General features: G+C 37.1%; 6 protein-coding genes across 11 annotated transcripts; 4 read left to right on the top strand and 2 right to left on the bottom strand.

Annotated features, from left to right (window-relative positions):
* Positions 1 to 7,081: 7,081 nt before the first annotated feature.
* Positions 7,082 to 20,857, bottom strand: CFAP210 (cilia and flagella associated protein 210). The gene is made up of 9 exons (XM_070956916.1): positions 20,784 to 20,857; positions 18,905 to 19,122; positions 18,293 to 18,466; positions 18,003 to 18,196; positions 13,923 to 14,079; positions 11,529 to 11,668; positions 9,053 to 9,245; positions 8,586 to 8,750; positions 7,082 to 7,744 (listed from the first exon to the last, which is right to left on the bottom strand). The coding sequence occupies exons 1-9, from the start codon at positions 20,848 to 20,850 to the stop codon at positions 7,406 to 7,408; spliced, it is 1,647 nt and encodes a 548-aa protein (XP_070813017.1). The 5' UTR covers positions 20,851 to 20,857; the 3' UTR covers positions 7,082 to 7,405.
* Positions 20,858 to 21,130: 273 nt separating this feature from the next.
* On the top strand, positions 21,131 to 26,113 carry PHOSPHO2 (phosphatase, orphan 2). 2 transcript variants are annotated; one of them, XM_070956915.1, is made up of 3 exons: positions 21,131 to 21,543; positions 22,740 to 22,826; positions 23,814 to 26,113. In XM_070956915.1, the coding sequence occupies exon 3, from the start codon at positions 23,836 to 23,838 to the stop codon at positions 24,559 to 24,561; it is 726 nt and encodes a 241-aa protein (XP_070813016.1). In that variant the 5' UTR covers positions 21,131 to 21,543; positions 22,740 to 22,826; positions 23,814 to 23,835; the 3' UTR covers positions 24,562 to 26,113. The 2 variants fall into 2 exon arrangements, with proteins under 2 accessions (XP_070813016.1, XP_070813015.1); XM_070956914.1 differs by having other exon boundaries at positions 21,131 to 21,562.
* Positions 26,114 to 31,750: 5,637 nt separating this feature from the next.
* On the top strand, positions 31,751 to 37,225 carry KLHL23 (kelch like family member 23). Its single transcript, XM_070956913.1, has 3 exons — positions 31,751 to 32,963; positions 34,940 to 35,092; positions 36,873 to 37,225. The coding sequence occupies exons 1-3, from the start codon at positions 31,751 to 31,753 to the stop codon at positions 37,223 to 37,225; spliced, it is 1,719 nt and encodes a 572-aa protein (XP_070813014.1).
* Positions 37,226 to 44,175: 6,950 nt separating this feature from the next.
* SSB (small RNA binding exonuclease protection factor La) lies at positions 44,176 to 65,200 on the top strand. 3 transcript variants are annotated; one of them, XM_070937425.1, is made up of 12 exons: positions 44,176 to 44,239; positions 49,993 to 50,067; positions 51,116 to 51,219; positions 53,903 to 54,077; positions 55,634 to 55,741; positions 55,837 to 55,937; positions 57,029 to 57,100; positions 57,186 to 57,228; positions 59,363 to 59,503; positions 60,502 to 60,688; positions 63,208 to 63,336; positions 64,669 to 65,200. In XM_070937425.1, the coding sequence occupies exons 2-12, from the start codon at positions 50,002 to 50,004 to the stop codon at positions 64,767 to 64,769; spliced, it is 1,227 nt and encodes a 408-aa protein (XP_070793526.1). In that variant the 5' UTR covers positions 44,176 to 44,239; positions 49,993 to 50,001; the 3' UTR covers positions 64,770 to 65,200. The 3 variants fall into 3 exon arrangements, with proteins under 3 accessions (XP_070793526.1, XP_070793607.1, XP_070793442.1); XM_070937506.1 differs by lacking the exon at positions 44,176 to 44,239 and adding an exon at positions 44,248 to 44,316; XM_070937341.1 differs by lacking the exon at positions 44,176 to 44,239 and adding an exon at positions 44,389 to 44,431.
* Positions 64,764 to 72,398, bottom strand: METTL5 (methyltransferase 5, N6-adenosine). Of its 3 annotated transcripts, none has more exons than XM_070937632.1 (8): positions 72,344 to 72,398; positions 71,310 to 71,419; positions 70,591 to 70,705; positions 69,340 to 69,521; positions 67,843 to 67,925; positions 67,513 to 67,564; positions 67,002 to 67,051; positions 64,764 to 64,884 (listed from the first exon to the last, which is right to left on the bottom strand). In XM_070937632.1, exons 2-8 carry the CDS (start codon positions 71,416 to 71,418, stop codon positions 64,816 to 64,818), a joined length of 660 nt encoding a protein of 219 aa, XP_070793733.1. In that variant the 5' UTR covers position 71,419; positions 72,344 to 72,398; the 3' UTR covers positions 64,764 to 64,815. The 3 variants fall into 3 exon arrangements, with proteins under 3 accessions (XP_070793733.1, XP_070793821.1, XP_070793906.1); XM_070937720.1 differs by lacking the exon at positions 72,344 to 72,398 and adding an exon at positions 71,991 to 72,324; XM_070937805.1 differs by lacking the exon at positions 72,344 to 72,398 and having other exon boundaries at positions 64,764 to 66,516; positions 71,310 to 71,540.
* Positions 72,399 to 75,036: 2,638 nt separating this feature from the next.
* On the top strand, positions 75,037 to 191,747 carry UBR3 (ubiquitin protein ligase E3 component n-recognin 3). The gene is made up of 39 exons (XM_070937213.1): positions 75,037 to 75,589; positions 83,213 to 83,352; positions 85,121 to 85,279; positions 86,738 to 86,881; positions 87,366 to 87,415; positions 93,214 to 93,280; positions 94,971 to 95,101; positions 103,046 to 103,274; positions 108,017 to 108,196; positions 108,622 to 108,755; positions 109,902 to 109,988; positions 110,937 to 111,002; positions 111,089 to 111,178; positions 112,115 to 112,243; positions 112,333 to 112,385; positions 115,259 to 115,392; positions 118,579 to 118,664; positions 119,425 to 119,566; positions 119,979 to 120,075; positions 121,151 to 121,292; positions 121,685 to 121,789; positions 123,351 to 123,524; positions 125,448 to 125,908; positions 132,665 to 132,753; positions 138,957 to 139,106; positions 139,579 to 139,712; positions 142,938 to 143,048; positions 146,584 to 146,784; positions 147,743 to 147,879; positions 150,679 to 150,764; positions 173,382 to 173,487; positions 175,866 to 175,966; positions 178,488 to 178,612; positions 182,055 to 182,162; positions 182,292 to 182,417; positions 182,495 to 182,671; positions 188,119 to 188,328; positions 188,768 to 188,907; positions 189,274 to 191,747. Exons 1-39 carry the CDS (start codon positions 75,129 to 75,131, stop codon positions 189,389 to 189,391), a joined length of 5,580 nt encoding a protein of 1,859 aa, XP_070793314.1. The 5' UTR covers positions 75,037 to 75,128; the 3' UTR covers positions 189,392 to 191,747.
* The last annotated feature ends 14,408 nt before the right edge of the window (positions 191,748 to 206,155 follow it).

The following is a 206,155-nucleotide window of genomic DNA, read 5'->3' as shown; positions in this document are numbered from 1 at the left end:
TATCTTTTCCTCATTAAATTTGAAGTTTGCTTGAAGGAGAAAATTTCTTTCAGAAAGAAATAAAATCTGGCTTCACTGAATTTATAAGGAAGAAATCTGTTTCATAATTTTGTAATCCTTCCTGAGTGTTAGCTATTGTAAGATACCACATTTTTCTATCAACATAAATTCCCTTTGGAAAACTATTACAGATTGGGGTGCTTTCTGGAGCAACATGCAGAATCACATAGAAAATTGTGCTGCTTAAGAGAATTGACAAAAATTGAATCTTTACCTGAGTGGAAGTCCTTTTTGATAGGAAAAAGGAACCATTAGGTGCATCCCAGGACACCCTAATATAAATTTAAAATATGTATAATGTAGCTCACATTTCTGTTGTTGGATGAGAAATAAGTACTGTGTATGCTAATTTTGCTTTCTAAAACTTCCTAACAGATAAGAAAAAGTGCCACGAAGAGTAAAGAAGAAATGACAAAAGTTAGATATATTCATCAGATTTCAACACCTATGAGAACAAAACACTGTACGCCTTTTCTTTGTTTATAATAGATGTGCTGCATTCCCTTACCAGTACTGCAGATTTCAGTTTGTTCCCTTACCTTTCAGACTTCTTTAGTGATGAGAAGACAAATAAGAATAAGTTCTATGTTAATTCAGATGTACATAAATATAAGTTTTGGGAAAGTATAATAAGATAGTTGAATTTGTTAATTTTTTTATATGTATATGGACAAAAAAAACCTAAGCGGTCAAGACGTTTTTCCTGTGATTTTTTCAGGAGGGCAGCCTTGAAATTGTCTGAGCAAGGACTTAGGACTGTTCTCATTTGGGACCAGTATTTGGCTTCATTGTAGGAAATGCGGTTCTGATCTAGCATGGGTTGCTTGCTATACCTGTGTCACGCTCATGCTGGATTTGAAGCACCTTTCCTGCTGCAGGTTAAAATACTGTTCACCTCTTTGTTTTTACCAAATGCAACAGCAGTGTATGTGTCTACTATTAAATAGTAGTATTTGTTTACTACACAATACATCTGTACCCTTTTTTTTTCTTAGATCTCTCTTTGTCAGAAGTAGGAATTGGGGTTTTTTCCTTTCCTAATGGAAAAAAATGGATTCTGCAAAATTTTTACACGTATCTTCTGTCATCAATCGGACCTTCCATAGGTCTCTTTTACAGGGCCATATTTACAAATTGCAGAATATGTAGTATAGTGTTAATCATGGCCTATATTAATATCATCAAGCACAGTTAGATAATGTAAACCTGGAAAAGAATTTCCATGATATTTAAAGACTGAATATTTAAACTAAGATGTTAACCCGGTTTAAAACTTGAGTTTTACTCAAGTAGTTGCTATCTCAACTACTGCAATAATATTAAATACAAGACTAGATAATTTACTGTTTCAGTTGAGTTTTCTTATTACAAAAGTTGAAAGAATTAGTTTACTTGCCCAATAAAGAAGTGGACAAGAGACAATCGTAGAAAATTATTTTGAGCTGAAATGCCATGTAATCAATCAGATTATTCCTCTTAAATGTATAAAGGTCCTATCAGATACATAATGATAACCTCTGTAGAGTAAAAATGTTCCTAATCGTTGTTTCAATAATCTTTTAGAGGAATTTAACTAGAGGAAAATACTGTTAATATTTACCATGTTCTTCCTTGTAGAAACCAAAATATTTAGGTTTTAAAGTGTTGTTGCGTGGTTAATTTGTTTTCTGTGATGAGATACAAAAACAGTTGCTAATTTTCATGAAAGGCCAATTAGTTTGAAGTGATTGTTCCACAACTAAATTCCTTCATACAAAGGTCAAAAAGATACAATTAACATGCTATTAGGGGTAATTTTAAAAATCTTTTTTAAAAAATTAAACCAGATTTGTAGATTAGATTTGTCACCAAAATCTTTTGGAAGCAGACACTTCCATACTGCTGACTAGAAATTATTATGTGGCTATTTGGTCATTAGAAGTTGAGCTCTACTTAAGGGGAAGAGTGTTACCTGTTTCAGAAGCAACAGGTCTGTAATCAAAATAGCAAGATGAACACTTGGCTTTTTTACCGTAAAAGCACTTGTCATATGCATGACATTTCCAAATAACATTCCCTGGGTCTTCAACTTACTTTAAATTTATAGTCAAATTTGTGTAGAATTTCATGCAGGTGCCCAGTACCTATGATAGAATAAAATTTAATCTGGTTTTATATCTGTATTTCTTTCTTGTATTTGAAAGGCCATAATTTATAATTTAACAAGGAGTCACTGCTAAGTATAATGACTGATCCCAAATTTGGATTGGGACATCCTTATGGCATTATTAGTAAGATTGATAGTCATTTAAATCCTTTAAATTTGGCGGTTGTTTCTTTGCTGTCCATAAATATAATCCATCCAGCTTCCTTCAAAAAATATCATTCTGTATAATCAATGTTTAATGCATTACATCAAGATCCCAACATTCACCTGTATGTACTATAGTGCTTTATAAGAGTGATGATGCAGGCCAAAAACATAGCAAATAAAATGCAACCGAAGAAAGGACATATTTGCTAAATATTTTGAGATTTAAAAGCCTTTTATCCCATTTCTATATCAATTTGCACATTTTTAAAGTGTACATGAAAACGTACACATTTTTCCTGATTATATATGTATTTTTGTAGTAATTTTGCCTAGTATAAATATTTTTGCAAGCAATTTTACCTAATGTGCATTTTTGGCATTTTCACAAATGCGTATGCATTTTTGTATACTTACTTGATTGTAGAACTGCATTGCAGAATTCAGTGAAGTACAGATACAGAAGTAACTGCATCCCTCCTCCCTCCCCACATAATGCTTTAGGAAATCTTAATGCTGGAGGGCATTAAAATGTGAACTAAGGAAATTTCTCTATCATACAATTCTGTCATGCAATAGGAAAGTCCTGAGATTGTTTTTATGATAATGTAGGCATCTGGAATAGCTTTACTAACTCTAATTACAGCATCTTTGACTGTGTGTGTTTGTGTTCATCAGTTTCATCCTAGCTAAGTGTTTCGGTTGCACCATTGTAGCCCCCCCCCCCCCCCAAAAAAAAAAAAAAACCACACACACCAGATAGCAGGTGTTCTGGAACCGGTGCTGAGGTCCTGCAACCTAATACAGTCGGCTGTTTCACTGCAGCAGCAATTCACAGGTTCAGGCTCAGAAGTAATTTGATGCTATTTCTTTGTGCAAAAAATCCCAAATCATCTTATAGAATCTTCTCTTGATTATTCATATATGTGAAGTGTTTGTGTTACACTAGTGTCATTCACTGTATTTTAAAGTTATGTTGTTACCGATTAAGTGAAATCCTTATGTACCACTGTCATCAACAAATCTTTTCTAGATTGCACCTTGTCTTAAATTTGCAAGAGTTTGAAGTTTCAAGAAGAAAGTTGAGTTACTTGGCTTTTTAGATAGCAAAGCACAAAAAGAAAAATAAATCCTATTTCCCAAAGCCAGTTTGGTGTTGCTATATATACCATAGGTCAGTCCAGGGGTCAAGATACTTAATGGGTTAACAATTTAGTAGTGTCTTTCCACCAGAGTTGAGGTGCTAGGGTTGTGAATGTGTTGCTGCAGATTCATTTCCATCTTTCACCTTGATAACTACTTACATAACTTCTACTCTGATGGTTTTGGCAATGATCTTAAGAGGTGTCAGATTTCTGTTGCCTGCTATATAGCCAGTGGTCTTGGATTTGGTTGATTTTCAGAGAGATTGATATGAAAGATGACACCAATTGTGATCCATATTCACCCAATCTGACTTTTCATCTAATACTAAAGTTGGGAATTGGGTTCTTCAGCTATCTAGGGCTTATGTCAAAAAGTTGCTCTCCACTTTAAACTTAAAAATGATTCCTGACCTTGAAAAACGGGCCTCTGTAATGCTTTAGTTTTATATGGTAAAAGTCTTTTCCATGTTTTCTACAATTAGATAAATATGGAAAAGTATCAGACCCCAATTTAAGCATGCAGCCCACAGAGAAAGTTAAGGCAAAAACCCTGCTTTTTCTCCCTCGGAAATACAAAGGGTAAGAGTTACATGAGGAAAATGCCATTTCTCCACATCCATTTGTAAAACGGTTTATGGAAGGCCTTTTAAATCTCTACCTGTCTATTCTGAGTGTCCCTTTGGGTTGCTTCCCAAAGATACAGTGAAATTCAATTTTTCCTGTCTGAGATGGAATGTATGCCCCACTTAAGCCACAGGCTTAATGAGAATAATATTCCTGTACATTAGTTTTTATTAGGATGTCTGCATGTTGGTAGAAAAGGGATTGAGTGTTTTGACTGAAGCCATCCAATGATCAGGCTTTACATCTTGAATATGTCTGTGTGTTCAGGCAGATGCTCTCTTCAAATGGGATGAGTTCTGTTTCTGGGTAAATCTGCTTTCTGTTTTCCCAGATGCTAGGATTGCACAAAAACCAGAAAGAATATATAGAGGTTACTTGTAGCTCATTCAACAGTTTGCCTAAGCCACGTGACCCCATCCCATTGCAGATGTCTTCTTGCTCCATTAAACTAGAGCCTAATCTTCAACATTCCTCATTGAGAGCTTAAAAGAAAAAAGCTTTCATCCTTGTTATAGAAAAATCCAAATGTAGTTTTGTGAAGGCACTTTTAACATAGATTGCGTTCTTTTTTCTTTTTCGCAGTCACTACATTTTTTTCTTTGAATGATTTTTTTTATTTAGGTAAAATCTTGTAATAAAAACACTAACAATACAGATGACTGATGGAACAAATACATAATGTTCAGTTATATAAGCAAATAAAGATGCACAGGCAAAAGGCTAATAGAGTGACAATAAGTTTTTTACATAACAATTTTTTTTAAAATTAAGAAAGCCAGTAACGCATTTTAGTTGTATGTCATTAAAAAAAACCCTCTTTCAGCAGAAGCAGATAGGTTTTCAAATAATTCATGCAAATATTAGTTGGAAAAGCAGGCAATTTATTATCCGGGGGACTTCTCCAAGTTATTTCTTCATAGGACAGTAGCAAGATGTGTCCATTGGACCTAGTGTCTGCAGTGTGGGAATTTTAGATTCGCCATTTGTCTCAAAGGGATAAAGGTTTGCAGTCAGTTCTAAAGATACAGAACACACTGGGAGAAAACTTTAAAATGATTGCAATAACTGATTAAAAACTCGGTTATAGATTTTGCAACATGCAGTGCATGTTTGTAGAAGTTTTGATTATTTTTAATTACATATCGCCCCTTTTGCATATACTTCTGTAAAATTGCAAAGAAGAAATGTATGTTAACTTTGGTGTGTTCACTTAAATGTATTTTTTACTGTGAGTAACTGAACCATGATGAGTTTGTATTTAGTCAACACTACCAAGTGGCAGTCTGCAGGGGGTCTATGATCAATTTGTTGAAAGGTTCTTTTTCTGGATAACATAACTCTGTTGGTTTTGCCTGCAGAGTAGAAAATCATGGTTTTGGACAGTTTTATAGTTTGTAATTCTCATCTGGGAAAGATGTGAAAATGTGAATGCTTCATATGGAACATGTAACTTGTATATTAAAAGTATTTTGAGAATCTTAAAGCTGGTTTTATACTCTTTTATCACCATAAATATTTTTGAAGGAGAGATGTGCTTTAGATACTTGCTCATGAAGCAAAATCTATGGTAGCAAAATGCTTGACATTTCTATGCTCATTCTACTTTGTTTTCATACTGCTTACAACTATGCATGTTAGACTTTTGCAGGCCAATTGTCTGTTTAATAAGTAAAAATAAAACTCTGAATTAAATGGGGTTTATTTTATAAGTAGGCATTAATAGGACTATACCATCATTCCTTAAATTGGTCTTCAACTCACTCAACAGAAGGACATTTTCTTGCAGGTGGACAATATGTATTTTTCTGATTGGATTCTGGAGTCGTGTTGGCTGTGGGGAACTGAAATAGGTTAGCAGAAATTTGAAACATTTGAATGTAGTCTTTTTTTCCCAAGCTAGCAACTAGTCTTTAAAAAAACAAACCAAAAATAAAATAGAGCATTGTAAGATTAATAAATACCCCAAGAACTCTTAAAGTGAAAAAACAACTGAAAGCCAACTGAAAGATCAGAGTAAGTTTTCTTCAAAATCTGATTGTTAGCGAATGTCATCGAGGAGAATTTATCTTGTAAGAGACAGCTAGAAATTTATGTTTGTTGCATAAGTTATTTTGCCATACTGACAGAAAATAATCAAAGGACAATGTACAGCATTAGTGGACATCCAGTTTTACTTAAGTTTTAAATTATAGCAGTTTCTCCCAGTATCATTAAACATCGCATCATTAAAGTTGCCTAAGTTCAATAATGGGCTGAATGAGGGGAAACATGCTAAAATTTGATCCAGGCAAGGTAGCAGTGCTATTGGACTCAAATTGAGCTTTGGCCCATTTCAGATGGATTGTATTTGCTGCAAAAGAAAACTTCGTCATTTGGGACTACTTGATGCTCCATTGAAATGAAATTTACAGACAGCAACTATGATGCACAAGCTTCTGAGCTGGTCAAAGCTGACAAGGTATCGCATCCAAACTACTACAATCCACTCTGCATGGGGCTACCCTAGGAAAACTTGCAAAATATTGCAATTAGCCTAACTACTGTGAGGCTCTGGGATCATATTACAGTTTTATCAAAAGATCTGCATTGATGACCTACTGCTTACTCAGCATTGTTTAAGGTAATGATATTAAACTTCAAGGCTTTGGGCCTATGAAACCACTTCTGTTACAAATAGGTGCAGTTGTATGCAGGAGAGATGAAGCCAACTTTGTGGCATGAGAGAGACGGGAAGACTCTTCTATATACTGTATCTCCCAGGCAGTAGAATGCATTCCTTTGGGAGTTACAGTTAGTCATTTAGAAAATCTGTAGAGAAATATCTTTTTGCCAGGTTTTTAATGACTGACTGACATTAGCATTTTATGTACTTATTGAATTTTGTTCTATCCTGACTGTTATAGTAGAAAATCAGGTATAAATCACACAGTAATACAAGGGAAGAGTCAATGGATGGGAAGAGTCAATGGATCAATTACATTTTATTTCCAACCAAAAGTTTTAAAATAATCAAGTAATTTCTTTCATAAATTACTAATAAAATGTTAAGTTAGAATTATGAATTAGACTTTCACTACAATTATATTTCTTCTTTTTAAACCTTGCATAGTTTTCATTCTGCTTGAAAACATTGTACATTGTTTCATATCAAGTTTTCTGAGCTTTCTGCAAAGACAGCTATATCAAGGTACAATTTTTATTATAAACTTGCTTCTTTTTACTCTACTTTTCACAATTTGGATTATGAAAAAGATGTTACACTTCTATTTGATCCTTCCAAATGCTTTTACCATGTAAATCCTAATCGTGCTTTAGTATCATCATATTTTTGTTCATTTAATAGCTTCATTTCTTGAGCTGTTTCGCCTATGTAGGGTGACTGAATAGCCCGCTTCTCACAGCAGTGTTGATCTTCACTATAAGCTGGGTCGCTGAAAGTAGGAATGTCTCCATGCAGTCTTTTGAGAAGTGGGTAGAGATTCTGAGTAGTCTTAGATTGTTCATCAATTATTTTCTTTGCATATTTCTGGAACTCCTGCTCCCTGCATAATGCAATCAGTTCTTGCTGTTTAACATACTCAGCATCTTGCTGCTTCTCATTTTCTCCTCTTGCTATTTTTTCAGCCTGTATTGGGAAAAATTAATTTTAAAAGTGTATACCTTATATATGTGTGCTTGTGGAAATCTTTTTTCTTTGAACCCAAGCCCAATACATGAGTGCAGTATTAAAAAAAAATAAGCAAAAGAATTGATTTGCATATCAAACATATAAATGCAATTCATTATTACAAACAAATTTGCTTTTAAGCATTTTGAGATTAGCTTTATAGGCTGCAATTAAAATGTATTCTTCCACAAATGAATGAAATACAAGATTTTTTCCCCAAAAAAGAAAATATTAAACTGTTAATTCTTCATGCCTTTTTGGATGCAAAAATAAAAAATTAAAGCTTTTGTATCAGGGTCTTAGGTCTTAACATTTAAATCACAAAGTCATCCACCTTTGACTTCTGATGGATTATCAGTAAGATTGTAAACAGTTTTAATAATGGGTATGCTTTGTTGTTTATTTTTAATGTCATCCAAAATAATTCCCTCTCTTAGATGATCAAAATTTACTACCATTTAGAAATGATGTATGAATCGTCTGCAAACATGTTGTTTGAATTAATTCAATCCTGGGGTTCTTTGATAGGGAAGAAAACATATTTCTGTGATCTCTTGCTCTGATATGGAGATGATCTTTTTTTACTACATTGTATTAATGATGATCCTGGTCTTTTATATTTGTAATGTTCTCTGACAGGACGGAAAGTTCCCTTTAATGTATTTGCACAACCGACATTGGAAATAAAGCTTTCCCTGATATGATACCCTGATACAAAAATATCCTTTCACCCTCCTAGGACTGAACAGAAATTTTATAAGTTGAAATATTTTCCAAGTATTATAATATGTATACTTACTATCTGTGTAACATGAGCTTCTTGCAATTTTAAGTTTGCACAATAATTTCTATGTATCTTATCCTTCTCCAGTTCTTGATAGATCCGGTCTGCTTCCATCAGTCCAATAAGCGTTTTTTGATCTTCCAATTTCTCCTCATTTTCCTTTTCTTCTTTCATTTTTATCTGAAATAATGCAATCTTATATGTATTCCATAATACAATCTGAAAACTGATGACTGTGTTAACTTGCTACAGAATAATTTATAGAGTTGCCCTGATTCTATAATACTTTGGGCAACCCATACTCAAGTACTTCTATTTGAAAGGAAATGCCATTATTTCAATTAAATTTGCACCATACAAGGTGCACAGAAGGACAGGTCACTTCTGTAATTTTGGCTAAGGAGTGTAATTTTAAAAGTTGATCACTATGAAATAATGGAACATGTCAAAAAGAATATAAGTAACCTGCATTTTTTTCTTACCACGTTGATTCTGTGTTCTGCAATGGATTTCAGATCAGCTTGGAGTTTTTCTTCTTTAGCTTGGGACTCTTTAGCTTCCTCCTCTTCTTTCTCTGCAATTTCTCTTGCAACACGCTCATCTTCATCACCCATCTTCTTTTTCATTCGTGCTAAAAGGCGGTTAGTAATCCTCTCCCTTTGCTCTTCCATTAATCTGTAATGGTTCAGTACTTACTGCCTTATATGCTAGCAGAGTCTGAAGTATCACTTCGATTCTACACCGGATAGAAGGCAGTCTGAAATATACCTTAATTAAATTTCACACTGAATAGAAGGCATTTTCTGTTAGAAAAGGGAAGCCCCATTTGACATAGACATCTCCTGTCTCTCAAGAAATAGGAGTACACACCATTCTGAGAATGACAATAAGGATACACAGGGATTCTTCACCCACCAGTACTGATGACTGACGGGTGAAATGCAGCCTATTATCTACAAAGCACAGTCTCTTTTGTGAGTGGCTTGGCAAAGAGAAGGATGTTTGCTTATTTGTACAATATATCAATACAAATATCTCCAGTTTTAATCCAGAAATAAATTATGCTTCTACTAAACAAATCATGAAATTGAGCTGTAGAGCGTTTTGGATTTGAATCAGAAGATATGCTTTGGAATGTATGAATGTAGCACCTGTCTGCAACTCATAAAAGCAGCCGTGTCTGTTTTCAGGCCTTCACAACTGCAATCCTAGAAATGTCAATGAATCACAGACTGCTTTCTTGTGTGCTCTGAAGCAGGCATAGCTCTGATAAAAGAAACTGAATTAACAATACAATTGCTCAGAAGATATGATTGGAAACTAATTGTTGAGAATATGAATTTAGCTAATCCATTTTATTTTACTATCCCCACACAAATTATTATGAAGGTTGATTATTGAGATACAACTTTACAGTTTACTTCAGGCATTTATTAGACCAGCAAAGCCTTAGCATGGAAAGGGGTTCGCTTTCTTAATTCAATGCTCTCCAAAGATATTTTGTGTAAATGTACAACATCTACCTTTCTTAGCTAATATTCAGGAGGGTAAGGGCACGGGTGAAATGCTCCTGGTTCGGACCGGATCGTCTGATCCAGTAGCAATGGAGGCGGGTGGTTTGGAGAACCGGTAGCAAAAATTCCTGCCAACCCCCCATGCCCAGCTGAGCCGCGCAATCATCAGAGGCTTTTTAAATTATTTTTTAAAGCATTTTTTCTACAACCTCTTTGGCCGAAAAAATGCTTTTAAAAATTAAAAAAAAAGCCTCTGATGATTGTGCAGCTCAGCTGGGATTGTCAGAGGCTTTTAAAAGCATTTTTTCTACAACCTCTTCAGCTGAAGAGGTTGTAGAAAAAATGGTTTTAAAAGTAAAAAAAAAGTTGGCCACGCCAACTGTCACATTACCCCCCCTGCCAAGCCATGCCCACAGAACCGGTAGTAACAAATTTTACATTTCACCACTTGGTAAGGGTCATAATCTTATGTATGTGTAAGACCAAGGTTGGAGAAGAATGAGCTTAAAAAACAAATGATTCAGGAACTTGATATTGATGTCCTAACCAAACAAAGAACTTTTGTGCAACTCCCAATTTTTATATACTAGCATATACAGTGCCATCCCAATGCAGCTGATTTTGGATGGTATGTTCTTTGACTGCATGAGGTCCTTGCACCAGTGAAATAAATTTCAATTCAATTTCCATTTCTTCTACAGTCCTTTATGCTATCACTACCATATTCCTCAGAGTTCCTCAATCATTCATGGACTTCCCAAAGGAGCAATGAGCAAGAGAGGAATCAATAATGAACTTAGTGAATGGAACGCCAAGGCAAAGGAATTTCTCAATGGAATCCAAGCCATTATCTGTATCACATTTTAAAAGGTTCAGAAAATTAATCTTTTATGTTTCATAAAAAAAATTGAAAAGTAAAGACAACATTAAATTTAGCTTCATTCCTGCCATTTTTCTTCACAACTGTAAGGAAGAATGGGTCACTGCCTTCTGGGACCACTTTCCAACTTCCCAATCTCGTCTAGAGTTTCCTTGTGGTCTCACAAAACCTGCTTAGGTTTTTCAAGATTATCGAAGGTTGGCTACATGTGACCATCTTCAATAAAGAACTGAAGTAAGTATGTCTGAAAAACATTCAGAACTGCCCTGTGCCCAGTATCCTTTGAAATTCTCCAGATTTATTTGTAGAACAGCTCCCAGGATAGCTACAAGAAGCATAGTGTGGAATAAGAACAAAACAAAATGTTTTGAAATATTCCAAATGTTTTTTCTCTAGTACAGAATATTTTGTATACTTGTGGCCTTCAGTCTGCTAAAAAGTTACACGTTTATAGTATTAAGGAAACCTATAATAGAATCTCTACAGGAAGGTATGTAATCATTATCTGGAAAAATATCTATATATTTAGTCATGAATTTTAATTTAATCATTATTTTCACGTACCTGCGTAACTCTTCTTCTTTTGTTTTCTTCAATTTATCCATTGCTTGCTTTGCTTTAAAATGTGTTCGAATTCTCTCATCCTCTTCTTCTTGTTTTTGCTTTTCTATAGCTTTGAGAGTTACCTGGTCAGCAACATATGCCTTTAAAATAATCAGACAAAACTAAACGTTCACTTCATTTACAAATTCTCACTCTCCCAATTCTTAGGGAAAGTCTCTGAATTGCAGCTTTCAATGGCATTGCTTTGTTGCTACATGCAGTTACTTTATTTCTTGTTTATTACTTCTTTTAGTCTTCCAGCATAGCTCTTACTCACATGCAGAGTCAAATTTAACCTAATCCTTCACTCTGACAAAGATAGAAAATTTGAATATTTCTAAAACCAATAAGCAGAACTCAAAAGACAAACTTGAGGGAAAAGTTGCTGAACTGAAGTTGGAAAGATTTTGGACAATCAAAGGAAAAGACGGGGAGGGGGTAGAGAGAAGAAAGGATCAAGAATGCTAGGAGGAGAGAAATTATAATTAAGAGACTTGGAGACTTTTTAAAAAATAATTAAAATTGTTGTAATAGCAGAAGCCTAAAGGATAGAGAAGAGCTACAACAAATGGAAGGGGTGGGGGAAGATTCTAGTCCTTAAAACTTTGTGGCAGAAAAAAAAAGAGAGATTACTGCCCTGATGAAGGCAAAAAAGAACTGGAGATTGAGTCTACAAGAGGCATGGTAAAGCAGTAGTTAGAATGCAGTATTGCAGGCTTACTCGGCTGACTGCCAGCAGTTCAATTCTCACCAGCTCAAGGTTGACTCAGCCTTCCATCCGAGGTGGTAAAATAAGGACCCAGATTGTTGGGGGCAATATGCTGACTCTAAACCGCTTAGAGAGGGCTGTAAAGCACTGTGAAGCAGTATATAAGTAAGTGCTATTACTATTGTATGACCATCACTAAGCTGTTTTGATTAGGTGACCTTGCCTTGCTCAGCTGATATTTTTTGTTATTATTTCAAGATGGAGGATGAAAAACAAATTTATCCTCTCATCCAGAAAATGAAAGGGTACTGGGAGAAAAAATTGAATTTAGGAGCTGAAGGCAACAAGCAAATACACTTCTGAGAGGTATTCAGAACTAAAAGGCAGGAAAGCAAACAAGCTTAGCCTTTTAAACAACAGGAGCTTTAGATGGGATCAAAAGGAAAAAAAGCAGAATGCTTTAAAATCTGATTAGCCCCATGCTGTGTCTGCACACTATTCTCACTTCTTAGAGTGTTTCCATGTCTGTACTTTCTTGGCCACAAGACAAGTTATGGGTAGAGACCTTCACCAAGCCAATATCTCTCCCTTTATGTTACATCCCTGCATACTGATAAGATCAGACAGGCAAGCCATTGCAATCTGCCTACCTTTTCTAGTTTGCATCTCACAATTTAATGTGTCAAAATTCAGTAAATTCAAGTAAAATTCAGGAACATAACACTACTTGAAATAACTCTCCATACTAGCTAAAGAGTTAGGTAGAGTACTTTTGGTGTACCAGAACAAAGAACCACGGTGATATAATGATGATACATTTTGTAGTTGGAAAAAATTGCTAATGCTCCATGGCTTTTGCTGATGCCCTTCTCGGTTCTTCCTTTCGTTATGGAGGGAAAAAGAAAACATGAAGCATAGTATGCATTTCTAAACTCAAATAGTGAGAACTAAAAGTATTTGTGCTGCTTCAACAAAGTCTGCAAGACATGCTGCCCCTGCAAGAAAGAAGCAAGCAATAAACATGCCATTTCACACATATATATGATTTTAGGAACTGCATTTGCAGGGCAACTCCCTGCAAAAATATAATTAAATGTTATTTTTTTCCCCACTGGCAGCAAATCTAAAGCTCAAGACAGTTCAGTCAGATGCAGAAACTATTATCTTCTGATCAAATCTTACATGAAGCAAACAGGTGCCAACATGAAGGTGAAACTATATACCAGCAAGCAGGGGATTGGATACTGTAGTTCAACAGTATTTCCCACCATTTAATCGATGGCAGAAGTTACTATTACTGTCAAAAGGCTCCTTGATTTTGAATCAATGTCTGAAATTTCAAATCTCTCACTTCCCCAAAATGCAGGTCTTTGATCATGTACCATTATCTGCCCTTTAGAAACAAATGTCTGAATAACTTGACAAAGAGTATTCAAAACCAGCACCCCTAAAAGTCTTGAATATTAAAAGGATTGAGAAGTGTTCTTTCATTTAGCATAGGCAGCCTATGGCAACCAGATAATTTGGATTATGTTCCCATTATGCTCAAGGATTATGGGAATTGTCAGCCTAAATATCTGGAGGGCAGCAGTTTCTTATATCTACTTTGCAATTAACTGTCAAATATTTAGATTCTCACAACATACCAGATGGGCGTGTCTTCGTTTAACTTTCTGTTCACGTTGTGCTTGCTCTTTTTCCTGCATTTCCAAATGATATAACTTGGTCAACTCCTGAAGTTCTTCTCTTTGTTTTTTCTCTTCTAACTTGTTTATGTTTGCTAAGTGTTCATGTTCCTTTATCCTAAAAACACATAATGAGCATTTATTGACTAAAATAGGAATGGAGAGTCTATGGTTTTCCAAATATTGCTGAACTTTCAGTCAAATTATCACCAACATCCCTTGTTCTTTAAAAGTGTTGTTGAAATCTCCAAAACTACTTAGTGCAGCAGTTCTCAATCTGGGGGTCGCAACCCCTTTGGGGGTCGAATGGCCATTTCACAGGGGTTCGCCAAAGCCCTCGCAAGCCCTCACCATGCCTTCACTCACCCTCACCCTCTGTTGGATCACCGTTTGCCATTCGCTTACCCCGCCCACTCCCAATCTATTGCTGCTCCTGAGTCCCAGCTGATGGCTAGAGGGAAAAAAACTGTTTAAATTCTTGCTTCAGGGCTTCAAAGGGCCGCCCTACAGCTGATCAGTGTTAAAAGAAAACAAATGAGTAGACCGGTACCTGCAAAAATAGAAAAAACAGCCTGTTTCAGCTTCAGCATAGGTTAATTACCATAAGTTGATTTGATCAGCCTCCCGACTCTCAGCAGATTTGCTCTTAGCTGTTTTGCGGAGGGCTCTGTTGCTAGCTAGCTGCCAAGAGGTAAATTGCTGGAGCAGATTTTTTTCCCCCTAGCTATGCTGAAAAAGCAAAACTGAAAGTAAAGCAGGGTCTTTGCTGCAAGTGACAAAACGAGGCAGAGAGAGATTTCTTTTTCTTTTTCCTCACCAAAAAAGGTAGGTGCAAGACTGCAAACAATGGGAGATTTAGGGCAAAAGAGGAGGTTCAAGATTTTAAAAGAAAAAAAGCTCTATTTAACTAGGGAATTGTAATAATTGAGATACTATTAATTGTATATTGTGTTGAAAGCAGAAATGGTTAAGTTGTGGTTTGGAGGAATATATGGGGGAAATTATTTGGCTTATTATTATTGGTAAATATAATTAATTGATTTGTAAGAAATTGGATTGCATGGAAATAATTGGAATATTCATGTTCATATTGATTAATATACAAAAAAGATAGTTGTATAACTAATTGATTTATATTAAAATGTTGAATTTGTATTAAACAACTAATATTACATAATTAACCAATGTGAGGATGGATATAAAAATAGATGACAATGGGAAGGGGTATAATATAGAATAGAAGGGAAAAATTGAATTTGATTAAGATTAGAGATGAGGATGAAGGGTAATATTGGTTTTTTTAAAAAATAGATGAATAAATATGGCAAAAAGGAAATATAGAAATTGTAAATTTAATTGAAATGACTAAACACTGTTTAAATTTGTGAACTGGCCAAATACTCTGTTCAAAGAAAATACATTGTATGTTTGTAAGTGTGTTTCTAATTATTGCTATTTATTCATATTTGTTCTCTTTTATTCTTTAAAGTTTAACAATTGATTCTTTATCTTAATATCTTTATATTTGTTTGGGGTTGGTTTTCTTCCCTTTCATCTTTTTTATTGTACAGCAATCTTTCTCCTCAAACCTACCACCTCTCTCTTTTCTTTCCTTCTTACTTTCTCTTCCCCCCCTCTTCTTTTCCTCCCTACTTCCTCTTCCTTTCTCCTTTTCCTCCTCTCTTCCTCCCTCTCTTACCCTCACTCCTATTCTAATTTCCCTTCCCTTCCTTCATCCCTCTCTATTGCTGTATCCTTTTATGCATATGGACTACTCAGAGGGCTGAAAAAGTTATTTTTGACTGGTCCTCGCACTTTTGACCAGTCCTTGAACCTACGACTGTCCTCACATTTTACGTTTTTTGCCCTATCTTATCACCATGGTGAAGAGAAGCAGTTGTGAAATGAGTGACATGGTTGTTAAGAATGCTGCACGGGCATAAATTTGAGGATGGTCATAAGTGTGAGGACCAGTCAAAAGTACGAGGACCTGTCAGAAATGACTTTTTTCAGCACTCTGAGTAGTCCCTATACACATAGCCATGGCCACCCAGTCACATGACCTCCAAGCCCTGCCCACAAAATAAGCCACGCCCAGAACCGGTAGTAAAAAAATTTAGAACTCATCCCTGGTTGGGGATCACCACAACATGAGGAACTGTATTAAAGGGTCGCGGCATTAGGAAGGTTGAGAACCACTGACTTAGTGCCAAGTCTATCTGATAGGCCAGACATTTTTCACTTCCTAGCAAGTTATTTTTGGGAGAAGAGTAATTTTTGGTAGGGAGAAAAAAATGTGCATTTTCTGCATCAGTACACTACATATATCAAAGTTGGTCAAAGGCATAATGAGCAGTTTATGTCATAATTCACTGACCCATCTGTGGATGATCATGGTATATAGAAGACTACACTGGAAATGTGAAAGGAATATAAGGCAAAGCGCATGAGAAGGATGCAAGCAATCTGAATCAAGATGGGTAATCTTTTGGAGTTGACAAATGCAACATGGAGGTCAAAGTGTAGGTTTAAGTATGAATGAATTTTGAATGAAAAAGTTACAATGTTTTAGAAAAAGTGAACTGGTGTCATCTAGACTACTGTGTGTGTATACGAAATGAAATTCATAGGCTGCTCCCAGCAGAATAAAAGTAAACTTGATTTTAAGAAAGAGTATGTAGAAGCTGGTTACAATGAAGTGAAATAATTATTTTACCAAGTGCCACTGAATGGGCAGAGCTATGCTAATAGGTATGATGGCATGATGAAGAAAAATACATGTAAGTAAATTATTACTGAAAACATTGAAGAAATGAGCAAAGTATTCTACCATATGTATCTGGAGGAAAAATATAATTGCAAAGAATATTGCCAAAGAGAGCAAGGAATGGTTAAGGCTAAAAAAGGGCAGGAAAAATACAAAGAAATTCTCACAAATTAAAATTTTTGGAAAGTGAAAATGTCTGAACAAGAAAACTCAAGCAGACTGCAAGGTTATCTTGTCATCACCCTCATAACTGGATAGTCACTGTATAAGGCAATTGTTAAATGAAGTGTACTATATGTGATCTCTTGTGCACAATGGAAGTTAGTCAAAAAAGCCAACATAACTGGGCATAAAGACATGCTTCTGCCCATTGTGTTATATGGAAATGTAAGTAGGATATGTCAAGGAAAACAAAAAAGTAAACTGAATTGCAGTAAGAATGAGATATGTAGGAAAACATGTATAGTAATAAAAAGAAGACATAGGAAAGAAATTTAAAGAGGAAAAAACAACATATGATGCAATGTACAGGCATGGTGGAATTAAGCATGTTTTGCAAAGAGGGAAGACTATGAATAATTAATTATCTTAATTAGCTAGATGTAATTAGCTTTCCTTTTCTCTCACATCCTGCCTTTAGTTTATTTACTACAGGTAGTCTTCGATTTACAATAGTTCCTTTAGTGACTATTCAAAGTTACAACGGCACTGAAGAAAGTGACTTGTGACCATTTTTCACCCACATTTATGACACTTGCAGTGTTCCAGGGTCATGTGATCACCTTTTGCAGCCTTCTGAGAAGCAAAGTCAATGCAAAGCAAAGTCAATGGGGAAGCCAGATTCACTTAACAACTGTGTTACCAACTTAACAACTGCAGTGATTCACTTAATAAGCAAAAGGCAAGAAAGGTCAATGGGGCAAAATTCACTTAACCATCTCACTAAGCAACAGAAAGTTTGGGCTCAATTGTGATTGTAAGTCAAGAATTACCTGTACTTGTTTTCTGCATTTCACCTACAGTTGCGTACCCTGAAAGAGACTGATATGATCGGTGCCTATGTACCTGAGGATCTTGATCACTGTAACAGCTGCTCATTTAGAAGGTGCCTGAATGAAAGTTTGGTTTGGGTTTTTTGTCATTAGCATTAGTGAAAAGGACATGCAATCATAAGGGGGAAAAAACTAAGTACTAAAACAGCTTAATTTTTATATTGTTTTTTGGGGGAGAGAAATGGTTTTACTTGGCAAAGAATATATTTGTATTATATTTACTGTGCCAGTTGATCATTAGCAGTCTGCAGTCTCTTCATGTGCTGCATTTTATCTTTTTCTTCTTGTAACTGTACAGCTTTTAGACGTTCACGTTCTATTGCCTCATTCTTGCTTTTGTACAGATTCTTGTGTTGCTTTCTAAATTCAATCTGAGCGTCTCTTTCCTTTAAAACTTCAGAATATAATAAGGCTCTCTGTAAAAGATAGGTTTAATATTTAGTAGTCTTCTACACTTCTACACTACATCATGGCCAAAAATTAAAAGTAAGAAAAAATGTAATCTATATTACATGAAAACTTTTCACTCTATCGTTTTCAAAATACTGTTGCAATTTGGCTTCTTCTATTTTCTCTTTTCGCTTCTGTGCTTGGTATTTTGCTTCTTCAAGGTCAACCTTCCTTCTTTCTTCCTCCTCTCTCTGTTGCCGCACTTCTTTGGCTTTCAGTTTTTGTTGTGACATACCCTGTGATGAAAGTATACATAATCTTATTAGGGATATTATTTTTAAAAATAGGATAAATGATACCTTTTAAAGATATGAACAATACTTATCTAGTTTTAAATAAAATAATACCATTGTCCCCTGGAATTCTATCTGAACTGTTCCCTTCTCATGGAGATAATTTTACCAGGATGTGATGGGTTCTCGATTGTTCTGTTTCATAGAACATTTGTCATCAATTCTGATGACAAAATGCAACCATATTCCAACTTAGTATATTATGTTCTACCTTAGAAAATTCCGAGCTTGCTGTGAGATGCTGCTTTCATCATTCTGATGAAAGTAGCAACAGCCCTCAGATGCCACTACAGAGATAAGCAGTAATACCAGTTAAAGCCCTGGTGAACAGATACGTTTTAAGTGAAGTTGACAGCATTGGCATTTACAAATTCTTCTTACTGCAATAGTGTGGGTCCAATTTTTCACAAGTGCCTGAGATTTTAAGTGCAAATCTTTCCGTGCTTTCTTTTCAGCAAGAATCCGTGCTGTTTCTCTTGCACGAGCAGTGAGACTGTCTTGAATTCTTTGCCATTCTGCTTTGGGCAAAATGGTTATCTGGTGAAGATCTACTCCCACTGGAAGAAATAATCCCTCCATCACATCATCATCCTCATTTGCTGGGCAAGAAAGAAAAATAGATTAAATAAATAATGTGTTAGAATGAGTGTCCAAACTCTTGTAGGATGCTTAACTTTATTAGGCATTTATCTTTTTAAGCTATGTGTATCTTTGTTTTTAATTGTCTTATTTTATAAACTACTCAGCATTGTGACAAATTAGGTAGTTTATAAATTCCACACATACACATTAGAGCCAGTTTGATACAGTGATTAAGATGCTGGACTAGAAACCAGCAGATTGTTAATTCTAGTCCTGCTTTAGGCATGAAAACTGGCTGGGTAGGAGGTGAAAACAATATTATATATGGTCATCACCTTGAACTACTTAAAAAGAATCAAGGTGAGATAAAAATCAAGTAAATAAATACATATATGCCTATGTATATAAATCCTTTACTTCTTAACAATGGCTTTAACGAGTCTTCAACTATGCCTAAATTATGTATCAAGTTTTACAATTAAAAATGAAATATTTTCATTCAGAAGCAACCATTTGAATTTTTGTCCCAAAATATTTAATGAAGAACAGAGTAGGAAAGGGTAGGTAGGATAGGTGACTGGGGGAAAAGGAATATGTCATGCTTTTCCACCCCAATGGACAAGGAACAATGGTATCTGATACAGTGGATATAAAGCCTACATACCTGTTAAAATGCCAGGTTTGTTATATGTAAAAAAATCAGACTAAGATAAATCACTTCAGTATTTTTTCCACAAAGTATATAGACTTGCTATATGCACTATAGCTCTGAGCATAGAAGGAAATTTGAAAAGCAGTCAGTAAGCTGATCTTATTTTCGCCAGGAAATTCTACGTACTTTTCTAGAGACAAGGGCATTCATAAAACAATTTAAGACTTCTCACTAGTTACAACTGGGAGGCACTGCTGCAATATTATCCATTCGATGAAAAACAAAGCTTCATTCAACTGAGGAAGTTAAGTCAGTCGCTTATGCCAAAAAGTAGGTTATTCACTAACTCATAGCTAAACAAAGTTGACTTACACCAGTGGTTTTCAAACTTGGCCACTTTAAGATGTGTGGACTTCAACTCCCAGAATTCCAAAGCTGATATGTTGAGAATTTCCCAGGCAACATGTAGGCTGGGGAAATCTGGGCATTGAAGTCCACACATCTTAAGTTGCCAAGTTTGAAAGAACGCACACTTAATACCAGTAACAGTAACAGAGTTGGAAGGGACCTTGGAGGTCAACTAGTCCAACCCCCTGCTCACGCAGGAGACCTGTACTAGGGATTCGAACCGCCGAACTGCCGACCTTTCTGCTCGACAAGCTCAGTACCAATACAGTATTAATTACGCAATATTCTGTGAGCTTTTAAGGCCCTCTTAAGGAAGTCTGAAGGATCGTATTTTTTTTTCTCACTCTGGCAGAGCAAAGACTGAGGAAATCAATCAATCGGTGGGCAGAGATAATAATATAACGGCGTCCGTTGAGCTCTGGCTCGCGCGCCCAGCAATCCTCCCTCCAATAAAGGAGAATATTATTGTAGCTCGGGCTTAAAATGAGGAATTTGAGCACTGATTGAGCATTGCTGGCGTTACCCAGTTTGGGGAACGAGGCATCTGCAAGAAAACAACCAGGTTCAGAGAGCACCAAGGCCCCCTCCAGCTTCTCTCCCTCCCCGAAAGAAACTCACGCGTAGCCTCTCGCATCTGCCCCTTGCGCCTGCCGAATCGCACCTCGGGGCGAAGCATCGCCCCCATGGCAGCTGGGAGGTGGGGGGGGGGAGGGGGAGGAGGAGGCCGCCCCGAGACGCCCTAACTGAAGCAGCGCGAGGCACCAGGGTGTTCGGCGGTTGCCAGGCAACCGGGGAACGGCTGCGTGGCGAAGTTACGCGACGCTCTGCCGTTGGGAGGAAGGGAGAGGGGGAGGGGTGCGAGACTTGTTTGGTCGGTCACGTGATCTCGCGTGGCCAAGACGTTGCAGGGGCAAGTCAGTTGGGTCGGGTGTCGAACTGGACGCCGGTAGGCCGCTCTCTCTCTCTCTCTCTCTCTCTCTCTCTCTCTCTCTCTCTCTCTCTTTTCCGGGCTACGGGCGGCTGGATTCTTTCTCTCTTTCTCCCATTTGTGCAGGCTGACACATTCTCTCGCCCCGGGCTTGGGCCGAAGCCGGGAGGGGTACACTCGGAAGACGGGCTGCCTCCGAGGGATAGATAGGTCTGTGCTGCGGCGCCCCCCGGGGCTGGTGGCCCAGGCAAGTCCTCGGGCTGGCTTTGGCCTCCCTTGTCGGAGCCGTTCAGTTGCCTCGCAATGAATGACTGCTGTGCGCGCGAGGAGCCTTGGCGCGTCGTTCGCGGCTCGTTTTCCCACGGCGTCCCTGGCAGCGTTGCCCCCCTAAGACTCCCCGCGAAGGAGCCATCTGACGGGTTGACGGATTGACGGTTCGCCTTTATAGCGGTTGGTGGCTTTTGTAAAGGTAGCGACCGTACGAAAAAATAAACCTTAAAATGTCTATATAGACCGCTGCGGGCAGTGGAAAAGCTTAGCGAAATACGGGTTCCTTAATTAGCGACTGCAAACGTGGCCTTTGCTGTATAGATTCTTACCTGGCTGACTCTTCCGTCTGCTAATGCTTGGCAAAGCTTTGAGCTATTTCTGCCTTACATACCATTCTTGTCCCTACAGAACAAGATGAATTGCTTCTCTTGATAGGTCACATTTGCCAGGCTGCCCGGGGCTTGCAAATCTTGCCTTGATCTTATAACTAAACATTTATTTTTGAAATGTAAATGTTATTTGCTCCAGTGACTGTAAATTGTTATGGTTTTATTTCTGGCTGTACACCGCCCTGAGTCCTTCATGAGAAGGGCGGTACAGAAATTTAATAAAATAAATAAAATAAATTAAATTACTCAGGAGAGTACAGATGTTCATTCTGTTCTTTGCCTATTTCCAAAGAGAGCCAAAAGCAGGTCAGATTCAGGGCTACATTGCCCATACATTTCTTTTCCTGCTTGCCATGTACGCTACAGTATTTTCAAAGTGATTTACATTGACAGACTATGAGAGTCATTGAATCCAGGCACCTTTGGTGAATTTCAAAGACAATTGAAGCTTTTCAGTCAAATCTTATCTTTTAGCCAAGGTTTTTGAAAAGGTAAAAATCCATACAATGAGATTGTACATGTTAATGTGATGATGAATGTCTTCTAACTCTAATAGTTGACATCCATTGTTATTCCAACATATTTGAATGAAACCTGGTTGGAGGAAAGTTATTAAGCTCTTTCATTTAAAATCCCATTTTACAAATGGATTCAAGGAGTTGATGTTTTTGAAATATCTAAAATCTATGTACTATATTCTTATGATGTGTAGAATCTGGCTTTTGTTTGAGAATAGCGTCCCCTTTATTGCATACAGTTATCTCATTATATTGTGGTATTCTAAATTGTTAAATAATGTGAGCTTTGTACTTTGTTTATCCACGAACTTCACAGGTTAATATTAGCCTAATTTACCTTTAAGCCGAATCTTGTCTCTTTACCAAGATTATTGGTAAAATACACAGGAAAAACCTCTGTGCCTTTCTGGGTTCATTCAAGCCAGATCAGAATAAGAACATGTATTTTCTTCTCTCTGTCTCTGTACAGTTAAGTGGCCTGCAGTCATTTTCTGGCAGAACTGAGATAAATTCTATTTGATTTACTCCAATGAATTCAAGTTTCAAACATTATCCAGTGAGTATCATTGATGTATTGTGGTTGATTTTTTTTTTAAAGTGCACATCTATATAAATCTATCTTATCTATCTGTGTCAGTTCTATACTTTTTGATAATGTAATCAAATATCCTGTCTTTGAATTTTTGTTTTGACTAATTATTACTTTATATGCTACCATATATAGGTAGTCCTCACTTAATGACAACTCAGCCTAGAATTTTGACCATAAGTTACTGTGATGGTTAAGCAAATCATGTGACTTGTCTTGATTTTACAACTATTTTTACAATGGTCATAAAGTGAGTCACCATAGTTGTTAAATGAATCAGAAAGTCATTAAGTGAATCCATTTTCCTAAATGGGCATTTTTTTGCTGGAAACTGCAACTGGTCATAAACAGCCAGTTGTCAAGTGCCCAAAATGCAATCATGTGCCCGTGGTGTGGATGTGTTGGTATGGGTGGGTGTTAGTCCTAACTTCAAGGATGGGTCATAAGTAACTTTTGGGGGTCATGATAACTTCAAATTGTTGTTAAACTACTGGTCATTAAGTGAAACTACCAGTACTTTACAGTTTATTGTACATTCTTTGTTAGTTAAGGTAAATCAATATAAATATCACATACAGAGGACTAAAATGAAAACTGAAATGCTTTGAATAGCCCTAACTTCCTGCATTGTTTATAGCTTGCACATTATATAAAAACATAATGTGAACATTATATCTGAAATATATGCCAGGATTTTCTGCATGTAATTGCTGCCCAGTTTAGATGCCACAACAAACTGTGATTTGGTATAGCAGTATATAGCTTGGACTCTCTCTTCTTTGAAAGATAACTTATATTTTGAGAAGTATTCAGATGCATTTTAAAAGTATTATGAATGATTTATATATGTCTCAGTATTATTTTTCTTGCTGAAAATTTTCTTAAGGCTATCAAAAATATGATTATATAAATGATTTATTTCATTCATAATTAAATTATTTTTCTCATTTCCAGGTTATACTTATATCCAACAACAATGAGATTTCTACTGGTTTTTGATTTTGATCATACAATTGTAGATGAGAACAGTGATACCTGGATTGTTAAATGTGCACCAGGTTCAAAACTTCCTGATGAAATAATAAACTCCTATCAAAAGGGATATTGGACAAAATACATGGACAGAGTTTTTAGATATCTGGGAGATAATGGAGTAAGAGAAGAAGATATGAAAAGGACTATGACAACAATCCCATTTACTTCAGGAATGATAGATCTTTTAGATTTTATTGGCAAACACAAAGGCTTTTTTGATTGCATAATTATATCAGATTCCAATACTGTCTTTATTGACTGGATTTTAAAAGCAGCAAATGTTTTTCAACTATTTGATGAAGTGTTTACAAACCCTGCAAGTTTTGATAGCTTTGGCTATCTTTCTGTACAGAATTGTCATATCCATGATTGTACAAAGTGCCCCATAAATTTGTGTAAGAGGAAAGTTTTAGAAGAATTTTTAGAAAGCAATTTAACTTCAAGAGTTAAATACTCACAAATTGTATATATAGGTGACGGGGGAAATGATCTGTGTCCTGTAATGTGTTTAAAAAAGAATGATGTTGTTATGCCACGCCATGGGTATATTTTGGAGAAAATGATTTCTCAATTAGCTCAGGATCTTGTTCCATTGGAAGCATCAGTTCTCCTTTGGTCTTCTGGTGTTGAGATTCTTGCCTACTTAGAATTGCTTATAAAAGAATAGTTCCCATTTAGCCTAACAACAGCAAATTGGTGCTACTGTCTTGCCTTTCTCATAGTAGAACCTTTCTTTATGGATATTAGAAAAATCACATGTTGTTTACATCATTTTGTCTTCCCTTTCCTTGTACAAAATCAATATATAGTTAGTAGGATGAATAATTTAATGAAGCAGATGCCAAAATTATTATTAAATGTAATAGTCATCTGTGTCATTTCAGATGAACTATTAAGATCTGTTCTATAATATATGGTAAGTTCTGTTTAATTATATATTGGCATCCATGATAGTATACATTCAAATTGGCTCTTAACAATAAAGAGGAGGGGAAAGCAAATCCCATTGTGTAAGTGGAAATCCCGCTCAAATAATTGCCGTCATTTGCTGCTTTTCAAAAAAATAGCAGAATATTATTTCTTAGAATTGAAAAACACTCATAGTCCTGTAAAACTTTAGAGATCCAGATTATTTTTGTAACCAATTACAATACAACAGTTGGTTGCAGTTTAGTAGTATCAAACTGAAAGAATGCATAAATAAAAATAATACCCATTTTTCTCCTATTTAACAAATATTCTACATCAGTCAATCTGGTTAAAGGTAATGCACCAATACAAATAAATGTAGGCAATACCGACTACTGTTTAATGCTATCTGATTTAACTGTCCATAGAAGTGTTGGTTTTATCTGCAAATAAACCATAAGAATGCAAATGAGATGATGCAGAGAGAGAGATGTATTTCCTTTCATAAGCAAAATACTTTATATGAATCCAGTTCAATTCTGTGCATGTTTACTAAGAAGTAATCCCTAAACTAGGCCAGTGGGATTTATTCCTAAGTAAACTACATAGAACTGAAGCCTTACAAAAAATAATTATGTAAAATGAAGAGTATAATATGTCAGTGCCACAAAGACAAAATCACTGCTTCAATTTATTACTAAGGCACCACATTTATCTTTGCTAATACCTGTGAGGTATAATCTTTCTTTTTATGTAATTTTGTTACAAATATGAAAATCTTGGAACAGGAGGACTGTATTAGGCTATCTGCAAAAAATATGACATTGTCTTTTTCAACTAGTAAATGTTATTAAGAGGCATAAGCCTTCATAAGCTGAAACTCAGTTCATGACAATCTATGCCTTTTATTAAAATTGGTTAGTTAGAAAATGTGCTGCCAAACTCCTCTTAATATAAAAGTTATATCTGGAAGTTTTAAAAAAGGGCATAAATTGATAAGCAGTTTTGTGTTGGTCTTTTTAGCCTTTGCAAAAAGTGAATGTGTGAAAATTGGTTTAATATGTGGAATTGTATATATGGATAATGTATTTTTTTAGTTTAAAATTAATGAAAGGAGAAGATTAAAAAATTAGTTCAATATTAGCTGGTTCTCAGATATTAATTTATGTTGGTCTTAATGAGTAGGTTATTTAACTATCTGGTAAAATTCAGATATTGAGTACATTTGATATAGTGAACAATGAATTTGCTTAGAAATCCGTATTTCACTTGTTATTCTTTGAAATACTATGTGCCTACTAAAATTTTTGGAATATGTGTACTATTTAAAATAACAATGATTAATTTATCCCATTTGTAGTTTTTATTTAAGATGTATGCTTATAAAGATAACAATTAAATATTTTATTACTGAAACTACCTGTTAAATATTTTGCCTTAACTGTAGAATATAGCGATTATATAAATCAACAGAAACAACATGCTGTATTGGACCTAACCTAACAGATGTTTAGTTGATTAGTATAAAAAGAACATTGGTTTTCTATTTCTTCCTCTGTTGGCGATACACTATATATTAAAGCTTTTTCTAACAAATTCTTCTCCCCTAGTTTTAATGAAGCTTATATTGCATTCCTTCCAATATAGATGAGGACCCTATTACATGGTCCAAAGATCTGCTTATTTGATAAATGTGAATGCTGATTTTAACAATTAATTTGGCCCATGGATTATAGCTTGTGCTTTCAACCATTGTGCATCCATATTAGGCTGATTTATAATCAGACTATCAAGAGTTCTGCTATTTATTATTGAAATAATTCATATGGCTGCCCCATCTCAGAGCAGGTGGTGCAAAAGGTTAAAAACTAACAGTTATAAATAATACCTCATGACTCTTGAAGGAAATAATACATTCTGAACTTAAACTCATTATCAATAACAGTGGTTTCCTACTCTTCTGATCCAAACATCTGTGGAAACAGTCAGGTCTTGAGAACCTTATGAAGTGCTAACAGGGTTGGGACCAACCGGATCTCTATGAATATGCTGTTCCAGGTGGGCACTGTCAGAGAAAAGGCATTATGTTTCCAACAAGATGACATCGTTTAATAGAGGGGACTTGAAATATGCCCTCTTTCTAGATCTAGTAGGATCAGCAGGAAAAAAAATGGAAGAAATTGATATAATAGTATTCAGAACAAAATTCAATGGTTATTTCGCTGGATCGGTGGGTTTCAAAATTTTTTACTACCAGTTCTGTGGGCGTGGCTTGGTGGGTGTGGCAGGGGAGGATACTGTAAAATCTCCATTCCCACCCCACCCCAGGGGAAGGATACTGTAAAAACTCCATTTTCTCCCAATCAGCTGGGACTTGGGAGGCAGAGAATAGATGGGGGCGGGATCCAGTCAGAATTTTTACTACGGTTCTTCGAACTACTCATCATTTCCGCTACTGGTTCTCCAGAACTGGTCAGAACCTGCTGAAACCCACCTCTGCTCTGGATGCTTTATATGATTTCTTAGAAATTCCTGAAACGAGTCTCAACCCAAAGATGCTTTTTCAAAAGGCAACTGCATTTTGTTTTTCCTAGGAAAATGATTGAGAAACTCCACAGACCAGGGGTGTCAAACTCAAGGCCTGAGGGCCGGATCTGGTCCACGGGGTGCTTAGATCTGTCCTGTGGGGCCACCCTGGAAAACAACTGGCCCACTTGCCTCTACCAGCGAAAAAGGCCACGTGCGGCTCTCCCGAGTTCCTTTTACGCTAGCAGAACGTTGTAGGAAGCCAAAAACGGAGCTCAGGAGCCTGTTTTTGCTGGCAGAGCACTTGGGCCACCACAGGCACGCTGTGAGCTGGCCACACCCACCCCGGCCCCATGAGGTGAAACAACCCTGATGCGGCCCTCAATGAAATCGAGTTTGACACCCCTGCCATAAACAGTTGCCATAGGCTTGTCCCAAATTTAACGTTCTTTCCAGGATTTGGAATTTTTCAAGAATTATAGATTATGATGATGATGATGGTAAAGATACATACAAAGAGAAAAAAAGTATCTGTTTTGCTTTTTTTAATTACTTTATTATAATTAAAAAGCAAAAATAAAAAAAAAATGTGGATTCTGTGGAAAATAATATCCCTACAACATTGTATATTGCTTGTAAATTTTTCAATTATTTTCTTTTCCAAAAAGAATAGCAAGAAACTGGGGCTTTTCAGCAATATACTCAATTTTGTAAACTACATTGCCCTGCTTTTTTTTCCCTTTTTTTTTAACATTTCATCAGGGCTATATATTCATCTATGATATGTGTGGATGTGGGCCTAGTCTTCCTTTGATAGGAAAACTAGAAAAATAATGAATCATGTCCTTTATTCTTGGTTGACAGACTTTACTTATCATGGAAGGAGGCAACTGGGGGTGGTGAAGGCTTCAAGTCAGTCTTGATCCAGGCCATAGCCTGGACTACAGGTAGTCCTCAATTTATGACAATTGACCCCAAAATTTATGTTGTTAAGTGAGAAATATGTTAAGTGAGTTTTGCCCTGTTTTACTATTTTTCTTGCCACGTTTGTTAAGTGAATCACTGCAGTTGTTAAACTAGTAACACGGTTATGTGAATCTGGTTTTCCCATTGACTTTGCTAGTCAGGTCGCAAAAAGGGATCACATGACTCCAGGACACTGCAGATAAATATCAGTTGTCAAGCATCCAAATGTAAATCATGTGACCATGGGGAGGCTACAACAGTCATAAGTGTGGGAAATGGTCATAGGTCCCTTTTTTCAGTGCCGTAACTTCGAACGGCCGCTAAATGAACTGTTGTAAATCGAGGACTACCTGTATTCCCTGCAGTTTTCTTGGCAAGATTTTTCAGAAGTAGTTCCCCATTACCTCCTCTCTAAAGCCGAGAGTGACTGACCCAGGTCATGTAGCCGGTTTTGTGCTGAAGGCAAGACTAGAACTCGGCACTCTCCCAGTTTCTAGCCTGATGCTTTAACCGCTGCTTACCCAAACTGACCAAGAGCTACAGGTATTTAGAAAGGCTTTATAACCAGCAAGTTGCTATCACAGTTTGGCCAGCATCTCTGGGAATGGCTGGGCAGGGAAAGGAGATGGAGCAATTTGATATCCCATGAGTGTCTATGGAGATTCTCTCATGAGATATCCCATGAGTGTTCCCCAGCCCCCCCCCCCCCGCCGTCCCCCCTCCCCCCCCCCAGCTCTGGATAAGCAAAGCTATTGTTTCCACTTTAGAGTCCCTGGAAGCAAAACGGCCACCATTCGCAGCCCAACAGACGCTTTTACAGCAACCCTTGCCTTCCCCCCCACCCCTGAGGCCCAGAAGCAGCAGGCAAAGCTTTCTCTGGGGATGAGAGGGAGGGGAGCTGAACGGCAGAAGCTGAGGATGGCCTTGTTGGGAACAGAGGGGCCTGGCCGGAGGAGGAGGCGAGCCAGCTGAGGCACCAAAATAGGAACTGGGCTCTCCTCCATCTGTTCCTTCTATAGCCTACAGCAGCGAAGAGAAGCTGAATTTCTTCTAAAGATAGTCAACGGGACAGCCGAGCCCTTCCTCCCTTCCCTCTCAGAGAAAGACTCGCGGAGGGGCTTCCTAGCGGCTTCATCCTGCCTGCACCTCTTTCCCCCCCCCCTCGCTTCTCAGAATAGGAATAAGCGGGTTGCAGCCAAGCCTTGCCGAAGCGCGCGCGCGGCCAAGCCGCTTCCCTCAAAGTTTGCAACCTGCTCCAAAGCCCCGCTCGATTTCCCACCCACCCCTTTTGTTCCAAAGCGCGCCTCGATTTGGCGGACTGGGTTGGGCGGGACCGGAGCAAGGGGAGCAAAACGAACACGGGCTTTGCGCCTCCTTGTCCCCGGTATACCCCGTTTAATAGGCTTTCTCCCTTTCATTTCCACGCGCGGGGGGGAAAACAATTGACAAGGGTACCGAGCGGCTAGGAAGGCGCTCCCACAATGCCCCACGACCGACCCTAGCCCCGTGGGTGGGTTTCGCTTCGGGCAATTTGCCTTTTAGTGCCACGGTCCTCCTCCTCCTCCTCCTTCCCCCTCCCCTTCGTGCTCAGATTTTTGAAAGCTGCTCCTTTCCTTGTTCGAACCCAGCTCTTGCCTCTGCCTGTCACCCAATTTGGAGAGCAGGTGGGTGAGTGTTTAGCAACTACGGGGTGGCCGAATGACGACGCTTTGGATAAAACCTATCGAGAATTTGTCCAATATAAATGACAGCCGTCGAAGAAACGAGGACCTGCGGCTGACTGGACTGTTTTTTGAATGGGATTGCAGCATTGCCAGGGTATGGCTAACCGTGGTTAGCCTTATTAGGATGAACTCTAGTTTCTGGGATGGTTCGAGACGAGCCATAGAACTGGCTGGCGACTTGGTGGTTGCGCTATGCCGGGCGACCACAGCTGTATAGAAGGCTTTTTTTTTTAAAAGAGGGATTTTTTTTTATCATTTCGGATTAACTACATCGTCTTTCTATTTCCCAAAGCAACATCGCCCCGCGAAATGACAGACAACTCGGTTGATGGCTTTTTGTCCTTAAATGCTGTCGGTTTTATTGTTCATGCAGCTTTTGAGATAGTTAAAAAGTTCCAAATGTTGCTTTTCTGCTCTCAAAAATCTCTTTAATTACCCACAAAGAGGTTGCATTGTGTTTGTGTTGCGAGAAATCCCCTGTGGGATTAGCGATGTGCCACATGATCTAGCTTTATACCCCCTTTCCTGAAAATAAGGTTATTGAAATCAACCGGACTTAGTTTTGAGATGGATGAGAATATATTGTTATCCCTAAGAAATAACACAATTATGCGCCTGTTTACCTAAAAGTAAACTGGACTGGACCGGATTTACATGGTGTCTACTCCTAGGTAAATGCCATAGTTAAATATACATAGGATGGAAGGGTTAATTTGTTCTTTTCACAGTCCTGCCTGATTAATTGTTGATTTTACAACCACTTTTATCGTGTATTATAAATGGTAGCATTAGAACCCTTTATATTGCTATATATTACTTTGAGGTTTGTGGAAGAATGATTGAATGAATAACAGTGATTAAAATGAGCAAATGAAATAGGTTGACAATGATAAAAGTGGAAAATACACTTTTTGCCTGGGACTCAAAATTAAAGTGATTTTATATTCTTAACATTCCTAGATCTGATAATGTGTTTTAACAAAATTATGAACAATTTTTACTAATAAGTTAAGTCCAACTAAGTGGGATTTGTATCTGTTTCTTGTTCTGTTTGGAGGGATTTAAATAGGATCACCATATCTTGATTTGCAAAATTTAAATCAAATTAATTTGTACATTTGTAACATTTGAAAGAAAATCTTCTTCCTCACATAAATATATATTGTTTATAATAAGAAATCTGCATAGATCATGTATGTGTAAAATAGAGTAAACACATATGTGATCTGTGTAGAATTCTTATTATTAACAAATAAGAGGACTGTTCTTTTCACCAGTCCTGCAGGCTTCATTTAAGTAAGGTATGGAAACCAGTCATTGAAAATGTGAGCCTGGTTGGAAGATAATTTGATGCTGGCATCTAATTCTGGAGCAGATGAGGCACTGCTTGGGAGAGCAAGAAAGAAGGTTCGAGTTGTATGAGGCAGTGGAGACCTTTGAAGAGCTGAAACCAGTGAAGCTTAATAACTTAAAACTGATTATTCCTGGATGGTTTTATTTTAAGGGAATATATTTCTGTTGGCAGCTTTGCATTCTCTTTTTTACCTGATGTGTTTCTTGATCTGATATGCTGGATTTTTAAAATTGCTATCTTGATGTGAGCATTAGAGGTAAATTATTTGTAAAAAGATTCTGCCATTGAAATCAGAAAGCCTTATATTTGAATGGACAGTGATAGGAATGAGTACATGAACCTCACTGCCGTGTTGTTTCTGATATTTTATTCCAGTGATGGCACTGACTGAGCAGGGGGAATATACCTATAGATACAAAGACTTCTCTCATCCTATAGAATTTTTGGATGCATTCAGGACGTTCTATCTTGAAGGGTTATTCACTGATATTACCCTTCAGTGTGCAACGGGTGTGCTATTCCATTGCCATAAAGCTGTACTAGCTGCTTGTAGCAACTATTTCAAAGCCATGTTTACCTCTGACATGAAAGAAAGGTCAAAGGATCAGATTCATCTTTCTTTGTTCAGTCCTACAATACTGGAATCCCTGGTGATGTACACATACACATCAGAGATCCAGATAACAAAACAAAATGTTCAAAGCCTCCTTCAAGCTGCTGATCATCTTCAGTTTACTTCCGTCAAAAAAGCCTGTGAACAATTTCTCATCAGACATTTAGACCTTGACAACTGTTTAGGGATGCACTCCTTTGCAGAATTCCATGTCTGTTCAGAGCTGGAGAAGGAATCGAGAAGGATAATATTGTCGAGATTTGAAGAAGTGTGGAGACGAGAAGAATTTCTAGAGATTAGCAACAAGAAGCTCCAGTTCATTCTCTCCAGAAAGAATCTTGATATATGGAAAGAAGAAGCAATGATAGAGCCCATTGCCAAGTGGATTGCCTATGAGGTGGACAGCAGGATCGAACATATTTATGATCTGTTGAGGTGCCTTGAAACTGATTTAGATGAAATGTACTTGAAATCAGCCCTAAGCTTGTACAAGACATGCCAGTTAAAGGAAAATAAAATCAGATCTCTAATACGTAGTGTATTGGGACCCAAGCCAAGAGCAGTTACAAAAAGATCTACCACTATTATGTATGTGATTGGGGGCTATTACTGGCACCCTTTGTCTGAAGTCCACATATGGGATTCAGTAAACAATGTTTGGATCCAGGGAACAGATATGCCAGATCACACACGAGAAAGCTATGCAGTCACAAGCCTGGGACCCAATGTTTACGTGACTGGAGGTTACAGAACAGATAATATAGAAGCCCTTGATTTAATGTGGATATACAATTTTGAAACTGATGAATGGACTGAAGGCCATCCCATGCTTAATGCAAAATACTACCACTGTGCAGTTACCTTAAGTGGTTGTATCTATACTCTGGGAGGTTATCGAAAAGGGGCTCCGGCTGAAGAAGCGGAATTCTATGATCCTTTAAGAAAGAAATGGTTCCCAATTGCAAACATGATTAAAGGTAATCGACTTGCTGCATAACTTGCTAATTGAATCCTGCATGTATTTTTTAAATGGAACTGCATTGTTTCCCACTTCTATTTTGGGCTGCTTTGGGTAGGTACTAATAGGACATTAAGGTCTGGGTTAGAATAGGTGGCTCAATCATTTGGGATCAGTGATCACACTTGGCATTTTGAAAATGATGTGAACAACCTCAAAAAATGAATGTCACATCAAGTATGGTAAGACAGACGGTATCCTTTTCCATTTCCTAGCATTTTTACAGTAGTTAATTCTCAAGGGACAAGAGTATTTCTAGTAGGGAGAGCAAGAAGCTTTGTCTTTCTATATTTTGTCTGCCTGTCTGTCTACCTATCCATCTATCTCATGATTCTGGGCAATATGCAATTGTTAGAGAAAAACATATACGTGTGAACTTTTTGTGAATATAATAATTGACAATAAAATCCGGTTCAGAAGTTATACAATCCAAAAAGTTCAATGTAAACCAGGTAAAAATACAGTTAATTGGATTAGGGTAGCTGTACTGATATATCCAGCTGCCCTTTGTATATGTTTAATTAAGATTGTTTAAAAATTTGGAATTTTTAATATTAATATGAAATTCAGTGTAATTTTATGGCAGTGGTATGTCGATCATTTATTTTCTTCAGTGCGTTATTAAGAAATGTATAGTTGAGAGAAAGGGAATTTATTATTGATTGAGGTAAAGCATATGATAAAGTGAATAGGCTTGAATTGTAGAACGTTTTGCACAAATATGGAGTTTTAAGTCAATTGCTAAATTGCTAAATGCTGTAAGCATGGCCTATGATGGAAATACTGGTAGCCCTGATGGTCATGTGGTCACCATCTGCAACCTTCCCAGACAGCTTCTGACAAACATAGTCAATAGGGGAGCCAGTGGGAGGTTGCAAGATGTCTCACTTAATGACTGCAGGTGGTTCTTCGCTTAACAATCCCAATTGGGATTGTTGGAACTGCCATTGCAAAGAAGGGGTGGTGGTCACATGATATTCTACTTGGATCGCTTCACTTAGTGATGGAGTTGCTGGTCCCAGTTAGGATCATTAAGTGAGGAATACCTTACCTATAAAGCATGTGTGGGAATAAATAGAATGCTTAGTGAATAGTTCATCATTAATCAGGAAGTAGGACAAAATATATGTTTCCTTTGCTGTTAAGTGTATTATTGTATTTAATATTTGGCTACAGGTACAGTATAAGAAATGCAGATGTATAGGTTAAAGATATGAACATTTATGTACTTTGTATGCAGACCATGCTGTGTTGTGGGTTGAGAACTCAGATTATTTGCAGCAATTATTAAGTAGATTATGCAATGTGACAAGGAGTATGGCTCTAAAAAGTAATGTATCAAAAATGAGTAAGGTGACACTAAAATTGCAAATTATACATATAATTATATATCTTCCAGCATTTGTGCATCTTAAAATATCTTATACTTAGTAAACATTCTATCATCATACTAATTCTATTTGTTCAAGTTTTGTTGATAGATATAGATATATAGATATAGATATAGATATAGATATAGATATAGAAGATGAGCAGTGTGTAGTGGTTCGTTGCAAAGAGTAAATATTGAAAGTAAAAGTAACTAGAAAAACTAATGAAAATATACGGAGGTATGTTTGGATGCAATGGACATAAGGCTGGTTGGCAAGTAGAGAAAGATATGGAGAATTGTGTCCATGTAAACTAGAGTTAATTCTTTCTCCTTTTCCTATCTTTTTAATTTATTTGTCTTACTATTTTTTTTATTCTTTTTCTGTGCTTTGCACAATATTACTTATCTTAAAAGGTGGACATGTTGAATGATGGACACGTTTGTGTATTAATTATCTTATTAGCTGTGTGCATGTATTATATTAATGGCCTGTTGATGGAAATTGTGCTGAATTTATTTATCTCTTTTTAGAAGCCTTTTACAAATTTGGTATTACTAAATAGGTGTTGGAAATGCCACTGCCTGCGTCCTGAATGAAGTCATCTATGTCACCGGAGGCCATTATGGTTATCGGGGAAGCTGCACTTATGATAAAGTTCAGACATATAATTCAGATATTGATGAATGGAGTATAATCACCACAAGTTCGTACCCAGGTAAGTTTTGCTTCTACAAAACAATTTAAATAAATTACTGTAGACCTGTTCTCCCATTGAAAGTATTTACATATGAGTCACAAAGAAGGAAAAGGACATTTAGATAATTGAATCCAATTCCTAGTCAATGAAAGCATCCCGCTGTCTAGTATCCACACAGAAAAATGTGCCCCCCCAATTATAATGAAAAATTCTTCCCATTCTAGTCAACCCATTTATTTATTTACTTACTCACTAGTTATTAGCTTTAAAAGTCACCTGACTCTAGGATGTCTCTGGTGGCTTACACTTAAAATACAATTAAAAACCTTTCTTTTTTGTTTCTTATTGAGTAAAATGAATTATAACTACTGTATATCGGTTTGGCCCCTGTACAAAAAAATTAGCATTCAGTAGTGGGGACATGATCATTATTAGCTTTGACTCTCATACCTTGTTCTTTTTCAAAAGCCCATAGTGACTCAAGCCTCAAGACTTAACATCTCCTAACCATTAGGAAAGTCTACAGTTCAACTGTCGGGGTCTTCTTCCTTGCTAACATGCAAATGATTCTGAAAGGGACACCTTTCTGATATTTTTCAAGGGGAATCTGCCCAGATTCAACTGGTATAGCAGTTGCAAACCTTGGAGAAAAAGGTCCTGATGACAGATACTAGAGACCTCATCATCTCTTGTGCAGATTTCTGCAGTGTGTTCTCCATGGGACTGCTCTGAGGATTATCTAAAAGTTTCCAGATACAGAATGCAGCCATCCACATATTATTATGTGAAATCTGCTTTTCAACCCATACAGTAATGCTGAAACTCTACAGAGTACAGTTCAAAATGTTAGTTTTGACCAATAAAGCCTTATATGGTTTTGACCTAGCAACCTACAGAACATCTGAAACAATTTTTTTCAGTTCATGAGTTTTGTGTGGGTACTTTGAGAATTCTTCCCCCACGTAATATTCAGGAGTTGCTAGAAATCAATGCTTCCAGCTGTAGCACCAAGAAACATATGACACCCTTTTTTAAGCATTCAGAAGAGCTGTTTAGAAGAATTTTAAATGTAAGTTAAGATTTAGGTCATTTGGGATGCCACATAACATTTCTGTGATTTTGGGGTTGATTATTTTAATATTTTAATAATATTGATTTAATAATATTGATTTTTTACTTTTGTTTTCATAACATGTTTGGCTGTGTTATGATGTTGTAAATCACTATGTATCCTTGCTTTTTCTGTTTATTTCCCTTTTTATTCTTTACTTTATAGCATTTGTACTGATTTCATTTTTTTCATGCCTTTGCCAATTACTATGTTCAAGCTTCTTTGCAATAACACCTGTTATTCGTGACTTTCCTGTACAATGCTGAGGAAGCCCTTTTCTGAAGAATATATCTATTTATAAGTAAACAGATAAATTTCTTTATCTCAGTTAAGCAAAATGTGGCTACAAATCATAATCATAATCTAAATCCAAAATTCTTGAAATCAACAGAGAACCATATTATTTATTTATTTATTTATTAATTAATTAATTATATTTCTATACCGCCTTTCTCCCGTAGGACTCAAGGCGGTGTACAGTCAAGAAAAATATAGACACACAAACATCATAAAATTTCTAATTAAAATTATTAATTTTATTATTAGAATAATAATAAATAATAATAATAAATATTAGAATGTTTAGATGAAGATTCTTCTTCTGTCAATTGGTAGGCCTTTCTTTTTTTTTTTTTAATTCTTCAAAATATAATGGACAATGTTAATAATTCATCTGTTTTACTGTAGAGTATGGATTATGTTCCATTGCACTGGAAAACAAGCTGTATCTTGTGGGCGGTCAGACAACAATCACAGATTGTTACGATCCTGAGCAAAATGTGTGGACTCAAAAGGCTGATATGATAGAAAGAAGGATGGAAGGCAGTGCAGTCGTCATGAATGGATGTATCTATGTGACAGGAGGCTATTCCTCTTCCAGAGGTTCTTACCTGCAGAACATTGAGAAATATGATCCTGAAAGTAATAAATGGGAAATTGTGGGGAATCTTCCTAGTGCTATGCGTTCCCATGGTTGTGTATGCGTATACTTTCTGTATGATGAGGAAAATGTCACTTCTGTGACTGGAACTACAGCATAAGCCACCACGTACCACAATAATTTGCCTTCAGGAAACAAAAATGTCTTTCAGTAGCTCAGCAGTTACAGATTAGAAGATAACTAACATCACAGTTCAATTTAATTAATATTACTAATTCACTCTACTTTACAAGTGACCCATATATTACAAATATTATGTGTCAGACTCAAAACTGCTAAATGTTTATTGCTGTCCTTGTCATCAAAGGGGACTCTAGGTGGCTTACAATCAATCAATGAAACACCAACATAAAACATTAAAACAATAAATAGTAACATTAAATTTGATTTAAAATTGACGAAGGGATGGAGCAAGATGCACATTAACCAACTCTGGATTGACATGCCCCCATTGGGGCCTCAAGCCAGTTGTCTTCAGGTTCTTTCGGAAGGCCAAAATGGTGGGTGTGAATCTCGCCTGGAGGGGCATGATGTTCCAGGGTTTATCCTTTCTGAGGAAAAACTACTATTGTTTTTTTTTCTGCAGCTCAGTACCTTTTTTTGCAGAAATACAACCTGGGTTTCTCAACCCGGTTCTTTCTGGGTGTGCTGGACCACAACACCTATAATCTCTGCTCTGTGGCTGTGGGTGCTTAAAGTACCTCACTCCTGGATGGCATCTTCTTAGGAATGACTAGTCTACCCTAATTAACTCTATGCAACCCTGCTTGATTTCAGCTCAGAACGATAACATACATTTTTAAAATATTTTTTTCTCCAAGAAACACATATGTAATTGCCCCATTCTTGAGTTACGTTAAATCCTTTGAAGTTCTGATATTACAAGCTATGTGATGAAGGAGATATGGATTGATTTTATGACCTGTGATTGTATACCAAAGCTAAGGAGCACTAAAGAAGAACACGAAGAGGGGAAAGACCTCTGCGGGGGAGGGGGGACTGGCTTCTTTTGTTGCTTTAAATATAGATGTGAAGATACACAATATACAGTTCCTTGTGAACATTTTGCCTTATCTTGCCTCTTAGACTTAAGGGAGATAAGTAGTAAATATCTACTTGTCTCCCCTTACCGCCAATTAGTTATTAAGTTAAATCTCAGCCAATGTAGATTTTACTGGTTGTTTTACTGAGGTTGTCACATGCTTGTGTTATTTAGGATGAGATTTCAATAGTAAGATGGGGCCAAATTATTCTACCCCCTTTTATGCCAATTTAGCCCCTCCTGAGGATATAGGAAATGTTCTTTTCTGACATGTTATTTTAAGGGTACCACATTCAGCTAGAAAGGCCTATTATTGGTCCAAATGATAAGATATTTATTATTTATTTATTTATTAAACAAATGTATATAACTAACTGTCCAACTCACACATGGGTAACTCCGGGCAGCTTACAAGATCACAATCAAATCAAGTACTTGATCTACTCCATCTCCATTGGTGCTCCCCAGGGGAAAACACAACCATGTTTTCAGGGTGGGGGCCCAACCATGCCTTGAGGGGGAATGAACTTAGATATGGAAATCCTAAATGGTTCTATATGAAGTGACCATCCAAGAGAATAACATATTGTTCCAAGATGTGGTGGAACTGTGGGCTAAAAGGGAGGACAACCTCCCCCCCACAATACACACACGCATTAGGGGAAGTTCAGAGAGGAAATATCTGAGACCAAACCTTTAGTCTATATTGCCTTTTCCCAAGGGAAGCCAGACAGTCTGGTGTGATTCTTGTAATATAGGGGGTCAACAATAAACTACCAGTATATACCTTGGCCTTCTCACAAGTAGTTTTGGTTGCTTGCACTTGACAAGGTGCAGTACTCATAAACTATATGATTATATTTAATAAATTTGGCCATTGCATTGTAGAGTTTGAGGTACTGTATGCTTTAGGATGGATAATGATAATTTCCCTATTGTTTTAGTTCTAAAAGTAGGGTACCTACGAATGGTAGGAAAATTGAATGCATGCCACAGAAAACTAGCGGGGTAGATGAACTTGATTGGCTATTTACGAGCTCTTTAAACCTGAGGCACTGCAAAGTTTGTGCTCTTCAATTATTGACAATACAGGTAGTCCTCAAGTTACGGCCACAATTGAGCCCAGAATTTCTGTTGTTAAGACATTTGTTAAGTAAGTTTTGCCCCATTTTATGACCTTCTTGTCACAGTTGTTAAGTGAATCACTGCAGGTGATAAATTACTAACCCAGTTGTTAATCTGGCTTCCCCATTGACTTTGCTTGTCAAAAGGTTGCAAAAGGTGATCACATGATCTTGGATCACAGCAATGGTCATATGTATGAATCAATTGCCAAGTATGTGAATTTTGATCACATGAGCATGGGGATGCTTCAAAGGTCGTAAATGTGAAATGGTCTTAAGTCACTTTTTTCAGGGCCGTTGTAACTTTGAATGGTCACTAAAGGAACTGTTGTAAATTGAAGACTACCTGTAATCCCAATATTTAATAGGAAAGTAATTCCCCAGTTAGGGATGTGGTGGCTCAGTGGCTAAGATGCTGAGCTTGTCGATTGAAAGGTCGGCAGTTCAGCGGTTTGAATCCCTAGTGCCACTTAACGGGGTGAGCTCCCATTACTTGTCCCAGCTTCTGCCAACCTAGCAGTTCGAAAGCACATAAAAAATGCAAGTAGAAAAATAGGAACCACCTTTGGTGGGAAGGTAACAGCGTTCTGTGCGCCTTTGGCATTTAGTCATGCCGGCCACATGATCACGGAGATGTCTTTGGACAGCGCTGGCTCTTCGGCTTTGAAATGGAGATGAGCACCACCCCCTGGAGTCGGGAACAACTAGCACATACGTACGAGGGGAACCTTTAACTTTACCTTTTAATTCCCCAGCTATTATATGGGGCATAACTCTACAACCACAAAGATATCACCCTTTGGAATTAATTTAAACTCAGTTGTTGCATGCTGTTTTGGGAATGCCTAGGGTACCTGCAATGTTGCTGTATGATCAGGATTGGGTTTGCTAACAATGGAGACTCAGGTTTAGTTAGTGAAAATTACGTACAGTACTACCTCAGATTGAAATATCAATTATCTGGCCTTATTCCTCTGATTCTCCAACTTTGTTATATGACGCGGGGCAGAAGATAGTTAGTATAGGGCAGGCCTACACTTACAAACTTTTACTACTGTAAAAGTAGTAAAGGAAGCAAGGAAAACTGTTCAATAGGACCTATGGGACATTGCTGTCCAGACTGATAAGACTTATAAAAAGGTCATTAATCATTGGCAATTTAGAGAAGCTGATAATTTGGCAAACTGTCTATATTGAGTTGCTCATGCCAAACAGAGGAGGGCATGTACACTAGTGTGTTTTGATGTGATGCCCTCAGCAGTTTACAGGACCAATACACAGGCCTTCCTTTTTCAGAATGTCTTTCTCCATGGGATCAGTTAACTCTGTCCTAATATTCTACCTTTATTATAGGTAGGCACATTAGGCACGTGTTATGCTGATTCTTGTATATTATCTGCCTCCTTTACTATTGGCTGATATGAACGATGAAATTTTATGCAGCAAAATTTTGCTGCCTTAACTTTCTACACAAGAAGATGTTAGGGGTTTAATTTGTATTAAGGATGTTTATTTGTTTTAATTTGTATTTTGTACAGTACAAAATTTGTATTGATCTTTGATTGTAATATACCAAAACAAACTTTGTATGATTTATGTGTTGCTATTAATCACATAATAAAATATGAATATACAGTATACCAAAGTATTCTAGTTTTAGAATTATGTCACATTTTCAGTTCTGCCTGGAAAGGAATTCTTGTTTAATACAGGTAGTCCTTGATTTATGATTACAATTGAACCCAAAATTTATGTTGATAAGTAGACATTTGTTAAGAGAATTTTGCCTCATTTTACAACCTTTCTTCCTACATTTGTTAAGTGAATCACTTCTGTTATTAAGTTAGTAACAAATTGTTAAGTGAATCTGGCTTCCCCATTGACTTTGCTTGTCAGGAGGTTGCAAAATGGGATCACATTTTTCCAAATTTTGTTCACGTGACCTTGCTGCAAAGGTTGTAAGTGTAAAAATCATCAGTCCCTTTCCCCAGTGACTTGGTAACTTCGAACAGTCACTGAACGAACTGTTGTAAGTTGAGGACAACCTGTATTTCTCATGGGCTCATCCAAGCTGAAGGATGCTATCATTTTCAGACAAAACTTTTGACAGAAAAATATTTTCTATTGCTGTAATTATTTTTGCAGATATTTTCGTCTGAAAGTGGTAACTTCTGGGTTTGTAAAATGACTCGCTTAATAAGTGCACTGATTTGCTTAACAAAGGTAGCAAAAAAATCATAAAATGGGGCAAAACCAGTGGTGGGATTCAGCCAGTTCGTACCACTTCAGGAGAACCGGTTGTTAACTTTCTGAGCAGTTTGGTGAACTGGTTGTTGGAAGAAACATTCAGGCAGAGAACTGGTTGTTAAATTATTTGAATCCCACCACTGGGCAAAACCACTTAACTGCAACAGAAATTTGGGGTTCAATTGTCATAAGGCAAGGAGTACCTGCATATGATAACCTGGATCTTGAATGCAGTTTGCAAAGTGGTGGCAAACTTTAATAATTTATCCTGTACCATTGAATTCACTCTTCATTCCTCAGCAGCATTTCGATGTCCTTTGAAACACTTCATTTTCTGGATTTCCTCTAGAGATTAGGAATTCTCCAGGATCCATAAGCAGGGAATGTCTGCACCATGATCGTATCTAAAGTAGCTGCTCCCTACCCATTCCAAACAGCAACGAAGGTCTAATTTGCACCATGCATCAGAACCTCAGAAAAAACCACAAATTATTTCTAAAAGCCAATAGGATCTATGTGGTGGACCAGTGAAGTGGATGGTCTAACTTTTCTATCAATCTGTAAAATGTTTAATCCTAGTTTATGATAATGGAAGTAGTCAAAATTAATTCAAGATGCTGAAGCCAGTTGTGCAGCTTTATGCCAAAACTTCAAGAGAAATAGAAACTGTTTACTGAAGGCAAAGTGCACACTTTTTCCCTGCTACCCTTCTAATGGGAAGGATAAACCATATTGCGTTGCACATTGCAGGGCACATTATCTCACAAACTAGCTTCTATTTTAGAACAGTGTGTTGGATGAACCGATCTCTGTTTAGTTTCTAGCTCAGTGCCTAATGTGAACCCAGATAACCAGAATAAATAAAAACACACTTCATTACTTGGATGTGAGCTCATGTTAAATCACAATTTGATTGACTATGATATACAGTACTGAATAAATCACAAATATCTGAACATCTATGAAGATTCTCGATCATTCAGGTTGTCTCAAAGGTGCTTTCCCAAAAGGCAACTGGATATTGGTTTTGTTCTTTTCCTCTTGGAAACTCTTCACTTTTCATCCAAGAAGCTTCTTCAGTTCCACAAATAAGCTCCACAAATATCTGAGTGCTTACACTGTTGTTTATATTCCACACTCAGCACATGAAGAGAAGCCAAACCTACCTAAATCGCATATGGTAAAGTGTCTTATTCTGCAGCCTCTTTAGTCTTAGTGCAACAACGGAATTAACTAATTGTGCATGCGCAAGCCATCCGTTAGAAGAAAAAGCAAAACTAAGACATGAATCCCAAAGGTACCTTTTCAAGAGGCGAGTGGATTATGTTTTTCCTTGAAGGCGTTTCACTTCTCATCCAAGAAGCTTCTTCCGTTCTGAACTGAAGAACTGAACCAATGTGGTGCCAAGATGGCGCAGTGATTAGAGTGCAGTACTGCAGCTACTTCAGCTTACTGCTAGTTCAGCAGATCAAATCTCACCGGCTCAAGGTTGACTCAGCCTTCCATCCTTCCAAGGTGGGTAAAATGAGGACCCAGATTGTTGGGGGAAATATGCTATTTACTATACTGTCTTTGGTGTAAGCCGCCCAGAATCCTCGGAGAGTGGACGGCATAGAAATATGACTAATAAAATAATAATAATAATAATAATAATAATAATAATAATAATAATAGTTATGACATAACAATAGTTGAAAAGAAAAAAGTATGGTTCATTGACATTGCAATACCTGGTGATGCACGAATTGAAGATAAGCAGCAAGAAAAAATCACAAAGTACCGGGACTTACAAATTGAAGTTGAGCGACTGTGGAAAAAGAAATTGTGTGTTGTCCCGATTGTAATTGGAGCCCTCAGAGCAATACCCAAAGGGCTACCCCGCTATTTAGAAATTCTAAATTTGCCGGACTTGAACATTTTGACTCTACAAAAAACCACCTTACTCGGAACAGCTTACATCCTCCGACGATACCTTAACAGTTCCTAGGTCCTTGGTTAGGACTCGAGCTGCTGAGCTATTAACCAGCCTCAAAGGCTGTGAATCTCACTAAATATTAACCAATAAATAATAATAATAATAATAATAATAATAATAATAATAATAATAATAGTCTCATCCAAGAAGCTTCTTCAGTTCTGAGGAACTGAACCGATGAAGTTTCTTAGATGAGAAGCGAAACGCCTTCAAGGAAAAAACAAAAAGTCTCATCCAAGAAGCTTCTTCAGTTCTGAGGAACTGAACCGATGAAGTTTCTAAGATGAGAAGCGAAACGTCTTCAAGGAAAAAAAAACACCCAAAGAAAATCCGGTTGCTTCATGAAAAAAAGCACCTTTGGGACTACCGTGACCCTTGGATGACTGAGAATCTCCATAGACATTAAAGATACGCGAAGTTTCCCTCTCTCTCCATTCCTTCTCCAAAGAATGTCGGCCTTTTCAAAAATCCCGCCAGCGGCGGGAAAGAATCCCGACAGAATTCTTCGAGCAAGCGAATCCGGAGGGAGCGGAAGATTCGAATCTGCGTTCGTTCACACGTTCCTCCCCCCCCCTTCCCTTCCCCTCCCCAGAGGGCGCCGAGTCCTCCAGAAAGGAGTAAAGGCGGAGATGAAACTCAACCCGCGTGGGTCCGGACGGGAAGGAGGTGTGGTTACTGCCGCACTGGCTGCTGGGCTGGCCGGCGAGGAAAGATCGGCGTTTAAAGGTAGGAGCCTTAACCGCCGCCCAGGCCTGCCGCTCCAAGAAGCGTGTGGAGGCAGCAATCGCTCCTTCTTAAAACAGGTTCGGTTTGGCTGCCCCCACGCTGCAATTGTTACACCGTTTTCCCGCCCGCTCCGTTTTCGCGATGCATACACCTCTTTTATCTTTCGAGGCTGCGGAGTTGATCGGTTCCCACGTGCGTCGGGGCCGTGGCTCTTGGTGTTAACGCGGAGGGAGGGGAACGGCTTGGGAGGGTTTCCCCATAGGCGGTAGACGGTGGTTCTCCCCATCCTCGCGGTGGGAATGTATCATTAACGATACAGTCCTATAAGGTCCACGTGAGTTGAGATACCGTCGTGGGAAGGGACACGCCGTCTGTCGGGTTTGGCGGAAAGTCTCGCGGAATTGGGGGGGGGTGTTTGTTGCAAAACGGGGACTTTCCTAAGGCTCCACCGCGTTCCCACGTTCTGTATTCGGATGGGTTCGCCGGTTCTCTCTTTGCCTTGGTCGGGGCCTGTAGTGTACACGCAGCGGGCGGAGGGAGTAGGAGTGGGGGGGAAGAGATACTGGACAGGGAAGTCCATTGGAGTTGGCCGGCTAATAAATTCAAATAAATAATGAATAAATCACTTTGGGGTGTGTTGGCTTCTGGGGGTCCACAAATGACGCCTGGTCTTCAGGCTCGCTGGGTGATCGAGCTGCGCTAATAACGGAGAAGCCGAAGGAGGCGGTAGAATCCCGAGGTTGTTTCGGGTTCTTTATCGCTTGCAAATTGCAGGAGGCAACGGGATTGTTTGGACCCGTGTTCCCGTGTTATTTGGGAGTATTTCTCTCCGAGTAGGAGAAAGGGAGGAATAAGGACAACATTTACTTCCGTTTAAACTCTTGGAACTGTCGTGTATTCGGGAGAGAAAGAGATCCACCTGGTTTGAACTGTGAGAATGTAGTGCTATGTCACACATGGAGAGTGTAAGGGGGAGATAAATCCCTTACTTGAAATTTATTTATTTATTGGTTCGATTTATATGCCGCCCTTCTCCGGAGACTCAGGACGGCTTACAATGCGTTAAGCAATAGCCTTCATACTTTTGTAATATACCTGCTTAGTAGGGCTTTTGCCCCCCCTTCCCCCCCAAGAGGTGTTCTTTTTTTTTTATACAAAGTCAGCTTATTGCCCCCACAAACCGGGTCCTCATTTTACCTCAAAAGGATGGAAGGCTGAGTCAACCTTGAGCCTGGTGAGAATTGAACTTGCAGTAATTGCAGGCAGCTGGTGCTATTTAACAGCACTTTAGTCTGCTGCGCCACCAAGGCTCTTGCACATAGTTGTAAGAGAATAGTAGAGTCCTAGCTTCTCGAAGTGCTGACTTTTCTCCCCTTTTTCAGTTTGGAATAAAATGGCAGTGGTATTAAGTGTAGAGGGTTTATGACAAAATGAACAGGAGTTAGTAACAGACTTTCTGTAACAATGATTCTAAACAATCGTTCTGTTAAATAGTTTTTCTTAGGGTAACTGGTGGGTACCAAACGTGGAACCTTGAAATAAATAATCTTTGGAGCTAACTGGTAGGGGAATTCTGGGAGCTGTAATTGTACATTGGAGGGACAATAAGCTAGGGGGAAAAATTTCCAGACTTTTTCTGTTCGGTATGCAGGATTATTGTAACAGTGAAGAGTTTTTTGAAACTTTATTAAAAGTTGGGTGTGTCATCTGTAGAATTTTCTCTGCCATCTGCTGCTTCTGTAGATCCAACTTACATTGGAAATAATTAGTAATTTGCTTCAAAACATAAGTTGGATAGCTGATTTCTGTATATGTTTTCATATATCATTAAAACAATGATAAGGCCACACAATAATGAAAAGAATAGTATAATATCAGCAGATTTAATTCAATAAAAAATATGAAAAAAAATCTGTACATGAATATCTATCTGCATGTAAATTCTTTGTAGGACAACAACTCTCGGACAGGACTCATCATGAGGAGATCCTCTGAGTAGACTTAAGTTGATACTAGCAAGTTATTGGGCTAGGAGTGGGGAAATTCAGTTTGAAGTGCACCTTTAGCCATGGAAACGTATTGGTGATTTTGTCATGTCATATTCTCCTACCTCACTCCTTAAAGAGTAATTGATGGGGAAAAATGAGAAGAGGAAAAACGGTTTATGCCATGTTGAGTTCCTGATTGAAAGACAAGTTATAAATCTAATTAAACAATATAGGGATATTAAATATTCCACCCTATGGAAAAGAAGGATGCTATTCATATGGAGGATCCAGAGCTTTAAATGGTTTAATCAAGATCCAGGTTACTTCCTCTGTGAGGATCAAAGCTCTGATGTTGATATATAGTTCAAAAGAACATGTATAGTGATATAAAATTAAATTGAGTAATCCTAGTTTTTCAGTATTTTTTAATATCTCATAGGTTTCATTATTACTGAAACGGTTGTAGTTTTAAATTCTATACTGGACTGACGAAAGCAAAGATTTGAATTAATAATGTAGTATTTTAAATTTGTAGAAACATAACTCAACAGATGCCAAACTGACATTCTGTTAATGTGGATATGTTTGGCATTCTGTTTCTCTATTCTGTGTCTTCCTACATTCTTGAATATTAAACAATGTAATTTAACAACTGTTTTATAAACAACGATGGACTTATTTTTAGAAAGTTACTAAATGACTCTTATAAATAAGGAAAGTCTGAACCCAACTTTGCTGTCCAAACTTTATTGTTAAAAGAGGATAATAAATATATATGATTACAAGTTATGCTGGAATGAGTTGGCTTCCCATCTCATGCAGAGTCATAGTTTATTGAATAAGGGAGTTTATATAATACACTCAGGGCATAGTTTACAAGCCATGATGCCTGGTTTATACAGGTGACATGAAAACTAAACAGATTATACTTGTGAACTACCAAGAGTCCTTTAGGATTGTGACAGTCCATAAAAATATGAATAAATTGCTGAGTGTCATGTGTAAATTGTACATTGTACAATGTACACAATGCTGGGCCTGCTTCTTTCATTTTGAGGGCTGTCCATTCAGTGTTAAGTCGCTTGGGCGGAACAAGTCTTCATTTGGTTTTTCTGGCCAAAACCATTTGATCAGACACTTGAGTTTTGCTCAAGGGACTTGGGAGAATGGAATAATAAGCTTCTGTATTTTTCATGGAAAAATCAATATCCCCTTGATTCTAGCTGAATTATTTGACTGCGGAAAACAGTCTTTTGGAAGGAAAAAAAGAACAAATTTGCTGCTTAATTGGGAATAAAACTCCTTTTTTATCAGCTTCTAGTTTTAAATTTATAAAGCTTGCAAGGTGGGATTTGAAATGGAATGGTATGATTGGATATTCAAAAAACAATAGAGGATGTATTATGGTACTGTATTCATAACATGATTAGAGAAAGCAAATAAATTACGATCCAAGCTTTTTAGTATATTAGTTGAATTCTAAACTGCTTCGAATACTAAAGCTACTAAATTCATTCTAATTTGAACAGCATTTGGTAAATTAAAGTTTTTAATGAATCTAAAAACAATTCATAGAGATCAGTCCAAGAGATCCAGTGATCTTTTTGCTGTCCTCCGGGAAACTGAAAACCCGGCTTTTTGTACTGGTTAGATTAATATTGATCAGAGATGGTATAAGTTTTAACAAAAATATGACATTCTGTTTATCCAGTTTTGTAAGGGAAACAATACTGCTTCCATTTTTTTTTTATTTGCACCACTTCTAAGCATTTTCCCTTTTAGCATGTTTTCACAAGCAAGTTCAATAACTACCAGCTAGTTACAGTTTGATGGTGACATGTAACAGACTTGCAAAAAGCTAAATAGGGTGCAAACATGGTTAGTATTTGGATGGAAGTCACCTAGAAATCCCACAGCTGCAGACTAGACTGGGAAGTTTTATAAAAATCCCAGAAGTTGGCAGTGGCAAACATTTTACTTCTGCCAGAAAACATGGATATATCCATGTAGCAATGAATTAAGTGACTTAAATTCAACTTTAAATGATTTTATTTGCTCCACATTCACATTGCATCTGAATGCTCAGTTTGAAGCTATGGTTAGATTATCTTTACCTAACTTATTCTATGGCAAACACAATCAAACATGGTCATTATAAGATATTAAGGTGAGATGACTAGTTCATGGTAGATAATGAGTTTAAGTAGATACCTTGGAACTGTTGGTTAATCTAGAATTCTTCAAGTATATTAATACACAATTTTATCTAAGATTGTATTATGCTTGCATAATACAATCTCATGCAACATATAACTACTGTGGTACGATGGTTATGGCTCAGATTATGTATGTGGCTCAAGTCCACTCCTATCCATGAAAACTGATTGAGAGATTAGGGGCCAGTTGCTTTCTCTCAACCCAGTTTATCCCGTGGGGTTGAGTAGAGAACCATGGAGGAAGTAGTGCTGTGGTTATGTGATTTACATTCGGATCCCAGACAACTGACTCATACTTATGACGGTTGCAGTGTCCCTCCAACAAGCAAAGTCAATGGAGAAGCCAGATTCATTTAACAATTATGTTACTAACTATGTAACTAATTAGTAGCAATTATTAATTTAACAACTGCAGTGATTCACTTAGCATGTGGTGAGAAAAATTGTAAAATGGGACAAACTCACTTAACACATTTCTCACTTAGCAACCTAAATTTTGGGCTCTATTGTGCTAATTCAGAAGTCAGATCTGGATAAGAATTAGGACCACCTCTGTCATAACAAATCGTTTGACCCTGAGATCAGTTTGCTCCAGTACCAGACCTGCTAGATACTATTTTCTCCCTTTCTCCATTCTCATTTTATTATGTTATAAATCTTGATAACATTGCATTGTTTCAATACAGTGAGGTTTATAGATTATCATTAAAGACAATTAATATTCTATTGTTTAGATATCTTAAAATATTTTTTCTCTTTTCTATTCTAAATGTCATATCAATTATTTGTTACAGTTTAGGATGTCAATATTACAAGCATAAAATTACTTTTTTTATCCAAAGTTGAGTAGAAAAAAAACCTACTAAAATTCACCTCGAAAGTATTTGTTGTACAGGTAGTCCTCAATTTACAACCATAATTGAGCCCAACAAAATTTCTGTTGTTAAGTGAGATATTTGTTAAGTGACTTTTGCCCCATTTTACGACTTTCCTTATTAAGTGAATCACTGCAGTGGATAAACTGGTAACCTGGTTATTAAGTGAATAGAGATTTTGATCTTAAATTGATTATTTAATATTAAAGTTCCCATTGTATGGTTCTCTATCACTATATATACATGTCAATTAAAAAATATATAAATGAGCAAATTCAACAACAGTTAAAATACTAAAAAGTAGAAAAAAAGAAATTAAAAACCTATTGGGTTTCTGGCTCTTTCTTTTAATACATCTAATTTGCAATATTTATAGACATTTAGGCCACCCTAGAAGTCAGATTAACAAATGATTTATTTGTCATGTGCCACATTTATTTTTTACCAGTGGGTTCATACTTTCCTGGGTCAGCAAATTGATTATTCTTGTGTGACAGTGTCTAATTTTATATACCAAGGCTATTCTCATTTTTAGTTTCGTTTTAATCTCTTCAATGGTTTGAGCAATGCAGATAGAGTGAAAAATATCTTTCTAAAAGATTAAAGATATACTAAAAAAGAGGGGTCTTAATGGTTTGAATGTGCAGTGTTTCTAATTATTGCTTTGATTGCAGGAAGTGAAAATGGCTGAAAACGGAGATAGTGAAAATATGTCTGATTTGGAAAAGAAGGTTTGTCAACAAATTGAGGTATGAATACTTTTGGTATGCATATTAAGATAATGTACAAATGTAAGGCTTTGGATAATAGGGCATATAATATAGCTGAATATAGTTGAAGTACATTAGACTGGGACAGATTGATCTACACTACAGCTAAACTACTATAAAGGCTACCATATAGTAAAATTGTAAATGTATGCACTAATTGATCAGAGGTGACACACCGTTGGATACAATCTCAAATCAGAATTTTCCATTTTAAAAAATTGGAATTGATAATATAGCTCAATTTGTTATTTTCATACTTATTACCATATTTAAGTCTTCTAGTAGTGCTTTATAACAGTGATCCCCAACCTTAATGGCTTGGCAGCCTGGCCGGGGGTGGGGGGGAGGGGAGGAAGGAACTGGCCTGTGCAAGTGCACGGCCCACTTCTGAATTGGCTGCAGCCCGGAGTTTGGGAACCCCTGCTTTATAATATAAAACAATCATTAGGATAACTACTTCATGTCGTTGTTTACATTTTAAGAAGAACATGAATTTTTAAGCTAGCCCAGAGTACCTGTAGTCTAAACTTGCTGACTGCAATTGGGACCCGCAACTCCGTCACTAAATGGTATGATTGTTAAGTGAAACATTACATGACTGCACCTACATATGACATCAGTTCTGGCGGTGGTCTTTACTCGAATCACTGTGGGTCCTTAAGTGTGGTCTCATATGATAGCAACTTGCAACTTCCTGCTGGCTTCCCCATTGATTTTGCTTATTAGGAGCCGGCAGTGACAGGCATAAATGGCAGTCACATGACACGGTGATCATCATAAATGCTTGCCAGTTGTCAAGTGCTTAACTCATCCTGTGGTAGTTGCACCTTAGCGGAAGAGTCATAAGTATCCCTTTTTCAGTGCTGTCATAACTTTAAATGAGTTCTTAGTAAGTGACAACCAACTGGGACAGGAAAAAGATGCAATAAAAGTTTTTGCGGTAAGGGAACTAGAACTGAATAAATGAAGCAATAGGGTATCATACTTTGGATTCTGACGTTTGTATTATTCTTATTTATTTCCACAGTACTACTTTGGTGACCACAATTTACCCCGAGACAAATTTCTTCAAGAGAAGATCAAATCGGATGATGGCTGGGTGACTTTAGAAACAATAATCAAATTCAATAGGTAATACTAATAGTGGGCTCATCGTTTTGTAACAAAAAGAAGAGCTGCTCCTATTTTATAGTAAATCTGTGTCCTAGGCTAAATTTGATTTTAAATCTCTGTGAAAAATAGCACTTTTCATTGTGTATGTTTGATTATATACTGATTCATGTTTATTAGTTGTCATAATAATGAAAATTGGCAGTTTTTAATTTGTGTGTGTGTATTCTGCAGCATAATTTGAAATATCTGGCCATATATCTCCTGTGGATTTTCTCCTTAAAAACAATTAAAGCCACAGAGGGGAATATTTGTTAAAGCAGATTTTTGTTCTGACTTTTTCTTTTTGCATACACATGCATAGCTTTTTCCCCTGCATGGAATGAGGACATTTATTAAGAATTCTGTTCTATTCTACTTCAGTACAGTGTGATCTTTTAGGACATAAGGATATACTCAGTGGGTTTTTATATGGCATGGAAAAAAGTCTACATTTCTTATATGTCTACAATCATAACTACAGAAGTTTGACTGTTTAAATCTCGAAAGTTGTATGTACTTTCATTGCTTCACATAAAAGTAGTTTTTTACTTCTGTGCTTTTGATATTAAAGTAAGCCTATATATGGAAACTTACGGAGGGAATAGGTGGCTTTATGGAATTTGAATTATGATGCAGAAGGCTGCTAGTGGAAAAATGAATGGTTTAATTCTGGGAAAATTGGTGGTAATGGAAAAGAGGCAACAAAATGTCAATCCATGAATTTCTTTAAACTGGATTTTTCTTGTCTATCAAATATTCTAGTTTAATTTACATTCATGATTGGTTTACAACAGGGACACATAAATTAGAAGCTATAAACAGAATGAGCCCCCCCCCCCCTGTTCTGCTCCCCCCAGGTTTGCCCCCTTTGAGGTTAGGTTGTACCGGAGTTAGCAGAGAAAAATAATTAGGGATTGAGAATTCTCCCAGCATCCATGTCTCCTGCACAAACGATTATATCAGACTTGGACACAGATATCCTAAAAAGTCTGGGTCTGCTTGTTTTGGAGCCCATTCAGCTATGTTCTAAGAAATGACAGATCATTAGTAGCATAGACAGGTAGTTCTCAACTTTTTTCAATTTATGACCACAATTGTGCCCAAAATTTATGTTGCTAAGTGAGACATTTGTTAAGTGAGTTTTTCCCCATTTTACAACCTTCCTTGCTATAGTTATTAAGTGATTCATTGCAGTTCTTAAGTTAGTAGCACGGTTGTAAAGTGAATCTGGCTTCCCCATGTCAGAAGGTCGTAAAAGGGGATCACATGATCCCAGGACACTGCGAAGGTAATAAATATGAATCAGTTGCCAAGTGTCTGAATTTTGATCACATGACCATGGGGATGCTGCAATGGTCATAAGTGTGACGAATGGTCTTAAGTCACTTTTTGCAGCGATGTAACTTTGAACGGTCACTAAATGAACTGTTGTTAGTTGAGGACTACCTGTAGTTGTCAGTTTGCTGGTTCTCTTAGAATGTTGTTTCTGGATAAGCGCTCAGACAAAACAACACTTGGGATGAGGAGATTGTGGATTTAGGAAGAAGGTGGAGAGCAGACCTCCTGATGCCAGTTAAGTGGTCACTATCCTGAGTCTGGGTCAATTCCTGTGAGGGACATTTCATGGGCAGAACAAGTAAGTCCAGACTGGAGATAAGAATCAGTAGGTTGAACATGTTCAGGGCTGCTTTGAAAGGGGTTCATCTGTAAGGAAGAATAACAAGATGGCACATTCATTAGATGAATAGAATCAAGGGTGAGACAAGGGTGGCAATAATTTTCACTGGTCTGCTCTTTAAAGTCCATTTGTGAGGAAATACCACCTATAGGGTGAACATCTGGAGCGTTATAGAGAGGTGGTGTCCCATCAATCAGCTTGGTATTCCTTTCATCTGTTTGGATGAATTTTGGGCTGGAGCGCCTTTTTTTGTTTGTTTTGTGGAAGTGTTAGGCACTCGGAAAATGAACTTGTCAGCTTTTCAACAGGACAGCTAGAGGGTAGCAAAGTATTAAGAGATTCATTTGCAGCAGTCTCTGTCTGAAGCATTGACTTAACTGCCTCAGGTTTGCATGTGGTGGTTTCCTGGTTTTCTTCTATAGGGAGGGCTAGTTCTTCCTTATCTTCCGTAGGGTCAGCTGATGTCTGTGTCTTCCTTAATGCCTCCTGTGCTTATCTGGACCTGACCTTGAAGTTGGTGGAACATTCTGCTCTATAGGTGGTTGCTGGCTGATGTTACAAGCTCTGGAGCTTATATTATCCTCCTGTGGGAGCTTGGCTCTCCTCCCAGAATTTGGCAGAGACTGCAAACTGCTATTGTGAAAAACACATGCAGATGTGATTTGAAAAACCCAAGAAATGTTTACATTTAAAAATCACTGAAGGGAGTGATAAATGGTTAAAAGCTAATATTATTCTTTCAGGACCTTGCCATCTGGGAAGCTAAGAATTTTTTGTAAGATTGCTGGAATATACTGCTGAAAAAGTTGTGAGTGGCAGGGTAGTACTATTCCATTTTTCCACCTACCCTCATTGAGAGGATTAATTGCAGAGATTGCATACATTTCATTTAAATGTCAGAAGATGTGTGACTGTCAGAAGACACTTGACTGAGGCAACAAAAATAATATAATAAAAATAACTTCTTTATCTTCTGTTTTGTAGGCTAAATCGCCTTACAAAAGACTTTGATGTAATAGTTGGGGCATTAAAGAAATCGAAGACCGAACTTATGGAAGTTAGTGAAGATAAGACTAAAATCCGAAGATCTCCAGACAAACCGTTGCCTGAAGTTACTGAACAATATAAGAATGCAATTAAAAGCAGATCTATATATATTGTAAGTGGAATATTGTGAATTTCAGGTTTGATATGATTGATTCTGCCTTTTCCATCAGGGTTTTCTGTTTAATGGACCCAAGAACGTGGAAAGGATTCCAAATTCTATTTAGTTGATGTATGATGAAGTCCCCTATAAATAGAATATACTCCTTTGCTTTTTCAATAACTCGCATGACTCCCGATAACTTACTTCATATCACAAAGCAGTCCTATGTTTCAGCAAAGAATGTATTGTGTTTTAATCTTAGATTCTCAAGAATTCTGTTTATAATTACCACAGTCATAATAATCTAAAATCGCTCTGAAAAGAAGTTCTTATTTTTCTGAGCTTCTTTATTATATATTAGAAAAATGATTCAAATTGTTTAGTTTGATGTGTGTATATTTAGATACTTACCTATCATGCTGTTCCTTGCAGGGTAAGTATGTAAAGTAGAGAAGGAATGAGGACTTATGGTATAACATAAGAAAAGGAAACATCGCTAAATTTATTTTTTTACTGACCCTTCACTGTATCTCTTCTATACCTTTCTGTTGTTGTAACATATCTCTGCTTTCCCTTTCATACACTGCTTTATATATTTACTTTTGTCCTTTAAAACTCACCTTGCTTTTTTTGAGGATTTCATCAATTCTAATAATTCTTTCTTAGTCTTCCCCTTCCTTGTGACCCCTTCCTATTTCATCTGCTTGTTTGGTTGGATTTTGATCTTCTTTCATTTTCTCCAGCTGAACAAAGTAGCTGAAACTTTTTTTGTATTCATTCTGCATTCATTCATCCACCATTCATTTTTGACGGTATCTCTTCCTGTTTGAAAACATATGTTTATTAAACACCCCATTTCTCCCATATTCAACTTTTATGTTTCTCATACCATAACCAACTCTCATCCCCCTCTTAAGAAAGTGGTAAGAAGTACGTTATTACAAATAACCATTTTCACTTCTTGACATAGGTACTATAGTACCCTTTCACCATCGTTTGCTTAACTTAAAGTTTTTCAGCCCATTTCCCCATCTTTAAGAAAGGTGCATCTTCTAGTACAGCTGCCCTCAACTTTTGGGGCACCAGGGAGAAGTTTCATGGAGAGAGGTTTTTCTGGGGACCGGTGAGGGCGTGGTTTCCCTTGCTGCCTGCATCCCGCAGATAGGGCTTTGTTTATTTGCACAGAGCGGTTTCTGGCATACCGTGGCCTGCTGGCAAGTCCACAGACCAGGGGTTGGGGACCCCTGTTCTAGTAACATACGTACAATAAGTTTTTGGTCAAGCAGACTTCTCTTGATCTTCAGTATACAATATTTACGATTGTTGTTGAAAGTTTTATTTTTCTAAGCCGTGAGTTTTATTTAAATCTGAAGCCTTTGCTGTAAGTTGTATGGTTTCTGCTCTGTGTTAATTATTTACACACAAACTCAGTAATTGATTATGGAGGAACAAACCACATTAAAAGCACTTATTGCTTGCATATAATAATGGAACTTTTTTTCTGCACTGCACAGATCGGTAAAATACTGAACTTAAATATGAGAATTATTTAAACTTTTATTTTTCAGAAAGGTTTTCCATTAGATGCAACTTTAGATGATATCAAAGAATGGCTGGATTGTAAAGGCAAAGTAGAAAACATTCAGATGAGGAGAACACTTCAGAAAACATTTAAGGTAATAACCTTTGAACAGAATTCTATTAACTCTAAATTTCCTAAGGCTGTATGGGATTCCAAGATGAGATTCCGTTCTACTTTTACTTAATCCAGGGATCCATTTTTGCAGTATTTGATACTGTTGAATCTGCCAAGGAGTTCGTTGGGACGCCAAACCAAAGATATAAGGACACAGAGCTGATTGTGCTTTTCAAGTAAGTATCATTTCAGTTCTGCATTTGGATTTTGACATGAGCTTCATGCAAACCTTCAGATTGGGGGGTGGGGTGGGGGGGGCGGCTACTTTTTGTCTTCAAGACTTGTTTTTAAAATCTTGCTATTTTTATTATTTTACAATATTACTGCATGGGATTTACATATTTTTCTTCCCACAATTAGTTTTTTCCTGGTGTCAGAAGAAGACCCAGGGACATTGATTCTATGGTGTTACAGCACTTTCTGTTTATTTATTTTAGAAAATTTATATTGGTGCCTACTCACCCATGGCGATTCAAGGCGGCTTACACGAATATAAAAATGTTTTATTACATGAGAGTATGCTAGTAAACCAAGTCCATCAGTTTATACAATGGGTTTGGCCACCTTTTCTTCTTTTGATGATCCTTTTCTCTTGAAGAATCTTTTGAAGACATGTAAATAGATATGGATGGGGATATCCATTTTTTCCTGAAACTTTCTTTCTTTTGGACCTCCTCATCTCGAATTGTGGTAAAAGGAGAAGAGCTAAAATGAGAGGCTATGAATTATTTGAGGTCATAAAATCTCTCCCGTTTCCTTTCAGATATTATTTTTTTAATCTTTGATCTTTATAGTAGATTCATGGCATGTCTTGAATCAACAAGTTACTCTGGGTCAGAATCATTTACTGAACAAGGATTTATTGAGTAAATGTCTATGGAGATTCTGTTATCCAGGTCATGGTTGTCCCAAAGGTGCTTTTTCAAGAGAAAAGTGGACTTTCTGTTTTTTCTTTGAAGACGTTTCGCTTCTCTGAAGAGCTGAAGAAGCTTCTTGGATGAGAAGCGAAACGTCTTCAAAGAAAAAACAGAAAGTCCACTTTTCTCTTGAAAAAGCACCTTTGGGATTTATTGAGTACTTTCTTATTTTATTTGCAGGTTAAGGTCAGACTGTCAATAGCAATTGGCACTAGTTGCCAACTAAGCTAAGATTAGGTATTAATGCTGATTAATGTTTTCAAATCATGGCCTGAAGATTTCATAGTACTTTAGTACTTTTCGGTAGTAATCCCAAATGCAGATGCTTAACTGGATTATATTCTGCGCAGGGAAGATTACTTTGCCAAAAAGAATGATGAGAAGAAAAGGAATAAACTGGAAGCAAAAGCAAAGGCTAAACTGTAAGTGACAATGTCAACTTTGAAATTAACTCTCGGCTTTTGTGCCCGAGTTTTGTTATCTGACTTTTCCTTCTTTTTATAACAGAGAGAAGGAAGAGAAACAGAAACATGCTGAAGAAACTGAAATGGTACATTCCCTTTGATTTCACTGACTGTATGGTCCATTCTGGTGGTGGCTACATTTTTCCATGCTTCGGTGGCTACATTTTAGGCTACAGTGGTAAAATAAAGAGGAAATTGCTTAGACTAACCACAATCTGATTTCCTGAAACTAAGGCAAATGGGAAAACTTCACCTGGATACTTCAAATCAACAGCCTTTAATGGTTACGTGTTTACCAGGCTCAATTCTAAAACATATACCCCGGAGGAGGTACCCAGTGCAATTCTTCCAATAAAGTGAAACTCCTTGATAGATGTGAACCTTGATAGATATTATTTTCTTTTAGAAATAGGCCCATAAAGGCTTTTTACTGGGTTTAGGATGAATCTAATGAAGTATATGAAAAGAAGGACCTTAGAAGCAGTCCTATGGTTTGTGGCTCGCTCATTCTATGGAAAAGGCCGTCCTGACAAAGGCAACCAAATCGCTTGCAAAGGCTCATAGAATGTATGTAGGTATATGAATAAGACTGTTTTCCCCAAATAAGCACCCAGAAACTGTTGAGCTACATTATCCATGTTGTATAGTATGTTGCATTAAACACTAATGAACGTTTTGCTATAATTTATCTGAAAAATGCCAGCTTGGGAAGGCTGAAGACAACCATTTACTTCTTCAAATTTGAAAGACACTTAATGCAGAAAACTGTATTCCCCGAGAACTACCAAACTACAAAACATGTTCATTTTCATTTGTACCTTATTGTAACTTTGAGTAATAGCCATACCTTATGCTAAACAAACCCACCAGTTCTGCTCTCACACTGCCAAAATCTTAGAAAATAAGATGACGATATAAAATATTTTTTCCAGTCTTTTAGAGCAACGGTTCCTAAGATTAGGTCTTCAAATGTTGTGGGTCTTCAACTCATATCATTATCAAAAATGGTCATCAGGATTCTACTCATTAACAGTTGGAGATCCAAGGTTAAGAACTAAACCTTCAGGCAGAGGAATTTCATATAAGCTATTAAATGAGCTGCGATGGTGCAGTGGTTAGAATGCAGTACTGCAGGCTACTTCTGTTGACTGCCAGCTGCCTGCAATTTGGCAGTTCGGGTGGCTCAAGGTTGACTCAGCTTTCCATCTTCCTGAGGTGGGTAAAATGAGGATCCTGATTTTGGGGGGCAATATGCTGATGCTGTAAATCGCTCAGAAAGGGCTGTAAAAGCACCGTGAAGCGGTATATAAGTTTAAGTGCTATTGCTATATCTTCATGGGATGAATACAGTATTACTTCATTGGATATTCTGCATACAATATTTTGTTTTCATTATCAAGCAAGGATGAAGCGTATCACCTAGAGAAAAATAGCTATGTTGAATCAAACTTATGGGCAATGGGAATATTCAGAAAAGCACTGTAGAACAAACCAAAGTTGTTCCTACTATCTTCTATGGGATTTGGGGTGTGGGATGTCTGGAGAAATGAACCGGCTTTATGAGAATCTGCTTCCACACACCTCCAGGCCACTTTCCCAGTAGGTAGGACAGTAGTCCCTAGCATTCATCTCACTTACTAGGGAACCCTTGTATCAAATTCAGATACCGCCCATCTACTATCCAAACGGGCAGTTTATAGATGAAACCATTTAAAGGAAATGCAGTTTAAAAAAGAATTCAAAAGGTGTAAAAAATAAAACAAGAGCAAAATTGAAAAGACAATTTAAAAAACCATGAGAGCAGCCTCAAGCCATCAGCCAACCCCAGGGTTGTGTGCCACTCTTGGATCCCCATGCCATTTGGCAAAGCCGGGTTTTCACGTTCTTCCAGAAAGCTGAAATAGTGGGAGCCAATTTTACCTCCGAGGGCAAGATATTCTATAGGATGAGAACAACAGCCAAGAAGGCACTTTTCCTAGCTCCCATCAATCAACATTCTTTAACAAAAGGGGTCTGTAACATAACACTCCCTGCCTGACCGGTGGGACAGGTCAGTTGTAACTGGGACAAGATGGTTTCTCGGGTATATTTTTTTTTATTGGATACATCTTTATTGATTAAATTATGGAAGGATCTGAGGGCAGTCTTTTTACTGAAATCCAGTAAATCATCTAGGACATAAGTATCTTACACATTTTTTCCTCTTTTTGTATTCAAAAGAAATATCTGGCAGAGAAACAGGGATGCCTGCTGAAGTTTTTTGGTGACTTGGAAGATCATACTTGTCGAGAAGACCTCCATGCTGTTTTTTCAAATCATGGTGAAATCAAGTGGATAGACTTTGTCAGGGGTGCAAAAGAGGTCAGAAGGGTTACTCTGATATTTCTAAATGATGAAATGTTAAGCAGATAGGTGGCACTCTGTTTTCAGGGCTAAATATGCATAATTTGAAGCAAGGACTATTGATTCTTTTACTATTCTTGTTCATCTCCCTTGAATTTACTGGTAGAACATGTGTTAATGGAAAAAATCTTAATGGAAAAAAACTTGATAGATTTTTCAACTATTCACTAGAGAAGTAATTCCCAGTAACACTGCAGAACACAAATGACTTTCTTGTTTGCTAAGCAATGATGGCCTTGAAAATTCTAAATCCTAGATAAGTTGCTCACTGCAACAATTTGTTCCCTGCCAATATATTCCTTGATGCCTAATTTCTTTTTGTAGTCAGAGAGGCAAGTATCTCAAGGATAAGGGAGAAATGTGCAGATTATGTGTTGCTTTCTGCAGCGTCTGCTTTCTGCTTTTGTCAAAGAATATCCTAAGACAGTTATCTGTCCCCCAAATGAGTTATATAAATATTCAGTTCTGTTGAGTAAAACGAAGCTTATAGAAAACTTAATTCGCAGCCACTGTTGCTTCAAGCTGTAAATCTCTAGGATAGTGATGGCTAAACTTTTCCAGACTGAGTGCCCAAAGCACGCCGAACCCCCAAAATGCAATGCACGTGCCCCCCGCATGTGCGCACGGCCCTTTGCGTGCGCCCCCCGCACATGCGCGCCAGAGATTCGAAGACCAGTTGGCCAGCGGGAGGCACACACACATGCGCAGCAGAGCTGAGCTAGGCCGACAGCTCGCATGCCCACAGGGTGCTGCGTACCACTTCTGGCACACGTGCCATAGGTTTGCCATCACGGCTCTAGGAAGATACTATTTTCTGGCTGATGGTTGGAAGCAGCCAAATAGGGGTTCAGAACTATCCTATTGCCCAGGAAATTGTCAATTGCAAATATCCTATTGTAAGCATGAAAATGGCTGGATGGTGCCTGCAGTGATTCAAATTATATTTCTGTATACAGGGTATCATCCTGTTCAAGAGCAGTGCCAAAGGTGCGCTGGATAAAGCCAAAGAAGCAAATAATGGGAAATTACAGTTGCGCGAGAAAGATGTCACGTGGGAAGTGCTTGAAGGAGATGTGGCCAAAGAAGCACTGAAGAAAATCATGGAGAGCCAGCAGGAGCTGTTAAACAAAAAAAGAGGAAAAGGTGATTTGTTCCTTTAAGGCATTTACTTATCATTTAATCTTTCCTGGAAGTTATACTTAAATTGTTGAAATGGACTGTTCTCTTCTGAGAGGAGTTCTGATCTAGTGAGCCCATCTGCTTGTGTTAGAAAGGAGGCTCCATTTGTCTTCAGTGGCTCTGGAAAGGACCAGATTTATACGCATACAGGACAAGCCACGAGAGCAGCCTGTCCACAGTGGTGACAAGGAAAGGAAGGAGAGTCCTCAGCCCCTGTTATTGGGCTGAGGGAAAAATTGGTAAATGCAATGATCTAAGCTCTATAGCCCAGCCAAAGGCCTTGCTTTTGAGTAGCCTATGGCTTTCTGACATTGAAGGAGGTAATCCTTGACCAACAAACCAATTTTTAAATACTATATCAAGACATTAAAAAGCCTCTGGTTGGCTTTTGGTTTTAAATACCTCTTCTCTTCAAAAATGGATAAACATTTCAGATACAGCCTTCTGGTGATATCATCACTTGGCTCTTAGAGTATAATTTTTTTTCTTAAAAATAACCTCTGGCCAAAAGATGTAGAACATCAAATTCTTGGTAATAGCCTCATTCAGGAAAGAACTGCAGACTTTCTTTCATATATTAGATAATTAGGACAACTAATTCACATTTTTTTAAAAGAGCAGCCTAGCCCACAGCAGATTCTTTGTGGTACTACAGGGGGAAGAAATGGATTTGTGGCTTGCCACTAATTCTGTACTGGGACCCATATCTGCGTTTTTGTATATTGTATGCTCCAATCATTGAAAATTGGTAGTTTCTTTACCAACGAAAGCTTTTTCATTACAGAGACATCCCCTTTTGGGTTTGTGAGTCTGTTTGGATTTGTTCAAGTTGTACATTTTCATCTTTCAAGGTTCCTTCCATTTTTAGATACATTGTTGATCCAAGCATGTTCTTCAGTTGACCCAACAAAGATCTTGGAACGATTATTACTTACAGCTAGGCCTCAGGATTTTTCCTACTAAAATGTGACTGTAACCACTTCCCTTGTGGTTTCTAGAAAAGTCTTTTGTTACCAGTCCATGATAGCAAGCACACATTTGATCAAAATATAAACTTCTGTTTTCACACATCACCCAGAAAGTGGGGTTTTCCTATAAAACCTCTTCTATAAATCTCAGAATTGTTTAGTGGTTTCAAGAAAAGGAAAAAGAAGCCATGGGTACACTCACATCAACAGGTCCACTGAACTGCCATAGTCCTGCCTCCCCCCAGCCATTGTTTTTTTTAGGGAATAAAGTAAATATGAATCATTGACTAATGTCTTAGATATCAGTAATCTTAATAGCTCTACATTGGTTTAGATGATATCAGATCTCAAAAATTATCTATAAATCAAATAAATATAAATCATATTTAAATTATAAATCATATAAATCATAAATTATAAATCATATAAATTAAATAAAAAAAATTATCTAGCTGCTAATGATCAAAGCATAGTTCCTTTCTAACAGAGTAGCCTTGCTGATGCAAAGTTTCCAGGACTTTTAAAAAGTTCTACTAGCAAATATCCTTACCTGCATAGTGCAGTCTTGCATAGATCTATGGAAGGGTAATCACGGGATGGAAGGCATCAAAAGCACTCAAACGTCCTTAAGCTTTGGTTTATGTCAAAAACTGAAGTAAAATACTTTTTTTAAAAGCAGGCACTCGCCCTTTTTCCTAGTTGGCTTTCCTCCACTCCTTTAAGGTAACATAACTGTACTATTTAGTCTTCTAAATCCTCTCCTCCTTACAAACTTAATCTCTTTTAAAACCACTTTGTTGGTAGAATGCCTGGAGAAGAACAGTATACGCTGGAGCAGATTTTGTAAAATTACTTCGTTGATAATCCCAGTATCTTGCTAATAGTGCCTTGTATTTCACCAGCTGGAACAATTAGAAATATACAAATCTTAAGAGGAAAAATTCTGTAACTCATGCCAGATAGTGCACACTCTTCATTGCCATAACATAGGAAAACATGTTTAATATCTTCTTAATATCTATTTATTGCTATCAGAGCAGCAGCTATCTCAGTAGTCAAACAAATGAACTGGTTATTAGAAGAGTCATTGTATTCACTAGGAACTGTACACTAGAGAAGAGCTTCCATTCATCTTAGATAATGCACAAAAGGAAAACAAATGAGAGTCAACCTGTTTGGGTTATCTCCATACACCAGGTCACCTACAGTAATAAGCTGTAGTTCACAGAAAGCATCAGTGTTCCTTTATTATTCATGTATAACTGGAAATCACTAAATCTTCTTTCCATTGTGCACTATGAGCACTCCTTTGGATATAAGAGGGACTAAGGGATTACTCTTTACATTTAGCTAACACGGATACTGGCTGTATTGGCCGGAAATTATGGAAACAGTAGTTCTACCTGTGGTCCAAATTGAGGAGGGCTATTTTATATGATTGCCTTCCCTCTTACTGTGAGGAATAAATTTCTAAAGTGTGATGATCTTAATTCTGTACATACCCTTTTTCGCCAGGTCGCAAAGGCAAAGGCAAAGGTGGCAAGGGAGCACAAGACACACAAGACAAAAAAGTGAAATTCCAAGGCAAGAAAACAAAATTTGAAAGTGAAGATGAAGAGGAGGGTGAAGATGCAAATACCACAGGTGACTTGTCTTTGTGGAACAAGATACCAAAACGTATAGGTTATGATGGTGTGCTATTAAGTTATTGTCAAAGCTTCTGTGTTAATCTTTGTTAGCTGTTTGGAACTTTGCTCCCCAAAACAGAGTTGTGTAGGCTGTTGGAAATTTGCCAGCTAAAAGAGTTTGTAATATTCAGAACCATTATTTTAGGTCTGCAGCATTCTTTTTGGAGACTACACATTCTGCATAAATGATGAATCAGACTGGAAAGCTGAGTTTCACATCCATGGGTTGCATAGCATGAGATTGGAATGTCTATTCCTTAGTGGTTCTCTCAAATTTGTTAATGTAAGCAGTTTTGTAATCTGTTCTGAGAAAGAGACCAAATTAAATGACTATGGTGTCATTTAATATATAATACAATACCCTGAAAGGGCTCGCAATCTGGGAGTCCTCCTGGATAGACAGCTGTCTTTGGAGGAACATCTGACGGCTGTTACCAGGGGGACCTTTTATCAGGTTCGCCTGATTCGCCAGTTGCGGCCCTTTCTTGATCGGGATTCCCTGTGCACAGTCACTCACGCCCTCGTCACCTCTCGCCTTGACTACTGTAACGCTCTCTACATGGGGCTCCCCTTGAAGAGCACCCGGAGGCTCCAGCTGGTCCAGAATGCAGCAGCGCGGGTAGTGATGGGAGCAACATGGCGCTCCCATGTAACACCACTCCTGCGCGAGCTGCACTGGCTCCCGGTGGTCTTCCGGGTGCGCTTCAAGGTGTTGGTTATCACCTTTAAAACGCTCCATGGCATAGGGCCTAGCTATCTCCGAGACCGCCTGCTGCTACCGATGACCTCCCATCGACCCGTGCGCTCCCACAGAGAGGGCCTCCTCAGGGTGCCATCAGCCAAACAATGTAGGCTGGTGGCCCCCAGGGGGAGGGCTTTCTCTGTGGGGGCTCCCACCCTCTGGAATCAGTTGCCCCCGGAGATAAGAAGAATCCAGGACCTCAATGCCTTCCGTCGTTCCCTGAAAACCTATCTTTTTCAGCAAGCCGGGTTGGCTTAAGAAGAAATTTTTAAAATTTTTAAATTCTTTTAATTAGTCTGCGATTTTTAATTTTTTGGGCCAAATTTTATATATATTTTTAAATGTTTTAATATTTGTATTCTATGTTTTTTATCTTGGCTGTACACCGCCCTGAGTCCTCAGGGAGAAGGGCGGTATATAAATTCGAAATTAAATTAAATTAAATTAAATAAATTAAATCAATCAGCTTACTATGACTTGACTTATTTACTGTAGGTCTGATTGTGATTGTTGTAGCCCACCATGACTGAAATCTCAATTTTACAGGGTCAGCAAGTCCCAAGAAAAGACCACTTGAAGAAGACAAGCAAGAAGAGCCAGCTGCCAAACAGCTAAAAACAGAAAATGGTGCTGGAATTCAGTTGTAATACTTCAAAAACCATTTAATGCAATTTTTATTATTTTAATACAGTTTTAAGTCATTCCACCATCCATCTTTTTTCCCCCACAAGAGAATCTGATAAAATCTACTTTGATGTCTACCTGTAAGACAAAGAAGAAAATTACATTTTGAGATTCTTTCTTGGAATAGTGCCTGATTTAACATGCAGTTTTAAAAAAATATCTGATGAGCCTATAATTAGGCTGAAAGAAAAGGCTGAAGAATCAGAACTGTATCCTAATATCTGTTATGTACAAAACTTTTATTGAGTAGTGTATAACAAATATCAGTATCTTGTGTATTCAAATTTTGTGAATCTTTGTGTTCAGTTACAGATGTATCAAATTGTATTGCTACCTTTAGTTTATTGGAAGAAAAAAAAATCTATAAATAAAATAAAGCAACTATGTAGAGTTACCATGAGCACTTAACTCCAATTTTATACTTGTCTTCAGTGTTGCAATAGAATTTTCTCAAAATATAATACTTTTCTTTGTATGACAATGACATAAAGTGTCGACTCCAATAAACAGATGTTGCTTTAGGTTTTAGTGCAGAGGTGTCTAAATATAGCTTCTGCTCTTCATATAGCAAAATCCAATATAGATTACATTATGTGATATAGGAACAAGGGAATTGATCTAGTAAAGCCAATCATGAATACACCCTGCCCATAACAACTTTTATTTCAGAGACCCTAAAAATAGTATTGTAATGTATTATGAACAAAAGATGTCCATCGATTCTATGCTTCTCTACATGTGAAAAATCTCATTTAGTTTTAATTTCTAACGTGCACCCTCCACAAGTAAATGTGCTAATTTGAGAGTTTATTATAATTGTGATCCATCTTCTTGGATTTGTGGGCTGAACTTGTCTTAACCAAATAGCTAGATCCATATTATTCCTGTTCTTCCCAACTACGCTACTTGTGATAGACAAAAAGCAAATTAAAACAGAACAGATATAGGATGCTTCCTATCTTGTAGATACTCTTCCTGGTACCACTGTGGAGGACTCTAGAAATACTATATTTTGTTTTGCTTGTTCACTGTTGTTAGCTAAATAGTTAATAGTGACTTGAGAATGCAGGTAGAATGGAATGTGTGTGCTAAACAGAAAGATTGCATAGGCCTTTCAATCTGAAGGCAAAATGAATTTGGGGTTTGTACAGATGCTCAGTTTATACTTGTCTGCAAATGCTTTAATATGTAGATTTTCCTATGATTACACAGTTGCTTGGCACAAGATCCCAAGTTTGACTTAAGGAGTTTTAGGCATGGGCTAAATGTGTCTTCCTGCACACTCCAAAGCATCTTTTTTACTTTATGCACCGGTACTAAAATCCTGCACAGCCCCAAACACAGAATTTTACACTCTTATTAATGTGCACTGGGGTTTGGTACTTAAATCAGTAATACCATATTCTTTCAAGGTTGAATGCCTATGCAAATAAAACATAATACTGCATTCTGATAATTCTGCTACCCATCTGGATCGGCAGTGATTTTGCAACAGGGAAATCTGCATGATTCTCCTAGCATTTGTTATTATGCACCCCAGCTTTGCATTCCTTTTACGAGGTTAATATTGTTGGTTTTATCTTCTTCTCTGACAGCATCAATCTTTTCTGAGTAGGGATTCTCACTTGTAAGTCTTCCTTATTTATCATACAACACATCAACTTGTCACTGAAAGATTAGGAGCCACATCATTTGATTGCATCAGTAATCCTTTGAAGAGCAAGAGAAGAATGATTTGGTGTATGTAGTAAAACAGGTTCCATATTGTTGACTAGGATAAGGCTCTAGAAATTAAATAGTGTGTTTCTTCTCCCTTTTGTTTAGATCTTCAATTTTGTTTTTGCTACAAGGTTATATGTATATAGAGCAGCGGTGAAATCCATTTACCTTTGCTACTGGTTCGGGAACGGGAGTGCGCTATGCGCATGCATGCCTCTTCTGCACATGCACAGAACCTTCTGCACATGCACAGATGGTTAAAAAAAAGGGACATAATGATGTTGTGGGCGGGTGGGCGGAGGCTGGTGCTACCGGTTCGGCAAACCGGATAGAACGGGGGGGGGGGGGATTTCACCGCTGATATAGAGACATAGTTCAAACTGAAACATTTTTGTCTATGATCATTAGCATACAGCTCTGTTATTTAGCAAAAAATTAATAGGTTTACTCTGAATTAAAAGTGGCCTAATACTTACTGATTTTTTCTTGTGGAATTTATATGATGCTGGTAGGTCATATCTCAGTTCTAAAAGTGAATTAAAAAGAATATAAGCTGTAATGGAAAATCAAATATATTTGAGAATTGATGAAATATATTAGCTGGAAACAATACATGCATGTATCATCTGAATATCTGACACTGGGTTATTGGACATGCTTATGATTACATAAAACTATCTTGTGTCTGATTGAGTAGCAACAGTTTAATTAGATCAACTTCTATAATGCAAATACTACCTATATTTAAGATACCATTATAAAATTATTTTCACAATAGTTTTGGATCTGCATATTTTCAAAAGTACAAAGGAAACAACTGTGAAACAATAGAATAAAATGATTAAAAGTAAATAAAACATGTTTTATCATCTATTTAAGACAGCTTTTATAAAGGTATTTGGTATCCTATATAAAGATAGTCTTAATATTTAAATGGGAACTTTGTGTGCCTTTAAACTGAATTTAACAATAATAACTTGTTCTTACCTGCTACAACTTCCATTCCTATATTCCATTCATCTGCTTTTTTCTGAATATGCTGAGCATGGAAGGAATGCAAGATATTAGAGGTTCTCTTGATTTTGATCTCCCTCCCTCTCTCTCTCTCTCCACTGAAAACTAAACTTCTACATTATGCACAAACTGTAGAGTGTTATAAAAAGTTTAATTGTAATATATCTTGAATATGCTGTTAATAAAATGTCTTAGGCTATTCCAGGAAACCTGATTTCAGCATCTTATGATTCTAGAACAGCCAAAATTTCTAATCTTGCGGTTTCATACAAGGATGCGTATTAGGACAAACTTTAGACCTACTTGTCGAGTTGATGTTTTGTGTAAGGAATACACAGCTATTCTTGCCATTTGCACAGCTGTCTTGAGAAAAGCCATATCCATACCTATAAAAATAAAAAAAGACTTTTAAGCCTCTTACTCAGTCACACTTAGTTGTTATTTCTCCTGAATTTCTAATATCTCAGTAGCCTGGAGCAATATCACCTACAGAAATAAAGTTGTCTTGTTGGTGTTAAGAAAAGCTTGATAATACAGTTAACACTGTATATTATCTAGCTTGGAGAATACACATTTTTATTTCAATACTAAGTGCCTAATTGATTTAAGTACTACAGTGACTTGCAACCACAACTGAGGCCAAAATTGTGAAGTGAGTTTTCCCCATTTTACGTGAATCACTGCAATTCTTAAGTTAGTAACATGGCTATTAAGTGAATCTGGCTTCCCGATTGATTTTGCTTGACAAGGTTTCAAAAGGTGATCATATGGCCACAGGACACTGCAACCATCATAAATATGAATCAGTTGCCAAGTGTTTGAATTCTAATCACGTGATCCTGGGGATGCTGCAACAGTCGTAAGTGAAAAACTCTCATAAGTCACTTTTTTTCAGTGTTGAACTTCAAAGAGTCACTAAATGAACTGTTGTATATGGAGTACTACCTGTATTTAATATTCAGTACTTCCCCTATTCTCAACAGACAGCAAATTGAATTTTATTAAACATTCCTGATTAGTACATATGTTTTAATGTTTAATCAGTTTAAACAATTCAGCTGTTACGTAACCATCTGTGTTTAGGTATATTGCATCAACTATTTCTTATATTGAATTAAAGTTCTAACATCAAGAGATAAGGGTTTGATTTCTGTCAGATATTTTTGATTAACTCACAAATAAATGTACTTAATAAACACATAATTGGTTAAATAATTATCTAGTATGTGCTAAAATATCAAATGCCTTAAATATAGAATGGAATGCACAGTCCTAAAATTTGTCAGACTGGGAAACAGATACTTCTGTTCAATTTTTTTCAATAAAAGTTCCAGTAAAATCATATTCTTATATGAGAAATGTCTTGCAATTGCAGGATTTGAAAAATCATGAATTGAATATTACCATGTAATTTAAGAAAATCTGTTCTGTAATGGTAGAAATGTGTTTATAAAATGGAAGCTATTTTAAAGTTATACTTGTTTTAAGACAGATAAAAGTAGGGACATAAAGGAATTGAATTTATGGATGATTGGTGGAACACAGTCTAAAAAAAATTATAGGGATAAGATATAAATTAACCTTGCTTACTATGAACAACAGAATGTAACAAATTCAGCACAAAGGTTTTAAGGTAGGGATGAAGAATGTTTATATTATGTCTGAGGTGAAAGACATCAATGGCAGCTAAGAGAAAAGGAAGTATTGGTTCACTGTGGCAGTATAGAAATGCTGTAAAATAAATAAAATTAGATAGCTTTTTCAGGAAGTTCATTCCCATTCAAGGAAAAAATGGCTAACCTTTATTGTGCTTAGTTCCAAAAGGAGGATTCATAATAACTGTATCAAATGTTTTGGACATTTTATTAGGCAAAGAACATACATTGCACTGAACCATGTCAACATTTGTAAGGTCAAATTCTTCAGCATTCCTATTAAATACTTCCAGTGCATTGGCATCTATATCAAATCCTATACATAACCTGGGAAAAATAAAAAGAGAATTATAGCAGCACATATTACTTTTAAAACATGTCAACTCTTACCATTAAACATCCATTTTAAGATTAATTTTAATAGTCTTGTGATTTTGGTTTTTTTTTTTTGTTAATGAAAAAATGAACTATTAGATTTCTAAATGTCAGTTATATAAATTTTGAACAACTAGTCAATGTGATTTCATCTTTGATTTTTCATGTGATGCTATCACATGAGTATGAGTAACTAAATTGCACTGTTAATTAGAATGTATCTAATCTGTATTTATAGTACAGGTAGTCCTTGATTTATGATCAATATTATACTTGTAATTAATTGAAGTCATTAAGTGTGATATCAGTGTGAAGTGTGAAATCAGGCACAGGCATGTGACTGTGCCTGATTTCAGAGTCTTCAGTTGTTAAGCAAATGCCACTGGTTTATTCAATGGGCATTTTTTTTGCCAAAACCCAGAAGTACATATCAGAAAACAGCAAAAACTACCAAAAATTGCAGTTGTGAGACTGTGGCATGGTGCAAATGACTCTCAATGCAATCCAGTTGTCAAGCACCTAAAATATGATTTGATCCAGATGTATGTTTGTATATGGCCATCAGAACTCTGGAACTACCGGTAGGTTGTAAGTAGTTCAGGGAGATTTGTCCTAACTTTGAATGGTCACTAAGTGACGAGTTGTTAAACATGGACTCCCTGTAGTTGAATTGAATGGAAAAGATCCAATTTGACCACTATAACCACATAGCTTTTCTTGGTGGTAATGTAGTAGTGGCTTGTCATTACCTTTGCTTTATTCGAGGATGGTTTTTTTTAACTTCGTAGTTTAGTTTACAGCCCAGGGATTTCCTAGTAATCTGATTCTGATTAGCTTTACTCATGGTTCATTAAAAACATGCAACAATCACTTTCTAAAGCTACCAGTACCATTTAGATGGACTTATTTAGAGATGACATGGCTCCTTGTTTTGACATTCTTTGTTTTGAAGTACCTCTGGTTTTCATCCTTCCTCATTAGTTTAATATTAAAAAAGCAATAAGAAAATGAGATTTCTTACCCTGCTCCCAACATGGCACTTCCAATGCTCAGTATGCCACAACCACATCCAAGATCTGCCACAATCTTGTTTTCAATATCATCAAATGTATTATGAATTGTATAAAGCATACATGCTGGAGAATAGACACATAGGTAACAGGTTCAGAGCAAATGCAAACTATACTAAACAAATGTGTGAATAAAAGCCATCTGATTTATTTCTTCATTCAAGCAACATTTTATTTTATTCATCCATAAATTAATATATCAGCAAACTTTATAACAGTAATGTAGTATAACACCTAAGATGGCTACAATATGTCTAAAAGGCAAATAAAAACAAACTCAAGTGGCTCACACAAGTGAAATGCCAAGGCTTCCAAGGAAAAACCCTCCTTAAATTTAAAAATCTAGATTGAGAACAATGTTTGTTACTCCACTGAGCTCACCTTATAATTTTTTACCCAAGTACTGATTTTTACAGGTAGATAAAGTATAGGAGAGAATCTAATCAAGAACTTAACAAATAAACTTAATAGGCATTCATTGTATAGGAGACTTTATCACTTAAACTTTAACAGAATATTAAATTCCCAACTTCTAAGATTCTTGGAATAAAACAATCAGCATTATTATATTACATAAAGAACATAATTTAATGATAACATTTAAAGTTAGCTGTTAGAATATGTATAGTAGACCAACACTATATACATGACAGAGAAGAGTAAAATTTACCTGCAATATGTGGCGGAGTCGGATATTGTTCAAGCAGGAGTTTTGGATTCTCAAAGACATCAACTTGTTGCAAACAACTCTCAAGTTCTTTAAGTTTTAACTTTTTCATACTTAGGATTTGATATTTATAATCAGTTACATAATGGGAAAGAATGAATATATACACACAAATATTAATGGTTGTTTCCTAGTCTGTTTTACTTTACTTTGTAATAATCTCAATAAAAATGTTTTTTAAAAAAGCTTAAAAAAACATTTTAAAATACAAGAAAACTCAAAATTTATTCATATGTATATTTCATAATTCTTTAAAAAAAACCCATCTCCCTTGGATGACAAAATGGTATCCAACAAATAAACTAGTTCATATTACAACAGACTAATCATCTGGATTTGCATTTCATTATGCTATAAATTATGCTCCACAAACCATAATGGCTGTATTAATACAACACACTAAATTAAAAATATACTAAACAAGGGAGTATTTTAAAATGTGAAACCAGACGGGGGGAAAAATCTGTTAATTTTTATGCTCAAAATTAAGTGTTGCTTAATTTTAAACATCGCAGAAAGACAGATGACAAATTCAATAAATAAAAATAAAATAAATAAAAAATGGAAGAACTATCTAATAGAATAGTTAGGAAAATTTAAAATGTTCCAAAGTAAAGACCTTACATTCTTTCAGATGGGCATGGATGGGAAAAATTGGGGGAAGGAGGTAGCTACAACTTCATACTTCTGAGTTTATAAACTGAAGTTAATTCTGGGAAGGATTATTGTATCCACCAAGTCTCTTTCCAGTCGAGCGTAGACTCCAAGTGTCTTAATGGATATAAGCAAATAATTTCCTGTTTGTTTTTTCCCCGAGTTTCCATTAATTCTGGAATAAATTTGCTGAACATCCTTATACATGAGGAAAACGAAATTAACTGTTTTATCTGTTTATCCAAATAGAGAAATTATTTATACAAATAATCGCAAAATCTCCTCGAACCTCCACCTCCTAGAAACATAGAAAACGCTTTTACCTCTCTACCCTTTTCTCAGCGATCACGTATTTCCGCTTTGTGCAGGAACTTAAGCCATCCCCCAAACAAAGGAAACAAAGTTCCGTGCCTTCAGTTCCTATCCAGAAATCAGAGCACAGGGAACCTTTTTCCCAGGTCCTTTACTCTGGGAAATCCTAGATGGGATCTCAATTTGGACACGTCTATCCGGGAGGAAAAAAAAGTTTTAAAGTAAAGAAGTTCGGTTTAGGTGGATTGTTATGTAATGCTATTATCCTTTATTTCCCCCGGACTTTTAAAGAAATAAATCAGGCAACGCGCAGCAGTACGGTTTTACTTACACACAAATGCACAGTTAACAGACTAACAAGAGTTGGAAAGGATCTTGTAGGTCAAATAGTCCAACTTCCCCCCCACCCAAGCAGGAGACCACATAGTACACCGTTTCTGACCATTCAGTATACCATAAGGGGGTGAATACTTTCCATGCTCTCACAGGTTTGATTCGATTCTGCTCGGTTCGATCAGTCTCAATCCCTAGAAAAATGCTTCAATTTAAATGTGAGTCATCTGCATACGATTATGCTCGTAAACTTATCTAAACACCAAACAATATTGAACCTGCGGTAACTGCTGTTCTAGGGTTTTTAACGCCTTCTGTGTCATGTCATTTTCGACTCCTAGCGATCACACAGACGAACGCCTTAAGCAACTGTTTATTTTTCACGGTTGCCGTTTGCCCTAAGATTATCCATTTTATTTCCTGCTCACCTCATCAAGGCTTGTCTTGCATGTCCACATTCTTTTGGCTTTCACTGTACGTTTTATGCACACGGCATAATCGTCTGGGGGGAAAAAAAAGCCTTGCTCTGCAGGTATGTAATAGGCGGCTTTCTCTACCTTCGCTAGAAATGGATGGCACTTGTTCCTTTGGCACGGAGAGTTTCCGATCGGAAAGGTTGTTACACTAAAGTGCCTGCTAGTTGACCGTTTAGCAACAGCTTGCTATGTAAGAAGACTGGGGAAGTGCCCTGCTTCATCCCTAAGAGCTTCTGGTCCTGCTTCCTTTAAGTTTCCACCCAGTCATAATCAATGCCTAACAGGATCGCGTTCATTAAAGGAAGGTGGGCAGAAGAACTTGGTGACCGTGAGAAAAGTGCCGCTCGAGGTCCTGCGCATGGAGTGCGTGCGCGTATGCGTGCGAACCCAGCGCCCCTTTCCTCGTGGATTAAAATCTGCTCAGGGGCAAGTTCATTCCTTGAAACAAGCACGCGGGGATTGCAGCTCGCGGTTTCCCCGAATCTCTGTGATGACATCTTCTCTTCCGTTTGCCGGATCTTTTGTTAAATACAGCACTTTCTCCCTCCCGTAATTCTTAAAATGGTTTCTCCGTAATAAAAGTTACAGCTACTGCTGCTCTCAGTTTAAATCTCTTGAAGATGAACATTTATCAGGCGTCAGCATTTTCCCGCAGGAAGAATTAGGAGATTAAAAAAAAAATACTTATTGTCAGTTTTTGCCCCCCCACCATCAGTAGTGCCCCTTTCCTCAATGAAAACCTAGAACAAAGAATCATAAGGATGGAAGGGATCTCAAGAATTCTTCTATACTAGTCCTTATACCACATATGTGGGTTTTTTTTCCGAATAGAATAGAATAGAATAGAATAGAATAGAATAGAATAGAATAGAATAGAATAGAATAGAATAGAATAGAATAGAATAGAATTTTTTATTGGCCAAGAGTGATTGGACACACAAGGAATTTGTCTTGGTGCATATGCTCTCAGTGTACATAAAAAGAAAAGATACCTTCGTCAAGAATCATAAGGTACAACACTTAATGATAGTCATAGGGTACAAATAAGCAATTAAGAAACAATATCAATATAAATAGTAAGGATACAAGCAACAAAATTAATCATACAGTCATAAGTGGAAGGAGATGGTGGTGGGAACGATGAGAAAATTAATAGTAGTGCAGACTTAGTAAATAGTTTGAGTGTTGAGGGAATTATTTGTTTAGCAGAGTGATGGCATGACTTTCACTGTGAGTTGCATTGAGTTGGGGGGGGGGATGCCAGAAGGGAGGCTCAGCCAATCTCATTATACACATGTTGTACTCTGACAATAAAGGTTTGAACTGAACTGAATTGTGCATGCATAATTTTGTTTATTTATTCATCTTGTCATGCTTATGTTTAAATTAGAGGTGGAGAGACCCTTTGAGAGCTGTAGGCAACATCCTTTCATTTTAATGTACGCCGATCAGCCGTACATTCAAAGGGACAACACAGTTATTCTAAGTTCTAAAGTCTATTCCAGCCGAAGGGCCACCCGATCCACTTTGGAAAACATCCCAAGGATGGAGCACCCACTACTTTCCAAACGGCTCTTCCAGCTGACCCGCTGGGGAATGAGGGTCCCGTCAAACCGAGACAAAAACGGGCAGCGTTTATTATCAGCACGGCCGCCTCTCTCTCTCTCTTCACCCGGGGAAGAGAGAAGGGGGCGTCGGGAAGGTCTCGACTCTCGGGCGGGCAAAGCAATGAGGGAAGCCGGCAGGCGAGACCGCCCAGCGCTGTGGCAGAAGGTGGAGAGGCAGAGAGAGAGAGCGAGAGAGAGAGAGTACTGTAGGCGGCCGGGGTGCTGACTTTCCCGGCTATCGCGAGAGGCGCCGCTAGGAGGGAAGGGAGGGGAAAGGCGAGAGGGAGGCAGGTGAGGGGAGAAGCGCAGCCAGAGTCTGAGGAGGGTTTGCGCCGCCCGCAGCGGCTGCCTCGGTTGGAGCGACGTCCTCGGCCGCCCTCATGGCGGGTGCGGGAGCTGGAGGGGGCGCCCAGGAGAAGCGGGCCACGGCGGTGCGTCTGAAAGCGGCCCTCGGCGCCGCCGTCGCCGCCGAGGAGAGCGAGGCTGCCGGAGAACTCCAAGCGCTTCTGGAGCGGGTCTTGGGTCCCCTGACGGGCAGCGACGACGCCGAGGCGGTGTCCGAAGCGCTGGGGTGGTGCCGCTGTTTGCTGGCGGGAGGCGAGCCTTGGGACAGCTTCGTGCAGGCGGTGAGGGCCTACGACCCGGCTACGCTCTGCGGCCTGGTGTGGACGGCCAACTTCGTGGCCTACCGCTGCCGGACTTGTGGCATCTCGCCTTGCATGAGCCTCTGCGCCGAGTGCTTTCACCAGGGCGAGCACGCCGGACACGACTACAACATGTTCCGCAGCCAAGCGGGGGGAGCCTGCGACTGCGGCGACGGCAACGTAATGCGGGAAGCCGGGTGAGTATCGCGAGTGGAAACGTCTCTTACCCATCCCCCCCCTCCGCAGCTTGCGAGTGGGAGGATCCCGAGGGGGCTCCAACCCCAGTGTGGGGTTTAGAAGAGCCCCGAATGCCCCCCTTTCTCCCTCTCCCCCTCTTTCTCCCAAGTTTTCTTTGAAGGAAGCACACGTGCAAAATAAATAAATAAATAAATAAATAAATAAATAAATAAATAAAAACAACAATCACAAAACATACATACATACATACATACATACATACAATTAGGGCACTTGGTACCATGTCCAAGAATTTCACAAAACACTTCAAGAAACTGCAGCTTCCTGCAATAACACCAGCGGAACTGCAAAAAACTGCACTACTCGGAGCATCTTATATTTTAAGAAGGTACTTGGTTGATACCTAGGACAGCTGGCAGCAACCCCCATATCAACCATTAGCACCAGTCAATGGTATTCGTGACACATTTTTAAATGTCCAGTTGACTGAGTTTCATTTTTAATGAATAAAAGGGAATAACAATAATATAACTGTGTATGACAGGGCTGTGATCCGGAGGAACAGGTGGATGGAAGCTCACTATAGAAGTAGCTACCTAGCCTGAAGTATCATCCTATTTCATTGGGAGTGTAGTAACTCATCTTTGTGGGTGTCTGCTTTTAGGATCCGTACTCCTAGTAGATAAGACACGGTACTTTTGTGCCCATCTAGTATAGGTAGACTTCAATGGAGCCCAAAATTTCCATTGCTAAGTGAAACATTTGTTAAGTGAATTTTGCTTCCATTTTACGACCTTTCTTGTCACAGTTGTTAGGTGAATCACTGCAGTTGTTAAATTAGTAACACGGTTGTTAAGTGTATCTGGTTTTCCCATTAACTTTGCTTGTCAGAAGGTCACAATGACCCGGGGACACTACAATGGTCATAAATGTAAGTCAGTTCCCAAGTGTCTGAATTTTGATCACATGACCATGGGGATGTTGCAACAGTTTGCAAATGTGAAAAACAGTCATAAGTCACTTTGTTCAGTGCGGTTGTAACTTTGAAAGGTCACTAAGTGAACTATTGTAAGTCGAGGATTACCTGTACTTTTGTGTCCATCTTGCAGTACATCATAGGTACTGCTTCCAAAATGTATGTAGAATCTGATATATTGTGATATAAATTTTTGTGGGCACAATGAAGCGGGTTTAGAAGCCATAATAAATGTATTTGTCTTTAAAGGAAACCTAACTCTTACATTTGTTGCAAAAACTGACTCTTACATTTGTTCCACAAGCTACATTAGTTTGTGAGTTACAATCCTTACTTCAGCAAGGAGTCCTAAATTATTCTTAGAAAATATTAGTTCTTGGACATGGAAGTTAGGTACCAATATTTCTGCCAGCCAAATTCAAACTCTTGGGACATTTTTCTTGGCCCCTGGAGGCCTATAAGATTTTGCTGTTAAAAGTCTGATAGGGTAAACATGATAGAAGGCAGAATAATGTGACTCCATATTTCCTGATTTGTGCCTTTATGTATGAGATTGCAAAATATACTATTAATTAAAGATACAGTTCTCTTCTTTTACTTCTTTTTATTCTGTGTTTTTCCTGAAGTTAAAAACATTGGCTGGACTGACTACACCATGCCAGTGTATTCATGGTTCTGTATAATATATAAAACCAGAAAATTGTAGGGTTAAATATCTTATGTGAATTCGTTCAGTAGTATCCTCCTTGCTAGCTACAGGTCAGCAAGTTGTAGAAGTTTCCATATAGTTTTCTATGTTTTCCCAAAAATGCCCATGACTATATACTATATACCCCATATACTCTTAACACTGGTAGAAATTATGTCTTTAGCCTTTCCATATGAATGTTTATATTATTAGGAGGCTTTATAAAGTTGTCAATAGAAGGTCCGTGCTAGGGCTCATTTTTGACATTTGGGAAATAGAGAAATCCCACATATCAAATTACTCTTGTCTATAGTAGGAAATAGAGGAGACATGGAGCACACAGGTTGTTGCACTGAAGACTTGTTTCTGATTTCTGTCCAGGTTAAATCCTTGGACAAAATAATATCCAAGCAAATTACCAAACAAATTCCTCTCCAACATGCTTTTATTTTGTTGCAAAACAAAATGGGCTATATGTTTATCATAGTTCTTGAAATGTATGTTGACTTCTGAATTTGAATGGTAGTGATGGGAGAAGGAGCTTTGAAAAATGATTTAACTAATACACTATAAAGAGTAATGGAGGGCCAATGGGATAAATTGAAGGATGTACTTGAAAAAGATTAGAAAATATAGTTTACCTTAAAGAATGGAGGAAATACTTAAAATAGTGAGTTGGGAACAAGAAAGTAGCCTGAGAGAAGAGCTGACTTATAAAATGATGCAGAGAACTGCAGTGAAAGAGATGACACATGGGGCACATTTCCTTTTTGAAAGTAAGCAATGCACTCAAATATTGGGTAGAGCTGTTGCTGGTGATGCTGGGATAATAGTAGATATAAAGTTGCTATGAGGGCATATTTTCAGTTCAGTACTTTTTTGGCAGGATGAGATGATTGAATGCTGCCAAACTTTCCTGTCACAGAGAAAGCATGTGATAGAGTCATCCTATCCTCTGCCTCCATGTCAATAGTTTGATACATGAACTCTGAAGTATGCCAGTATGTAAACAAGTCTCAAGTGTTGACTACTCAGCGTGACAGACGCTGCCCATTGTTATTAGTATGAATTTGGAGAGAGAAAGCAAAGATATCTTGGGCCCTAGTCATTTTTATTTTCATGCACAAGCAGTTGCACATGATTGTAGACAAGCTTTTTATTTAAAACATTATTACATCTTATAAATTAGTGGAAATATAATAGTAGCCTTCAGATTTATGGAAAAGGTTCACTTCTCACTGTAAATCATAAAGTGATTGCTTATAGTTTTGAATATTATATGAACCCAGTCACTGAGATTGTAAGTAATAATTTATGTTTACGATGTATTTCCAGTTAAAGTAACAGTGAAATTTCCTGTGTTGTATGTTGTTACCTGACTACAATATCTGAAGAATCATGGAAGCAGCATGATGAATCAATAAATATTTTGTCCTGTATTTTAGCACTTTGGGGAAACAAATTAAGATTTCGACTTGAAGACGGTTTTTATATTTAGAAAAGGACTTGTCACACTAAAATAAAAATTTGCTCACTGTGTGTCTGTGAGTGTGTGCACCCCCACCCATAAACCCATATTACATTTTCTCTCACCCCCCATAGTATAAAAGTATTTTTCCAAAGTTTCAGTCAAAAAGTCAGATATGATGTGGAGTGAGGTAGTGGTCTATAGATCATTGGTATTGACATATACGGTGATAATGCCTTACTTTTTTTGTTCAGGGGAACTTTTTGAATGGGGTATTATTCAGTCAGGAAAATGAAAGTGGTAATGAAATTATTTTTCCATGTCTCTTTAAAGAAATAGGTTTATCCCACTCCACTTATATTTATGAAAGTTAATCACTTCTTGGACATAATTAACTGAGCAAGTGTTGACTGCTATGCAATAAGTGGGTGTTTTTTTTTTTCTTTTTTCATTTTGGAAATGTAACTGGTTATTCCACACCACTGACTGTAACTACTCCTAAGCAAGAATGTAAATAGTGAAATGATGGTGTGGCAAAGATGAAAAACCAAACCTTTTCCTTTTGGAGACATGAGGATGCTGGAAAGGATTATGGAAGATGACATACTTGAATACTTACTTACATGAAAAGAAAAATGTATTGCATTCTAAACATATTGCATACTAGTTTACACCTGAGATATTCTATGCCAATAAAGCTCTTTATTTGCTCTTTATATCTGGAAAAAGAAATATACTAAACATAAAATAAGTTTGGTTTAAATTCAAAAATTATACTCCAAAATGTTCTGCTTTCAAAACTTCAGGTAGAATCTGCCCACCTGTTTTGCTTAGGCTGGGAATCCTTCCTCTCAGGATGCTATGGGAAAGTGATTAGAAACAGTCATTTTTGTTTTATACTTTATAACTCAGAAATTCACTGTGTCAAACCCCATATGGCAGCTCACAATCCAGGAAGTAGGATTTTCAGGAATTCAAAGGAGGCAGGTTTATTGAAATGAGCAAAGGGGTGAGATGATAGAATCTTGAAAACTGTGTGTATTGAGTGTAGTTAGTGGGTATATTAGGGCTATGCTTTTTATTGCCTTCTAGCCATCTTGATTTAATGGGAAGACTGCTACTTGCTTATCTGAGACCACAAAAATGTCCATCTGTCCTTGTTTTGCTGTATTTTAGAAGCATAGTTTTTATTCTCAGGTCAGAGAATTCCATCACAACTGCCTCTCAAGGTTAAGATGGTTCTTCTGCTAATGTTTTGGAAGGCAGTGACATTTACTCTTTTCCACTGAGCTTTTAGCTGAAATACATTGCGGAAGGAAGAGCTGAAGAGAGGCAGGGTAGGGCTGCATGCACATGGCCCCATTCTTCAACTTTGAGCTTTATCATCTGCAATGCTTAATTACTGTGCACACTTGCAATCTTAGGTGCTTTTTAAGATCAACAGGGGATAACATGAAATGGAGAGACATATAGTCCTCAGCTTACAACTGTTTGCTTTATGACAGCTTGAATTAAGCTTCCAAAAAGTCAGTTACGACCTAAATTTGAATTTATGACCGACACCCCACCCCCACAGTCATGTGATCACAATTTGGGCACTTGGTAATGGCCTCGCATTTAGGATCAGTTGCAGCATCCCAAGGCCACATGATCATCATTTGTGAATTCTCCCTCACCTCCAGTTTCCATCAGTAAATGTTATTGGTTAAACTGGATTGGCATTTACAACGGTGTGACTCTACTTACAACCATGGTAAAAATGATCATAAAATCAGATCCAGTCATGTAATGACTTGACCTATGAGTGCAATGATTCATAAGTCTGGTTACAATTGTGATTGTAAGTTGAGGACTATTAACAGGACAAACCCTGTTAATGTTAGCACCTAGGCACATAAGAGCATGGTACAAGAAGAAGTATAGAACCGATCAATGTCTTCTCCTTACAAAGGAGAAGCTCACATGGTTTGCTTGCCATCTGCCTGTTCTGGAACCCACATGAACTCAAAAGTCAATTGATAGGATTGATAGGAAGGCTTGTAAGCTTTTTCCAGGTTTATTTGGGAACTCATTATTGTGACATGAGCAGCTACATAAATCAAATAATGATATGTACATACAGTACATACGATTTGTTCCTGGTAACTGCTCTTAACTTACATACTTTGCAGACATGTCACATCCAGCAAACCTCTATCATTCTACACCATTTCCTCCTCCTCAGCTGCCTGTAGTTAATACTGTTGTGTCTGTTCCCTCCATAAATCACTGCGGGTACAAACTATTATCCCTGTGAAAATGTTATACAATTCATTGGGGTGCTTTGGGATCATTCCAAAGGCTGGACTGAGTTCTGCTAAGATTGTTAAAGTTGACTTCCAACTCTTTTTGACATCCCTATACTGGCAGGAATTTTAGACTTCTCATTTGATTCATCTAAATAATTTCCTTTTTGTTTGTTTGTTATTTGTTTTTTTTGATGGGCAAAAATCAAATAAAAACAATTCATTGATAACAGTATTGAGACAGTTTTCTTTGCACATGTGGATGACCTGTATTAGGTTCGAAATGTGGGTAGCTCTCCTTGATTTCTCAGTACTGTAATACATCAACCATGGTGTCATTTTGGAGCAGACAAGCAGTTAGGAATGGGGAAGCACTCACTTGTAGTGATTCTCCTCCTTCCTCTTGGATCAGCTCCAGTTTGTGTTGTGTTGGTCTAGTCCTAGGCCTTTGTTTTGTGGGGTGTTGCTCTTCCCTCTTGAACAAACATGAAGTTTCTGGGAAAAGTCATCATCCACACAGGGTACAGTATCATCAATTGCCAATTGCATGTCTCTGCACTGCTAAATAAAATGCCAAAGTTCTGCCCTGATGTGGGCGTTATGTTATACATTTTTTTTCTGTTAATTTGTTGATATAAAATATTTTTTGGGAGAAAAGAAAAACTGATGAAGTAAAATTATTTTTATCTTGCTTGAGAAAATGGGTTAGCCTTCTTTCAGGAAGTAATTTCTTATTTGAAGCCACAGAAAAACACCTGTTCGATGTTTGAATAATACCACTGAATTAGAAAGTGATCACCCACTTTTACTGGTGTGCTAGTATTTAAAAATGACTTTTCTGTGATTTCATGCCGGTACAGAGATTGGCTTAAATGTGGCATTAAGATCCAGTGAATAACCATAGAATTCAAAGGGGCCATTGAAGCCATGGAGACCAATCCCCTTGCTCAGTGCAGAAAACCAATTTTAAAGCCTCCATTTGAGCACATGAGGAGAAGGGGAGCTGCTATCTTTTTGATTACAGATAGTCTTTGGGTTATGTCCACTTGTTCAGTGACCATTCAAAATGACAACAATGAACAAGGGAGACTTATGACATCACAGCGAGCCATGATTTCTGACATTCCCTGCTGGCTTCCCAAAAGCAAAGTCAATGTGGGAACTGGCAAGAATAACAATAGTAATAGTATTTTGACTTACATACCACCCCATTGTGCTTCACAGCACACTCCGGGTAGTCAGGATCAAATTCCAGTCTCTGGGCAGAGTTTGCCTGCAATACTGCACTGTAACCATTGCACCACTAGGAAGTCAAGCCCCTCCTGTTCCTGCTGCTTTTTCACCCACCCTTGCTCTATAATGCCTACCCGTGGCACTCTTTCATCCACCCACCTGTGCTCTGTAGGGTCTGCCTGCAGCCCTCCTCTATGGCTCCCATCCACTGGTCCTGTGGTACAACCAGGACTGTCAGAATGCAGGCATGGGACATTGTGTTTTATAACCTTATTGCTTAGTGATGGAAATTCCAGGTCCAATTGCCATTGTAACTCCACTAATACCTGTAATTGGCTGCATTCCATCAATTTGACATTATGGTTAAGATCTTTTCCTAACATTACATTGGAATTTGCTTTCCTAAAACTAAAAGTAAGAGCTGCGTTGGCACAGTGATAAGAGTGCAGTACTGTAGGCTACTTTTGCTGATCATCGGCTGCCAGCAGTTTGGCAGATCAAATCTCACCAGATCAAATCTCACCAAATCTCAAAACACATCCTTTGTGTTTATGAGTTGTTTTCCAACTACTGTGCTGTATATGCAAGGAGCTTTCTTTATATCATTCAGGAAATTGTTGAAGACTTAGTTGTTCTCTCAGGCCTTGGGAATGTGAAAATTGTGTAGTTCCCCCCTTTGGGCATGGTCTTGCTTTGTTTGGTTTTTAGCTTTTGTATTTTCCTTTTCTGGCCTATATATGTATATGTATTTACACACACACACATGCCCATGTATATGTGTGTGTATATACATACATACATACATACATATACACATACACATACACATACACACATACATACATACATACATACATCAATTGTTTTTTAGTTTAATCTGGCTAGAGTCATTTTGGGAGACAGACAGCCTAAACATAAAATAGATATGTTTATTAATTGTGATAATTTAATTCTATATAACTTTATTTACAGGTTCTGCAAAAGGCATCGAATAAAATCAAGCTCAGAAGTTCCATCTGTTCCAAAAGATTTGTTGATAATGTCAGAACTAGTTCTTCCACAATTCATCTTCTGTCTTATTCAGTACTTAAGAGAAGGTTATAATGAGCCAGGTAAACCTAATATCAATATTTGTGTTTTATGTCACAAGTCAAATTTTTAACACTACTAATACATTTAATTTTGTTTTATTTGATTTGGATGGTTGAAGTTTATATTCCTTTTTATTTTGAAGATCATTGAAAATATTGATATAATCACTGTCAACACCAACCTGATGGTGGTATCAATATTTTCTAGGAAAGTTTAGTTTCAAGTAATTTGTGATTTGCAAATGAATGGTATTTTGCCAAAGTTTGAAGGAAATATGTATATTATATATTTTAAATGAATTTAATGTTGCAAGATTCTGTAGACTCCCTTGAAGCTATTTTTCTTTCTGTCCTGATTAAGCAACTCTTAATGTTTTTTGAAGAACTGGAAGAAAAAAAGTGAATTCCATCTATTTCAGATAGAAGAGAAGATGAGTTTGTATTCTATGTTGTCTTGAAGAGTAATTCTAAAAAAATACATCACAACCAGTACGCAGTGCCCTTCTTAATAAAATATGAATAGCAAGAATCAAACTATTATAAACACCAGATTACATTCAAGATAATGAATGGAGTGATGAGTGAAAGAAGGAAAAATACTTGGATATTTGAAAATATCAAAAATCAAGAAAATGAGCCCTATTTGGGTGCAAAAGTTATAAGAATAATCACAATCCTATGCTAAACATAGGAGGAAAGCAAGTCAATTACTGGTAGTTAAAATGGTTTATTATTCTGTCACAATCTTCTTGGAACTTCTCTGTGAAAATGTATGCATATCAGTATTACTTCAACTCAAATTCCTTGTGGCTTCTGTAAATAGCTTCAAGTATATGATGCAAAATATGTGGACAAAACAGACTATTGAGGTATCCCAGAAGTTGGAGAATAAATTCTCCAATGTTATTTTTTTGGCTTTGCCTTTTCAGAAAGGACTGGACTAAGAAAGATATAAATGATGAATGGTGAAAAACCACTGAAGTCCAAGGAACTAGTAAGATCATATTGCCTATCCATTCCTTGATATCAGACATAGACAAGATCAGCAAAATTAATTCTGTCCCCAAACTAAATAGGAAAATCCAGCTTGTCCTACATCAAATAATCTCTGTTATCCAAAACCACTTCGAGTGAAGTCACCAGTTCTAGTCATATAAAGTCATTATGAAGTGTGGTTCAATTTCATCAGGGACATGCTGGTCTTTGCACATTCCCGGGCTGGAATCCAGTTGCCATTTTATTCCTACCTCCCTATGCATACCAACAGTCCATTGGCAAGAGCTACCGGTATTTTACCATTTTGGTTCTGCTTCTCTATGCTTGCTAAACAGTTGGTGAGAACCTGCTCATCACCTCAGCCCTGTCTCCTTTGCCCATTAACTGTCAGCTTTGAAAATTCACTTGCTGCCTCAGCCATGCATGGCCCAATAGAAACTGATTCTCTGAAGCATACAAGTGATAAAAAAGATAGCAACATCTGTACTAATATTCAGAAAACTGAAAGTGGTGACTGGTTACCAACTCAGATTGTGTATGCTTTGCTAAGAAGAACTGTGATCTTATACAGGTTACCCAAAAAGAAACATTTGAACATTAAATATATATCTAAGAATGACATCTCATTAGGCTGGAAATTCTTGTTATTATGGTATTCGGTGCATGTACAATCCAAGTTACGGTTGTAAGAATGGTGTGTTCTATTTGGCAAAATAATAGCCAGTCTGTAGTTTTTAAGCAATTAAAACCATTTACCCAATTTTGTGCAAAATTCTTGCTTGGCTTCTTTCAGTTCTTGATTTGCCATCAGAAAAAGAACTTCACAAAGTTCTTCAGATGTTGGAACCCCACATTTCATTTCTGGAAGATCTGACAAAAATGGGAGGAGCAATGCGTTCAGTCCTTACTCAGGTTTTGACCGATCAGCAGTACTATAAAAGTCTTAGTTCTGGTGAGTTGTTGTTTTATTTTGCTTGAAGGAACATTCATCATTAAACATGTTTTTATGCTTTAGGATCAGGATATCTGTTGAAAGAGAAGCAGGCTTTACTTTGCTATGAACTGCACATTCCATTGATCTGTTTAAGCCTTACTGATGTCAGTTTTTGCTATTTTAATAGTTGAAAAATGTTATATATTTGAGTTACTTTTAGGATTTAGTTTATGCTGCTAATATAGTTTAGATATTTTAACTGGTTGTTAAAAAGTTTTGTAGGCAGCCTTCCACCAATTCTTAAATAGAGAATATATGCTATGTATTGCTTCTGTTCTTTTTCTTAGAGTAAATGTGTCATTGTTCCCCTATAACACTATATTGTTCTTCCTTCTGCTTAAACTAACAAGTTCAGGTTTAACGGTCCATGAAGATAGAAATAAAAGTAGTGATTTAGTTTCACACATTGCACTAAGCATAATGTTCTTTATTTTGTTTTGGTTTAAGAGTCTCAGTGACCCACACATTGTGACTCTTAAACCATGGATAATGGCTTAGTGTGTAAACTAATCTATTGTAATTTATTCAAGAAATGATAAGCAAGTCATGCCTTAGTGCAATGTGAGAATGCAGCCAGTAAGCTAAGAACATGACAAGTACATATGTATGAAGGGGTGGAAATACAGAATGAACAGTGCCTCTCCTGAGGCAATTCATTATTTACTCAGTTGAGCAGCAAGTAACACATTTCATGAAAGTGATTTGATATTTTTACATATATGTCAGCCAAAGATGACAATTCAGATTATATATATTTAAAGGGGCTATCCTTAGAGTCCATCATGGCTGCAGAATTTCAGTATTTTGCAAGCTTAGTTAAAACTTCCTGTTATTACCTTTTATATGATTTATATAAAGTCTTTCCTGATTATAAGAATGTTCTTTAACAGACTTCTAGGGTTGAAAAAGAAAACAGCATTCCCAAAACTAAATTAAACAATTGTAAATAGAATTTGCACTGGTGATATCTTCACCAGTGCTGGCATCTTGGTCTTAATTTCAAGAACCAAGTTTATAGTCCCCATTTTGGAACAGTATCATGCAGAAATGCTCACCCTTTGATAAATAATTTGAAAAGTCACAATAAAAGGGTGGATGGGCTATAATCTGGCTGATTTTTAGTTCCAGTGTATTCACATGTCAGAGAGATCTTGACTCACTATGGCTGAATGTTCTATCTACAGAGGAATAACATTTTCTTTTTAACTAAGCATTGCAGTCTGAATGTTGGAAAATATAATACTTATGAATGGAAAGCATTATTTGAAGGTATATGCACCAATCCCATCCCATAGTTTCTGTAAAGTACTTATGGACCATTTATTATAATATCTGTTAGCCAATTTTTTTTTAGCCTGTACCATCCTGTAAAGATGGGTCCTTGGAGTGAACTTGTATCTTTGAAATATATTTAAGGTGATGGAGAAAACACATGTTCAAAGAAAAGCCATGAAAAATACCTTATAGCTTTGAAAGGTTCTGGACTGACATTTGCTGAAGATAAGCTAACATGTGGAATGCAGGATCAAGCAGCTGGAGCTAGCGCTTCAGTAGTTCAAGGTTTGTGTAAAAAAATACTTTTAATTGTAACTGGAAGAATTCCCATCTTTGATATGTTAACATATGGAACTTCTAAAGTGGCTTATGAAACGTTCCTGAAACAGCACAAATGCAGGGAGAAAAAAAGTGTGTTAGAATCTTTATTCAATTTTCAAAATTGGGGAATATCTTCATTCTTAAATACCAGTTTAAATTATGGGAAATATTAGGACCCCTTTCCAATAAGTTTAGAAAATACAGCATTTTGGATTACAAATAGTTATTGTACTAAGGTGACATTTCAATAGTAGCAACATTTGTGTTCCATTCTAGAAATAGTAACAAATCATGAGTATCACTTAAAGATATAGCATTTTCCAGCTAATTTCAGATTCTAAAGAATTAATGTAGGTTTGTATGGAAGAAGAACTGTAGGTTTGTTTTTAAAATATTTTTCCAGTTTTGTATGAATTACAAAGGATATTTTAATTTTTAATTTCACAAGGTTTTGCAGGTTCTACACCAGCTTCAGGGCAAGGTGACTCTTCAGATGAGGTGAGACTTTCAGAAACAATAAAGTGTAATCTTGTGTGACAGAAATTAAGATACCATGAGCCTCATCGTATTTGTCTTTGCTAACAAATTTATTTAATAGGATTATTTATGCTGAAAATGCCTCCAGTAAGAAAATTGTTATTAATACTCTTATTGAATTAATTTTGTCAACATTAGGAATCATAGTGTAGATCATGGTTGTCAAATTTTTTGATTTGTCCTTGGCTTCATTGGGTGAAGAAGAATTGTCCTGGGCCACATAAATAATATATAATGTAGTTAATAAATATAAATAACAAACTTCTCTTATTTTTATATTTTTTATTATCTTATGGGGCCAAATGGCTAGTTATCCAGAGCCACGGCTTGGATACCTCTGATATTAATAGTAACTTCTGAAAATAGGCTAGCTTAATATCAGGTATGTTTACTTCTGTAAAACAGGTTTTAATCAGTGTTGCTGTGAAGATAATATGCATACTTCTAAATCTTTGTGGTCTATTACATTTTTTCCACATTTGACATAATATAAATCAGATTTATCTTAATATATGCAGTAAAAGTAGAAGAGAAAAATGAATCCTGGCATAAATATGTATTCAGTTTTCTAAACCAGAAATTTTTAGAACAAAAAAAAACCTTTAAGAAGAGATTGGACAACTATTTGTCTGATATGCTAAAGGATTTCCTGCTTGAATAGGAGGTTGGATTAGAAGACTTTCAAGGTCACTTCCAACTCTTATATTCTGAATAATTACTGGATTGGCTTCTTTCTGATTTCCTCTTAACAATCAATCAATCAATCAATCAATCAATCAATCAATGTAGTACAGAAATAAAAGGGAAAACATGGGGAAAGGGACTGCTGAAGCGTCAGTCTCTCTGTAGTTGTGAAATAAAAGGGAAAACATGGGGAAAGGGACTGCTGAAGCATCAGTCTCTCTGAAGTTGTGAACTGGAACTAGCCTTCTGGCTCAGGGTCAAGAAAGATTTAGCTGATGTAGTTTCTACATATGGAAGCAAACTGCTGTATGTTGCAACTATGTACAGAGATCACCTTCTTATTTTATGTTTACATGAATGGTTAAGGACTTTTTAAACATAGATAAACGGAGAGAGTTAGTACAATAAGCTATATCCAGAATTAAAAATAAAACTCTAAAGGAAAAAGAAAAAAATAGCATCTTAAATATCAGATTTTATAATTTTATAAAATATTTTTCTATTATATATTCCTACTTAAATGTTATCTAAACTGAGAATAATAATATTTCAAGGGATGGATATTTCAATAATATACATCAATGAATGGATAATGTTAAGTACTGAAGAGACAGCCAAGAATTGGTTGCCTTTTTACTTTTCTAAGCCATAAATCAGGATTCCACCTTATGAAAGGACTTTAGATTTAAATACCTTCTTTCAGGCCTCTGTCTCTTGCCCAGGGCAGAATATTTCCTTCTATTTTCACTATCTTGTTCTAGTCCTGAAGCTATTTGCCTTTCATTATTTCTTATATCTTAGTTATGTAATAATAATTAAACCATATATGCTTGAAAGCTAGCTTGTTTTGCTTTATTTCCTTTGAGTGTTCATTTTTTAACATAAATTAGCCTTCTTTTTGACCCTGTCAAAGAGCTAAGTGAATACTTCCAAATCCTTGAATAAAACTGAATGACTTTTGATTATGCTTGTACCATTGCAGCACTTTTAGAAAATTTCTCAGAGTTCATAAAAAATAGTTGCAGCTACTATTCAGGCCTCTTAGAAACTTTATGTGAGTTACAACCAACAGTATTTTCCAAGATGATACTGTACACAGGCTCAGCTATCCTATGTACTGCCAAGTTCTTCAAGTTCTAGTGTTGAGTCCCATCCATCGTAGGAGCTTCTCAAGCAACCCTAATTTGGTGTGCTATTTTCCAGAACTAAGTAGATCTGTTGAAACATCTATATGGCATGGGCATGGGAAAAAGCGGCAATTGACATTTCGTTGTCCCACAGTCTTCTACCAAACCTTCATTTAGGGTCAATAAAAGTAGTCAGTGCAAAGGAAGACCAGAGCTCTAATCAATATGGAGCAAGGGATTAGATTTAATCCTAACATCCATGACACTCTCATTTTTGTTTAAATAAATTACTTGATACCAGGCTCCTAGGATTGCATCTGCTTTATTTAACACCTCTCCTTAAAAAGAAATACTGAATACTTTGATCTCTTTAGCTAAGGCAATATTGTATCTATCCATGCACGCTTTATGCCTTCCTTCAGGTCTTCCACTTTTCAGTATCCTGAGGCAAATTAAAAGTAATATAATGAGAGCCAGTTGGGTCTAGTGGTTAAGGCACTAAATTAGAAGCCAGGAGACTGAGTTCTAGTCCTGCCTTAAGCATGAAAGTTGATGGGTGATTTTGGGTCAGTTTCTCTTTTTGAGCCCAACCTACTCAAAGGATTGTTGTTAGGAAAATAGGAAGAGGAAGGAGTATTAGTTATGTTCCCTGCTTTATTTATTTAAAAATAATAATAAGGACGAGATTAGGCAGACAGACATTCTTGACTTGATATCAGGTTTAGGATGATGCTTGAATATGAATGGCTGATTTATATCACAAGAGAAAAAAATAAGAAAATGAAAGCCACGACTGTAGCAGTGATTCACTATTGTATTGACTTCCCATGAACCTTGAGAATACAATGTTTTTCAAGCAATTCAGGGCATGGCCGACTGGATGGGTGTGGCCAACTGGGTGGGTGTGGCCAGCTTGACGCCACTCCCCAAACTGCTGGCATGTCTCCTCTTCACATTGGGTAGACTGGGCCGAAGCTATGCTGGCCTGATCTTTCCTCTTCACATTGGGTAGACTGGGTTGAAGCCACACTGGCCTGATCTTTCCTCTTTGTGTTGGGTAGACCAGGACGGCCCTGTGTGCCGGATCTGACCACATTGCAGACTGGATGCAGCCCACGGGCCTTGAGTTTGACACCCCTGATTTAGAGGGATATTTGCTACAGGGATCTTTTCAGGTGGGGGCTGGACAGAATAGGGCACCCAAGGGTATTGTTTGTGGTGTTGAAAAAAAGATTTTCTTAAGGGTTCCCGAGTACATAAAAAAGAAATGAATGTTTAACAACAATATACTTGGGTTATTTAATTTTGCAACTTTAGGATATAGGTTACTATATTCTTTATTAATCAATAAATTCTTTATTAATCAATTTTTGTATGATAAACAGAGAACTTTAAAATCCATATTCTTAGAGATTTTGTATATACATGTAAATCCATACAGATAAGATCAATTCTCTCTGATTTTTCTGCTCAGATGAAATTAAAGATAGCATATTTACTTCCAGGAAAATTATAAATCTGATGCCTTTATTTTCTTATGATATTGGTATATTTCAACTTTTGCTCCTATTTTTATATATCTTGAGGTTTTTTGCTCCTATCTTATATATCAGTAATGTAGATATTATAATAGTATATCAGTGGCCCGCAGTCTTTTGGGCATCAGGGACTGGTTCCGAGGAGAGAGGTTTTTCCAGAGACCAGAGGGGGCGTGGTTTCGTGTACTTCTTGCACCCGGTGGATGGGGCTTCGTTTGTTCATGTGGCCCGGTTTCTGGCATGTTGTGGCCTGATGCTGGTCCACGGACCAGGGGTTGAGGATCCCTGTAGTATATCATACGAGAGAACCTTATCTTTCTAAAGTTAATGATTCTGTCTTTGATATTTATTTATGTATTGAATTTATTTAAGTGAATGTCAGTAGGTTTCTTTGAATAATTAGATTTTCCATCAATCTTCATGACAATCAATTATTATTGTCATGAAGAGAAGATAAATACTTAATTGGATTTTAATTCAGAAGAATGCCATTATTCTATTTCAATAGGTTGTCATTATATACAGTGGATATAAAATGTTTCCGCACCTCGTTTAAAATGCCAGGTTCTTGAGATGTAAAAAAATCAAACCAAGATAAATCACAACCTGGCATTTTAACAGGAGTGTGTAGACTTTTAATATCCACTATACATTTCCAGTTTGTTGATGGAAGAAATGTCTTGCGCTGTATAATAATTAGGTATTGGAAAATGCTTCAGATATGAGAAAATACTTCAGATTCTTCTAATAGTACTTAAACTTTGAATGTTTCCAGTCATTTTCTAATAATTGTGCTCCTTTGCAAGTGTTTCTAATTGAGTGTATTATAACCAAACAGTATTTGCTTCTAAACAAATATGCTTATGATTTAAGTAACTCTTAAATAATACGCCTTACATTATTTTTCCATTTAATTGGCAAATTCCTCATTGATTATGCTTTCCAGTCTTAGCTTAGAATTTTAGTAGTTCTTTTTTTAATTTTTATTGAAAATTATTAAAAAATACAGAAAAAAAAGTATAACAATATGGATAGAATTGCAGAGAGTAATATAATACATAAAGTATCAATTTTCACCTAGAGAAAGTACAAACCTCCATTAAGCCAACTCATCAAAAGAAAGGTTTATCCAGGAGAAAGAATTCTCAACTGTCATGCAATGCTCCTATAAATATTTCCCCACATTCACATTAAGGTTAATATTTTCATTCTTCTTAAGATTTCTTTTTTTGCAGCCAAGCATACCATCTGTCCCAGCTCCTATATAACCCCGATTCTTGTCTATCTCGCAAAAGTCCAGTAAGCTTGTCTGCTTCTGCACAGTCCAATTAACGTAGCCTCCGATGGGATATTTTTGGATTTCCATTCTTGCGCGAACGAGATCCTGGCTGGAGTGATGATGTGGAGAGCGAGATACCAATTAGATTTGTTCAAGTTCTCTGGTTTCATGCCTAGTAAAAACGTTTCCGGGTTCAAATCTATTCTACATCCTATGATTTCTAAAATCCATTTTTGAATTCTAGCCCAATATTCTTTTGCTCGGGGACAGGTCCACCAACTATGAAAGTAAGTTCCCATAGCGGCGTTGCATTTCCAACAAACCGGAGAGGTTCCCGGAAACATCTTCGATAATCTAGCTGGGGGCAGGTGCCATCTATACAGCATTTTGTATGTATTTTCCTTATAGGAAACCGACATTGTTAATTTTAAGGTTTCCCCCCAAATTTCTTCCCAATTTTCAAGTTCAGTCGAGTATCCCAGATTTCTCCCCCAGGCAATCATTGAGTCCTTGATGACCTCCTCTCCAATCCAATCCATTAAGAGGAATTGATACAGTTTGGATAATACCTTCTCATCCTTCCCCAACAAGATCTTATCAAGTTCCTGTAGGGAATTATAGATTCCTCCCTTGTTTTTGTCCTGAGCTGTCCTAGATTGGATCTGATTGTATGACCACCAATCTAACTCATAGCCTAATTCCACCAGCGTATTTCGAGATTTTACTTTGCCTGAAGGATCCAACAGAGCTTGGTAAATTAATGGTTTTTTCTGTTATAAAGAGTCGAGTGTATCATCACCTCTAAAGGGGAAATTTTAGTAGTTCTTTAAAGACAGTTTATGTGAGATAAGATCCCCAAGTGATATAACCATAACAGAAGGACATTTAAACAGAAAGACATTTAAAGGAGACTATAAGAAGTTTTTTTGATGAAGAATATATTTTTATAACCTGTTTCCAATAAATAACATACTAACATTTAGCTTGAAATCCTGGAAGTGTTTCTGAATAACATATGGCAGTAAAGTAATGTTCCTAGGGAGAGTCTATTTTCATATCCCACCCCAGCACAGTATAATAGATCTGATGTTAGATTTTTCTATTCATCTATTTTCAATCTCTTTATCTCAGGAAGACCAGGATGGTAACCAAGGTGTGGGAAAGTGCAAGAGAGTGAAACTAAGTACCACCACCAAAGGTATATACAGTAAATAGTTTGTTGCATACTTTATAGTTTATAACCATGTTTTACTCAACTGGTAGTTTTGAGTTTCCATGGATGAATATGCTTTCAAGATCTGTAATGTATATGATATTATAGAAGCAAAAGTGAGTGCGTATATGTGTGTGTGTTTGGATGGATGGATGGATGGATGGATAGACAGACAGACAGACAGACTGTCTGGGTTATATATAGCCTGGGTCCAAGACCTGAGCTTTGCATAATGGGGTGAGGTCCCATTACTTGCCCCAGCTCCTGCCTACCTAGCAGCTTGAAAACATGCAAATGAGAGTAGATAAATAGTGGAAAGTAGCAGCGTTTCATGCACCTTTGGCATATAGCCATGCTGGCACATGACCAAGGAAATTGTCTTTGGACAACACTGGTTCCCTTGGCCAAGGAACAAAGATGAGCATCATGCATGATTGACAAGGAAACCTTTACCTTTATTTATTTATACACACACTTTTGCTTGTATAGTATTTTATGTATGAGCAATATAGACTGACTACAAGACTTAGTGTTCCTTATTTTATAGTTCCATGCATTTTTGAATCCCAGGAGGAAAAATGGCTTAGGGCATTGATGGATAAGCAGCTGCCCATTAGCTGTTTGTAACTTTTCTGCCCTATTGTATGCCCTCCATGACATCACTAAAATTCATCACTTTTTTTTAACACAATGTGTTTTTTTTCCCTTTGAGTGTTAAATCAGAAAAGTGACTTTAAAGCTCCCATATCTGGGAGGGGGGAACCATTAAAAAGACTTTTTTGCCTCTCCACACTGTCTGCAGTCTGAAAAGAATTTTAAACTGTAGCCATCATTGGAAAAAAGTTGTCTGTTGCTAGATTACCTTAACAATTCTCTGTTCCATGCCTCCCAGACTCCTGCAGTCAGTTGGCACGCCAAGCTATTGCAAGAAATCATAGATCTAGCTATGCTTTTATGATGCACAGATCATTCAGAACAAGAAATCTTCAACCTGAGACTATATGTGCCTTAGCATTCTTTCTCCTGCTATTAAAATTTACAAATTATCCATTTTCAGTGATGACGTTTGTTACTTATTTCTTGATAAAACAGAAATTCTACATCTTGAATAGGTATAATGTGCCTGTTTTAAGTTGGGCTATTCACTTCGGAAGGAAAAGTAAATAAAAGAGATAAATAGTTTCCCTTGGTCTAGTACATGTTATTGTATTGCCACCACACCAGTTAACACTGTCAGAGGCCTCCCCCCCCAAAGAAATACCTTCCAGCTATGAAAACCCTTTCAGTCCAGACCTTTCCCTTCCATTCTGTCAATGAGCAGAAACTTCTGGGGAGAGCAAAATATCAAGATAGTCCTCATGACTGTATTTGAAACTCTGCCTCTTGTACATTGTGAACAATGTTGAGACTTGTGTAAGAGAGGTGGGATTTCAGTTATGAAGTTCCAATTGCCATCTTGACTTTTTTGACAGCCCTCTTCCCCCTTACAGATGCAGCTGAGTAGTAAGTATTCAGTGACTGAGTAGAGTCAGGAGCATTGGACAGGCATATGAAGTCTTCTAAAACATGGGGTTTTCAAAAGATCTTGGTGTCTGTCTCAAAAATATCCTGATAAATTTTGTAATCTGTTCTCCATGAACCCTTCCATTTGGCTTTTATTCTCATTTTTCTACAGATCAGTCCATCATGGATGTTTTGAAGCATAAATGTTTTCTAGAAGAATTATTATTTTGGACAGTAAAATATGAATTTCCTCAGAAAATGGTAACTTTCTTGCTCAACATGCTTCCAGATCAAGATTATAAGGTATTAGCGTATTTCTTCTTTCTTTTGTCCTGACAATTCTTACAATGATTTGTGAAATCATTTGTAGTAGTCTAAGGCCGTTGTTAAAGGAAAAGGTTTAACAATTTAACACAATATTCAGGATACTAAGAGAAAATAGTATAGAAAATAATATGAACTAAATTTAAAAATCAAGATAGTGTTGAAAGAAGTCAGAAGTGTTTTGAACAATGTTATGAGTTGGCTGGAAGTGAAAATATAATATCTCACTGGTAGATGTCTATTTCCAAAGGGTACCCATTAAATATAATTATGATTAGTTAATATCAGTGAATGTAAAAATGAGCTTATTGGAAAAGATCGGGTGGGCTTCAAAAATTTCAGCAATGGGTTCTCTACCCGGTTGCTGGATGGGCATGGCCATGGTGGGCGTGGCAGCCCATTTTCGCCTTTCCCCAGGTTCCAGAGGCTTTCCTTGAGCCTCTGGGAGGGCGAAAACTGCCTCCTCCTGGCTCTAGAGGCCTTCTGGAGGCCAGAAACAGGCCTGTTTTCAGACTTCCGGAACTTCCGGTAGGCCTGTTTTTCCCACTCCCCAAGCCTCCATGCGGACCCTGCACTTACCTCGCATCCTAAATGGGCTGCGTGGAGACTCCGGGGAGGGGAGGGGAGGGGTGGGTGGGGCCAGCCAGGGGTTGGATTTGGAGGTTATCTGAACCGGCCATAATGTTAGCTATGGGTTCTCCTGAACCCGGGCGAACCCGTAGCAGCCCACCCCTGGAAAAGATGGAATATAGGAAACCTAAAGAAAGGTAGTATCGTATAGAATTTGGATAAAATAAGTACACTCAGCCTAATTTAACCAGCTACAGTATGCATCTCTTTGAGTAGAACTGTTTGGTTTCAAAACTTGTTTAAAATGTATTGTAGATAAGATGATCTATAAGAAATCACATAGGCTCCCTGGTTGAATGAATTGGGCAAAGCCCTCTTTGTGCCTCTTATTCTTCTAGAGCACTAGTCCGCTTGTTTTATTAAATGTGAACTATAAAGTCATCCTCTTTTGGAAGGCTGACCGTTGCTTTGCACAATCAAGCCAACTGCTCCATTTCTGACATCATAAAAAACAACTTGTTATTGAATGATACGTTTTTACTAGTTATATCATATGTGAGAGATTTTGGGGAAACAAGATAAGAATATTGTTTAATCAGACATGGCACAGGTTCTTTATAATGCATCATGAAAAGAATGATTTACATTTTCTGTGTTTGACTTTCATAATCAACAGTACTATATCTCTAATACTCTAAATTCTAGGAATACTTATATTGCTTGTGAATTATTTTATATTAATATTAAATTAATATTTTAATGGATTATAAATCATTGAGCTGATGTTGATTCTTAGTAATAATATGGAGAGACCTTACTTAGGATAATTCATTAAAAATACATTAAAGCAAAGTTGCTGCTTAGTACTTTCACAACTACTTTTTTGGCTGTTTAAAAAAACCCTCTCAATATGTAACATGCATAACGCATTGTAATTTAATAATTTATTGCACCAGGATCTATCTATTGGAAGTTCTGCTAGTCAGTTAACTCATTGAATTGTATTACTTGTTGTTTATTTGTAAAGTATATTTTATCTCCCTGTTCATTGTACAGTCCCGCTACATTAATATAATCCTTATTCTCTTTGTTCCCATTGTCCTTTCTTAACTCCCTGTTTTTTAAATATTTTTCTATTTTTTTGTTGAAATGTTATATATCATATAACCTTGCAAATAAAGTGAGAATTTTAGGTGCCAAAATATACCTAAAAATTGGGTTCAACTTATACATGGTTGGGCTTCTTGGAGAAATAATTTGGAGAGAGACTGAACAATTACATTCTCTTGTGCATCCTAAGGCACTTCATTACAGTTAATAAATTTCAATTTACCGTAATCTACAGTATATAAGATTAATGTTCTCTTGTTTTTTCTATTTAATTTGTATTTACTGTTTAATTTGCCACAATTCCAAATGACCTTGGCTAGTGTACAGCAAAAATGCAAAACAAAACAGAAAAAATAAAAAGGATACAAATCTTATTAAAAAGGTAAAAAAAGATAAGAAAACAGACATAATAATCAGTCAGCTCAGACTAAAGTCTAAATGGAATAAAACTGATTTGTTTATGGAGTGTTAACAAAGTGGAGTCTGAGCATACTTATGGGTGAAAACACACTGCTGTTTTGCACACATCCAATGTTCTTCACAAAGAGAGGAGACTTTGAGCAGGACTCCTCTGGCTAATGATTGAATGAGTATATGTAGCTGGCAAGCATTGTCTGTTACAGCCTTGTCTACACTTTATAGGGTTTTAAAAATAATGTTTCAGAAGCATTGGCAACCAAATTAATGACTTTAATTTAGATGTAATTCTATGTTGGCAGGATTTTCCAGCTATGAGTTTGCTACATTTTGTGCTGCTAGTAACTCATAGACTGTCTTCAAAGACAGGACAATATACTGTACATCGTGTTTCAGCAAGTCTAGATGGGTGATGATCAAGATATGAATTACAAAAGTCAGGGCATTCTGGTCCAGGTTGGGTCATAACTGGCACAGCAGCCAAAAATGGGAAAGAGTCCTGGCCACTTTCTCCATCTGTTGGTGAGCAGAAGTTGTGAGTCCAAGTCAAGAACTGCTTCTTTTAGGGATAACACAACCCTGTCTGAGTGATTACCAGGTCTACTGTTATGTGCCCAGATGCTTATCATAGGCTAGCAACTATGTATTGGTAGGATTTAATCAAATTTATTTTGCCTCATCCAGATTTCTACAGCCTTCCAACTGATTCAAGACTTTCTTGGTATTTCTGATTGGGGTGTCCTTATCCCAGACTGATGGATGATGCTTTGCAGTGATTTCATGTTGATGTTAAATGACATGAGGGAGAGCCCTGAGCCTTATGGAACTCAACATTGGATCTCCCATAGACTTGAACAGTTTCTCTCCATATCCGCCAATCAAAACACTCAGATACGACCCCCCCCACTATAAATAGAGACCCCATCTCCCAACCCTTGAAGGTGATCCAGAATTATTCCATAGTAAATAGTATTGAATGTTGCCAAGAGCTCTAATGGAACCAAGCAGGGTGTATTCCTCCAGACAGTCTACACCATCTTCTCGGCAAACTTTCCTTAAAAAACTCTCCCAGCTGCATATCAACAGTCCTGCCCGGGCTGCTCGATGCCCTATCGGGGCTGGTGGTGGAGTTTCCCAGACTTATTGTGCTGGGGGACTTCAATCTGCCATCCCTGGGTGGGGCGTCGGGGGTGGCTCGGGAGTTCATGGCCTCCATGACGGCCACGGACCTGACTCAAATTGTTCAGGGCCCGACACATGAGGGGGGCCACACGCCTGATCTTGTTTTTGTCTCAGAGCAGTGGCGGGTGGAGTTTGGTGGGGGACTGACTGCTATTGATCTCCTGTCGTGGACTGATCACCATCTTCTCCGGCTGGGCTTCCAGTACGCCGCCTCTCCTCGCTGGGAAGCGGAACCGACCATCTGGTTCCGCCCCAGGTGCCTGATGGACCCGGAGAGGTTCCAGACAGAGCTTGGGATGATGCCTCTATCTCTCTCCCATGCCCCGGTCATGACCCTGGTGGATGCCTGGGATGAGGCCGCTGCCGGGGCTCTGGACCGGGTCGTGCCTTTGCGGCCTCTAACTCGTCGCAGATCCCGGTTGGCCCCGTGGTTCACTGAGGAGCTCCGGGGGATGAAGCGACATAGGAGAGGCCTAGAGAGCAGTTGGAGGGCCAGTCGTTCCGAATCTGACCGGTCACAATTGAGATCATTTACACGGGCCTATTTGGTGGAATTGGCGACGGCGAAACGTCGCTATTTCTCCAATGTCATTGCATCCGCAGAGAATCGCCCGGCCGCCCTGTTTCAGCTATCCCGCTCCCTCTTGAATCAGAGGGCGGGGGAAGACTCGATGTGAGGGTGAGCTGAGGAGTTTGGCCAGTATCTGCAGGACAAGATCGCTCAGATTTGGGACGGCTTGGACTCTGACTGGACAGGGTCAGACGGTGAGGAAGCGTTGGGTCTTGTGCTTTGGGAAGAGTTTGATCCTGTTACCCCAGAGGAGGTGGACAGGATCATGGGGAAGTTGAGTGCGGCCACATGTGTACTGGACCCGTGCCCCTCCTGGCTGGTTTATTCAGCTTGGGAGGTGACATGTGGCTGGATCCAGGCGGTGATAGCTGCATCTTTAGAGGAGGGAAGCTTTCCTGCCGCCTTGAAGGAGGCAGTGGTGAGGCCCCTCCTCAAGAAGCCTGCCCTGGATCCAGCTGTTTTGAGCAACTTTCGTCCGGTCTCTAACCTTTGCTTTTTGTGAAGGTTGTCGAGACTGTAGTGGCACGTCAGTTCCCGGTGGCCCTGGATGAAGCGGAGCACCTCGATCCGTACCAATCAGGTTTCAGGCCCGGATACAGCACGGAGACGACATTGGTCGCACTGGTGGATGATCTCTGGAGGGCTCGGGACAGAGGTCATTCCTCTGTTCTGGTCCTATTAGATCTTTCAGCGGCTTTCGATACCTGTGTTGGCAGGAGGGCAGAGATCGACCATGAGGCCCCTCAAGTGTGGGGTGCTTCAGGGGTCGGTTCTCTCACCCCTTCTGTTCAACATTTATATGAAACCGCTGGGGGAGATCATCCGTGGTTTCGGGGTGGGGTATCATCAGTACGCTGATGATACCCAGCTTTTTATATCCACTCCGAACCAGCCCAGTGATGCCCTCGACGTGATGTCCCGGTGCCTGGAAGCGGTACGGATCTGGATGGGGAGGAACAGGCTTTGGCTCAACCCTGCCAAGACTGAGTGGCTGTGGATACCGGCATCTCAGTTCGAAGGTGAGATTCCATCGCTGACTATAGGGGGTGAAATTTTGCCCCCTGTAGACAGGGCGCGCAACTTGGGTGTCCTGGATTCACGGTTGAGTTTAGAAGATCATATAACAACCGTGACCAGGGGGGCATATGCCCAGATTCGTCTGGTCCGCCAGTTGCGCCCCTATTTGGACCGAGATGCCCTACGCACAGTTACTCATGCGCTAGTTACCTCCCGCATTGACTACTGTAATGCTCTCTACATGGGGCTGCCCTTGAGGACCACTCGGAGCCTTCAACTGGTACAGAATGCGGCCGCACGGGTTGTGATGGGAGAGTCCCGATACTCCCATGTTACACCCTCCTGCACGACTTGCATTGGTTGCCGGTTGCCCTCCGGGTGAGATTCAAGGTGCTGGTGATGACCTATAAAGCCCTACATGGCTTAGGCCCAGGATATTTGGCGAACCATCTGCTGCCAGTAACAGCTGCCCATCGCCCGGTGCGTTCTCACAGGGAGGGCCTGCTCCGGGTGCCGTCAGCTAGACAGTGTCGGCTGGCGACCCCTAGGGGTAGAGCTTTCTCTGTGGGCGCGCCCACCCTTTGGAATCAACTCCCCCTGGGGCTCCGGTTGGCTCCTGACCTTCGCACCTTCCGCCGCGAATTAAACACATGGTTGTTCACATCGCCCAGCCTGGACTGAAAGGGTTTTTAGATTTTGGGGGTTTTAATATAAATTATATACGTACATTATGTATTTTATAATTTTAATTGGTTTTTTTATTGTTGTGAGCCGCCCTGAGTCCTCAGAGATAGAGCGGCATATAAATTTTATTAATAAATAAATAAATAAATAATAAAATAAAAAGGCAAATGTTTCCTAGGGGGCAAGCAAGATCCTTCCCTATAAAGAAGTGTTAATAACCTCCCAGATCTATCCATTCATGCCTTGCCTAATCATCCAAGAAAGAAAAGAGCAGCATACACCAAGCTCAGAGGCTGCAGAATTTAAAATACAACGAACCATATCCATTTCTCATATAAAGAACCCCATAGGGAACCCACAGATTCATCTGACATGTCTACAGGAGTTTTTACCTGTCTGTCCTTCTGCAAAAATATTATTTTTATTCTGTTGTTCTAAAAAAAAGTTTATAATTCTGAGTAATTCTGAATAAGAGCCAGTTTGGGATAATGGTTATGGCATCAGGCTAGAATGCTTGGTGTTCTAGTTCTACCTTAGACACAAAATCAACTGGGTGGCCTTGGGCCAGTCACTTTCTCTCAGCCCTAGGAAGGAGGGAACATCGTCCTGAAAATCTTGCCAAGAAAACTACAGTTTAATCCAAGTAGTTGCTAGGAGTCAACATTGACTTAAAGGCGAAAGGGGAGCGGGGACAACAAAGGAGAAATAAACAGACAAACCCTGAACAAAACTGCTAGGCAGCAATCTGCAAATGCAATAAGTGCAGAGGAGAAGAGGTTTTTCTGCCTTGTAGGACTTTCTGTTACTGAGTAGTTTATGCTGCTTCACTGGGTAGCGATTAAAATATTCTTTGGGGAAGGGTTATATTTCTGTAAAGAATTAGAATTGCAATTTGGAAATGTTAGATTTGAGTGTCACTAGAAGATCTTCCCTGCGAACGGCACTTTTAATTAGTTTAGGCAGATACGCGATTAAGAGCCTTTCTGGGCAAAGAATGTTGTTACTGTTATCCACTTTTTGGTAATCTTCTAACTAGATTACTGCAGTGGAGCTGCTCTTCAAAATGGTCCTAAAACTGAAGAAATTGAATCTGGAAAGAGGCTGGATATTTCAGCAAGACAATGATCTAAAACCTCCTTTCAAATCAACCATGAAGCTCTTCCAGGAAAGAGAAGTAAAGATTTTGGAAAAAGCCTCATAGTCCCCATACTTGGAGCTTATTGAAGATTTTTGCGGAGATCTCAAATACACAATGCATGTAAAGAGACCTAAGAATGTTTTTCAGTAGAAGAGTTCTACAAAAAAGATTTTTTTGGGGGGGGGGGAAGAATAAACTCTAAATGCAACAATAGAAAGACTCAGCTGGCTATAGGAAACATTTGGAAACGATTATTTCAGCCAAAGGAGCTGCTACAAAATGCATACTGAAAGTGTTTCCAAATTAATACCTGTCGTATTAATTGTTATTTTGAACTTCTAATGAACTGCGTGCAAATAGTGAGCATGCATGGAAATTTGCAGAAATATGCTGTGTTTAATCTTGTACTTTATACAATAAGGTTCCCCCAAAGTAATCAAAATCAAAGGGTCAATGGGACTAAGGAGTTCATTATTATTACTACTACTTTTCATAATTCTGTCAATTAAATTAGTATTTAATTATATTCATACATGCATAATAAGTACAGGGAGGGGATCAGGGAACAGTTGGAAACTTCTTGAAGGGGGTCAGTAAGATGAAGAGTTTTGAGACTCTTGAAATATTGAAGTTGTGTCAGTTGTGTTTAGCTAAAAATTATCTGCAACATACATATATAGAAACACTTTAAAGTATTTTTTATTTTATACTCCACACTAATATAGTGGACTATTTGGCTCCCAGTTTTGAGCAGTGGTGTTTTCCACTTGTCCTTTATTTTTTAACACTCAGATTTGACGTATTTTTAAATTTTATTTTTACTCATATTTATATGCTGCTCATCTCGCTATCAAGCAATATGTTGTTTTTCCTTGCCCGCATGACCATGAGAGAATTAGATATCATAACTTCCATTCTATGCAACCAGGTGGCCTTTGAGGTGAAGTTGGCCCCTTTTCTTATGACGTTTTGAAAAGCTTGTCAGATCTGACTATTTTGAAGTAGGAATTGAAGGATAGAATGAATTACAGTATGTGGTCTTCATTGAGAAATTGTGCTGTGGATATTGTATTTGAGTTGTCATTGTTTTTATTATCGATGTTTGATTTTTATAAACCTCTCAAAATTAGCCAGATTGGTGTAAATTAATTGGAATAATACATACAGTACATACATATTGTGACATATATGAAAAAGCAAATTGTAACACTAAAACTTGTTTTCTACATTATAGATTGCTTTTACTAAAACATTTGTGCAGCATTATGCTTTTATTATGAAAACGCTGAAGAAAAGCCATGAATCTGATACCATGTCGAACAGAATCGTACACATTAGTGTCCAGCTATTCAGCAATGAGGAATTAGCACGTCAAGTGACAGAAGAATGCCAACTGCTTGATATTATGGTTACTGTCCTTCTGTATATGATGGAGAGTTGCCTTGTTAAAAGTGAGTTACAAGGTGAGTGTGTATCTCGCTTTATGATGATTTTTCTCACAATGCTATTCAAAATTGTTGGATCCATGCTGAGTGGAATTAAGGAAATTGAAATCCACCATTTGTTGAGGTCATCATGTTGCTTTCAGGTTATTTAAGAGACTTGGATACTGTTCTGTTATAACATTTATACTTTCAATCAAATGGGTTCTGCCCCATGTGAAACGATCCAACTTCTCTAGCTAAATCTTTTAAGTAGGTAAAAAGGATTCTTTTCTAGTCCACTGCACAAATACATGAAGGCACAGCTTATTATCCCATTTCCTTTATAAATCTTAAACACCTGGTAGCTCTGGTTTCCATGAATAGCCTGGCAGTAGCTTTACATCACCAAATTATGAAGATTTCCTTTGATGGGAAGGGATTTTCTTCTGTCGGAAGTCTGATATGAGCTGCATAGGATTAAAAAAGATTATGGCTAAGTGTGGCTGTAATCCAACCTCATTCTTTTTCATCATATTTCTTCATATCTATAGCCCATGCCTTTTCACCCCTGCTGAAGTTGCTATACCAGAAGCAGAACCATGTTTTACTAAAGTATTACCAATAGCAACTTCTGTCTCAGCATTGTCCACTTCACACTGTTTCAGATAGGAATATAGAAGGCCTGTGGACTTTTTCAGATGTTGCTTTCAGCAATCTACCTCTTACTATCACCAATCCTAATATAGCTTTTGGGAACCATCTCAAACATTTCTCTGATTGCTAGTATTTATTGGAGACAATGTCTGAATATTGGCCATCATCGAGCAAGGATAAGTCAAGTTTTGCCATGAACCCCTATGGACTACTGTAGTTACTCCCTCTTTTCTCATTTGAAGTAATGTTGGAAAAGATGCTATTAAATCTATCCCATTCATTGATTGGTTCAAAGAGAATTTACTATTGTTCTTCTATCAATACTGAAGTAGGATAACAGTATATTTTCTGTCTCCCTAGATCTCCTTAATATGTGGTTCACTTTTACATCTTTCTGACATGCACTTCTATGTTGCCATTCAATTCAAATCCCAAAGGTGCTTTTTTCAAGAGGCAACTGGACTTTCTGGTTTTTCTTTGAAGAAGTTTCACTTCTCATCCAAGAAGCTTCTTCAGCTCTGAGTTGAACATCTTCAAAGAAAAACCAGAAAGTCCAGTTGCCTCTTGAAAAAAAGCACCTTTGGGACAACCAGGACCTGGATGACTGAGAATCTCCATAGACATTCAATGCAAACTTTGTTAGTTTCTTTTATTCATACGTGAGGACCTTCATTGCCAATTTTAAGTGCTTCATTTTGGAATCTTCATAGCAGCACATTTTCATAAAGAATATACGACCCATTGTTAGTTAGATGTAGTTTTCAAGGAATTCTGGTGTTCCCATACATCAGTGATTGTCTCCTTCTTGAAAGTGGGCAGAGAGATTACTTTTGCTCCCGTTTTCTCCTGTTCTGCTCTCCATCTCTGTTTCTATTGTATCTTTGGCATATAATTTCCATCAATGATCTGAAACGAAGAGGTCTAGAGTAAGTGTAGAGTAGGGATCATCTCAGATTAAATAATAAATTAGGTGATGGAAGTGGATCTGCCACACATTGAGAATATCTGACAATCAACTACCAAAGCTGGCTTTTAACAGCTTCAGTGAACTTACATAGAAATGCCTCCACGATGGGGATTGTATTTCAATAAAAAAGCTCATTTGAAAAGAAGCAGAAGACACTGTATTAGAGTCCCTAAACATTAGCAGTAAAAAGTGTCACTGAAACTGGCAAGTTCAACTAGCAACAAGTGGAAACTAATGGTAAAAGAAATAAGTAATGAGGTCAGATGCACTACACAAATGCATGGGTGTAGTGTCAATAAGAAAGTTAAGCAAGGCCCCATCTGAGAAGTCCCCATTTTTGGTGCCAGTCATACTTTTCCTTTCTTTTTCTTTTTTTCAGGAAAATATGGATTTATATTCCTTAAATGTTTACATTTTTAAAAACAAGTTTTTGCAGTCTGGTATTTTTAAGTCTTTTATTTTACATTTCAGTAGTATATGCTTTGTAAAATTTTACAGTTATAAATAAATTTATATATTTAGGTATTATACATAGATAACTTTTGTTATTTAGAATATGTAGCCTTGTTCTCTGCAGTCTTCCACCTCAGCAAATAGTAAATGGAGACCAGGCTTCAGTCTACACATAAAGTATTTCATATACTCTATTTGGCCTTGTTTTGGATGAACTTTCCACATGCACAAAATGGCAGACAGGCTTTTGTACATATGTAAATGATATTTTATAAGAATTACTGTTAGGTTACCTATACAGATTATCTCTATATGCTCCTTCTCCTCTTCAGTCGGGCATAATGTCATTCTCTGGGTCCACTCAGTCATGAGATTCCATGTAGCTTACTCATGATGGTCTGAGGAAAGAGAATTGCTGTGAGGAAGCCATATGGAGCCTCATGACAAGGTTGATCCAGAAACATCCACTCTGATTGAGTGAGGAAGGATAACTATAAATACATTATGCAGATGACTCCTATGGAAGAAAGGTAAGAAAGCAGCTGACCATACGCTCTGCAACCAAACCCTCCAGTTCATACAGACCCAAGATTCTTTATTCATAGAATCTATGATTCTTTATTCATATAATTAGGTATAACAGGTGGTTACAGAGTTCATTATGTAAATATTCAGAGTTCAATAAGTAAATGTTCTTAAGCCTTTTCCATCGAACTATTTTTTGCATCCTGGAAACCATAATACTACTCTTGTCTCCTTTTCTTTACTGAGGCTTGAAAAATCAATCTGCTTCTAGTAAGAGAAAGACATTGTTATACAAGGTACTGACATATATATAGAAATCCTATAATGAAGAGGTTTATTTCTGTACTGTTACTAGAGAAAGCTTTTTATCTACCGTATTTTTCGGAGTATAAGACACACCTTTCCCCCAAAAAAGACGGTGAAAATCTGGGTGTGTCTTATACACTGAATGTAGCCCCGCCTACCCACCTTCCGCCACCTTTCAGGCGTTTTCAGCCCTATGCGTCATGTTTTCGGGCAGTTCCAGGTGGGGGGGGCGGGGGATCGGCGGCATCCTCATTGCTACTTGGATTTTGATAACGAGCAGCACAGATCTTTTTATCCATTTAAAACAAACCCTATCACCCTACGCGCATTTAACTGGAGTGAGTGGGATGGAGTGAGGGATGATTTTCATGGGGGCAGAAGAAGAACTTGGCACTTAACGCTCCACTCCTGAGACGCCCCCGTCTTCCTACCTATAGCCATAGGTGTTGAAAGCCTGGCTTTCTCGCAGCAAGGCCTGATAGAGACGCAGCACTTCAGTCCTCCTGGACGCTGCCATCTCGTAAACAAGGTGCCGGTCTTCCTGGCAAGCCCCTGCGCCTTTGCTGCCTCAGTCGGAGCCTGATTCTGCAAGCGGCTCAGGAACATGAAGGTCGGGACTCATTTGGTGACGTGGGCGCTTCTGCATGAGAGGCGTAAGGCAAGGCGGTTCTCCAGATAACCCAGGCGGAGAGCGGTTGGCTTCTGCTCCTGGCCCGGGCGACGGATCTGGCCAGGAGGAAAGAGAAGGTGAATCTGCAGAAAAGGAGGAGGAGGAGGGTGCGCGGCTCTGCGAATTGCATCGAGGAATCTGGTAGGGAAAAGAGCATCACCTCCATGCATTGCGTTTTCCGGTGTTTTCCTCCCTGATTCCCCGATGCAATTCGCAGAGCCTCGCGCCCTCATGAAAAAGCAGTGGCGGCAGTTTTTGGCTGGTTCCAAGCAGCACCCTAACTGCTTCCGCTACCCATCTCCCAGCGTGCGGAGACCTAAAACGCGATGCTCGTTTTTGGCAATCCCTGTTGCCTGGAACTGCCCAAAAACCACTGTTCAAGCGACGGGGATTGCCAAAAACAAACATCGCATTTTCGGTCTCCACATGTTGGGAAATGGGCGGCGGCAGCAGTTTCCTCCCCAATTCCCCGATGCAATTCGCAAAGCCACGTGCCCTCACCCTCCTTTTCCGCAGAGTCACCTTCTCTTTCCTCCTAGCCAGATCCGTCTCCCGGGCCAGGAACAGAAACCAACTGCCCTCCGCCTGGGTCGCGTGGAGAAGGGGCAGGCCAGGCGGTGAGCTGCCTTGCCTTATGCCTCTAGAGCAGAATCCCCCGCTTCACTAAATGAGTCCCGACCATCATGCTTCCCGGGCCGCTTGCAGAATCAGGCTCCGATTGAGGCAGCAGAGGCGCAGGGGCTTGCCGGGAAGCCCGGCACCGTGTTTACAAGATGGCAGCATCCAGGAGGACTGAAGTGCTGCGTCTCTATCAGGCCTTGCTGCGAGAAAGCCAGGCTTTCAACGCCTACGGCTGTAGGTAGGAAGACGGGGGCGTCTCAGGAGTGGAGCCTTCGGTGCCAAGTCCCTCTTCTGCCCCCATGAAAATCATCCCTCACCCCATCCCACTCACTCCAGTTAAATGCACATAGGTGATAGGGTTTGTTTTAAATGGATAAAAAGATCTGTGCTGCTCGTTATCAAAATCCGAGTGGAAATGAGGACGCTGCTCATCCTGATGTTGGTAGGCAGAGGCAGAATTCTTTTTTTCTTGTTTTCCTCCCCCAAAATTAAGGTGCGTTTTATAGTCTGGTGCGTCTTATAGTCCAAAAAATATGGTAACTATTACGTTTTTAACAAATTGTTAACATTTGCTTTTACTTTTAGATGAGGAAAACAGTTTACATGTAGTTGTGAACTGTGGAGAAGCACTGTTAAAAAACAATACTTACTGGCCACTTGTCAGTGATTTTATTAATATCCTTTCGCATCAAAGTGTGGCTAAGAAATTTTTGGAAGATCACAGGCTATTAGTAACATGGATGAACTTTGTGTCATTTTTTCAAGGTATGTGATGCTTTCATTGATTATATACATTATTTTTGATTAGAGAAGCAGTTTGACAAAACGTTTTAAAGCATATGGAGGGGGTTTATAATGATTATTTTTTCAAAAGCTCAGTTACAGATACTGAAATTAATTGAAATTACTTAATTAATGAAGTTAATTGGTTACTACAATTAGAACAGTATTCCAACTGTTGTAAGATCACTTGCACTGAACATGATCTGTAAAGGGATTCTAATTTTTATTTTCTGCTTGGCCATTTTCCTTGCTTTTAATGCTTATCCCACACATGTTTGACAACTAACTTTGTTGTTTAATGCATCCCTACAGGAGTTTTTGTAAATAGCTAGCAGTAGATTTATTGAATAGTGTGAAAAACACATTATTATTCATGGGTAAAATGTACAATGTCTCAATCTTTTAAGGCATGAATTTAAATAAAAGAGAACTTAATGAACATGTTGAGTTTGAATCCCAGACGTACTACGCTGCTTTTGCTGCTGAACTTGAGGCCTGTGCTCAACCAATGTGGGGCTTACTGTCACATTGCAAAATCAGGGTAAGTTGAGCTATGTTTTTTTTCTCTCTTCTGGATCTTTATGATTGTATATTTTAAAAAGCAGTATGCAGTTGGGTCAAATCAAACATCAGCCTGTGTTAACTACTGTGTCTTGTGATCCATTGGGCCAATACAATATTTTATGCCAGTTGGCCTGAATATCTGGTCAGAAAGAGCTATTCGGCCATAAGACACAACCAGGGGTGAAATGCTCCCGGTTCGGACTGGATCGCCCGATCCGGTAGCGATGGCGGTGGGTGGTTCGGAGAACCGGTAGCAAAAATCCCTGCCCGCCCCCCCCATGCCCAGCTGAGCCGCGCGATCATCAGAGGCTTTTTTTTTTTTTACTTTTAAAAGCATTTTTTCTACAACCTCTTCGGCCAAAAAAATGCTTTTAAAAGTAAAAAAAAAAAGCCTCTGATGATCGCGCGGCTCAGCTGGGATTGTCAGAGGCTTTTAAAAGCATTTTTTTCTGCAACCTCTTACGGTTGTAGAAAAAATGCTTTTAAAAGTAAAAAAAAAAAAAGTTGGCCACACCCACACAGTCACATTACCTCCGCCACCAAGCCACACCCCCAGAACAGGTAGTAACAAATTTTACATTTCACTACTGGACACAACTATTAAAAAAATCAAGCCAAGTAAAGAGAGAATATAATTTATGGGAATATTGGCTAATTCCCAACATGTGTGAAGAACAAGTGTGCTGTATTCCTGAAAAATGCATAACTCTTTCTTATTTTTCCTGAAATCTGTAACACTTTCTTGCTTTCTTCCTTGATTCTACTATTGGCATTGGGCTTTCCTTTAAATGCAAATCCTCTTTCTCTTCATGGAAGGAATTGAGAGAAGCAGAGAGCCCCCCCTCTCGTTTTCATGAGAATTCCCTCTCCCTATCTACAGTAGTGTACAGAACGTCCTTTTGAGGGCAACCTTTCCAGCCACTGTTAGGTGAGAAGTAATGGCAAAAAAAATCACCTCTCTGTTTAATCTTCCCATGAGTGGAGCTCTGTAAATCCAAGACACATTAAGGGGAACAAAAAAGAAACATGGAAGCTGCAGCCCTCCCATTTACCTTACTACGTCTTTGAAAAGCTACAAGCCTTTGTTTTTTTCAGTCTGTGCAATATTTGTAATTCACTTCAGGAGACGCAAGAGTACACAAGAAATGTTGTCAGATACTGCCTAGAAGCACTTCAGGATTGGTTTGATGCAATCAACTTTATAGATGAGGTGGGTATGTCCTGCACATTTAATTTGATATTTGAATAATCGTATCATACCATATAATACTATCATATAATTTTGGAATTAAATGTACTGATTTTTTTTTCTTTAGCCTACATTTCTTGGTTAACAGTTCACATTTGATATTTCTTCTGAGCAATTCAGAATTTTCTGTCATCACAAATACGTGAAAATATAAATTCATTGGGATTTGCTAAAATTTAGTTGATTTTTATCCTCAATATTCAATTAAAAACATAATATTTCAGTAAACCTGTAATATGCTTGTAATTAGAGTTGGTGGACTATCTATGCAGGGAGCAATTACACATTGCAGGCCATAGATCAGGGGTCGGCAACCTGCGGCTCTGGAGTCGCGTGTGGCTCTTTCATCCCTATGCTGTGGCTCCCTGTCGCCACTCAGCTCCACAATTGATAGAGCTTTCAGTTAGGATAGGTAGAGGAAAAAGGACACCGCACTAGGAGGAGAAACTATGGTGGGGGGAACCGGACTTCCAGTTGGCTCCAGAATTGAACGAGGGGCTTCTGGTTAGGGCCTTTTGTGGCTCTTTGAGTGTTTAAGGTTGCCGACCCCTGCCATAGATCCTTTTAGAAGATGCTGTGACTTGTATTGCACGATTTGTAAAGAATCTTTACTAAAGAAATGACAAATACACTTGCAAAGCTTTTTTTTTTTCAAATTCTTACATGGCATTTATCCTTGTCCATTATCAGATTTCCCCTTCAAATTCATTTTTATGTTACTGATTACTTCAAAGATACATTTATTTTATGAATTGAATGTTTCAGAAAACATTAATAAGTGGGGACTCAGTGACCTTGATTTTCAGGGCAAAATTGAGTTCTGACTATGAATGTTTCCTCAAGTCCAGAAAATTGTCATAATCCCCAAATTGAATTTCTTATTAATAGTCTAATATCCTTTTTTTGCAGCCTACTCCTAATCAGGTTACATTTCATCTCCCATTGCATCGCTACTATGCTATGTTTTTGAGTAAGGTAGGTAAATCATTTTTGCAGAGTAAAATTGGGCATTTTACAAGTAGATTACATGAGGATAAAATATGCACTTACTTTATTTATAGGCTGTTAAATGTCAAGAGCTAGATTTAGATTCTCTTCTTCCAGACCAGGAGATGTTGATGAAACTAATGGTTCATCCACTTCAAATTCAGGTAAATCTTTTCTTATCTCAGCATACTATTATGTAAATGTTTGAGAGATGTCAAATAGTGATCACTGATGAAATTTCATAGACAGAGTATTCAATTTGCCTAAGATTTACTAGAAACAATTGATTTATATGAATGAAGGTAAATATACATGTCCCAGGATAATGTTGCAGGATCCAGTCTGGGTCAGTCATCACAACCAGAGTTTTAGTCTTCCAAGTTTTTGGACTTGTACTGGAGCCCATCCTCAGGGAACTTCTCTCTAGCAGAGTGTGAGCTATTCTGTGTGTGGTACAACAGGCACTATAAATATCACACAGAAAACAGCTAGAGAGAAGTTCCCTGAGGATGGGCTCCAGCACGAGTCCAAAAGCTCGGAAGACTAAATTGTTTAGTCTAAATTGCAATTGTTTTATAGCTGAATGTATGACTCTACCTGTCCAACTTGAATGTATTTATCAAACTCTTGTCCTTATGTCAAAGCATTTTATTTTATTAGGTTTCAATTTATATTTATGTTCATAAGGAGCACAGGAAAGAGAGACAAATTGCTAGATAATGCAAGTTTACAAGGAACAAAAGCAAGAGAAAATTTTCAAAGGAAATTAAATACAAGAAAAATAGGCAAGGTACTATCAGGACTACTGCTTTATTTGATTGAATATTTAAATTTATTCTAGGAGCTGAAGATGGCAATCATTGCACTAAAGCATAAACTAGAAACTTAAATTTGTTGCTTCTTTCTTGAGATAGTATACATATGTGGTCCTAACAAGAACAAATATGATGGGGATCTGCTGCAAAAACTGTATAACTCAATATAGGAATGCATTTTCAGAAAATAAAAATAACACACAACATCAATAGATCACATGTTTATCTATATTATAAAATATAATAATGTGGAAATTGTTTTCCTTTTTTCCCCACATTTGGTAGGCAAGCCTTTCTGAAATTCATAGTAATATGTGGGTAAGGAATGGCCTGCAGATTAAAGGACAAGCCATGACATATGTGCAGTCTCACTTCTGTAATTCTATGATTGATCCTGACATTTATCTGTTACAGGTAGGTCAACGCTCTCTTTGACTCCATCGTTTAGTGTTAGTACATAATTGAATATGATAACTAACATATGTGTATGTTTGTCTCTGAAGGTTTGTGCTTCTCGACTTGACCCGGATTATTTTATTTCCTCAGTTTTTGAAAGGTAAGATGCTATTATTTTGTATAAAAAATAATCTACAGGTAGTCCTCGATTTATAACAGTTCATTTAGTGACAGTTCAAAGCTACAACGGCATTGAAAAAAGTGACTTATGACTGTTTTTCACACTTACGACGATTACCTCCCTGTAGTCACATGATCAAAATTTGGATGCTTGACAATGAACTCATAGTTATGATGGTTGCAGTGTCCGGGGGTCACGTGAATAGCTTTTGCGACTTTCTGATAAGCAAAGTCAATGGGGAAGCCAGATCCACTTAATAATTGTGCTACTAACTGCAATGATTCACTTAACAACTGTGGCTAGAAAGGTCGTGAAATGGGGCAAAATTCACTTAAAATTAAAATCTCACGTAACAACATAAATTTTGGGCTCTATTGTGGTTGTAAGTTGAGAACTACGTGTATTTATTATGCTTGTATACCAACAAACAGAAAAAGCCAATTTACAATAAACATACATCCAGTTAATATGTCCACCATATGCATTCTTAAAATTGTAAACTGTATAGATGTGAGGAAAAGACAGAAGCTATCTAGGCAAATTGGAAACATTCAAAATAGAGTGCTCCCTAAACTACATTACATTACATTACATTACATTACATTACATTACATTACATTACATTACATTACATTACATTACATTACATTACAAGCATCAAGATGGCAGCTGAGTTGCAGTGGATAAAGATTCTCACCACTGTGAGTGTTAAGCATTGCATGGTGCACGGTTTTTAAAAAAATGATCTTAATTTTTTCTTCTAATCACTATCTCTGACAGAACTCTGGAGTTCCATGAAACCCCAGTGGAGAAATGCTGATTTACAGAGATAATTTCTCATTAAATCTTTCAAACGAAAATAATTCATCTAGAGGCCTGTTTAGCAAGGATATTTCTATAACAGTGAAAATAATTACGAAGATTTGGAAAGCTATTTCTCCATTGAAAACAAAACAAATGGGAACATCTCTGTCAGCCTTCCCAGATAGACAAGACAGGAAACACGACCCAATGAGCTAATTCTGCTTTAATCTAAGGCTACCTTAATAGAATCTTGCAAGTCTGAAAGTACAAATCTCCCACTGTCTCTTTTTACAGTCTCATAAGTTAGGGAGGATACTTTTAGAGTTTCTTTATCTGCCTTTATCTGCTTGATTGTTCTCTAGGGATATCTCTGCCCTCCTCCTCCCCAGTCAATCACATCTCATACACCTGTACATCTGCTGACATTCTTTTTCGGCCTTCTATTAAGGCGTCACCCTGTACTTAACTCCTACTTATTTTCAAACTTACATAATCAGAAATCAGCACATTCTTCCTTTTTGCAGTCAGGAATTTATTCATTCATTCTGGGTGTAGCACAAAAATAATGTATCAAGGGATTTCCATTTTATGGAACTTTTTTCAGTCAAAACAACAACCAAGGCCATTCTCAAGAAGAAATTTCTTAAGTCAGAAACTCATGTCAATCTATGGTTGCAGCCATCTCATAAACATTCCTCACAAATCCCCCCTCACTAGAGTTTTGCAGGGCTGCAACCATTTAACAGCCACCAAGCTCTGCATGTTGGATCTTCATGCCTCTAAAGCACGGGTGTCAAACTCATGGCGTCATGTTGCTGTCACATGATGTTTCATGACATTTTTCCCCTTTGCAGAGCTGGGGTGGACGTGGCCTGGGCATGACGCATCCGGCCCACTGACCACCAGTTTGATACCCTGCTCTAAAGGATCTTCTGGATGTCAATCTTTGTCATTGATTCTTTCTCCCATACAGACTCCGTAGGTTGTTTACAACCTAGTGGAGTTGGCTACATTCCTGCATACGTTCTACATAGAAGTATTTCTCACTTACTGACCACAATTGGCATGGGCAACTCTCACTAGGTCACTAAGATGGAAAATCACATGACCATGATGGACTTACATCATTTCCCATTTGATCATTACGTAAATTACCATGTTAAATGAGACATTACGTTACCACAATTTGCAATTTTATTTCCACATTCTCCATTAACTCTGCTTTCATAAGCTGGTTACGAATCATACAAATGGCAATTACGTGACTGTTGTAAATGTGCACTGGTTGTGAAATGGCCAAATGGTGATTACATAACCAGGATGCTTTTGCAGTCATAAATGCAAAGATTGGTCACACTTTTTTTACCACTAGTAGTAATTTTGAACAATCACTAAACAAGACAGTGAGTAAGCAACAACTACCAGTATCCCATACTTGGATGTCTCAAAACATCAAATAGTACACTGGTCAGAAGGTGTCTCTTAGTTTGGTAGAAAGCATGTATCCCAATGCACATGTTATTTTGACTGATAATTTTCTTTAGCAATATAGCCAACTTCTTCTAGGCTGGATTTTTTTTCTTGCTCAGGGTACCTTTATAGAGATTCCTCTCAAATTTCTTGCTCTTAGCAATGGCAAAAAGCTAAAGAGAGAAAATCAGCAAGAGTTTAGTTACATGATTTTCTTGCCTTCATAGATGTTAGGAATATTTACTTGCCCTATTCACACCAAATTGGAGGAAACCTTCAAGGTATATCGGCTGAGTTCCATTTTCTGTAGAGTACAATGGGGAAAAATACAAGATAGGTCCAAGAAGCATAAAATGGATGCTGATCTGAAAGCTTGCAAATTAAGCTAATACCGTTGTTTGGGGCCTAATTCTTTATACAATGTATAGGGTATGATGGCAGGATTTTCTATAGCTTCATAACCCTCTCAAGTTGTTAGCAAGAATAGATTTTTGGGTCGCATGAATTCAAAGGTTTCTTCAAACCCATACACTCTTATGTTTCTGAATTTGTCTTTGTTTTCCTTTTTATCCCTATAGGTTCAAAGTGGTTGATCTCTTAACAATGGCTTCCCAACATCAGAATACAGTGCTAGATTCGGAGCATGAGAGGTCAATGTTAGAAGGCGCTTTAACCTTTCTTGTCATTCTTTTAAGTCTACGTTTACATTTAGGTGAACTTGGAGTCTTTTCTTCTATGCTTTAGTTTTTAGCAGCTTATTTATGCAGGTGTGCGTAACATAGACCTTAATGAATTTTAAATTATCGGGATGGGGGTAGATAACTAATAGTAACAACAGGTACAAACTATTTGGTAACAATTTTCTTATTTCTTGCAACCTGGTTAAATATACATTTGTATTTGGTTTTTTTTTTTTTTTTTACAAATGATTGCTATATTAAAGGCGTAGTTAAGGAAGCCAACATGTAATTCTTAATTTGAGTGCCCCATTGGCCGAAGTTCTGTTCTGTTATATTTCATGGGGCTAGTTCCCAGGTAAATATGTGTAGCGTTATTGTTTTGATCCTTAATCTTTTATTACCTATTCTAGTTAAAGACTTACGAAACTGGGGAATTGTAGAAAGTTGCTTTATTCTAGTTTGGGCCCCCAATGGGGGAACACCACAGTAGAGGTGGTTGATCGATTAACAACAGATTAACATCTCCCCCCAACCTGCCCCTCCTCCCCATCTTTAATTAGATCGTAGCGATTGGCTTGTTTTAATTTAGGTTATTAGTACCGTATTTTCCGGCGTATAAGACGACTGGGCGTATAAGACGACTCCTGACTTTTCCTGTTAAAATATAGGGTTTGGGCTATACTCACTGTATAAGACTACCCCTCTTCCAATGCACACCAAATAAAAATTAAAAAACATCAACTGGCTCACCCACAATGTAAAAGCAGCTGTGCTAGACCCAAAATGGCCCTTGCAACAAGCAGGAACCTCACACAGCCACAAAAAGCCCAAAAAACCAACTTTCACACTTTACACACACACAACACAACACAACTGGCTCACCCACAATGTAAAAGCAGCTGTGCTAGACCCAAAATGGCCCCTGCAACAAGCAGGAACCTCACACAGCCACAAAAAGCCCAAAAACCCGACTTTCACACTTTACAAAATTCCATATACAGCTTTGTGAGATTTTGTGTCGTTAGAGTGAAACACTACAGAAACACACTAAATCTCAGAAAGCTGCACAAATATTATTTTATTTTATTTTATTTTTATTTTTATATGAAAGCTAAATTTAAAACTTCCTAAACTTTAAATGGCTAGGTCTAAAAAAGAACAACTAAAAAAACCCCCAGTTAACTATTTTTTTAAAGCTCCCAAAGGGGAAAAAAACTTACCCAATAGAGCAGGGGTCTCCAACCTTGGCAACTTTAAGACTTGTAGACTTCAACTCCCAGAATTCCTCAGCCAGCTTTGCTTTGCTGGCTGAGGAATTCTGGGAGTTGAAGTCCACAACTCCCTGCCTGCTTGATTGCAGGCAGGGAGTTGCTTGCTGATGGAATGGATTCAGGCAAGCGAAGCAAGGCAAGCGTTGCGACTAGCAGCTAAGGTAAGCAAGCTGGAGGGGGAAAACTTTTTTCCTTTTACATGGCTCTGGCGATCCCAGCTGAGTTGCCTGATTAGCAGGCAACTCAGGTGGGATGATCAGAGCTTGGCTCGTCAGAGCCTTTCGGGCTGGTCTGCCTGGTTACAGGAGAACGACACCCGGCGTATAAGATGACCCCCGACTTTTGAGAAGATTTTCATGTGTTAAAAAGTCGTCTTATACGCCGGAAAATACGGTATATTTATATTTATCTTTCATGATTGTAAGCTGCCCAGAGTTAACCTTGTGGTAAGATGGGCGGTCAATAAACTTCTATAAATAAATACTACATCAAATCAGTTATTTCATTTAGTTCACTATTTTCAACAGTCTCTGTTAGGGATAAAGATGGAAGTATTTCTTGACTTTGCTTGGACATCCTGAGAAAACAATCTGGTTCTCCTTACTTAGTTTGTTTTGTTATTGATTGAGACCTTTGAAGTCTCCAGGGTGCTTGCAACAAAACAGCCAACTTTTCTTTCATCTCTAGAAGAGAAGATGTTAGTTTATTTTACAGCTAGGTAGACTCTAGTTACCCCTGCCGAGCACAACACAATTAACCAGAACCAACATTTCTTTCTGGTTTGGCAATGGGGGAGGGGTCTATTCTCCAAACTTTAGCTAGATTGTAGGGCTAAAGTTAGCATTAGGTTTATTCTGTTATATCCCAACTCCAAACTAAAAAAAAAAGCTTTGGCTTTTCTTGTCCTGCTTATTTCCATGGAAGGGTGAAATCTAGTGTCAATTGGAAAAATGATCAGTAATGGCAAAATGGTTAGCGTTTGCTCTTTACTTCAGCTTTTTATCTTTCCTTTTCTTTATTAAGGAAACAGTTCATTTCTGATGATTTAACGAAATTCAAGCTTATGTTGGAGCAAATGATCAGATGCATTTGCATCAGATTGTATTCTTATATTGTATATGCTGTATTCATAAATACTTCAATACTTTTGAAGTATTGTGACTCGTGGGGATTTATTGTTAATAGATAAAAGTTAATTGTTTGGATAGTTCAATCAAATTTTTATTACGGTCAGGGTACCAGCATAATGAGGGTGGGATAGAAACTATTTTTTAAGAACTAAAATATATGTAAACAGAAAGTTAACACAAAATTAAAAAACATTGTAATTGCACATGTGATCAGTTTATTTATTCAATTTATATCACTACCATCTGAAATATATGAATCTTGGCCACTAACAAAGAATGAAAACAGGTAAAAAGCATCATAACAAAAGGAGCAATAAATATACCTATGATAAGAAACTCAACTTCAAAGTCCCAAGCTTGGTAACAGTTGCTTTTTAAGTTTCTATTTTTTTAAAAAATACTGTGTGTGAGGTTTTTTTTTTTAAGTCAATAATTATATAATGTATTAACTATACAATGCCATAGTAACTTGAATTTAAAATCTGGAGATAATTTCCCACTGGCTAAGTAGGTCCCCCCCCCCTTTGTTGTTGTTGTTGTTGTTGTTGAACATCAATCTGATGTTAGCATCAGATTGAGGAGAATGTTAATTTACTATGCATTTTATATAAGCCTAAATAACTCAATGGGACTCAGTGTCTAATTAAGGTCTCTTACATAGAACTGGGCTTGTAAGATCATGTATTATATTTGGATTTCTTCAATATACTTTAGGCCATTTAAACAGGTTTATCATTTAGTTGGAAAGTTGTATAGTAAACACAAATCTTTTATTTCTTAGATTTTGAGTATATTAATTTTCCTATCAATTTTCTAGGGATGACAGATGATGAGATTTTAAGAGCCGAAATGGTAGCTCAGCTCTGCATGAATGACAGAACTCATAGTTCTCTACTGGACCTTATATCCTTGTATTATATGAAATTATTTGATTTATTATTTCAGGCATTCTGTTGCATTTTCCTTCCATTTGTTTTACAAATAAAACTATTTTGAACTTGTGTTAGCCATATCAGGTTAATCCTTATTTATGGCTAAGCTTTACATACAAAATCACATCAACCTTGGAATAAAGTTTAAACTTTTGTTGTATTATCAGGTTGGCAAAATACTATCAGCAAGGCAAGTTTTTCTAGTTTTGATGTAAGAAATCGATCACACTTTATCCTCGCTTCTTTTACAGTTTGTTTCTAAAGAAGTGACACAAGATTTAAAACCTGTATTTATTTTGGCATTTAGGTAAAGTGCCTTGTCTTCGTTGGGCCCTGGATTCTGTGTAGGAATAGAGGGAACCAGGACAAATAAGCATATATCTTATGTAATTGACAGTTTGAAACATAAATCTGTTTAAAAGTTATGCAATGTATACAAAGAACCAGAAGAGTGCAGTATATCATTATTCTTCTAGCAATGTAAATGTTGCTATTTAAAGATGTACTACAAATTTAATTCCTATAATCCTCAAAAGACTAAAATGTAAAATTAGAGTGTGATTCAAATGTTAATGATTTAATAGAGACCTCTTGTGGTGAAATTCAGCATTTTCACAAGATAATGTTAATAGGTTTTTCCCTCTGAACAGTTGTAAATACAATGTTTATAGCAAACCTTGCTACAGAAAAGATCTTCTTAATGATTGCTATTGTCTTAACCAAACAATAACATCCCAGAAAATCCTAATCCTAAAAGTGGCATTATTCCCGGAAGTTTAAGTTTTGAATCAATGCTGTCTGCTGTGGCTGATTTTAAAGCCCCTGTATTTGAGGCAGGGGGTTCCATGCAGCAAGGAATGTATACACCTAAAGGTAGGATAAAATATATTAATATACTGTACATTTGCAACTTATTTCAAGCACACTAAAAAGTTCAGAAATACTTCTGTTTCATTTTTAACACCAGTTACATAGTTTTAATTATATGATGTACAGTATGTTTGAATGATATGTGCTTTCCCTTTCTTAATCACTTGATTTAAAGAAACAGTATGGTGACTTTTTATGTGTAAAAAAACAATATAATGAATAATATTGCTCAGTTTTAATCTTAGGGAAGGAAGGTTGTGATAGTGGAGATTATGACAAAGTGCATAAATACATAAATACACACACACACACACACACAATTAAATTATGAATTTGTGCTCATTATGAATTATAAAATTATAACAATAAAATATTCATAATTTAATATTAAATATGTTCTGACTCTTTCTAACAGCTGAGATTTGGGATGAGGAATTCGATCCAGTCATGGTAATTCTCCGAACTGTTTATCGCAGAGATGTACAATCTGCAATGGATAGATATACTGCATTGTAAGTGGAATATATTCTGAGTCATAAAAAGGAAGACTGTTATATAACAGAAATAGGAAGCTTTTGACTATTTGGAATCTCTCTCTCTCTCTCTCTCTCTCTCTCTCTCTCTCTCTCTCTCTCTCCCTCCCTCCCTCTCCCTCTCCCTCTCCCTCTCCCTCTCCCTCTCCCCCTCCCTCCCTCCCTCCTCCTCCCCCCTCCCCCCTCCCTCTCCCTCCCTCTCTCTGAATTAATTAATTTACTGTTTACGTGCCTTATAAAAAAAATTAAAGGAGGCAAAAAAACCCCTTTCCTTTCATATAGAGTTATCAGTTAAAACTGGCCATCTTCAGCTAATGGCTGAACTTTTAATTGATCTGTTAACACTGGTTTGTTGGTAGCAGACACGTTGCATCAGAAATAGTAACAATAATTATGGTTTTCTATATTATGTTAGTCCCCAGTCTGGGTGAATTGCAAGCTGCTTCTAAATATAATGGGATATTTCTTGTGTTCAAACCAAGTACCAGAGAAATAATCTGTGAATATATGCAGGACTCAATATTGTATATGGAATCAATTGTGCATGGAATATAGTCAAGAGAAAATCCATTGGTGTGGATAAGCTCTAAAATCTGATCAATATTTATATACAGTTTCAATTTAGCCAGGGAAAAACTGCTTTATTTACAGATTATGACAAGTTATCCCTTATTAGGGTGCTACATAGCAGTTATATATATACTTTTTGTATACTGCAAAAATATTATGAAATGCATAGTTCTGAGCTAGATTTGGTCTGTTTTTATTTCTTTGGTTTTTAGAAATGATATGTCAAAATGATGTATCACCTGCCATATTTCACAAATATATAACCTTTTCATTTTTTAGTGAATTGAATAATGTGTTCCTTCAGGCGAAGTAAAATCAGATTGGAAGTCAACCTTTTGAGTTTCTTCTTTCCTTAGTCTTCTATTCCTTTTTTCCCTCCAGCTATTGTATCCTTAGCTTAAAAAGTGATCCAAATTCAAGTGAATAGTTAATGTTCATTTTTATGGGTAAAGAATATTTAATGTAGAATTTCTGTCTTTTACAGTTTAAAACAAAGTGGAAAAGTCCATGGAAATCCTTGGCCTCCATACAAGAAACGAACACATTTGCACCCAAGTTATAAAGGACTCATGAAACTCTTGCATTGCAAAACTTTACACATTGTACTGTTTACTCTGCTCTACAAGGTACTATTGGAAAGGCTGGGATAAAGAATTTGAAACTAAAAATTACTTTCAACATTGTTTTAAGTTTTGTGTAAAAAATATTGTTTTTATTACACACAATACAATGCAATACAAAACTTTTATATATTTTCCTCTTTTTTATTGTATTTCCAAAGGAAAAATTGAACACAAGTACATATATTTAAGCTTACTAGTATGTATGTACTTTTTCAGTTCTTTTAAAAAAAATATTCTTATAAAAGGATTTTTCCGGTTGTGGCTGAGGTTTCTTGTAACATTCATTCATATATTCAGTTATTGAATTTTGAATGGGAAGTTTTTATTCCCCTGAATTCTAAATTGAAAAAGTTTATAGAGAGTAAAAAAAAATGTGTTTCTTTATTTTGTCATAGATTTTAATGGATCATCAAAATTTGTCAGAACATGTCCTTTGCATGGTTTTATATTTGATTGAATTGGGACTAGAGAATTCTTCTGAGCAGGAATCTGATGAAGAAGTAAGTGCTAATTAAAGCATTTTAGATAGAAAACAAATGAGCTTTGCATTGAAATGGTACAATGTTGTGCTTTTTTCAGGCTTCTAGCTACTCCACACCATTTTTCTCCAATTTCCCTTTCTTTTTATATTCTGCCATATTTCCTGCCTACTGAGTATGTATTTCTTCATCCATTTATAGGTTTTCTCCTGTACCTGTACTGTAAACTCAGTTCCAGTTGCATGAGATTTAAGTTCTCTTATTGAGAAATTAAATCTTCAATTGTGAAGGTATCTTAAAAATAATTGTTAAATGTGAATGTGAAAGTGTCCTACCGATACACAAAAATTTTTACAATATTCCTTCCTTCCTTCCTTCCTTCCTTCCTTCCTTCCTTCCTTCCTTCCTTCCTTCCTTCCTTCCTTCCTTCCTGTATACATTTTCCTGTTCCAGCCATTCCATTCTGTTTTCTTCTGCCACTTTTATTGATTATCCCCATTCAAGTCAACCTATATTCTCTATAGATTCTATATTCTATGTTACCGAATTATTATGGGATAATTTTTAATCATTCCTACAAAATGGTGCCATTTGTAAAAATTGGGGCTACCCCACATCTGCTAATACCTTGTTTGTATGTATGTATGATGTGATTTTAGTTCTATTAATGCAACATGAAAAATCTCCAATATATACTAGTATATGCCTTTGTGATGCTTTTATTTTTAGAGATTTATATGTTTCTCTCGTTGAGTAAAGATAGATGGATTTAAAGGGTGAAGGTGAGCTCAAAGGAAAAGTAATATAACATGTCAGTTAAAATGAGTATTTTAGCCAAGCTAATCTTGTGCAAGTTATTTCTTCTTCACTTACCAGGCATAGTATAGGAATAGCAATAAATCACAAATCTCTTTGAAGGGTTACAAAGAACATGTATTGCTGACCTTGGTATATGGAAGCATGAATTCCATAGGATTGCTATCTTAAATTTTTTTGACATTCCATTTATGTATAATAGTAGATTAGGATATTTTTAAAAATAGTGTATTGAACATATCACAATAATCTGGGACATATAAAATGCTAAGATATAATATTCACGATAAGATAAAAGAAAAATCCATGATAATAATGTGACCCTGGAATGTAGTAAAAGTATTATGTGGCCAGGTTTTCTGAGTACTTTGTAAAGTGAGATGATACATGTTAGGGTCATGCAACCCATTTGGGGACTTCACTTGGTTAGCAATCCCAAGAGAAGCACATCCTGGACAATTCTCAAAACTTTTGAAGTAGCCACGATAAGCCCTTGGGTGACATATCCACTCCAAGAATGTCTCCCCAAATGTTTTGCACAGCATGAATAAGTATAAATTCTATTCTATCTTGAACATACGTTCCCCCCTCAAAAGATATTGGTCTTTATTTTTATTGCTATTAAACTAGTTATATGGTTAAATAGAGAACTAGATTTTTTTTTTACATACTGAAATTGATATTAATTTTTATATATTTACTATTTGTGCTAATTGAATCCTACAGTGTTGATCATCAGTTTCATGTGTTATGCTTGATATACTAGGATTCCATGGGAGGCCATGAACGCTGCCATGATAGCTGGTTTCCAGGGAATAATTTGGTGTCGAACATGCGTCACTTTATTAACTATGTGCGGGTACGAGTACCAGAGACAGCACCAGAGGTGAAAAGAGAACCGCCTGCAAGTACAAGCTCTGATGGCTTAGCAACCTCTCAGGTAAAGTTGTAACCTCTATTTATTTATTTTTTCTTACTGTGGTAATTTTAGATGTTTAAGTTCAACATAGGTTTTTATCTTTTTATAGGGAGTTCAAGTAAGTTTTGCTTAAAAAATATTTTTCTCTGTCACTGTTTACATATCTAGTATTTAGCAATATGATTCTAAAGGGTTTTTAATAGCCTCCTTTTTCCTCCAACTTATCAGAACCCAAGGCGCTCTAAAGGACTCCAGAGAGAGGTAGATTTGTGTGTATTTTTTAAACCTAATGCAATGTTGCCTTAACTATGCTGACCCTAACATTATGGCACTTCCATATTCGTTTCAAAACATTGAGACACAGTAGCCCTTGAAATATTCTTATGATTGTGTTATATATGTATTAAGATATATGAGTGTAATTCTTTAGTTTGGTCTTAAATTCAATATGCGAGCTGCCAGAAATAGTAAGTAACCTGTTAATGGAATATATGCCAGCTTGCTTTCTTTTGATATGTGTGAATTTTTGCTTGAAGTATTGCTAATATTTAATAATTTTGCTGTTTAGTTTCCCCTTTTCTCAGTAAACTTAGGCTTCTGGTACTGTTAAAAATAATTTGAGTTGAAAAATTACTCATGTTCATGAACATATTATTTTGTTTAAATGCTTTATAACTGATTCATAATTAGGTTGCTACCTCTGAGATGGAAAAAGTCTGAAGCCATAATCTATTATGTAAAATGAACATGCATTCTTATATTTTATTAGAATTGAGATTATGATTAAAAAAACCTACTAATAGAAAGTAGGTATCCTACTTTAGTTTTTTAAGAGTTGCAATAAGCTCATATTACTATGACGTACAACTTCTTCTGAAATATATAGTGTGGAGTATGATTCTTCGCATCATCACTAGAATTTTTCTTAAGCATTCCAAATATTTTGGAGTATTAAATGTGCAGTTGTTAGTGATTGCTTTTTAAGGAAGAAAAAAATGTTATTTGTGCTCCCCTTCTATAAATGTTAGACCATTAATTGATAAAAAATGTTCACAATAAGAGAAGTTCTAGAATCTTACTTTTGGATTTTAAAAAACTGATTAAACATACATTCTGGTACTTATATAAGAATAAACTGAGTTTATTATTTCCCAAAAGTTCAGTTTGAAATATATTAGTATTCTATTGTTAATTTGGCTTAACTCATGCTTATTATATTGTAACCCGCTGAAGTGAACTAACTTTATACTGCCAGCATACCTTAATTTGAAATCATGGTTTGAAGTTGTCTTATGAATCTCCTTTTGTAGTATTTGTGGCTTGTTCCATCCCAACTTCATTTCTTTGCTTAATCTTAGTTGATTATTTCATTCTGTTTTTTTCCAGCTGTGAAGGAGAAAGACAGCTGGGGAGGGAACCCTACAAGACAGTTTAAGAACTTCTCATTCACAGTTCTCAGACTTCTCTGTTCCTCTTTACTTTGCCCATCACCAACTCTATTGCGTTATCTGGTGTAGCAGTGGAGACTTATGTACATTTTAACCTTACAGAACATGTCATTCATTTAGGTTGCATTTGCATATAATGCTTAGCTAGCATTTTTGAAATTTAATTTTGTTAAGCATTGTTTAACAAGCTATTATGGCTTGATTCACACACACTGCTAAACTGTTACAACTTCATATAGAACTTGTACAGAACATAGAATTTCCATTCTATGCAAAACCAAGCACAAGCATACCACATTATGGTTCAACATTATATATGAACATTATATGTAAAGGGGTATGTAATATTACAGTATTTTTCAATTATCAGTTTCATTGTATTTTAGATTAAACTAAAATAACAGATAAGAATCCTTTTGATATGTTTTGCTGTTGCTGCTAAAATGTTTTACAAAAAGTTTTGCATCTAATGCAGTGTTTATGTTTTCCTTTTAAGAATTCAGGGACTGCACAAGTGTTCAGTTTGGTTGCAGAGCGTCGAAAGAAATTTCAGGAGATAATTAATCGCAATACTACTGAAGCCAGTCAGGCTGTTCGACCGAAGTCTTCAATGAAATGGTCTGCTCCTGGTGCAACTCCCCAATTAACAACAGCTATTTTAGAAATCAAAGAAAGCATATTGTCTTTGCTTATTAAGCTTCACCATAAACTGTCAGGCAAGCAGAACTCCTACTATCCTCCTTGGTTGGATGACATGGATACTTCAATTCATCATGAAAACCCAAAATATTTTCATGGCGATGGAATGACTGCTGTAGAAAGGATTTTATTAAAAGCTGCTTTTCAAAGTAGATTAAACAAACACATCATTGAAGAAATATGTAGAAGAGTAACTCCAACGGTGCCACCCAAAAAGATTAGTCCAGCAGAGAAGAAAACTTTGGACAAAGAAGAAAGGTAATTTTTTAAAAAGGCTGACAAGAGAAGCATGGTATTATTTTGTTCTCAAACTGTTAATGTTGCCTTATTTTGCGTTTGAAAACGTATTATAAAAAAGTGGGTTGTGGGCAAAAACTTCCTTATGGGTAAAACAAGCCAGGTTCTAATTTAACATTTTATTATTTTATTTTATTATTTTATACACATTTTATGGTACATTTTATAGTACCTTTTCTAGAGGGATGAGCAGGCTGAGCTAGAGGTCAGAGTTAAATGTATAATCAGTTTGGAGTCATTGTGCAGCCACAAGAGACCCAAGTCCTACCTCACATGAATTCCATTGACCCTTATCTAGTTCCAAATTAGCTTGGACCATTAGTTCTCAAATTCTTGAGTATAGGTGGCAAGAGTAAACTCTTAGTGCTTTGAACACAACTCCTATTCCTGGTTATTTGGGTCTGGCAGTTTTGTGGTTTTGAATGACAGAATAAGATATAATGAAGCTAAAGTAAAAAAAAGACAAGAAATTCACCTCTACATAATATTTCAGTTAAAATTAAATCCTATGTCTGTTGCGATTGCTAACCACATGGGCATCTAGTAAAATGTAAGGATATAGAAAGGCATGTGAACATCAGCAGAGAATGGCTCTGGGCTGTCAAGACTTGTGGAGCTAAATGTCTACCAAACTGGAACAGAAATAAATACATGGTGAATGTGAAGTTGCTCAGGGTGCAGTGAGGAATCTAATGAATCAGACACAGATACATTTGGTTAAAATAGGCAAAATACAAGAGCTTTTTAAGATGGTTGCCTGTGTATATGAACATATTATGGTAACAAATTATGACTACACGAGGAATGGTGTCTTACTAAAGCCATTTTGGCAATTTTTCAACTGATCGAGAAATGTCATGTGTGAATTGGCCTTGAAAAAATATACAGATGGCTTTCACGTAATGACCAGTTGTTCAGCAACTGTTTGAATTTATAATGGAGCTAAAATGGTACTTATAATCAGTTACCATAATTATATACTCATCCCCATGGTCACGTGATTGCCATTTGCGACTGTCTTTGCTACCTTCTTACAAAGTCAGTGGGGAAGCCAGCAGGAAGTTACACAGGGCGACCATGTGACAGCGAGAAGTGCTAGAATCTCCGTGGCTAAGTTGCATGCTATGTTGCTTAGTGATGGAAGCTGAATTAAAGTTAAAGCAGAGAAGGCCTCTAGACTCTTAATATGTCTTAATAGATTCATATCAAAACATGCGTTGCTGCCAAAACAAGTCTAAAATCCAGTCTCCCAAAAGGTCTTTATTAAATCTAGGTAACTTTAAAATACAAAACTGATGTTTTAAGGAATAGTTTTTGTGTATGTTTGTGCCTTTGAGTCAATCTTGGCTTCTAGTGACTGCATAGACAAGGTCCTGTAGTTTTCTTGGCGTGGTTTTTCAGAGTGGTTTGCCTTCGTCATATAGCTGAGAGAAAGGTCCTGGTCCAGAGTCACCCAGGTGGTTTTCATTCGAAGCTAGGACTAGAACTTGGAGTCTCTCAGTTTCTATCCCAATGCCTTTAACCACTGTACAAATCTGGTTCTCAAAGGAATAGTTACTGATTAGTTACTTGTTTACCTGTCTTTAGAAAGAAGTATAGAAGAGAATTGAATATGCATATCCAATGAGAACATCTAAAGATCTGTTAAAGAGTTTTCCCTCTCTCTGGAGTGAGGGTCATATGGCTGAGGCAAGAGGTCTTCCTTATGGGAGCCCTCGCACTCTAGCCTAGAAGTCTGTAAAGCTTATTCCCTTGTAATTTTTAGACAGCTTAATTTCAATGAGCCTTCAACTGTAAATAAATTTTATTAGTATCCATCTTACAGAATTATTATTATTACTGTTGTTTTTCATCAATTGGATGTGTTTCTGTTGTAGTTTTTGTAATGTTAATGTGCTGTAAGCCTTCCAGAATATACTGAGTTCAGTGAGCTATGAAACTGGTAAATCAATCAATCTCAATTCTTTGTCTAGCAGCGTTCAGATGTATCAGTTGTTGCTGTGTTCTTATCAGCAGCCATATGAGTAATGTAATAGTTTTTATTTTGTCATTACAACAGAATATTCTCCAAAATTAAAAAAAATGGAAATGCTACAGAGAAGAGCAGAGGAATTTTGTTGTTGTTGTCCATCTGTTGAGTAGGTTAGGCCTTCAAACAATTATGCATACTTTTTTTTTTTTTATGTAAATGGTATTTGGAGGGGGGACAGTTAGAACATTTTACAAACATGGCACAAAGATCTAGCATAGCAATTGAAAATTCTTCCCTATAGCAGGAATGTAACAAGCATCTGCAACTCTGAAAATATTCCAAGTTAAAATGAGGGCATATGTAAGGATGCACAACTCTTTATAAAGAGCGCAATCTAAATCCCAAGTAAAAATGAGTGCATATGTAAGATGCACATCAACACTTTATAAAGAGTGCCATCTAAATTTCTAAAAAGTATTTTAGTAGTGTCATGCTGTGTTTGCAATGTAATGCAATAAGTAGAAAAGGACGCAGTACATGAAAAAGAAGAGTCTTTATACCAGAACTCTTAAGTATAATCCTATTGGATCTTTTTGACAGAGGATTCAAGGAAAAGTCAGGTATAAACAGTCATGTTGCTGTGTTGCTTCCATTACAGAGATGTATACTGTACCATAAAATTATGTCCCTCTGCTAGCTAAGTTCCCAGGAGGGTTGAAAGAGATGTGAGTTTTTCTGAAATATTTGAATTGGAAAAATTTCAAATGCAGATGGGCATGTTTTAATCTTTGTCCCAAGATTCATAACTTGAAAAGTTCAGAGTCAATATTTACTTGATGGGCAAAAATACATCTAGCTTACTGTCTGTGATTTGAACATTGCATTCAAAGTAACCAAAAGCTTTCATATGAGGAGAAAAAAGATTTTAACAAGAATACTGAAAACAGTAGTGTGGTAGAATAATATGCAATTGCTATGTATTTTATTTTGGTAAATATTCACCTGAAAGGTAAACATCATACTATTTCGGTATAGACACATTTGCATGAATTTTTTTATGGAAAATTGAGTTTCCAGGACACAGAACCGTATTTCTGATCTGAGGCATGTTGTCTAGACGTTCTTAGAAGACCTATGTCAATAGAAAACAGGTTGTGGCAACGTTGTGTGCTAAATCTTTTGCAGTATATAAAATCATTTCATAGATATAAATATCTAGCATGACTTGCTTTGTTTCATTGAACATGAATCACAATAAAGTTCTATCTGTCAATGCTGCCCGCAACTGCCATCTATCAGCCGGGGAGTTGAGAAGCTCAGCTATTGCTGTTGACGCTAGAAGAAAAACCGGGCAAAAAAGAGGCTGGATGACCTATTTTCTAGCTTATTCATCTTAGGCAAACTTGGCATCGCCCGCAGAATTTGTTGCTATAGGAACTAAGGCACAGAAAAGAATTTTGCTGGGTTGCTTTGTAATACTTTCAGTCTTTCTGCGTGGATCCCCTTGGGGCATTGCGGAAAATTACCGACTTGTACTGATTCTGTCAGTTTGTTTCTGTCTCCTTATTAAGGGTCTCTATTTACAGTTAGCCAGTTTAACAAAGGCACAGCGGAGAGAGATATCTAGGGAAAACATGAGTTGCCTCATATTCTTGATATAAGTTTTCTTTAAGTGATTACAATTTACTTATGTGCTGAAAACATGTTTAGCCCCCTTCCTGTTTAATACCTCACAAAAGCACTATTCTGTATCTGTGGGCACTGTTTGTTTTTTTTTAAATTTATATACAATGTGTTCTTATTTTATTCAGTGTTTTATCGTATTCTATATTGTTTTGAATTATACAACATGCACTTACTTAGTTGGAAGGGGCCTTTTAGATCATTAAACCTATCCCTCTCAGTGCAAGAATCCAAAATTAAACAGTCACAATAGATCTCCATCCAGTCTCTATTTAAAACATCCAGAGGAGGAGAGTCCACTATATTGTGTCCTTTAGGATGAGACAACTTCAGCAGTCTTTCAGATATTTCAGAGTGCTATCATAGCTACCTCATTCTTCTTTTTTCCCCTGGTCCTTGTAATGGTATGTGGGAGTGACCTTGGGAGATAGGAGGGAGAGAGCTGCAACAGACTACCAGCATGTAAAAGGTATTTCAGCCATAGAAGGAGGGAGAGCATGGGAAACGTTTCAGAAAGGACCTTCTCTAGTTGCCCAGAGAATAAAAGGAAAGGAAGAAACAAATACTTCCAATCTTGCAAGATTGTGTTACTGTTAATAAAGACAGTGCTAGCATACCTAGCTGTGCTTTTTGTCTGGGCTACCTTGCATGGCTAACAGTCTTTCAGTCTCATAGATCATTATCTTTCTTTATCATTCTCATTCGATTTTCCTCAAGTTCTCTTGATAGTTCTCTAAATTATGCACCCAGAATCTAATATTTTATGCCGACATAACAGTAAAGTTAGTAAAGGTTTGGGGAAATTTCTGATATCATTTCAGACAAAATAACTAACTCTGGTCTGGATGTACTTTGATAGTATGCAGCCAGTTCAACAATTGCATCCAAGGGGTACTCATAAATGATTTAGCATTGGCATGAGGAAGGTATCAGGTAAAATCCTACAGTTTTCCATCCTTAGCCCAGATTTTTAAAATCATCTAGAGATGGAACAGAAACTTGCAAATGGTACTATCTATTGGCTAAAATCCTAGAGAACAAAGCCAGCATTTAAAATGACCACAGTCAACTTGAGTATTGCAGTAAGATAATGCTTATCTTTGGGGAAACCTGGCTTCACAATAATGTGTGAGAAAAATCTAGGAGTAACATGGGCAAAAAGAGTCTAGTGCAATTCTGGACTGTATTAACAAAAGCAACATGTCCATTTCACAGGAGGTATTATTTCCAATTTCCAATTTTTCTAAATAGTATTTTTACTGGTTAGATTACATTTAGAATATTTTACCTGGTTCTGGGCTCTGCACATTAAATAAATATAGAAAGGCTGGAGCAGGATCAGAAGAGTTTTGGTTTAAGGAGTTAAAAGAGAGAGATGTGTTTAGTTTACAAAAGAGAAAACTAAATGGAAATACAATAGTGATCTATAAGGGTTTAAAGTAATATAAACAAGAGGGAGTGCATTTATTCTTATTGGAATTGAGAGAAGGATAAACAGTTTGAAGTGAAAAGAAAATGAAAGAAAGAAGATACAGGCTGAGTAGTAGGAAAAATTATTGATGGAAATAGCTGTTTAATGGAACAGCTTGAATGGTAAACACACAGATGCACCACCACAGGAACTTTTCAAATGGAGGCTGGATGGCCTCCTTTTCAGAATAATTTAGGGATTCTTGCACTGATCAAGATACTGAATCTGTTGTGGCTCACCAGCGGCCAGTGGATCTGGCAGCAGATTTGGACAGTGAGGAGGTTGGGGAGGAACATGGGCCAGTCCTGGATTCTGGGGAAGGCTCTGATGAGGGCTCTGCGTCAGAGGCAGAGAGGGGTCCAGGGCCGTATGCTAGTTATCAGCTGCCTTTGGAATCATACATCAGCGAGGCAGATAAACAGCTGGAGCCTGTTCCCAGTGTGCGCATGCACAGAGTTGCCAGATGAAGGGAACAGCTAAAGAACAAGAGTCGACTTGGGAGTAAGGCCACTGGTGGACGATGAATGGCCCCTCCCAGAGGGAATAAAAGAGGAGCAACAGGGGAGTGGAGTTTGCAGGAGACAATTAGTTCATTACTGCATTCTTGCCAAGTATTGCTGCATCTGAAAGATATCGGCCTGGCCACTCTCCAAGCCTGATAAAGGTCGGTAATTGTGAACTATCTTGAAAGACTGGGGGAGAGGAAAGACTTTGCTGGAGAGGAATTCACTGTAAATTAAATAAAAGGGGTTTATCGGGATGAGGACTTGGTTTCATGCTGCTGGGGAAGCCTAGGTCAGAATAGAATCTGATAACATGATGAGGATGATATCCCTTTAATTGTGTCTGATTCTTATCAATTCAATGGACCAACTCTCTCCACATTTTCCTGTTTTGAACCACTTCCTTCAATTGTTTTATGTTCTGGCTGGTGGTGTAGGCCCTTTCAAAAACATATATCCTAGGATTCTAGGGTATCGGCCATCCTGCCAAATTTTGTGCTGTCTGCAGTTTTTACAATCATGTCATTTACTTTTTCATCCAGTGGTAAAAATGTTGAGGAACATAGCTCTCATGACCAGCTCTTGTGGCATTCTACTTGACGGCTCACTCCAGTTGGATAAGATACCATTGATTATTGCCCTTGAATGCAATTTCAATCCACTTATGTATTTGTCTAATTGTATGTCATTCAGCATATACGCAAATAGCTTACTAATCAAAATATCACATATTGATGTCTTTTGATCTGTTAGTCCTTGAACTAGTCTATTATTTGGAGCTAAGAGCATTTGTCATCTTCTGGATTTCTCAGAAGTAATGCACAGGTAATAAGAGTTATTTCTTAACTGAAATCAGGGAACCTTTCTTGTAATGATAAAGAATCCCTAGACTGCTTCTGTCCTAGCAGGCTAGAAGAGAAAGCAATAAAAGAAAAGTTGAGCCACTGAAATGACTTCAGGGCAAAATGACCTTTCAGATTTGAGGGGAAAAAAATAAGAATTTCTTCTCATATCGATCTCTAAATAGACCTTATAAATAAATGTCAACAGTTACTTTATAATTAACCCCCTTCTGTTTATTTAATTAGACGACAAAAGGCCAGGGAACGACAACAGAAGCTTTTGGCTGAATTTGCATCAAGGCAGAAAAGTTTTATGGAAACTGCTATGGATGTTGGTAAGATTTGTATTCTGTTTGTATTATTCATTGTTCATTGTTCTTGATATTGGGAAATGAAGTTAAAGGGCAAATGAAGAAGAATAGAACCTCTTTTAGACTGAACGGAACAAAATAGTATCTTCTCTTTAGGTTCCATTTTAGAATAGGTATAGGTAAGAGTAACTATGGAAATAATTGTTTACATTCAAAATGAGGTTCTCTACAAATAGTGACGATGAATCTCTGCTTTAAATATAAGCTATCCCAGTAGTTTTGTTTTCATGGTAAACATACATTGAAAAAAGAAATAGGTCTTTATATTTGTTGTAGTATTTGCATCTGAAGCAGACAAGGATACTTCAGATTTAGCATGGGCACATTACTGCTCAGCTATTCCTTAAAGGTACCACACCTTTCCTGAGATTTGCATATTTGCATGGACTCAGGTAAATATATTTTTGAATTAAATAGGTGGCAGGATGTGTGATAATGAGTTGAAGTGACATCTCCGTAATTCTGCCAGTATTAAAACTTGTATTTTCCTGAATCTTTCATTACTACTGTGCATACTCAGGTACAGTAACTGAAGTTGTTAGTTTTAAATATGTACAGGTAGTCTTTAACTTATGACCACAATTGAGCCCAAAATTAATGTTGTGAGAAATTTGTTAAGAGTTTTGCCGCATTTTACAACTTTTCTTGCCACATATCCAGTTTATCCAAGTTCTAAGATCAAAGATTATTAGATCACTATTCTGGAAGTCTTTCAGGTATAATTATTCCAAATAAACAAAACAAATGAGAAAGTCATGAAAGAGTAGTCATATCGGAGAGGATTGGCCTTAGGTCTTCCACATTCCCTTTCACAATGTGTAAATCTGTTTTTCATGCCAAGTGCTGTGGCTCCCTTTTTGAGCTGAGTCCTCAAGTTACGACAGCAATTGGGAATTTCTGCCATTAAGCAATGTAGTCATAAAGCATTATGTCCCATGACCACATGACTTAGCGACGGCAATCCCTACAGTTCCTGTCATTGCTGTCATTAAGTGAAGAGTGAGGATCATTAAGTGAGCACCTCCTTGCAACTTCCTGCCAGCTTCCAAGAGCCAAAGTCATTAGGGAAACCAACAGGAAGCTGCAAGTCCCAGAAAGCTTGCAAGCAGGCCAGCAGGCAGGTAAGTGGCTACTGCTAGGTGTGAGAGAGATGGAAGGGATACGCAGGGCAGAGCAGGGGTGGGGTGGGTGCTGCTGGGTGGGGGAGGGTTTGCAAGGATGTACAAGGAACTAAGAAGATGTAGGCAAATGCAGCAAGGCTCAGGGATAGTGTGTGGATGGAGGAGATTTACCCAAGCAACTTGCTACCTTCCTTGCCAGCTTCCCTAGTGACTTTGATTTGGAGCAGTTGTCAGGGAAGGTTGCAAATCACAATCACATGACTGTGGGATGCTGCAGCTTTTGTAATGGCAAGCCAGTTGTCAAGTGCAGAGATCTCAATCACATGACCACAGGGTGCTGGAACTATGGTAACTTTGAGGATCTGTCATTATCATTACTCCTTCAGCATAGTCAAAACTTCAAATGGTGGCGAATAAGTGGTTGTTAATCAAGGATTACCTACACTTATGTACTTATTAATTTTATATCTTTCATTCATAACTCACAATGGTGTACATGCCCCATCCTGTTTTTCTCCATCACAATAAACCTATAAGATTGGTTAAGCTTGAGATTGTGATGGTCCAAAATCATCCAGTGAGTTTCTATGGCAGAGGGTGGACTAAGAAAGCAAAAATAATCTAAAAAATAATTAATAGGGCTGGCAAGATACAGTTTCTTTTAATTTCTTCTTAATTTAAACAACACCACAAGGAAAATGTTAGTTACAGACTGGCAACTGCCCAACTAACTAAATGTCTCACTAATATCGTGTTTTCCCAAAAATAAGACCCTGCCTTATATTTTTTTTTGAACCCTAAAATAAGCGCTTGGCCTTATTTTCAGGGAGGCCTTATTATTTTGGAGCACGTGGAGGAAGCCAGAGGAAATGGCAGGGACCGGCTGCGCATGCGTTTAAATATTTTCAGGGAGGGCTTATTTTCAGGGGAGGGCTTATTTTAGCGCATGTGCTCAGAAGCCTGATTGGGTTTATTATCAGGGGATGTCTTATTTTCAGGGAAACAGGGTATAAAGTAGAAGAGGATATTGTAGATAAGCAAAGAAACTCAATATGTTGCTCACAGCTTAGTCAGGTGTTGCATTGCTTCCTATTTCTCCAAACAGATTTTACCAATGTATGGATATTAATTGAATTTGCAGGTGGTTTCCAGTAGTGTGCGCCCACCACAAGGTTTTGCAAGTCCTGATTTAACGATTCAGGGAAGAAGCATTTTGACTAAAACTGTTTATGAAGGTTCTACCAGCATGAATTGAAGCCCAACTCAGGATCACTTTTGAAATATTCATTGATTCATTCATTCATTCTATATGGCCACTCATCTCAAATATGATTCAGGGTGACTAATAGAAAATAAAAACAGGATTAAAACACACCGTAAAAGCCATAAATAGCAAATATAGGAACCAAAATAAAAGCAATCGTCACCATCAATTTAAGGAAAGTATGGTTTTAGCCATGCAAGCTGAATACCAAGCGTAGAAACAAAACTAGGTTTTTAAGGCCTTATAGAAAGGGAGTAGGATCAGGGCAAATCTAATATCCAGAGGAATGATGCTTGGAAGGCAGGTGCCCCAATAGAAAAGGTTTTCCTCCATTGACTTACCAGATGACACTTCCTAGCAAATGGGTCTTCTCTCAGATCTTACAGTATGGGTAGATACAACTTGGGAAATTTAGTCCTGGAAGTAACCCAGTCCCATGCCGTGAATGGTTTTATGGTCACTAAAAACACCTTGAATTTAACCCCAAAACATACTGTAACCTGTGTACCTGATCACATGCATTCTATACCAGTGGTTTTCAAAGGCAGCTGTATGGTCTTTTTAGAAAAGGGAATTTCAATAAATTATGTTTATTAGAAACTGAAGCTCTCGGTTATAAAATTGAATCCCTTCTTTCTTACTCCAGGCTATAGGAGAATCTGGAGAGAAATGTGTCACCTGTTTTGGACGCTCAGTGTAACTGTATCCTCCAGACTCCTGAAGCATAAGATTTCTTCTACTTAAATGTCTCCCAATTGCCTGTATTTGAACAAGTACAATATACAATGTCCTAATGATAATCTAGAGTGTCTGAATCAATATTTTTCAATCACCCTGAGAATTGTCTCAAAGGGCATATAGGTAGTCCTCAACTTACAACAATTCATTTAGTGACCATTCAAAATTACAATGGCACTGAAAAAAGTGACTTATGATATATTTCACACTTAAAACTATTGCAGCATCCTCCTGGCCACGTGTTCAAAATTCAAATGCTTGGCAACTGACTCCTATTTACGACATCTGCAGTATCTTGGGGTCATGTGATCAACTTTTGAGATCTCCTGACAAACAAAGTCAGTGGGGAAGCCAGATTTATTTAATAATTGTGTTACTAATTTAACAACTGCAGTTATTCACTTAACAACTGTTGTAAGAAAAGTCATAAAATGGGGCAAAATTGATTTAACAACTGTCTTAGCAACAGAAATTTTCGGCTCTGTTGTGGTCGTAAGTCAAGATTGTTGTTTTATTTAAAATTATTTGAAATTAAAAGTTTTCCTTGAATTATATTTCTCTTTAATTATTTTAAATGAATCATTTAAAAGCAAGCAAGTAAGTAAGTAAACACTTATATTTTTGCTAATTTAATTTAATTTTTAAATCAAATTAATAAATTGATTTTTAATTTTCTTTAGCCAAACAGAAGTGGTTAGGAGAGTGAAATTGACATTGAAAGGAGCTGGACCTGTCTTTTTCTAGATTTCCTGATACTGTTTTTTGTAAATGCTATAGTAACTGCAAATCACCTGTCATTATCATGAGCTGATTATATACAGTATTTTCTCTGCAGAAGGTCTGTGTGGGTAATTCCCTTGGTAGAGCAGGAAAATTTTTGCCTAAAACTTCAAAAACTACATCTGGTCAAAGCCAATAATGTTGAGCCTTATTCAACATACAGCAATTTCCTTTGCTCTTAATCATGGTTGGTTTAGGTCTTTGGAAAGGAAATGGATGAATTTTTATTACCTCAAGTTGTTATAAGGCAAAGCAGCATGTACTTATAATAATAATTCATGGCTGACCAGTCTTTGCTTTGCTGCCATGAATGATATCTGTAGAGATGCCTAATGGAACAGCTGTTCTAAGGGAAAAATTGCATCATTTTGCATAAAATTGTATGACCTTCAAATCTGTCTGACTTGATCACATGTGATATATTTTTTTAAAAAACTCAGTAAAATTAATGTATGGATTTTAGTTCTCTTAGAAGTCATGAAGAATATATTGTTTAAACTGTACTGTAGGTAGAATCCCCCCCCCAATCTCTTATTAATACTGCATCATTCAGCAAACTCAATTTCTGAAGTAACACTTTTTGAAAAGTTGAAGGTGAGAAAGACAGAAACTGCACGGTACAGTTTTAGAACATAAATAGCTTGTACTGGTCTTCTGAGAATACACATGCTACGTTAGGCCAGCCAATCATTAGCATGCTGATTCTGGGAATCATCTTGATTCAGCAGTTCCATAAAGGCAGCTCTGCTTCCGGTTACACATTGTAAACTCTTTTTCATTTTGGAATATTAATTCTTTTCAGTGTTTAAGTTTAAGAGATATGAAAGCATGAAACATTTAAGTATCGAAGTCTGGAGGATCAGAAAGATCTATGTTTGTTCCATTAATCCAGGGCTGCTTGTTTTTTTTGTTTTTTGTTTTTAAACACACACACACACACACACACACACACACACACACACACTTGCTGAAAGTTCTCTTGATCCCCCAAACTTCAATGATTAGTAACTATTCCGTATAGTTATTTTTTTATTTATTAGAATACCAGGTAGACCGGTGGCGATACATTGTATATCTGGTGCTATGCTGCCAAAGAAGAGTAACTCTGGATTACTGAAAACGGGCACTTCTCAAAATAGATCATTAAAAACAATTAATTACTATTAAGATTAATGCTATGAATTTTGTCTTGGAGTTTCTTCAGCTGATTAACACATGATTTTAAGTTTAGCTGAACATTTGAAAGATATTGGGCATTCATAGTGTTAATTTAAATACAGGAGTATTATGGCTTAATTTTTTTTAAAAATGCATAGTGTAAAATGAGAACTGGTTTGGGCTAGTAGTTAAGGCATGAGGCTAGAAAGTAAGGAGACCATGAGTTCATGGTTTCAGTAGTCAGTTCATTTCATTCTTCATCCACTCTGTTGCACCGATGGCTCTTGTTGGATGGAGTTTACAAAGTTTCTGTTTTATCTGGCTGGTCTCAGCCATCCACCTTTGAAGGTTCTATTCCACCAGTGTCAATACTTCAGCTCTACTGTTCAAATGACTTTGTTATTTTGTCCTTTGGGAAGATCACACAGTGGGCTCTTGCAAACATCGCCAGGCTTTTATTAAGCAGGCTTACTGTAGTTAGTCATTCCATTTGTTAGTCACTCTGTGAGAACAAATCCTAAGGGCAGCAGATTCCCAAAGCCACTAACAAATGAGTCAGAGTTATTTAGTTGAACTTTTGAGGATCTTCTCCAAGGTCATACTATCCAGGCTGTATCAGACAGTGGGACTGTTATCCAATAAATAAGCAAGCAAGATGAAACTAAGTACACGCCACATTTCAATCTTTATTTTTCAGCATTGACATCAGCATTCAGTTTTCATTTTAGCAATTCACATGCTGGGAATTCAGTGTCCTGGTTGACCAACTCAGCTATGATTGGTTGACCACTCAGGCTGTATGCTAGAACTTAATAAGTCTAATATATTGCAAAACCCAATAAATACATTTTGCAACATTGCAGAACTAAAATACACAACAGGCTCCCAGGCTGTTCTTATAGCAGAAAAGGCTTGTGCTGCCTGTTACAACAAACATTTTTTAAAGCATGGAGATTGTGTGTTACACTGTCTGTACCGGAGAAAGGCATCCTCCAGGGCAAAAGCAATAAACTTCATGTTGTAATGGTTCAAATTACAATTAATTTTCCCTATTATTACATTATGAAACTGTTGTTTACTTGCAGTCTTATTTCTCCATTCCTTAGAATCACCAGATGCTGATATTGCTATGGAAATTGCAACAGCAGAAGAGCATGTTTCTGAAGCTATCTATGATTGTGTTATTTGTGGCCAAAGTGGCCCTTCTACTGAAGAGCGACCAACAGGATTAGTTGTTCTCTTACAAGCTTCTTCAGGTATGGCTTCAAAATCAAACTAAAGGAACTAATAGGAGAATGAGAGGCAAGGAATATACCTCTTTATACGCAGAGATAAATTACCCAAATTCTCACTTATTAGAGAACAGAAACATTAGGTTAAATAAAATATGCCAGTGTCTATTTTGAAGAGTACAACTTGTATTAAATTTTCCATTGGGAAATTCCATTTCCCATTCCATTGGGAGTGAAGTGAAAGGCACTATTAATATAAACTGTTTGTTAAAATAAAATGTAACATTTTCTTGATAATATAATACTAATACAAGAAATTTTGATTGAACAATGCCAGCTATTTAGTCAGTTCTGTGACTCTTTTAAGTCACTTACCCTGCATGGATGGGATGCATTTTAATTCCATTTTCTAATATGCTGTAAATATCTTCCATCTCCCTCTCCCCCCTCCCCCTCCCTCTCCCCCTTCTCTCTCTCTCTCTTTCTCTTTCTCTAGTTTTGGGGCAGTGCCGTAATACTACTGAGCCTAAGAAGTTACCAACAACTGAAAAGGAACAAATATATCCCAATGATACTTGTGCAGCAGTATACGAAGCACGCCTTGCAACTTTACAACAGTTCTTTAAAGATGTACGTAGATTTTGTAGCTGTATAGGGGAAGACTATTCCATTTATTTTTCTTGTAATTAATTGTATTTAGAATTAGTGCTTATATTATAAAGTTTTGTAAAGATGATTTTGTTGAAGGAAACCTTGTCACACTCCTTTCCTGATCTGGACCCAGTCTGCTTCATTATGTTCTGCTCATATGCTGAGTCTATGTTGAGACAAGCCAGTTTGGAAAAAGGTAACTGTGGTCTTAAAGTTAGAGAAACAAACATAAATAACTTGCACTAACCCTCCTTTAATAGCTGAAAATGTAAAAAACTGCAAATGAGCAGGAAGCTCTAGTAATGAAAGTCAAGGAATATATTGAAAAAGTAGGAGTACAACTAAATATAAAGACCCAGCTAATGACAGCAATTCAACAAACAGCATTGGAACTGGTTAGAACAGCATTAAAGTTGACATAGTATGGTGGATAACGTCAGCTTTTGGGACTCCGCTATCAACAGTAAAGGAATCAGTTGTCAAGCAATATACAACAGATTTGCACTTGATTGGGCAGCCATGAAGGCCTTGGAAAAGATGTTCAGGAGTCTATATCCAAAACAATTAGAACTATGTAGATAATGACTTTCTTATGATGCAGCTATGCATGCAGAAGTTGGAATTTAAAAAAGCAGGATATAAAGTATAAACATTTCTGAACTTTGGCATTGGAGAAAGGTCTTCAGAATACCATTGATAGCCAGGAATATAAGTAAATGGATCATAGAACAAAGCAATCTAGAGTTCTCACTTAAGACACAAACAATGAACTATTATATTTTGAATATATTATGCAAAACCCAGCCCCTGGAAAAGTTCTATAATATTTAGTCTAAAGCAACAGACCAAGACTTCAAGTTCCGCTTTGGCCGTGAAAGCCAGCTGTATGACCACGGGCTAGTCACTTTCTCGCAGCCCAATTTACCTCACTGGATATTTGATGTGGGGAAAATGGGAGGAGGAAGGTGTGTTGGATATGTTCACTAGGTTAAGTTATTTGTAAAAACGCATATAAACAAACAAATAAGTAATCACCATCAGCAGGGTGAGTAGACTCCACTACAGCAGCAGTGAATACACCATTGAGAGATTTAAAAGGCTAGATTCAGGGCAGATTATTTTGGAGAAATACTATGGAGAAACTATTCTAAGAGTCAGTATGTCAACACTTAATCAAACTACATAAATTATTTCTGTAATAGAATCTCTTGTGGAATTTCTTCAGAAATTTGAAACTAATCTATGCATTAATATTTATGGGCTCAAATGATGGTGCTTTCTAGAAAATTAGTTACTAAAATAATCATAGCGTGAAAAAATAAATCTTATTTTGGTTACCAGAAAAATGTATACTTCTGAACTCCTTTGAATTGTCTGCCAAAATGCTCTGAACAGTAAAAATAAATCCTGTTGCTAATTTCCTTAACAGTACATATAATTAAAATTATTATGGAAGGTTTCAAGAGATAATTTTAATGAGTTACAAATTTGTTTTAAAAATGTTAAATGAAAGCTTTAGCATGTGTTGTATTCCAAATGCAACCGCTGTTTGTCAGTGTATATCATATAATGTTTTCTAGGCTAATTTCTGTAATAATAACTCTTATAACTGTAACATGCCTGGGCTTCCTGTGAAGGCATTTATGAGGAGAATTATGGCTGGATGATGTATCTAGGTTGTCGAACCTCTCTAGAGGAAGGAAAGATTGTTGACTCCAGAAGTCGGCACTGATGAGCAGATTACTTTGTGACCAGTTTATGAGTTGAATGGCTAGGAATCTGGATTCCATCAAGCTCACCTTCATAATGCAGCCTTTTATGGACATTAAGCTCAACCAAGCCATGTTTGTTAATCACTTTTTTGGATTTCTTTTTCCTTTTTTTTATTGTACTGGAAAGATTAAGACCTTTCAGACTGGCAAAGTATGAAAAAGAAAAAGAGAAAAAAAGGAAAATAAAGAAGTAGCCTAGTAAAGACATATATCTGTATTTGTCAGCTCAAGGCCCTTCTTCTTAGAGGAAGATTGCGTAAATGTGATTTAAAATTTTTTGGAAATATATATATTTTATTATGCAGCAAAAGGGTGCTTGGAATGTGGATTTTGGAAATTAACAACCTAATTTGGAATTATAACTTTGAATTATTAGGAAAAAAATCCTTGGGAAATGGCAATTGTTTATGATCTTTCTATGATAAGGGAACCTTGAATGTTGGATACTAGAGGGAGCTAGAGGATAAAGAAAAGAATGCAGCAGAAATCTGTAGCGGAAGTTTTTGGATATTGGTCTAACAAAGTCTTGATAAGATAAACTGATTTTTTAACAAGATGTACAGAGCATGTTGTAATGAAATTGCAGAACAAGAATTAGTTGCAACGGATAATTTTGAAATTAATTTGAAGGAGAACTTAAATGTGATAGGCAATGAGAAAGAAATGGAGAAAGATATGGGCACACAAATGGAACTAATGGATAAGTTACTCCTTCAAAGAGATGCACAATCATTGAACCAGGAAACTGACTTGGATAACTTTTTCTTACTGGAAAAAAAGAGCTCTGTTATTTCTTGAAGAACTTTGTTAGAGACAAACAAAAGGAGAATCTTTACTTACTGGATATACAAAAGAAAACTGTTAAACATTCTGAAAGATTTCTGGCTTTAAAAAAAAGAAACGAAAACTAGCTCTGGGATTCATTTTGAAGAGGTTAAAATGAGATTCTTAAAACAGGGAAGGAATACAAGGTTGGCTTATTTGAACAGGGCTAAAAGAGTAAAATCATTATATGTGGGTTGCTCTGCTGAATATTTGTTGACAGAATAATTGACAAAGTTTTTACTGAAGTGATGAGTTATTGGGCTGAAGAAAAAATATGTTGTATTTAGAAATGGTGATAAGCTTTTAAAATTGTCTACTAGTTAAAGGGGGATGTTAGTTCTTTATTTTCCTTTTTTCTCTTTTTCTTTTTCATGTTTCTTTGTATTGTACTGTTTTATTTTTTGTAGCTAGTATTTGTTTTTATTCTTTTCATTCATAATATAATACAATTATTTAGTAACTTCAGCAGTCATTTTTAGATTTAACAGTGCCTGTGCCACTTGCTCATTAATAAAAAATGTGAATATACTAATGAATTAGTGTTCTATATTTTAAAGTAATGATGAATCCACATGCATTATCTTAAATGTTATGCCTTACTTTTTAGAGTTCTTGTCTGCAATCAGTATCGATTGGCTGGGAAGGAGGTGTATATGTGCAAACATGTGGCCATACATTACACATAGATTGTCATAAATCCTATATGGAATCTCTGCGGGTAAGATAAAATGAAATGTTTCATTTATAATCTTTTATTCATTAAATTATTACATCATTACAAGTTTCCAGTAGATATTGATGGAACCTCAATGAATTTATGAGAACTTTTAATATATACAGTAAGAAAGGAAATCCACGTTTATAAACATTCTACAGTACTTTATCCAATTCATAGACAATATAGATTTCCTAAATGATTCAGTAGTAATGTTCTGTAATATGAAAGTAAAAGTACTCTCCACTGTAATTTATCCTCCAATTAATATGGCTAATTGCATTTTTAAAACATTCATTTCTAAAGCTATGTATATGAAACACAAGTTATACATGAAGTTCAATAGGATGGAAAATATTCTTATTCATGTAAATTGTAACTCATTAAAATTAAGAAGAATGTAATACAGGATAATTTATTTAGCTTGTAACTTGTATAATTTTTGTATATAAATAATTGCAAACAAACAAACATAGGTAATAAAGTTGGAGGTGGAAGTATTGGAGGTTATTTAGTCCTGTTGGTATGCTCTGGGCAAGTAGAAGAAGACAAGCTAAATTGTCTCAATGTTCTTTAAAGTTAAGATTTGTTTTTTTAAAAAAATATGCACAAAGTATGCTGCTTATACAAGTCTTGTCAGCCTACTCTTACCTCATTTTAATGGGGTAACTTTTACTATAGATTGTGGGAATGCAGTAAGCATAGTATATCTTGATAGTTAAGTTTCAGTCCTGAGTTCTACATTCTTCAATATTTTTATTAATAAATTAAATGAAGATATGAGGCAATGCTTATGAAATTTCCAAGGCACACAACTTTGGGAGAGATACCTTATACATATCTGGCTTGTTACTTTTAAAAAAAGATATTGGTATAGTATAGTGATTAATTCCAAGTGAATACGAGGCAGCAATGTGTTGAAAATACTGTTTTAGGTTGCAACAACAGAAGAAGAATTTCCTAGACACACTTTATTATTTCTTTATTAGGTCCCCATCTTGAGTACTATGTCCAGTACTGAGCTCTATTCTAAGGATTCTGGGAAACTGGAACAATACAAATAAAAACATGAGAATAATAGAGGGATATCAATTAACTCTGATGGGGACAGATGGAAAGATCTGGATACTTTATGTTTATACTTGAGAAAAGATTATGTGGATGATGAGGGAGGAAATATAATACTATTTTCAAATACATGGAAGTATATCAGAGAGAAGAAGGTCATCATATGTTTTCTTTCATCCCAGATTCAGATAAGGCAGGGGTATCAAACTGGCATTGTCACGGCATTGTCACATGACATATCACGGCTTCCCCCCCCTTTCGCTAAACTGGGTGTGGGCATGGCCAGCATGTGATTCCTGCGGGCTGCGAGTTTGACATCCCTGATAATGGGATAATGAATTTAGATTATAGGAGGGAAGATCCAATTGTTCCTTAGGGAAGAAATCCCGCCTAACAATAGGAGTAGATCAATTGTAGAAACCAATTGCATATAGTGTTAGTTGATCCTCCTTCCTTAGATCACATAACTAGATAGCCATCTCTAAAGGATGCTTTAATTACATTATTACCCTAAGCAAGGCTTGGATTTAGTGGTATCAATGGTGCCTTCCACCGATATGATTTAAGGTCAAGTCTGAAGCTGTGTAAAAGCTGAGGAATTGAAAGTGATGTTCAATATTGCCCAAGTGCGAGTAAACATATAGTTATTTTTCCAAGTAAAAGTGTACAGATGGTTTTTAAATTAAATCTGAATTAAAAACACATTTAATATATCTTCTTATTCAGACATTTATAATATGAAGTGTTTATCCTTATTCAGTTTTCTTGATATTTGGCTCATAGCCATTCTGGTCTAGGAGTGAAGACACCAGGCTAGAAACCAGGAGAGTGTGAGTTCTAGTCCTGCCTTAGGCATGAAAGCCAACTAGGTGACTGGCCGGTCATTTTCTGTCAGTCTAATCCACCTCATAGGGTTGTTGGGCAAAAAACAGGTGGAGTGAATATCAGATATGTTCATTGTTTTATTTATTAAAAAATAAATAAAGGCAGGATAGAAATAAAGTAAAAATAAAATAAACATAAAATAATGTTAATGCAGCATCTAGGGAAGAATCTGAAGCATTTTTAATCCATGCTTGTTCTGACCTAAGCTCCCTTAACAAGCAGGAGGCAGGAATTACTGGCAAAACCTCTTTTATTTACACGACTGTGAATTACGTTCATGCAGGTAGCAAGGTTTGTCCAAACAGTTTTTCAAAGGAATATTTCTCAACACACCTTATCTCGTTTGGCAAGCTGCCACGTAAATTGTTTCCAACCACAGTACAAAGCAAAACTTGGAACAGAGTCTCTCAGAGTCACGGAATGAACAAATTGTTTCCTGAAATTCCCTGTTTGCTCCTCTTTTATTTCCTATGGGAGGGGCCAATTATCTCCAAGGTGTGACCTTACTCCTGAGTTGACCCTGCTTTCTTAATTGTTCTTGTCTTCTGGCAGCTCTGCGCATGTGCACACTGGGAACGGGCTCCAGCTGTTCCTCTGCTTTGCTGCTGTCTATCTCCCTCTCTGCCTCCAATGCAGAACCCTCGTCCGAGCTTTCCCCAGCCCCCAGGACTGGGCCAAGTTCCTCCCCAACCTCCTCACTGTCTGACTCTGCTGCCAGCTCCGCTGGCCACCGGTGGGCCACAACATTGCTGTGCCTGCCAATTAACCAGTGTAAACTCTCATTGTTTGTTAATGGGTAATTTCTGACACACACACACACACACACACACACACACCGCAATTCTAACGGAAGCCCTTAGGAGACAAAGAGATACAGATTAGGAGTCAATAAACACAGCAATGGATGCATTGAGAGGCAGTTTAGTGTAGTGGTTCAGGCACCAGGATAAAACCCAAAAGTCTGTGAGTTCTAGTCCGGCTTTATTCACACAGCCAGTTGGGTGACCTGTGTCCAGTCACACTCTCTCAACCCTGGGAAGAAGCAGGCAAGGGCAAACCACTTCCAAAAACATTGCCAGAGAAAACTGCAGGGACTAATCCAGGCGGTCACCTGGAGTCCAAAGACAAAGACATCTACAACTTTGCTGATAGTAATGAGCAGATGTTAAAATATGAGCGAACGGGGCTAAGAATGGAATGCAAATAAATAATTATTTTAAAATAATATAGAGACTAATAGCTTGTATGTATTCTGGACTGTTACCAAATTTAGATTATGAGGAAATTCAAAAACTATTAAAGAGGATAGTCTATGGGGATTCTCAGTCATCCAAATCCCAAAGGTGCTTTTTTCAAGAGGCAACTGAATTTTCTTCCAGAAAATCCAGTTGCTTCTTGAAAAAAGCACCTTTGGGACTATTAAGAGGACTGTGTGTATTTCAGGTTTTTTAAATTTCAAAGCAAGCCTATCATCCTTCCAGCAGTCTTCGTTTCTTTTACTTTTAAACCCTACTTCCTTTGGAATTGTTACAATTATAAATGTTTGCCGTTTCCGAAATTCACTTCATTTTGTTGTTTCTTTTAGAATGATCAGGTACTCCAGGGTTTTGCTGTGGACAAAGGAGAATTTACTTGTCCTCTGTGTAGGCAGTTCGCCAACAGTGTCCTTCCATGCTATCCTGGCAACAATGTAGAGCGAAATCTTTGTCAGTGTCACAGTACCAAGAATATGCAGGAGCTGATCAAGGAGGTGGAAGAACTTCAAGAGCAGCTGGGAACTTTCCCAGTAAGCATCAGTGTAAGGCAGAAAGATCCTTGTTAATTTGTCTTTCCATCTTCTTTCTCTTTCTCTCCTCATAATTCATCACCTATTTGGTAAAATTTAAAAAGTTGAACCGTGCCTACCATTTCTCCATTAAATGTAAACATTTCAGGAAAATTAATGTTTCAAATAGATAAATTCAACTATATCATCTTGAAAATAAAGTTATGATTATCTCAGCATTTTATCGTTCCATTTTAATATGTATTATATTAATCCATGCTTTCCACTTTATTTTTATAGAACTTTTATAGAACAAATTCATATTTCAAGAAATTTTGTACTAGTGTCAAAATGACTGGATTTATGACTGAAAGCTATTTAAAACCTTCCAGTTTAAAATATTTATCTTTATGGATTATTAATTTTATCATAACTTTTATGTGTAGTTTTATATTTTGAAGCTTTATAATGACATTTAAAAATTACACTTTCATTTATAAGCTTTAGGCTCCAATTAATCCAAACCTACCTGGAAATAAATTACAATTACATACTTTTGAGCAGATATTACAATACTGATTAATATGGTCTGATTTTTTTTAGTTTTTTCTATTTCTTTTTACTTTGTACTGCATAGCTTTTAAAAGAATATAGCTTACTTTTATATTAAAGTGAAGTTTGTTTTGTATTCTATCATTTTACTGATTTCAAAGCAATAATACAATAAAAATATTAATATATCTAATCTTAATGAAAGACTAGCATGTTGGAAGTATTTGTTTTAAAACATCTCTGTCAATGAACTCCAGCGAATACTTTCTTGAATAGCTAAGAGTTTGTTGAACATCCCTCTGTTAAGATGTAATGTAATATTGAATAGTTCTATTTAATATTTTATTGCTTTATATTTGCAGAGCTCATTCTTTGTTTTTTCTGTTAGTTTTGCCAAATAAAATTCAAGCCCTCTTTTCTTTAACAGTCAGAAACCAATTTAAGTAAAGAAATGGAGTCAGTGATGAAAGATATCAAAAATACTACCCAGAAAAAATACACAGACTACAGCAAGACTCCTGGATCACCAGACAATGATTTTCTTTTCATGTACTCGGTAGCCAGGTGGGTAAAACACTATTCTAAAGATTGCTTCAGTTGCCTTAATGGATAACCCTCAACCTACAAGTTTATGGAATGAGGAAATGTAGATGCAACAATGAATAAATGGGAATTGATGAACTTACCAAGCATTTTCCACATAACCTCGGTAAAAAAAACTGAAACCCATTCAGAAGATTTTTATCAGATTGTGTCATGGACACTTTCTCTAATTTATCTACAGCAATTGATTTTATCCTCAAAGTATCGTTCAAATACTTTGTATAGTTTTTATGATTTTATTACTTTTTGTGAGTCACCCAGGATTCTGGTAAATAAGACAAATGGCTATATAAGTTTTTAAATAAAATAAATCTGTCTCAGAGGATTCTGTTAAAGAGCCCTTTGACTCTGGAAAATCTTCACTGGGTAGATACAGTTGCAGGGAAAATAGTATTGTCATCACAATTGCAGCTTGATAATGTTTAATTTTTACAATTACAAATTCCAATTTCTAGTAATTCCAGAGCATTACAAATTCTGATTTCTAGTCATTCTTATAATATAGCCTGTCCCATGTTTTCAGAATGGATGCTTGGTTACTTTTTTGTAGCTTTTCTTGCCATAGTGATTTTTTTTTTTTTGACACTGCTAGGTACTTTGAAAGTCAGTAGAATAATCTCAGGGCATACTTCCACATTGTCTGTGCATGATATCTCAGAGTTATTAATGCATGTGAGTATTTCAGGAAGATAGTAACCTTTTCTTGAACCTTCAAGAAGACAGTAAAGCTATGAAGAACAGTGAATTTTCTAAGCTGATGAATGGCTGTATACTTTGACCTTTATAAAAGTAATAAGAACTAAATTTAGTTTATACAGGTTTTTTTGTTGTTTTTACTTATTCGTACACTGGGATTTTTTTTAAAAGTTTTCAGAAAGTTCTTTTTTAGTGTTATTGGACTTTACATCTTTTAAAGGTCATATACTCGAACCATTTGCAACAAGAAAAAATGAATTCTACAAAACATGTGTTAACAGTGCTGGAATACCAAGAATGAAGTTGTACTTTTAAGTATGGGATAGTTTTCATTATCTGAAAAATATATCAGTTTATAAGAATGCTTCTAGAAATGTAAAAAGTCCAATGTTTTGTTTACTTGTTTCTCCTACTAAAAGTGGTGGGCTGGTCCCACACATTCAAAATCATGATATAGATGTCATGGATAGTTCTACTGTATTGGGAAAAAAAATCCAGAAATTATAATGCAAATATGTTGCTTTGGTTAAAGAAGAAAGCTTTTTTACTTGGAAGGTAAAATGACTGAAGAGGACAGAGGGCAAAATGGACCATCCCAAGCTCTGTGAGGAACCTTTGGTTCTCCCCTAGTTAACATCTAAGAGCCATTTCACCACAGCAGAGGGAGTGACAGGAAGCAGGGCCACTCTTACGAGCTCAGTTGAGAGAGCACAGCCCTGCTTATTTTTTCTTTGGAAAAGCTTTGTTTTCCTTTCCCCTCCTCACTCATCTCTTTCTGTGCAATCTTTTTCAAGGACAGGGGCCACCTTTTGTTATTTCTCAGGGATCAATAACGTCTTTCTTTTTTTATGGAACAGTGAGTTACCATTCTTGAAGAGATTTCAGGAAATAAATATTTTAATATTCATCTAGTGATCTAAGGTGCGATTTGCATTTTTTTCTGTTCACTAATATGAAATCTGTGTCACAGCTTTGCTGTTAAGTTTTTAGAAATTCAGCGAGTGCTGCAAATTGCCTGAAGAGTGGAAAATTCCCTAGTCATGTGGCTGGCCTTATCAGCAGCAACCAGATGGAGCTCAGAGCCCAAACATTTTCACTGTTAAATTGCTTTTTCTCAATGTAAGGAGGATTAAAGCATTCCTTCAAAAAAAATGGTGACATAAGCTGCAAACTTAGGAATATTATTATTTGAAATGCTACTATTTTAGTAATGTGAATATGTTTTAACAAACATTTTGTACAAAAAGAGTTCTTTTCTGACATATGCCACTGGAATTTTTGCAAAATAGTTTATATTCAATGAAATCCTTCCAAGTGCTTTACATTATTTGGATTAGCTATGCTGTATCTCAGGGATGGGCAATCTGGTACCCAGCAAATGTTTCTTGATTTCAGTTACCATCTGCCACTCATTTGTACAGCAACTGGAGGAGTTAAAATCTGTAGGGTACCAAATTGCTTTTACCCTGATAATAGCATTTAGCCTTATATACCGCCCCATAGCAGTTTACAGCACTCTCTGGATAGTTTACAGTATTGAAGCATTATTTACATATTTTTCCAAACAATTTGGGTCCTCATTTTACCGACCTTGGAAGAATGGAAGGCTGAATTCAGTTTGAGCCTCATCAGGATCAAACTCCAGGCTGTGAACAGAGTCTGCCTGCAATATTACATTCTGACCACTTTAACCACTGAGCCACCAGGGCTCCCTTTTACCCTGATGCACGGTAAAGCAGCAGTTTTGTAGTTGCCTTTTTAAACAACCCCCTCCCCCCCCCAAGTCAAGAGCTGTAGGAAGCTGGCCAGTAATATAGCTGGATGGTGAAATGATGATCTTTGTGGCTGCACAAAACAGGGACTGGAAGAATTTGTGCAGCTTCAGGACAAAATTAACTTGCCTACCTCAAATTAATACCACAGTTTAGTATGCCATGCATATTCTGTCATGTTTTTGTTTCCTTTCATTTGGGGTGGGGGGACAGTTTTACAGATCGATTGAACAATTTTTGTTAGAGCTTGTAAAAAATTAAAATAAGGCTATTCCCTTTCTGTTTTATTCAGGACAAACTTGGAACTTGAACTGGTTCACCGGGGAGGCAACCTGTGCTTAGGGGGTGCAAGCACAGCTGGAAAGAGATCCTGTTTACGTATGTATATCTAGATTCTATATAATTTAGCTAGTTTTATCTAAGTTATTCTTATTAGAGTCAACTCAAAATAATTTGAGCAACCTTTGTAGAGTTTGATTGTATTTTTTTATCAATTAGTTTAATTGTTTAGACCTGTGTACAGTTTCTTTGTCCTCAAGAAAGTGGTCTGTCAAGAACATTGTTGAATATAAATTGCACATCAAACTTCCAACCCAAAATAATCCTTAACAGAAACACTCCTTGAATAACTGATCAAGCAAATGAGGTGATTTTTGTTTGCCAGGTATTATTTGATCTCCAACCTGACTTTGAAATTGCTCTCTGTTGGATAAGGAAAGGACAGAATGGTAGCTGGCTGACTCATCAATACATAGATAAAAAAACTTCCTTTAATTACCTACTTTTTAAAAAATGTATCACTCTCAATCTTCCTTTTTAGATTTTTCCTAACTGAACTTCACTTTTTTCGAAAGAGTTAAGAGAAACAAATTTCTCCTCAACAGAATTATATACACAAACATTGTGCTGAAGTTTGCTGGGAAAGGGGAGAAAAATCTTGCCACAGTATTGTTTATCTAATATATGTCAAGGTTCCGACTAATGAACACAAGCAAATCAGAACCCTGAGAATAGAATCTACCTTAAAGGACTTCTTTACTGAGTACATCATATTGGCACAAGTTAAAGGAAAATCAATTCTAAATAGTTCCTGCAGTGTTAGTATAATTAAAATAGGAAATAAACCCATCCCCAAGTGTCACAGGTCATGCTGGCCAATTAGGACAATTGGCGGGCTCTCCAGGCACTCTTTGCCCGACTTTATTCATTACCGGTGGAGATGACCTTGGTTCTCATGAGAAAGCTCTCTGTTGGACTTCCGGTTGGCGATCCGCAGCGATATGGCGTTGAGTGAGTGACTGCTGCTCCTCAACACCGCTAGTCACCATGTTTTGGGGAACCCTTCGGGGACGCGGAGCCTGGAGAGTTCTGCGGACGAGAGAGAGAGAGCCGGGTGAGCGAGAAAGCGAAGCGCAAACGCTGATCGCAAGACCGGGCGGCTCTGTCAAACTAACACGTGTGAGTCAGCCAATTAATGGCGGACCCAAAGCTGCGGTAACCAGCAACTAGATAGGAAGCAAGGCAGATCGGAGACTGCAGTGTTGAAATCGGACTAACACACCTTCCCTGCCTATGTGAAATTTGACATCAGAAGGAGGGGTCGGTGGAGTCGGGAGTGAAGGGCTTGGAGAGGAAAAGAGCGGCGACTGTAAGCAGAGAGCAGATTGAAAAGCTATAGAGTCCGATGAGCCGGTGAGGAAAATAAAAGAACTGATGAGACGAAACTATCTGCACAAAGAGAGGATTGGTGAGAAGAAATAAGAACTTAGAAAAGTTTTCTCCTTTTGTTGACTATAGCAGCGATCTATTGGAGGCTGAGGCTAGACGGATTGTACTTGACTGTACCAGGGAGCAGGAAGTGCAGCCATTATAGAGACTTGACTGAGGAACAATTGAAACAGCTGACTCATGGACAGTTTAGCAGGGGGAAATACCATAGGGTGCTGACTTTGATTAATGAACTTGGAGAAAAAAAGAAGCTTGGAGAAGATCGGAGGCTGAGTAATAAAGAATAGCTTATATTCCAAAAGGGGAGGAAAAAAAAAGCAATTTTGATATTCTTTGAAAACTCTTTCCTCAATATCTTGATCGTTTATATATAATTATTACTAAGAATTGTTAACTCCTTTATTAATTAATTAATTTATTTTATTTCAAATTTATATACCACACCTTCTCCCAAGGGACTCAGGGCGGTGTACAGCCAGATAAAAACATACAATACAAACATTAAGAACAATTAAAAGAATATATATTAATTTGGCCCCAGTTTAAAATGACAAACCAATTAAAAATTAAAAATTTAAAAATATGTTAAGCCAGCCCGGCTTGATGAAAAAAGAAAGTTTTAAGGGCACGGTGGAAGGCACCGAGGTCTTGGATTCTCCTTATCTCAGGGGATAAAATTAATTAATTTTTGGATTTGGCATTATATAGTATATATCTTTATATTTATATCATATACAGTTTTTAGATTTATAATTGTATTTACTCCTATTTATAGTATTTATTTATATTAACCTATATATAGATAGTCAGGAATTAAGCTGGATATAGATAATTAAGTCATAGATTATAATATAGTATATTGTATTATATATTACCTAGAGTATCTAAATTATTAAGAGAGATTAGACAATCATTGTATGCTAGTAGGATTTGAATTAATTATTTGTAAACAAATTCAAATTTTTAATTAATTAACTGATTATAAATTGTTAAACTTACTAACTACAAATTAACTATAAACCACGAATTAATCTCTATTAGTAATATCATAAAATTGATATTGATTGACAAATAGAAACCACCTCTATCTAAAGGACTAGAAGAAGTATTGGTAATATAAAATAATAGATAAATATCAAATAAGAAGAGGCGGCAGCTGGTGAATGAGAATTTGGAGAAATATTGAGAGAATAATTACAGAACAAAAAGTAATTTTGAAAGAAATGACAAGCATGTCATCAACGATTGTGAAAACAGGAAAAAAGACTCCCTCCAATCCCACTATAACGATGATCTCTCCGGCTACTCAGAAATCAACGGAAGGATTGGCAAAAACAGAAAAACTCATAGCAACACCAACAATACAAACTATGCAATCATCATTGACTCTAATCCAACAAACTATGATGGCCATGCAGGAAAAAATGATAAACAACCATGCCGAATTAAAAACAGATATTCATGCACTGGACCAGAAGATGAACGAGATTCAAGTCTCAATATTTAACAATGAACAAAGGATTCAGAAAGTAGAATCAAGAATAGAACAAAACGAGAAGAAATTAGATATCGTGGACCAGGCATTGACAATGCAAAATAGGGAGCTAGAGGATTCGATAATCCAACTGGAGATGGTCCTTTTACCTGCACTTCCAAAATATTGCCGAAGACAAAGAGGAGGACCTGGGAGAGAAGATGGCAGAGTTAATTGCAGAAGTACTCCAACAAAACAAGCAAGAGATAATTAGAGAATTGCACGACGTATACAGAGTACAGATGAACTATGCACGGAGGAACAGGCTTCCTAGGGAAGTACATGCTAGGTTCGCAAGAAAAAAAGTGAAAGACATTTTGTATAATATGGCGAGGGAAGAACCAATAACATACAGAGGAAAAGAAGTGATAATCCTAAAACAGGTACCAAGAAGAGTGAGGGAGGTGAGAAAGGATTATAGATTCTTAGCTGTGCAGCTAAACAAAAGGAATATATTATTTAGATGGCTCCTGCCACAAGGGATGTTAATCACCTGGCAAGGGAGGAAAATAAAAATAGACAGTCTGAGCACAGCGCAAGACTCCTCGATCAGCTGAGAGGTGCGGAGGAAGAACAGAGCAGTAAAGAGGAAATAGAGACAATAGCAGTAGTAGAAGAAACCCCGCACCAACGAAATACTAAGGAAGGAACCGTGGAGGAGAAGAAGATAGAAGAAGAAGCCAAAGGAAAAAAAGCAAGACCAGTAAGAGCGGTACGAACAAACAAAAACTAAAAACCGGACAAGAAAAACAGGAATGAACGATCTGAAACTAATATCAATAAATGTCAATGGATTAAACAATTATAAAAAGAGGAAACTAACACTTACAAAATTAGCTAAACAAAATGTAGACATAATCTGTCTACAGGAGGTGCACATAAAAAAAGAAGAGGGTAAATGTTTAGAATACAAAAAATATGGTAAAACATTTACTTCACTAGCAGAAAAAAAAAAGAGAGGGGTGGTAATCTACGTTAAGAAAGGAATTGAAGCAGAGCTAAAGTTTAATGATACAAAGGGAAGAACCCTTATGATTGAGATTAGGAGAGGGAACTCCAAAATATTGTTAGTAGGAATATACATACCAAATAAAAAGCAGGGAGAATATTTCAAGACGCTTCATGAGCAATTAGAAAAAATGGAATACAATGAGATTTGCATAATAGGTGATTTTAATGGCATTGTTGATCTGGATAAAGATTATAAAAGCGATAAAACTAAGAAAAATAAAAGGACAAATCTACCGAGAGCTTTCTTTGATTTAGTAGACGAACTGAATTTAATTGATATATGGCGAACTCTACACCCAAATGACAGACAATATACGTTTTATTCCAACCCACAAAAGTCGTGGTCCAGAATAGACGTGGCATGGGTTAGCAGGAAGCTTGGACTAGAAATAGGTATGGCAGAAATCAACCTGAACACCTGGGCAGATCATAACCCCTTAGAAATAAAGTGGAAGAGTGTAAAGAGAAAGAAACAACAGAGATGGAGGTTTAATGCTAAACTATTGAGTGATAAAGAATACGTAAAAAAACTTAAAGAAGAAGTAAAGTCCTTTTTCAAAGAAAATGAAAATCAAGGAACACCTCGTGCAATAGTATGGGACGCAATGAAGGCCTACTTAAGAGGGGTTGTGATATCATACAGTGCATATAAAAGTAAAGAAAAAAGAAAGTCCCTGGAAGATTATTTAAACCGCTTAGGAGAAGCGGAAAGAAAACTCAAAGAAAACCCGGGAGATAAAACAGCAAAAGAAAGCTGGCTGATGTTGAGGCATAAACTGAACATCATAGATCAAGAGGACTTAGCACAAAAAATAAAAAGAACGAAACAATACTATTTTGAGAACGCCAACAAGTCGGTCAGGTGGCTAGCCTATAAACTAAAAAAGGAAAATGAAAAAGGGACAATTCATATATTAGAAGACTCCAAGGGTAAGCTGTTGAACAAAGAAGAGGATAAACTAGAAAGAGCTAGGGAGTTTTATGAAACTCTATATAAAGAAGAGGAGGTTCCAGAAGAAAAAATAGAGTAATATTTGGCAAACGCAGAGCTTCCACGAATAACAGAGGAAGAGAGAGAAATGCTTAACGGAAAGATAACAGCTGAAGAACTAAAAACAGCTCTCTCTAAACTTAAAAACAACAAATCGCCAGGCCCGGATGGCTTCCCAGGGGAAATATATAAAAAATGAGAAGAAATATTACAACCAAAATTAGTGGAAATTTTCAACGATGCAGTGACGGATTCTAAAATTCCAGAATCGTGAAAGGAAGCACATGTCACACTATTGCCAAAAGAAGGTGCCAACCTAAAACAAATTCAGAACTATAGACCAATTTCCCTTCTAAACACTGACTATAAACTATTTATGAGCATAATGGCGGAAAGAACCAAAAAAATACTAAACACTTGGATACATAAAGATCAAAATGGATTCCTCCCGGAGAGGCAAATTAGGGACAATTTGAGAACTGTGTTTGATATCCTAGAATATTATGAAGAACACCCCGAAAAACAGATGGCCTTAGTTTTTGTAGATGCCCAAAAGGCATTCGATAATTTAAATTGGAATTTTATGATTAAACAAATTAAAGTAATGGGATTTGGAACAAATTTTGAAAAGATGATAAAACTATCTATGATTACCAAAAGGCGAGTATTTTAATAAACGGAGACAGGACAAAAACATTCCAGATTAGAAAGGGGGTAAGGCAAGGATGCCCCCGTCACCATTATTATTTATTTTGGCTCTAGAAGTCCTCCTACGAAAAATCAGAAATAATGAGGAAATAAAAGGTTTAAAGATTAGGAAAGAGGTTTACAAAACACAAGCATTTGCAGACGATGTAGCCTTAATTCTAGAGGACCCAATAGAATCGGGACAAAAAGTGTTAGAGGAATTGGGCAAATACGGAGAGGTGGCAGGCTTTAAATTGAATAAAACTAAAACCAAAATATTAACCAAGAACATAACCGAGGTACGGAAGAAAGAGATAGAAGAATTGTTGGGACTACAGGTTGTTAAAAAAATAAAATATCTAGGAATCTGGATAACCACAAGGTGTTCATCCTTAAAAGAGGATAATTATACCCCTCTAATTAAGAAAATGAAACAAGACCTGGATAGATGGAAGAAAATACAATTGTCACTTCTGGGAAAGATAGCTGCGATTAAGATGAACATCCTCCCTAAATTACTATTCTTATACCAAAATATACCGGTGAATCTGGATAAAATTTTTTTTTTAGAATTAAACAAAATCATTAGGGAATTTGTATGGGAAGGAAAAAAGCCGAGGTTCTCTCTTAAAATTTTACAGGTAAAAAAGAATATAGGAGGATTTGGACTTCCTGATTGGGAAACATACTATAGGGCAGCAAAGCTAGTTTGGATAAGGGACTGGGCTACTCTGGAAAATAAGAGGATCCTAACTCTGGAAGGCCACAATTTACAGAGAGGGTGGCACGCATACCTATGGGATACAGAGAAGAAAAAGAAAACATATTTTCATAGGCATAAAATTAGGGACTCATTAATATAAACATGGACTGGAATCAGGCAACGACATTACACAAAAGTCCCAAGATGGCTCTCTATGATGGAGGCCCTAGTCTATCCCAATAGGTGGGGAATGGAGAAAATGTGTAGGTATAAAGACATTTTAGATGGAGGAGGAAATCTTAAATCTAACGACGCCCTGAGAGAGCAAGGAATAAATCTAGACTGGTGGACCTATTTACAAATAAAATCCAGGTACCAGAAAGACAAAGAACAATGTGGCATAGAACTAGGATATAACGGGCTGGATAAAGTTTTGATGGGAACAGATAAAAAGATTTTGGCTAAATTATACAATTATCTATTAGATGAGGACAGAGTGGAGGATATAACTAAAAACCAAATGAGTGTATGGGAGAAAAATATTGGACATAGCATAAATTTTAATGAATGGGAAGAGGCATGGAATAAAAATTATAAATTGACCAGAGCTGCAACGTACAAGGAAAACCATTATAAAATGCTCCACAGGTGGTATTTAGCCCCTGCTAGGCTAGCAAAGATGTATTCCAATATACATCCAAACTTCTGGAAATGTGGCTACGGTGAGGGCACCTTCTTTCACATGTGGTGGACATGCCTTGAAGCAAAAAGATATTGGAGTAAGATTAGGGGATGGTTACAAGAAATAATTGGAGAAGACATTGAATTGACACCGGAAATATTTCTCCTGGGAATAGTAAAGAAGCCATATGGAAAGGAAAAGAACCATTTAATAATACATATAATCACAGCTGCTAGACTGGCCTACGCACAATATTGGAAGGAGAAAACCCAGCCACCAGAAGAGCTTATAATTAGGAAAATACTGGAGTGCGCAGAGATGACCAAATTAACCCATGAAATAAATGAAAATTCAGAATACTATACCGTGTAGGGAAGGTGGTATGATTGGATGAATGATAAAGTGAAAGAAAGAGAAAAAGGTGTGTTAAATAAAAGCAAAAAGTAGCCTAAGTGACACCAGGTATATATTCTGTATATATGTATAAACACTGCACAGCTGTTATTAATGGAAATGTTATTTTATATATGCTTATAAATTTAATAAAATTTCTGGGGGGAAAAAAAGAGAAAGCTCTCTGTTTTCTAGTAAGGCATTCCAACCCTCTTCCCCTTCTGTGTGGCAACTGACGAATAGTAAGATGGCTTCTGCCAGGTTCAGTTCGATGTTGACAATATAATTTTATTAAACATATTAAGACTATGAAATGAAAATGAAAATTGTGGGAAAAGGGAAAGAGAGAAATGAAGGACAAAGGGGAAAAAAACATTAACTTTTCAGTTCAGTAGAAGGAACATATTACAGCCTTCTTATTTCACATATACTAGACATTTCTCTAACAAAAAAACTTGTCTAATCAGTAAATCACAAAGTCACGGCTTCTTTTTTTTCTATCTCAAGCGCAGAATCCAGAAATAATTTCCAGATAGGTAGATCTGTATAGGTAGTTGATTAAAGCCGTTAATTTGACCATCTCTGCTTGTTCTATCATTCTTCCATTGTGGGAATTAATGTATCTTTACATTTTTGCACATAAAGCATTCCCGCTGTAGTCAACATAGCTAACAAAAAAGTTTCAATTTTTTCCAGGTTCTTTGTCTATTAACCCTAGAAGAAAAGTCTTTGTTGGTTTAATTTATATATTTATATTAAGAATTTTCTATATTAAAATATGAATCTTACCCTAGTTTTTCTTTGCTTTGTCACAAGTCCACCAAAGTTAATAGAAAATTCCTTCCATATGCTTACATTTCCAACATACATTTGAAGTACCTTTATAAATCTTTGACAATTGGCTACTTTAAATCTTTCTTTCAATTGTATATATGTAAACCAATGATAGACATGCCCTTCTAATTAACTCCAACTCTTTTTTAGATTAAAGAGTAGTTCCACCTTGATTAAAAATTATTCTCTAACCATAAGTCCATCAGTCTGGGCTTGCCATCATTTCTTTTCTGTAAAAAAAGCTTCCTGAGATGACACCCAAAGAGATACCCAAAGAGAGAATCTTGGTTTGTATTTATTCCATAACCTTAGGATGGCATGGTTAACAATATGATTCTTAAAGTCAACATTCATCTTAACCTTGTCAACCATAAGTAGGTGTGCCATCCAAATCTTACTTCATGCCCCTCTAACTCCAGTAGTCTTTTGTTTTGGAGAGTCACCCACTTTTTCATCCAGATCAAGCAGCAAGCATCAAAGTGCAATTTCAAATCTTGTAACCTAAACCACCTCTTTCTTTGGCATCTTGCAATAATTTGTATCTAATTCTCTTTTTCTTCTCTTCACATGTGAATTTAGAAATATTGTTTTACCATTGTTTAAATGTAAACAATGTCAGTTATCAATATTGGTAAAGTCTGAAATAAAAATACTGTTTTTGGTAAAACATCTTAATTACAGAGATTTTACCAAATAGATATACTGTATCAAAATACGTCTTGATATGTCTTTTTCATTCCATATAGGTACAAAATTGTTTTGAAACAGTTTGGAGTTTATATTTGGCCAAAATACTTAATCTTTTTCTCCACTTTAAAACCTGATTTTCCTTGTCAATGTATTTTAACAAGCATTTTTATTTTCTGTTTATTTTGAAGCCTGCTAAATATCCAAAGTCATTTAGCTTCATCATTAAGTGTTCTATACCAGTTTTGGGTCTTGCAGGAATATAACTACATCATCAGTGAAAGCTTTCAGTTTATAAACCTCTTTTTTAACCTTTATGTCTGTTATCTTTTCATCCTAGTATTCTTTATTCAAAACTTCCAGCACTGATAATATTGCCATACTATTTTATATGGACATGAAGAAGATAAATGCATACTTATCACTGGTACAATAAGATTTTGTTCCTTCTGGGTATACAAGTAACATTTTTTTTTTCCATAATAGAAATTGGTTAAACTTAAATGGTTAAATCCAGACTGACTTTCACCAAAGTTGGAAAATGGTAATCTAAGAATCATTAATAGTTGCAAGGTTGCCCAGATTACCAATATTTGGAATTAGTTTGTAAGAAACTACTGGTGTTACTTGTGATTCTAATGATTTAAAGGCTAACGAGAAAGATTTTTCTTGGGGGTTTCGTAACCCCCAATAGCACTATGAGTGCTATGCTACCAACTCCTGATAAAAATATAGAGCTAAAGAAGTTTGCTTTACTGCTTTAGTATTTTGATCTTTTATGAAAAGAAGAAACATGATTAGTTAATTAATTTAATTAACGGGTTATAAATCAGCAGGTCGTAGCTCTCATATGTTCACAGACTTTGAGTCCACAATGTGGACATTTCTCTTAGTTATTTTTGAAGACTGCTAAGATTCATGAATGATTCAGTTATTTTAAACAAGTCCTCAGTTCCTCAGTGTTTATACTAGCTGGCATTCTAAAGCTGATCCCGGTATCATCTGCCCATTTCAGAGATGCCATGTAGAACCTGTATCCCACATTCTAATCACAAGCTATACTAGAATAAAGTACCAATTTAACATGGTCCAGTATCACCTGGGTCAGGTCAATAGTTGTCATGAAATCTTAAACTGATCCCAATGTTTTAGCAGATTTTGCACCGAGCAGGAAATTGGAGTGGTTCTTTACAACTCTTTGATTCTATGACTAAATAGCCATTATTGACTTCAGCTAGCTCAGGAAGTAAACTGTGTATCTTCCCAAATATACAGAGGTCCTAAGTGCAGCAATACGGAGTCAAAATTGGCCAACTGATTGATAGAATACTTTGTCAGTGAGTATTGTATTTGTGGGGATTTTTTTGTTTTTCTTCAGAATTACAAAGCAGAATCTTTAATTCTTTAAAATTAAATCTTTAACCCAGAAACATCTATAAAGGATCTGTTAGTTTTATTCTCATTATCAAATTCTTCCCTGGTTTGAAATTCTGCAGTTTCTTTATAAATATATAAGGTAATGTGAGTATGCGGATCATGAGGAAAACTATAAATGCAGAAGCATTTTCTTAATCTTTAAACAAGTAATTGTATTAACTATGAGACACAACTAGGAGAGATTATTTCTCTGTTGTCTGTACAAAGTCAAAACTTTGATCCAGGTTTGTATCATGGATAATATATTTGCCAGTTCTTTTGAATGGAAGAACCATTTCCATTGTCATTCTGACTTCCTTGGTTAAATTTCACCCTGGAAGGAAGATAGTATAATCAACATTTGTGCTTAACTATATAATCCAGACTTCATATTTATCCCATTTTGGGAATCAGCAATTAGAGTCTTATGTAGGCCTTAAGTACTGGACCCAGTTTCCTGAAATTCAAAATTTGTTAGCTATTTTGGGTTCACAAAGACATGAGAAAACAGTTTAACTAAAAAGCCACATGTGCTCATTAACTGACATTTTAACTTAATGCGTTGTATTTCAGAATATAATTTGTGTCATTCCTTGGCCATTGGTCATGATGGCTATGGCCGTATCAGGAAGTCACATTTAAAATGCTTTGTTGAAATAAGCCTATAATCATGATTAATAAATCTGAGGTATCTTAAACAGTTCTAATACTTCAGATGTAATACGGTAGTACTAAATCTTTTTTTCTAATCCTTTTGCAACTCTATTAAAGGAAGGAGAACACATAGGCAGATACAGCTTGTTGGTTTGCCTAAATAACAACATAATACTTTTGGTTCATCAGAAATAAAAAAAAAAATGCTAAAACTTTGCATAACAGCTACATAGGTTAATATAGAATCTATTTGCTTTTTACTTTTTGTAGCCTGCCCTTCCATTGTATTGCTGCCCCAACACACCACCCAAAAGACCAAGCATGGCCATTGGGTCAAAAATAGTTATATATCCTTGAAAAAAAAAGGAGGAGGTTTCGGTACATCATTATCAACAGCAAATTTAGTTTTGTCTTGTCTCCATCTTTCCTTTGGGGAATACAGCTCTCAGCTTATTCCTCAAAATCAAGTGTAGCTCTTTGTTTGAGAATTACAGAAGACCGTCATACATGGAATCATAATAGCTCTTCAGTCACAGGGCTGTTCTTTCTAAAGTGTGTCACATAATCACTCTATTACCATTGCATCCAAAATAGGCTAATTTCCTTGCTTTGTTTTCTCACTTTCTACTTACTCAAGGCACAGGCTGCCCAGAGGTTTTTCAAAGATAATGCAGGATGTCATTGGGATTTTAAAAAATCTAGCATTTTGCTAAAAAAATCTCTATAGTATCTGTTTACCTCTCAGTATATTTGTTGTAAGTAATTGAATGAATAGAAACCCTAATTCTGACTTGGCAGATTCACCCCCCCATCTTCTTCTAAGAGTTAAAAAGGTTTATAGTGCATTTATGTTTAGATCAATAAGAAGCACTACATGCAATTTATTGATATTTAGATGTTCTCCCTAGTGCAATTAAAACTCTTGTACCTTTTAAAATTCCCCACATCCCTCAGTCTTTCCGTGAATATTGGATAATGAAGTGTCTGTCTTGTGTCTGAACACAGTGTTCTGCGTCAATCATACAAGTGCAAAATTTGTTGATCGGATACGAAATATGATGTTCCAGGTGAAGTCTTATAGCAGCAGGTGTCTTTGAAGTTGCAAATAGGTCAAGTGTTGTTTTAGCAGATGTGAGAGGACAGCTGTATGTTGGGAAGTAAAATTAGGAATGATTAATGCAACTACTGATGCTGAGACAGTATGAAAAGGACAGTGAACTAAATGTCAGTTTGAGTTGTTCTATATAAAGCTTAACCCTCGAGGCATAGTTGAGATTTGGAACACAACATATTTTCAGTATTCTCAGAGAAACAAGAAAAACAGAAGATGTAGGTTCTGAAGGAGCAGAAGCACTACCTGGAGATATTTCTGGATTCTTTTTGAATACTTAAATGGTGGCTGTGGCTAGGGGTGTCTTTTACCAGCTTCAGCAGCCAGACTTTTAATCATTGATATAGTCATATAAGCTGGTTTTGAAGACATTTCAGCTTGTTGGAAATTGCTACAGCCAGACTTTTAGGTGGCCTTTAGTGCGGACTCAATACAGCAATCCTACAGCAACTGTATAAACCATTAAATTGTTTCTAGCGCAAGTTGTATTTTCTTATGTAGTAATCTCTAAAATGTTTGGGGTCACAGTAATGGTGGTGAATATATTTGTGATTTATGAGCTGTAATTGAAGCCCCAGTTCCAGCATTGATGGAATCACAGCACAGGATCTTTTTGTGACAACCAATATTGATTGTGGAATTTTTTCTGTAGGCATATTAAGGTAACATCACTTTTGAGTCTAATGCTGCCCATGAAATAACCAGATGTCAAGCTTGACTTGAAGAAGACTTTTTTTTTTTTTTTTTGAGTTAGCATGGGTTTTACACTGTATTACATTTGTACATTTTAGGATTTTACCTCTTTTGGGATTAATGTAATATTGGATAATAGCAAACAATTAAACTTTGTAGGAATGATTGCAAAATCAGAGTTGTTTTTTGTCTGTCTAGCTACCTGATGTTCAAAGAGCTGATTTTTGTTTCATTTACAAGTTTGAAGGAAGAAGATTAAAGAATAAAAGAATGAATTAATTACAATTAAAGGATAAAAACAGTCTACAGAAGCCAAATTATGGACATTTAAATTAAAAAAAAGAGTTTCTTTTTTGAAACTAAATAAAGGATTGTAAATGTTCATTGTAAGTTTCTAATTTGTTCTCTCTTTTAATTTTGCTAAGTGGTGCCACATCCATTTTTAAAAGTTCAAAAATTGAAGTATGGAAAATTTTTGGTTACATATGATAGTGCGTTTAGGTTGGAGTCAAACAACTTTTTTCAACTTTTAAGCCTCCATAATTCCATTTTAATCACTTTTAACAATCACTCAAAGCTTATATTATTAGGTCAAAGCTGATAATAGGTAAATGGCTTTTTTCACAAAGCTGTGTTTGTCTCAGGCTAATCTCAACTCCCTTGAAAATCATTGTAAAGTCTTGCCCAAAGCTACAATCCTTCAAATAAGAGAGTGTTACTGAAATAGTTTTACATATGACTAAGTAACATAATTAAGACCACCCTGTAAATACCACCATATGCATGAGCCAAAAACCATTTCAGCTCATCCTCCTAAGTAACAACCTAATGCTACTATTGTGTTGTTGCTGGTGACTGAAATTCAAAGACACCAAAATGTTGTTACTTCTGCCCTAGATAAAAATTGACATTAATTAAGCAGAATTGTCCTGTGTTGTATAAAATTTGCATGGATGCCCATTATTTAATCTTAATAGAAAAGGGATGGGAAAGAAGAGAATTAAGAGTAAGAAGCGGATTATTTACAAGGATTCTGTTATATGTGACATTTAGAATTAATACTGACCAAAAATGCTAGATGGTTTTTGCTCATTTATATAGTGTTACTTGGACTTTTTAATTGGATTTATTGGTTGCTATATTTATCACATTTGTTGTTGTTTTGTTCCACTTTGTAGAAATGCAAAATGCAACTTTTTCAAGGTACATCTTAACAACTTTCAGGATTCTCCTAAAAACAATTTGTTCAGCATCCATTTTAAGTTACAATAGTGCAGAATGAAGGGACTAGTATAGGTAAAGGACTCCCTGTGGATTTCCAGTCATTGCTGACTATACGGGGTGATGCTCATCTTTGTTTCAAAGCCGTTGAGCCAGCGCTGTCCGAAAACATTTCAGAGTCATGTGGCCAGTATAATGTCACAGAGCGCTGTAGCTATTTATCTACTCACATTTGCTTGCTTTCGCACTGCTAGATTAGCAGGAGCTGAGGCATGGACGGGAGCTCACCCTGTCACATGGCCCACTAGTCTCCAACCTGGGCTGCTGGCTTTCTAGCTGACAAGTCCTGGGGGTGGGGGCAGCATGGTGGCTCAGTGGTTATATGTTAGTTTAGATGTATCTAGTTGTGTGGTTGTACTGCTTTTTTCTTTTTTACTTGGCAAACTACTGGCTTCGTTATAATTTAAAAGTACAGTAAAATCTCTACAGTAAAAGTACAGTTAAAAAAACTAACGTTTAGGCCTGCTTGAAAAAAAAAGGATGGCAGTAAGAGTATCTAAATTTCTAACATCTGTTGTTAGGTCTAGTTGAGTCCACCAAAGACCACATGGCTTTCTATATCCTGTGGTAGGTATATTCATCTAAAAATAGCAGAATTTAGCTATGTGGACACTGTTAAATTCCATCTAGCTGACTAGAAGTGCTAATGCTAATGGTTTAGTAAAAAGTATAGATGCTTTTTTAGAATTGCAAATTCAGTACTTTTGAAAGAAAAAAGGCACATTTCCTGCCCTTTTTCTTTAGTACCATGTTCCCATTAGGGGGCAATGTTTGCCTTTTTTCCTCTGGTGAAAGTAAAAATGAAATTACATAGTGCATGAATCAGTATTTTTTAAATTTTGTTTAAAGTTATATAAGTTATTTTCTTTATAATAACAATTATACATATGGATTCTAGGTAAAGCTAATTTGGTACTAATATTCTAATCTGAGTAGAGCTTGCTAGATCTTTATCTCACAAGCAGATGTGAGACCTGGTCTCACTTGCAGCATTTCTTGGTGTATTATGCTGCTTAAGGGGTCATGTATAACTAAATATAGGTTTATTCTGAACCAGTATGTAAGTAAGAAGTGCCACCAGTATGTAAGTAAGTCCAAAATATGAAGTGCCGCCATAAGATAACTGTCCGATGGAATTCTATACATTTGTACTTAAAAATAAGTGCCTTTGGGTTTTATGAGTAGTTCCACCAATAAGTAATTAAGATTTCAACCTTAATATTAACTTGCAGATAATTTAAAGAAAAAGTAAATGCAATTTGTACAAGGAAATGAATGAATTTAATTTATGGGTGTATTTTCTTTACCTACAACAATCTGGTTTTCTTTGGTAGTTGCAGGACATGGTATTGATAGTAGCATATTTTACCTTGAAACAGGTCAATATGTTTTTTTCTTGGTGTGCAACAATGCAATGTTTGTTTGGAATAATAGCAATAGCACTTAGACTTATATACCGCTTCATAGTGTTTTACTGCCCTCTGCATTCTGTTTTATATTCAGTCAGCATATTGCCCCCAACAATCTGGGTCCTCATTTTACCAACCTCAGAAGGATGGAAAGCTGAGTCAATCTTGAGCCTGATCAGATTCAAACTGCCAAATTGCAGGCAGCCGGCAGTCAGCAGAAGTGGCCTGCAGTACTGCATTCTAACCACTGCGCTACCACGGCTCTCACAATTATAACAGAAGTAGAAGTGACCCTGATCATTGTTCCCCTTTGTAATGAAAACAGATATCAATCCACAAAAAAAGAAATATAAATGAGTTATACTGTAAATTCTTTGGTACTAGCCAGTGGTGGGATTCAATTTTTTTAACAACCAGTTCTGTGGGTGTGGCTTAGTTGGGGGTGTGGCTTGGTGGTCATGTGACGGTGGGCGTAGCTATGTGCATAGGGACTACTCAGAGGGCTGAAAAAAGTCATTTCTGACTGGTCCTCACCCTTATGACTGGTCATCATTTATGCCCATTGTAGTATTCTTAACAACCGTGTCACTCATTTCACAACTGCTTCTCTTCACCATGATGACAAGATAGGGCAAAAAACGTAAAATGTAAGAACAGTCGTAAGTTCAAGGATTGGTCAAAAGTGCAAGGACCGGTCAAAAATAACTTTTTCAGCCTTCTCACTAGTCCATATGCACATAGGGACTATTCAGAGGGCTGAAAAAAGTCATTTCTGACTGGTCCTCACATTTTTGACTGGTCCTCACACTTATGACCTTCCTCACATTTATGCCCGTTGCGGCATTCTTAACAACTGTGTCAGTCGTTTCCCCACTACTTGTCTTCACCACGGTGACAAGATAGGGTGCAAAACGTAAAATGTGAGGACAGTTGTAAGTTTGAGGACTGGTCAAAAGTGCGAGGACCAGTCAAAAATAACTTTTTCAGCCCTCTGAGTAGTCCATATGCACAAAAGAACTACCCAGAGGGCTGAAAAAAGTGATTTCTGACAGGTCTTCGCACTTTTGACCGATCCTCACCCTTATGACTGGTCATCATTTATGCCCATTGTAGTATTCTTAACAACCGTGTCACTCATTTCACAACTGCTTCTCTTCACCATGATGACAAGATAGGGCAAAAAACGTAAAATGTGAGGACAGTTGTAAGTTCAGGGAGTGGTCAAAAGTGCAAGGACCAGTCAAAAATAACTTTTTCAGCCCTCTGAGTAATCCATATGCACAAAAGGATACAGCAATAGAGATGGATGAAGGAAGGAGAAGAGAGATGGAAGAAAGAAGGAGAGAGGGAAGGAAGAGAAGGGAGGAGGGAAGGGAAGGGAAATTAGAGTAGGAATGAGGGTAAAAGCGGGAGGAAGAGAGGAAGAGAAGGAGAAAGGAAGAGGAAGTAGGGAGGAGAAGAAGCGGGGAGGAGGAAAAGAAAGTAAGAAGGAAAGAAAAGAGAGAGGTGGTAGGTTTGAGGAGAAAGATTGCTGTACAGTAAAAAAGATGAAATGGAAGAATGGCAACCCCAAACAAATATAAAGATATTAAGATAATAATGAATTGTTAAACTTTAAAGAATAAAAGAGAACAAATATGAATAAATAGCAATAATTAGAAACACACATACAAACATACAATTTATTTTCTTTGAACAGAGTATTTGGCCAGTTCACAAATTTAAACAGTGTTTAGTTAGTTAGTTAGTTTAGTTAGTTTATTTGATTTGTATACCGCCCTACTCCCGAAGAACTCAGGGTGGTGAACAGCCAACAATAAAATACATAAATACACAAAATTTAAAAACCCGATAAAATCAAATTAAATTATTTGGCCCAGACAAATTAAAATACCCCAATAATTTAAAAACAGATTAAAATTTACATATTTAAAAAGGGAAGAGATTAGGCCAAGCCCGCTTGATGGAATAAAAAGGTCTTCACAGCACGGCGGAAAGAGCGCAGATCCGATTAGTCAGATTAGTCATTTCAATTAAATTTACAATTTCTATATTTCCTTTTTGCCATATTTATTCCTTATCTATTTTTTTAAAAAACCAATATTACCCTTCATCCTCATCTCTAATCTTAATCAAATTCAATTTTTCCCTTCTATTCTATATTATACCCCTTCTCATTGTCATCTATTTTTATATCCATCCTCACATTGGTTAATTATGTAATATTACAGTGGTTTAATATAAATTCAACATTTTAATATAAATCAATTAGTTATATAATTATCTTTTTTGTATATTAATCAATATGAACATAAATATTCCAATTATATTCCAATTATTTCAATGCAATCCAATTTCTTACAAATCAATTAATTATATTTACCAATAATAATAAACCAAATAATTTCCCCCATATATTCCTCCAAACCACAATTTAACCATTTCTGCTTTCAACACAATATACAATTAATAGTATCTCAATTATTACAATTTCCTAGTTAAATAGAGCTTTTTTTCTTTTGTGTTTTAAAATCTTGAACTCTCCTCTTTTTCCCTAAATTTTCCATTGTTTGCACCTATCTTTTTTGGTGAGGAAAAAGAAAAGAAATCTGCCTGCCTAATTTTCCAACGTTGCAGCAAACAGCAAAGCCAACAGCCTGCTTTACTTTCAGTTTTGTTTTTCAGCATAGCTAGGGGAAAAAAAATCTTCTCCAGCACTCTTTGCAAGAAAGCAGCAGAGCCCTGAGCAAAACAGTTGAGAGCAAATCAGCTGAGAGTCGGGAGGCCGATCTAATCAACGGGCTAATTAGCCTATGCTGAAGCTCCGTGGGCCAATAAAATTACAGAAAAACACTGAACCATTTGTTAAATTGCTGGCTCACCCGCCCCTCGCCCACCACTATTTATTGGCAATAAATAGTGGTGCGGATGGGCGGGTAAGGGGTGGGGTGAGCCAGCAATTTAACAAATGGTTTGGCCGAACCGCCTAGAACCGGCAGAATCCCACCACTGGTACTAGCTATGGATGGTGTTGAGTAAACAAGTTTTTCACTTGGTCTCATAAGAGGTTTCCAGCCATATGCTGGAATTTGTGTACCGTTCCTGCAAATCATGATATGCTAGCTTATTAGAAAAAACACAGACAAAAATTGCTGGGAATTTATGTGTATAAAATTGTAGTATCAAATAGCCAGAGAAAAGATGCCTGAGTCTGTGGTTACGCCAAACTGTGCCTTGAGGTACTACAATTGAACCAATACAGAGAGTATTGAACAATTATATGTAATTGTTCTCCATCTGGTGACAGGTTTCATGACTGGAAAACTGAAGCAGGCTGTTTTCCAGAGATTTGAAGAACCCTTTAAAACAGGGGTTGCCAAGGTTGGAGACCCTGCTTTAAAACTCTGTGGGAGGTGGCAACAAGGTTCTGTATAAGAAAGAGCATCAGCAAAAACAGGAATCCTTCCCTTTTGTCTTTTGCACCAAAGACAAATTCCTTGTGTGTCCAATCACACTTGGCCAATAAAGAATTCTATTCTATTCTATTCTATTCTGTTCTATTCTGTTCTATTTATTGGTTCAATTTATATGCTGCCCTTTTTCGGAGACTCAGGGCGGCTTACAATACGTTATGCAATGGCCTTCATACTTTTGTATATACCCGCTTAATAGGGCTTTCGCCCACCCACCCCCAAGCAATATTCTTTTTTATACAAAGTCAGCTTATTGCCCCCACAAACCGGGTCCTCATTTTACCTACCTCGAAAGGATGGAAGGCTGAGTCAATCTTGAGCCTGGTGAGATTTGAACTTGCAGTAATTGCAGGCAGCTGGTGCTATTTAACAGAACTTTAGTCTGTTACGCCACCAAGGTTTTGTTTTGTTTTGTTTTGTTTTGTTTTGTTTTGTTTTGTTTTGTTTTGTTTTGTTTTGTTTTGTTTTGTTTTGTTCTGTTCTGTTCTGTTCTGTTCTGTTCTGTTCTATTCTGTTCTATTCTATTCTATTCTATTCTTATATTCTACTGCCTTTCACATGGGTGGTCTTCTAGGCCTAAGACCCCCCCCTCCCTCCCCCCACCATAAAAATACAGTTTTATGTTTTACAGCTACAACTATTACCATTTCCAAAGGAGAGTTTTTTTAGCCTGGATGGGTGGAGTCATTGCTTATATAAACATATACAAGCCAAAGAACAAAGGAATGAATGTTCACTAAACATCTCTTGCCAGTTTGAATGGGAGCTCATTTTGTCCTAATTCACTGCTGCTGATTCAGAAAACAGGTGACAGCACTTAGTTCCAATGTCATCAGTGCCTACAATTATTTGGCAAACCAAGAAGTTAATTACAGCCTTCAAGCTCTACATGAAGCAGCTGACTTCAGCATGAGCCGGTTTTGGCCTCCCAAGTGTCTATGAATAATTGTCTATTTGTAGAAAATAAATTAATTCCTTCTGTGATTTATATTTACACGTGGCATTTTTAAGAGCCTCTACAAGTGGTAGGGACAGAAGGCTAGAAACGGGGGTAATAAATAAAGAGAAAGTAGAAATAAGTTTTTTGGGTGGGACAAAAAAAAAATTGAGAGCTTCTATACTGATACCAACTAAAAATACATTGCACTATTTTGAAAGAAACAGTCTAGTAAAATGCATATGGTCCCTTAGCTGGAATATATTAAAATTGAATCAAAATATACAGATATTAATTTACAGCCACAATTGAGCTCAGAATTTATGTTGGTAAGTGAGAAATTTGTTAAGTGAGCTTTCTCCCATTTTATGACTTTTTTTTGCCACATTTGTTAAGTGAATCACTGCAGTTGTTAAATTACTAATACGCTTAAGTGAAACCTCATTGACTTGGCTTGTCAGAAGGTCACAAAAAATGATCACATGACCTCAGGACACTGCAACTGTCATAGATATGAACCAGTTGTCAAGCATCCAAATGTAAATCCTGTGACCATGAGAATGCCACAATGGTCATAAGGTCCTAACTCACGTCAAACTAAACAAACTACCCGTGCATGGGAATATGGGGGAAAAAATTTGAAAAAGCTTCATGGGATTCCCATTTATGTAGTATTGTATTTTTTGGAGTATAAGACACTCCAGAGTATAAGATGCATATTAGTTTTTATGGAGGAAAACAAGAAAAAAAAATTCTGCCTCTGCCTACCAGTATCCATTGGTATTCATCTGGCTAGCGTCCTTGCAGCAAACAGCAAACAGCCTGGTCAGCTTCAGCACATTATCGCAGCCTAATTCAGCACGAGCAGCTGACTGGTGGTTGGATCGGCCTCCCAGAATACCACAAATCAGCTGTTCCAGGCTGCGGGGATCGCCACAGCCACCTATGCGCATCGCCTTTTCAGCCTCCACGTGTCACATTTTTGGCCTCCGCACGCTCTGTTTTAGACCCGTTCCAGGCTGCCAGGATCAGCACAGCATATCACCGCCTCCATGTGTCATATTTTCGGCCTCGCCGCCGATCCTGCCACCTGGAACCAGCTGAAAATGCAACATGCGGAGGCCAAAAACGGGGTGCAGAGGGCAAAAATGCAACACGCGGAGGCAGAAAATGGACATGCGGAGACTGAAAACGTGATGCGCAGAGGCCGAAAACGTGATGTGTGGAGGTAGCAGTTGGTAACCATGTGCTGTGGCAATCCCAGCAGCCTTGAATGGGTCTAAAATGGAGCATGCTGAGCCCGAAAACACAATGTGCGGAGGCTGAAAACAGGGTGGGTGGGTGGGGTGGGGTTTCAGCAACATTCGGTGTATAAGACAGACAGACATTTCCACCCTCTTTTTTTGGAGGCGGGGGGAAGTGCGTCTTATACTCCGAAAAGTAGAATAATTCTGATTACATCTATATTTGAATGAGAAATTACCTAATTTAAATAGAAAGAGAAATAATATGAAGTATTGTTATTTCCCTGCTTTCATTTTGTGCAGTTCTTATATCAGCTTGGATCTGTAGATCCAAACAAAAATTAAACCTCAAGTATCCTGTTTCATTTAGCTCCTCTTGAACTTCTTTATTCTGAAGAGGGAATAAAATGGGGGCTTTTTATGGGCACAGCTGGACTACATTCTACTGTACATGTCAGAATAAATAGCCAAGAGGATTTTGCCTGATCTGTTTGTACATCCATCCGTCGGTATGTAGCAAAAGCATGGATAATAATGATTCGGCTTTTTATGGATGTATAACTAAGTGCAGTACAAACATTGAATTTTTAAACAGTGCCTTGACATTACAATCAGTTATATTATAATATAAACTAAGTGTGTAAACTGAAATGTCTGTGGCATGTATATTAACTTGGAATATATGAAGAATCAGATAAAAATATATTGAATGACTGATTTTGAAGCAATTTTGCAAAAAGAAAGCATGGCCCTCCCGAGCTCTGTTTTCACTGGCAGAGGATTGCAGGAGGCCATGGCAGCCGAAAACGGAGCTCGGGAGCCAGTATTTGCTGGCAGAGCGCTTGGGCCATCACAGGTGCCCCCGACAGGAGTGACGTCGAGCTGGCCACACACCCCCTTGAGGTAAAACACAACCCTGATGCGGCCCTCAATGAAATTGAGTTTGACATCACTGGCCTAGAGGAAGATTACATAAAAAAAATAAGAGATACCCAAGACTGAGTTCTAAGGAACTCTTATTAATGGGAAAGATTGAGAAATGGAAGCATTCCATGAAACAGAGAACATCTTGCATAGCAATCTCCAACCTTTCCAGCTTGGCGGATTGGCGGAAGTAGCAGTGGCAGCGGGGGGAGAGAGAGGAGATGGTTTCAAGCGTATGTGCACACCACTTTCCCAAATTCAGCTATGCACATGCTTGACACCACTTCCGTAGCCTGGTTCCGAACAGGCTGCAGCCCAGCACTGGGCCATGGACTGGGGGATGGGGACCCCTGATCTTGTAAATATATCAGATTGAAACCTCTGAAGTGTTCACCCGTAGCACCAAACAAATTCAGTCGTGGCAGAAGTATTTCCTTTTTTTATCTAGGATTGGGATTAATTTTTCAAGTCTAGTTCCATTAAACTATCAGGGTTTAAGGAAGTCGTCTTAAGCAAACAAAAAAATGCTGAATAAACCTTTTCAAAGGGATATAAAATGGAGACATTTCATCTAAAAAACCTCCTTCATTTCTCTTTCTATAGATCAGCTGTTTCATGTTTTGGCTATGCACATGAGACTCTACAGCATTGATTCCGCTTACAATCCATGGAAGAAACTGACACGATTGATAGAGAATGAAGAATTGGAGTAAGTACATAGACATTTTTAATATTCACCTTGTTTTAATCAAGGAAAGTTACATAATCCTGTTTTACAATCCTGTTTAGGATAAACTGCCACAACCTCAAGCATTGCATGCAGATTCTGAACTGGTGTCCAAAATCCCCTCAGCATGTCATTATTGCAAAAATTAGTTTTGCATTTTCTTGGCCTTGTGTGCAGGATGCATAAAACAGTAGTACAGTAGTAGCCTTCCAGACTTCAAAAAACACTTATATTAGTCAATATCAGACCTACCCAGTTAGCAATATTGTTTGTGTTCCTTGATTAATTGAAACATGTTACGTACACCCCTGGAAAAGCATTGGCCAAATGTGTGATGAACTTTATTTCAAGAGTGACTGTGGCTTGTTCGAAAGCTCATTGTTTTATTTAAAAAAAATCTTGAGTTAGCAAAACACAGGAAATCCTTGGAATTTAGAGATCATGTTCTTGTTCTTCAGACAATGGCTGCTCTCTTGCATATTTACATAATGGCCACTATGGTAGATGTGGCTAGTCACATAATGCACATTTACCAGAAAGAAAATTGGGCAGTTGCTTCCCCCACCTCTTCCAAATCCCCATGGTGTCCCTACCATCCTCCCCTTTACATTTACCTTTTTTTCCTGAGTAGATGAGCATTCTCAATAATTCCTTGAACCTTAGCCTCTATGATCAAGAACATCTATGGGAAGCAGGTGAGACTTAAGCCCATTAAATGAGGATGCCCTTATTTAGTATGTGGCATGGCCCTTGAATTGCACCGTACCACCTTCTCATTTTTTTATTTAAGAGTGGCACCATTTCCCTCAGAAAGTCAGAAAAGGCATGGATCTATCATGTATGAAACAGACTTGACACTTGGCTTGAACTTATTTATTATTTCTTTAATATTTATTTATTTCTCACATTTTTTATAAATAACTCAAGATGGTGAATACACACAATACTCCTTTAATCTCCAAGGACTTGGGCTGAGAGAGACAGTGACTAGCCCAAAGTTATTCAGCCAGTCTTCATGCCTAATGCAGGATTAGAACTCGCAGATTCCTGGCTTCTAGCCTGGTGCCTTCTCCACTAAATCAAACTGGCTCTTATTAGCTCAGTGTAGCCATAGTTTGTTTATATAGGTTGCATTTGGAAATCTGAGTTAGCAATGAGGAAACACGCCTTTTTTGTTCAGCCGTGATTCCCAGCAGTGTTGTCAATTTCTCTAAATTTGGAATCCACAAGCTCTTAAACCAACTTGGCAAGTTTTTCTTCAATATGTATTGTGGTCTTTTTCCCTGAAAAACATTAGGACTTTTCCCTCACTAACTGCTTCTATGGGTGTATTGCAAAGCTATATTTATCAACTTGTCTCACAGGCATTGAAGGGATTAGTAGAGTAGATGTTCTATACTGCAAACAGACTTTTAAAGGACAGCTTCCATATCACGATGAAGAAATGGCTTAAGCTTTTAATATATGACAGTGTAGACTTAAGGCTTAATTTACTCTGATGCTTGACATAAACTAAAGAAGCTTATCGAAACTGGCATTTTCTAGAATTTTACTCTTTCACTTCTAGTGAAGGAACTAAATGTATCATTTGTTTTTGTGAAGATCAAGTTCTGTTTGATTGATGAAAATTTAGTAGCCTCTTAAAATATGAAAGAGAAATGAATGTGGCCAATTATTGAGAAGATTGAATACATGTAAAAATATAAGTTGGGTTAGTTTTATTTGCAGTACTATAATAGTCATTATTAATGTGTCTATCAGTCCCTATTTAGTATAACTATTTTATAACATCTGTGTTCACATTTACATAATTATCCACAAGTTTTTTTAAGTTTGGGAAGTTAGAATGTCAATTGGACTTTCATATAACCATGAATTGAATTTTTTATTGAATGTTTTTTACAGCAACTTTGGTGAATCAGCAGGGAAGCCATTTTATAAGCTAAGCAAAGCTTTGCTTGTACAATTCGTTTCATGTGTTTGTTTTTGCTTCAATTTGCTTCACATGTCCAATTTTCTTTCTATAATAACCCCCCTCAAAGTACTTATATTGTGCTTTGTTTTGAATCTGCATTCATCTATTGCCAATTCATTCTTTTGAGTATCTTTTCTTGTTTTATCACACAAAGTTCTTGAATAACACTTTCCCACTTTCAAATTTAATTTTGTTTCTTCACAAAGATTATCTAGGATTAGATAATCAAGATGAAATAAATTCTGTCTCAGTCCAAATATTTGCAATTTTACTTTTAAATTATGTTGTTCTATTTGATACTTAGAATCAAATAGCAATGGATTGAGAAATGTATTTAAGTCTGGAGAAAATTAATGTCGCTTTTAACTGCATATATTTTTGTCAGGATGTCCAGTGAGGATCAGCCAGAAGTTCCAGTGCTTTATAAGGATGTCCCATCTCTTTTGCTCATCCAGATCTTAACCATGCCTCAGCCACTGCGTAAAGGTACATTGCCAAAGTTACATAAATAATAGACAGAGGGCAGTAAGTTATCTCTCTCTCTCTTGCGATTTTTGAGAATTGCAGCAAATCAATCTTATTTGCTTGGTATGCTTTAGGAATGACTTTACCTTATCTCTAGAAGTTGGCAGCAGGCAGAATTTTTGTTGTGACTTTGGCAGCCATATCTGGAAGTCTTGTCTTCTGAGCTTTATCAAATAACAATGGAGGGAGACCACAAGGCCCAAAAATTCCTTTAAATTCTTTGAGTTGCAGGAGCATGGAAAGGTTTTTTCCTCTTTGACCTTCCTTCATTTGCTTGCTGAAGAAAAGTATTGACTATTTCACATTGAATTGTGATTGCTGGAGAGTGGAGAGGGATGAATGTTTTTATTATGCAAACCAGCATTTTTGGCACAGTGGTAACTGCTACAATACAGTATTTGTAATGGTTGTTGCATGTACATATATTCAAGCATTTTATTGGAGTCTGAAGGAAGCAGGAATTATTTATTACTGCATGTTTTGAAAGCTTTTAATTTTATGATTTTGAAAAGGCTGACCTAATTTCTTTTGCACAACTGTGTTACAGGATAAATTCTGTTATTTTTTTTACAGCATAAATGAACATTTCACTTTTTATAGGGTCAATTGACAGGCTGTTGGCTTTACTCTTGTGATTTTTTTTATACCTCAGCTGAGTTTTTTTAAAGGCATAATCAGCTGTGCAAGAATTCTTTTTCTCTATGAATAAATGGAAATGAGACTTGTCTAAAGTTAAAAAATAAAGCCTTAAGGAGGCAGATGATAGATACTTTAAGAGCGCATCAAAATTCTGATTTTTAAAAAAATAACAATTATACCAATATTTAAAAATCTGTTCAGTATAGAGGAGCTTTTTCATTGCTTTTTTTTTAACTTTGGTTTGCAATTCTCATGAATTTTAAAAACACATGAAGGGCAGCAGGTAAACTGTTTTTAGGGCTGTCTAGAATGAGCAGTTAAGAGTAAGGCTAATGAAAGGTTTTCTCTCAGTGCTATGGCACCTGCAGAGTAGAGGAATCTGGTTTGGGATTATGGGAGAAACATAATCCCAAATCCCCTTCCCTCCATCCAGTTCCATTCATAAGTGCATCTCCTTGCAACTACTGTAGCTTTTGTGTGTCTGTCTGTACACACACATGCACAGAGAGAGAGACACGCAGAGAGAGTCATACACTCATACATTTAGCATATCTGTGTATAGACAGGCTGCATCCTATTTAATCTAGCTCTTATTTAGATCTGTTCATGGCAGTGAATCTTTTGATTCTTACTACCTTCTAATGTAGTGGTATGGTGTGTTCAGCTGCCTGGAAACAAAACAGGTCAATAAGGTAAAGTTAGTTACATGATAGGAAGAAAACCTCAAATTGGGCAATTTGAGAAATAAGAAAAAGTTAAGGTTGTGTGGAAGCTTGTTCCTAAATTCTACATCTCAGTAGGAGATGTAGAACTTCGGAAGAAGAACTCTAGAATACAGTATTGAAGGCATGGATGGAGAACACCTATTCCTTCTGATGATGCCTAACTACAACTTCATTTGTTTTGACCAGCATGGCTGATGATTAATGATATCAGGGCTATAGTTCAGCAAATTAGAAGCACAAATACTTTTTCTTAAAGTAAGCTAGTTTAGCACAGATCAGCATTATGCCATGGACTATTTGTGGAAGGAAGGCCAATCCTATTTAATTTAAATTATGAGAAACATAGCATAGAATAATGATAACCATAAAATGTGCTGTAATGTCACTCAGTATTAGCAAGCACCCTTTTTCAGTTCTGGCTACAGTTGTTTCAAGAAACATGTTAAATTTAAAAAATTTCAAATCAATATGGATTTTTTGAATATCTAGAAGACAAATTCTGAAAGTTGATGGTTAGTTTTCTTGAATTATCATGGAACTATATAATTATATCTTTCTTCACATTACTAAGCTTAGGTGTTTCTGAGAGATAGACAACAAAAAACTACACTTTTTTGGTAGATCGATTATCATTGAAATAACTCTAATTAAGCAGTTTATTCATTGTGCTGCCTGTTATGAGAACTTTTGGTCTAGTCTACCATTCTTGATTATTAGGGACAAGATCTCATTATTATGATCAGATCATTAATATTTAAGATTAGTTTATTTAAAAGGCAATGATAACTTTTTTTAACATGGTTTTGGCAAAAGTTCTGAAATTTGTTAAATTATTCAGACAGCACAAGAACAATTGCCTCATTCAGTTTACTCACATGACTTGCATATTAAACAAAAATGAATAGTACAGACTAGCGAGATAACATACTAAAATTTATAACATGAACTAACAATGATAAAACATTGATTTAAACCAGCAAGCTTAAAATTAGAATGGTTGTCTCAGCAGTATAATTGTCTTGATACTTGCAGATTTATAGACTGAATTAGGGACCATATTTTAATATATAAAAATGTGAGGCCTGAGGATGTCTAATGATATTTTTGTATTGTTACAGAACACTTTGTCTGTATCATAAAAGTGCTTTTCACATTGTTGTACATACAAGCTCTAGTTGCACTTTCTGTAAAATGCAGCCCTGAGGACAAGATGGCTTGGATGAATTCAGAAGCTCTGAAAAAGGTTGGTGTATTTAATAAAAATCTGAAGAAGGCTGATAAGGAGGTAGTTCAGTGGTGGGTTTTTACCAGTTCGCCCCGGATCGGGTGAACCGGTAGCGGTGGTGACAGAAGGCTCCGCCCACTCACCCACCCAGATGTCATCACAGACACTCTGCACTTGCGCAGAAGGTTCTGCGCATGCACAGAAGCACCATGTGCTTGCTTTGCTCACACGCACACTCACAGTTCCGAAGTGGTAGTGAAGGTAAATGAAACCCACTACTGAGGTAGTTGTCTCTTAGTTAAGGGCCAGTCGAATGTTTTTGTTGGAATGTAGCTGTAGGAGTTTGCAGTACTTTACACTTTAAGCCTGTCTTGATTAGTCTTGGAGTGTTTGGGTTGAATGAAAAGCAGGCTCCCATCTCAAATGTCTTGCAACTTGTGCCCCGTGATCCATGTCTGTGCTGAAGCATAGACCTGTAAAGACTATGATGCCTTCCTTTTGTTCATATAGAAGAGAAGAATTGCAGTTAGAATTGCAGTCAGAAAGATGGGTGTAGGTCTATTAGTTTCTGACATAGGAAAATAGAAGGCTACCCTACTGTAGCAGTGCTGAGAAACAGTGATGTTCAGAAGCAATAAATCATGTAACACTTCATTGCACAATTATTAATGCAACATCACAGCATTACTGCCATTTTTATTTCAAAATGTACACATTATAGGAGTCAATATTCAATCAATCAATCAATTAATCAATTTCTTTAGCCACTCATCTCAACCAAGTTACTCTGGGTATAAAAGTTTAACAAAGTTTGACCTCTTCACCCACTGTAATGAGTAAATTCTGCAAATGTAATTGGAATGGTACTACTATAGCTGTATACTGGAGACAGGCCAGCTTTTTAGTCTTTCACATAATTAGTTCAATCAATAGTCTGTTGTTCTTAGTAGAAAATAAAGGGGATAGATTTGATTTATCTGAACGTGTATTTAAAATACCTGCTGCCTAGAATTAAATAGATTATTGTATGAAAATATGGTGTATGGTGTAGCTGATTATTTTTTATATTGCTGTTCAAAGAGTCATGTCCAACTCTTTGTGATCCCATGGACCTCAGCACACTAGGCCCCCCTACCCTCCACTGCCTCCTGGACTGCCCCTGCCTCCACTTGTTTGCCCAAACTGTGATTGCAGTACAGAAATGTCCCCCTGCTCCCCTCAAAGCAAGGACAGATAGATTAACACTTCTGAAATATTTTAAGAGTTTATCTATGATAGTTTTAAAAAATACTTAAACCTTTTTAATTGTTACATTGTTTAAAAAAAATCTAAAGCAATATTTACAGAACCTTATATCCAGAAAGCCCTTTAAAGTGTTTTTAAGTGTTCTTTGTCTGGATGATGACTAATATGCTTTGGGGGATTAGCTGTTGACTGAACAGTCTGTCTGATTGGGCAGAAATAACAGTAGGTGATAAGTATTGAAGCCCTTTGAAATAAACCAAAGTAGCTACATTACTTATTTTATCCTGGCCATTGTGCTACTATTAGAATTTTTAACAAAAGTTCAACTTTGAATAGTAAACTTTGATGCAAGATGCCTGATTGCCTCCACATGGGTTCTATCCATAGCAGCATAACATCAGTAACTATAATTGCATACAGAAAGCATTCAGGAGTGGCTTAGGGGCAACTCTGTGAATGTCCTAGACATTCCCAGAGTCAGAGCCCAGCCAGAGCTCTGAGTTGAACCCTATTGAATATCTCTGGAGGGACTTGAAAATAGCTGTCCACCAACAGCCACCATCCAACCTGATTGAGCTTGAGAGGATTTGCAAGGAAGAATGGCAGAAAATGCCCGAATCCAGGAATGCAAAGTTTGTTGCATAACATCCAAAAAGACTTGAGAGTGTAATTGATTCCAAAGGTGCTCCAAACAAAGTACTGAGTGAAGGGTCTGAATATGTTATATTTCAGTTTTTTCTTTTTAATAAATTTACAGATATTTCTAAAATTCTGTTTTCACTTTGTCATTATGAGGTACTGAGTGTAGATTAATGACAAAAAATGAATTTCAACAACTGTAGAATGAGGCTGCAGCATAACAAAATTGACAAAATACTTTATGAATGCTTTCTGAATGCACTATATTCTTTGTTTGTCATTCCCAACCAAATTGTCTTCAAGAAGGGAATTCTGAGTAAGATAGATTGTGTTTTTCCCCCTCGATAGAACATTCCAGAATATTGAAACTCAACACGAAGTAGGAGTGATTAGTTAGTGTATGGCAACCATTTCCTCCTCTGGGATTCTTGTGTGAATTCAATCATTTTTTGTTGCATGTTTGGATTCATAGACATTGACAAATAAATGTTGCAGACATGCCACGTCAGATGTTGCCACTTAACTTCTACTCACAACTCAGCTTTTGAAATATCCAAGGGCTGGAGACCCATAACCTTTTAAAAATACTACCCTAATGTAATATGCAGGTTGATGGAATAGAGGCTTCAAGCTTTTTTTCTGGTTTTTGATTGACTCTGTCCTCTTGTTTTACATGGATGCAGATGATTGCTCCAAACTCTCAAAGTGCCCCCACTACCTTCACTTCCATCCATCCATCCTGACTTTAGTCAATTAGAGCTATCTGTAATACTTTTCAGTAAGTTAGTCAGCTGTAGAGCAGGGCTGTCAAACTCACAGCCCGCGAGCCAGATGCATCACACGCTGGCCACAACCACACCCAATTTAGCGAAGGGGGGGAAAGTCACGTATGTCATGTGATGCCGCCGTGACGACGTGAGTTTGACACCACTGCTGTAGAGTAAGTTATGAACCTTGGTTGTATTATTCATGCCACAGGCAAACAGTAAGAACAGTAGCGCAGTTTGAATATATTTTGGCCAGTCTGCCTCAAGCAGAGTGAAAGAGTGGTTTTATCCCAAGCCTGCTGGTGCTACTCTATGCAAGGTGATCTCTCTAATCTTGACACTATTTACCAGGTCATTATGCTTCTTACCACCCAAGAAGTACATGCAAATGTTCTGACCTACAATCAGAACGTTGCTTCCCAATGAAATAAAAATAGATTCCACGTTTGAAGTTGGTTTAAGTACATTATTCTTTTTTGTACATTTGAATAAACAAGTCTCCTTGACTTGTCTGTAAGACATCCTGCTGTAGAAAATTAGGATGTACAGCCCTCCCTCCCGCCCAATTTATTATCCAGTCTAGAGCATTATGACTGCTTTGATGTATAAACACTTGATTTCTCTTGTAGGATCCATTTTTACATATGCAGAAGATTTGCATTCCCTACTGAAGGGAATACCAGAACCCTTCTTGGTGGGATTATTTATTAATGCATTGAAATGTTTATCTCGGTTTGAGACTCCTTTGTGGGGATGACTGCATTTATTTATTTTTCCTCATTTGATGGTGAATTTCTTCTTAATTACAGAACGTGGTCAATGCAAAAAAGTCTTGTCAGGTGTTACTCAGCCATGTGATCAGTGAACTTTTCAAAGGGAAGGTTTATGAACAAGAACAAGAGGAAACTGAAGATATGGTATAGTACATGTATATTATTTAGTCAAGTTTTTTTAGTGCCAACTATGAAATTGCAGCAGGGGTTTGTCAGTTCAACAGCTAACTAATTAGAATAAAATCACTGTTTTGTTTGTTTCTTTTAATTTAGGATAGCTCCAGTGCTTGGTGCTCACACTCCATAGAGACTTACTTGCAGCAATTCTGCCTGCCTTTCCTCAGGATAACCAGTCTTCTTCAGCATCACCTCTTTGGAGGGGAGCTACCCAGCTGCCAGGTATTAAGAAATGTTATTTCCTTTGGAATATATCTCATCTAGCTCTTTCCCTTTTGATTGTTTTGTTTCTTTAATAGGAAGATGAAGAATTTACTGTTCTTGCCAATTGCCTGGGTTTGCTACCATCTTCTTTTCAATCGTCGGAGTTTCCTAGTGCCTCTTGCCTTGACTGGCCTGTGTCAGCCTTTGGCATTATATCCCAGTGGTGTTCAGAACTGGTCTCATTTGCTAACAAGCATCCAACCCAAGTCAAGGTAAGTAAACAATTTTTCAGATTTTCATCAGGAGAAGCCTTGGTAGCATCTTTTTTGACTGCGTCACACTTCATCAGACGTTTCAGATATTGAAACTCACGAAAGCTCATGGCTTTTAATGAAATGTGTTAGTCAGAAAAAGTGCTACTAGACTCCTTCTGATATTTTACCACCATAGATTGGCAGGGCTCTCCTTTTACAGAGCCCACAATGGGAAATATCAGGATTTAATGTAATTCTTATAAAGTGGGTTAATGTAGTACTAGTTACATGTATACTGAATGACCTTTTTTTTTAAACAAGTCAATATTTGCTTTGAATGTGCTGCAGTGCTACACTTGTTTTCAACTACGGTTATTTCATTGAGGATTACACACAATAGATGCGTAAAGCAAAAGAGAAAAATTAAGTTAACATAACAAAGTATTTTTTGGGAAGAAAAAGTCACCTTTAAAAAAAAAACATCTACAAACCACAAAGAGATTTAAGTTGGGTTGAGTGAAAAGACAAAGCAATGGGAATCTTAATTTCTCTGAAGTTTCTGAGAAGAGCCCCATGAATGTCTCTGAAAACCCAAAGCAGGGACTGAGCTGGAAGAATTTGACCTCAAATAACCTCGTCATCCAGATGGTCGTTCCAGTCTGGGTCATTTCTTCCTTTATCTATAGAAACATACTTGAAAATGTTTTATCTTTTTTTTTTTTTTATTGAAAAAGTTTTTCAAATACAAATTTTTCCCTTCCCCCCCCCCCTCCTCCCTAACCCCCCCCCCGCCCTTCCCTCCCCCTGTGGCTTCTTCAGAGTACAACCCAAATTCATAACAGATTATATAATACTTTACCATCCCCTTGCTCCATCCCCCATATGCTGACCCTTTCTTTCTAACAATATTATTATATCCCCCTTATACTATACATTTCGAAATAACATTCTACTATAACATTATATAATAACTCCTAATTTAGCATAGTAATATTATTATATCCCCCAATTTAACAATTTTTACTCATGATCTACTCTTTTACTCCTCCCCCATACATGTATCTCTTAAATCAAATCTTTTTTGTATATTAATATGACATTTCAAAGCAACCTTCCACTATAAAACTATATAATAAATCCTAATTTAACATTTATTCAACTCATAGTCTGCCCATTTCCTCCACCCCCATAGATATATCTCTTAACTCAAATCTTTTACATATATTCATATCTAAACATAATAGATATATTAATATAACATAATATCCCTTTTCTTCAACTAAACCATCAATAAGCTAACCTATCTCCACCCACATTCCTACAGAACTACCATACATAATAGTTCTTGATCTCTTTATTCTTCTGCCCACACCACTAAGAAGTATTCCCTTATATAAATAAAATCCTCATATGACTTTAAACTTGTAATCCATATAATATCTTCTGTAGTGTCTTTCAGATGGATTGTTAACTCCATCACCCATATTAGGGTAACATCACATCCTAATTCCAACAGTATGTTCGGTATCTTCAATTACCATCTGCCCCCATCAACAATAGATGTCTTGATATATAAAAAACAACCACCCGAGTGACTTTATATTTGTATTCCATATAGTGTCTATAGTAGTGTCTTTCATCTAAATTATTAATTCCAACCACCATAATACGGTAACAACCAGATCTTCTGCGTGCCCCAATCCCATAACTCTCTTGCCTTGTAGCTCAACATAAACGTGATACATTTATCAAAGAATCCAAAATAGATAATTCCAATCCATTCAGTTTAAGGCCCTTTTCACATCCCAAAAGTACAGCACTGCAGAGGTCTGTCACTGTCCTCAGGATAATATAAAATCAATACTTTGCCTCAGCTATCTTTTCATATATTCAATAATCTCTTAGATAACTGGCATTGCACTGTTGTTTAGTTTAAAAGTTTTTTGTTTTTGTAAGACCTGCTTCTTCTTTTCTTGACTTTTTGTGGGTTAGATCTCCATCCTGATTTCCTTTCTATAAATTGTATATCAACTATTTGGTTTTCATGCTAATCTATAACTTGATCTTGTTGGTTTTGCTTTTGTGGCTTAAGTCTCCATTCTGGTTTCTTTTCTTTAAGTTGTATATCAACTGATTGATTTCTATGCTGGTCTGTAACTTGATGAATCATCACATTAGAATCCAAAGCCGCCTCTCTTGTATTTATAAATAGTCCAACTGTAACCTCTGAAGGAGAATCCAGAAGCTGCTCATCTACAAAGTCCTCTGTAACTTGTTGTTTTTCCATTACTTCCATCTCTTTCTGCTTATCCTGAATTTCTATCTCTTGTTGATTTTGCTTTTCTTTATTCCACTCATGTATTATACATGAAGAAGTTGAACCCATTTTAAGAACCTTATAGTAAAATTCTTCCGCTTTTTCAACAGAGTTTAGTTGATATCTTTCTCCTTGATATCTCAATATTATGCCAACTGGGACATCCCACCTGAATGAGATGTTTTGTTTGTTTAGCTCAGTCACCAAAAATCCGAATTTCTTTCTATCTTTTAATATCTTGGGCGGCAATTCTTTATATATCCAGATCTTTCTTCCATACAATTGTAGAGTAGAATTAAAAGATTTTTGCACAATATCATTTCTTATTTCTTTATCTGTAAAATAAATCACCACATCTCTAGGCAATTGCCTTTGCTTTGCAATCCAAGAATTTACTCTATAGGCCTTGTCGATCTTACAAGATACCTCCTCTGGATGAATCTTTAAAATCCCAGCCAAAACTTCAGCAGATATTTTTCTTAAATCATCTCTATTGTTTTCCTGTAACCCTCTCATTCTAACTGCAAATTCTGTGAGCCTGTACTGCATCATTGTAACTTCTCTTTCAATCCCTTGTTTTATATTTTCTGTATTATAAGTCTCGTGATCAGCTTCCTTTTTAGACTTTACTTCAGAGCTATTCTTGAATATTTATCAATTCATTTTCCATTCTTTGTATTTTGTTGTTCAAATTATAAATCTTATCATCAACTTCCTCCATTTTAGACTCTAATAACTTGATATTTGTATCCATCTTTATAACTATTTCTGAAAAAGCATTAGTCACTGTTACAATCTTTCTTTGTAGGTTATCATACTTTAATTGTATGAATTCTTTAATTTCCTGCTTGAATTTTTCAAAATTCTGGTTCACAATCTCGTCATGTCTTGCCATTTCCTTCAAAACAAATTCTTTTAAATTAAAACCATCCTTCTGAGTCTGTAAACTCGAAACTTGCTCACATAATTGTAAATGGGGGAAACCCCCCCCGCTGCTTGTTTGTCTGGCTTTGTTAATTTTAACGCCATCCTGCCACACAGACAAACTCTTTTTGAAGAAAGAGGACTTCTCTCCAACAAGATCAATATCAGATCTCCAAGAAAAAAAAAGAAACTTAGAATAGAAATTTTTTCTTTTCTCTATTCTAGCCAGCACTGTTTGCTCCGCTACTTTGTAACTTGTTACGGAAGGACTTTCACTTTCGGCTACTTCTCAAGCCTCAGCAGTTGCCATTTTAAGCTTTTTTCCCTTTGCTTAGAAACGCTTATAAAATCATTAAAAATACTTGCAATTTAGGGTCCCAAATCCAGATCTCATCCTCTTTAATTAAGCAATCTGTTGTTTTCATTGAAAGTCTTGATCTCGTCGCCTGGCTCTGCAAGAGGCAGAGGTCTCCCGAAGCCCGGAGCAGCGGCGAGGGAAATAGAGAGCCTCATCCTGCTGCTCTATCTCACATTTCCTTAGAGTTTTTCGAGCCGCCTTTCAGATGTAAAGGCGGCTCTTTACGAGTGACGGGGCTGGCGGTCTCAAAGGACCGTCTGGTGGCGACGGAAATCAAACCGGAAGCCCGAAAATGTTTTATCTTGACAAAGTCAAACAGATGCTAACTTATTTTCACAAGGAAACAATTACAGTACATATTCAGAGCACATAAAGATATTATTTAACTTTCTTTTTTAAAAAAATATTTATTTTTTTACAAAAGTTTTTTATTTTTATTTCTCATAAAACATATATAAATGTACAATCTCTTTAATCACTCTTATCACACATATTATCTTTTGGTTTCCATATTGGTTCATTCTTCATCTTAAAACTTTAAAATATATTCGGAGTTGCTCTTCTACCATTCCATATCTCCCTTCTTCCACAACAACCATTCCTCTCCTTTTGCCCTCTTACCCTTCCCTCACTTCTTCTATTCTTTTCAACTTTCTTTTTTCCTCCTCTCCTTCCCCTCCTCTCCTTCCCCTTCCTTTCCCCCACTCCTCCCCTCTTCCTTCCTTTCTAACTTTCTCTCCTACTCTTATTTCCCCTCCTTTTCTTCCACTCCTTTCCCCTTTCTTCTCTCTCTCTTTTCCTCCCTTCTCCTCTCTCCTTCCTACCTGTCCCTCTACTCCTCTCTCCCTTCCCTCTCCATTGTGTTCATTTTCAATTCAATATTTTGTCAAGATGGTATATATTTAATTTATATTTACCCACATTTTCCTTTCAATTTCTTTTCTATTTTGTTGGTTAGACATATATCATCCTTAACGTACATTTATATAGTACCTCTTTTTTCATTTTCCCCCTCCTTCCCCCTTTTTCAATTACTCAGGTGTCATCTGGATTTCTATTTTTTTTTTGTCTTTTCTCTCATTTATTTTTATTCATATTCCTTTTCTAGCCAATCATAAAAACGTCCCCATGTCTTGAAGTACACCGATTCCTCTTTATCTTTTATTCCTAATGTTAATCTGTTCATTTCTGCACATTCTAAAATTTTCTTTATTATCTCTCCTTCTAATGGGATTTTTTCTGCTTTCCAGTTTTGTGCAAATACTATTCTAGCCGGTGTTATATGTATAATCAAATATGTATCTTCTTTGCAATATTTCTCCGGTAAAATTCCCAATAAAAATGCCCCTAGTCTTAACTCTATACACTGGTGTAGCATTCCTGGGTAAATATAAATTAAAAATATACCATCTTGACAAAATATTGAATGTTTGTATTTTAACCCAATAATTCTTTGCTTCCTTATACCACGTATGTCCACCACATATGATAATATGATCCTGGCAACTGATAACATTTCCAACATTTTTTTGTGTTTTTAATAGGCTGTACACCGCCCTGAGTCCTTCAGGAGAAGAGTGGTATAGAAATAAAATAATAATAATAATAATAATAATAATAATAATAATAATAATAATAATAATAATAATTATTATTATTATTATTATTATTATTATTATTATTATTATTATTTAGTTGATTTGTCTTTAAACATTTTTGCTAACCTTTCTGGTGGCATATGCCATCTATAAAACATTTTATATAAATTTTCTTTATATGCTGTTGCCATTATTAATTTATAATTCCTTCCTCATAGTTGTTGCCATTTCTCTAATTCAATCTTATAGCCAAATATTTCTTTTTCAGGTCTTACTTTTACAAAAACCTACCTGGGACTTACCACACCTCCTGCAATTGCCTGAAAATTATAATACTGTTTTTCAGTACTATCACAGAAAGAGTTGTTTCATCTGTTCCAAAGTTCCCAAAGATCCTGCAGTTTGTTTAGTTTGTGGTGCTTTTGTGTGTTTGAAAGGACTGTGCTGCAAACGGCAGAGCTTCTGTGAATGTGTCTTGGTAAGAGACTCTTAAAGTTATTGTTCTGTTGCCAAACAATACTTTAGAAAGGAAAATACTTTTAATAATTAGCATTAGATGAATTGCTTCTTTCAATCAAGCAATTATTGGAAAGAATGAAAAACAAATATTTTTTTGGTAAATCTGGTTCCCAATTGCTAAAAGTCTAAAAGACAATTTGTTGGAATCAGTTTCTCTTTTAAAGCTAAATAACGTCCATGCTTGCCTATGATAATAAGGCAGATTTTGGCTCACAAATATGTTCATAGTTTAAGTCAGAAGAGCTGTTCTACAGATGCAGAAGAGGCAAGGATAAGATTGTTCTGAGATGATGCAGTTTTATTCATTAAAGCAAAATATTTTCCTCTTCATTGTAATTGCCCTCACGATAAATGCCATCTCTCTTTTTTTTTTTTTCTGCTCTGTAATAAAATTTCAGCACTCGCAAAATTGTGGAGCTGGAACGGGTATCTTTCTTTTGATCAATGCATCTGTAATCATCATAATTCGTGGTCATCGGTTTTGCCTTTGGGGCTCTGTTTACCTGGATGCTCATGGTGAAGAGGACAGAGATCTCAGGTAATTTTATAAAACATGGGTAATAGGCATTTGTGCCTGTATTGGCCAGCTTTTATTTTTAAACAGAGTTTTGTTGTAACAGTTTGGGTCTCTTGCTAGATGAAGAGGTATTTGTGTGTGTAAATATCACATCTTCTGGGTAGCACACAGGCGGGATTCTGTGGTGGCCGGTGGAAAATGGGGTGTGGGCAAAAGTGAAATTGTGCAATAAACCAGCCAACTTGAGACAATGACACCAATAAGAGATAATGAAACATAGCTTGGGTTTCCTTCAGAGCTCCAGACATACATAGTTGGAGGGTGGTGTTTAAAGAAGTATCTTGCATCAGCCTTGCTATTTTTCTTATTTATTTTTTTTCTTTACAGGCGTGGCAAACCACTCTATATATGTAAGGAAAGATACAAAATGCTGGAACAGCAGTGGGTATCACATACTTTTGATCACATCAATAAACGATGGGGGCCACATTACAATGGTTTATAGGTTGCTAACCGTTGTGCTGTCACATCCCCTTTATTATATTTGCCCCTTGATTAGCTTTTGCTTTAAGGGAACGGGAACCCCGTCTTTTTCTTCTCTGGGAAAGCATGAAGCCAGGTCATGAAACGAAGCCCTATATTAATTGGGTGCTGGTAATTTAAAAACACAAAATAATTAGTTCTCCTGATTTGATATGGAATCTAAATTAATTTTATAGTTGTTGCTTTCTAATCCACTAATAAACAAGCACAAATTGTACTTTAAAAATGCCACCAAATGGCCATTGAGTGTTTTATTTTTCCCTGATTGGGGTGGTTTGATTGTGCTGATGAACTGTATATCTGTAGACACCTGCTAAACATGTGGCTCCTTTTTTTCTTTCTCTTTGTGTTTTAAGATTTTGCTCAATATGCATTTGTAAGTATGTAAGAGTTGTAACACTTTCAATTTGTGGAATTGTATAGAAATGTCTAAAAGATTTTTAGAAAATATTTCGCTTATTGCCCGAGAGCTATTGAAATAGTTTCAGGCATTGCTGAAAACCTTATTCATTCTCAGGAATTTCATAGATATACTCCAGAGATTAGTGAAATAGCTGTAAAATAAGTAGTTTACCACTCTGAATATAATACAACGTGTACACAATGTTGTGTCTGACATTTCAGTTAATTTAATTACAAAGAAATCCCAAGACATCTATACAACTGCCTGTGTACATGCAACAAATGGTCCATGTGGTCAGACACTGGCCCAACCAAGCACGACCTTTGTCTCATTTCCATTAGCTGACTTTTTCGGGTTGGTAGGATAGGTTGTGGTGCAGGAGAAGGCTTCATGAGTATTTTGCCAGTGGGCTGTTATTAGGAAACTTAATTGAGTTCCAAGCAGCTTGGGGTAAGGCACTGAGTTGCAAGATGGCCGTGCTCAAATGGTTCCTATCTCTCACTATTCCCCCTTTGCATCTCAAATGAAGGATGCTTTGATCTAGAAGGCAGTGGGGCAGTCAAGGCTTCAAAGCAAGGCAATGTTTGGCAGAGTCAGCCCCCCCCCCTTTCATTCACCCTCCTAGCCTTTGACTCCCAGATTACATAGAGGAGTCAGTGTATGTATCTGGTTGCACAAATTGATTTAAACACAGTTTGAGAGGATGTGAGCAGGCCTTTGTGTTGTAGAAATTAAGACCAGGGCATTTTGGTTTGGAGGAATTTGAAATCAGCCACAATGGGCATCCTTGCCAAAAATGAAACACACAGGCAGGCAGTACTTTTCAGTGCTGATGTTTCGCTGCCAAAATGCTTTTCTTCTTTCTTGCAGAGTTGACAATTTCAAACAATGCTGTCAGGCTTTTGTGACATTTACATATTTTAAACATAATTTTTTTCCTGGGAAAAAAAAGCCTTTACCTGGAAACTATTTTTTAAGAAGTGTTCTTCATTACAAAGCCTTGCATTTGATTGAAAGCTGCTTTCTCTTCAGCTATAGAAAAGCACATGGGCCAGGCTGTGGGATTATTTGTATAAGGATCTTCAAAGCCCTTTCAGTTTTTAGAAAAATATAGCACTTGGCAATATATTTTATCGAAAATTGTGTAGACAAAGACATGAACGCAAATATTGGGAGTATTTCTATAAGTCTGCATATTGTTCCATCATTACTGGAATTTTTTTTTTTTTTTTTTTTTTTGTCTAAAACATGACTTCCTTTGTCAATACATCAGAAGTTCTCCTGGTCCTCCTCTCTTCTTTTTGCATTGCTTACCAATGAGAACCAAGCCATTTTATGAGGATAAGACAAAATATCCTGGGCATCTCATGGCATAACACAATGACAGGGCTTCTCCTCTGTATAGTTTGAATCTTCACAAGAGATAATGTTTTCAGAAAATGACTAAAACGTGTTATTTAAAATGGAATGTTTTCGATTGTGTATATGGCTGTGAAGTAAAATTAATTCGCCTTAACTTTAAAACCTTGGTATTTCACAATGTTCATTTTGATACTAGTGCATTAAGTCACTGGTCATTTTAAAGACAAAAGACAAGACACGTGTTTGGAATTCCTACTTGAAATATGCCTGCATGCTGCTGAAACAGAAGTTGGATTCCTCCCGTAACTTCTTAAAAATCTGCTTTATTAAACTTCCTTGGAGAGCATAACAGGTCCACGCTAGAACGGCGTGTGTGTGCTGCTGCTTCTGCTGCTGCTGCTGCTGCTATTATTCCTCCAGCGTCCTGGTGAGATAACTTGTATGAATGGAAATCTAAGTACAGTACATTACTGTAGAAACAGAATCGACATGTAAAACTAAAACTACCATAATCAATATTGTAAAATATGTTAATAAAAGTCTACTGTCATTATCTGCGAGTAAAGGCTCCTCTTTTTCTCCTTTTCTTCTCCCCCCCCTTTTTTTTTTTTGCATGATAGATTGAAGCAATTCACGGGTTGATCAATTTTAAGATAGTCCCGCCTACATTTCCAGGGTTTTTTTTTTTTCCGTTTTCAAATTATGAATTGTAATAAATAAGAGTTGTGTTCATTTGTACCTCAGGGATAATCATTCATTTTATATTATAAGATGAAACGAATGAAGAAAACACTTAAATACCATATCATATACAGCAGGAGTCTCAAACCCTCAGTCTGTGGCCAGGCCTCTTCAGAACAGGCTGTGGGTGAGTTCATGCGTGTGCGCAGCTGCATTTGTGAAAGCGGTGTGCATCCGCAAACCCCATCCCCACCCACCCACCCACCCCTATCTCCACTGGCCTGCTAAGCCGGAAAGGTGAGGAATGCTGATATGCAGTATCAGAAATCAGGATATAATAAATAATATGCACATATTATGTGAAGATGTCAGTGCAGCCCATCAGTGGCCAGTATTCCCCACCTAACCTCAGTTTTTCCTTGCGGATATTCATACCACTCTAGAAAAGCTAGGATGTTAATGGTGTCTTGCAAACCAGCAAACCTACCCATCCCTTGGAGGGTCTGCAGCACTCTGATACCACCAGGATACTATTCCCAGTATTAATCAATTATAATAGACTTTTTCAGGGAGTTTTCTAGTATAACGTAAGCTGGAAATTCAGTAATATTGAATAACGATAAATAACTTTCACTTAACTTTTAACAGAACAATGATAAGTCCCTTTTACATTTCCCCCTTACTTTCTCAAAGATTCTTGAGGGGAATTTAATTTTGATCGAGTGAACATACGAAATGGAAATTCTTTAGACAATAGAGAAATTTAATATTTTTATTCTTTTCCTTTTCCTAGGAATGTACTGTACTGAATGTACAAATTACTGTTACAATTTGTTTTGGAGGGATGGTGAAAGTCAGGAAGATGGAATTTTTTTGCAGCATAAAAATTTCAAGTCAGGTGTGGTGGTGCAGCCTGAAAACTCGCTCAATATTTACAATTTGTTTTTTGTTCCTAATAGAAGTGTATTACTCAACTACACTAGCTCTTAGCCGAGCAGTTTCTCTTAAGATCATATAAAACTTATCCAACTATGGTTTTAACAAAATTTTTATGGAGCAATTGTTGAGAATATTCAAAGCTCAGGTTGTAGGTTTTGGCAGGAGGGAGCTAAACAATAAGCTCAGAGAACAGACCCCTGCCAAAACTTATGGAGCAAATACATGCCTTCTGTTTCTAGTTGATGGTGACACCTCAGCTTTATTTAGAGCATGTCATTTTTGCTGAGAAATAATGCAGTTGCTTGGTTCTAATGAAGGATGCTATATGAACTCCTCCAAACAAGATCCATTCGATAAAATATGAGTATATAAGCCATGTTTTAGTGCAAGATGTGAACCCTGTCTCTAGGAATAGGTCTTGATTCCACCCCCCCCCCCTCCAAAATTGTCTTCTCCCTCCTCCTCCTTCCAATTTTATGTCACCTCGGCCCTTCCCTTCAGGTGGTGTAAAGGCTATATATAATCAATGCAGCTTTCTCTTCCTTGAACACTGTGGCTAAGCAAGAGCCCCATCGGTCCCCAAAGCTGATGTTATGACCAATATCTCAATGTTCAAGGTGAACTATCCACGCTTCACCGAGGGTCAGCATTTTCTATGTTGAGATTTGTGTGTGTGTGTGTGTGTGTAGGCCCGTGCATGTATTTAAACTGAATGCATACATTGCCTTGCATTGTTGACCGAAAAGAAATCAACATTGCAGGGTAGCAATGGTGGTGGGACTCATCTCTGGGGGGGGGGATCAGTCTGCCTATCGAGATGAGGTGGACCGGTTGCTTTCATGCTGTGGAGGCAATAACTTGGTCCTTAACACCAATAAGACCAAGGCGCTTATGTGGACTATAGAAGGAATAGATCAGACATCCAGCCCTTGCTTATCAATAGAGACCGAGTGGAGCAAGTGGCCAGTTTTAAGTTTCTGGGTGTTATCATAAAAAAGGACCTGACCTGGGGCACTCACATTGTAGCACTGGTCAAAAGGGCCCAGCAGACAGTTTCCAGACTTCTCAGGAAACAACAACTGAATGAAAAACTGCTGGTTACCTTCTACCGCTGCACCATAGAGAGTATTATAACTTACTGCACCTGTGTATGGTTCGCCAGTTGCACAGTGGCAGATAGGACAGCACTCCAGAGAGTTAACATCATTGCCCAGAGAATCATTGGTTGCCCTCTCCCCTCTTTTGGAAGAGCTTTATAGCTCCGGCTGCCTTAAGAAAGTTCGAAACGTTCTTAAAGATCCATCTCATCCTGGGCACCCTTTTTTTTTTTTAACTATTAGCATCTGGAAGGCAGTACAGGACAATAAAGACAAGGACAAATAGGCTGAAAAACAGCTTCTATCCCAGGGCAGTATCTATACTGAATTCTACTATATAGTGCAATATTAATGCAATATCTGGTTTTCAGTTCAATTGTATAGAATGTGAAGGATGTGTTTTATTTGTATAATTATAATGTACACTGAAGATGGCATTTACTTTGGTTGTACGAGGTGAAATGACAATAAAGTAAAGTAAACTAGCCTCACTTTGCAGGTCAGATGCAAAATTGAGGCAGTCAGGAGACCTGCACTGCACTGCAGCACGCTTACGGTATTCCAGGCAAGTCTGCGAGGTTGCTCTGGGAAGTTTGAATAAGTTGCAGGTTGCAATGAGCTGCAGAAAAACAATCCACAGAAAGCATTTTAATGTTATTAATAGTAAAGCAAATTCCTAGGTTAAAAATGCAGTTGGGGGAAGGGTCTTGCTGGGATCCTATTAGCATTATTTTCATTTGGGTGGATTTCTCCCTCTTCGACCTTCAGCTCCACATTGTACAGTGCAATTTACTGCAGGGCATGCGTACTTTCATTCACAAAGCCCAACTTGCTCCAGGAATGTTACAGTCTCGAATATGAAAGCCTGGTTGTCATAGCAACTATAAATGAGTGCGAGCTGTCCCAATTTAGACGATTGGGCTTTTTAAGGGCAGTGTGGTTGTGGACTTATTAGAGCTGGTTACCTCACACAAGCCAAACAAAGCTACCCACATCCTCTATAGCCACAAATCAGCTGTGGATCGGAATAATTTAATTTATTTATTTAATACAATTTCATTCCAATTACTCTCTTGTCAGCCTTTATTTGGAATTCATTCCTAGCTCATTTCAGATGTATGAAATCCAACCCATCCACCCATATAGGCTATTCATATCTTTGTTTTATGGGAGTTGTATGTGCTGTGTCGCAAGCTATGGAATTTGTTTTGAATATGTAAAGGAGAAAAAAAAAACTGGTTTAGCATTTGAAATAATAAACAACCGTCCCCAAAAAAGGAAACCAATGAAACTTCCAGTAAACTGTTTCTCAATCTTATTTCTTTCCTTGGCTTCGGCCTGGGTCACAAAAGGTAGGAAATAAGATTACTTTATAGCTCCTATTTCAGGAAGGCCGAAAATAAGAATCTTTGCATACATACGATATTCACAAAGGACTATTGTCCATAGATGGTAGTTGGTGCCTTGCCTTCATATAGATATGTCATTCGTATTTCCCTACTAATAACGAGAGCCAGTTTAATAAAGTGAGGGTACAATTGGGGAGACCAGTAGTTCTAATCCTGCCTTAGGCACAAAGACAGCTGGGTGACCTTGGGCCACTCCAGGAGTGAAATCCAGCAGGTTCTGACAGGTTCTGGAGAACCGGTAGCGGAAATTTTGAGCAGTTCGGAGAACCGGCAAATACCACCTCTGGCTGGCCATAGAGTGGGGTGGGAATGGAGATTTTGCAATATCCTTCCCCCTGGAGTGGGGTGGGAATGAGGATTTTGCAGTATCCTTCCCCTGCCACGCCCACCAAGCCACGCCCACAGAACTGGTAGTAAAAAAAATTGAATTTCACCACTGGGCCAGTCCCTTTCTCACTGCCCAAGGAAGCTGGCAAGGGCAAGCCACTTTCAAAATCATGCCCCCAAAAATTACACGGATTAGCCCAAACAATCACCAGGTGTCAGAAACTGACTCCAAGGCAAAAACAAAAAGAGAGAGGGAGAAAGGAATATGCTATTTTTGTTTTGTTTACCGTCAGATCATAATTGGTTAGTGGGTTAAAAGCAAAGAATGGAGTCTCTCTTGACTTCAGAAACTGTATTATTTGGATCCAAAGGCTGACTATCTGTATAAAGTAAAGCAAATGTATTTGTTTTATGCATCCTAGAGCAAATTAGCCACATAACAATATATACATTGCGTGCACATCATCTGTACCGTTGCATAGAAAATGGAGTTGGCAGCCAATACACTTTTCAGAGAATTGTCACATTATTTTAGTTGCCAAAACTTATGTTTCTACTTCTAATATTTTCAGCTAAAGATCAGAAAACCTGACATGTGAAAGTTACTAATTATAGTTTGTTAACAATCATTAAAAATTACAATTCCATCATTCCATTTTTTTCCTTTTTACGACCCATGATTCCTTTATTCGGGGTATGGTTGGGACGACTGGGTGCAGCCAAGTGAATGATAATCCATCATTCCATCAAATCCAGAAAAACAAAATTTTTAAGAATTTGCTTTGACACGCTGCCCATTCTTACAAAGTGTGATGGAGAAGGAAGACACTGTGTCTTTCATTCTGTGTCCCATTCAATATTGATTTTGTACTAGTTTGCTACATAAAAGGCAATAAATAGCTTGACAACCGGGAAAAGTGTTTGATCACAATGTACAGTGACAAGAAGAATGGAAATAAAATTGTTACTGAGAAATTTAGCTCGTCGGAAAGTGTTGGCAATTGTCCAAGGCAAAGAACAGCAAGCAGGCAGGGGGAGAAATCAAAGCAAGTAAGAAAATTGTCTTTCACAAAGTCACCACAAAGAAGTTACCATGGCAGCTCTTAGTCTTCTGCGTTTTGTGGACAGCTTCACTTAAATGAACTAGAATTCATCACACACACCCTCCTTTTCTATTGATTTTAATATATAGTCTAGAAAATGTAGCCTAGTTTATTTCTGAAGTAAATCAGCCTCCAAAAGGTACAGGCAATACTCAACTTACAACAGTTTAGCGATTGAAGTCACACTAAAAAAGTGACTTAATGACTGTTTTTTGGGCTTAAAACCATTGCAGCATCCCCATAGCCATGTGATCAAAATTCAGATGCTTGGCAACTGACAAATATTTATGACGGTTGCAGTGTCTCGGGGTTATGTGATTAACCAAAGGAGCCTTGGTGGAGCAGCGGACTAAAGCGCTATTAAGTAGCAGTTAGCTGCCAGCTGCCTGCAATTACTGCGAGTTCAAATCTCACCAGGCTCAAGGTTGACTCAGCCTTCCATCCTTCCGAGGTAGATAAATTGAGGACCCGGATTGTGGGGGCAATAAGCTGACTTTGTATAAAAAAGAACACCGCTTAGAGGAGGCCGAAAGCCCTACTAAGCAGGTACAGTATATACAAAAGTATGAAGGTATTGCTTAACGCATTGTAAGCCGCCCTGAGTCTCCGGAGAAGGGCGGCATATAAATCGAACCAATAAATAAATAAACCAATAAACTTCTGCAACCTCCTAACAAGCAAAGTCAGATTCATTTAACAACCGTGTTACTAATTTAACAACTTCAGTGATTCACTTAACAACTGTGACAAAGGCCGTAAAATGGAGCAAATTTCACTTAACTCTGTCACTAAGCAACAGAAATTTTTGGCTGGATTGTGGTTGTAAGCCGAGGACTACCTATATGTTTTTCAAGCAATAGATCTTGGGTTCAGTTCTCAAATAACTGAAAAAGTCTTGAAAGCTGATGCCAGTCATTCAAAAGAATGAGGGATCTGTTGCTGAGCTAAATCTAAAGGCCTTTGGTAGCAGATTTTAGCAATATTTGGAGAACTGGTCAGCGTAATAATAAATGGAAATTAATGTAGGTAAATTTCCAAAGCTTTGTTAAGGTAGAAAACCTGGGGAACTTTAGCAGCAGAATATATCACATTTCAAAGAGCTGGGATGACTGAAATAGATCAGTGGAATCAAACTGATGGATCTTGAAGCTGTTGCTTTGTCGTCAACCCCTCTAATGGGGACCCATCAGGAAAAGCTGGGGCCCAAACTAGATGTGCTCAATTGAACCTTTCTTAACCTGGGGAAAGTTCAGAGCTTTCAAAGTTGTAAGGATCAGCAACATTAAATGCTGAAACTTTTATTTACTAACCAAAACACTAGACACTGAGAATCAGCTATTTGTATGGCTAAACTACACTGTGAATCAGATTTTAGAAGACATACTCCTTAAGTTTGCAAATGTGCCAGAAAAAGATCTGTTTATTTGACTTGCGCCTTTGTCAAATGTAGACAATAGAAGAAAATGTCATTAGATAAAAGTTCAAGAATACAGTGTTTAAAAGGGATCCGTGCAGTGGCGGGATTCAAATAATTTAACAACCAGTTCTCTGCCCTAATGATTTCTTCCAACAACCAGTTCACCAAACTGCTCAGAAAGTTAACAACCAGTTCTCCCGAAGTGGTGCGAACTGGCTGAATCCCACCACTGGATCTGTGAAAGGGTGCTCCAGAACTCAAGCCCTGGGAACATATAACAGAAATTGGGGACAAGAGACATCAAAAATAGAATTTAAGGGATGATTTTCATTCTTCTGTAATGAGAAAGTCCTTGAAATTTTGTGTGCTGAGGATTTCCATCTAATGCAATGAGACTATTAAAAATGCTTTGAAAATTGTTCCTAAGTCAGAGGGAAGCTCTATCAATAGGTTAGTGGTAAATGTTTTGGAAAGAAGATAATTAAAACAGAAATAGCAAATAGGATGCAGCTAAGAGAAGAAAAATGGAAAGAACTCAGAAACGCAGCTTCAGTGTTTTAGGTTCACGCATGAGGAATCAGATATTACCAATGTAATTTAATCTAGAGGTTAATTTTCACTCATTTGTAAAATATTTTCCACCTTCTTAATGTATAATGAAACACATTATAAAGAGTCACATAGTTTCAGCACATTCTGCTTGCAAAGCTACAATGATGTCTTTGGAAGGATTCTCCAATTTTCCCAACAATTTGAGTATAATATTTTTTGTTGGAAAAGTGATAGCCCCAAGGTTAGCTACATAAAATGCAGTTGCACAGTGTCATGCACCTGTTATGGGTTGCAGTACCTCACGAGTAAAATCATTCTGCTTACTGTCTCCATTGATCAGATTTTAATACATTTATCTCTATCTATAAATCTATAAATTATCTATACATTTATAAATGTATTACATACAGATTAGGAAGCCTATGCAGACAAACACCATCTAACTGCAAAATTGTATGGTCAACTGTTAAGAACCTAGATTCCTTCCTCTCCAGAAGTGCATTAAGCTTTTTAAAATTGCTTACTCAGAAATAATGTTTTCCTTCTTAAAATCTTGTACTCAAGTGCTAACATATCTTATATTTTTGCATTTGGCAAAAACGAACAGAAATAGTGATGGCTCAATTACAAATAAGATATGATGTTCTCAGATATGTTAAAAATGTGCTTTAAAACTTAGACGAAGGTAAGTTCTTTTTCTTTTCCATGTTGAGCATTTTTTCAGGTATAAATATTGCCTGCTGCTGGAAGCAATATTGTACATTCCATCCCACAATATCAAGATTCCACCGTTTTAGTCCTCTATGAAGAACTGAGAACAGAGGTCCATAGAATCATATGGAAGGAGCAATGTCGATCAGGGCTACTCAACTTTGGTAAACCCAGCATTGCTAGGGAATTCTGGGAGTTGAAGTCTACATATCTTAAAATTGCAAAGATTGAGAAATATTGATGTAGAAAAATAAATCAAAGCCCCAACTATGTGGGACTCCAAATTACAGCATCAGTGAGGTATGTTTTTTCTAACCTTCAACAGATCACATCCAGTAAGGGCAATTGGGTCTACTATTAATTTTCCAACATTTGGTTAGAATCTGCCTTTCTATAACTTAAACTGATTTTTCAGCGTTTCTCAACCTTTTACTATTGAGAATTCTGGAAGTTGAAGTCAATAGCTCTGGAAGTTGCCTAGGTTAGGGAACAGTGTGTAACTCTTTTGAGTTACATTCATGGATAACCCTCATGCTATTCCATTTGAGAGAAAGTAAAGTTATATGTCAAGGACCTGGTGGGTGAGCAGACTGATAGCATTGTGATTAACACCAGCTGCCTGCAATTACTGTAAGTTTGAATCTCACCAGGCTCAAGGTTGACTCAGCCTTCCATCCATAAAATATACACAAGTATGAAGGCTATTGCTTAACGCATTGTAAGCCGCCCTGAGTCCCCAGAGAAGGGCGGCATATAAATCAAATTAAAAAAAAAAAAAAGGACGTAGGAGTACTCACTTCAAAAGATCTAAGTCCCAGAGCTCACTGTAACATCATTGCAAAAAAGGCATTAAATAAAAGACTTTTATTTGTGCCAATTTTTTTCATGTGTCCATGTCTATATCTATACTGTTACTGTTTCCTTGTACTTGTTGACAAACAAACAAACAAATATGCAGGGTAGAGCAGCAGTAAGAAATGCTAAGCAAAACAACAACAACAGAAGGAATGAAATAAGAGGGGTAGAAAAATTAAAACTGAATACTCTCTGTGCCATCCTTTCATATAGCTGAATGTATGGCTAAACATTTATAATTCCTTCGAACTTTCTTCCCACTTTTCCTTAATCATCATTGTTGCCTTTTTAAATTCTTTAAACTGAGATGCTGCAAACAGGAGACAGTACTGACACCTAAGTAACAGGGAATAAAATGTATCTGTGAGATGTAAATGCCTTATTCCCTAATGTGTAAATAATGTATATATGGGACATCGGGGGTTAACTTATTCTTTGGTTCCTAATGTATTCATAATTCACCACTCCCACTCTTGGCTCCACCCCTTGTATATATAAGGAGCCACCTTCACCATTTTCCTTGCTTCTATCTGTGAATATTCAGTGAATATAGAATGCCTGTTATAATTAAAGAGAAATATATTTAAACCTCTAACTCTTATTATCATTATTGAGTCTGATCCTGAAAATATTGCAACAAGCTGGTAGCAGAGGATGGTTAATTGACTCAATAAATACTTAAAGATGTCTAAGAAAGATAGGCCCAACACCAGGGCCTACAGCAAAGAAATAGAAACTGAACAAGAAATAATCAACGAATCCACAAACGCGATTTCGAGAGAATCCGAAGAATACACCACTGAAGAAGAAGAACTAATAAATGAAAATAATGACCAGGAGGAAATCGAAATAGAAAATGACGAACTCAGGTCAGAGATATTAAAACTATTAAAAAGCCAGAAGAATGATGAAAGCCTCATCGCGAATCTCCAAGAAATGCTGAAAAACAGCGGAGCAGCGAGAGAGAAAAACATTGCTAAAGAGAAACCCAAAGACCAAAAAACTGTGAGTGATATGACTACAGAGAAAGTCGTTATGAAAAAGAAAAGATGTGATCCCGCGCGAAATTTTGAATGGCAGCCATCTTGGTTCCAACAAGCCTCCAAAGTGAGCAAAGCAGAGCCAATCAAAATGCTCAGTTCAAAATTTCTGGCGCGAAAAACGTTATCAGACAACGAAAGCAAAAAGGAAGATTCAAACTCTTCAGAAGAACCAGAATCAGAAAGCGAAGACGACTTAACGAAATCCCAAGTAAAGTCAGCAATGAAGACGCTTTTTGCTGCATTTGGGCCAAAATTAAAAATTTCCAAAGCGACAACGAAGAAGCTAGAGAACAAGCCGATACCTCAAGACCTGCACGCTCCCATCCTGACTTCGAGAGCGACGACGCCCGAGCCCAGAGAGCCATGTCGATTCCGCCCTACACCGCAGACCGGATCAAGTACCAACGCACACAAAAGAAAGAAAAGAGCAGTCGCCGCCATCAAAACTCCTAAAACCGAGCCAGAAACCGACTCGTCTGAAGAGGAGCGGAGCGAGCGAGCTGCAATGGAGAGAACCTTCCACGACGACGCCAAAGAAGAAATGAGCAACGCGCATGTGCGAAACTACGTAGACGGTCCGGAAAGACTTGAACTGGCCAGAGAACCGCGCAGACTCGTTGCGAGCATCCCCATGCCGTTTTGCAATTTCCTGCACTTGCGAGACCACGGACTACCTCAGGTTGTAAGTAATGAACAAAATAATGTGGGAAACTTACCCAGTGACTTCCCAAAACTTAGAGTTGATGGCATTAATTTGCAAGAATGGTATCAACAGCTCCAGGTTGTCTTTATGAAAGAAAATTTGCTATTCTTTATCACTAGTCCTCCAAGAAGACCTTGGACTTTAAAAATAGATTGTTTACATCATAGAGCATTTTTCTTAATAATATCTAGCGTGTCTCCTGCAATGTATCATAGCATCAAACCAAACCTAACTGTTTCAGAAATAATTCAATGCATGTTTAATCTGTTTCACAGCGATAGTGTAGCTACCACTACAAGAATGTCTAAGGATTTCTTTTCTTCCAGAGTAAAACCAGGGGTTTCCATAAGTGAGCATTTGATATCTCTAAACAAAATAAGAGCTGAGCTGCATTTGAGGGGGGAAGTGATTTCAGATCAAACAATGAAAAGTGTTATTATCAATTCACTTGATTCATCATGGGATAGTTTTATGTCACACTTAGACACCATCAATCTAGGATATTTATCCATAGAAAGTCTATCTAACAAATTGATAGCAGAAGACAATTCAAGAAAAAATCGTTCCAGCAATCACACAGAACACAAATCTTTTAGGAAGGTAGCTTTCCAGGAAAAATACAATGAAGCTTTTAAATGCCATAATTGTGGGTCCAGGGAACACAATAGAAGAGACTGTCCCAAAATCTCAAAGGAGAGACATAGGTCAGAGTATAGGAGCAAATACAATTATAGACAGTCTTCCACAGATAGACATAAATATAGAAGCCCACCAAATTACAGAGATAGTAGAGGGGGTAGAGAAAATTCAAAAGAGAGAAAATCTGGTTCACTGAATGGACTAAATAAACAAGACAGCACTAAAACACAACAAAATGAGAACAATAATTGGCTTATTGATTCTGGGGCAACCAACCACACCACTAATAACAAAAATATATTGTCTTCATTTACAGAAGATAAATTTGTAATAAAGGTAGCTAATCAAGAAAAGGTTCAAGTATTAGGCAGAGGAAATGTGACCTTGCCTGGCCTAGGAAAAATAGAGGGGGTATTGTTAATTCCAGAAATACCTCATAACATACTAAGTGCCATAAAACTAAGCAGAGATTCTGACATCAATATAGTTTTCTCAAAGGGGAAAGCAACTTTAGAGAAGGACAAAACAAATGTAGGCACTGTGATGATTAAAGGAGGCCTACCCTATCTAATAACAAAAGAAAGATGGTTACATAACATTGATTCAAATATGGAAGATTGTATTGAGGCAGATGATGAAAATGTTAGTAACAGTGACAATGATGAATGTAAAATATCTCATGATCACGCAAATACACACAATGAGAAGAAACCAAGAATAGGTAAACCAATTCATGATGAGTGTGCTCACATCTTGCATAGGAAGTTAGGACATGCAAGTTTTCCTGTAGTACAAAAAATGACTGAACACGCAGAAGGTGTCAAAATAAAAAATTGTGAAAATTATTTGGAATGCTCAGTATGTAAATCCACTAAACTAAAAACTAGTCCCAGACCAAAAAAATCCAACAGATCAACTAACAAAATTTTTGACTTAGTACATATGGACCTAGTTGGTCCATTAACTCCATCAATCACTTATAGAAAACGTTACTTCCTAACAATAGTAGACGATTACAGTCGCTATGGTTTTGTTTACACATTAAAACACAAGGATGAAACCTTTCAGAAATTTAAGGAATTCTACAAACGCATAGAAACACAACATAATATCAGAATAAAACAAATTATGACAGATAGGGGATGTGAATTCATGTCTAAAGAATTCTCCCAATGGTTAAAGGATAGAGGAATGCTACATTTCACGTCTAGTCCATTTTCTGCGTTCCAAAACGGGATTGCAGAGAGAAAGAATTCCACACTACAAACCATGATTAGGTGCACATTAGAGGATGCTGGTTTAGGCAAACAATTTTGGTCAGAGGCCTTACATTATTCAAATTACACTCAAAATAGAACCTGGTCCAGTATTGTGAATAAAACACCATATGAGGTGATGTATAATAGGAAACCCAAATTAGCACACATGCACATATTTGGAGTCACTGCAGACGTACACATACCTAAGCAGTTGAGAAGAAAGGGAGAAAACGTATCCAGAAGATTAAGATTTATGGGATATGAAACTGGCACCAAAGGGTACAGATTCATTGATAATAATAACAAATTTATAGTCTCCAGAACAGCTGTGTTCCATGAACAGGCCAATTGGTCTAAATTACATCTTAATGAAATATTTCCAAATAAATGCAAAGATACAAAATCTTGTGAGGAAGGGACAATAGAAAATCAAAATATCAACAAAAATAAAAACAAAACCAAAACTTGGACAAATAGTCAGCACAAAATAAAGACAGACACATTAACAAAAAAGGAAGCAAGATATTTGCATGATAACCATAGCAAACCCGAAAGAGCTATTAGAAACAATAGAAATCAAGTACCAAATAAATACAGAGATTACATAATGCATATGGATGGTGAACAAATGACACCTAATACATATGAGGAAGTATTAAAACTCCCTCGTGAAGAAAAGGAAAAATGGGAACTAGCTATGAAAAAAAGAGATGGAAAGTTTGCAAGGATTAAATGTGTTTACACCTGCGATTGCACCTAAAGATAAAACGATTATAGGTACCAGGTGGATTTATAAAATTAAGAATCTAGAAGGAGGCAATACTCTATACAAAGCTAGATTGGTTGCACAAGGTTATGCACAAAAATATCCGGAGGACTACACTGACACATACTCCCCCACAGTGAGAACAGAGAGTGTTAAAACAGCTCTAGTAGTGGCATCTGCACTCAATCTTGATGTATTTCAATATGACATACAGACTGCGTATTTACACGCAAAACTAGATAAGGAAATATATGTAAGAGCACCACACAGTCAATACACTAATAAGAATGAAATTTGGCTATTGAACAAGAGTCTATACGGATTAAAGCAATCTGGCAAAAGATGGTACGATTGCTTGGTAAAAGTACTTAAGACCATGGATTTCAACGCTACCACTGCTGATAACTGTTTCTTTGTAAAAAAGAGTGATGATCATATTGAATTTGTATTAATTTATGTAGATGATATTTTATATATAGGAAAACACAAGGAGAGAAGAGAAACCTTTGTAAATAAGCTAAACGAACATTTCTCGTTGAAATCTCTAGGTAAGGTAAACAAATACCTTGGTGTACAAATTAACAAAACTAGAAGGGGATTCAAACTTACTCAGAAAGATAAAATCATTGAACTTCTGAACAAATGCAATTTAAACAATGCCAAACCCTGTGACACTCCTATGCAAACTGATTTCCTTAGAAACACTGATGAATCTTCCCCTGAATTCAAGGATAATACATTTTATAGATCAGTCATAGGTTCACTTCTTTATATATCTAATTGGACCAGGCCAGATATTGCATTACCACTCAACTTATTGTCAAGATATGTTAGCAAACCAACAATGTATCATTGGGAAGCAGTCAAAAGAATTCTAAGATATCTGAAAAGTACATTAGACTTTTGCTTAGTATTAGAACCTAGTAATGGTAAAGAACCAAAACTTACATGTTACGCAGATGCGGATTGGGCTGGAGATATATCATGCAGAAAGAGCACTTCTGGTTATATTTTTCTATTAAATGACTGTCCAGTTTACTGGTACACTGGTAAACAAGAACTGGTAGCCACTTCGACCACAGAAGCGGAATATGTTTGTTTGTCCAAAGCTGCAAATAACCTTGTATGGTTTAATGATTTGATTTCAGATGTTTGGAAAAAACCTGCTTTGCCTTTTGTTATGCATGAAGATAATAAAGCAGCCATTGAAATATCCAGATCCGATGCCATTGGACAAAGGTCTAGGCATATAGATATAAAATTTAAGCATGTGAGACAATTGTCTCAAGATGGATTTATCAAAGCAGTGCATTGTGATACCTCTGAACAATTAACTGACATATTGACGAAGCCTTTACCTTCTAAACAGCACAAATATTTAACATCAAAATTATATGTCTTATATTGTCCTGAATCTGAATGTAATTGGTGTTGTATAGCGAACCGGCATTTAGAGGGGG

The sequence above is a fragment of the Pituophis catenifer genome, unplaced genomic scaffold (assembly GCF_029215685.1).
Source record: "Pituophis catenifer annectens isolate HBS135680 unplaced genomic scaffold, rPitCat1.0.hap2 SCAF_1, whole genome shotgun sequence".
Classification (NCBI taxonomy): Eukaryota; Metazoa; Chordata; class Lepidosauria; order Squamata; family Colubridae; genus Pituophis; species Pituophis catenifer.
Note: the sequence above shows the minus strand (reverse complement) of the source record. Positions and strands in the feature narration are given on the sequence as shown.

Coding starts and splice junctions, on each gene's coding strand:
- PHOSPHO2 (XM_070956915.1), top strand. CDS start 23,836: ATGAGATTTCTACTGGTTTTTGATTTTGATCATACAATTGTAGATGAG.
- SSB (XM_070937425.1), top strand. CDS start 50,002: ATGGCTGAAAACGGAGATAGTGAAAATATGTCTGATTTGGAAAAGAAG. Junction 55,938..57,028: donor GAGCTGATTGTGCTTTTCAA/GTAAGTATCATT, acceptor TATTCTGCGCAG/GGAAGATTACTTTGCCAAAA. Junction 57,101..57,185: donor GCAAAAGCAAAGGCTAAACT/GTAAGTGACAAT, acceptor TTTTTATAACAG/AGAGAAGGAAGAGAAACAGA.
- UBR3 (XM_070937213.1), top strand. CDS start 75,129: ATGGCGGGTGCGGGAGCTGGAGGGGGCGCCCAGGAGAAGCGGGCCACG. Junction 109,989..110,936: donor CAATCAACTTTATAGATGAG/GTGGGTATGTCC, acceptor CTTTTTTTGCAG/CCTACTCCTAATCAGGTTAC. Junction 146,785..147,742: donor AGCAGCTGGGAACTTTCCCA/GTAAGCATCAGT, acceptor TTTCTTTAACAG/TCAGAAACCAATTTAAGTAA.
- KLHL23 (XM_070956913.1), top strand. CDS start 31,751: ATGGCACTGACTGAGCAGGGGGAATATACCTATAGATACAAAGACTTC. Junction 32,964..34,939: donor AATTGCAAACATGATTAAAG/GTAATCGACTTG, acceptor ATTACTAAATAG/GTGTTGGAAATGCCACTGCC. Junction 35,093..36,872: donor CACCACAAGTTCGTACCCAG/GTAAGTTTTGCT, acceptor GTTTTACTGTAG/AGTATGGATTATGTTCCATT.
- METTL5 (XM_070937632.1), bottom strand. CDS start 71,418: ATGAAAAAGTTAAAACTTAAAGAACTTGAGAGTTGTTTGCAACAAGTT. Junction 70,706..71,309: donor GACTCCGCCACATATTGCAG/GTAAATTTTACT, acceptor TCTATTCTCCAG/CATGTATGCTTTATACAATT. Junction 67,926..69,339: donor TGGAACTAAGCACAATAAAG/GTTAGCCATTTT, acceptor TTATTTTTATAG/GTATGGATATGGCTTTTCTC.
- CFAP210 (XM_070956916.1), bottom strand. CDS start 20,850: ATGGGGGCGATGCTTCGCCCCGAGGTGCGATTCGGCAGGCGCAAGGGG. Junction 18,197..18,292: donor ATAGAGTGAAAAGTTTTCAT/GTAATATAGATT, acceptor TATCTTTTACAG/AGAGCCTTATTATATTCTGA. Junction 14,080..18,002: donor GCTAATGATCAACTGGCACA/GTAAATATAATA, acceptor ATGTGTTTTTAG/GATAAAGGAACATGAACACT.